Here is a 288,358-nt window from a genome sequence, read left to right as displayed (position 1 = left end):
TCCTAACACCACTGAGTCCTTAAGGAACTGTGTACTCATTTTGAAATCAGGTAGCTAATCTTGCCCCTGACTTTCAACACTATTTTGGCAATCCTGGGTCTTTTTATTTCCATGTGCATTTCAGAACAAGCCTATGAAGTCAAAAGACAAACCTTTAGGGATTTTTCTTGGGGTTGTTTTCCATCTACAGCTCAATTTGGATAGAAATGATATCTTACCAGTATTAATACTTCCATTACTTTTTAGCCTTCCTCTCTTAATTTTTCTTGGCAACTGTATATAGTATTACAGTTATGATATGTCCATATGTAATTATTACTTTTATAAGAGCTAATATTGGAAATTTCTGTGACAAATCTGGCAGTGATTGTGTAGAAAGAAAATTGATTTTTAAATGAATTTTGCTTGTTGTAGTCTTGACAGATTTGTTTTTTTGTCTAGTAGTTTCTCCAACTTTGTAAGAATTTTCCATAAGCAACATCATAGCACCTGCCAATGAAGAATATTTTCTTCTTCCTTTTCATTCTTTCTGCCTTTTGCTTCCTGATGGATCGCTTGTTTCCAGGACAGTGTTACTTCTACATAGTCTAAGTGTTTATCCTTGTCACATTCCTGGTCATAGAAGAAAAAAATTCAACCTTACCATCAATCATGTGATCTTACCTGTGCATATTCAACATATGTTTTCCTCAGACTTTGAAAAGTTCTGTTTCTTATTTGTAAGATGTTATTTTTACCATAAATACATGTTTAACTTAACTAAATTTTCTCTCATACAAGGGAATTGTTTGCATTTACCTTTTAAATAAAGTTGAGTGTTTATTGATCAGTTTTCTAAAGCTAAGATAAAGCTTCATTTCAGAGGACCAACTATACGTGATCATGAGATACTACTCATGATTTATTTCTTTAGATTAGTAAATATTTGATGGTTTACATTTATGACAGATATCAGATTGTTGATAGCTTTTTCTTCAATTGAAAAAGATTATTGTTTTTATGAGCCACCTGATGTGGGTTCTGAGAATCAAACCCTGATTCTCATGAACAACAGTACATGTTCTTAACTGTTGAGCTTTCTCTCTCTGGTCCTTGCTGTTCTCTCGGGGCCAGGGGATGTTAGCATCCTTTCATGAACTAAGAAATTTTCCTTCCTGTACTGTAAGGTTTTTTTCTCTGTGGACAATTTTAAAGTTAACAATTCAGTTTGTTTGAATTCAGTGGCTATAAGCCTCTCAGGTTTGTCCTGTCTTTTGACATTTGCTGTATGTTTGTCCTCTAAGGAATGGATCACTGCCATAGAAATATTGAAACATCTAGCACAAGAGTCTTAATGCTCTTTGCCTCACTACAGTGCTAGCTATTTTTCTCACCACTGTGACCAAATGCGAGAGCTAGACAAGGAATGAGACCGAGGGTTTGTTTTGGCTCATCATTTCAGCTCATGGTGAGGAAGGTATGGCCAATGAGGGTGTGGGGGTAGTTGTGAAAGTCCATGGAAGAGGAACTCAGGTCTTGGCAGGTCAAGAAGCAGAGGGAAACCAAAATGAGCCTGGGCTACAACCTTCAAGGCTCCCTTATTGGCTTAGTCAGCCACCCAGGCTCTAGGTTCCAAAGGCCCCCAAACAGTGCCACCATCTGAGGACAAGACATTCAAACACATTTTCCTGTAGGGGACACAACAATTTAAATAGGACTGACGAGTTGTTGTGTAATGTTTTTGCTCTTTTTACTCTTTGGCCTTTTGAGGGGCCCTCCACTCAGCTCCCAAATAAATCACACATGAAGGCTTATTCTTAGTTATGAATACCTGGCCTTAGTTTGGCTTGTTCCTTTCCAGCTTTTCTTAAAATTTCACATCTACCTTTTCCAACTGGGCTTTTATCTTTCTTTTTCTGTATATGTTACTTTCCTTTTTACTCCATCGGGTGGCTGGCCCCCATGTCCTCCTCCCCTTGTTCTCTTCCTCCTCCTCTTCGATTCTCGTATTTATTCCCTCTTCCTGCCAGCCCCACCTACCCTTCTTCCTGCCTCACTATTGGCCACTCAGCTCTTTATTAGGCCCATCAGGTGTTTCAGACAGGCAAAGAATCACAGCTTCACAGAGTTAAACAAATGCTGCATAGACAAAGGTCACACACCTTAAAATAATGTTCCACCACAACGAGCATCCTTTCCTTACCATATTTATAAGACCCACAGTGATAGTTTCATTATTATTCCTGTATTGGTCATCTTTGTGATGAGTTTAGGTCTCTGGCTCTTAAAATTCAATTTCCAGAAGCTTTATAATCACCTGGATCATTGGAAATGAAAATCAGTGGATGCCACTCTGGACCTGGTGATCCAGAAACTGTGGGAATCAAGTCCAACAAACCATATGTCAGTAAGCATTCCTTCAAGTCCAGTGCACACAGGTTGAGAACCATGACTTCTAGGGAAATATGTCCCTGGTATGTAAGTTATTTTGTGTATATTTAATTAGCTCCAGTGTTCTTATTCATCTACTTTCTATTTCATTGCTTTAAAAATCTTTATTATCTCCTTCTACTTGTAGTTATTTTTCTTAAGGTATAACATATTGACTTTAATATCACCAGTATAAGATATTTGCTCCTTTCCACTGTAAACCCTTGAAGGCTGTAAATGTTCCATTTTAATTGTGTTCCATAATATTTAATAGTTTTGAATTCAGTTAATTAAGAATATTCTTGTTTTTTCTTTCTCTCCACTCCTGTTTAATGTATTTTGACATTAATTTATCAGAAATTTTTTGGTGGCCAGGTAGTATATTCATTAGGATTTTAGTCCTAAATTTATTTGGAAAATGTTAGATGATTTCTCATACTCTTTAATATTAGTGAATATTAGGATGAACATTTTGCTGTACTTCTGTATTTTGAAATATAGCTTCATTGTGTATACAATTAGACTTCATGGTATTCTTTTATTTAAGCATATGAAATGCTATTCTATTGCATTTTGGGCTTTTATAGTGTTTCATGGAAATTGTGGCCATTATATTCTTCTTTATACATGTAGTATGTCTCCTTTGATTATGCATCTTTTACTACATTATTTTCCTCATGGTTACCTGCTTGGGTTTGTTTCAGCTTCTTGAACATGTGAATTTATAATTATCAAGAAATTCTGAAGAATTAGCCATTCAAGTATTGCTTTAAAAAATTGCTTTTGCCCATATTTCACTCTCTTCCTTCTCTGTGTGGCTCTCACAGGTCAGTAAGTCTTCTTTGATGTATTTGCTTTTCTTCTGGGGCTTCATTTTGGGTGTTTGTTAGGCCTTCCAGCTCATAATATGGTCATCTGATGTGTCTAATATTTTCCTTATGCGTGTAGTGTATTTCTTCTTTCAGATTGTGTGTTTTTTTTTATCTGAACACATTCATTTAATTATCTCCTCTTTTTTTCACATCTTGTGATATGATACATGTTTTCCTTTGCTTCATTTGGTTTGCTTTCATTCTCATTCATGTCTCACGGCTCATTACACCCATTGTGACTAACATGATGTTTGGATGCTTTTGACCTCAGGAGGAGGTCTCAGAAAGGAAATCAATCCCTCCCTGCCCCTCGTGTGTGTGTGTGTGTGTGTGTGTGTGTGTGTGTGTGTGTGTGTGTGTGTCTTGTTCTCTCTCTCTCTGTCTCTCTCCTCTCTCTCTCTCCCTCTTGCTCTCTTTCTCTCCCTGTTCCCGTTTCCTTCTTCCTATCTATCTCCATCTTCTTTTTCCCCTTTCCTTCCTCCTCACTCCTGTTCATTTTACTTCCCAAGGCAGGCCATGGAAACCACAAAGTGGGTCAGAGAAACTAAAAATACACTCTAACCCCCCCCCACTTTTCTAGCTCAGACCTGGCTGTAAAGACAGTCTCTGATGATAAGAACCCATTTCAGATGTGCTACTGCCCCTTGCCCCAGAGGAAAGAGCACTGAACAGAGAAGCTGTGATAGTTTTAACTGCTGACTAGACACAAGCATCACCTGAGAAAGGAGTCTTAATTGAGAGATTGCCTAGACCCGTGTGCCGGGAGAGTCTATCTTGATTGTTAATTGACCTGATCCACTGTGGGCAGTATCAGTCCCTGGGTATGCAGTTGCTGCTGTAGAATAGAGGGAGCTGGCTGAGAATAAGCAAGCAGGCCACATGAGCTCATTTGTTTCTCTCTGCTCTTGACTGAAGAGGTGATGTGATCAGCTATCTCTAGCTCTGCCTTTGTGACTTCCTTGCAATGAGACCAGTACTTTTACAGTATTGTGTGTCTGGGGCTTGTTGTGTCCTTTCTAACATCATCCCCTGGCATAGCTTGTGGCTATATTGCCTATAGATAAGATTATCCATCAAAGCATTTAATTTAATTAATTCATTAATTAGAGATTGGGTCCTACTATGTTAATTAGGCTGGCTTCAAACTCTTGAGCTCAGATGGTCTTGCTTCAGCCTTCTGCACAGCTGGAATCACAGGCACCTATCACTATGCCTGGCTTAAAATGAAACAGAAAAACATTGGCTGGGAGTGGTGGCAACGGTAACCTGTAGCTCCACTTCCAGGGGATCTGAAACCTTCTTTGGCCTCTGTGGGTACTCATTTGCAAAGACAATACTCCCACATGGACACATACATATACACATAATTGAAAAGAGATCCTTTAAGACAGTTTATGCTCTTTGGCACAGCTCTAGGATCATACCATATGACTCATTGTCATACTCTTTTTTTTTTTTTTTTTTTTTTTTTTGGTTTTTCAAGACAGGGTTTCTCTGTGGCTTTGGAGGCTGGCTGTCCTGGAACTAGCTCTTGTAGACCAGGCTGTTCTGGAACTCACAGAGATCCACCAGCCTCTGCCTCCCAAGTGCTGGCATTAAAGGCATGTGTCACCAAAGCCTGGCTTCATTGTCCTATTGTAATCTGTTCTTATACCATGTGATTGTGATGGTTAACACAGTGTCCCCTATATGGCTGGTCAGAATGCAGGCGTCTCATTGCCCTCGTGTGCTCTAGAAATCACTGGGATTATAGTCCTGTAATGTTTGTTCATTGTTGGGGAGCTACTCTACTGGTAAACCACTTGGTATGATCAGTGGGCCCAAGAATGGTTTAATGATGACATCTGGCTCACATGCCCTCTGTTCCTCCCTTTCTCTTCCTCTCTTTTTCTCTCTTTCTCCTCTCTCTTTCTCTTTCCCCACCTCCTCTAGACATTCCAGCTGTATCCCTACCCTCTAATTTACGTCCCATTTACTCATTAGAACCTTGTGCTCTGCTTACAATAGCTTTCATATAAGCCAGGGCTTCTCTAGACAGAACACCAGGGTGATGACAGCTGTCTGATACCTGAAACATAGCTGTTTCATATGTTTTGTCCAGTTTTCCAGTTGCTTACAAAGGAAGTCTCACGTTTAATCTCAATCACTGCACAATAGGTACAAGTAGAAGCCCATGCCTTTTAGAGAAATTTACTTTCGTGCTCCTTAGTGTCCTGGTCTAGATGAGTATGTTTCCCATAGTTTCTGGCATTTGAATTGGTCCCCAGTTGGTGGCACTGTTGGGGGAGGGTTAGGGGATAGACATGGCCTTATTGGAAGAGTCATGCCACTGGAGGTGGGCTTTGAGAATCTAAAGATCGGTGCCATTTCTAGTTCAGTCTCTTTGCTTTCTGCCTGTGGTTTGGGATAAAAGCTCAAAGCTGCAGCTCTAGCTGCCATATTTCCTTGTTGCAGGCTTCTCCACCATGGCAGATACCTATGCTTCTGGAGCCACCAGTTCAAATCAACCCTTTGTTCCTTAATTGTCTTCATCATGGTGTTTTATCACAGCGATAGAAAAAATAGCCAATACACTTAGGGATCATTTGGCATACCTTGCTGTTCTTATTTGATGGGAACAAAAGGTCATCCCTGGCTTTAGCAACAAAGAAATAGCATGGTGCTCCCTCTCTCTCACTCTACAAAAGTTTCTCATAGTTCTCACTCTCAGTATATCTTCTCTGCTCTATTCCCTGCAAGGAAGCCAAATTTCCTTTTAATCTGTCTTTTAATTTTCATCAAAGGCTTTGCAGAGACATTTGGATATGGCTCTGAATGAGATGGAGAATTTTCTAGCCTAATAAAGTTGGAAAAGACTTCTGGCCCAAGAAAGGAAAAATCAAATGGCAGGTTGGCATATGCATTCAAAAGTCATGGTTGTAGCTGTAGGTCTTTGGGCAGGAGTGTTGTGAAATTAGGATAATGAGGTGAGGAGTAGCCTCTAGACATCAGTGTCAGTCATCTGACTTTGTCCTCAGAGCTTTGCAAATCAAATGACTGCCGTGTCTATATAAGAAATGTCATGCTGAAATTGGTGAAAATATGTACAGGAAGAACTCGCGAGCAGTTGGAAACCACATGAGATTTCATGAGGTTAGAGTAAGTGAGCTGGACCTGCAGTGATATAATTTCAATGGAGACACAGAGAACATCAGAGGTGATTTGGGGAGTTAACATTGGTGGCTGCAGTGGTTAGAGGAGAAACAGATAATGGTGCACTGTGGGAATTCACTCAGCCAATAGTCTTTGAGGTACCGCCCCTTTGGGGTGGTGTCTCAGGTGCTATGAGTGGACTGGGAGCAGGCTGGCACTCTCCTGGGTGGCGGTGGAGAGCTGAGAGCATCATCCTATGTCTCCAGGGCAGAAGACCTTGGAGGCTTGTTACCCTCATAGTGTAAGTGTTCCCCAAATAAATCTTTGATATTCTTTTATCTGGGTGTTCGTGAACCCCTTACTCCACCTATAACACCGTGCAGGGAATTCCCATGGGGCCAGCTTGGATGATGGGGCTCATGGCCACCATATCAGCACAGCTGGGGAGTCTGGAGCAGTCAGTGTGAGGGGAGACACAGGGAGCCCAGTACCAAATGGAGACAGATGAATGTGGTTCTGAAAGATAGATGGGCTATTAGAATTCAAAATAATACCAGCAAGTTTCTAACAGAGGGCAATGTTTTTCCCAAGGTAGGTTTGTGAAAGCATGTGGCCCTGGGCAGCATATTAGAAGATTTGTTTACTGTCAAACAATCTGTAGCTTCCTGTAGGACCAAGAAACTATATTAACAAGGTCTACAGTTGATTTTTAAACCTGGTTAGTTTAAAAAAAATGTATGTATATATATGTTTCTTTTTCTTTCTTCTTTTCTTTCTTCCTTTTTTAATTTTTAATATTTATTTATTTTGAGACAGGATTTCTCTGTGTAACAGTCCTGGATGTCCTTGAGCTCACTTTGTAGACCAGCCTGGCCTCAAACTCACAGAGATACTCCTGCTGGAATTAAAGGTGTGCACCATCACCCTGCTCATAATTTTTAATATAATATGATTAAGCAAAAACTTTCATATAGAAGCTGGAAATGGCAACCCAACTGTAGGAAAAGGGTTCCAAGCATAGACAAGAGTCCAAGGTCCCATATCAGGGGTCCTATAAAATATAAGCTAATAGCTATAACATATACACATAGGTCCTGGTGCAGACCCTCAAAGGTCCTTTGCTTGCTGCTTAAATCTCTGTGAGCTCATGTGTGCCTTACTTAGTTGATTTAGAATGCCTTGTTCTCCTTGGTTTCCTCTATCTTCCCCTACTCTTAAAATCATTCTTCCTCCTCTTCTGTGGGATTCTCTGAGTTCTGAGGGGAGGGATTTGATGGAGACGTCCAGTTTAGATTCTCTCTCCACACAATGTCTGGTCAGGGGTGTGGCTCTCTGTATTTGTTTCCATCTGCTGCTGGAGGAATCCTCTCCAAGATGACTGGATAAGACACTGGTCTATAAATATAGTACAATATCATTAGAGATCACTTTATGGCCAGTCATATTTGGTTTTACCTTAGGTCTTTGGGCTATCTAGTCTCTGGTTCTTGGTTACACAAGCAGTGTTGGGTATGAATTCTTTCTCATGGAGCGAGCCTTAAGTCAAATCAGACATTGCTTGGCTACTCCCCAAGTTCTGTGCCACCATTGCCCTAGCATATTTTACAGTTAGGAAAAGTTGTAGGTAAAGGTTTTGTGACTGGGGTGGTGTTTATGTTTGCCTTTCAGTGGCCAATAGGGTACTTTTCTGCATCAAAGAGACTAGAACATAGGGGAGAAGGCTCCATGTAGGTACCAGCTCGACTTCTCCATGTTCAGTGAGATGTGTGGTCATTGTCCTTGGCAATGGGGCCTTTATTATCAGCTTGCAGAGGGAAACTTGTTGTCTCAGCATCAGCCTGGGTTGTTTGGGATTTCCATGAGACCCCTTTGGCCAGCAACTAAATTGAATGCAGCCTAGTCCCACCATTGCCTGGCTATAAGAGATGGTCACTTGAGACCCTGTATCTCCCATTGCTAGAAGTCCTCATTGGGACCACCTTCATAGATTCCAGGAAGTTTCTACTGCCCTAGATTTTCACACTCCTCCCCAAATGCCCCCCAATTTCAGCCATCTCTCTCTACACACACTCCCTCCACTCCATCCCCCAATTTGATCCTTCCTCTCATATCTACCCATTCCAGTCAAGCCATAAATTTATTATATTTCCCCTTCCCAGGGAGATCCATGCATCTGCCACCCCCCCTCCTCTGGTTTTATAGATTGTAGCTTGCTTACCATTTACTTAATGACTAATACCAACGTATAAGTGGATACATACCATATTTGTCTTTCTGTGTCTGGGTTATCTCACTCAGGATGAATTAAAACAACAACAACAACAACACAATTTAAAGTTGAGAAAAAATAGATGCAGAAGAATTCCCTTTTATGAATTTTCTCAAATGTGACAGTATGTAAACTTTTTTTTTTGTGGGTCTTGTCTTTGGCAATGGGGCCTTCATTATCAGTTTGTGGAGGGAAACCTTTTGCCTTGACATCAGCCTGGGTTATTTGGGGATTTCCATGAGACCCTCTTTTGAGAATTTAAGCTGAAAGCTGCTTGCTTTAGAACATCAGTCAGCCAGCCTTGAGCATGTGGTAGGTCAACAGATCTACAAAACAGAATGGAGAGAACTGTATTGAAAATACATTTTTATCCTTAAGCTTTGAGAAAAAGAAGGTATTTTGTTAGATAAGGAATGATAAAATATTACAGAAGGTAGTATCAAATGGGTGATTTAAATATTAGTATTAGTTACAGAAAAAAAATACAGCCAAGAAGCTTTTTCACTATAAGACACTGTGGCTATAAAATGCAAAGATCACATGGCTAGATTAAATTAAGTATCATTACAGCATCCCATCTCTTGAGGATGGATTCTTGGGTTTCTGGAAGATCTTACTTGAGTTTAACCTATAAACTTAGGGTTTTACTTCCAATTTTCATCGTCCTGATACAGCGATTCTACCAGATAATAGATTTGTACACATGGCTACATGAAACTATATACATAGATATAAATAAGGAATGTTAATGAACAGAAGCCCTCTAACATGAAAGCCATTGGTGAACACAATGTCCTTTTCAGTTCTCCTAATATCAATGACTGATTTCCAACCCTCAGCCCCCCTTGTGATACTTTAGGGAGTTTAAGAAAAATATCTTACTACAAAACAATTTAAAAGCATCTAAGGTATAAAATATGATTAGACTTCAAATCTTATAAAAGATGTGGAAAATAAGGGGCTGGAAGATGGCACAGTATTTAAGAGCACTTGAGTCCTTGCAGAGTATATGGGTTCAGTTCCCATCATTCACATGGTGGCTCATGATTATCTGTCTGTACCTCCTATTCCAGGGCCTCTAATGCATTCTTGAGCTGACTTACACACACACACACACACACACAGACACACACACACACACACACACACACACAGAAATACACACAAGATAACACCACTCATACATATCAAGTAAATACATCAAAATACAGTTTTAAAAATATGAAAAAATAATAAATAGCTAACATGACTGAACACAGCCAATGCTTACATTAAGTGTTTTGACAGATAAACTTATCTCCACCAGAGTTCTGCCTAAAGTAGAGAGTATCATCATCACCCAAATTCACAGACAGGGAGCTGAGGCTCACAGGTCATCACCTGGGAAGAGTGAGTGCTGAGACTAAAAACCACGCATGTAGCCACAGGAACCTGGACACTGTGCTGAGGTGGAGCAGCAGGGAGGTTATCAAAGCAAGAGTGAAGTTAAGCTACAGAGAAAATTATTTGCATAAAGCATCTTTGGCTAACAGGAAATTATACACATTGCAGAAAATCCAAATAATTATGATGGCACTGTAAAGTAGATTTGATCCAAGTCTTATGCAAGATTTACCTGAAGGCAACACACACACACACACACACACACACACACACACACACACACACCCCAAGTAAACATGAACACATCAGGAAGCAGAGGGCACGAGATACAGTTAAACAGTTAAGAGTAAAAATGTCAATGTCAAGTAAAGATGAGAAATAAACAACATAAAAAGAAAATTAAAAAGTAAAGAGAATAAAATGGAAAATAAAAAGGCACGAGGAAAGTTGTGAGATTCCTTAACATGTTCTGGTGGAAAACAAATTGAGGGCACACTGGTACCAGGAAGCATCTGGGGGGGGCTGGGAGCTACTGAGAATGGCTTATTCCTAGATCCTATGGGCTCATTGCCAGCTGCTATGAAGGTTCCCTGGAGGGGAAACCAGCTGTTGTTAAAGGCTTTTGATGAAATTTGGAGAGAAGGGATAACAGCACGGTCTGTAGTAAAATGAATATTGCCTAGGTTATTTAAATAAAAAACCCCTGTAGGTCTTTTCACCATGTGGGGTTTAAAATGTAAAGTTTTTGCAAGCACTTATTGTTCTCAAACCAACAAGGCCAGCTAGCTGGCTGAACGAGACACAGGCTCAGTGGAGCAATAAATGAATGGGGGAGGCCTAGCTGCTTGGAGACCTGCTCCAGAGAATTGGGAAAGAGCTGCCCAGGCACTGGGTTACCTACTGATAGCCTTCATCCAGTTGGATGAAGAAGTTCACCCCCAGGGATGGCAGGAATCACAGTGAAGTTGATGTGTAAATGTTTGTGCTTGCCTTTCAGCTTAGAGTTTTAAGAGAGGAAATTGGAGTCAGCCTAGCTGAAGGCTAAATTTCCAGTACGGTTGCAATCACTTGGCAGAGGCAATTGTTAGGTGTCCAGTGATGTGGGTGGTCACACATAAAGGCCGAGAAAAGCAAACTGCAGCTCTGCCTCCAAGAGCAACAGAGTCGCATCCAATCCAGTTCCACTCAGAGTAACCCAGGGAAGAATGCATTTGATGGTTGGAAGACATGAAGATGTCATAGAAAGACAAACACCAAACTCAAATAATTATGAGATAATGGCAAGAAGGGAGGATGGGAAGGTTTGAAAAGACTGAGGAGAGCAGAGAGTTCTTGATTCATGGGCCTGATGCTAACAGGGTATGTGGCTCCTTTGTTGGGATGTTTAAAGCCAGAAGACAAGACCACAATCATGATCTCACCATAGCTGGGGTTGCCTGCTCTGGACATACACTCCGACTGTCAGCTGTCAAACATGGATCAGGGAGGGACACATGGGTTCCTATTCCTCCTTGCTAAACTATTGGTTACTGATGGAGTCTGTGGAAGGGCAGCCATTGTTTGCTGTTGAGTACCTACTGGTGGAGTCCACCAGTCTCCACAGAGAGGGTTTCTGTCAGTAGTCACATAAACTCACAGACTCACAAACCAAACACAAAGAAACACAAAGGCATGGATGTGAGAAAGATCTATAGGGAGAGATGGGTATTGATTGGGGTGGGGTGGTGGTGATGGTATGTAGCAAGGTGAGAGTAGCCAGAATGTAATGAATACATTGGTTGAAATTATCAAAGAACAGAATTAACAAAAGTTAAAAAATGTTTTTACAGCATAATCAGATTCAAAGGCAGCTGATATCCATGTTTTCCCAAGGATTGAAGATATTTTTGTTTAGAACAATGCCTTAAATACATTCTAATAATCCCCTAGTCGAAGGATGATAAATAGCAGATATTTAATCTGCTAGAAAATGCTATTTGTAATTTCATACCTGTCACCCTCACTACTTGATGTGGTGTCATGAACCAGTAAGTAGGTGGATCATAAATGTCTGTACAGATAAATGCATATTTGAATGTAAGTTATCTCACATGTTTGTGCAGAGAAACATAATCCAATGGGTGTTACTTTCGTTAAAAAAATCCACAGGAGGAAGTGAATTAAACTTTAAAGTATGTTTATATATTTTTAAAAATGAAAACAGGACAGCTTGGGTACATAGAATGATCAGCATAATCCTTTAGGAAAGAACAAACATTGAGGTGAGTTCAGCCAAAGTCAAAAGTTGAACCATATACCTTTCTTTTTATCACTTTCAATTTGAAGACACTCCTCAACACAGGCAATCTTAATGGGTTTCAGAGTCTACACAAGTTAAAGTATTACACTAAGCATGTAGGACTGGGGATCCGTCAGCTCCTGCCTTACTGCACTCAGTCCCAGCCTGATAGATGGAGGCGTGACAGACTCAATGATTGAGAACTTGGCTCATAGCATAGTAGCTTTTCTTTTTCTTTTTCTCTTTTTCTTTTCCTTTCCTTTCTCATCCCTTCCCTTCCCCTTCCTTTCTTCCTTCCTTCCTTCCTTCCTTCCTTCCTTCCTTCCTTCCTTCCTTCCTTCCTTTATTTCTTTCAAGACAGGGTTTCTCTGTGTAGCTTTGGAGCCTCTCTGGCACTCTCTCTGCAGGCCAGGTTGGCCTTGAACTCATGGAGATCCACCTGCCTCTGCCTCCCAATCTCTGGGATTAACAGCATACACCACTACTGCCTGGCTAGCTTTTCTTCTTTAGGAATGCATTAGTGGCACAGAGTTTAGGGACAGTGTCTGCAATTTCATAACTAGCATCTGCTCCTGGGTCATGATGGCTGTTCTAGCTCTAACCTCCCTGCATCCTTTTGGTCCCTTGCTGTGGAGGTCAATATGTCTAAGGTTGCTCCTCCCATCTCTCTGGGGATTGAGACCCATTCTCCAGCAGTTCTGACCATGTTCTTGCATTGTCCCCTCTACCCCTCCCTATGAATCATTTATTTCACCTAGTTTCTAGGTGTGTGCATGTGTGTGTGCGCATGTGTGAGACCATGTGATACATGTGTGTATATGGAGGAGAGAGACATTTATTGAGTCTCTTGAGTAATTTCTCTGACTTTGTCCACTTTTTATGTTTTTATTTAATCTTTGAGAATTTTATACACTATATTTTGATCATATTCTCTTCCCTCCTAGATCTTTCTCCACCTCTCAAAAACCCACAAAACACATCCACTGTGTTATGTTGAACAACTACTTCTGAGCATTGGGCCTGTCATGACATACGAATATACCCAATGCCACTTCATTGAAGAAAACTGACTTTCCCTCTCCCAAAAGCTATCAGTTGCTAATAGCGTTTTGTCAAGGAGTGGAACTTTGTGTCCACTTTCCCTCCTCCATTCTGGTACTTTGTCTGAGCTTGTGCAGGTCCTGGATAGTTGTCAGTGAATTCATATGCTTATCTTCCCTCCTGTGCATGGAAAATGCCATTTTCTTGAGTTATCTACTACCTCTTGCTCTTCTAATCTTTCCACTTCTTGTTATATATAGACTCCTGAGTTTTGAGGGGAGAGGTAATGGTAAAGACATCACATTTAGGGTTGAGAACCTCCACAGTTTCTCTTTCTCTGCATGTTGTCCAGTTGTGAGTCTCTGTTAATCACCATCTGCTCCAACTATAAGCCTCTCTGATAAAGGCTGAGTGGTACACTGATCTATGGGTATTGTGATATGGCATTGGCTGTAGAAGAATGATAGTAGTAGGTTTTTCTCTAAGGTTTATAACTTGTCTAGGCTCAGGTTTGGGTTAACAGTATCAGATATGAATTCCATGTCATGGAACAGATCGTAAATCCAATAAAAATGTGTTTGGTTACTCCATAATATTTGTGCCACCATTGCACCAATGGACATGCTTACAGGCAAGTTATTATTTTAACACATAGGGTTCATAGCAGATGATATTGATGGCTAATTTTCTCCTCTGGTAGTGTGTATAGTACATTCTAGTACTATGAAGTGATGAAGCTTCCAGTACAAGCTTGATTTCTTCTTGTTATATGATTTAAGTATGTGGTATGCTCAGCAATAGAGTCTTGGCTATCAAGTGTGGAAAGTAACCTATATCATGGCAATAACATTAGTTTGCAGGGCCAAAGATGTGATCTATTCCTGGTACTGGGGGTATTATTTGGACACATTTGCTGCCTAATGGGATGTTCTTTCACATTATATGGCAACTTCTTTTAAATTCCTTTATATATGTATATATTTTAGGAAGCTTCTATAGTGGTTGGTTTCCATATGGCTCTTGAGACAGGGTCTCTATTTGGCCCATTATTTGCTGAGTAGTGGGGTTTAAATGAATTCACCAGATCCAAGATAAATGATAAATAGGTATTTATTAGGGGAGCACTTTTACAAATAATAGTAAATAACCATGGCAGTCTTCCTGCATCTCTGATACTTTCACCACAACCTAAGAGAGTGAGCCAGCCCCTCCTATTCCTTAAAAGGGGCCATGTCTGCACATCTGAAGCCACACCCATAGGGTGTGGCCACCATCACAGGTTCACTGGCCAGGCAGGGTGGCCAGAGAACTACATGGATCTCCCTGTGCTGGGATTGTAAGCAAAGTCAGAAAACCTGGCTTTTTAAATGTGTGTTCTACAGACCAAACTGAGGTTGTTATGCTTTCATGCAAGAACTTTACAGACATCTGTCTCTTCAGATTGCTGTGTGAGACATTTCTAATGAATAGATTCTACTCAATGCACCTGAGCAGGACCTATATGGACTATACCTATTCTTCCTGAAAACTCCACGCTCTTGCCTCTGCCATACACTCCTTCAAATGGATGGCAACCCAGCTCAAAGTAGATTTCTCTTGAGTAACTGGTATTTCTCTCCTGCTGGCCTGCGACAGCTCTCCCTTCATCATTTCTGGAATGCCTAGCAAGCCATTTACCAACACAATTTTGAACCATCCTCTGACAGCAAATCAGCCTTATTTTGATCTTCTGGAAATTGAGTCTATTTCAGAGACACTGTAAGAGGATCATTTTTTTCATCAAGGATCTAGAGCTATGCCAGTGTCAAAGCTGTATAATCAGGGTTCCCAGAAAAGCATAATAAGGAATATTCATCAGTTTTTCTCCACCTCTCTTTCTCTCTCTCCCTCTCTCCTCTTTCTTCTCTCTTCCCATTTCTCTCATCTCCAAATCTATCTCCATCTCTATCTCCCTCCTTTAAAAAAATGACTCATGTGGTTGTACGTGCTTAAGAACATGCCCCAAATCTGTAGGGAGGCCATGTGTATAGCAGATAAAACACATTCATCCTTCCCCATTCCATAGGGTAGTTTCTGTGAAGTACACCCAAGGGTAAATGCTTACAATTAGATATCAGAGAATATGTGGTAGGAAAATTGTACTTCTCTAAGGAAATATTCTGGAAAATATATTCTTTTAGGCCACAAATCTGCCTAAACCAATATGGAATATAATATGGATGAAGAGACATCTAACTAATGGAGAATGGGAAATGTAAGCAATGTTTAAGATATGAAAATTATTTGGTTAGAGGGATTATATAGCTAAGGTGATATTTTTATATAGTTCTAGGAACTTTCTATAAATTGCCAAGAAAAAGTGAATGTATTATGTACATAGGCTTAAAAGACTTTGCATGGGTAAGGAAGTTGAATGAATATGGAGGCATGATAAAGAGACTGTAAAGGAATGTTTCTTGAAATCATAATACACCAGTGAGCCGAAAACTCAGTTTGAGTTAGAACATGTGGGCAGAGGTCTTAATTAAAAAATCAAACATAGAGTCATTTCTTCTTGCCCCAGAAGTGGTTCTCTATCCTCAGACTAACAGCTTGTAATAAGCAGAACCACTGGCAGATTGAGTAGTTGATTGAAATTACAAAAAGAGTTTTAGAGGAGACAAAGGGGAAGGATTTGAGTTAAATCAAGGAGTTGCCCCTTACTATGGAAGAACATCTTTTGCCTGACTTGAGACTACTTAGGACAAATAAGCTGGGATGTTTCCTGACTTGACTGCCACTGTCTTTGGATGATGGGAGACCCAAGGGGATTGAGTAAGGGCCTGGTCATTAGGTCTGTGATACTATACTGCTGCTGTCAGGAGGAAGATCATCTCTGAAGAGGAATTGTGACATCCTGAAGAGATAATGACTGTGGATTTATATGACTTCATAAAGATCCTTAGATAAAATTCACAATTAGAAGAATGTCCATTAGAGCAAGTGGACCATGCAGAGCATCATTGAGAGACAGAAGCTCAGAATCTGTTAAGGTATTAATAAGATGGAGAATGTATATTTGATGTGTTGAGTTAAAGGGTTGCACAGAGTCCAAAAGCTTGGTGCAGATAATGAGACTGCAACTGGTGACTAAAGAAAAAAATTTTGTGTCTGTCAGTAATGAAGTTGACTTTTTTTCCCTATAGTTTCTCCATCAAGTGAGGAATAAAGATAGAAATGAAATAATAAAGGCATTTAGAAATTTCTGATGGCCTTATTCTACAAGAAGTAAAGAGAATAAACTCCTCAGGCAGTTCAGAGTTCCCCTTCAAGAATGGTTGGCCCATATGACCCCAGAGAGAAGAGAGCATGGCCAGGAGATAGGCAGCGAGCAAAACACTTTCCTAGTTTTGAAAAAGGAATTCTTCAAATTGCACATTGAGAAATCAGGTTTCAGTCCAGGGAAAGCTTCTAAAATAGAATATTAAGCAGATGGCTGTGAGCACCGAGAAGAGGAAGCACTGAGTCATTAGGAGAAGTCACGCCAGAATCAGAATCATCCCATTTTATTTCTTAATGCCACTACATCAGTGGAGTGGGGAACGTTGGGGGAAATCTTTAGAACAGTCTGTTTTCATTTCAACAGAGATTTTCCAAATACAAATGATGCCTGGCAGACAGAGTAATGCAATGTTAACTGAGTGTGGGGACAGTCAGGTAAACTCGTGGCTGGTTGAATACTTCCAAATGAAATGTTGATGAATAGGCTGATGTTAACTCGAGGAAATACTAAAGAGAGATGTGTGGCTTGGTCCTTGATCACATCAACATTTTACCAATTGCTTGGCCAAGGACATTAGAAGGCTACATCATTTGCAGATGATACTAGCTGAGCAACATAAAGAATGAATATGACAGATGCAAGAATTGAAACTCAAAATTATTTTGACATCAGGACACTAGGCAGACACCAGAAAGATAAAATTTAATGAGGGCAAATGTAAAATTCTATACTTAGAACCCAGTAGAAGCAGGATGTTAATGACCTGCCCAAATTTCTGAGCCCTTACCCTCTCCTCTTAACAGCTGCTGTAGACTCCAGCTGTTTTATATTTGGGGCACAGGTCTCATATTTCCCCAACTTTAGGTAGGAATCTAAAAAAAATCTTCAATCAGCACTTACAGCTATGCTTTTAGACTGGTACTAATGTCAAGACCACAGTCCTTACTTCTACCTGAAGTCTACAATAACTGAGCACTACTCCTTATCCTGGACCCCATGGCCCTGGTCTCTAGTCTGATATACTATGTCTTTGAGTGTGATACTCAACATTGTCTATTTGTATTTTCACATTATTTAACAGCCTAATAGACAGAGATCCCTATATATCAGCACTGCTTTAATGACTGACCTAGAACTTGGATTCTTTGGTGAACTTTGTAGTATGTGATTGAGAAGTCAGTATAATAAGGCACTTGGAATTCTTTCTTTTTCTAGGCTTTATGTAGATGTCCATTTAGGACGAACTCCTAAAACTCATATAGGCTGAAGTTGAAGCCTTGACTATGATTTCCATAGAAATATGTTAAGTAAATGAAGAAGAGAGCTGGTGAATGTAAATCAAGGGATGTTGTGCTTAGAAGATGATAAAGGAACAGAGAACATAATGCCTTAGCATTACAGAAGAAAATATGGTGGGCAATTACAGAAGGAATTGATCCACAATGCTTAGCACTGCCATGAGGTCACACAGGATCAAAGGCCCAAAGCATTTCAAGTGGACTTTTCAAATGAAGATTTGAAATGATATTGGTCAATAAAGCTTCTGGGGGGATAGAGAGAAAATCTGATTGCCACAGGTCAAGGGCAGAGGTGTGAAAAAGGAAGATGATGGGATCTCTTACACATTTGAATATGAGGAGAGTGATTAGAGGAGTTACCAGAAGACGACGAAGGGCTGGGCAAAGCCATGTGCTGCTTATATGTGTGGCAGGGAACATGCCACTAGAGGGAGAATGAGAGGATCATGCAGAAAGCATATTTGTCTGGAAACACCTTGTACATTATCAACGCTGCCCCTCTCTCTCCCCTCTCCTTGCTTTCACCCTGACATCACTTCTCCATTCTTTACCTGGGCTCACAGCCCATGATTTATATTGTTCTATATGTGTACCAAAGTCCTCACCGTTGTTAAGGATTATTTTCAGTGAGATGCTATGGCTGGATTGAGGTATAAGCTAGTGTTGAGATGGAGCTGCTCAGAATGAATATCAGTAAAAGAATTGTGACATACTTGATGCTCTGTGTGAGACACAGAAATAGTTTGAGTGAAACATGTGCTGCTCAGGACCTACCTTGGAGCAGAGATGGTGTTCAGACAGATAAATGAAGGTTTTGTAAGCCTTACCAGATGTGGGGACTTCAGATGATGTTCAAACTTCATTTCTATTGCTGTGATAAACTGCCTTGGTTAAAAGAAACTCAAGGAAGAAAGGGGTTTATTACAGCTTAAAATTCCAGGTTACATTCCCTCATTGTGGTGAAGTCAAGACAGGGATTTCAAGAAGCTAGTTACATCATCCTCAGTCAAGAACAAAGAGAAATGAAAAGCAGACATATTCTCATGCTTGCTTGCTTATGCTAAGCTCCCTTTCCCCTGGTCTTACACCACTCAGGAACCCATGCCTGGGGAATGGTGCTGCCCATAGTGGGCTGGGTCTTTTTTTCCTCAAATAATGTATTAAGGGCATCCCTGATAGGACAACCTGATACTAACAATCTTTCACTGATACTCTTTTCAACTCTATTTCAAGTTGACAGTTAAAGCTAACTATTACAGATTGGAACATTTTTCTTCAAAAGAGGATAATAGACTGAGGGATGAAATCAGCCCAGACGTGTGCTATAGTCTCTGAGATCTCCCTGAAAGACATATATGAAAATGAATTGAGGTTGATGCTTATTCTCTAAATTGTTACTCACTGCTAAAAATAGCAGTAAGTGAAACAGCATCAGGGAGAGGAGATGAGTCCTCTGAATCTCAATGTAGCTTTTTAAGATATTCACTAAAAACTTGAACAAGTTCTTTTTTTTGTGATTTTTTTTAATTTAAATTTGAAACAAGCTTGTTTTACATGTCAATCCCAGTTCCTTCCCCTGCGCTTCCTCCCCTGCCCTCTCCCAACCCCTACCCCATTCCCTTTCTTCTCTCCAGGGAGAGTGAGGCCTTCTATGGGGGAATCTTCAAAGTCTGTCATATCATTTGGAGCAGGGCCTAGGTCCTCCCCCATGTGTCTATGTGGAATTGGCTCCCAAAGTCCATTCGTATACTAGGGATAAATACTGATCCACTACCCCATAGACTGCCCAATCCTCCTAACTAACACCCACGTTCAGGGGGTCTGGGTCGGTCCTATGCTGGTTGCCCAGCTATCAGACTGGGCTCCATGAGCTCCCCCTTTGTTCAGGTCAGCTGTTTCTGTGGGTTTCTCTAGCCTGGTCTTGACCCCTTTGCTCATCACTCCTCCCTCTCTGCAACTGGATTCCAGGAGTTCAGCTCAGTGTTTAGCTGTGGGTGTCTGCTTCTGCTCCCATCAGCTACTGGATGAAGGAACTAGGATGGCATATAAGGTAGTCATCAATCTCATTATCAGGGAAGGGATTTAAGTAGCCTCTCCACTATTGCTTAGATTCTTAGTTGGGGTCATCTTTGTAGATCTTTGGACATTTCCCAAGTGCCAGATTTCTCTTTAAACCTATAATGGCTCCCTCTATTATGGTATCTCTTTTCTTGCTCTCCTCTGTTTTTTCCCTGACTCAATCTTCTTGCCTCCTCATGTCCTCCTCTCCCCTCCTCTTCTCCCCTTCTCTTTCTCCTAACTCCCTCTTCCCTCCCACCCCAAGTTCCAAATTAGCTCTGGAGATCTTGTCCCTTTTCCCTTCTCTGGGGGAACCATGCATGTTTCTCTTAAGATCCTCCTTGTTTCCTCGTTTTTCTGGTGGCATGGATTGTAGGCTGATAATCCTTTGCTCTATGTCTAAAATCCATATATGAGTGAGTGCATATCATGTTTGTCTTTTTGTGACTAGGTTACTTCATTCAGGATGTTTTATTCTAGTTCCATCCATTTGCCTGCAAATTTCAAGATTCCATTTCTCCCCCACTGAGTAGTACTCCATTGTGTAAATGTACCACATTTTCTCCATCCACTCTTCAGTTGAGGGGTATTTAGGTTGCTTCCAGGTTCTGACTATTACAAATAATGCTGCTATGAACATAGTTGAACAGATGTCCTTGTTGTATGAATGTGCATTTTTTAGGTATATGCCTAAGAGTAGAATTGCTGGATATTGTGGTGTCCATGTGATTCCCATTTTCCTGAGAAATCACCATACTGATTTCCAAAGTGGCTCTACGAGTTTGTACTCCCACTAGCAGTGGAGGAGTGTACCCCTTTCTCCACACCATCTCCAGCATAAACTGTTTTTGGTGTTTTTGTTTTTAGCCATGCTGACAGGAGTAAGATGATATCTCAGGGTTGTTTTGATTTGCATTTCCCTGAGGGCTAAGGATGTTGAGCACTTTCTTAAGTGTCTTTCAACCATTTTAGATTCCTCTACTGAGGATTCTCTATTTAGTTCTGTACCCCATTACTTGGTATTTTGATAACTAGCTTCTTGAGTTCTTTGCATATTTTGGAAATCAGCCCTCTGTCAGATGTGGGGTTGGTAAATAACTTTTTCCATTCTGTGGGCTGCCATTTTGTCTTATTGACTGTGTCCTTTGCCTTACAGAGGCTTTTCAATTTCAGGAATTTCCATTTATTAATTGTTGATCTCAGTGTCTGTACTACTGGTGTTTTGTTCAGGAAGCGGTCTCCTGTATCAATTCACAAACTTGAAAAAAATCCATGATAATATTGTTACCGGTGGTCTTTTCAACTGTTCATTATTGATGGAGAAATAAAATGAGGTGGATCTTGATCTGGACCCCATGTCCCTTCACTAGTCATGGCTTTACTTGTACCACAGGGACTCTTGAGTCAAGTGAGTGGCTTTAGGAAAGGAGGGATGGAGAAGTAGACCTTGAATACCAACCTGCAAACCCAGTTTATGCTACAAATCTCTTGGGTACTGCCCCAATTTTAAAAGAGCACATCTCCTAAGGGCTCAAAAGAAGGATTAAGTCTTACACGTCTTTAGAAATCTATAACATCATAAACACAGTCTTTGAGAATTTTAAGCAACTTTCAATGCTGCTCTCATAAACACTGGCTAATGGAATTTCTTTCTCTTTCACCCTTTCTTTCCCCCTCTCTCCTCCACTTTTCCTTCTCCCATCACCTTTTCTTTCCTCCAGACCCACTGCTACTCCGTTTCCCTTTAGAAAAGAGCAGGCCTTGTCCAGCCTCAATACGAGGGTTTGTGTCTAGCCTTATGGAACCATGCTATGCCATGTTCAATGGCTATCTCTTCCTTCTGTTTGTAGCATCCTGTCTCTCTTTTGTGAACATTCCCTTGCTTCTCTTGTAGTTCATCTCTTTGTTCCTTGTATCTCTCGGAATTCTAACCTGCCTGTACAATGAGGCAAGGTAGTTTAGTGTTGGTGTGGCTAAGGGATGGGGAAGAAGGTACTCAAATCTGCTAATTATCCCACTCTTCCCCATCCCTCCCTGGTCCATAAGTTCTTTTGGGAAAGAAAGGAGGTATTTTTGTTAGTCTGGCTTTATGAAATGTGCACCTTTTTAACAGGCCATTTGGGTGTTATTTTGACTTTTTTTTTTTAATTAAAAATCTAACTGGCCTGTTACCCAGTGATCGATTGCAACTCTGCTCCATTTATTTAGCACATACTTACTGAATCTTTGGTCTATAAATGCGGCATTATTAATGATGACCACAGGGAAAGCAGAACAGGCTCTATTCCCTCTGCATTAATCTGCTCCAATACCTCTATCAGGGAGTCACATATGGTTTTCGTTGATGGGTGGTGGCATAAAGGGTAGGAGTCCCAAGAACTTTTATAGCTGTTGCCTTTAGACTTCGTGCCAACTCCTCTTTGGGTTAATCCTTCTGTGTTTCCTCAGCAGGGCAATTAACCACAGGATCTCTATGTGTTTGGTGCACAGAAGCTCAACCTATGGGAACACTTGACTTAGTTTATATTGGCACTCTGTTAATCTTTTACCTGACACCTTGTTGATCCCTGTGCACTTTGACCAGTGAACTCTTGGTCAGGTCCCAGAGGGGGGAGGGGGCAGTTGGCATTGCTGAAACATTTGGAAGGTACACTCTACTATAACATGAGTAATCTGCCCCTTCTCTTTTGTACGAGAAGAAACCAGTTCTCCAATTCACTTCCCCAATTGGCATTCATAGCTCTGCTATCCTCATCATTCTTGGGGGTTAGTGCTGTAAAAATATTTTCTAAGTTCTGCAATTTTTGTGCTTAAAGGACTTACCACCTCTTTTTTTTCCCTCTCTGCATTAAAGAAAGCTCTTCTCTTATGGGTGAGGCTCCACGAATGAGTGTGCATGGGAGAAAAATCATGAGGTACTTTCTGTGGCTCAATTACTATTTTCATGTCTTTTCTATGCTTGGATTGATCTGTTGGTTTTGTTTTGCTTCCCATTGCCATCACGGAATTGATTGAGAATCTTTTTGTTTGATCTTATTTCACTGTGATCATTAATGATCATTAATCAGAAGTTTTCAGAGCATCATGTCATTGAAAGTGGTTGCAGCAAAAGCACGTTTAGGAAAAGAATCTGAGACCAGCACCAGGCATGTTGTGGTACTGGATTGAAAATGAAAACACCATCCCAATAACATTAACCCATTTTGTTCTTCCAAAGTTGACATCACAAAGAAAGAATAATTTCCTGTCTGTTCAAGAAGATGCAAGTGCTGTAGCAATCTCAGCATTAAAACATGATGTACAAACTTTGTAGATAAAAAGGAAAGATGTGTGGTAAGCTTGATAGAAGCCAATTTAAATTTAGATAAAAGTAGAAGGGTCAATTAATCCATGCTAAGAAGGGCCTTCTCATTAAACAATTTCTTGGATTTGATTGGTTCTTTTCTACCATCATCTTATAGGTTATTTGGGTCACATATGTAGGTGTACTGAGGCAAACATTAGTGAGAATTATCTGAGTTTTGCTATGTTGGTGAATATTGGAAGGCCAATGGGTTGAGTTACTATTCTGGTTATTCTTTTTGTTACTATGACAAAATACCTGACAATGCCACCTAAGGAAGGAATAGTTTATTGTAGCTTACAGTTTGAGGAGGAGTCAATCATGGTAGGAGAGCCATGGCAGAAGGAACCTGAGGTGACTGGCCACATTGCATCTGCAGCTTGGAAGCAGGAAGAGATGAATGCTGGTGATGTCCCCACCCACTTCTCCCTTTGTATGCATTCCAGGATCCCAGCCCATGGAACAATGCTGCTCATATTTAATGTGGGTCCTCTACCTCATTTATCCTATTTAGAAAACCCCTCACAGATATTCCCTGTCATTTGTCTAGGTGGTTCTAGATCATGCCAAATTGACAAGCAATATGAACCATCACTATAACTAATGTCTCCTCTTCTCTGGACTGCCATCTCAGTCTAGGAATCTGTTCCTGATTTATCAAAAGGCAAAGTTCATCAATTCTATGTGACATGTGAGTCACAATTACATTTATGATCTTCCTGTGTGGCCTTTAATCTGGATACATTTTCCCTTTCCCACTGGAATGTAGAAACCTTGGCCAAGGTTTATCATCAGCCAGCAATACAGTTTCCTGCATTTGTGTATTATATTTACAAGGGAAATCAATATGCATATATCTCTGCTTAAATACAAGCTAAAAGTTAAATATGTATAATATAGTTTTCAAAGTTGATATATTCTTTACAAAGTTATTGTGTGTGTGTGTGTGTGTGTGTGTGTGTGTGTGCTTGTATATGTGTGCAGGACATGTGGCTCTAAGCACCATCTTCTTCAATTTTTGAGATGGAACCTCTTTTTACCTGGGCACTCAACAAATAAGCACAAATACCACATCTTGGCTCTTTCTACGTGTGTGTGTGTGTGTGTGTGTGTGTGTGTGTGTGTGTGTATGTATGTATTTGTATTCTGGAAGATTGAATTTAGGTTTTCATATTTATAACACAAAGGCTTGACTAACTGAGTTACCCTAGATTACCACACACTTTTAAAATAGGTACATTGGGATATTTGTTCTATTGCCTTCTTTGTTCCTTAACTTCTATGTAGGGCAAGTGAATTATAGTCCCACCTGGACTGTTGCTTCCTGCCTTTGTGTTGGTCTTGTTCCAACTCTGTGGAAGCATCTCTACTATAGCTGACTAGTAGGTAGTAGTAGACTGTCTACTTTATTTTCTACTCCTTATTAGGGTCACACTTGTTTGCTTATATGCCTTATTTCTTAGCATAGATCTTTAGGCCATGTACTTAAGCCTGATTGTAGAAGACAAAGTTGAGGGGCTTATAGGGGGAAGGGTGACTTTTAAAAATAATGAGAAAGCAATGTTTTATAGCATCCTTAATAAAAAGCCATTACAAAGAGCCATTGATAGCATTAATAAAACATATGGTTATTATTTTTTCTTGAAATAACAGAGGAAATTCCATCCAAATGGGAACTAATTCAAACACATTTTTCTGCCTTTCAGAGTATTCAAAACAGGGGATAGGAATCCAAATATCTCATGTGTTCATGAAGGCTGTGTTTTAATATTTGTGGTACAAGTCAGCGTTATAGGCTCACTGGAAGAAAAACTCAATTGCATTTAATTTTATTTTTTATAACAGTTGAAGATTCTTCAGACCTGGCAGAAGGCAATAGGTTGTCAGTGATAGATGACAAAAATTCACAGACTATCTCAGATGAACCAAATTGTGCTCATGACAGCAAAAGAATTCAGCAGGATGGAGGATTTTCACTAATACCTGGGGATCCTCTAGTTATGGAATCATTTAAACTTTAAATGTATAGTAACTTTGGATAAGGCTTTGAGTGATAATTTAAATTTTTTGTTTTTGTCTTTGGTGTGACTAGGTAATGAGCAGGTGAACTTCTGCTTAAATTGGAGTTTCCTTGGATTTAGTCTATCACAATCAATTATCTCACATGGCAGTAAGACTTGATCTATGCTGCTTCTAGAATGAATATAATGAATTTGTAGTGTTTAGTACCTCAGAACGTGACCTTATTTAGAAATGGGGTCATTGAAAATATAATTATTGAAGATTAGGTCGCAGTAGATACAGATTGCAGTCAGAACAGAGGTGTGTGTGTGTGTGTGTGTTTGTGTGTGTGTGTGTGTGTGTGTGTGTGTGTGTGTGTGTGTGTGTGTGTGTGTGTGTGTGTGTGTGAAAACCTTGTAAAAGACATAGGCAGAAGGCAGCCATCCTGGAGCCTAGCAATGGTTGGGACAGGCCTTGATTAATGGACCCTAGAACTAGTGCACACTGTTGTTTTCTGCTATTTTAAGCTGCCTAGCTTGAGGTACTTTGTTAGGCCAGCCACAGGGAGCAAGTGCAAAAGGCAGCATGTCGAACAGAAGGACTTCCATTAAGGAGGCAGCTAGCTTCTTAGAAAACACAACACATATTCATTTCATATTCTTTCCCTGCTACCTGATATGCACAGAATTGTATCCCCCAAAGCTCATATTTCAGCAGTTTTAGTAGTGTTCAACATGTAATATTATGCTATCTATAACCAGAGATCATTCTACTTCTTTCTTTCTGATCTGGATACCCTCTTCTTGCCTAGTTGTTTCTGAAGTTCTGATTGGCTAGAGTTCCCTTTCAGTGCTATGCTGAACTGAGGTGGTAGACAGTTCTCACAGAGGCTATGTTCAACATCTCAAAGTGAAACCTTCCACTACTGAGTGTGATGTTAGCAGTGAGACCAACCAAGAGCATTCCCATAACTGTAGGCAAGCACTCAGCCGCTGAACTATACTCCCAGTCTATCATGCTGAGATATGTTCCTTCTCTGCCTAAGTTATTATACATACTTTCCCACAAAATACTGTTGAGTTCTGTCAAATGTTTCTCCTCTACCCATTGAGTTAATGCAATTCCTTTATCCTATTATATGGTACATCATATCAATTTATTTGCTTGTGGCAGATAGCTCTGCATTTTATGGATAAATTTCACTTGGTCATGGTGTTGGATCATTTTAATATGCTGAGAATACGAGCTGCTAATATTTTGTTGAGGATTTTTTTTGTGTCTATGTTCATGTAGCTTATTAGATTGTAATCTTTTTTTCTTATAATATGTTTGGTTGGTATTATCATAATGCTTACCTCATAAAAATACAAGAAACATTCTAGCTTCTACTTATGTTCATGTAGCTTATTAGATTGTAACCTTCTTTTTCTTATAATATGTTTCATTGGTATTAGCATAATGCTTACCTCATATAAATACTAGAAACATTCTAGCTTCTACTTAAGAAAAATAATTTAGGAAATATTGGAATGAATTATCCTTCAGATGTCCGACAGTCATTCCCCTATAGGATTTACTTTGTTAGAAAGATTTTGGATACTAGTTTAACATGCTTGTTTGTTGTTGGCAGAAAGAACATAGATATTCCTTAGAAAACCTTGGAAGTTAGGGTCTGGAGAGATTTCCCAGTGATTAAATGTGTATACTGCTCCTGTAGAGGATCCAAGTTCAGTTCCCAGCACCCACATCAGGTGGCTCACAATCACCTCTAATTCCAGCACTAGGTGATTCAATGCTGTCTTCTGTGGGCATACATTCTTGTGTAGTACCCATACATATATAGATATAATTTAAAAATAGATAAATAAAACCCCTGAAAATAGAAACTGATGTAAACATCTATGAATAAAAGAATATTTTGTAGTCTTACAAAATAATCCCATCATTTGAGACAGCATGGCTTAATCTAAGGACTCTTATGCTAAGTGAAATGAAACAGATAAATACTACAGGTGTACCATATGAGATGAATCTCAGATAGTTAAATGTCACAGAAGGAGTGGAAAAGTTGGGAAGCAGTGAGTTGGGAGATGTCAATCAAAGAGTGTATAACTTTGTTCTCACAAGATTGAAATGTTCAAGAGATGCAACACAAAACTGCCTGCAATGAAAATACTGCATTAAAAGCTTAAACTTTTACAAAGAGGTAGGTTTATATTAGCCAAACTTATCACAAAAGCTAATGATAAATGGAAGATAAGAGCATGAAGAACAGTCTTTGGTGGAGATAGATAAGTCCATAGTATAGATTTTGATGAAATTTCATAAGATAAAATGTATAAATGTCACCAAAATTATTACATTATATATTAACCATGCAGTAGTATGGTATTAACAAGTGAAAAATAAGAATATGCAACAGAGAAATGGATGACTAATTTAGTAAAAGCTTAAAACCAACTAATAAAGACCTGGAGTGTTAACATTTCAAACTAAAAGAAAATATGATTTTTAAGAAATTTAAAAGGAGGTGATTAAGACAGACAGATGGATATTGGAGCCTGTGGGAAGGTTGGCACCTCCAAGGCAAGAATGGAGGCTTTGGGAGAATGCAAACCTACTGAAAGTTTTCTAGCAGAAAATACAGGCTCTGTGGTTTTTACAATATAGTCTGTAGTATCTTGTTATAGTAGCATTATAAACCTAGCACTCTGTCCGTCCAAGTCAGTAATTGTTTGATCTTCTCCACAGGTCAGGATTTGCTGACTTATGTCTGCTTTGTGACAAATATAGACAACACCCAAAGTAAACTTTATAATTCAGTTTCTCCTCCCCCCTCTCCTTCCAGTTCCCCTCCCACTACTTTATTCACTTCTTTTCCTCCATTTATCTTCAGAAAAGGCCTTCCATGGATATCAACCACTTATGGTTTATCAAGTTACAGTAAGGCTAGGCACATCCTCTCCTCTTAAGGCTGGGCAAGGTAACCCAGTAGGAGGAAAGCGTTCCCAAAGCAGGCAATGGAGTCGGAGACAATCCCTGCTCCAACTGTTAGTAGTCACACAAGAAGACCAAGCTACACAACTGTAACATACATGCAGAGAGGGCGTAGGTCAGTCCCATGCAGCTCCCTGGTTGTCAGTTTAGTCTCTATGAGCCTGTATGAGCCCAGGTTAGTTGGTTCTGTGGTGTGTGTGTGTGTGTGTGTGTGTGTGTGTGTGCACACATGCACGCACATGCTACCCTCAACCCCTCTGACTCCTACAATCCTTCCTTCCCATCTTCCTCAGGGTCCCCCAAGCTCTACCTAATGTTTGGCAGTGGGTCTCTCAGGCTAGATATTTTATTTATTCTAAGAAATCAACACAAAAGATTATCCAGTCATGGAAGCAGTTTAAGATGTTTATTTCCACTGAAACAGATGTCTCATTCCAGTACTAACTTCCTCTCAAGAAGAAACGTAATTCCTTGTTTGAAATAGTCTACAATTGTTTGTGGCACTAGCATATCTTGGGTTGTGGGGAGTTAACTGTGGGAATACTTGGAATTTGTCAGTTTTTTATTGTATTCATTTTTCAGTATGGAGGTCTGTAGTTGGGATTACCTGGTCCATTATAGCATGAAAAATAAAAGACCCAGAGACTGATATTGGGGTTCAAGCTTCACACTGAAGATCTGAAAAGCAAAACATCTGGCCACTAGCTCTTAGTTCTGGGGGGGGTCGTGCCTCCCCCACTTCAGATTGAAAGTCTCAGGGGGCGCATGAGCCCCTGTTCCTCCTTTAGACTGATTCAATCTTGTTCTGGGATTAAAGGCATGAGCACTGTTACTCTTTTAGACTGATTCAATCTTGTATAGACTTGGGTGGCCTTGAACTCGGAGAGCTCCATCTGCCTTTGTCTATTGAAACCTGGGATTAAAGGTGTGTGCCACTACTGCCTGACCTCTAAACCTTGTGACTTTGCTTTCTGAATCCTCAGGCAAGCTTTAGTAAATCATAAAAATATATATATCACCACAGTCCTTGGTGAATGACAACTGTAGGCACATACAATCAATGAGGGGACATTCTGTGTCACATGAGCATAGATAGGATGGTCTTTTAAGGACCTTAGTGCATCCCAACCCTACTCCAGCCCTTTGTCTCTGTATCTCAAGCCAGAGCAACATAGTACTGGTCACAGTTCACCTATACTCCAAGTAAACATCAAAATGTATTAGTCTAGTGTTTTCTCTTGATTTATCATGTGTCTAAAAGGAGACAGTAGTCTAAGGAAGGTTTTCCATAATTAAAATGTCTGCTAGCTGAAAATCATTCATCATGTCTAGCCATCCAATGCTGGTGGTACTGCTGATATTGCTTTGACTCTGCTTGTATCCTCTGTAAGCCCTGAATCCATCCCAAATTCTGCCTTCACAGTGGATTGTATAAGCACACTGGATTGTATAATGCACACTGTATAAGACTAAACTACTTCCCAAGTGTGTTTCATAAGACACTGGGCCCCCTTATAGCAGAGATTTCTTGATGCAAGTTGACTACACTAAGAATGAATATTTGTGTGTATGCATGTATGCACAAGTGTAACATTACAGAAATGACAAGGTTAAACAACAACCACAACAAAAGCACCAAGGCGGAGGAAACACAGCGAGAATCACTGAGGAACTTCTCAGTGGAAGGGCAAAGACACAGGCAGCCCCTGGCACGTGTGAGAATCACTCAAGTAATGAAAGCTTTACTGCAGAAGTACATCGCTCTCTCCCAGCTTCACTTCTCTAATATTCTCCTATGCCCCAGGAAGGGGTGAACTAGCCACCTTTATTGGGTTCCTGCCCACCTCCTGGCTAAAAGTACAATGTACTTCCAGTAGAGGCAGCATTTCATTCAGTTGAGCCCATTTCCCTAAAGAAATAAAGAATGTGAGGGGAATTGGTAGCCAATAGGCAACAGATGGGGGATTTGGAGCTTCTTTTAGTATTCGTGTAGCACAGTTTTTGTTTTGTCGGCTCTAACCAGTGCACATTCCCTACAGCACTCCCTTCCAACTGGCAGTTGGTACACTGACACTTCCCATTGAGCAGCAAGTGTCCCCTTTGCTGTGCTCTGTTGGCCAGGCATCAGCTGGTCACTCTCTTAAGATCGTCATGGATTCTCCTGGAACTGGCCTTGAATTTATGTCACAGACTGCTGCTGAAGCACAGGAAGATTTTTTGGCACAATGGAGGCTTGTTCATGTAAATATTATTATTAATAGTCATTATCAGAAACAAGGAACATCTTGAAAGCATAAAAAGAGAGCCAGCTTAGCTTGGGTGCCAAGGGAAGCAGCTGCATGAAGTGGGAATGGAATCCTGAGACTCTAGACAAGCTGGAAAAAGGTTCTTCATTGTTGGGTTTTAGTAGACTTTCCCAGCAAATGAGATGGTGAGCTGCTGCAATGGTTTAGGTGGTGGGGTGTGGATTCACTTACTTTATAAAAGAGTACTGTTAACTCTGATGATAAACTTGATTTTCAGAATGAATGGGTGGAGAAGGGTTAAGGTCAGCAAGGCTAAATGTTATGATTTTGAGGCCATTTCCATGGAAGATGGACTAGATGGAAAGACCCACCATGGATATGGGTGGCAGCATCACATGGGCTAGAGGACCAAGAAGAAGGAAAAGGGAAGAAGGAGAAAGCTGATGGTGCATGTACGCTGGCTTCCCAGCTTCTCAGCTTCCTGATCTACCATACTTTCCTCGCCATGATGTTCTGAATCCTCTGAAATTGGGAGCACCAGTAAATATTTCCTCCATGGAGTAGTTTTGCTCAGGTATTTTGTCACAATATTGGGAAACTGACTGACAGAACTCTTAAGGAAAATGTTGATTGCGTGATTGTGTTCTGTGTTCCCATTGAGACTTCCACATGAGACTGTGACTCGGTGGCAGAATATATGAGCCTTTCTTGGGTCTAGGGGAAAGAGTTCACACAAACTTCTTTCTTGTGCTATCCCAAAGGTCTAGAGGATTGAGGTCTGAAAAGAAAGAGGTCCTCCAGTATCTAAGGGTTACTGTGGCTGTGATAAACATCATGGCCACAAGTAGCTTGGGGAAGAAAGGGTTCATTTGTCTTATGCATCCTGAATGACACCCCATCATCAAAGGCAGTCAGGGCAGGAGCTCAAGCAGGACAGCAATGTGGAGGCAGGAGTGTGTTGATGCAGAGACCATGAAGAGGGCTGCTTACTGACTTGCTCCTCCTTATTGCTTGTCTGACTTACTTTCTTATAGCACCCAGGACACCAGTCTAGGGTGGTACCATCTACATTGGACAGAGTCCTTCCACATGAATCAATTACTAAAAAAGGCAATGCTCTGCAGGCTTGCCTCCAATCCAATCTTATGGAGGCATTTTCTCAATTGATGTTCCTACTCTCACATGACTATAACTTTTGCCAAGCTGACATAAAACCAGACAGGCCAGCAGGTGCCAAGAATCTTTCAAGGTCACAGCAAAATTATTTTTCCTATTGTGGACATGCCAATCACAAAATCTAGCCAAATTTAATATGATGTCTCATTGTTTAATGTTTTTATGCATGATGTCTAGAGGCACCAACATGCAAAGAAGAAATGGAAGTTAGTTGTATATAAAAGATACAGAATACAGCCCCATGACTCAGTGTGGGATGCGTTGGTACTTTGATCCTCTCTTCTGAGGAAGTTGTATGTAAGAACTCTGGAGCTGCATCATGAAGTTGGGAAGAGGGAGATGCTGCTGGAGGTTTAATGCAGTGCTGGTATAAATTTATGGTTATAGTGATACAATGGGAAAGGATACAGAGCAAGCAGCAAGAAGTAACAGAGTGCCTGTATATAGACATGCCCTTTTCGGCTTACCATGATTCTATATTCTCAATCCATAGGAAGTGGGGTTAGAGCCTGAGAACTGTACAGATGAACCAGTGATCACCCAAGAACACACAACACAGAGGGACGAATTTGGGGGTGAACTAGGAAAGCTGAGCCCTTGACCTGACTGTAATCTGGAGGACAAGTTCAGGAGTTAACTCCATGAGTGGAAATTCCCTTTCTCTGCTCATGAGCTTGGCTGACATTTAATGACAAAAATCATCTGGTGACATTTTGAAGTCCAAACAAGTTTGATCAGTAATTCCAAGTCCCAAGTCATCATGCAGAATATATTATTTTCCTTGGAGAACAGTATCAGTCCCTATTTAATACAGTGACTCTGATTTTCATCAGATAAAAGTATGAGTAGATAAAAGCCCTTCACCAGGCTATTTCCCCAGAACAATAGCACATAATGCATATGCAAAATATAAAAGCAAGGTACATTCTATGGTGCCACAGTCTTTAAAGTTTTGTCACTTTCCCCCCTACATGTACAGGATTAGGGCTCAGACCAAGGGAGTGGATTTTTGTCTAGTATGAAGGTTGGAAGAGGTAGTGAGTAATGAGATGAATGGCAGAACCTGAAATATCCTGGGAAAGTCCAAAAATTCTTAATGGAGGATTTTTAAAATTACATTTTCCTTCTAAATGTCTCTCCCCATTTCTTTGAAAAAAATTTTTTTATAGGATCTAAATGACTTGCAAAGATGCTTTGTGACTTTGTGGTTGGATCCCTTTGGAACCTGGAACAATAAGCCATTGGTCTCAAAGTATCATGAGAAAGAGTAAGGATGTTAAAAAGACTCACAGTATAAGTGTCTTGTCTGGCCATGCCATTTTAGTTTTATGCCATGAAGGGAGATGTCATTCTGTAAATATGTTTCTCATACTGGTTAATGAATAAATCACCGTTGGCCAATAGGAAAGCAAGATAGGTGGGACTAGGAGACAAGGGGGATTCGAGGAAGTAGTAAGGAGGAGTCAACATGGAGAGTCTAGAGAGAGCAGAACCACTGGCCCTACTCTCCGGTAAGATGAGACCACGTGGAAATACTTAGATTAATAGAAATGGGTTAATAATTAAGACAGAGCTAGCCGATAAGAAACTAGTACCTGGCCAACAGCATTATATCAAATACAGAGTCTTGGTGTGTTATTTGGGATAGGCATGACGGTGAGACTGGGAGAACTACTAGTAATATTCCTTGACAATTTCATATATGTATAAAATGCATTTGGGTCCAAGTTTTCAGTATTGAGGTAGCTGGAGAGGAGATAAGGCAGCCTAAGTTAACGAAAGATTTTGAGTAAAAGAAATACATTCAGTTGAAGTAGCTGGTAAGCCACCGGCAGCTAAGAGTTACATCTCATGTGGTGTCTTGCATGAATATGTGCCTGACAGGTTATTTTGATGGGTTGGCTATGATTCCAAGGATCAGGCTAGTGTGAGAATCTAAATGCTAAAGTTTCTCTTGGAAGTTTCCTTTATTGAAGAAGATTCATGCAGTAAGGCTTATTGAACTCTGAGGCAAATTGCTATTTTTAAATTTAAACTTACACACACAATGATTTTGTGCATCTGAGGCAGGCCTTGTATAATTCTCTAACCCTTTCTCTGCTGGGATACTTTATTCTAGCCTCTGTTTACTTATTTTATCTAAGTTGACATTGCAGGGCCTCAGAAACCATCAACTAAGGAGAGATGTGATAACCAACTCTCAAACCCCTCCCTCACTTTCATAGAGTAACAAGAGTTCAAAACTAATTTCAGTTTTTCTGAGAACTTTACAGAAACCATGCATTTTCCTGTGATAAAATCATCAGAGCAAACCAAAGTAGCTTATTTGCCTTTGGCAACTATTTTATTAGCTTAATGCGTTAATTATGTTCATATCTTATTGATTGACAGTTCCGAAGAACAGTTATACATGTCTTAGAAAAGAAATAAAAGAAATAGAATAACTGAATTATCGTTATTTTTTTAAAATGTGTTCCAGGCTTTTTAAATTTAAGAACAAAACGATGAGTGATGGGCTCAAGATCAACAGCGTCACCGAACTTCATCTCCCCCTGCTCCCCTAGTGCCCCACCTCCTGCCCCAACCCTTTTTGGGCTTTGGATCCCTCCTCAGTAAATAAACCTAACCCCAAAGCCATGGTAGCTCCAGGTTCTCTTCATCTACTTCCTTTGCTTTGCCTCTCTGCTAACCTTATCCCTATGCAGGGCTGGCGCCTGGGTTTGAATGCACGGGAGAGCTCTTCTTGGAAATAATCAATGCTTGATCGTTTGCCCTTCTGGCACCAGTTACAGAACCACACTCAGATCACATCCTTCTGCAGCCCAAGCTTCTTGGCGATGATGCTGGTCTGCAGCAGGTTGGAATTCAGGCACCACTGGAACATGTTCTCCAGCTTCCCCCTCACAGTTCTCAACGATCGTCCGCTTTCTCTTTCTGGCCTGCACCAGGTCTCTGCTTTCCCTGTCTTCTGAAGGTTCTCATTGTTGTTGGCTTCCTCCACCCATTTCTCTAACCGGCGCTGCAGCTTACACATGTTCTGGAAGCTGAGCTGCAGGGCTGAAGGCTGCAGATGGTTGGCTGGCTTTCCAAAAAGAATGTGAGCACTATGTTGGCCTGGGTGGACCCCAAGGTGCTCTCTTGCTTCAGGAGCTTGGCAAACTGCTCTATTTCCTTCTGCAAAATTTTATGTCCTGGAACTCCTTGAGACCTCGTTCCACATTCCTCAACTTCATGTCACTGGGGCCGACAGTACAGGGCCCAGAGAAGTGCCCCCCCCCCCCGAATTGCTCTCCAGTCCTGCTCCTGCCTGACCCGAAGGCTGCCAAGTCTCCAGTCCAACTTGGGGCCCTAGGCCCAGTCCACCCTGAAGTACCAAGTATGCCATCCCTTCACAGAACTCATATGGCAGGGAACATGAAGAGACCCCCAACACCTCTGAGGCTGGTCCAACCCCTGGCCCAATTCCAGGTCCACCTGGAGGCCCTTGGAATCTTAGCCAGGTGCAAGGGTCCATCAAATGGGCTTCAGCCCTCCTGAACCATCGCCTCCACGGTAGAGGTGGGAAGGCAAGTCTTAAGCCAGGTGACCAGGCATGGAGAAGGCAGGCACCGCAGTCTGGGGACTTGACAGAAGCCTGAATTGTTATTGTGTTGGCAGTTCTTTGGGTGGTAAATATATTTTCAAGCAAATACTCTTAGAGAAACACTTTTTTACACCATGGCATCGGGGAAGAACTTTTGAGAAGTCATAGTATGCATTCCCCTAACTTTCACTGAAGGGAACATTTGAGTACAAAAGTTAAGATGATCCGAAGACCAGCCTTGGGTCGCCACTATGGTTGTCTACCCCTTCTCCCTGCTCCAGATTGTTTGTTACACTGACTGAGAACACCTCTCCCCCACACTTCTGTTTAACACAGAGAATGCTTACCCTCGAGTCAAAGCACAATGAAGCCCCCTTGTTTTTGGCACATCGGTGCAGGTGACCACAGGATGCTTGATTGCAAAGAACCCTGATTAAGGTAGTTATAGAGACTACAAAAGAAAGCCCATAGTGTTTGCTGGGAGCCTGCCAGCATGTTCTTTTAGAACTCATCATCAAAACTTCATCAGAAAATCATTTTCTGCATTTCCTGCCTCATCACTGTTTCTGACATGCCATTATCATGGTCTTTATGACACTGTTGCATCTGAGCCCCCCTGTTCCTCCTGAGAATTTAGGACCCACAGACACGGAGACCTCAACAGAGAAAGCACAGCAGTTTGCCTGGGCAGAGCCACCACAGCTCATTTTTAAATGTACCTTTACCCAGTATTTTCTCCAGTGTAATGAAAGAAAACATTGAAAATGAAAAACAATATCCCCATGAAGGGAAAGAAATTGCTGTTACTGGAATCAGAGCAAGGACACAGGCAGACTGCCCTTCAGCAAGGGCTGTCACATGTCAGTCACAGCTCATTCTTGAAAACAGGACACGGAGGACACATGCCTTGTGTCTAGAGCAAGAGAAGAACACACAGAGAACAAGAACCCTCTACGTGATGAAATAGAAGAGGTAAAAAATATTGAGAGTGTGTTTTCCTAGTCTTGCTTTTGTTTGTGCTGAAACAAGCTCAAAGTCTGTAGCATGAAATGAGAATTTGAGGGAAGCTGAGGAAAATAATGAAAACTCTCAGCAGAACAAGTGTCCTGTTTCAAAAGACAGGATGCACGTGGTGGTGTCACCTCAGAACTTACTGGGTGGAGTTTCCTAAGGCCAGGTTTTAAGAGGACGATGTTTTGTCAGTCTCTCTTCTTGGATGCTGCTCATGTGTAAGGAAATACTCCTCCCTAACTGGTTCATAAAATACCTCATCCAGCCCTGTTTGTTTGCATTCTAGCTCTGTCTTGTGAGGTCAGTGAGAGATGTGTTTTCTATTCCTGCTGGACTTGTTGGAAAAAAGAAATGACCATTAAACAGGTTAGGGAAGTTGAGTTCAGCCAATCCCAACTGCTTGTTGTTTGCTTTCTGGTCTGCCAAAATGTGAACAAGCTGTAACATAAACCCCAAACTCCCTCTGCCAGACTGAGCCCAGCATTTGCCACATTCCTGCGCTGACGGACTGTACCCTATGCAAGCATCGGTGGAAACATCTCTTAAGCGATTTTGTCATCAGCACAAGTTACTATTTAAAGACTGAAAGGATTAAATGATAAACACAAAGTTCTAGTTCACTGGAATAAAAAAAATTGGCTGTCTTGTTTTGTTTGTTTGTTTGCTTTTTGTTTTTTGAGACAGGGTTTCTCTGTTGCTTTGGAGCCTGCCCAGGAACTAGCTCTATGGATCAGGCTGGCCTTGAACTCACAGAGATCTGCCTGCCTCTGCCTCCCAAGTAAATAGGTTGTATCTTAAAGTGATGTAAGATACAGGATGAAAACATATCATCAAAATATTTTATGAAATTGCAAGTGGAATTTCAAAGCAATAACACTATAGGAACCAAGAAGGAAAAAATGAAGTAGACAAACATCCATAATAAGTTACTGGAAGAAAAATTAATAGTGAGAAAAAGTAAAATCCAAGAGTTAAAGGAGTCTAGATAGACAACTACAGTAGAGGGCATTAATTTAGGAATGAGCAAATGAAAAAAATGGACACTATATTTGAGAAAAACAGGAAATGAAAAATGATACTGAAATATTACCAATTAAAGTATGCAATGTGTCAGTGTGCTGTAAATGAAATAAGGCCAAGACACCAGTGCCATTAAATATAAATTAACAAAACGGCTGAATTTAATAGAGAATTATTCTATGTAGATAATATTAAGAGTACTAGTAGGTAACTGGAAGAGCCATGGCCATGTCATCTCAATAATATGGCCACAAAGTCATATATGATGTATTGTTTGAAATATAAGAATAAAAATTATGTGTGTGTGTGTGTGTGTGACATTTTGACACTAAAATTAATTTTGGAAGATTAAGACACAGAGAATGTAAATAATTACAAAGATCCCAAGATTTATTAAGCTTTTCATTCTTAAAAATGAAATATACTTTACTCCGAGTACACTTGAAATACTTTAAAGTAGGCCATTTCACACATAAACATACTACATTATAATTCTTTGTAGCAGAGTATTAGGAAATTGTAATGTAGCACAAACAAATACATAATATGAAGTTGGCAACTGAGACACTAAAAATGCTTTCTAAGTAAAAATGTTTTTATAGATAATTCTAAGAAAAAATGTATAATATCTATAAAAATACAATCAGAAAAATATGGTCTTAAAGGTGTTTGACATTCAACAATAAAATTTAATTTTACCTATAACTACAAGGATAAATCTTTTGAGAAAAGGTTTCTAATAGAATCTCGTATGGCTATGTGACTCTGATGATAATGCATCATTCCATACTTTATTGTTAATTCTGTCATTTTCAAAATCCTTTGCAGGCTATGCCAATGAGTCATGGAGGCATTGAGAGCATTGCATAGTCCTTGCAGAATATTTTCTGAGACTGAGACACATTGGAAAAATTGAGCAGTTTGACTCACACTGTTGTATTTGTGTCAGGAAAGTTTGTGGGACTGCTTCAGTGGCAAAGCATGTGGGCACACACTCAGGAAGTGGTGTAGTCCTGTGGGCAGTGCCAAGTCACAGAAAGTGAGCTCACAAAGGCAAAGGAACACCTGTGGCTGGACTCCGGTCTGGGGAGTGATGTGCAGATCCTAGAGAAGAAGAACCCTAGAAATGCACTGCCAGGACAGTTTCCTTACCTCATCTTTTACCTACCTTCAGTGTATGCTTTGGGGACTGCACAGCAGGGTTTAAAGCCTGGGTCACTGGCTGTGTGTCTAGAGAGTCCTTTGTTTCTACTTCACTTTCCATAGAGATAAAAAACAGTACCTGGAGGGTCTGGGGAGAAGCCCCACAGGCATGAGTACCTGAGTTCAAATCCTCAGCACCCATAAAATCTGAGTATGATCACAAGCTTCTGGAATTCTAGAATGTGTAATGTTGGCGTTAGATGGGAAGATACCTAGATTTCATTGGCCAGCAAGCCCAGCCAAAGAGGTGAGCACCAGGGTTATTGAGGGACCCTATCTCAAAAAATAAGGTAAAGAGCAACTGATACAAACACCTCTGTCCCTCACACACATGAGAACATCCCCCCACCACACACACATGTGTACACACACATGGACATATACATAACACACATACACAAAATATCTGGAGTTATTGATGGGACTAATGAGATAGTATATATAACCATTGTAGCTCTGTGTCTGGGACATTTTGATATTAAATCTTGACTTCTATTTGTTATACTACATCTGCTGAGAACACTAGAGGTCTATCCCTAGCTAACCATGAGCTTGTCGGGCGAGTTTGGACACAACTGTTAATCTCGGAAAGCTGGGATATAATAGGTATGCTCTTCCGGCAGGCTTAAAATTTTGCTGAGACAATTATGCCTAGTCTAATGCCAAGACCTAAAAGGACTGAAGCCAGACATACCTACCTGTAAATCCCACATTAATTTATAGCAATGCAAATGGGCATATTATCTACCTCTCTCCATTTCTTCACTGATAGCATAGCACTGATAAAGATCTTTTGCAAAGACTCGAGGAGATGGTAGCTGTATAATGTACCAGCAGTGTGGTGGCAGGGGTAAGAGTTTAGTAGAAGGTAGCCATTGTTAGCAGGCTCCTAACATAGGTAGAAACATACAGTTGTACATATTTTTCTTTCTTTCTAGTAACAAGGGTGTTTACAATCTAGCATGTACTCTAATCTCAAACATTCCATTGTTCACACATACTACCTATAATTTATGTTGGGAATTCAAATATTTTCATAGAATGATGAATAATTTTTCTTCCTTCCTTCCTTCCTTCCTTTCTTTTTTGCTACTCAGTAGCTCTGTAGGTTCAGAATTTTAAAGAATCATAGTATGATGATTTTTGCCACAAAAAAAAAAATCTTAGAGCCCATTCCTTACCCATAGAAGCCATGTCAGGAGGAGGAGTAAGTAGGTATTGGGCAGCAGTGAGGGTCAAAGATGAGAGAATCATCTGGGAAAATCACAGAATAGATAGAAACTGAGTCATGAAAAACCAGGCAGAATTCTGTTAAAGTAAGACTGAACATGTGTTGGGAATTGGTCAGTTGCAGGAAACCTGTTAAAATGGATGGTACCACCACTAGCCACATGGCAGCCAGGCCATATGGCAGTCAGGCTTTCAAGCAACTGAAGATTCAGTGTTATGTGGAATGGAATGGTAATTCACTTTAAAATGATTTACCTGTCTTATACCAATGTATCAGATATCTATCTGTCTGTCTGTCTGTCTATCTATGTATCATATACCTATCTTCTATCATTTATCCATTCATAATCTACCATCTATCTATGCTAGTGATACATACATGTTGGTGACATATATATATATATATATATATATATATATATATATATATATATAAACAGGTTATAATCTAAAATAACACAAATTCTACTCCCACACTTTTCCACCCTTCTCCATCCTTCCTTCTACACACAGTTACTTGGAGGGCCCTAAGGGGCAAATACCGCATGAGCTACTCCTAGTCTAAAAATAGATTCAAATGATGGTGAAAAACTAGAAAGAGTCACAAGACTTAGAAACTAATTCCATTAGCATTATTGATGTGCCACATTATATTCTTTTAATAGGATCATTAGACAAAGGATAGAATAATAAAAAAAATAAAGTTAGAATGAAGCTTGGAGGTAAACAAACCCAGATAATTTATTTCAAAGATGATAAAAATGAGCCAGAGAGGGGTTCAGTGGCTTTGTCAAAGTCACTTGATGACTGAGTAGTAGGCTGGGGCTGGTCCTCGATCCTGGACTCTGAACACATCAACACATTATCACCCCAGGCTAAAGTTGTTGATCTTCCTCAGTTTCAAGATGACATCACAGGACATTGAGGGTCTGGGGCACAAGAAACACTTATGGGGTTAATAAGCGGATTTGAAATATATTGTAGAGAAGAAAGCAAGGATGCTGCTTATGCTCTCCTGTCCTCAATAATGAGCATTTGTGACGAGGGGTTAGAACTCCAAAAAGGGTGACACAACAGACATTAACCCTGAAGCTTGGTTCTTAAGGTCAACCACAGAGTAAAACCATAGAAACATCATCATTATAGTCTTTGATTCAGATACTCTGAAAAAAATCACATAGCAAAAGAGAATATGTCTAGCTGTGTGTAAAATCCCAGAGGGACTCTCAAATGTGACTGAAACTGTCTCAGTGGGAACATGGAGAGACCATTGCTTAATCTCTTAATGTGTTCTTAGTGGAAAGGAATGAAATCTTACATAGAAACATTTTAAAAAATTTAAGCACAGAATGTTTTGTTTATTGTCAGATACAGTGGGACTGTTTAAGAGGATTTGGTTTCTGGAGAGTTTGGTTATCGTAACTGAGAACATATCTCTTGATTTTGGAGTCTGAGCTCCTAGCTACTTGAAAGTTGCAAATCATAGACAGCCAAAGCACAATTAAAAATCACATATAAACCTTCTCCAGAGAGAGCCATCATGATAATTTGATAGACTCTTTCCTTTTGTTATTTTTCTTTGACTATAAAATGACTTTTATTATTTCTTCCTCTATCATTATTCTCTTCCTTAGACTCTTTCTTTATTCCTATTACTGATATAATTCTTTTTGAAACTATAGAAAAGATGGAAACCAAGATTCGTGTGTGTGTGTGTGTGTGTGTGTGCATGCATGCACATATGTGAGTATGTGGGAGGAAGTAGGGAATTTGAAGAGAGACATTGGGAATTTTTGACTGCCTGAATAGTGTTTTGAAAAATGCCTTCCTTCCTTCCCTCCTTCTTTTCTTCCTTCCTTCCTTCCTTCCTTCCTTTTTTCCCCCTTTTTTATGGGGTCTCACTGCATAGCCCAGGCTTGCCTGACACTTATAGTCCAGGCTAGCCTGAAGGTCTGTCTGCCTCTGCCTTATGGGTGCTGTGATTTAAAATGTGCCCCACTATACCTGACCTTGAAATTATTTTTTCAAAGGCATTTGACAATGGAAAGGAAGCAGCTTTTATGACACACATGGATACATTTTTCATCATGGCATGCTACATACATGCATACACACACTGCCAAAACAAACACTTTAAAAAGTTTTACTTTACTGTATGTGGAACACCTTGATATATTCAATTCTATTTTTTTTCCGCCTGAGGTAATTATCGTATTTTTTACAGTACTGACCAACCATGGTTTGGTAGCCTGATTTCATAACCTTTTAAACGGATTGAAAACTTTGAGTTTGAGGAAGCAGAAAACCCAGTGATCTATGAAGGAGGCTGGTTGAGGTGAATGACTTCATTTTGTATTTTATTACTGATCCATGGGGCAAACTCTACCCCAAACACACTTTCCACGAATCAGAATCAGGCTGAAATTCTAACTTTAATTGGGATTGTGCGACATCTCAATTATTTTCAATTCATTCTGTACCTAGAGTGTGAATTTAATTTTACCTGTGAGAAATAATACCAGGATGGTACTGGAAATACCACTTAACTTCTGGACCTGGGTTTCTCCATGGACAAAGGTGTCCAGGAAGTAGTGATGGGCAGTACTCAAAACTGAATGTATAGACGCGCCACATAATGAAGTTTGGGCCAGTAATGGACTATATCCAGTGGCCCCATGAGACTAAATGGAGCTTACAATGTACATTGTCACATGCCATGGTGCAATGTGTCTTCGATGAAACATGCATAAACCTTGCAGTCAATCATATAAAAGCTCGTCAACAAACTTGAGAATAATAGTCATTACTTGAAAATGACATTACTGTAATAAATGAGTATATTTACTGCAATATACTGTTTCATTATTATTTTAGAGTACATAGCTTATGAAACGTTTACTATAAAATAATGAATGTATAGTGTTATGACTGTCACAGCATAAGGCATACTTCATATCAGATTGCACATATCAGATGCCACATTATATATCTGACCTAGGCCATAATTATACTCAGTGATGTTGGTACAACCATAAGACCTACTCATGGTGTATTTTTTAGCACATATACTTGTCCTTAGACCAATGCATGGCTCTGTATAAACTATACACACACACACACACACACACACACACACACACAATTTACTTATTTAAGAGCCTACAAAGAAGTGGACCCTGATGGTTAAAATTTGGAAGTCAGCATGTGTTATTTTTTATTGTTTGCTTGTTTTCTCAGTGTCTGTGTGTGGGTACAAACATGCCACAGCTTGCCTGTGGTGGTTGGAGGACAATCCGTGGAAGTCCATTCTTTCCTTCTACCGGTGAGTGAGCTCTGGGAATTGAGCTCAGACCATCAGGCTTGGCAGTACACACTTTATGGGCTGAGCCCTCTCTGAGGCCCTGTGGCTCTGCAGTTGTTTTCTTGACACAGTAACACAGTGTGGAAGCAGGACTTACTACTCTCATCTATGTATCTTACAGCTCAGCGGCAGATGTGTATGCGACACTCCCGTGTGCCACATGGGTATCCAAGTGGTCCTTCCCTGACTCTGTAGAGGAGTAGCCTTACATCGTCTGGGTAGTGAAGGACGATCTCTGCAGCAGGAGATATCTCTGCAGCAGGGTGTGTACTTTCCCAACTTGTCTCTTGGCAGTAGGATCCAAAGAAACTGGACAGAGGTATCATACCTTTCAAAGCTTTTAGAAAATGGAGGCATGATTGACATGACATTTAAAGAAAAATATCTCTAGTGTACATTTTAATGAGCTTTGACTCATTGGTACCATAGTCAAATGACAGGCTACTTCTGGGCTGGAGGGATGATTCAGTGCTTAAAAAGTCAATACTCTATCCTGAGGACTAGTGTTTGGATCCTGTAAACCCAGTTCCAAGGGATTTGATGCTCTTTTCTAGTCTCTGCACGCACTTCCTCCCCCCCCCTCCGTCCACCTGCCCAACACACACACACACACACACACACACACACACACGATATAAGCATATACTCATATACATACATTAATAATAAAAATGAAAATATAAAGCTTAAGAAAGAAGCAGGCCATTCCCATCACACCAGAAGCCTCCTTCATATCCATTTCTATTCTTTGCCTTCTGGCAACACTCACCAACTCTTAGGAACAGCTCACTTCTCACTCTATGCTCATAAGCTTTAACCTTTAAAAGAATTTACTCTTAATGGGATGGCATAATTGAAGGGACTGGTATTTGGCACAAGATACCCAGGACTAAGTTCTTAGCACAAAGGAGATTTATTTGTCCCAGAGGTGACAGAGGCCAGGGAATAAGAGACAAACACAGGGAGATAGAGGACAATGGAGAGGGGAGGGGTTCTTTTCCTGGAGGGACAAAGGACTGCCTCAGGGTAGAGAGGAGATGCATGTGGCCCATAGGAAATTGGTAGTTTATAAAGGGAAAAGGGAAAACCCTGTGTTAGGATGAGGTGTTTAATTTTGAGTGGACAGGTTATTAGGGCAGCCACAAGGGGGCTTTAGGTTGCTGAACCATTGATAGCTGGTCCTTGGTAGTCAGCCTCAGGGGGAGGAAGTGGCACAGTAAGGGACTAGATCTTGGTGGCTAGCTTTAGGATTGTAAGCTAGCAAGGGAGAGGGGATGGGGGAGATGGTCAAGGCCTGCCAGAGTCATGTTTGCTATCCTCAGGCTGGCTAGAGCCCTTCCATTAATAGGGCTTTCTGTTTAGCTTCCTTTTTGCTCAATACATTGTTTTAAAGTTCAAGTTTTAAACAAGTTTTAAAGTTGTTGTACAGGCTAGTCATTCCTCCCTCTTCACCGCCAAGAACTATTCCACTGTAAGGATATACCATGGCATCATGTGTCGTTTATTTCTTGACTATTCATACTTGGGTGGCTTCCAATTTGGCCATCGATGAATAAAGCTACTAGAAATACTCGTGGCTTTGTGTGGACATATGTTCTCATCTTTTTCTTGAGTGAATACCTAGAAGTGGGGTGGTTGGGTCATATGACAAGCATATGTTCAGTGTTATGGAAAACTGCTAAGCTATTTTCTGAAATAGTTGTGACATTTTATATTCGAAGTGGTAACATGAAAGAGTTCCAAGCAGCCTACTCCTTTTTTTTTTTTTTTTCCCTTCTTAGATTCTGAAGAGGAGACTAGAAAAGAAAATGGAATCTAGGGTTTTTTTTTTTGGACAGGGTTTTTCTGTGTGGCCCTGGTTGTCCTGGAACTTGCTCTGTAGATCAGGCTGCCCTGAGCTCACAGAGATCCATTTGTTTCTGCATCTGGAGTGCTGGGATTAAAGACATGTGCCACCACTGCTGGTCAAATCTAGATTAATTTTCTGAGGATGTCACAAATATTCCTGTTGTGATTGTTGCATACAACATTGGTGATAGGCTACTATTTATTCCCGAAGTTTAAAAAAAAAAGTCTAAGTTTTACCTTGTGATTTTTGTCTTTGGGCTGCTGGTTATTTAATGGTGTGATGTTCAATTCCTAAATATTAGCAAACATTAGCTTAGAAGGCATCCTCTGCTACGACTTGAGTCCTCAGCTTTCTAAGCTGCTGAGGCGCAGAAGATCCTGAGGTTCTGCTTGTGTTGGTTTGGGTTTTGTTTTTAGCATAATTTCTGTTCTTTTAAGTGACCAAGGAGGAGCTGGAGAGTCTGTGTGGGTGTGTGCTTATGAAGACCGGGCACCCTGCTGCTGTACACAGTGCTCTGTAAAACGCACCAGACTTCAGGTCACTTTCTTGGAAGGGGTGGGCTTCTTTGGGGGGGGGTTGAGAGAATATCAGCTCTTCTGGGAACTCTAGATCTCCAAAGTCCCCAAATCGCAGGATGTCACTTTTTTCTCCATTTGTATTTAAATTTGACAAAGGATCACCCAAGGAGGTGGCTTCATCCTCCCATGGGACACCATTCTCTTCATCATGCTTGTTTTTGTTGTATGTATAGGTGTATGCCTGTGTGCATGTGTATGTGTTATGTATGTGTGCCTCTGTGTGTGTGTGTGAGTGTACATATGCATTTGGAGGCCAAAGACATGTGGTGTCTTCTTGGGTGGTTCTTCATATTATATATTTATTGAGGCAGCATCTCTCACTGAACCCAGAACCTGCCTATTTGGATAATTTAGCCAGTCGGCTCCAGAAATTCCACCTGTGCCTACAAAGGAGGCAGAGTTGATATTGTGCCGCCATGCTTACTTGACTTTCATGCAGGTTCTTGTTCTCAGGCCCATGCTTTGCTCACTGAGGCTGTCTTTGATAAGGTTTTTTGTTTGTTTTCAGAGCTGGGAATTGAACCCAGGGCTTTACCAGTGCCAGGCAAGGGCTCTATCACTGAACTGCCTCCCTCTTCTCCCCTTCTGCTTTTCACATTGGAATGCATTTGTGGCTCTTGGGAGGGAGAGCAGGGACTAACCGTCTAGCCGGGGTGCCATGTTTGCCAGCCCCAGTTCTGCACAGCATGGCAGAGTGCAGTGGTTCTGAGCACAGAGAAGGTTGAGGGTCAGGAAGGACCCTTCTTACGACGGAGGTGTTTTCTCTAGACAGCTTCATTTCTACAAGTCATACCCAACACATTTCTTGCAGGTTTCAGAGTAAGTAATTCTTGGCTTTGGTGGTGGAAGTGAGAAGAAAGAGAAAAAATAGAAGCAAAGAGATTTTTTTTTTCCTGTGTGAAATCAGCTCAGATGGAGAATGGATCATGTGGGGTGGGGGGAGTCTAACACATAGCCTGACACGACTTTTGTGGGTGTGTCTCTAGTGTCAGTTGGTCAGGACATGATCGAGAGAGAAAAAATGGCCTGCCAAGAACGTGGGTGTACAGAGCTGCCCCTTTCCAGTTTACATGTGGTTACTGCAGATCCAAGCAGTGTCCTCCAGTTCACTCCCAACTTGGCTCTCTCTGACTGCAGAAGTCCCATTTATCCACCCTGTAGGTGTTAAGGCTTAGGTATAGAATGAAACCAAAGGCTTCCTTTCACCCCCAGATGGTGGTGCTATTGAGAAGTAATTAGATTATTCAAAGGCATTAACTTCCTCTGTGGGCAAATCCTTGATCAGCAACTGGCCCGCTGTTGCTGGCACACGATTAGGGGAGGTAGGTCACTGAATGCTTGACTTTGAAGGCTGTATCTTATTTCCTCCCCATTTCTGTCTCTTGTATTGCTTGCTGGTTGCATGAGGTGAGGTGTCTCTTTGTAGGGAATGGAAGAATGCAGGAGTCAGTTTAGGTTCAGACAACATGGCTGTGACAAAATAACCCATAATGAGTCTGCTAAACCATGGCTGACACAGGATGTCCAGGGAACCCCCAAAATAATCAGCAATGCAATCTGTTGCATAAGTATTTTTGGCAGAGTGCCATTTTTGTGTGACTTTGAGGGCTAAGCCTTTACCTTCACCTTTGCAGGCCTGTGTCTGTATATGCTTGTTTTTAGGCCTCTGTGGCCTGTGTGCCAATCTGTATGTACCTGTGCTCAACTGTGGGTAGCCTGTGTGTGCTAGTATTTGCCATGGTGCCCGATGGCAGCTGTCTGTCTGGCAGCCTTCATCTTGAGTGAATAAAGTATGTATTAATCATGGCTCCTTGATTTCACTTTCACCCCCCACCCCCTCTGGCCTCCCATAACTCTCTGTCTTTCTTGGCATTAGATCTTGAACCTCACACTTTTCTACCAATTACTTTTCTCCTATTACTACGATGTTTTTACCTTACCTCTGGCCAAAAATCATAGCAACCACAGACTGAAAGCTTGGAAACCATGAGCCAAAACAAGTCTTTGTTCCATTGAGTGCTAGGGTATTTTTGTTGCATGATAGAAGGCTGGCTGACACAGACAGGACATTTGTCCAGAGGCAGCTGGAAAAGCAACAGATAAAAGAGCAGATAATACCGCATGGATCGCAAATCATGCCAGAAACAAAATTCTCCTTGACCATTCTCTGGCTAAGGCTCAGCCCACTTACCATCTTCCTTAAGAGTAATTTGATAGGCAGTTAAATTGGTGGGACCCTCCAGTTTAGAGACTAAGATGGAAGTGTGGATGCAGGATGCTTGGCAGAGCAGAACTGAGTGGGGAAATAAAGAGGGTCTTTCTGGTGGACTTCAATTATTGATGATTCTTTTCTGTTTCTACTGGTGGCTTGGAAATGTTGAGATGGGTGTAAGGATTAACGGGAAAGTCCCTTGGTGATTCTTTCCCCATTAATTGTCTTTCACACCTGACAGATCTCCCTGACACTGATGGATTAAGGTCTCTCCATTTTGTGCTCACAATTCTGTGGCATAATTTGGGAGGGTCTTAGCTGAGCAGTTTTTATGCCGTCATGCCCGAAGATCACTCTTATGGCTGTTGTCTTCTAAGAGCTGGAGCTGTGTATTCTAAGTTGAACTTACACATGTTTGGCCAGGAATGCTCCCTTTTGACGTGGCCTCCCTCTGGGGTTCTCGTCATTAAAAGGCTTGTCTTGGCTTCCTTACAATATACTTGCTGGTTCCAAGAAGGTGAGAGCAGAGCTGCCAGATCTTTGGGACCCTACGTTTGGACATCCATGCATACAGCATTTAAGCTGGCCAGCTAAATCACATGTGATTGGAAGAATGAAGGAGGCTGGGTAGGTCCCACCTCGTGGAGAGAGCAAGCATGACGCTCTGAGTATGCTCCCAAACTCATAAAAAGTTGAACATAGTAGCTCATGGGTCTGCAATCCCTGTCTACACCCACAAGGGGATGAAGGGGGCAAGTAGAGACAGAAAAAGCCTCAGAACTTCCGCAGGCCGATAGTGTTTCCATAGCAGCAAACAAGAAAGAATGTATCTCAAAAATAGTGAAAGAGAAAGACCAACCCTTAAGGTTTGCCTCTGACTCTTTTACATATGCCTCTGCTCACACAGGCACATATCACATACACACACACAACACACACACACAAAGGACTCTTGATGGGAGAAATAGGCAAATTATACTGCACAGGGGCATGGCTCTCTGGGTAGAGAGAGACTTGTGGCTATCTTTGGGACTTACCTGTCAAATGCTTAAGACTGACCGGAGAGCAAGGGGATCACAAGCCATTGTGTTTCAGTAATTATCCCTTACTTTTTAACTAAATTTGAAAAGATGCACAATGAATGTTTGCTTTTAAAGGAAGAAAGGACTGTATTAATCTTCCAATAAATACCTGCCACTAGTTTAGGAACAAAAGCCAGTGGCTCTGTCACTACAGGGAGGTGTTAATGGTTTAATGCATCTTATTATTTTTTAAAGATTTTTCTATGTATGTATATATTGTGCATCTAAGTGAGTATGTACCCTCTGTATGCAAATATCTAAGAAGGCCAGAAGAAGGCATCAGGTTCCATAGAGCTGAAGTTATAGGCAATTTTGAGCTATCCGATGTAGATGCTGGGAACTGAACAGAGGCCCTCTAGGAGAGCAGCAATTTCTCTTAGCTGCTGAAACATCTCTCTAGCCCCTGAGATTTCTGATTTTTTTTAAATATTCATATTTTTAAAACTGGAAATAAGGTCAATGAAGCCCTGAAAGGATCCTTTTTTGTTTATTTTTTCATTTTTAAAATTTAAATTAGAAACAATCTTATTTTATATATCAATCCCAGTTCCCTCTTCCTCGCATTCTCCCACTCTCCACCAACTTCCATCCTCCCCCCCCCCACTGACCCCCATCCCATTCTTCTGCTCCAAAGAAAGGATGAGGCCTTCTATGGGGGAATCATCAAAGACTGCCAAGAAGGACTTTCTTATGCTCACTCTTGCTAAATATACAGCCATAACAAACTTCCCTGGGCATCTGTTTAAATTATAACTGTAAGTTTTCTTTCATGGGGCTGTCATTTTTATTTGAGAAACTAAATGGAATAATGAAATCTACAAATAATTCAAGTGGTAATAGCTTAACCTGGGAAGCAGGAGTTACTTCATGAGAATCTTATTTCCCCGGTAGTAAAAAGGGAAAGAAATATAACAGGGACACAAACTGATGTTTTCTGTATACCTACCATAGCAGGACAGATTGTACATTATAATCCTAAGAATTGGGCCATATTATTACTATCTACAGATTTCTGCATGGCAAATCACTCACTAGGGATGGAAGGGATTTAGAAGGCCAGGATCCAACATGAGTCTTCCCAGTCTTCTAGCTTATTTCCAATGTTTATTCTGATTCACATATATTTTATATATGTATTAAAATTATGCCTTTTTATTTACTTTACTACTTTAAAGACATAATTGTATCCTAAATGCTTCTTAGTTCCCACACTTCACTGTTGTGGTCTTAGTGACTACATGGTATCTTAACACATTTTTGGTGTACTTGGCATGCTTGGTATGCTGTTTTATCATTATCCTGATGTGACCATCTAGGTTGCTTAGATTAGGACTTAGAACTCTGAATTAGATCGAATTTGGTTTAGTAAAGCTGCTAAGGTGTTTACAATGATTTTGTGGGTCACATGTCTTTTTTTTTCTCCCCTTTGTCATTTTCTTTGAACTTGTTTTTAGTAACGTGATTGGACCTGCTTAGATAATTGGCAGTGATTAAACACATGGAATTAGGCACATACTTATGTATCCGATGTTTTCCCTCACAGCAGCCAAGCACCTTTTGCATACTTCAGGAATGGTCCCTTGCCAAGAACAAACCTGTTTGCCCCTTTAAGGAGCATTTTCTGAATGATCATGATGGGCTATCTCCAAGTACCAGGGCCTTGCTGGGAGGGACCTACATGCACATCCCAATTCTGGCCAGTAGATGGCTCTGTTTCACTCACCCTCTTCTGCAGGTTCCTCCTGAATGGGAACACTTGGAAAACCTTAGAGTGGGAGTCATCCCTTTTGTCCTGCTCCCCTTTTCTCCAATCACCCAGTTTCCCGATTAACTGACCAGGAGAAGTTGGAACAGGTGATTTGGGTATAAATACATCCTCAGCTCCACTAAGTAGGGACTGGTGGTGACTGAGAGCATTCTCCCCTGAGCTGAAGCTGAAGCCTCTTTTTCTTTAAATAGCACCATGCTCACAACTAGAGGCAGCATTACTGAGTCATAACAATTAATTACATTCGGAGGTGAGAAGAAGGGATTTAACACTCTAATGCGATTTGAATTTAGGCTGTTATCTCATCTGGCAGCTATTTAAAACAAAATCATTTTTCCCCCTCCTGTGGAAGTATCTGCAACTAAGGGTGGTTTTAAAGCTTGTCTGAGGACATGGGGGCAACTGAAGATTCCTATTTTAGTTGCCAGAGGGGTTTCATGTGTATGTTTGGAGTTTCTAAATTTTATTAAATGAAGTGCATCTCTTTCAATTTAGGGATGTGATTAAGGAGAAGTAGGAGATCAGAAGGATGTATTTTACCAGAAATTTGCTAGGTGTTAAGAGTATGCAGGGGGGGACTAGTTATTAGAAAAATGAAAAAATTCTCATCTGAAAGTTAAGGGGCCAACCACATCAGCAAATCCAAAAGATACATTTCCACACAGGCACCTACCTATGTGGGGTGAGTAGGGACTTTTGTTTGTTTGTTTGTTTGTTTTGTTTTTGTTTCAAGTCTGGTCCAGAGTAAGGATCTGGGACTCAGGAAGGGCTGAGAAGGTCCAAGTTAGCAGGAGAGCCATGCAGATGTCTAGTGAGACAAATACCAGCTTGTGGCAACTGTGCTTTTGCCATTGGCTCAGTGGGACAAGTAAGGTGCTGGGTTTACCTGGGACTTATATCATATAGTGACTTCAAGATCCAAAAGCCTGGAGCCTTGGGTCTGAATAGCAGATGCCCTTGTCACATGGCTCTGTGAACCTTGGGAAATGGGGCATCTATCTAGTTGAGGAGTAGACTCTGGACTACTTTGTTCTGTGGAAAGCCATGCAGGATGAGGGAGAGTTCTTCCTTGCCCAGGAGCTGATGCTGAGTTCACATGGGTAATTAGGCTATGTGAGGTCTCATAATGCCTTCATACCAACCCTGCTGGTCTCTGGACCTTCCCTCGCAGTAGTTGGGGCTAGTTCTCCACCCCCCCTTTCTTCTGCCTCAGAAGTTCTTCCGCACATCTTGTTCTCATTCTTTCTCAGCTTCAGACCCAGCTACTTCCCCTATCTTAGATGGGATTTGTGTCCCCAAAGTGTATTCTTGGTGTGGAGCTCCCACCTCCATGGCAGCTGAGTGATTGAGTTCAAGCCAGTTTCTGGCCTTTGTAACTTGGACAGGTGACCCCAACTCCACACTCCTCAGTTCCACTGACACTCTGGGGATAGTCACACTGATCTTGTGGAAATGCCCAGGGGATGGGGGAGAGAAGGCCTGCACAGGTGCTTTGTGAAGACTAGCACTAGCTTGGGGACCTCCGGACCTGGGAAGCCCTTATTGTGTCCCCATGGCTTCCAAGATCTCCCGTTGGCCCCTGGAAGAACTGGGGATGAATGTTGTTGGTGAGGTAGAATGTGGCAGAGTTTCTCTTCAGGCTGCCAGCTCCTTTATCCAGCAGAGTTCCACACCATGCAAATCTCTCTCATCCTCAAGTCTTCCTGCAGACATTTCCAATGGCCCCATTGAGGACACTGTCCTCTGCTTTTTCTCCAAACGGCAGCGCTTTTGCTTTTTTCTTCCTAGCACTTCCAGTGGGTCTTTCCTCCTTCCTCATGCAATGCAAGCACAGGAGAGGGGTATGCTGATGTCCTCTCCTGAGCACCACCATATCTCAGGAACTTAGAAGAGCAGGGACAGTATAAAGGGCACTCAGTTAACCTAAGGGATGGAAGTGTCTCCCTAACATCATGCCATGCATGTCCCAAGTGATACAGAGACTCCCACTGAATGACACCCGGTGGGGCATTACTCTCTTTCCACCAGGCCCTTCCTCCCCAGCCACTTTGTGCTGTCTTCCAGATCCCAAAGTAGGAGCTTCACCAGCTTCTTGCTTCTGTGCTGGTCCCTCTCTAGGGTTTGCTGGCTGCCGGGGGTCTGCGGGGTGCAGACCCTACAGCCCAGGGCGCTGGTTCCCCCCCTACAGACGCCGCCCGGGCATGCTCAGAGCGCGCAGGTCCGGGTGGTGGCGGGGGGAGGAGGGAGCGGCCGTGGCGCTGGGGCCCGGGCGGAGCTGCGCAATCGTCTGAGCTGCGCACCGCACCGACTGGCGGCCGGAGCGGAGCCCACAAGTTGCCGGTAGCTGAGCGCCACCTCGTCCCGTTCTTAGCCCCTGTGCCCACCGGCTGCGGCCGGTGCCAGGACGCTCAGCAGACGTTGACCCCAGATGTGACAACGGGACCCGCGGCCCCTTCTTCTTCCCGGCACAATCCAGAGAGTCTCGCCTGCATCTCTGCTGCCAAAACCCCAAGGCTGGAAGATGTGGCAGCCGGCTACTGAGCGCTTGCAGGTAAGGGGCACTGGAGAGGCTAGGGGCCAGCCTGGAGGAGGAGTTGTTGGGCTGAAGTAGCCAAGGTGATGCTTTGGCCCATTTTCAGAGATGTACACCTCTACCTATCCCAGAACCCCCCCCCCCCGAGTCCTGTAAGATGCATCCATAGGAACTGGATGCTGTGGGTTCAACCTAGAGCCCTACACCCATCCAGGGCCAGGGGATGATGAAACTGATTAAGGAGCTGCCTCCAGCCTTACAACTTTTGGCTTGGAGGTGTTGGTACGCGTGTTGACAAAGTGTTAGACTTTTTGTACAGGATTTAAGATTGCATCCCACTGACACAATTTACTAGTCTAGGGTTAGGATATTTGAATCCAGACCTCTCTCTCTCTCTCTCTCTCTCTCTCTCTCTCTCTCTCTCTCTCTCTCTCGTCTCTAGGAAAAGACAGAACAAACGATTTGTGAAAGCATGCGTTTGCCAATATAATTTGGAAATGTCAAGCTTGGTTTGGCTTGGTCGTGGTATGCAATGCATTTTCTTTCCCCCTTTATTCATTGGCACTCACTCTTCTCCCTTCACATCCCCTAAATCCAAGCTCCTACAGAAATCTGAAAGGCAAAAGTTAATTTCAGCCAGGAATGATGATGTCCCAGGTCATCCCACCAAAAGTTTTTCATCGATGCTCTTTGAAATGTCCCAGGATCTTTGATTTAGGTTCTGAAGCTAGGGAGCTGGGAGAGGGAGGTAACACAGGGAAGAAGGGAGTTCTCCCAGATCCGACTCATCCAAGTGACACTTTGGTCCTTGGGATGGCCCTGGCTGGAAGGTTTGATGACTGCCATTTGCTCACAGATACTCTGCAGGGGACAGCAGCAGCGAGTCTCCAGACCCCGCAACTAGATTTTTGGCAGATGCAGGGCCACACTGTTGCGTAGCAAACTTTGAAGGAGTGTTTTAAGTGGTTCAAGTACAGCACGCTTGGAGGCTGAGTATCGCCGGGAGACTTGGGTTGGAGAGGCCAAGATCCTGCCTGACTTGGGACGTTTCTCAAAGAGCATTCCAAGCTCCAGACACAGACAGTCAGATGCTCAGTAAAGCCAACCCTGCCTCCCAGCCCTTATACCCAGCCTTAGCCTGCAGGGGGCACATTGCATTGCGCAGAACCAGATTGCCCTCGCCCCACGGAAAAAAAAAAGCCCTTTCCAATGTTCCCCAGGGCTGCAACTTGGGGAGAGAACATGTTCCCACTTACAGAGCTCCAGATTCCTGGCCAATTCTTTCCGATCTCAAATAGATTAAATCAAAACCCTTGGCTAACTTTGGAGATGAAGAGGTGGTGCTGGTCTCCTGAACACCCTCCTTCCCCCCCCCAGTTTATTAAGAGACCATCAGAGTGCCCCTGGGGCAACTGGCACACGGTAATCTAAGTATATTTTATAAGTGGTATCAGATGTCAGCGGTGCATTCAAATTCCTCCTCTGGTTCAAGGCCTGAATTCAATTCCAGAGAATCAGAATGAGCGAGGGGAGGCGGTGGTTACCATCCAAGTTCTGAGAAGCGTTGGAAGTCCTTTGAGAGTTATGGTCACAAGTCCCCAAGGTGGTGCGCATTGCCTGGCACTCTGTCCTTCGAACTATTTGTAGATTTTCACCTATTGAAGTTATTCTTCCTGGCCTGTTTCGTTCCTCTCATGTCTACCGCACATGGCCCTCGGCAGGGAAGTTGTTAGGCTTTCATCCATGTGGATATTGCTCCTTGATTGACGTGTTTCCTGGTACTTGGGGAAAGCATGCACATGTATTTCGGCATGAGCATCTTATAGTTTGGGTATGCTATGAGTTTGCTTTATTTCAAGGTGCCATGTTGAAAGAGGCTGGATTTTAGGGTTCTGAGAAGCTACAGCAAAGAGGGTTTGTCACAGTGAAACAGTCACTGCTGGAGGGACTTAACCTACAGCCAGCACCACTACATGGCTCCAAATTTAAAAATCGATCTCAAATCTCGAGATCTGTACAAGCCAGCCAAATGGGCAGCATGTTCTCCATGCTCATGGCTTCTTCCCAAGCTGCTCCTGGATTCTTCTTAAAGAAATGCAGTTTATAGGTTTTTGGTTTTTTGCTTGTGAGTTGGGAGTTCTTGAGGCTGAGTTGTCAAGAGATCGGTATTGACGCTACTTGCCTGGCTATCTCTGCCAAGTGGTTATCTCTATCTTGTCTCTGTACTCTGAGATGAATTTCAGCCTCCTTTGGTCCTCAAGATGCAATCATATAGACATGATGATTTCTGGTTCTGATGTTTGTCCATGCCCAGGTACAAAAAGCATCTTTTGCCATGGGGATGGATTGGGTGGGGAAACTGCCCGTGAGCCCCGCTTTTCAGCAGATCTTAACCCCTACTCACTGCTTATATGTCTTCAGCTTTGTCCAATAGACTCACTTATTTTTTTTCCCCTCACTGATTTTCAATGCAAGAATTTTGAGCAGAGCCAGAGCACAGGAAATACTTCAAGGAAGCATTCCATGAACATCCCGACTGGGCTGGGCCATCTATCAGTTGTATAAACACCTAGACACAAAAGAGGTCCAGGAGCAAAGAACACCATCCTTTCTTAATTGATTTTTATCAGTTCCCATTGGAAAGCTCAGAGGGTCTGGGAATGTGGCCCAACTTTGCTGAGCCCAGACATTCACCCTCTGACTGCCTGTCTTTTCAGTGAATGCAATGAGGACTAAGGAGCTTGGGGGAATCTTTCATCAGACAGAATTATTATTGTCATCATTATCTACTTGTTAGCAAAAAAAAAAAAAAAAAAAAAAAAAATTCTGCTTCTCTTTTCTGATCTGAAATTTAGTTCTTTGACCCAAATCCAGTCCTGTTGCCCTGGGCAGGGCTGAGCTGGGTAATTTCTCATTCAGTCACAAGAATTGTGGCCACTTCATCTGCTCCCTTGAATGTTAAAACTGCTGTGTTGCTCTCAAGTTCTTTCCTGGATGCCTCAGCCATTAAACATACAATAGGATCAAAAGGGGCATAAAGACTTAAATCACCAATTTTTCTTAATGTGTAAATATGAATTCTTCCATTTTCACCTTCTCGTCTGCAAAGTTGACTGTTTTTTGTTTGTTTGTTTTGTTTGTTTGTTTTTTTCTGGTGGAGACTCATGAGAGTTACAGATTTTTAAAGAGGCCATTTGAGGCAGGATCTATTCTTCTTTCAGTAGAAAAGGCTATCTTTTTTTTTTTTTCAAATAGAGATATTATTTCGATTTTGATACCTCAAAATCTGGCTGGGGTTTCCAGTGGATGTGATGATTGCTTCCAGTGGCCTTTAGAAAGACCAGACCTAACCAGGTAAGGAAGGATGGGATTAAAGCAAGACTGTCAAAACAAAGAAAGCTAACATATCCTTAGGAGTGAGGACATTGTAAGGATAGAATAGAACTTGATCCTAACAAAGGCTGGTAATTCGTTCTATCAAATTCTGTGACTGCATATAAACCACCCTTCCATAAGTCATTTCTGAGAGATCACACCTTTTCCATTGTTTATCCCTGCATCTGGGTTTTGTTTTCTCAAGACTGGGATCCTTCTTCGTCTCTTCACTCTCATTTAGCCAATGCCTGTGCCCTGGACAAAAATGAGGAAGTGTAAAAAGAAAACTGTGGCCACAGGGAAAACCATTGCCAGCCACCCTGCCTTCCTTTTGGTTTCCTGTTAAAGTTCTGGCTGGTAAAGAGGTTGAGGTTTGTATTAGCAACCTTTGCTGGGACTGTGACAGCATAGTGGACAGAAGAAACCTAAAAGGAGGATTTCTCTTGGTTCATGGTTTGAGGGAATAGAGCCCATTGTACTGGAGAAGATGTGTTGGCTCAACTGACTCCATGGTAGGGGAACATGCTGCTAGGATCTTCCACCTTTCATATCTTAGCGAGACAGAAAACACAGAGAGAGGATGAGAGGTGGGATCCAGGCTCACCACACAATGGCTGGCTTGCTCCAGCTAGGCCTCACCTCTCACAATGGATCCACTAACTGGGGTCCAAGCATCCAAGCACAGAAGTCTATGGGAGGGCATTTCTCATCTAAACCATGACCAAAGTTTTCCACTAAAATGTTGTTTTCAGGGATTTAGGAGGGAAAGAGTATATCATTCCCCCAAATTGTGCTGTGTTTACCCTGCTGCGTCATGCGTGCTGTATCTTTGTGTGATGCAACCAGGCTTGCTCCTGGTTGATGTCTCTGTTGTCATGTCTGTTTGCCCTTGTCCCCGTCCCCCCCTCCCCTGAGAAGCGACACTGACAGCTAGCTATCACAGCAGCTGGGGACCATTAGACCTGGCTCATCAGGCAGACTGACAACTTGGGCAGTTGGACACTTTTCCAGGCAGAACCAAATTGACACCAGGAACACAGACCAGGACAGAGAGGTGATAGCAGCCTAGTTGTCCAGCGCCTGTTCTCTCTGTGTAACACTACATTGAGTTTTATATGAATTATCCGGATCATTTCCCATGGCCAGGGTCAGGTAGCAAGAAATGGGCTGAGCCAGAGTTCTACCTAGGACTCTATACCCACTTCACTAATGTGTGGGAGTGTGAGACAAGGAAGGGTGTGATGGGCACATTGGTGCTGATGCAACAGATATGTAAGATGAGAATGATGGGCACTTTTTGCTCAGAGAGCTATCTACCTCTTTCTCTGGTATGAGGCAGTGAAGTTAGGGCCCCACAGGTACATGGGGTAGATGGTCTCCTGCTAAACTGCACCCTCGGGCTTTATTTATTTGTTTGCTTGTTGGCTCATGTCAAACTCACCATCGTCTTGAACCCCTGGTCCTCCTTGCTGTACTTCCTCACCTCTGGGATTACAGACTTATGGCACTATATCCATTTTATATAGTACTGGGGATCAAGTCTGGGGTCCTCCTGCTTTGGCTTTCTAAGGACCTGTGATGTCAGTCTGTATCTCTACCCCGGGCTTTACTCTCATTTCCTATTGGAGCAATGCAGTTGGCCATGTTGACCCAGGATTCCTTAAGGTTTGGTGACTCAGTCTTTGAGAGAAATAAGCTACTCCTCGGCCACATGATGGATGGAATTCCCAAGTGTCCTTTTCCAATGGAGCATACAGTATTTGTCTGAACTGGATACCTTAAGTCAAACCCAGTTGCCCGAGTTCAGGTAAGAAGACTTGGACTGTTAGACCCTCAGAATGAGGAGTCTTCCAGGTTCGGTCGATACCCCAAGAACTCAATGTCCAGTCCAGTTGCTGCAAAACGCAAGAGGCTTTAATGAACAGGAAACGTTTTCGCAAACGGGCTCCTCCAGCACGCAGGCTAGGGAGAAGCCCCCTCCCCCGGGCACAGGTGTTTTTAAAGGCAACCCTACAAGCTTAGGGAGGGGGTGGGACCCTCTGTCCATTGAGTACTACGTGACCCTTGGAGGCCGGATGGTCTGCTATTAGGGTCAGCAGACCTTAGGGCCTCAGGTGTGTTAATTAATCTTGTCTGGGCAAACCAGAGTTACAGCTATCTCTTGACCCTATTTACCACCTGTTGACTCAGAGGAAAGGAGGGGCAGTGTGAATTCTTCTTATCTCAGGGCCTTGGGAGAAGAAGCTAGCAAATTCCAAGGAACAGATACTGGTTTCCAGGTTAGTCCATCATTAACATTACTTTTTAGGTCTTTCAGGATGGGGGCTGCAAAGACCCAGAGCTTGTGCTTCTAAGAACTAATCCCTTCTCCTCAGTGGCCCTGCCTTCCCATCAAATCCACTCTAAAGTTTGCACTGTTTGCATCTCCTCTAGAAAAGCACACAGCATTAAGCCTTCTCCTCTATGAAGAGAACCTGGAGTAGTCGTTAATCAGACATGAGTTCTCCCCTCCTCGACTCGAGTTGCTGTTTCATATAATTAACTTTCCCCAAGCCAGTCAACAAAGTCACCACCAAATGATTTGCAAAATGCTGGTATTGGAAGACTCCCAGCCTGCTGGCTCCCATTGCTTAATGGCTGTTTCTTGTTGACTGTTCCGGTTTATCTTCCAGCATTGGGCAACCTCTGCATTTTGTTTGATGTTCTGGATCATCTCTCCCCCCAACTTCCCTGAACACCAACTCCATCCTGCCCTCTCTTGGCCCCAGAGGACATTCTGGTGGAGTCAGTCTGCAGCCCTGAAGCCACTAGAAATCGGGCTGGCTTTCACAGGACTACTGTCTGACTCCCTGAATAGCAGCAGACCACCTTACTAGCCAGCAAATAAAACTGGTGCAGAGGTGCTCAATGGCTACAGTGTGCCTCTGGGTCCCCAGGGCTCAGATCTGAACAGAAGCTCCGTAGAAGGAGAACAGGAAAAAATAGTTGAGGTGTTTGTCCGCAGCCTTCTTCAAAGTCCAGTGTAATTAGCTTGCCACCGTCTTACAGTAGCTAAAACCTGATCCCAGTTTAGCAGCTAATTAGTGATACAACACCATAGTGTGTTCACTAGATCTGACCATGGGGTGGGCCTGAGGAATGACAAGGGAAGGTATCATAACAGGGGGAAGAGTTACTTCATAACTGCAGACTTCTTAGTATTTTCAGTGTCTGGGCAAGGTCTCCTTTCCCATGTTTGATGACCCAAACCTCCTCTGTAGTCTTCTGTTTGCCCTGCAATCTCACCTGGATAAGGGACCTTCCTATAATAATGTTTTGGGGCAAGCTGTCCCAGAAATCAGGCATCATTTGGCTAAAAACTAACCAAAGAAGTAAATTTGTCTCTTCACAAATAAATTTAAGTTATTTACCAACAAGGCTATAGTTTAGATTTTGTGTGTGTTTGAACATGTGCATGCTTGCTCATAAGTGTATAGGTATATGTTCATGCACTTGAACATGGAGGCCAGAGGCCAGAGTCTCTCATTGCATTTATAAACCTGGCTGACCAGTGGGTCCCAGGGCTCCTCCTGTCTCTACCTTCCCAGAATTGTGATTAAAAGCACAGGCCACTTTGGAGAGCAAATTTGGATCCTGCTTAAGTGACAGAAGCTTTCTTACCTGTACTATCTGTGCAGCCCCATTGTTTTGTCCTATACCTTCCCTAGTTTTGCTTTCTCCACCTATGCCATAGAAAGGGCCTCTTTGCTGAAGTTTGGGAACACAGGATGCCCTTATTGGGCAGAAGCATGCATCTTAAGGATGGTGCCTTTAGAAACTATTGTCACTGTATCCATGCCTGAGGTTGGGTGCTCTCTTCCATTATCACACATCTTTCAGGTGAGTGTCAATGGAGGGAGCTTCAAGAAAGGAAGCATATCATTGTATACTTTGGAGAATTTTTTTTTTATTTGCAAGTTAGACTTAATATTATTTTGTCTCCTGGTGGGTGTTGCAGCTTTCACTGTTTCTGATGAACCTGGCGTCCTAAGCCAGAGGCTGTGTGGATGTTGTAAACTTCTAGGTGGTTGAGTCTCACTTGGGGAAGCTCTTTTAGACTTGTCTAATAGGAGCGCGTGAGCCATTGCATGGAGTTATCCTCATGGTTGGGAGCTGAGAACATGGGTCCAGTGTTCAGCTCTGCCACTTTCCATGCACTTCTGAGGGTGGGGCTGGGAGCTGGATTGTATCTTGGGAGGTGGGTGGGGTGTCACATACTCTGTGGCCCTGACCATTGGACTCCCTGTTTCGAAGGGATCTGAATATGAGTGTTGTGGAGATAAGCCTGTGTTGAGATGCTGCCACATCCTTGGTTTCTGCCATGTCACAAACATCTGTAGGGATATCATGTAGAAGATGATTCTTAGAAAGTGCATTGGAAATCTCCAGGGGAAAGTTTTAGCTACTTACAGATTTCTGTAAGTTTCCAAGTCCACACTTGCTCTCAGTTATCCATAATCACTCTCAGCTGGAAGAATAAAGCTTTTAGACGCTCTCAGGGGTATTATTGCCCAAAAGAGAAGTAAAGAAATAGCATTGTGGTCAGGAGCTATGGGCCATGCTTTCTCACACCACAGTGATGCTCATTCATGAGCTGCCATTTGCCAGGGCCTTTATCAAGAACTTTCACATTTCCTGCCTGTTTCAATTAATAGTAGTCATTTTTTTTTGCAAGCTTGCATTCATAGACAATGGTTACCATTAATAATGGTAATGATAATAGCAGCCAGGTTTCTTTTCTTTTCTTTCTTTCTTTTTTCTTTCTTTCTTTCTTTTTTTTTTTTCATAATACTATCGAGAGTATCAGTTTCTTCTTGTTTTTGTGATTCTATGTCATGGCCAGAAGAAGAAACTTACAGAAGAAAGAATTTATTGTTGGCCTGTGAATTGAGAGAGAGAGAGAGAGAGAGAGAGAGAGAGAGAGAGAGAGAGAGAGAGAGAGAGAGAGAATAATGGATGGCTGGGGAGATATGGCAAGAGGCTACTAGAACAAGAAGCTGAGAGCTCACATCTTCAACTGCAAATAGGAGACAGAAAGTGAACTGGCAATGGAGTAAGACAAGTTGGTCTAGACTCATCTCATCATGCGTGGTCTAAGGGTTTCCAGAGATCAATTTGGAAGCACTATAACATAGAGGAAAATCTACTACATATGGCTTACCTTTAGGAATAACAAATGATGCTTCTTGAGGGAATAGCCTTTCCCACTTTTCTGTCTTCTTGTCCTGAGTATAAATGTTATGGCTGACATCTCAGTAGCCATGTTGTGATTCACAACAATGAAATACAAAGCTAAAACCCAATCTGTAAGGAGCTGGACTGGTAAGAAGACAGGAATTTGAACGGTTAAGCATCTGGGGTACCTACCTCCCAAGGAGAAGTTATACTGGAGTAGCCAGCTTCTTTCTTTATCTAAGCATGATGTATGACTTCAGACTTTAGTATTGTTTATGTGTTTGACACAATGAACATGAAACCAAAATTCAGGTTCAAACTAAGGTCTCCACATCTTACTGTTATGGGTCGAACTGTGTCTTCCCGACAGTTATGGTGAAACTTTAACCTTTGATACTTGCAAGTGTGACCTTATTTGGAAAGAAATAAAACCTTTGTGCAGATGTAATCAGGTGAAGATGAGGCCAAACTGCAGTATCAAGAACCTTGGGACCAATGGATGCTGTTCCTATGAGGCCAGGTTCATAGGCGTGGACAAGACACAAAGAAAGGCCACTTGAAGATGGAGGCAGAAGATGGTACTCTGTTGCTTCAAGCTAAGTAATGCCAAGGATCGGTAGAAAATATCAGAAACCAGGAGGGTCCAGAAAGCATTCTTCACCAAAGCCCTAGACAGAGCATAGCTGGCTAACAACTCTAGTGTTGCCTTTTAGCTTTCTAAATTGTGAGTGAATAAATCCTTGTTGTTTCCCTAGTTGATCTAATCTGTCCCTCTAGGGCTAGGGAGCTATCACAGCCTGCCACCCTCTCACTTTCTTTACACATGTCTACCAGTTTGCCTGTCGCCAGATGTCATGTGCTTGGTCTCAGTGAATTTCCTCTTTATATGAATATAGCTACTTTAACGTTGAAAACAGTGGAGGCAGAGAGGAAACCCAAGCGGCCTGTGCTTTCTCTTTTGTCCTTCTCTGGTCAGCCTTCTAGGATGAGGTTGAACACCTTGGATGTGAGATGTGCTTTGTCCCTGAAGGCAGGGACTCTGGGAAAAGACAGCAATGCACTTTACCATGGAGACAGTAAACTTTGGTACCAGATAAGATCTTGTGCCTGTTGTGATGCCACCTTCACTTCTGGTCCCAGGAATTGACCAGAATTTCCCCAGTTCTCTGGGCCCAAGGAGACAGCAGGATTTAGAATCTTGTTCTCAAATGTACCTGGTAGACCATGGGGGCTGAACTCTGTAGTTTGCCTCTTCCCACCTGGGAAAGCATGCCAGAGGCACAGAGTACATGAACTTCACCTTGACCTCCAGGAGAGCCTCATTGTATTCAGTCAGGTTGGCTGTTTCTTTTATATTGTCTTCTTTGGTCTTTGAATCAGTTATTTTGAGGAAGAATTAATTTTGATTTTGGAGGGCACCTTTCAGACAAAAGTAAGTGTTACCAGGAATCTGAAGACCGCCTTATCTGGCAAGTTCATCTTTTAGGTTTTACAGGCAGGAGAGACACAGTCGTCTTTTATCCTTAGGCAGTGAAGGCAGGGAATCTATGTTGCTGTCCAGTTGCCTTCTGGCCTGTGTTTCTTCAGTGGGGAAGAGTCAGCTTTAAATGCTGTCTGGCTTTTTATTCTTTTCTTCAGAATCAGGTATTGCCTGTATGCCTAGGGATGGGGGAAGTGAATGGTCACTGGGAACAGGGGAGGCTGCATTGCCACTCACTCTGTATTAGTCATGTCTCTTGTCACTAAAACCAAACAACCAGCAAGAAGCAACTGAAAGAAAGAAGGTTTATTTTGGCTCATGTTCTGAATGGATGTTGTCCATTGTGGTGGTGGTGGCGGCGGCATGGTTAGAACCTTTGGAACAGCTGCCAGCTGTGACAGCAGAGCTTTCTCACATCTGGGTAGATCAAGAAGACAGATATGAACACAAGCACTCAGATGGCTTTCCTCTTTCCTCCTTTCCACTCAGTCCTGGATCCCAGCCTATGTGATGGTGCTGTTCATATTAAAGGGTGGGTCTTTCCCCCTACTCAATCCTCCCTGGAAACTCTGTTGCAGATATGCCCAGGGGTGTATTTTAAACCATCATACTCCCTCAGGACAGAATCTATCTTACTCCTTTAGTACCAAACCCTTCTCTATGTTGTTCTATTATTGAGGTCTAAGACTAAAGATGGACTTTTCAGCTCAGCACATGTGGCTTCCAGGGCATTGGGAGTGGCCCACTTTTCTCTATGTAAGTGGCATGATGCTGTAAAACCACTCTTATGGTGGGACAGTGGACACTGACATTCACTTCTTGAGTTTTCTCAGTTTGTTCCCTGAGAACTGATCTGCAGGCTATGGGATGTGGTCTTGATGGATGCTCTACTCTGCTGTTAGAGTTGAACTCTTGGCCTCTGAGTGATACATTTTATAAGGTTGCCTTAACACACTACCATGTTCTGAGCAGCTTAAGCCATAGCAATAGAGCGTATCCCACTTCTAGAGGCTGGAGTCCAGGATCAAGGTATGGTCAGGCCTAGCTCCTTCTGAGGTAGTGTGGGACAATTTGTTGCAGGACTCTCTCTGGCTCTGAGAGTTGCTGGCAGTCCTTGGCATATTGGCCTATAGCAACATGGTCCCCATCTTCACATGGCACTGTCCCTATGTCTAAATTTCCCTTTACATAAGTACATCTGTCTTGTTAGATCAGAGAGCTATCTTACTCTAGGGTGGTGTCCTGTTCACTAATTGCAGGTGAGATCTCCCGATATTCAAATGAAGTCACTTTCTGAGATACTGGGATTAGGGTTTCAACACAGGATTGCTTCCATCCCGTGTTTCCCATGTGTCTCTTTCCTCAATCCACAACACTTACTAAGATGCTTACTTTGGTCTTCCTCCATCCACTCACTGATGCATTTCTTTCTCCTTGGTCAGCCATTAAAACAAATAAGAGCAAAGATTGTTTCAAAGTAGAAGTACGGATAGGAGATATGGGCTACATCTCCTGCATGCTATGTCTACTGTTTCATGCTTGATTGGATTTACAATCATGTAAATGTATCTGCTCAAGGTAACAGGCAGTTTAAAGGTAGGCAAATGAGTGAGTAGTCTTGTAAGCCATTCCCAATTCTATTCAAAAGGAAGCCCTTTGTTGTCTTTATGTTCTGGCTTAGTGGTTGTCTCCTGGCTTACTCTTTCTAGGCATATTTAAGTTTTTAAAATGCACTTTACCACCCGTCCCTCCTTTTTTTGGGAGGGGAGTAGTTCTTTACTTTTCTGGTCAGCACATATAGGTTCCAGTTTAACTCTCTTTAGTGCCTATATGTAGGGTACCTTTAATACCCCTATATATGGTGGCACTGGCCTGTGATTTGTCTAGTCATTCCTTCTGAGGGGGTGCTTAGGGTATGTCCACGTTCTTTTATGTTTTCCTGTAAATCACTTTTTCGAGAAATTTCTCTGTACTGGACTGTGGAGGTAGCCTAGGGGTAGAAGGCTTGACTAGCATAGATGGTACACCGTGTTCAGTCTCCAGCACTGTAAGGAGCATTGCAAAGTTGTATAACTGGAACTGTTGTTGCAATCAAGATGATGGACATTGCATCACACCCAAATCTTCCTGTTAGAGAGGGATTTTACAGAGTAATGACAAAAGCACAATCAATAGCAAATTGAACTGCATCCAAATTTTAAAAACTTGTGGTTTTTACAAAAGGCTGATGAGAGAATAGAAAGACAAGAGAGGAAAAACTTGCATGTCGTGTGTACAATAAAGGATTTGGAATCTGGATGTATTAGAAAATAGTCAGAACTTAGTAATAGGGTAAAGAACTCCATTAAAATGGGCATATTGTTTGCACAAAAAAAGCCATGTGGTTTGCAGAAAAAACACATGGAAAGATGATCAATAACATTACTCACTGGGGGAAATGAAAATTAAGACCACAAGGAAGTGTCACTGTAGGACGCCGGGAAAGCTAAGATTATGAAGACTTTACCAGGGCCAGAGAGATGGCCCAGCCGGTAAAAGTGCATCCCTCCAAGCCTGACAATTTGAGTTACATCTCCAGAACCCACATGGTAGAAGGAGAAGACAGACACCTACAAGTTATCATCTGTCCTCCACATGTATCTTGTGGTATTCCCTCTCTCCACTTCCCACAAAATAAGTAAATAGAATGTAAAATGAACACATGAGGCTGAAACCAGGCCAAGTGTGGGTGAGGGTGTGGAGGAATCAGAACTCCCAGGCACTGTGGAGGAATGGTCAACAGAGCAGTGTTGAATGTGAGTGGACTGAGAAGAAGGGGTGTGGAAGGGGCTTGGAGGAACTTTAGGAGTAGCAGTGTGTCCATGTCTTGATTATAGCGGCAGTTTTCCTGGGTTTATGCATGATTCAAGCTGTATCTAATAGCGTGGTTTGTTTTATGGTAACTATACCTATAAAAAACATTCAAAAGATGTACAGGTGTGTAAGAGTATAAGACAGTGTGCGTAAGTGTGCATACACGCGTGTAAGATTGTATGCATGGTCTTGTGCTAGCTACTGAAGGACCTAGCAGTGCTTTCTCTAGTTTGCTCTCAATTCTAAATCCTGAGAATTCTCTGTGGCTTCCATTTAAATAATGGACTCTTTTTCTTTTCCTTTTTCATAGAGTTCTCTACATTGAAAATGTCTCTTTACTTACTGAAATTACTTTTTTAGTTCCCCCCCCCTTTCTATTTTGTCAAAGTCTTACTCTGTAGCCCAAGGTGGTCAAACTTCTGGTGCTGTGGTTTCTCAACTCCCCATTCACCGTCCTCCATTTCTCCCCAAGGGTGGGGATTATAGGCCTGTGCCACCACACTGGGATGAAATGCCAGTTTCAGACCCATTCTTGTTTACCTAAAGATCTTAGGGTAGAACCTGTGGCTGAACAAGAAATCCAGATTGAAGGTGGGAAGTAAGATGTGGGGTCTTCATGGCCTTGCTTCTCGTTCAAGCTTTACACTCAAGGATTTGGCACTTCCTCCCAATGTACTGTTTTTTTACCAGCTGGTCCAGTTCTTGGAGTGTTTTAAAGCCCTGCATCCCAGTGCCCAGCTCCAGTCCTGGTGTCTGTAGATACTGAGAGTGATTTTGCCCCTGTGGCCCTCTGGGTCATCTTCTCCTGTTTTTTTTTTTTTTTTTTTTTTTTTTTTTTTTTGTTTGTTTGTTTTGTTTTTTCCTCTCAGGATAGAGAGCATACAGGGAATGAATCAACCAGATCATTAGTGGCTTTGGATTTTAATTTGTGTTTCAAAGTAATGTGCCCCACAGATGGAAGGGCTGGGTTCCTTGAGGAATAACACAGGGGCATGGCATCAGGAGCATGGAAACAGGATGGAGCAACTGGAACATCATCCGCTGGCTCCAAGTGAAAAGCAGTCACATGAGTGGCTTTAAGCTGAATGTTTAAAATGTTCCTCCCAAGGAGGAAGAGTCGAGGCGTTGCACCCAATCCCCCTTACACTTAAGGCAGTAAGACTCTGAGAGGTGTATAAAGAAGCCACGTGACAGATCGTTCAATCGGGCGTGATAGTGACATGCTGGAAAAGGAATAAAGCTAGGTCCCATGTAGATCTGTAGGTAGAATGGCAAGTGTCTGCTGTTAACTGTTAACTATGTTCCCTTTGGAGTGCAAGCAAAAGCCAATCCTCTGCCTCCACCATGTGGGCTGCAGGCAGCTAACTCAGGCTTGGGTGCAGACACTCTTAACACTTTTTTTTTTTTTTTAAACCTGCTGAGCCATTTCTCTGGCCCAGGTCAAAACCTTTTTAACGAGATAGATTGAGAAGAAAGATGAAAGATAGGTAAGAAAATCAGGAATAAAGTCAGGTTGAGGAGCTGTAGGCTGTGCACCCACAGACAGGAAGAAACAGAGGTGATGGGGACCACATACCTGGTACCAAATCTAGACCATACATGGCTCAGAGTGAGAAGTCATGTGTTAAAGGCAAGTCTTATGTGTTAGTATGTTGAGCATATACGTTCCACTCATCTGCCAGGGGATAAAAGCTTGTAGATCACCTGGCTGCCTTAGACTAACATTTGCCCTGCACATAACAATTCCAGAGACTGACTGAACACACACACACACACACACACACACACTCCAAAGCCACAGTAGAAGACAAATGTGAAACGGTGAGAATCGTTTGTGTCACAGGCTGTTGACTGTTGGAGGATGGCCAGGTTTTGAATAAGACACCCATGCAGGCACACCTTGCTTGCTTAGTCACTGGGGATTGCCCCCAGGGACTCTGCTTTGTGTTTGTATGTCTATTTCCTCAACCTGAAGATGGGGGGTAATAACATTTAGCTCTTAGCTATTACGAATGTTAACTGAAATAAATATATGGTCTGTAAAGAGCTTTGTGTAATCTCTACTACACCACCGGGGCCAGTAAACATTAATTTAGCACCAAGGGTAAACACAGAAGAGAAATATATAACTTTAGAACTGAGTAGAGAGAGCAGAGCTTTGGTGTTTCCCCTGGGGCACAAGTTCAACGTGTTGTTTACATGGACCTTGCTACAAAGAGTCCAGATTTTGAGCAAGTTTGGGAAGCCATAGGTGAAACAAATTGAGTCTGGTTGTGTATGACAGGACTTACAGGTCAGAGCTCCATGTGTTTCCAAGAGAGAGGTGACAGCCCCAGATCCTTCCCAGTGGAAACTCCACAGCCGTTGGCATCTCAGTGCAGAGTGTGGACTCCTTACATTGACACCATGTGGGCCTGAGGTTTGGCTCCATTTTGCAGAAATGCTGCCTTTGGCCCTTTCAGTACATATAAAAATTTTACAAATTAGTTTCTGGGGTTGAAAAATGACAGGAATTTATGAGGCAAGTTGGACTTTCTGATTCTCTTGAAAAGAGGAGGGTGAGAGGCAGGGCTTGTGTTTTCCTTTGGTAGAAGGCATGGAGTGTTCAGCTTGTCCCACACTGTGCTGGTGTGTTTCATTAAGTTGCATAGCCTGGTGGTCCTTGCAATTTCCTGAGTTAGGAATCCTGATCTAGTTCAGTTCCCTCACTTTATGACATGGAAAATGAACTTCAGATTCCCTTAACATTGAAGTCAGGAGCAGATCACTTGCTCTCCTGAGTTTAGAGACTGGATTAAGATGCCTTGTTTATCCCCAGCCATTGCTCTGTAAGCACTCTCTGGTAGTCCTCTCCTCTCTGGGGATGTGTGTTCTGGAATGGGGACACCCCAGCCCTTTTTTCCAGTGCAGAGCCAGAAGTGAGGCTACTCATTGGATTTCCTAAATCAAAGCTCAGGCAGGGATTTGCAGACAGGATCAAGTGGCTTCTTTTAATGAGATGAAGACCACTTTTCTTCTACCTATCATGCCAGGCAATTTAACTTCTTACAGTCATGGTATGGGCTCATTTGGGTGTGGGGGTGGTGGTGGATGCCAAACAGAGAGGTGAAATCTGAAGGTGAGTAGGTAGTTTTTAATGTGGGTTTCAACATGTATATTATCAGCCTGCAGTGTAGTGAGATACTCACCTTGTCCGCACCTGTGGCACTGACCACGCCCATTGTGGGGTGGAGCCAGGGGAAGAAGTGACCTGTGGTACTAGGTTTGAGAAGGAGCCCAGGAATGCTCTCTTGCTGTGGGGACACAGAGAGGAGAGCAGCAGGTGGAACCTGCTGGTGTTCATCTGTCTAGGTTGAAAGCAAGATAAGCAGGACTAGGAGACAAGGAGGATTCTGGAAGGAGTAGGGAGATCCAAGATGGAAGATGGAGAGAGAAGATCACCAGCCCCTCTCTCTGGTAAGATAAGACCACGTAGAAATACTTAGATTAATATAAATGGGTTAATATTTAAGACAGAGCTAGCCAATAAGAAACAAGTAACTGGCCAACAGCATTTATATCTAATATAGCGTCTCTGTGTGCTATTTGGGGCTGGCATGGCCGTGGGTCCAGGCTGGCTGGGAAAATAACTCATAACACTGCAGAACCATTCAGAAAGCCCCAAATGGAAGATGTCCTCAAGGTGGTCACCCCTCATACGTAGAGAACCCGTTTTCATTGGAAAGATGCTAATTAGCCCTTTGTAGACATCTTCTGGTCATCCCAGTAGCCTCCCGGCTTCTGTTTTGACTTAGCCTCACCACCACCCGTTGTTGAGAAGTTTAGAGTCTATTTTCAGCAAGCAAAGCCCCTGGGGTTAACCCACACGATGACTTGAGTTCTATAGCAGTGAATTAGATCTCTTACGCTCAATCTACCTTCTTGTTTTATACATATATGCCTTTCTTAGTTCTGGAAGTTCCCATTATCTGCTTGAAATAGATAAAGTCATCTAACTGTAGCTTTAAAACAGTTATCTGTTCTTCCTTTTCATTAAAATATAAACTTTATTAACCTTTCTAAAATCATTGCACATTATAATTACACTCAAATCTATCATCTTTCTATATATCTGCCTACCTATACTTCTGATATAGATTTTTTTTTGTTTCTGTGATAAACTACCACAAACAAAGGCAACTTGAGAGCTTGCTTTGGCTTATAGTTCCAGAGAGTTGGGTGTCCATAAATGTGGGAAAGGCAGGATAGTGGAGCCGGAATTTGAGAGATCACATCTCAATTACACACAGGGAGCTGTGCAAGAGAGAGCATGGGGTTGGGCAAGGCTATAAACTGTCAAAGTCCATCTCCAGTGACATACTTCCTCTAACAAGGCTCCATATCCTAAAGATTTCATAATCTCCCAAACCGTGCCCCTAGCTGGGGACCAAGTGTCCAAACATGTAAGCCCATGGGCACCATTTTTCATCCAAGCCACAACTCCATTTATCTATAATATTGGTTCTATGTTCCCATAGTGGCTTTAAAAACTGGAAAAATCTGAAATAGAACATGCACAAGCTTCTTGTTACAAGAACAAAAATGAAAGGGTGAGGTTGTCCAGATAATACGAAGTCCTAGCCAATGTACAAATCCAAACTATAAATGTGCATTATATCCCTATATAGTTCTTTGAAGGTTAGCTTTGAATTATTACAGGGAAAATAATTTTTTTCTGGAAGAATAATTTTTAGTAAAAGATTAAAAATGCCATTAAAACAAGACCAGAATTAAATTCCTCAAATACCATTCATGTAACAAAAGGAAGAATTTAGTCACATTTGAAAACTTAAAGTTAAAATTATGGAGGTGGCCGATGACTTTCCTCTATGAAGGTCCTGGCAGCTCAAGTAAGATAAACAGGAAGAGTTGCTTAGTCTCACAATATAGTATGTAAGTGCAGATCAGCTAACCTGGAGCCCCATCTCGAATGTATCAAGACGTTCTTTTTTTCCCTTTTCTCTGTGTGTAGTGTGTGTATATCCCATACTGGGTTTGAACTTACAGCTTCACATATATGACTCTATATCCCCAGTGTATCATTTGGTTCTTTGTAGGGGATGCTGTCCCTCAGACTTGGATGATGGTGTCTGTTGTAGCTTTCACCAAAGTTGCCCCCTAGGAATTGAAAACTAATTCAATAGACACAGTGGGATGCTTTTGTGGAAGTAGAAGTAACATCTGTTTTTTGTTTGTTTGTTTGCTTGCTTCTGCCCAGTTTCATTCCTGATCTTCCATTACCAGCACAGCACCCTGGGTGAAAAGCTTTCTATTTTTCTTCTCTCTCTCTCTCTCTCTGTCTGTCTGTCTGTCTGTCTGTCTCTCTCTCTCTCTCTCTCTCTCTCTCTGTGTTGGGGGGGAGGGGGTTGTCTGTCAGGGATCTTGGTAATCAATCGAGCTACAGCTGGTGTCATGACTTGCAAGCATGGAGTTCTGATGAATGAACAGGTAGAACTTTTCCCTGAAGACAAATGCTTAGTTTTTGTTTCCTTTCCTAGAAGGCTATTCATGGAGCTGAGTGTTCCTGTGGGGAACAGGAAAGGGGTGACACACTCTTCCTCTGTACATGGCCTTACTTTACTAAGTAACTGAGGAAACATAGTCCTAAATCTGCCATATTCCTGGCCCATGGCTTCCCTGATCTGGCACATCCCTGGAAGATTTCCACCCATGTCGATCAGGGTGTGGGCTTGTTCTTGGCATCTGCTATAAATCTTTAAGGTTTTTTTGTAACTTGGCTGTTGTTCCCACCTTCTTGCCAAATCTCTGCACTAAAAAAGCCGAGTGTCACCACTGTAAGTAATGATGCTTTTACCGCATCCAAAACAAATCAAGCAATCTTGGTGCACATTGCACAGAGAACCCCCCCCCCTTGTTGCCGAGTCTGGAATGGGAATGGTATTAAGCATGCAAACAGCTGCTTGGGTCAAAATTGTCATGAAGACACGGTCTCAGGCTGTTTGGGTTCCATTTCTCGAGGAACATTTGTGGTCACTGGTTAACAATGTGAGTGGCTCTGTTGTAAGTTCATCTGAGGACAATGTAGATTTCTTTAGGCCAGAAAGTTAAATACCTCGTCTCGGGCACTCCTGACCCTCTAGAGAGAGACTGTGATATTCCCTAGTCCTCGAGACTCGCTTTTCTGCTTTGATTTAATGCAAGGCGGAAATCTTCAAAACAAAGCTCTTTGGATCCAGGAAAGTTCATCTGGCATAAGTTAGTTTGGCGGGTCCCCCGCCCTGCTTCCCACTCACTCTCTGTCTACTGTCTAGGAGGGCGATGCTTAAAGAAAAATGGACGGTGTTGCAGAATGTGCAGATTTGGGGAAGTACACCAGCAAAGCAGATTCAAAATACCCATTGGGAGGGGGTATCGTTGGAGGAGTTACAGTGAAATATTCAGGTGTACAATCTAGCCTGGATCTGTTTTAGGAAGTTGATAAAAGTGTTGCGATCAGTAAATTTTCTGGAGGAGGAATGAAGAGTCTGAAGTTTGTAAACACCTCCTGATTTATGTTTCTGTCCATGGTAAACAGTGTAGTGCAGACCTATCTGCTGTTTGGCCCAAAGAGCTGGCAATCTTCTTTATAACATAACTTAGTGCCTTTACTGAGCTGAGGTTGACCGCTTGAGCTGTGTGTTTGCTCTCAATAGAGGGCATGTGCGCATGGGCAGGCTGCTCAGGAGTAGGGGCAGCATCCAATAAAAACTTGGAAGGAGTCCTTTGGAAATAAGAGTTAATTTGCATTTACAAGGGTCCCGATTTTATTTGTAAGGTGGATTGCTCTGAAATTGGGGTCCACTTCTGTCCTTACTTTCCTTTCTTGCTTCTTTCCTTTCCCCCCAATTTTATTTAGCTAGTGAGGTTCGGCCTGTCCCCAAATTTCTTTGCATTCTCTAGAGAATTGCTGAGCCTTTTAGATTTTTTTTTTTTTAAATAGTTTTTCCAAGGGGCGATTGCCACCTCTTCTTAGTCCTCTCTTTTTTCCAGCAGCTGTGGGCTCTTGGTGGGCTGGAAGTTACAACCACATTGAGCAAAACCAAATTTGGCTGTTGCTTCAAAGCTATTGCTTTGTTGTTTTTCTTTCTTCTTCTGGCTTTTAGTTAGAAGGGTATTGCGTTTGTATTAGATGGCCATCATGGCTTACTTCTTTGGGTTATAACGGAAGGGAAAATGCTGGGATGTGACTTAGCGGTAGAGTGTTTGACTATCATGTCTGAGACTTTGGGGTTCCATCCCTGGTCTTGCAATAACAGGAAGAATAGAAGGTCACGGTGTGTGGAGGCAGGAGGGGGCAGAACAGGGAGGTATTGTTATATTGTTGATTTCTTGTAAAGTGAACCCAGATTGATCTGGTAGTTTAGCGGGTGCCTATTTTCCTTAGGGAGTTGATACTTTTTAATCCTATAAGTTCAATAATTTGGCCTCTTTTTATTTACCTCTGCCCTTGTAACCTCCCCTCAAAATAAAATAAAATAAAATTTAAGAGGAAAAAAAGGAAGGAAGGAAGAAAGAAACAAAGAGAAAAAAAATCTTGTCGTGGAACTTGTAGTGTGACACAAAGTCATGCAGTAAACCGTTTTATCCATACATCTTTACTAGCAAGTGTTCATTCTAAAGAGTCATTGGGTCTGGTTCCAGGTCTCTGGTTTCTGCTATACTGTCGATACTGGGTCCTCACTGGGGCTCCTCTTGGGTGTCCTGTTGTTGCCCTGTGTTGTGAGATACTTCAGCTTTGGGTCTGCAGGACAGGTCTTTCACATGGTCCATTAGATCATAGATGGGGTGGATGTCGGAGTGGGCCAACTCAAAACCCTGGTTCTGGGCCTGGGTAATTAATTGCAGGGTGGGTCAGACCACCAGCTGTCTCCTGTCTTCACCACCAGGGTGAGCTCTCCAGCACTGACCTGGCTGGTTCACCCCTTGCAGTGATGAGCTAGGGGCAGCTTTCACATCCTCAGGTCAGCCATTCCCTGACTACACCTATAGGGCCAGCTCTACTGTGTTGCCCAGGCAAGGTGCAGGAGCCACTCTCCCAAGTGCTTCAGCAGGTGAATGAAAGGGACAACTCTCCTGCTCTTGTGATCTCAGGGCCGGCTCTTCTACCTGCCACAGGCCAGGAGGGCCAGGGGTAGGTCATCTTTTCCCCATCCACACCACCATATGGTGGATAACGGGTGGTGCCACATGGCCCATGCTCACATTCTTAGGGTGATTCACCTACAACCCTGCCAATAATCTCAGCTCTACTGTGCTGCCTAGGCAAGGTGCTGAGGTTAGTAAGGAGGAGGGTCAGTTTCCTGGCTCAACACAGATGGCAGAGGCAAGGGGGGGGGTAGGGTGGGAAGGGCATGTTTCCCTCATCCTCACTACCACGTGGTAGACTAGGTGGGTGTAGCTAGCTATCTCACTCTCACATCCTAAGGACCAACTCACCTGTGCCTTTGCCAAGAGGGTCAGCTCTACTGTGTTACCCAGGCAAGGAGCACTGCTTCGCTTTCCTGAGTGCTGTAGCTGGAAAGAGGGAGGGTCAGCTCCTTCATCTGTCTGTTGCAGATGGTGAGGGATGAGAGGCAAGGGGTAAGGTGGAGGGTTGATCTAAACTTTTAATGCTTATTGGTCAATAAGAGGTGGCATGATAGAATGATAAATTTTATCTCTGTCGTTTCTTTGTGCATCTTAGACTGGGAGGGACTTTTATGTGATATAACAATTTCATAATTGTTAGCATTGGAAAAATATCACATTGTAAATATGAGCAGAATCTAGATTAGGAAACTGAAACAAGATTAAGTTTGGCCACAGTAGAAAGCAAACTCATAGCTATATGAGTGCTCATATCCTGGGGGATCAGTAGATTCTGGCAGCAGAGTAGACTCCATCAAAGAGTTCTTTTTGTTCAGTAGTAATTCTTGACCATGGATCTTGGAACTCTAAGGCTCATGGGTTTGCATTTAGACATTCATTAACCTTCTGTTATAGCTAGTCAGGAGGTAGGCTGTGTATTTCCTGGCTCTTGGCCTCTTATTTAAGAATGAAACAAAAGCCCTCAGTGATTGTGAAGTAGTGAGAAAGTTTTATTTAAAGCAAAGTGATAGAACAAATGAGAAAGAAATACACCAGCAAGACTGATGGTGGACATATGAATGAGGACACTCAAGGAGACATATAGAGTTTAGGAGAGAGATGAGTTTGCTTACTAGGGGAATAGTTTGGGTATGTCTATATTTTGATTGACAGATATAGATTACATAGGTCTTTCTTCACCACTTCACACTTCACTTCCCATAATGCATCTGAATTTAATCATATGCATGCCCAATTATGCATGGACATATAAGAAGTTCTTCCTAAAAGTTCACTTTGAGACCATAGTTTGCCTTACTGTACACGTATCCCCAAACCATTCCAGACTGGGTTGCTCATTGCTTATGGTTCTTGGATTTTGTACTGGATATAACTGAACTGAAATGGGGCATTACATTTCTAACGGGAGTCACTTATTGCCATTGTTTAAAGCAGTTGTAGGTGTAACTTGTTGCAGGTGTGAGGTCCCAGGTGGCTATCAGGTTGCTATGTACATTGTTCTGAGAAGGATGTCCAAGCTGAGTCCCAGGTTGCTAAACTATGGCCCATTTTCCTGCCTCACTTTAATGTACTGAACATTTCCTATGTGCTGAGAAAACACACCTTATCATAATGTGCCAGTTACTTTTCAAATCATCTAACTTTACTAAATAGAATAATTTCTGGATATCTTTATCTATTCATAGTGGCTCCTAGATTTCCTACATATTTTCATTCAGCAAGCATCAAATTCCAGGTGTGTGTTAGAATATTTTGATTTTTAAAAATCAAACAAATCTAAGCTTATTTCTATATTGCATCTAAGCACTCTGATGCAGATTTTTATTGAATATAATTTTTTTTGACTGTCTATGTCCTCATGGTTACATGTACCAATTGTAAAGAAACATTTTGCTCTGTCCAAGTCCTGCAAGAAAATAGCTATGGTCAGTGGTTATAAGCAGAGGGATATATCAAAAGGAGCCTGCCTCTCTAGACATTTTCCTCTCTCTCAAGAGGAATATGAGTAAGATGGTTTGAGGGGTGTGGGAGAATGTGTGATAGATATAATAAAATGTTCATATCCTGTACCTGTTGCCTGGACATGACCTGTATAAGATCAAGCCAGTCAACATTCTAGCATGGAGTGGGAGGAGTTAATGAGCCCCGCCCCAAACTAACGAGCCCCAAATAGTCAGTGGAAAAGAGAGTCACTTTTCTTTTAGGATGTGGCTCCTTCGAGGTCTGTCACATGCTGGTACATGACCCCACACCCACTGGAATCAGTGGGTTGCTAAGTAAACAAAGAAAAAAAAAGAGGACATGAAATTGAGGGGCATAGGGAGCTAGGAATGGATCTGGGAGGAGCAAAGGGGAGTAGTGTGTGTGTGGGCAGGGGTGAATATGATTAAAATGCATTGCATGAAATTCTCAAGAATTAACAAAAGTTATTTAAAACTATAGTCTATGCAGATGTAAAATTCTTAAACAATAGATTTAAGAAAAAAACAAAACAAAACAACAGAGAGACAGACGAAAACAAATGAAAAAGGATATAGTAGGCTAGCAGGTTTCTGCTGTCTCAGCACACTAACCTCAAACTTGCTTTATATGATTGGGGCAGCAGTATCTATCTTAGAAATGGTTACTTCTACATTTGCAACTAAAACTACACCCAGTGATCCACTACACTTATCCAGTACAGGCCATCCTAAAATTTCTGTTCCTCTTTAGAGTTTCATATTTCATCTATGTGGTAGATATGTGATTGTGGAAGTCATTCAGCCCCCCCCCCCCGGTGTGTGTGTGTGTGTGTTTTTCTTTTTTTGTCTGTTTTCTCTGAGGAGAACTTCCCTGTTGTGATTCGGACTCCCTCTTTATCCCTGAGCTGGTGGTTCAGTGTCTGTGGTTTGGGGTTTCTTCATGTTGAGAACACCCACAGTTTCCTTTTTCCCTCCATGGGAGCAAACCTCTTCCATGTATGGATTGCTAAATTCCTTCCAAACAAAATTTGAGAACTGGCTTTCTTAGGAGATTTTGTGTCCCATCTGACCCATCTGGAGACCGGATGTGAAGTGGTAGAATTTGGAATAATCAGAAAACAGGAAAAATTTAGACTATTTTAAAGATTCCTTTAGCTAAAGGATTTAGGACAGATTTGAAAAGTGCCCCCTTGCCTGGTACAGGTGTGTGTGTGTGTGTGTGTGTGTGTGTGTGTGTACTTTTTGGAATCCACTCATGTTTGTACTTGTTTGGTGGAAGCAGTCCCTCCTTTGAAACTAATTATTGCTACTAAGGTTTGTGGCACAGCCAGTCCTACAGATAATGCATGGGTGTGTTTGCCCACAGCACAGCATAAATAGAGTAGCCGGCTTCGGCTTGTGTATTGTTAGGTCGGTGCGGAAGCAATGGGCTTCACTCTTCAGTTTTGTGTACGCCTGTTTCTGGGGAGGGGAATAGAGTACGGGAATTTGAAAACGGACCTGGTGTTCCCTCGTTTTCCTGTAAGCATTTTTTTTCTTCAGATGTTACATGAATGAAGATTGCATTAATTTGCATAATTTCCACTGTAATGTTGTTTCATGGCCTAAGTGCTGACAGCTATGGAGTTTGAAACATGATTTCTTTGGATGGGCTGGCTGAATTGGCTCCCTGACTAATATGAATTTGAAAGATAGCTGGTAATTACTTAAATGAAAAGGATTTACTTGGAGCTGCCCTGAGCGAACCCTTCCCACTCCTTAAACTCCAAACTGTCCAGACAGGAATTGTTGATGGCTATTATGTACGGATTTTAGTTTTATTCTTACAGAAAAAAGAGAAAAAACAACCTTGTTTTTTATTTTAACTTTTATTTCAGTTCAGTCACAATAGAAGCCCCTGTCACAATTTGGTCAGCCAAACAAAACAAACAAATGATGCTCCAAAGATAGCTTACAACCATCTAAACCAAAACCAAAATGTGGAGGGATGCATTTTAAACATGGAAGGAGTCTCCTTGGCCAACATGGGCCTGGATGACAGGAAAAGGAGGCATGATACCTCAGTAAATTGTCGTGAGGAACCCATGGGATATCCTTTTCATGACAATGAACCCCAGTTTCCCAGTCATCAAAATAAGCAGAATAATAATGACCTCTCACAGTTTCGAGTATGAGATGGGACCACACAAGTACAAATATTTTGTAAAATACACTTAAGTATTTATTAGCAGTAAACTAATTAAAGGAGTAGCACAAACTCCTCAGGCTTGCAGGCAGGGTTTCCTTTAAGCAGCTCCTAGAAATCTGCATTCTAGATAACAGGGATGCTTATCAGGATGTGTCAGATGTTCTGGCATAATGGACAAAGATCTATGCTGATAAAAATGAGAACCTTTCTCATACAGTTGGATTTTTTGCTGTTGTTGCTAGAAACTCATGAGAGGGAAAAAAAGCAAAGAAGAAACACAGTACCTTTTCCTTTGACCTTGGAAACAGGAGGTAAGAGGAGCTTAAATAATCCAAGGCAACTCCATCTTTTCCCAGAGGCCTGGGCTGTGGAAAAAAGAAAGGAAGGAAGGAAGGTAGAAGGAAGGAAGGAAAGAAAGAAAGGAAGGAAAGAAGAAAGAAAGAAGGAAGGAAGGAAGAAAGAAAGGAAGAAAGAAAGGAAGAAAGAAAGGAAGAAAGAAAGGAAGGAAGAAAGGAAGGAAGGAAGAAAGAAAAGGCTTTGTGTCTATCTCAGTGCTGACTGGAATAGTGAATGGTTTGTGTTTAAGATTTACCTTATTTTAAATTTATATACAAAAAGTTTCTGTACTCCAATAAGCCTCTCCAAATCGAACCATATTAGAAAGTTTACATTTAATGGATACAAGGCTCCTGGATGGCCTCCAGTGTCCACCCCCTTAATTCCCCCACCCAGAGGAGACAGGAGAGACAGGAAAAGCACATGTTCATTTTTCGGGGAGGGGGCAGTTTAAATACCCTATGGGAGTGGTCTTGAGCATCTCTGGGGGCGGGGTCATCATTTGGCAGGCTTTTTGAGATGCAACGTGGTTTGGAGGGAGATAGGGGAGGGGAGCTTGGGTTAAACTTCTGCCATTACATCCCAAACTCTTTGGGTCTACAGATGCCAAGGGCGGGGGTCAAACTTCCACCATAACAATATGTATTTGTGAATGTCTCTGGATATGTCTGCCACATGTGTGCAATGCCCAGAAAGACAGAAGGACATTAGATCCCCGAAGTCAAGAGTGCCAGTGAGAATGAGTGCTGGAAAATGAACTCCGGTTCTCTGGAAGAGAAGCAAGAACTCTTAACCACCATCTCCCCAGACCCAAGGGCCTGTGTTTAAGAAATAAACATGACAAAGTCCTCTCCTGGGAACCAACCCACAGAAAGCAAGTGCAAGAGACTTAGTATGGGGAGAATTTTGCACAAGTGGACTTTGGAGAACATTATTCCAGAGACAATGCAAACACCTTAATTGATTTACATAGCTGTTAAAGCAGAAAGGAAAATTTGTTTCCTGGTCGAGATGAGCAGAGCTGTGTGTCAGATTTTGACACCAGGCAACTGAGAAGCAAATTAACCACACCCGCATATTACCCGAGGCCTCTGCCCTTGGGATTTTGGAGTTTTTCAGGATGGTTTTTACTGTTTTGAGTTCCAAAGTCACTAATGCCATGGCAGGCTCCTCAGTCAGGCTAACACAGTCAGAAGTAAGCATACACTGTGATGACTGTTATAGAGTGTATGTTTCTGAATTACACTTCTGAGGGTAATTCTGCGGTCAAAGTTTAGGATCTGCAGCTCTCAGGAGAAAGAGATAAAGGAATATTTTACACCTAATGCCTTTGGAAGGATTGTTCACAGGCAAGTGAGCACATACTTGTACGCACACACTCTCTCAGAATATACCTCTTTATAAATTAAAAAAAAACAAAACCAGGCTGTGGCTTTTGTAGATTAGGTATTCACTGATTATGGAGATAAAAGAGAAATTTTGCAATTTGCAGCAAATCCATTACTTGGGGAATGCAAAATGTAATCTACATAATCAAAAATTTGTGATCAGGCTTCTTATAAAAGCTTGCCTGATTTATTTGAGTCAAGATGGAGAGAAATTAAAGCTTTTTGAAGGGTTGATCCTCATTTGTCTAATGAAAATGTCCGTAGGGTAGGAATTTCGGGAATGAGAGTCATGAGTAATTGTGGATAAATGCAGTTGCACTTGGTGGCTTCAAGGGACTCCCTGTGACTTTCACCCCACTCCTGACTTTCATAGCTGCAGTTGTTTGTATGATGAGAAGAATCGGGGATATATTATTATTTTTTTTGTTATTGTCGTTGTCATTATTGTCTTTATTTGAAACAACAAAATAAAGTGATGCTAGACTACTTAAGTTTGACCATACAAAAAACCATAGGGGTTGGGGGTGGGGGTGAGGGGTGGGGGTGAGGGGTGGGGGTGAGGGGTGGGGTCCTCTTGGCCTATGCTGCTCTCTAGTCAAGGACTTTGCCTTCTGTACTTGGTGTGGGGACTCTAAATGTTCCTAAAATTGTGGCTATGTAAGATTTCATTCCTGTTCTGTTCACAACTGAAAAGCAACATATTTTGTTTACCCAGTGATGCTTTCTCTTCATTCCCATGTTTGTGTTATAAATGGGTAATTTAGTTCTAGAAAAAGTACATGTGAGGCTCTGTGCCAAGGCTTAGCGCCAACACGAATTTTGTGATTAAAGTATGCAATATTAATCTTTGCTTGACATAAAAACCTAGTGAGGATGGTTTTATGGTTCTAATTAACATTAGATAATCAAAAAGAAAGGCATTAGAACCAAAACACACAAGTTAGGAAGGGCCAGTTGCTGTGTTGGGCTCTGATCATTGTAGATGTGACCTTGATCTTGTGAAAACAGATTTTTCTTCCTTTTGGTATGGAAGGAATGCAGCTAAAGATGATTGAGATTAATGCTATGTCTCCTCGTTTCTCGCTCTCTTTGATAGTTTCCCTTGTGTGGTTAGATTATCTATTTTTCCATTATTGCTTTTTCATCTCATAGCTTTAATATTAAAATGATATATATCTATAATATGTAAGGTACAAAACTGAAGGAAAGGTGATCTTAATTTATTAGATTAGCATGGCTATTTTGCTGAGCTTGATGTCTGAGGCACACTCTGCACTGGGCATTGTCTTTGTTCTCGGGGAGCACACAGCCTTGGGGTGCATTAGACCGGCAAATGACTAACCATAGTGCAATGTCATTGGTGTTGCCATAATGTGGAGAAGGAGTGTTATGAGCCCTGTCCTATGTAGAAACTCTCCAGAACAAGAGAACTCTCCACAGAGGAGAAGACCTTTCACAAAGCAGGGAACCCTCCCCAGAACATGGTAACCCTCAACAGAGGAGGGGACCCCCCAATTGAATAGGTGAAGCCTTCATATAGGATAGACCACCACAGAGTAGGGGAAATCTTCACAGAGAACAGAGACTCTTCAGAGAGTAGTCTAACCATCTATAGAAGAGGGGACCCTTCACAGAGGAAGGGGTGGGAGACATGTCCTAGTCACAGGAAAGAGCCTGACCCCATCTCTGAATTCAGGCTTGTCCCGATTATAGTATTCAAGACCTGGGGACTAGATAGCATGAGGAGGATGGAATAGAAGGATGTGGAATCTCAAATAGAATCTAGGAGCAATTGGAATGATTGTTCTGTGGGATGCTTCTGACCATGGACTTTATCTTTTAGGCACAAGAGAAAGCAGTGAATTTACAGGAGACAAAATTTCTATAGACATAAATTTTAGGAAGTTCTTTTTATAATAGTACATAAAATGTGTTAAAAAGCAGGGAAAGTACTTAGGAGGCCATTGCAAATGCGACAGGCTGACAGGGATGAAGTCATCATTGTGAGCAGTGACCCGAAATGGGTAGAAGAACAAGATGCAATGACAGCATGTGAGAAGGCAAGGGCATCCCGGGGAGGGTGGTAGAGATTGTGGGCTGGACAAAAGAGTGGCAGGTGAGGCCATGGGTAGAAGCAGACAGGTTCCGGAGGGTAAGCGAGGTTGCAGTGACTGTGAGATAGTCCGGGTACAAAATCATGCCTATTTTAGTGTGAGGGCATGTAGAACATGTTAAATAATGTAAAATAACTCATGGTGCACTTGTGGCTTCTTATCAGACAGAAAAGAAAAGCTGTATTTCAGTTGCTGGGTTAAGTACCCCCGTTTGTACCTCAAAATCTAAGGGCTATGTCTTTCTCCCCAATGATAGCTCTATACTTGGTTTGCGCTTGAATTGTCTGTTACAAGTATCTTATGGTGAAGAAAACTGACACCAATGAAGGATAATAGGTTTGCTAAATGTGCTGAAAACTGAACCAAATCAGATCTATATTATCCTGTTATATTTGATTCTTGTAAGAAGACAGCTTTGATGAGTTTACAGCTGAAAGATTAAAAACACATTCTAACATCAGCAGATCAGCTGAGAAAGTACTTTGGTTCTTATATGGCCTTGAAGAGTTTGTTGTATGTATGAAAATGATTTAAGCTTGATTTACACACAGTGCTGTGTGTGTGTGTGTATGTGTGTTTATATGTAAATACTTAGGAAAATTTTAGTTTGAGTATCTTCCAGAGTTATAATGGAAGAACTGGGTATATTTAAAACTTGTGCTTATATAAAGAATATTTTCTCATATTATTTTTGTATGTGGTGTGCAATATTTATATATTCTATGCCTAGATAAGCAGAATTTTATGGCTTTTCTGGGTTAGAGGAATTTTTCATTTACACTGAAGATGAAAGTGAGATTCATCCTATAAAACAATATAATGCAAGCTTCACAAGTTAAGTATGGGGTGATTGTTGAGCAATGATGGTAGCTGCTTCTTTGGCTATAAATCCACAGTTCTGTTACTACCTGAAAACAACAGCATCCCCTTTCCACTGACCCCCCCAAAAAGATCTAAAATATATCACTCTGTACAATTAGCATAAATTAAAAATAGGTCAGGAAAATGAAACACGTAGACAAGAGAAAAAGAAGTCAATAAAAACAAACCCTAAAATGACACAGAGTTGGAATAGCAATGACAAATTAGCTGCTATGAATATTCCCAAGGAACTGGAGTTACATTCCTGTTGCTGTAATAAAATAGCTTGTAGAAGCATCTTAAAGAAGGAAGGGCATATTTTGATTCAACATGAAGAAGTCAGCAGCAGCAGGAGCTCGAAAGAGCTGGTCACATTGCATATGCAATCAGGAAGTAGAGAGAAATGAATGTTTTAGTTTTTTCCTTTTTAGCTGAGGGAATGGTGCCATCTAACTTTAGGATGGGTCTTTCCCAGCTTGGTTAGCCCAATCAAAATAATCTTTCCCCACATAGCTAGTAGCTTGTCTCCTAGTCTCCTAGGCCATTCTAGATCTTGCCAAGTTGGCAATCAATTTTAACTATTACAGACACAGAGAATGACATTTTAACTTTCCCAGATTTGTTAGAAAATACTAATTTTCAGATCTAAGTACCTTCCAAAAATCTCAATGAGAGAAAAATCAAACAAAACCACATGTAGTCAAAGTATAGTTAAAATGACAAGAATCAAAATTATGAGGAAATCTGGAAAACAGTTACAATAAACAATACACTCTTCATCAAAGAGCTGTGGCAGAAATGACTACATGTAGAAGTCAGCAACAGTACCTTGTTGCATGTGTTGCAGGAGAACAACATTCTGTTAGCTCACACCTCTCTATCTGGGGAGATACACTGCATGTATGTAAGTGGGAATTTTTACTTCTTTGGTGTGTTAGCTTTACGTCACTGCAGCACGACAATTTAGGCAGCTAATGTATAAAGAGGATAGGTTTATTTAGCTCATAGTGTTGGGGGCATAAAAGAAGCCTGCTCTTCTGGGAGCTCATTGAGGGGCAACAGTTACATCTCAAACAGATGGAGAAGTTGGGGAAGTGCCCCACAATTTCTATCAAAAGGATACCCTATGTATTATGGACCTTCCACTATACCCTGCCTCTTAAAAATTCATACCATCTCATTATTACTGACACACTCAGGGCCAGCCTACACATGTTTCTTTGCGGGTACTCTATGTCCAAAACATCTGGGAACCAGTGAGTTGAAGAAAATAACATTCAACATTGTTTAATTTCTCAGTCATTTATAAAAAATACCATCTCTCATCCATCAACTTCCAAGAGTTTGGGTGTTTTTGTTATTGACGTAGACCATAAACTTCTTATTCACAGGCTGTCTCAGGGGATTCTGTTTGTGAAATACTTCTGGGAATGCTCAACTTCAGAAATGGAATTTGATTACATTTATTCCTTATGTTTATTTTTCTGATATTCCAGGTTCAAGTGATGTTGGGAAATAATTAGCAATAGGTCCTTTTGAGTCTATAATCATGAAAATGTGTAGTTTTATCTATACCGCCCACCCTTTCTTTCCTCTAATAACACACTCTCAGGGTTGATTGGCTTTGGGTTACTGCCAGGTGAAATATTTTCCAGCAGGGCTAAACTGTTCAGAGCTGTGTTGTTAGCTATTTAGATATACATGAAAATAGAATTCCCACCTAGAGTTTTCAATGCATATTTTATGAGTGTAACAGTGCCAGGAATATAGATTGAATTGTATCACAATAAAATTATTAGCTTTTGGGTCTCTATTTCATCAGTATTTATATGTATTCTTACATGTAGCTATATACTAGGTATCACAAAGTAAATGTAACAAAAATCAAATTGTGGAAGTAGTTTGGAACTAATTACAGATGACTTGAACATCTAATTAAAGAAGAACGTCAATATCTAGACTTTAATTCAGAGAGGGATTAAGTGTCTTAGTCCTTCTCTGTGTCTGAATGATATGATCTTGTCTTGGAGGGTGCCAGGGACACAGAGCTTAAGAGATAACTTGATTTGTTTTGAATTTTTTTGTTGTTCCCGTATCTTACTCCTCAATCCTGAAATGTCTGAGTTTGAATTACTCCCAGACTCCTAGTGTCTCAGCGCCGACAGACCTGGGAGGTGATTGACTGTTGCAAGGGGAACCTGAGCACACAGCTCAGCTGGTGGAACCCTTGTCTAGCATACTTGGAGTCCTGGGTCTAATTCCTAGCACTAGATAACCTGAGAATGATGGCACATGTCTGTAAGCCTTGCATTTGGTGGTAAAAGTAGAAGAATCAGAACTTCAAGGCTGTTCTTGCTTTTATATCAAGTCCAAGGTCATCTAAGGATACATGAGATTCTCTCAAAGAAAACAATCTACCAATCCAGGGGAAAAAATCAGAGTGGACAGTCATGTATTTGCACTTTCTCTTATTTTCTGAAGGAATTTGTGAGTCCTAGTCTCTTTTCCTTCTGAGCTGAAGTCTCCTAAGATATTTCCAGCAGTGTCTCTCAACTTGGCAATTCCTGGAACAATCTTCAGTGTAAATCCTTTGAAATCATGTTAGAATATATATACATATATATTCTAGATCCTCTGCCAGCATATTAAGTGTGAGACTTGCCTGTGGGGTTTCTAATCAATTCTAGAAAAGCTACCTACCTTGGAGAGTCTGCAACTCCAAGGAAGTTGAGAATCACTGTCCAGGGGATAGGAAAAACATTCAAATGGCCACTTCCATTCTATTGATCACTCAGCAACACGAGTGAACTGAAATCTAGGGTCTAGCTGGGGTAAGAACAGATTAGGATGATGTTGCTGGAGCTTCTTGTCCTGTCAGGTCCCACTGCTCTTCTCAGCCCAAAATAAACCCGCAGAGACTTACATTAATTATTAAACTGTTGACCGGTGGCTAGGGCTTCTTATTGGTTAGCTCTGTCTTAATCATTAGCCCATTTCTATAAATCTATGTATTTCCACATGGTCTTGGCTTACTTGAGAATGCCTGGACAGCTATATGTTGTCTCATCCCAGCCTTTCTCTGCCTACCTTTCCCAGAATTCTCATTGTCTTCTAGGCCCACCTATACTTCCTGTCTGGCCAATCAGTGTTTTATTCATTAACCAATAAGAGAAACATCAATAAAGAAGAACATCCCCCAAGAGGATGAGAACCATGTTTCAGATTAGTGAAGAATATTAGGTAATTTAATAAGAGTCGGAAGGGACTCATATTTACTAAATATTTTCCTGTGGTTCAAGCCTTCTGGAATCTTGAGCTCCTTCCATGCTTGATAGTATCCATCAGGTCTGTATCATCATCCCTCAGGTCTGTACTATAAACACTATTGTTTTACAAGAAGGAAGAAGAAATTGACCACTGTCAAGTTTAGTAATGGTTTTAGAATTTTGATGCTGCACAGTTAGTACTAACTAAGATGCCATAAGCCCCAAGTGGTACTACTTATGACTTCAGACTGGATGTCATCTCCTGTTCCTATCTATGTAGCCACTATAAGGCTACAGACTTGTTCATGGTTTTTTTAAAGTTATCTATGAAGTGGAGCCAAAGTTCATGTGTTTGTAGATAAGCTCCCCGTCTTACCAATTTATTTGTGGCTTATCCAATCTCTCCTTTATATGAATATGTAAAGCTACTTTGATCAAGGAGCATAAAATATTAAATTTTATTGCTTTTGTAAACAAATATTTGCAGTTTCTTTTCTTTGAAAAGTTTATCTCATTGTGGAAGTCATAAATTCAACTGATCTCTGGGCTCTGGTTTGTGGTTTTCAAGCTTTCCAAGATCAACTGAGAGGCGGTGTGGTTTGGCATTTTAGATGGCAGAGGCTGTATCTACGCAGTTGGATGATTTTAAAAGCAGTTACTGCTTGAGTGGAGACCCCTTCCTCCTGACTGAAGTTCTCCCTCCCTACTTTAAAGGCTTTATTAGATGATGAAAGATAGCTCTTAAGGTTTCATTCATGAGAACTGAGGACTCTACCTCTAAGGCATTTTGTTTTCTTAACCACCGCCAATTAAAAAGGAAGACAAGACACAGCATACAAAGTACAGAGGAAGAGGTTTCCTAAATTGCATTTTAATGTGACCATATGGCAATAGAAAAGCAAAATTTAAAAGTAACCTTCAAAGTTACCAGTTAATTTTATGTTAGCTCTATCATGCCTATCATGTAGATTCAATTTAGCAGAGGAGAAGAAATGAAGGACATTGATTTAAAAGGGAACAATTGATTTCATTCTGTGTACATCAGTATAAATGAATTACAGTGTCAATATAAATTAACTCCAGTATTAGTAATTCCACAGACTTCCTTCCCACGGTCCACTTCAATAACTGAATGCTTGCCAGGCATCCCTAAAATTAAGACCCCCTCACTCTCTCTCTCTCTTTCTCTCTCTCTCTCTCTCTCTCTCTCTCTCTATCTCTGTGTGTGTGTGTGTGTGTGTGTGTGTGTGTGTGTGTGTGTTGGTGTGCATGAATGTAGGTGTGGAGAAAAGACAGGAAAGAGAAGTATTACTTGTCTCTCTCAATCTCACTCTGTGTCTGTCTCTCTGCCTCTATTTATTTGTGTCTCTCTTATGCGTGCACGCACGCACGCGCGCGCGCACACACATACACACACACCTTGTGTGCTATCTAGAGAACAAGAACAACATGTTTCATGGCAGTTTGATGAGGCAATGCTTTTAGAGATCACACTTAAAGAAATGTAAGAATAAATGAAGGTTTTTTTTTTTCTTTTCCACCCTAAATCATGGGAAGATTGTGAGTTTGAAGCCATTGCGGGGTATACAATGAGCTTAAAATAATACAGAGGTGTTATGTAAGTGGGTCAGGAAGTTAGAAATCTAAAATGGGTCTCACTAGACTTAAATGTCTGTAGCTCGGAGTTTCTTCTGGAGGCTCATGAGGAGGATGAACTTCTTTGTCTTTTCCAGCTTCTAGAAGCTAGGGGTGCTCTTCTGTATTCAACCACAGCCAGGTTTTTCTAACATGGTATTGGTCTGTGCTGAGTACTATCTCTCCGGTTTCCGCATATAGAAGACTCCTGTGATTACGCAGGGCTCTGGTATGAGTTGAGGGTGAAATGTTCCCCAGAGTTTCAGGTTTAGAAGCTTGGTTCCTAGCTCATGGAACTTTAAGAGGTAGGATCTAGGTGGAGATAAGACCTGGGGGATAGCTTGTTCCTGATAAGGTGATCTCCCTCCCTCCCTCCCTCCATCCGTCCATGTCCATTCCTCCCTTCCTCCCTCCCTCTCTCCCTCCTTCCCTCTCTCCCTCCCTCTCTCCCTCCTTCCCTTTCTCTCCTCCCCCTTTTATTTTTCCATCTCCTCTTACTTTCTCTCCTTCTTTGCTCCCTCCCCCCTTTCTCTCTCCTACCTATCTGCCTCTTTACTCATTTCCTCCATGATCTTCTGCTCAAGAGCATAGGCCAGATGACTATGGACCGAACTCTCTGAAACCATGAGCCAAACTAAAGCCTTCCTCCTCAGAATGGTTTTTCTTAGGTATTTTGCTCACAACTGTGCAAAACTAGCTAACAAGGCCCTCTCAGATGAGGCAGGACAACTACTTAATTTTAAATCAGGTGATTGGCAATTGCAATTTCATATACATACCTATTCTCAGCCTTGTATCACCATACAACTCACTGGTAGGCTTCAGGAATTGGCATGTGGGTGTCTTCAAGGTGGCAGTGTATAATTCTGCCAATTCTGTTATTGCACAAGGCAAAGGAACTTTGACCATGCAGTTAAGATAGTGCTGCTTGAAATATGATTATCCTGGATCATCCACTGGAATCACTTAAACCCTTCCAAGTAGAGACCTTTCTCTGGCTGGAGCCAGAGTTGGGTGAAGGGGAAGGTGACAAATGACAGACAACTTCTGAGTTTGTGTACTACCATTGACTCTAAATTTGTTTGCATTCCCAATCTGTCTGTCTAGGACTTGGCTTCCTTTTTATCCTCTTTTGAGTTCAAGGCCTGACTTATACTCTAGCAGCCAGATGCTCATTTTTGTCTGCTCTGTGGACCTCCCTTTCAAAGTCCAACTAGCTTCCTGTGGCTTGTTTCAGGGTCTCCAGGGTTTCAGTTCTTGCTGTGTCCTCTGCCTTGACCCATGTTCTCTTCTCCCTGGTCATCTTTCAAAGTTACTTTTGAGTCTTTGAAACTCTGACTGCTCTGGCCTCTGTGCAGGTGAATCCTTTTGCCTATGTAATCTTTAGCCAGGTGTCTGTCATCTTATGTATTAGGCATTCACCTTTGTTTTGTGACCAATTCCTTGCAATAGCATTGCCTTTCAAGGGAGGTGTCTCTTAGGGTGTGTTTGTCAACCACACAACACATTCCACTGTAGCCACCAATAAATATAACTGACTGACAAATGGCAACTGTTATTAGAAGAAATCAAGTTTTGTAGGTGTTTTGTTGTGGTGTACATTTGTCCCCAGACTCAGTGTATGGTTACTTTTAGATACTTGGACCTGAAAACCCTCTATTCCTATGCTTCCTCTTTTCAACTTGATTTTCATATCTGTCACCCCCACCTCACCTCCCAAACCATGTTCATGTGTAGACAGATATCTGGAGTTACTCAGAGATTCCAAGACCTTGTCACATGCCGGTCAGCCTCGAATCTCTGAAAGTTCTGTGTCAGCACACTTTATACAGTTCACATCCTTGCCATCTCCCCGTATATGTTAAATCTCCCATTCTGCTTTGATCAAGCAACAACTAGTCTGGTTGGAATGATTCCAATTATATTATGAAATGAGATATTATTAACTAGGTTAGTTTCAATAATTTGAGTAACAATACAAATTAAGCATTGTTTTGTTTCTCTTAAATATTGTAACTAAATCAAGCTAAGAGCTGGTGGTTTATGAAGAATCCCACTGCCTTCCCCTTGTGCCCTCTCTGATAGTAAGAGCCTCGTACAGCTCATCTGAATTAAGCTTTAAGAAGAAATGGAACACAGTGCTATTTCTGTGGTCACAAGATGAGAAGCCGACTTGAGATCCACACCCTCCAATTTTAGTTCAGAACGATTTTCTGTTGCTCCAGTTTGCAATGAAGCAGTCCCCACATACCTTTCACGTAGCTCATATTTTTAGCAGTTTCCTTCCTGTGTGAGTCTCATAGGAGCACACGTATGTATACAGAAGACATATGCCTATGTAGAAGACACATGCAAATTTACATATTTTTGTGGAATGGAGGCAGAAGAAGTTGGATGAGAGTGGAATATTGGGAGATGTCCTCTTTCCAATAGCCATCTCTAGTTGACAATATGAACTATGACAGAAGCTAAAAAAATTCCAGTAACTTGCATGCTTGTATTATGAGGAAGTACTAGGACAATTTTCAGTATAATGAATACTATTGTTCCATGAAAGAAATAGAAACAAATCAAGAGAAAGAATGTCATGTATTTTACTATATTTTATATTTTATTTATATTTATATTGTTTAAATATTATGTGTGTTCATACCCATACTCAATACACAAATAACCATATATACACACACTCCAAAAAATGATATGTATGTAAAAAGCATGTTTCTTTATAAGTAAAATTGTGCTGGTTTTGTAAAGCAGATTCTGATCTGATACAAAAAAAAAAAAAAATAAAAAAAAAAAAATTTAATTCCGGTAACTCAGGGAAAACAAGAAAAGCCATCACAAGCAAATATTACAAAAGCCCCAAAGGCAGCAATAAATTCCTCTTGTTGATTTAGATTCCATTAGAGTCTGGGCTCTTGAAACAAATGGTAGAATCAGAGCACTGACAAACTGGATAACTTAAGGGAACTATATATCAAAGGGGCTTGTAGAATTATCCACAGGAAAACTTCCAATTGGAAAAACAGATAAACAGGCGTTGGGTCTGAGTGGTGTTTAATATGAATGTACAGTGAAGGCCAAGAAGGGTTCATATTGTAAAACGCAGGGCTTACTGAGGAGTTCCTGTACTTAAAAACCCTTGTGCTATCCATATTGTAAATAAAGCACAGGGCTTACTGAGGAGTTCCTGTGCTTTAAAACCCTCATGCTATCTGCATCACTGGTCAAATCTCAGGATTCCTTCCCTCCAGTCCTCTTTCCTTTTTCTCTCTTTCTTTCCCCTTCTTCCTTATTCCCTTTCCTTCTCCTTCTTTTCTTCCTTATCCCTTCTTTTGTGCCCCTTCCTTCCCTTCCTCCTTCTCCTCCTCCCTCTTCCTCCTTAACCCTTTAAATAGCATAGTGCAGCATGGAACATGCTTTTGGCATCACTCACAGTTCCAAATACCTTTAATTTATCCATGGATACATCTAAACTCTCCCTGGCAGTTTATTAGAAATGATTATTTTGTTTTAGATTGTCGTTCATTCCCAGGTCAAGGTTGAGCATCAGTTAAATCGGTGTATAAACAATGAATTCAAATACCAGAAGAGTATCAACTGGGACAGTTGTTTTGCTTTGCAAAGGCTAAGGCAGCACTTTCTCCCAGCATGCTTCATGTTTTCATAAAAGTCCTAATATGTACCATATGTGTAAATAAAAGAGCTAAATAAAATTTTATGGATCACCTGAGTCAAGTTATTGACTAAAAGTTCTGCTTTATGCCAAGTTCAGATTGCAAAATTTGAACATCACACTGTAGGGTGCATGGAATTGAGATTGGACCTCAGCATTGAACATTTGAAGATGAAATGTTGCTCCATCTGTGAATGGCATCTATGAGAGGAGCCAAGTGGCATATAAGACCTATCTACTTGAAAGCCATGCATAGTCCACATTCGAGTTGTCTTGAGTTTTGATTGAGTAGAAATTATATAAGCATCCAGTTATCATCATCAGATGACCCCAATTACTTGAGACAATGTAAAATATCTAATCATTTTTTAAGTTGGGGTCTGATGGACAGCTTCAAACACTTCAGTGCAGAATGAAACCATAAGAGTCTTGTGGCTTCAAGGTCACCTTGATAGCAGACTCCCATGTAAGATGTGCTACTGTAAGACAAAGTATGTGGCTCCAGAGTGAAGCATGGATTTCATTGCGAGTTATGCATGGACACATTCATTTCCTTACAAATTGTGACATAGCACCTACTATGAATGGCAATCTTTTACTAATCACAAATTAATTTAGGGGTGGCACAAGGCTTCCTTGAATGTCTCTGAGGCAAGTTCAAGAGACTACATCTGCCTTGCATTTTCAAGAGACTCCATGCCATTGCACTCCAGGGGATGGTATGTTTTTGAGATAAGGAATATTCCTCACATTAAATAATGCTAAGGACTGTCGAGGGATATGGTCTCTCCCTAAGGAGAACTGAATGTTTTACAGGCTTTTAAATGCCTGCTTTGCTTATAGTAACAGTAGTTCTTATGGTTGGCATTCACACACTAATGACCTTCCTGTGGATAGAGTGGTTCTCCCATGAGTCTTTAACATCATTTCAGGAAAGCACCTGCAGCGTGGTTTTAAGAGATAAATCTTTGCTCAAACAATTGCATTATTGTTTTAATAGACACCTTTTATTGTTTAAGTATATGGTGTGAAATTATCTATCTACATGTGTTTCAGATGCTTATTGATTTTCCATAACTTTACAATAAAGAATGTATCCACCAAGAAACAGTTTTAGAACAAAAGACATACCCAGATATACCCAAAGATCTTTAAGACTATTTCATATATTGTCATGTAGTCTGCAGTTTCTCAACATGTTTCAGAAATAGAAATATACCTATTTTCAATATCTATATGTATGTGCATGTATATACATACATATATAAAATAGTAAAGAAAAAGTTAATCAAATTCTTTTGTGATTATGTTTCTAGCTTAAATATATGTGCCCCTTGACAATTGTTGCTAGCTGTTGGGTTGTTCTAGATCTATTGATTCAAACGATCCTGTGTTACTTTAGGTGTTTGGGTGATTAGCTGCAGGTCCTTCCTATTGTGAATTAACAATGCCAAAATAAATGTGAGTTCACCTCATAGAAATTCTTCAAATAGTGCTTTAAACAAATGCAGATTCAAACCCCTATATTAAATTTCTTTTTATTACACCTGTGTTGGTTAGTTTTATGTCAACTTGGCACAAACTCGAGTAGTTGGAAAAAGGGACTTTCAGCTGAGAAAATGCCTCTGTGAGATTGGTATGTGAGGCATTCTCTTTTTCTTTTTTGATTAATGAGTGACGTGGGAGGGCCCAGCTCACTGTGGGTGGTGCCAACCCCAAGCAGGTGGTCCTGAGTTGTATAAAAATACAGCTAAATAAGCCATGAGGAGCAAGCCAGTAAAAAATACTTCTCCCTGGCTTCTGCTTGAATTCCCACCTCCAGGTTTCTTCTTTGTCTCCCTCAGTGATGGAATATTACCTAGAATGTATAAGATGAAATGCTGTTTCCTCCCTAAGTTGTTTCTCATGGTGTTTTATCACAGCAATAGAAACTCTAAGACACACCTATTTGTGTGTGTATGTGTGTGTGTGTGTGTGTGTGTGTGTGTGTGTGTGTATCTGTGTGTCTGTGTAGTATGTGTGTGTAGGAGCCTGAGGTTGATGTCAGGAGTCTTAACTCTTCCACCTTTAGACAGTGTCTCAACCCCAGAACTTTCAGATGTGTCTAGTCTGCCTAGGTAGCTTGCTTCAGGCTTGCTCGCCTTTGCCTCTTAAGGCTGGAATTACAGGCTAGCTGGTTATACCCACCCAGCATTTATGTGGGCTCTAAGGATCAGAATCCTGGGCCTCTTGCTGGCATGGTATATATTTTAGCTGCTGAGCTATTTCCCCGCCCCCGAATTCTTTTGTTCTCTTTGCATCCTATTGGCTAGAATTATATCCCAACCCTACCATGCTTTCATAGAACCACTAACCTGAGGGTGAAGGTCGAGGAAAGTGGGAATGGATAATTGCTGTCAGTGATGAGATCTGTAAGGTTAGTGGAGTGTGATTGGGTACTTGTATGCCACAGTGCGAATGTGTGCATGCACAGGTTAAAGTTCTTAAATTCAGTGCTGTGAGGGCAAAAACATTTGGTAGCTGTCCCTTGTCACTCATGACCTTGGCTGCTGACCACAGGTGGGCTCTTCAGCCCGCAGAGTGTGGCTATTGTGACTAAAGAGGTGGTTTTAAAAATACATTTAACTTTAATTTAAATAGACATATGTGGTTTGGACCACATCGATTAGATGACTTACCTGAATCATTTTGAAACATGGGACTGACATTTGGCGATGAAATCTTTTGTAGTTATGTGTGCCCTTTTGTTTTTTTAACTATGATTTAATTACAATATTTCTCTCTTCAAACCCTCACATATGCTCTCCCTTATTCTTCTTCAAACCCACGGCTTCTTTTTTTACTAATTGTTATTGCATGCATATCTGTATATATGTTCCTACATATAATCTGTTTCGTCTGTATAATGTCAGCAGTAGGTATGTTTTTAGGGCTGACCATTTGGCATTCACACAGTTGGTATTCTCTTTCCTGGGTAGGATCACCTCTCCTGGTCCCAGCTTTCCTAAGTTGCCTGTGGTTCTTTGTGTAGGGTTGTAGCTTCATGGGATTTTCTCCTTCCAGTCTGGCATGTTCACTGGTGTACTTGTTCAGTTCATGTTTGGGCAGTCATGTCCTTGAGGCTTTATGGGTGTAGCTTCTGATATTAGGAGACACAATCTCACAACAAACTCTCTGATCCTGTGGCTCCTACAGTCTTCCTGCCCCTTCTGCGATGTTCTCTGAGCTTCAGGTGTGGGAGCATTCTGTAGTTGTATCCACTGGGACTGGGCTCCACAAGGCTGCTTTTTGATTGGTTGTGGTTTTCTATAGTACTCTCCATCTGTTGCAAAGAGAAGTTTCCTTAATGAGGAGTAAGGACTGTGCTTATCTGTGGATATAAGGACAAATGTTTATATATTGTTATTAAGGATTATGCTGTTTTAGTAAATTAGTGATCATAGAATCTCCTCCAATAACCTTGATTTTACTGGATGGAGTAGTGAACTAGGTTTCCAGTAACAGGCACCATCTCCCTCTTGTTGAATGGCTCTTCAGTTCAAGTAAAGAGTTGTTGGTTACTGCCTGTGAGTGTCTCCACGGTACCTATAGGTTTATTGTGCCCTGCTGGCTGTTGATATGATTCATAGGCATCTTAACTGGGTAGAGCTCTTAGTCTTACAAATCATGCACATTTCCAAATAGTCTTTCATTCCATATATATTTTTATTTTGCATTTGTCTGTAATTGTTTTGTACTTTGCTTTGTTCAAGCACAGGTTTCTAAATTCTAATCTGGAAACTGCTGTTGTAGTTTAAAAAATTTAGCACAGTTATTAGGAAAAATAAACATGCACCAACAGCCAATTTCCTTCTGCAACACCCTTTTAATGCCATTGCAGCGACAATGAAGCAAAAATGATTCTTATAGGGACCACTTGAATTCTACTGTTATATAAACCACCAATACACCCCTGCCACACACACAGCGCAGTCACACACATCATGAAATGGTCCCAACCTCAGAAACATGTGAGTTTATTTTGGATTTAATTTTATTCTTGGCAGGTTTCATGAGAAAGAAATATTTGAGGCGCCTGGGGAACTTGTAGTGTTGAGAGGCCCTTCCCAGCTCTGGTTTCCTCATACACTTGGGTGTTGGTGAGCAGCCTGCCAGTGCTCTTTGGACAGAGCTCCGATGGAGTGAACATGGCCAAGCTGGAAGGGTAGGGACCTCAGATGTGCTAATAGGAAACATCACAAGAGCTCAGAGGTCTAGTGACTTGGGTGGTGTCACATGGGTTTGGGAGGCATCATGCTGTGTTGAGTTTTGCCATGATATATGATAGCAAGTCATTTTGGCCATCCAAATTAGACTGTTTTAGTGACTTTCAGTTCCAACCATATATCCTTTGATTTATGTGTGATAATTCAGAAATAAGTAATAAAATGTTCTGAGGTGAAATTCTACACTTTTAAAAAGAAACTGTTAAACTAATTCTTAAAAAAGAAAAAAACAGTATGCAGTCAGATGAGCAAAGGGGTCAGGACCAGGCTGGAGAAACCCACAGAAACAGCTGACCTGACATCAGGGAGAGCTCATGAACCCCAGACTGATAGCTGGGTAACCAGCATAAGGCTGATGGACCCAGACCCCCTGAATGTGGGTCTCAGTTAGGAGGCCTGGGAAGTATATGGTACCTCTGACAATGCAACCAGGATGTATCCCTAGTGCAGGAATGGACTTCAGGAGCCCATTCCCCATGGAGGGACACTCCCTTAGCCTAGAGACATGGGGAGGGCCTAGGCCCTACCCCAAATGATTTGACAGACTCTGATTATCTCCCATGGAAGGCCTCACCATCCCTGGGGAGTGGATGGGGATGAGATGGGGGGGTTTGGGGGAGGTGGGAGAATGTGAGGGAGATGGTTATGTAAAATGTGAGAATAAAGCTTGACTTTGACCAGGCTATAGACCTACATAGGAAGTGAGCATTGCTGTTTAAATGCCAGGATTGTAATAACTGAAAAATAATGAGAATTGGTACCAGGACCCCCAATACATACACATAGGTGAATAGTCCTTTACATACAATGGTATGCTTTTTGCAATTATTTACATATTGCATAGACATGTTCTTCCATGTACTTAATTCATCTCTAGATTACTTTCAATTGTAAATATAATCTAAATGATACATCAGTTGTACTGTTTTTGGAACATGGCAGGAAAACATCTGTTTTCAACTGTCATTAACTATAGATTTAACTATGAACAATACATCACCTGAACAATGCTCAACTGAGTGCTGAAGAGAGATGAGCACTAGTAATAGGTAAAATGGCAGGGTCACAGCAGCGTGTGCCATATCCCCTCACTAATGTGGATTCAGCATAGGGTACTTTCTAGATTAAAAAAAAAAAAAAGCACTTTTATCGGTGGTTGGCTGAATCTAAGGATTCAGAACATATGCCTATGTAGTCTACAGTACTATGAAGAGTGGGCTTATCAGTTAAAACAACAATGCTAAGATTCATAGCAGAACCCTGACTGCAAACAGAGAGCTTTCTCAAAGGGTTAATGGTGGAGTGGCTTATGTCTACAGAAGGGTGGATAAGGTTGGGGGAACAAATGAGAGCTAGGTAAACATCAGAGGATGCTGTCAGTGGGAAGCACTTGTTACCTCTAGTCTTTAAAAAGGACCCGGATCTTTGGCCTTGGAGGACAGGCCCCTGAATAGGTGTCATGTTCCTGGGTACAGGAGAACAGCCTTGGAAATAACCCTGTCCCTGGTAGAAGGATAAGGAGCTAGTAGTATTCGTGTAGTAGATTTTTCTAGAAGCTTCCCATCCATTTCCTGGCTCCTCTTATAAGTCTGTGGGCAAGTTAAGAATGCAGTACCCAAAGATGATTCTGGAGGGTCAAGGAAAGTGACTAGCATGGTACTTTTTTGTGTATGGTACCGTTGTGTGTCAAGGCTGCTAAACTCTTCCACTTACATGGTAATTTCATCTTCTCAAAAGTTCTGATTACTAATGAGAAGATCAAAGCTCAAGGAGGATATGCTGATCAGTGACACATTCCAGAGGCCTGGTCCCTCTCCAGACTCCCATATGTAAGGTTTAACTATTGTGCTTGTGGGGATGTCTCAGTGGTTAAAGGCCACCAAGCCTTGTAAAAGAATCATGGTTGTAACAAGAGGAGGGATGGTCCTCTTTACATGTTACATATAGTATCCCATTGCCTCTTATTCATTGAGGAGACAAAGATATTAGTTTTGGGGGCAAATGACTTATTTCCAAACAAACTTAGGATTGACATTTGAAATGAGGGTTTTTGGTTCCGAACCATTGGTTAGTAAACTATACTCCATTGTCCATTAGAAAATGATAGAAGGAAAGCTAGTTTTACTAAGCTAAGCCCAAACCTGAAGCAAAATAAAAATTATGTTGGCTAGCCTAATGCTCTATTTTAAACTCTGTTTTACCTTATATAATGGGATGTTTCATTTTGCTCATTTGAAGAGCCTTCAAATAATGATGGTCTGTATTTGTGGGGCACTGGAGAAATGGCTCCGTGGTTAAGAGCACTTGTTGCTCTTACAGAGGGCTCAGGTTTGATTCCTACGACCATATGGCAACTCAGCTCTGATTACAGTTCCAATGGCATATGGCACCCTTTTCTTGGCTCTATAGTCATTGTATGCATGTGGTTCATAGAGGTATGTACAAGCAAAACATAAATGAAAATAAATGCTTGAAAAATAAAGTTTAAAAAGGTGCAAGTAACCAGATAGCAGCAGTGGCGCCCGCCTTTAATCCCAGCACTTGGAGGCAGGGGCAAGCAGATCTCTGAGTTTGAGGCAGGCTTGGTGTACGGAGTGAGTTCCAGGACAGCCAGGACTACACAGAGAAATACTCTCTCAAACAAACAAACAAACAAAAAGTTCATGTAAGTAATGTGTGATGCATGAACCCAAACCAAAAAGAAAATCCTTTAAGTAAGCAGGTAGTAATTTCCAGAAAAAAAGTTCATATGAAATGCCAAATCCTAAAATTAATTCCAAGTAAGTCACATGGTAAATCTCCAAACTTATGGAGACAAGAGGAGCTGAACGGGAGAGCGGCTGCCACCCCTGGCTCTTGTACTCACAGAAGCAGTTGCAATTGTGAGCTTTGGAAGTGCTTTCTCATCCAGTTTCATAATAGCTCATATCTAGGAGTTACAGATGAGATAGTTAAGACCCCTAACTCTTCTAGAGGCCCCTAACAGATGAGGATGCAGCCGAGGAAGGACCTCTAAATTTCTGACTCCACATTCCACAGCTGACCTACCCCAAAGTTTTGTGATTTTTAGTTTTTAAATTTTGAGTATTAAAACAACATAAAGGAAGCATTAAGTTCCTATAAAGAAGACTTATTAGATCACCATCAGATAGATAATAATGTAGAATGAAGCAAACAGTAGAACAAACCAGGGGTTGTATTTACATCTGGCACGATGACCAAAGGGCTTAATTTTGTAATGTAGTTTAGTTGGCACACATGTAACACCATGTTGATAAATTGACAAGGGACATAATAAACATGAAAAAATGATGCCTGAGTATGCTTTCTTCAAAAAGTGAGCTAGTCAATAATAAAATATATACAAATTAAAACATTAACTGCCATTTTCCATGCTTCAAAATGAAAAATCAAAAACTCTTTAAGCCAATGCTAGGAAATAAGACTTTTGGTGTAGTGACTGTGGAATATGTATAGTTTCTTCAGAAAAGCAATTTGGCAACAGTTATAAGTTATCAAAAATTTCCTCACACTTAGACCCAGAAATTCCACTCCCGGCAATTTGTGCTGGGGCTCTTATTAACAGGACAACAGAATTCATATGTAAGAAAAAGTTCACTGTGGCAATAGTTATAGTGGCAAGAAACTGGAAACCATTCGAAGGCTCTTGGGAAGTGACTCAACAAACTATGAGCTTATGTGCCTGAGGATTCTGTAAAGAAACAGCTGGTGTGTGTGTGTGTGTGTGTGTGTGTGTGTGTGTGTGTGTGTGTATGGGGCAGTACATAGAGAGAGGAATGGGAGGGATGGGGGAGGGAAGGGGAAGGAGGCAGACTGTATGGAACTGTTTGATGTGATAATTCAGGAGATCCACAGATCCAGGAGAGCAGATACAGTGCATTCCAGTCGGTCCTCATCTGAGGTCAGGAGACAAGAAGATGTGCTCCCTCGAAGACTTTCAGCATCCTGTACAAGACTCATCCACGCTGGGAGAGAAATCAGCTTCATTCAGTGCAGCTCTCTCACTGAGTTGCTCACCCTAGCCTACAATATGAAAACTGAAATGCATGTCCTCTAAGAGAGGTGAAAGGTGGATGAAGATGCCCGCTAGATGCGTGTGATGCTGTTTCACACCAAGGCGAGGAACACGTCCTACCTGAGCAGCTGATTTAGTGGGACAGAGTCGAGAATATTGTTTGAAAGTATTTTATAGTTGAAGTAATCAAGTGACATTTTGGGTGGGGGAGCGGGGAGCTGAGATTTTTGTTTTTAAAATTTTCTTTAGCCAAAAAAAAAAAAAAAAATCAAGACAGTTACACAGTCAAATCATAGCAAATAAAGCCATGGTGTAAACATTGACAGATTAAATCTAAATAGCTTCCTTATTGAGTTTTCCAATTACTGTTTTATTTATTTGCTTTTAATTTTATGCCAAGGGGAATACAAACCTATAACAACACCTCATTAATTTGCACTAATGGGGAGGTAGAGTGCTTATTGGTACATGAAAGCATGCTATTTAACACACACAGTGCTAATACATCTGTGGTCCCAGAAAATATTCCTGCCAATGGAGTGGAGCCCACTGAACTTTGAAGTTACTTCTTGTTTTCCCAGCTGGGCCCTGACCACTACCACCTCCTGGTGTTGGGCTCTCACCACTGACTGTTTCTTGGCACTGCCATCCAACAGTATTGCTTATTGGTTCACCAATAAGAGAGCAGGATCTGTTGGTGTTCTGGCTACCAACCTGTTTGGAGTTGGAGTCAACATCTAGCTCTCTGTGACTTGACCTTCTTTCTGTGAGGATAGAAAACAGTGTTTGTGAGTCAAGGAGTCCCCAAGAGTCCCTAGATTGGAGACTGTCTCCTGGCTAATTGCTATCTCTGCATAACCCACCCGTCCTGTGCCTCAGTTTCTCTATAAAATGGTTGATTGGCATCACAGAGTTTAATGACAGTGTGTATAGATTTCTGAGCACTGCATATACCCTCATGTTTATTATTGTTGCCCTCCATCAGATGCTTATTAGTTATGTCACTTATAATCTCCCTATAATCTGGCCATGTGTCTGTCTGTCTCTTTATTCATCCATATATTCACATATCTATATCACCTATGTATTTATCTATATACCTATCTATATACCCATCTATCTGCTTGTCTGTCACTTATCCATGCATCTATCTCTTTTTCTCTCCATTTATCTATTTACTTATTTACCAAGAAACAGAATGTGGAGAATTTCTGTTCAGGTGACAACAATTTCATAAAATCACCTATAAAAATCTATTTCATATATTTTGTGTTCATTCATGTTCAACGGCCCACCTGATATATTCTAGGCCTGTTTCAGGCCTCCGGTTTTGGCCTCTAAAAATAAGTCAGTACATCATTGGAATTCATCATTGGAGGAGAACTACAGTCACCACTTCATGAAAGCAAAGGGCTGTTGTAGAAAACAGATTTTGGAGTGCATGGTACTGGTAACCTACAGTTGTTTGCTGTGAGACCAGATCCTTTAGGACATCCTATGTAGAGCAAATGGTATAGATACAGGCTTTGGGAGAAGACATGCTTAATGAATGGGCTGGTTTTAGGGGGCTGGGAGGTGCATGACGAGAAGAAATGATGCCCTTGCATGAGAACAGGGACTGTGGTCACAGCTATCTTGCAATGCTATGATGAGAAGACTCTCTTTAAAAGTTGATTTTATTTTTAATTATGTATTTCTCTATGCGTATCTGTGTGAAGGTGTATGCACATGAGTGTAGGTCCCTGCAGAAGTCTGGGGAGTCAGATACCATGGATTTGGCATATACACAGTTGTAGCCCTATTCATGTGGGTGCTAGGACTTTAACTCTGGTCTTCTTCAGTAGGTACTTTTAACAGCTTAACCATCTCTGTCACTCTTGCTGAGCAGATTTCCTGATGGCAAAAGGAAGTTATTGCAAACACCTTAATAAGTGAAGTCTAAATGGATGAGTCAGTATTGCAGAGCTTGGTGATAACTCTGGTTTTCTGGGTGTCTCTGAATTTTGTGGCATGTTTAGAGGTCTTGTTTGTTAAGGCAAGGCATCCTGGCTTCTCTCAGAAGCTGCCAGCCATATACTAACCATGACCTCCTTGAAAGTGGATGTGTGCTTTCATTGGTTTCTTCCCCATCTCCAGATGGGGTATCTGCTCCCCTGCCTCCAACCCTCTAATTCTCTAACCCAGTGAGATTGACAAATCTCATTCACTTCAGAGCCTGGGCCAAAGAATGGATTACTTCTGCGTGTATTCACTTGATGCTGTTCCTTTCCCAGCAAGGCACTATCATTAATTACAGAAAAACAAACAAAGCAAATCCTCAACAGCTGAGCTTCATGTTTTCAAAGACTCATAAACCTCATCTGCATAAAATAAATTAAATTTGGAGCTTACCTAGTGCACACATTCATTGCTATGTAACTTTCCTCATGCTGCACTACTGTCTGCATTGCGCCCTGCAGAGTTTGTCCCCCAGCTCTGATGGGTCTGAAGTGTCATATGGGTCCTGAAAGAAATGAATTCCATCCTCTATTGGCTGTTTTACCCAAGAGGCTGATGGGAAGGAAAGGGCACTGTGGCCAGCCTTTTCCAACAGCTTGAAAATATAGAGTCCAGGACTATATAATGCAATGGTTGGTTTTAGCCCGTTCTGCTTTTTCGGTGCTAGAAATTGAACTCAGGGCCATCAGAAAGCCAAATTGCTAAACATACAGTTTCTTACTGAGTTACATCCCTAGCCCCCTCTATTCCAAAGATGAATTTAAGTTAGTGAGGTGGTATACACCTGTAATGTCAGCACTTAGGAGGCTGAGCTAGGAGGGTTGCTGTTAGTTTGAGACTACCTTAACTTGTGATAAATACTTCTGAGTAGCCTATGAATATAAAATACATATACATACATATGTATGTATATATGTATGTATGTGGGTGTGTGTATACATACACACATATACAAATGTGTGTACATGTACATATGTATGTATGTATTGTTTATGAAAAAGAAAAAAGTGAATATATTCTTGAGATTTGTTGATTCCACTTACACCCTAATGGAGAGTTCTAATAAAAAAGTTTTGTGCATTAAACTCTCCTCCTTCCTTTAAAATAATTTTGTTTTGAATAAGACTTTGAAGATTTCCTCTTTCAGGAGAAAATTAAGGGATAATGACAGCAAAATCATCATCTGTGGCTTTGAATTTTGTGCTTCCCCTTCTGTGCATCGTCTGAAAAGCATGCCATTCCAGGTTCTGTGAGGACACAGTTTTTAAGGAATCACAGCAGAATAGGCCAAATGACGCAGTGGGTGAAGCTTTAGCCACACACATCAGACAGCCTGAGTTTAGATCCCAGAATCTGTATGAAAGCCTGATGTAGTAGTGTGGGTGTCCTACTGAGAAATGGGAGACTGTAACGGGAGACTCACCAGAGGCTGTGGGCCAGCTAGCCTGGCTTATGCAGCAGGGAAGAGATCCTGTCTTATACAAGATGGGAAGGCAATAACTGACACCCAAAGACTTCCTCTGACCTCCTTGTATGTGTTTCAGCATGGACACACAGTTACCCATAGACTCATGTATCACACACATACACTCACAGATGCACAAGATGTCAGTAACAGTAAGAAATACAGCTTTACTAATTTGATGAGACTTTGTCACTTTGAGGATTGTACACTTTTTTAGAGATTGAAATTTAAGGATTTAATTCACTGAGTCTTGAATTCATTGCATCTCTACCACTTTGCTTTTGTTTATGTGTGATAGTGTGTGATGGTGTGTGTGTGTGGTTGTGATGGTGTGTATGTCAGTGAAGGGGTGTGATGGTATGTGATGGTGTGTATGTGTGTGTGTGTGTGTTTGTATGTGTGTGTGGGTGTATGCACACATGAGTGTGGCTGCACATGCCTTTGTGCACCATATAGAGGTTGGGGGGGGATATGGGCTGTCCTGCTCTATCACTCTGCCTTATTTATTTGAGATAGTGTCACTCCATGAATTTGGAGATATATTAGTGGCCATAAACCTAAAGATCTCACTATCCTTCTTACCTCCCTGCACCAGCCCTAAGGTTAAAGGCACACATGGCCATGTAATGCTTTTTACATGGGTCGCTGGAATCCAAATTACAGTCCTCATTCTTGTGTGTCAAGTGCTTTGACATATTTAGCCATATATCCAGCTCCTCTGTCAATTCTCTGATACCTGCAGTTATCTGGATGCTGGCTATTATCATGTAGTATATTAACTTTTCATTGGCCACTATCTCTGTTGTCCCATCATACCATCATTTCAGGAGGCAAAGACACAAGAATTCATGGTTTCCAGCAATGTGGCTAATGATGTGGCACTAGGTACAAACATAGACTGACAATGTCTAATTGGATCTCATAGGAAAAACCTTGGCTAAGTGTCTGTTACTTCCATGTATCCACCAATAATATCACTGCAAGACCTGTTGGCAGAGCCTCCTGGCAGGATCATATCTGCCACAAGCTATTGTTAAAAGCTGTCTTCCTGGTTTGCTCTTGCTGCTGCTTAGGAGCCTGTGATGACTCCATAAGGCCAATTTCAAAGACTCTACCTTATGAAGGTCTTTCTTATAGCCACATGCCCAGCTGAATGAGATGTGTCACTGAGGAAGCTGTCCTCTTCCATACAATGAATGTTGTCCTCTTCCTGGTAGTCAATGATTTCTAAGCCAAGTCCATCTGGAATAATTCAGGTGTCCCACATGCACTTTGATGGTAAGAGATCTTTGCATTATTTAGAAAACATAACAGGGTGGTGTTGGAGATGGCTGACCATGTTAACAATAGGATTTTACCACACTGGTAAATGGCCAGCACATTGATTATGTGTGTGCTGACATCTATTATTTTCTGGCTTTCATTGCAGTTTCTACTTATATGTCTGCACACACATTTGGGCTTATGATCTAATGTTTGCCTTACCAGATCTTAGCTCTGAATATCAAGGCTCTGGGTTCAAGCATGGCTCTGTCTATACACAGAGCATTTTCCTGATAATACCCCAATGAAGTTTGAGTCAGGACTCTGGGGACTATAAGGAATGTTCAAATGTTCCTGTAAAACCCAGACTTTTCTTACTATCATGTGGGTTTTTTCCATGCTATCGCCAGGTGGCACATGCTTATAATCCATTATAATATAATAAATTATATTATAATGGAGGTATAGTATAATAAATTATACTATAATGGAGGTAGGAAGACTGAATAATTTCAAGGACAGCCTGAATTGTCTAACGATTTCAAGGACAACCAGGACTACATAGCTGCTAGATACTTCTCACAAAAAGAAGTGAACAATGACAAAATCCAAAACAAAAAACTGAAGCCCTCTCTGCTCTACTGTAGTTAATTGAATAAGCATTCAAACCTTTTTTTCCCTATAGAATTATACTATATACCACTGAAAGACAAATGACACAATAAGGGAAAATATACTGCAAAACATTTGACAAGCTAACAGTCTATTTTATTAATATACAGTTTTATAGCCACTGTGGAAAAGATAAGTGTGGCCCAAATATATAGTCACAGAGAGAAAAATGTGAGTTTGCACTAGACATGATGAAAGATCTTTTGCTTTGTTTGACTTGAGAACTATGTTCAAGTTAGCTTTAAATCTCAACTTGCCACAGCCTAGAATCATATGAGCAGAGAGCTTCAATTAAAGAATGGCTTTGATCATATTGACCTGTGGGCATGTCTGTATGGAACTGTCTTGATTATGAATTGATAGAGGAGAACTCAGCCCACTGTGGGTGGTACTGCTCCCTAGGCAAGTGGTCCTGAGTATTCAATAAGCCTGTCTATCACTCAGAAATTGGCATCCTCTGTGATTCTTGCCTCACTGCTTTGGTGCGAAGCAAGCTCCTTGATGACAGGAAATACTATGTGGAATAGTGTAATGAGCACTCTTTCCCACCCGCCTGGTCCCACAGCCCCAAATAAGCACACAAAGACTTACACTAATTATGTCACTGTTGGCCAGTGGCTTAGGCTTCTTTATTGTCTAGCTCTGTCTTAATTATTAACCCATAACTACTAATCTATGTATTTCTACATGGTCTTATCTTACCTGAGAATGCCTGACTTGCATCCTCTCTTCCTGGGCTCATATGATGACTCCGACTCTGCTTATACTTCCCAGAATTCTCTTCGTCTGGTAGCCCTGCCTATCCTTCCTGCCTGGCCACTAGCCACACAGTGTTTTATTCATTAACCAATAAGAGGAACATATGTACAGAAAGGCAACCCCACCAGAATAGGAACAGGAAGCCTGGGTGCATTTGTTTCTCTGCTTTTGACTGTGGATGCTGTGTGATGCTCTACTTGAGTTCCTGCCTTGGCCTCATTAAAATGATGGGCGCTAACCGGGAATTGAAAGCAACATAAACCTTTTCCTTTCTTGAGTCATGTTTGGTTAGGGAGTTTGCCCTAGCAACAGAAATAAAACACGGAACTAACTGTAAAATAGAATAATAGTGAAGTCTTGACTCTCACTAAGTTACTGCCCATTCAGCCTTGTATGTTTACCTACAAAGCCCCAGGATTTAAGGTGACAGCTATACCTGCCAAGCTTTTATATGGAAGCTGGTCCTCATATTTGTAAGGCAAGTGCTTCACCCACTAAGACATTCCCCCAGCCTTGTCTCTTTTTTCACAATGACCATGTAGATACTCAACTAATAAGGAGAGTTTAAAATTGTCAATATTATTGTGGTTTTTGACAGTTAATTTACTGGCATGATTTTTTTTTAGGGGGAGGTTGGCAATCCTTGGCTAGCTAGCTTAAAGAAAACAACTAATTGCATGATATATATTAAGTTTTTAATTAACTAAGGTACTCTGGACCTAGTTAGCCCTATATATTTGTTGTGTGGAGGATGGAGACTGGCATGATGATATAATGTTTATCCTGGAGAGAGATAGGAGTGTGTGGCGGGTAGAAGTTTGAAGAAGTAGCTGCAGTAGAACAGACTATGTGGTCAGCATGTTACTAAGAAGTTGACTGGGAGAAGAATTGTGAGCAGAATGTTGTTCTTGCAAAGGGCCTGGAGGCTGACTCAACACTTCCTGTTCCTTTCTGGGCTCTGTGCTTTGCCTCTGTACTTGGCTCAGATACTCTGAATTTAATTTCCCTAATTGAGAAAAGCCAGTGCTTAAATCGGACGAATGGCGCAGACAGACGTATTCCTTGAGAGAGATGTCACTCAGAAGAATCAGAGGTCCTGCTGGGGTGGAGTGAGGTTATGGCTGTGTGATTGATCAGCATAGAAGGAAGGTTTAGGAGTGCCCCAGTGTGTTGGGCCTATGATCCCCTTGGTCTCTGCCCATAATTCTCAGTCACTTTGGAAGTTCGCCTTTGATCTGTGAAGTATAAAGACTCACTGCTGGTTACTTTACTTGCCCACTGTTTCCAGGTCAGTAAGTCACTGAGCCTGGAACTAGCCTACTCCCTAACTCGGGTGTTTCCTCTCTTCCTTTTGTCTCCTTTGCTCATTTTGTGGTATCTAGTGAACTACTGAGTATCTGTATTCATGTCTTCTGGCATCATTACTCTTTATTGCCGGCTACAAAGGGGATCATATTTGAGCAGTTAGTGTGAAGAAAGAGTTCAGGAGCTCCAGGTCCAGGGATGGGGTTAGATGAGTGTGGATTTTGTGGAGAGGGATGTGGGGAGAAACCTTGCCTTCTGGTTCTCTTTTCCACACACCTTGCTGTGCTTTGTGGTAATGATGAACTCTTAGTGTCTTCCTTTTCTTTAGATGGAGCAATAGTAGTATCTCTCATCAGGTTATGGGGTGAGTAAATGGTGAAACCTGTGAAGTGTTCAGCACGGCTTCTGCCTGACAACCTCTTCCCCATCCTGTGGTGCAGACATTCAGAAGGCAGCAGTGACTCCTAGGTCCAGTTCTCACAACAAAACCTTTTAGGACACTGTGGGTGGGAAGGGAGCTTCCGTCTGTCTTTGTGGATTATTGTTCCGTGGAAACTACAACAATGTAAAACGGAACATCAGAGAAATCCCTGTCCAAACTTAGACTCACTTTTCATCCCCAGTAGTGCACAGAAGGCCAACTTGGGCTCTGTTCTCTTCCTTAGTGAAATTCTTACAGATTTTACTCTTTCTACTGCATGAGATTCTGGGACACTTTTATTCTGATGGAAGGGGAGAAAGAAAGAAATCTTAGCATGTATGAATGCTAACTCTGTGGTAGATTACTGCTTCATGTTCAGGCGAACTTCAAAAAGCTGTTCTTTGAAAGGGAATTATAAATTTCTCTTGAAGGAACTTTTAGACACTTAACCTAAGGCCAGGGAGGCAATTCTACCTTAAATACAACTCAGGAGCACAATATTGACTCATAGCAAGAAACCACAAAGGTAGCAGTCTCAACTGGAAATTATTTCATTTTCTGCCTTCTGCCCTCGAAAGCTCAAATTCCAAGGAAGAGACCGTAATGAAGACTCAGCTTAGAAAACAAATTGGGTGGGTCTAGATTTGTTACATATTAAACCGGTCTAATGCATTCTTTATTTGCAAAATTGTAAAATTAAAATTGATTCCAGAAGAGTGAGTTTGAGACCCATTAACATTCTTATTCATTAGGGAAGTATGGAGGATTGTGTCTAACTTCAAGTTCAGGAGGAAATTCACCAGTTAGACTATATAAATTACTTGAAAATTCTTATTAATCACAAAAGGGTTAGAGAAACAGGTGGTAGAGTGCTTGCCTATCATACACAACACTGCCCCAACACTGGAGGAAAATTTGCTGATAATACAAGACATTTTCCTCCACCTTGCATTGGCAGATTTATTTTATTTATTTATTTTGTGTGTGTGTGTGTGTATAATCTTACATAATCTGGTTTATGATGCCTTTTGCTTGAAAAAGTTGCTGTTTTGATTAACTTCCCTCATACAGAATACCATCAAGGTGTGCTCCAAAGCAGGTGAGATTGTCTGTCATCTGAATGGTTCCACAAAGCCCAGGAGTGGTAGTTTAATGGGAGGAGACACTCACTGCATATGGAAGTGCTCTGGCTTTGGGACAAAGAATTAGATTTCCCACCAACGTTAGAGAACATTTCTAGTCCTAGTAAAATTTACGTCCCTACGCATTACAGATGTGATCAACAGATGACCAAATATTACTTATATACTGTTTAAGAAAATCACTAATCTATAAATAACTATTTTTCATATATCATAGACACCTGAAGATTTAGCATTTGCAAAGGTTACCTGTAATAGTTGGTTCAATGTCTCTGGACCAAATTCTCACAGTTTCTGTCCACAAATGGACACTGGAAGAAGGTGATTGACAGTGGATGACACAGAACCCTCATCTCTCAGCAGCTTGCTGGAAACATTACTGTCATTTTTTTTTTTTTTTTTTTTTTTTTTTGCAACTCTTTGCTGCTCATCTTTCTGATTTGTGGGTGACTTCTTTTTCTCAAGCCAACCTCCCATATTTATTCACACATTCCTTTGTACACTGTTTTTTCTGTGATCATTTCATTCAGTTTCAGTCTCCTCACACTCTTAGGAGAGTATAATATGCTACCATGATAAGCAATTTTTTTCATTATAAAGACATTTTATTTGAAAAGGGATTTTAGAAAATACTGGTTAATGTGATTTTTTTTTCCAGCAGTGGCTGTCTACAGCCACAGAAAGCTTGATTAAATTTTAATTAAAATAGACTTAATTAAATCCTATTGGGTGAAGCAAATGGAAAAAGTGATTAACCCTCCTTCACTGTTTCCACCAATCAATTGCTCAGCCTTTGGGTGTCTCCCCTGCAGAGGACTGCTGTTGGAAGCAGATACCCATGTCCCTCTGGAGGGATGGATCTGTCTCCTAATTCCAAAGTTCTCTGGTGGCCTCGACACCATATTTGCAACACGGGATTCAGTCATTTTCCCAACAAAATACTAGCACCTAAAGAAAAAAAAGCTACATTATTTGAACTTTATATTTACTCATGTCACAAAAGATACCGAACAAAATCCCCCTCCTCCCTGCTTATTTCTTCTAATCTAGGATGACTCTCTTATATACCTTTCCATAGTCTCACCATTTTTTTTTCTAAGTTCGAAGATTTCCTTTCTGATAGCAAACATTTTTGGAGGCTGTCTGAAGTAGAAAAAAAAAATAGGGCAAGAAGTAAAAATTTAGGGTGCATGTCAATATAAATTATAGTCACCATTTTAAGGGGGGATATCTTGGGACATCTTGGGGTAGCTTTTAAATGTTCTTTTTTTTCCTATAGTGATCTTTCTGGTTCTGGTAGGGTTTTTTTTTCTTTTTTCTTTTTTTCCCAGTCTGATCATGGACATCTTTAAGTGTGTTCCAGGTGATCGTTACCTCTACTGCTAAGTAATCTGCAAATATAAAGTCAAAATCAACATAATTGAGCAGGCCTGGTGAACTACTCCCAGTCAGTATGAAAGATACATTTCTTGACCCTTCTGGATCCTATACTCCTGGCCCCCAGAATTAGCTAAGCAGGGCTCATAGGGGCTCACAGGGACTGAAGTAGCAGTTATGGAGCCTGCATGGGTCTGCACTAGGTCCTTTGAACGTACATTGTGGTTGTTCAGCTTGAGGCTTTTGTGGGACTCCTGACAATGGGAGTGGGGGGGGGGGCATCTCTGACTCTTTTGCATGCTCCTGGGAACCTTTTCCTCGTCCAGCCATGATATAAGGGTTTGCGTCTGCATCTTATATGCTGTGTTCAGTTGCTATCTCTGGGAGGCCTACCTTTTTCTGAAGGGAAATGGGGGAGCAATAGAACTGGGGTAGACGGGAGGTGTATGTGGGGGAACCGGGAGGAGTCGAGGCTGCAGTTGGGATGCATTGTATGAGAGGAGAATAAATGAATTTTCATTTTAAAAGATACATTCTCAGATGGAAAGGTGTCTGGCAGTCAGGAGCCAAGGAATGCCACAAGGTCACATCAAGGGACAAACCTCACACAAGAGATTTATAGGGAGGGAAAAATCCAGGAGGGAGGGCTCCCTCCGCTCTGGTGAGAAAGCAAGAGAACTGAACAGAATATAGAGTTTATATAGTTGATTTTAGGCGGCAGAACTTTCCAGAGAGGTCTAGGATTGGAGGGATTATATGGCCTGACCTTGGGGCATAGGATTTTTTTTTTTTTTTCTGTAGGGTGGGGTCTGGCCACTCTTCCACCTGGAGGAGATGGTATTGGCAGTTAGGGACCTCTGAGCAGTGGAGCTTCTCAGGTGGGGGCCTGACTACTCCTGAGCCTGAAGGAGTCAGGCCAGGCCTCAGGGGGTCCCTGCCTCCAGCCAGAGTAGTCTAGAAGCCTGGCAGCCAGAAGTCTCCTGGGGCTGAGATTATAAGGAGTCTGAGTGGGGCGGGCCCTCCTGCTGCCTGGTTGGTGGAAGCAGCCAACATGAGGGTCTTTTACTTTCATTGGAAGGCAGCTCAGAGGCGATAAAGATGCTGTCTCAAACCCCCAGGCTATGGACCCTAGAAAATGTATTAAACAGGCCAGTCTAGGTTGCTGTGGCTAATAGGCTCTAAAATAGAACATAACATATGAAATATAACTCTTCATGCCACTGGTTTACATGTCGATTTTCCAAGAACCATCCAAAGCTGGCTTCCCTTGATAGGCAATGACTCTTTCTCTTGTTTGGTGATTGGGTGACCCTGGCTTCTTGCTCATGGCTGTTCTACCACCCCAATGAATGGTCTTAGTGTGAACCTAGGCAGAAAGACATCATGAAGTGGAGGTACTGCTATTTCTTTAACATTTTAAAGTCTTTGCTCCCAAGAGAGAGAGGGAGCCAGAGACCATGCCTCACACTTTTCACTTTCAGCTTCCATTTGCCTGAAGCCACGCCCAAAGGGGGTGTGGCCACTGTTACAGGTTCACAGGCAAGGCACAGCTACAATTGTCTGTAATTGAGTATAACCTCTGATTTAAATGGGCATGTTTCTTTCATCACTCCTAGAAACCATTATTTATTTACCAGATCTTGTTCTTTCATCTTTATTCCTGTGTGCTCTAACTTGAGGATTGAAAACCAGGGCGTGCTTCACAGCCCATTGCTACCTGCCTCTTTTTCTCTTGTCCCCTTTTATCACAAGGCACCTTTACTTTGACAAAGGTGGTCAAGAAATAATAACATCCAAATTGGCTAAGGTATATTTTAGTGAGTTCATAAAACTGTAAATGCTATTTGAAGGACAGAAGAAGGTGAAGGCAGAAGAGGAGGAAGAAAATGCATACTATTCTTTTGTCCTGACACTCTCTGGTTAAAATCCTGGCTGCCTTCTGTATGCATATATTTTATAAGCTCTATTACCCTGCAATTGCAAATAGCACCTTTGGGCAGGGGTTTATGTTTCTTTTCATAAAAGTTGTTACTTGGGTTTTCCATACATGTAGTGTAAACCTTGTGAAGGTTCCCAGATGGGAAGTGATTAAAAGAGGCACAGTACAGAGGTGAACTGAAAAGGATTCTTCCTTTCTGGTTGAGAAGTCCATTTCTTGTAACCCAGGAAGCTGCTGTACTAAGCAAGCCCCGAGTACCTTTCTTGCTCCCTGCCCCTGTGTGAATCTGGGTACTTGTTCTTGAATAGTACAAGATTCTCTGCAGGCTTCTTTGAATGGATCTAGGCACTGAACTTAAAGGTAGGGAAACTGAATGAAACCATCTCTCTTCTACTGTAGAGATTTGGACAGAATCATTAGATATTCTTGGAGGAAAAGAGAAAGATGGAGAGGGTGAGAGAGAGGAGGAACGGGGAGGGGAAGGGGAGAAGAGGGAGAGAGAAACCCCATCCCCAGAAGTGGAACTTATTATGTATGTATGGAGTGGTAGGTAGTATGTCTAGCTGAGGAGTTTCTCTGTGATTTAATGCCTCAGATCATGTATGGGAGTAGAGATCACAGTTATCACAATTTTCTGTTTATCTAACACATTCTCATGGTCCCCTCAGGGCAGGTAGCTAAGCATTGCCCTGGTCATAGGCACCATTCCTTGAGAGGTATCTGAGGCTATAAAGGTGAGTGTGGTGTTTTTTTAAGCCTTGCTAGGGAATAATCTAAGATGTAGCCTTCAGTGCATCTAACAATAGCATTTGAGAACTTCTGTGCTGAGACATTGCCCACAGGTGAATAACTAATAAATAGCTTAACATGGGCTGGAGAGATGGCTCAGCCATGAAAGGCTAGGCTCATGACTAAATATAAATAGAGAAAGCAAAACTCAACAGAAGAGGCTTCAGTGTCATTTATAAATAAACCCAAACCATTGATCCATCAAGCCACTGTCACAACATGGTCCTCTCCACCTTGCCTTTGGAAGTGTGGTCTTGGGAAGGCCGGAAAGATTTATAGACATATAGGGCATCATGTGCTACCCAGAGTCTACTGACCCAGAATGTGTTTCAACAGAGTCCTGTAATGACTCATGAATGGGTAACTTTGAGGGTCACTGTCTTCCACATCCACCATTGGAAGCCAGATATTTTCTAGAGAGATTAAAAAGGCTCAGAGTCATGTTTCTGGGGCTCAGTTGATCAGAAGGGCCATAGATGGAACTAGTGGTATTTATCCATCAAATAGAATCTTAGAGTTGGTTGCTTTTGTAAAGTTATCAAAAGTAATTTCACTTAGGATGTCAGGGTTAAAGAACTACAAAAGAATCTACTTGGCCTAGAACATAAAAATACAGTAGAATATTCCTTATGGATGGAATCATATTCATCACTTTTTTCTTATCATGTCGAAACTAATCTTTCAAAATCCCTGAGGTGTGTGTGGTGATTTATAAATTGAACTTAAAAAATTAAAAGATCATGGAGTCTGTTTAACTCAAATAAGTCTTTATGCCCTGGTTATATTGTTCATCACTCATACGCCCTTCCTAACAATTGTGAGGTGAACTACAATGGATATTGAAGTGAAACAAATATATTAGCAGTAGGCTCTTGTAGTTGCTAGCGTCCTTGATTTTTTTTTTAAACATGGGATTTGTCCCCCCATCCCATGAGCAATACTTTCTGATTTGTTTTTAAGAAGACTCTCAAGAGTCCAGCCTGGAAATAAATTTGAGCAACAAAATTCAGCTTGGCAAGTGGGTTTATATATATTCAAATTTTGTTGTTGTTGTTCTTATTAAGGAAAATCTACATTTCCCCCAAAGCACACAGGATCTATTTCGGCATCAGCCAGCAAATGAGACGGTAATTGGTGTGTAAGCCGTTCATTCTCCAAGTTTTCTCACGGGGCATAATTTGTCTCTTATTTGTCAGGGATGGGTTCTGCAAGACAACACTCCCATTCATGATGGGCACAGCAAATGCACTAAAACATTATCATAGCTGGGATTAATGGTCCACTATGGATTTATGTCAAGAATGTTAATGATTTGTTTATGAATAAGTGGGCCTGTCGCATGGTGAAACAGCAGCCTGCAGAACTGCTGAATGGGCAGTTTGCTTGCACAGGATTCTCGCAGGAAATAAAGCCTCTTGCCAGACCCTTTGCCTCTCTAAAGCAGCTACTGTGTGAGATCTGAAAGGTGGCATTTTTACCTCACCAAGTCCTGTGCTTGTTGCAGTGGCTCTCTCTCAAAACTCGAAATTTCATTCATTTAGAATGGAGAAACTAGTCTTTGGAAGGATGAATATGATTCTGTTATTTCTTTTTAAATTTAAGGTTGTGAGAAAATAATACATCAATTTAATCTCTCATTAAGTAAAGTCCTTGGCCCCCCCCCCACCTCACCAGGATTTTCTGAAGTATGAATTGGAAGTAGGTTTTAATTGCTAGGTGCAAGTTAGTTACTGCCAAATGGAGTCTAGCAAATGAGGAATATATTGATCAAGATTATTTAATGATTAATACACAATATACACACTAACTTTAAAAATTCTGTGTGATTCTGTGCGTGTGTATGCATGTGTTACTTGCATGAGTGTTTAGGATAGTTTAATGATGCATATTTTAGCTATTTTTTAAACTTTTAAACATTTGCCTCTTAAGGAATGCTGCATGAAAAAAAGGTTTTCACAGAGATAACTAACCTGGTCTCACTGACCAACACTGGACCAACAGCTAAGGGGCTGGCATGGACAGACCTATGCCCTCTACATATGTGTGACAGTTGTACCGCTTGGGATACATGTGGGGACTCCTAGCATTGGCAGGTTTTGGGGAATCTATTTTTCATACTGTGTTACCTTACCAAGCCTTAATATGAAAGGAGAGGCTTAGTCCAACCTTAACTTGATAGGCCATGCTTTAGCAGGGAGAGCTATCTAAAGGACAAGGGGTAATTGGCATGCTTATCAAATTTATTAAATTCTATTTTCATATGGTTGTGGCTTTCAATACTATTCATTGCATTAGGGTCTGTTATTCTAACAGGTCTGGACACTGCATTATTGCAATAATATTCCGGTATTCATTATCATGTTATTTATTATTAGTTTGGGTTTGGGATAGAACAAATTACATCTGAAGGGGCTTTGAGGATTTAGGCTACACAAGGCATTATTGTCCAAGCTTCGAGGAAGGCAAGCGGCACAAACCCCAGGTCGGATGCTGTATTTTGATCACGGCAAGGATTCAGTAGGGACAGAGTTGCTACATTTCTCACTGTGTGTTTCCAGCTCTTGAATGTTGACACAGAAGACATTCTGAGGTAATGATATACCACTAGAAATGAAGAGTCATAACAGCCTAGTGTACTAGCTGTAGAGCAGATAGACATATGCATTTATACTATTTGCTTCCTTCCTGTTTTTGTAAAAGAATGCCTTTCTCCATCTCCCAGAAGATGGGAAGGGAGACCCTTTCTTCTACCATTGTCACCAGCACCCCAGAGATGTCTCAAAGGGAAGGGCTCTGTGCATGGATTCTGTGAAGGGATAACCCAAACTCCTGGATTTCTAAACTCAGGCTGCACATTTTTTTTCTGGATATAGGATCTGTAGTCTTAGATTTCCTATGTGACCTGAGGTTTAAAATGACTTTATAAGTCACTGTCTTTGTACAAGGAGTGAAGAACATTGATTGAAATCTCTTTGAAGTTGGGAGGGAAATGGATCAAATTCATGGGCAGAGTGATGATAACATATCACAAACTGATGATGCTTACAATAAACTATGTTTTTACATTTACATTGACATTCTTATTCAAGCACTGATTTTGTCACTACTACCTAAGAGTGATGGTAAGAACTGATGGCCAAAGCTTGTGTGGGAAGGTCAGATTTATGTTCTGCATTATTATTATTATTATTATTAGTAGTAGTAGTAGTATTAAAAAGATTTATACTTATTTTTAGTTTTGTGTGTATGTATATAAGATTTATATTTATTTTAATGATGTATGTATGTGTATGTGTCTGTGTGTGGGTATCATGTACGTGCATGCATCAGATGGGCCTGGAGCTGGAGTTATAAGTGGTTGCAAGCTGTTGGACATGGGTACTGGGACATGGGAACCAAACTCAGATTCTCTGCAAGAGCAGTACTGCTAATTTCTCCAACCCAATATTATATTATTATTTATGTCTCACCTGAGACAGGATTTGTGGCATCTGCAGATACTTCCTGAATGGGTGAATGGCCCTCGGAAATACTCTTTCAGTTAGCTGCCTCAGCCCGATACTCCTGGAAATGTTAAGCTCATGCCCAATCCCTTGTCTGTTATTCATTTTCACAGGAATGGCATTCATAACTCAGGGCAGACATGGTCATGGCCTAGATTAAATAATGATGTTATCAAAGAAACTGGCTTGAATTCTAAGAAAAATTCTTCATGGTTCAAAGAGAGAACTGAATAAAAGGCAAATGGATACCCACCCTGAATTCTGAGTGTCTCCATTCTCTAATATTTTTGGAATGTGGCCTTCTAGCTCAGAACAGGTGATGAAAACTTCATATTCTTCCTTTTTAATGCTTCTAGACAGCTAAGCTAAGGAGCTGGATTTTCTTTAGGGTTTAAGCAATCTTGTCCCCTTTTGAAATCCTAAGTGGTTATTTCCCAGATTCCCTGAGACCAAAGAAATATTTTAAGTACTAGCTTCAATTTTATTTTTCTTTATATAATACTAGGTAGCAGAGAGAAACACCAGCCCTCCCCAGCCCACCACTCCATACTAACATTGTATAAACTGTAGTAATGTGACTGGAGCTAAGTTAATAAACATGTTGATATTGATCATCAAAAATTAAAATGCCATAGAAACCAAAGTGAATGTGATTTTTCTTTAGGGAAATGCAAATCAAAACCAGAGTGAGATGCCCACTCACACTCATTAAGATGCTCTCTCTCAAGTGAAGGAGGATAATATGAACAAAGGAGTCAAGACCATGATGGGGAAACCCACGGAATCAGCTGACCGGAGCTAGTGAGAGATCAGTGACTCTGGTCTAACAAATGGGGAATCTGCATAAGAACAAACTACACTCCTTATGGGTGACAATGATGTGGCTGGGGCAATATGTGAGGCCATTGAGAGCGGAGTCCAAGATCTAACTCTAATGCACAAACTGACTCAGTGGAGCCCATTCTACATGGAGAGAGACCTTGCTCAGCCTAGACACAGGGCTGTGGGGGGGGGGGGGGGGGGGAAAACCCCCCCCCCCCCCCCCCCCCCCCCCCCCCCCCCCCCCCCCCCCCCCCCCCCCCTCTCTGGCTGTAGTGGGCCTGAAACTCTGTAAATGATATTGCAGGGTCAATAGGATCAGTGAGGGTGCTTTGGTGAACAGTCAATACTGTTTGTCAATTTCATTAACACATGATTGTTCCAGTCTCTCCAAAGGAGGCTGTCAGGTTAAGTGTGGAGACCAGGAGTAAAGTTCAAAGCCAGGTCTGCTGCTTCTCCTCTTTGAACATGGTAGGTAGTTTTCCAGGTTAATAATACCTTCTGGTCCCAAGCTCAAATTTTTAAAAAGTAGAAATAGGTGTAGGTAGTAGTTGTTGTTTGTTTTAGTGCACATTAATAATTTCATAGTAATGGACCTCATGGTATGGAATGGTATGAAAAAGAAATGAAACCTCAGTGTTAACACTTCAGTGTCTGCTCTGTCCCTAGACCTTCAGATATAGACAGCCACATGTCTTCACTGTTAGGCTTTGTGACTGCCTTTGTAGCTTACTGTATACCATTCAACAGAATCCCACAATTAACATGTTGATTTATCTGTTTGCATTTTTAATGGCAGGGAATACATTTAAAAGATTGTTAAATGGTTCAGGAAAAACCACTTGATCTTAGTGGTGGAGGCAATTAAGTCAAAGAAAAAAGGGCAACTTGGTTGATGGTTCTAAATGCAGGTAGTTGAGGGACTGGATGTCCAGGCAGCACCATAGGAACTCAGCAGTGGGACTCAGTGTAATAGGAACTCAGCAATCCCCCAGCAGATGTAGCTGTTCCCATGTTTACTATGGGGTACATAATGTGTAGGAACTTAGTCCAGCCTTGTAACAGCTGACAACAGATACAAGCCCTAGGCAGGGGTGAGGCTCTTTATCAAATCTATATTGCATGGGCTCCATAGTCAGGCTGCTTCAGCCCTCAGTAATTATGTCCATGATATTTTGGTAAAATTGAGGAAAAGGATATGCTTTTCTAAAGAACCCCCTGAGAAGACACGTGTGATAACTTATTCACAGTAGATGAGGGGGGTGGCATTCTGATGTTCTTCCATGGGGAAGAATTTTAATAACCACATATATGTCTGCCAAGGCCTTTCTTTCCATCAGGACTTGGATGTGTTGGGTGAATGAAAGAGCTGAGTTTTGACCAAACCAAATAGCTGCCCACAGGAGCAGTATTCCTTCTCCAAGTTGTAGGGCTACAGCTTGCTTCAGAACAATGTGAGCTTCTAGTCCACCTTCTAAAGATGTTCTTGTGAAGTATAAGTACTGAAACATTAGAAGTACTAAAGTATGCATCTATATAAAAAATATGTGTAGGAACATTTTACTGTTTGATTAAATATTTGGCTATTGGAATTAAAGTTTTTGGTGTATGATATGTGTTTCATTATGCAGACTGGCTCTGACTTCATCATTCTGAAAAACTGTTGGAATGCTGTTGAAATTGGCCTTGATAGAAAAATACCCATGTGTTCTTATAGCTGTTTAATTAGGTATTTCCCATTTATGTCAAAGACACATTTTCTATGGGATGTAAGGGTACACTTAAACTCAAGCATGGAGATAATGTGTAGATTTCACAAATTCAAAAATTTGATGCTTAAGGAAGTGCACCCATGTGGTGGGGAGGTGGCTTCGCAGAAGAAGTACTTGCCACTCAGTGTTGAGGATCAGAATTCATATCGCCAGAAGCCATGTAAATGCTTATAGTCCCAGGGGAAAGGAGGTGAAAGACAGGTGTTCCCCCACAACAAGCTGATTAGCTTGCCTAGCCAAAACAGATAGCAAACATCCCAACTATTAAAACAACCTACCATAGTATAATAGCATATTATCAGGCAATGCAGTGCTGTACAAGAGATAAAATGAGGCAATGCCATTCTGGGGAGAGGGTTGTTTTAATTTGGAGAAGGTTCACTATCTGAGGAGGTGCTCATTGAAACATGACTATTCATAAGGAGCTGGCCCATGCGCCTGCTGGGACATACATTGCAGGCAGAAGGAGCAACGTCTCTAGGGTCTTATGTTGAAAATAAGCTTGGTCATGGTATTTAGACCATGGGGACAGAACAAAACTCAGGAGTAAAACAGGGTCGAGGAAGTGGTCAAGAGCAAGAGTTAGACCTTGCCAAGGCATAGTTGGGAATTTGGAAGCTATGCTCTGTAAATGGAGTTCTTAATTGGTCCAAGTAATGAATATCTAGAGTCAGATATAGAGGAAAATACTGAGAGCTCAGAGAGAAGAAGGAAGCCACTGCTACACCTTAGCATTTCTGCAGACAAGAGAGTAAGTACCTTTTTCTCCTAGCTTATATCCTGTTTCTGTCCAACTACCTCATTTCCTGTCTGTCTGTATAGACCTCCAGACATCTGTGGTTAGCTAGTGGAAAGCTCCATTCTCTGACCGTCAGACAGGCTTTTTTGTACAAGCAAGATATCATCACAGTGCTCATCTCCATGCCACCAGTACATCACCATGATAGGGAGTTTAGAATTTTACCCTAAGTGACAGGATAATCATGGTGGTTCTCAGTTAAAGAAATGACATAGAGTTAATTCTCATAGAAGGAGAATATTTAAAAACTGCTTGGAGGATAGGCTGTAATGAACAAGAAAGGGGACAAGGGGCCAGTTGTGAGATTGCTATACTAATGCTACTTAGGAGATAATGCTCAAAGCATGAAGTCAATGAATGTGATTGGTTGGGGCTATCCTTTGAACCAACAGGAAATATTAGTAGATAGGGTATCGATTATCAAAGAAACGGTCTCAAGATTTTAACTTAAACAAATCAGTGACTGTTGGTACCATTCATAGAGAAAGTGAGCACTCCTGGGAAGACATGATGGTAGCTGGCATTTATTTTCTTTTAAAGAAAGAATGGTGTATTCGTTGGCCATTGTTTTTGAGATCCTGATTCTGGCACTTAGAGAAGAAGGCATATATATTAGGGCAGAGGTCTTACCCAGGCAGATGTATTTGAAATATAGCAAGGAGTCAAACATGACAATTCAGGGCATAGAACAGACATGAAAACAGGTCCTTTTATGGGTCTTCCTGCACTTGACCATGTAATGCTGTGCTAGTATACCAACTGTTGCTGAGAACAGATGCTCAATCAAATGATTGCATTCTCTGAGTGTTTTGTAAATCACCCAGCATAACATGTGGATGCAGTGTTATGAAATCTTCATGAAAAGATCTTTGTGTGTTTCATTTTGTTTGTAGTGCAGTGGGAAATATGGTAACCTCTGGGAACACTCGATTTACAGGAAATAGTTGTTTGAAAACATATGACAGCTCTCTCGATGTGACAATATTTTATAACCTCATTATTTCAAACCTGAAAGTGCTTTGTATTATGAAATGGCTAGATTTCCAGGAAGAGATACTGGAAAATATTCCAGGAAGAAAACTTTCATTTCTGTTGTTTCTTGCTACCACCAGTTTATAAGCCTGGGTTTGAGCCAGAACACTTGATGTTAAATTGGTTTAGACTTTTGGAGCATCAACTTTAGGGGAAAAAAAGTGAAATGCCTTTGAAATGGTTATAACATAGTCATAAAAGGAATAACATGACGATCCGATAAATATCAACACTGTGATCTGAGGAACTAAAAAATAAAGTCCTACCTCCTAGGCAAGGCATTGGTGTTCTTGTACACCCACATTTTGATCCTAAAATAAAAAGCAGGTGGGCTGTGCTAGCCGTCCTCTTCTGTGGTTTAGGAAGATACCTTTGCTTCACTACAGTACCCATCTGAATTCTTTGACCACCCAGTACAGCATGGTTAGTGCCAAACATGCTATCTTCCCATCATTTTAACTGGGTTACATTTAAAATGTAAGATGAGACTTTTATTTCATCTACATATTAAAAAGGAAGTTCACAACTTAGTCCACAACCATAAGCAAAAGAATAATCGCCAAGTAGTACAGTATAGCGCACTGACACATTTATATAAAGAATCATCTCCCATTAAGATTCCTATTGAGAGTTTTTATTTTTATTTTTTTAAGAGTTGGAGTCTTGTGACAATAATGCCTAATCATTTTTCACTGGAAAGAGGAGGTGATTTTCAGTGTACGCTTCAAAACAAAAACAAAATAAAATCTAAGGAGTCTTTTCTATTGCTTAGTAATTTCACTGACTTTTTGCAAATACCCTTTGTGCCACCAAGAGGTATCAGCTTTGATTTCTATCAATTTAAGTGGCATTGATATTTATATCATTCAATTCTTCTTATGCTTCTTCTTCCTGAATCCCTTGTCTGGTTCTTAAAATGGCAAGTGTATATTCTCGAATATTATTTCTGCTTTTTGATTTGTATTCTGGTACATTTCCTGGTTTCTTCTCTTTTGATTTCATTTTATTCAGCACACATAGTCTCATAGGTTTTACATGTCAAAGAAAAAAAAAGAAGATGTCTGGCGTCAGGTAACTGTCTGTGTCAGCGTGTCCTAAAAGGCCCCTGCACAGGTTGTGTAAGCAGCACATGACATTATTTGCAGCCCAGATGGTGAAACTTTAGTGAGTCATTTCAACTCATTCCTGTATATCTTATGACTGACATATGACTGTTTTGATAATAATATTTTGAGCATTCTAAAGTTTTATTGCTTCCTTGTACTACATGATTTAATGAAGTTTGTTCTCTTCTGTGATTCAGAAATTATAATTTTTCTCTGAAAGTAAGGGTTATGTACTTAGTAGGAGGGAAGTACAAATAAATGAATAAACAAATGAATGAACAAATGAGTGAATGAACAAAATTAATAAAACTAAAATTTAGCAAAATTATGGTAATTTTTTTTCCTCTAAGAGCAATCCTAGAGACAGCCAGAGTCAACGTTTTAGTGTATTTTAAAAATGGAAGGCAGCAAAACGAAGCCATCAACATCTGTATTTGGGTAGTACATGATTATTTCTACCAAGATTTTATAATTATGACATTTTACGTAAGTATTATGATTTATCATTTCCTGTAAAACCTTTTGATGATGCAACAGTGTGTCCTAACCATCACGGGATAGGTAGCCCCTTGTATGAGGCATGTTTTCCACATTTGCAGCAATTCTCATCATTCCTACTGTGTCAACTTAGTCTAAGCTATTTGTACTGACCGCTGAATTTGACCCTGTAGTTAGAATCACTGACCATGCCATCCCAGTCCTTTATCTGTGAAAATAATTTTTATGGGCTCCATACCACCTGATACTAATAATTTTTCACTTGAAGATTTCATTAAATGTTATGAATATTGTGCATTGTATAACATTCTAGTTTTTAAAAAATCTATAATTTTCTTATCAAAACTTACACATGGTGATTTATTTCAAACATAGGTAGAAGACTGTTTTCTTTCTATATTTTCCAGGCTTTAAAATCATTTCAGGGTATTTAAAATCATATTCAGTCAAATTATTGTTTTGGATCATATCAGTTTGCTTTCAAGATGTGGTTTTATCTTTTTAGATTCACTTTGATAGTTAACTGCTCTGTAGGTCAGTTCCCTTATAATTTTATAATGCTTGGATTATAATATTTCTACTTCTATTAATCAATACTTTTAGTACATTGATATGAAAAGAAATGTGGGTGATAACTATTACAAACAATATAGATTATCTATATTTAATTTTTTTTTATTTTTCTTTTTTGTTTTGTTTTTTGAGACAGGGTTTCTTTGTATTGCTTTGGAGCCTCTCCTGGAACTAGTTCTGTAGACCAGGCTAGCCTCAAGCTCACAGAGAGCCATCTGCCTATGCCTCCCGAGTGCTGGGACTAAAGTTGTTTATTTTTTGGGATGCAATTTTATACGACTCTTAAAAGCAGCATGATACTTATTGTAAACTAGATGCATTTACATTCATTACCATTTAAGAGGAATTGTGACAAAAATATAAAGATTTCCACAAAAAATGAATAAGTTTTTAAGCACATCGGTAATAAATAATACATGTAAATAGATCTATCAATATCATATCAAATCAATATCATACTGGATCAGTAAAATCATTAAGTTGGATTAGTAAAAGACTGGGTAATGTCAGGCTATAGGATAGGTGCCAACTTAGTGATATATGGAACTGACCTACTCTGAGCCTAATGTTATTTTAAAAGACAAAAAATTATCTCCAATATATATTATTAAGCTAAAAGAAACCAAATAGGAAAGATTGTATTTAGTACTTTATCACTTAGGGAAAACTATTAAATTATGAATGGGAAACACTGAATATATATGTGTAGAAACTGTGGAACCATGTAAGTGTTCACATAGGCAAGATATACAATTTCTGAAAAATGAAGAAGGAAATCTGGAAGGACATCTTTGGTGTTATAAGTAATCATTGACTTTAGATAATATTTTACAGTAAAGTTGTTGACATTTGTTATTGTGAACTAATTTTGTGCGTGTACTATATATACATAATGAACACAAATACATTTATCATATACACAAAAAATAAATTTTGGGTCTTCTCAAATCCTGTATACCATGTCCTTTTTCTTGCTGCTCAGTTGTTCTGTCTTGTACACATGCTCACATACATTAATAGCAAATAAATAGAACAATATATATTATAAGCTATGCATTTGATAAACATCATAAAATTAAAAGCAAGCTCACCGTTATTTTAATGTCATTAGTGATCTTTAATTTTAGTAGATATGGAGTCTAGGATAAAATGTAAACCTTGCAATTCTAAACTTGTATGGGAAATACTCCAGCATGTACTTGTTGAACATTCTGCTGCATTTTTAAATAGCTTCTTAGAAAACACATCATATACACTATCAACATTATAACACAATGTTCTAAAAGTCCCTTTGCTTCTTCCTGTGGGGGGAAGTGGGACACGTTTTAAAAAATTATTTATTTATTTTTCTGATAGGGTATCAGATCTCTTTATAGATGATTGCTAGCCACCACTGGGAATTGAACCTGGAACCTTTGGAAGAACAGCCAATGCTCTAAACCTCTGAGCCATTTCTCCAGCCCCTTTCTCCCCAGTTGTAAAGAGAAATAGCTAAACTCGTAAGCCTTTCACTTTATGACTACATCGTAGCCATAGATCTTACATCTTACGTCTCTTTAATCCAATTAGAGTGGAGGTTTTGTGACATTTCATTTTCTTTCCTGTTTTTAGACTTTTGAACATGAGATTAACCATCTTACAATTAGTTTTCAAAAACTCAGAAGGATCTCTAACCCCTTGGAAAAGCTGTGGGTCAGCTCTCAGCTTAGAACAACAAATTAAATTTAATTCCCTCCTAGCGTTTTCATTAGACTTTCTGAGCTGTAACTTGGTACCAAGGGACTAAAGATTATTTTTGTTATACATGGGGGCAGCCAGTCCTCTTTGACAGCATCTTTCCATTCTGCAACTTGAATGTCCCTTCTCAATATTTCTTGTCGTCTTGGGGAGTCATGTTGAAAATAGTATATGGCTTCCCTGTTCATTTTGTGAAAAGTGTATTTAATTTGGCTGGGAGCAAATTGTACTTGACATCAATTTTACTTGTTTTTCTTTCAGAAAGATCTCCTCTAAAAGGTCATTTTCCAATAAGACTACATATAATTTTATTAAGTGCATATTATTTATTATGTGCCAGTTTAATTCTTTGTGCACACTCATAGAGTACACAAGAAGAACAAACAACAGACACAGCCCTCTTTCCAACATCCCTCTGGGATTTGACTCATAGGGTAGTGAGTGATACTATCATGCTTGTTTACACGTGGTCTTTGTGGTTAGCTAACAATGGCTAGGGATATGTTGCTATGTTTCTCTTGGGAGACCAAAGCTAATTCCACTTCCCTCCTTGAACTTTTGTTGACTTTTGAGACTTGACCAGAGAATGTGACAGGAATTACTTGCTATGACTTCAGGAATAGAGGAGGAAAAAGCATGGCAGAAGCCCTCTGTGTCCCTACCTTGTAGAATATGTTCCCTGGAGCTCCGAGTAACTAGTGAAGTTTGATCAACCTGACATTTCAGAGAAATCAAGGACACACAATCTGGCCAGGGTCTTATTTGAACAAGGTCTTCTTGGAGTTTGAGGCTCAAAACTCTAAGCATGCAATATTTGTCTGCTCCAAATGGTTTTGGTCAGAGATTGATGATATAGCCCTGTTGGTAGAATGCTTGCTTGGCATATATAGGACTCTGAGTTTGATTCCTAGCATGTCATAAAACTAAATGTGGTGGCATACACTTGTTCTAGTCTTCATGAGGTGGAGGCAGGAAGATAAGAAATGCAAGGCATTCTCAGTTACTGGGAGTGTTTTAATCTGTTTTGTACTAATACATCTCTTTCTGAAACAAACACTACAATGATTTGGTTTTGCAAAGTTGTATAGCTAGTAGGAGGTGGAACTGGATGTTGAATTCATGTTCTAACTATCTGATACTTAGTGTGCCTTTCAAACTCACACGACCCTCTCCTTAGTTGACAGGATTTATTTTACTTCAATTTGATTCAAAAATTCTTTCAGAAATCTTAATCCAGTTTAAAAGTGTTGGGTGCTTTGAACCTATTAATTTTAGTTGAAGTATTAAGGGTGAACATAAGCTCATGAATGAACTTGTTGAGTGGATTGAAAAATAGCATTAAGCCTGTTAGGTCTTAGTTGCAGGGTGTGTGTGAGCTGTTGAGCTCAATTTATTCATTTAAGGCCCAATGAGCTTCTTAGGGACACATCATTTCATGTTCTTTCTCGAGAAACCTCTGTCTGTAGAGCTGGGTTCTGTACTGTAGCAGCCCCGAGAGGGAAACTAGGATGTATAAGAATGGCAACCCACTTCCTCTAGGGAACCCACTGACAAGCTTAGAACCTCTGGGTCATGTGGCCGAGGTGTGGACTCCCTAGTTGCATATTAAGGGCTTCCTCTTGCCACATTGTTTTCTATTCTATTGGAAAGCAACTACCCTCTTCCTCACAGGAAATATTTGATAATCCAGACACCTTGGAGATTCAGGTGTCCTTGAATGTGTCCAGTTCAGGGAAGCTGCCATGTGTCAGCTTTGCCAGAAAAACCCAAGGAACAACTTCTGATTCTCCAATTTCCCCATTATAGCCCTACCTTGGGGTCTTTTTAGACTTTTCTCTTATATAATGACATTTTAATATATTATGCTGTATCCTGGGCTACATACCATAGTTGTATACCAAGACTTTATGTGCAAAAGTAAGACTTTTAAATCACCAAGTTCAGTTTTGATCCCATTGGGGGAATGATGTGGCCCCTGTTCGTTGGATCATTTCATAAAGTGAAAATTTCACAAATAACCAAGTTATATCACATCCCTAAGTGAGACTGAAAAAAAAAAAATAGCTGCCACAGCAATCACAAAGCACCCAAATCCAAAAGCAGTAATGGGCTTAGGAAATCAATGGCTTTCAAGCAAGGAGTCTGTGGGCTGGGCTAACAATAGTCAGCTCTGAGTTGTAGACATTCGAATACAACAGATTCACACTGCTTCCCTTGACTTTCACCAAGAAAAACCCCTTCCCCTAGAATTCTCTGCTCATTAAAACACTAGGATATAAGAAGTTTGGTGAGCACATGCCATGTCACCTATGGTGAGTCAATGACAGACTCTATCTTAGTGCCTTAATTCATTTTCATAGCATTTGGTGAGACCTGTTATAGTCTTGGTGACATATCTAGTGCTGGCATGCTCCTTGGATAGACAGACATGTTCTTCCCCTCTTGCAGGCTATGAGGCAGCCCAGTGCTAGTCCAATTTTGTCATTTGCATAGTGCAAGCACCAGTGTCTAGATACGGAATACCTCCCCCATATTTTATAGACTATGCTAACTAAAGTATTTGCTCGCTCTTTTGTTATTAAGTTTTCACACCTCATTAGGTAGTTCATTTATTTGAAAGGAAATATTTATGCCCTTGACTTCCACAAGAAACTAATGTCATTTGCCATAAATGAAAGAAAGCAATATAAATAAAAAATGGTGGGGTAAAGTTCTTAAATTATTATTTCTGAGGTCCCTGAACATGGAGTCGGTATACCAAAAGGAGGATCAGCTTGTAAGATGTTGGAAGGATACTGGCATAATATTGACCACATTCTGTCTGATCCTATCATGGAAAGGAATTCAAGTAAAATTTTCACTATTAGCAAAGACAAATACACACAAAGCTACATCTACTCACTACCTAGAGTCAGCATCTGTGGCCCAGGGTCTTAGAATCACTGGTCTGACCGAGCCTGGTTCATTGAATATTCTTTTTTTTTTTTTTTATCAGGCCTCAACATCAGTAGATAATCACCCACCATTTGAGGCTCTGCATTTCTCTTCTGTATCTATCCTGAGCATTAAGCCTGACACAGACTATTTTCATAAATGAATAAAGTGTTTTCATTTTTCACACTTGAACCTATGGGGCCCTTAGGTGGTGCTTGTGAAGACTATTGTGGTGTAATCCAGGGAATACACATTGGGCAGTCAGAGCATTCTACTCAGCCTCCACATGCTTTTGGCTGAGGGACATTCTTATGTAGGAGCAACCTACAAAGCCCAGCTTATTGCTCTGTGTTGTGGGAAATACAATGTGTGTGAAGAGACATGCAGGGACTTGTGCAGTTCTCTTCATGTCTTAGAGGTGATCTTGAAGCAGGCAAACATAGGGAATAGTTTAGCAACCTGGGACTCTACTTGGTTTGGGCCATGCACCAACCCCTTTTCTAATAGTGTCCTTGGCAGTTTGAAACCCCTTTCTACCCCTAGTATGTGCACATACCCCTTTCTGCACAGTGCAATTAGCAACTTGCTAGTAACTTAGGATCCCACATTGGCATTTGGCTATATGCCTATCTCACTCTATATAGTGAATAAGTTTCTCTTAATGTTAACAACCCTCAAACTTAAATTGTGTTTGACCATATTCATATGTCTGAGCATGAAGACAGACAAATGTGACCTGAATAAGTCTTGGGTGTCTGTGTAATACAGTAAAATTGTGTCCTTCAGTGAACTTTTAGGGGAAATCTCCTATATGCCATCTTATTCCTATATATAAATAGGAATGTTTATGATTGAAATCAGAAGCATTATGGTAAGGGATATAGACAGCAGATAAGGGTTATATAATTTAATCTGTCAATCAAAAGAGTGCCACCCAAGCTACATCCCTAGTAACCAGCGCCTCCTTCCTTTAAATCCCATTGAAAAAAGCTCAGACAGTACCTCAGGTCCCTTGAGTACCTTCACTCATGTGGCCTGATGTCAATCTTGACAGTGTATTCCTTTCTAAACTGAACTATGGCTTTGCTTTGAGAAAAGAATTCTTGCTAATTTGCAATCTGAATATGTCTGTATTTCATTCCTGAATAAGACAACAAGAACCTGCAAACACCTAACTCAGACCCTGAGAACTGGTAAGGAGTTCCATGTTTTCCAGGTATAGCTTAGGCACATTCTCTTCTCCCAGGGCACCCAAGAAATATTAATTGTCATTGGGAAAATTTTAATAGAAAAGAAGAGATGTCACATCAATATTTTAATTAATTGAGTAACCAACTAATTTTACAACTCTGACTGCATTTCCCCTCCCTCCTTCCCTCCCATTACCTCCCTCCCTCCAACCATGCCCCATCCACTTCTTTGTTTCCACTCAGAGAGGGGAAGATCTCCTGTGGGTATCAATAAAGCATGGCATATAAAGTTCTGGTATGACTAAGTACCTCCCCCTTATATTAAGGCTGGACAATGCAATCTAGTATGAGGAATAGGTTCCCAAGAGCCAGTCAAAGCATTAGGGACAGTCCTGTTCCCATTGTTAGGAGTTCCACAAGTAAATCAAGCTAAACAACAGTCAAATATGTGCAGAGGGTCTAGTTGGCCCCATACAGGCTCTGTGAGTTCTTATATACTAGGTTAATTGTTTCTGTGGGTTTTCTTGTGATGTTCATGACCCCTCAAGCTTCTACAATCATTCCCTGTATTCAGCAGGATTCTCCAAGATTGACTTAATCTTTGGCTGTGGGTCTCTGCCTCTTTTGCCATCAGTTACTGGATGAAGGCTTTCTGATGACAATCTGGGTAGTCACCAAACTGATCACAAGAAATCACTAGTTCAGTCTACATATCCATTATTGTTAGGAGTCTTAAACAAGGTCACCCTTGTAGATTCATGGAGTTTTTCTTGTATCAGGTTTCTACCTGACCCTGAAATGCCTCCCATTTCCAGTAATCTCTTTCAGTACACTCTCCCTCCGTCTCCTAACTGAATCCCTCAGGTTCCCATTCCCATCCACCCCAGTCCACTCATGAGATCTTCTCTATTTCCCCTTCCCAGGGATGTCCATGAGTTCCCCCTTAGACCATCCTTGTTACATAGCCTCTCTGGGCCTGTGGATTTTAGCATGGTTTTCCTTTAGAGTTAATGTACATTTATGAGTGAGTACATACCACGTTTGCTTTTCTGTGTCTGCATTATCTCAATCAGGGTGATTTTTTTCTAGTTCCATCCATTTGCCTTCAAATTTCCTGATGTCGTTGTTTTTTAACAGCTGGACAATACTCCATTGTGTAAACATACCACATCTTCTTTAATCAATTCTTCAGTTGAGGGGCATTTAGATTGTTTCCAGGTTCTAACTATTACAAATAATGCTGCTATGAACACAGCTGAGCAAGTGTCCTTGTGGTCAAATTAAGCATCCTTTGGATATATGTTTTTCTTCCAGCCTTCTGCCCAGTCCTTCCCTCGCCTTCCTTTTTCCCCCTATTTCTCTGCTTCTCCCTGTCTTACTCCTCTCTTTTCTTTCCCTATCCCTTTCCTTTGTGTGTAAAGGATAAGAGACCAGCTGCAGGCCCTACCCAGAGTTCTGAAAGGTGAAATGCTTTTCATGGCCCATGACACTTTGTTTCCCAGGGGAAAGATCAATGAATTACAAAGTCTCCAATCATACACATGTTTTCATTATGGGTCCTGGTACTGGTGGAACATAGCTGACCATGAGAACAGTTGAAGCCAGTCCTACAAAGCTAAAGTAGTGGTGGTTCTTAAGATGAAGATTCTAGAGCAAATGAATGACCGAGGTGGTTGGGGTGACTTATATTCACTACTGTGTACTTTATGTCATATGTCAGGATGGGTGAAACAACTGGGTATAAAAGCCAGGATCATGGCTGGGGAGATGTATCAGCTGGTAAAGTGCTTGCCATTCAAGCTCATATGTGATACTTCAGAAGCTACATACAAAGCCAGTGTCACAGCACATGCTTAGTGCTGGAGAGACCCTGGCGGGACTCTAACCAGCCAGTTTATCTTCTTGGGGGGCTTTAATTCAGTGAAGAGACCCCATCTCAAGAACCAAGGTGAATGGTGTATACACACACACACACACACACACACACACACACACACACACCAAAAGGAATGTGAAGGGGAAACATATTGTCAGTGATGGGGTGAGACACCTGTGTATAATTCAGCAAATATCTGTAAAGCCATTTCTGTGTATTAATGAGGACAAGCCTAATTAGATTGTTTTTAATTTCTTAAAATTACATTTCTTAGTGTGCTTATGTGTACATGCACACATGGGTGTGAACTCCCCATAGTGAATGTGTGTCAGAGGCCAACTTGAGCAAGCCTGTTCTCTCATTCCACCATGGAGGTTTGGGGAATTGAACTCAGATCATCAGGCTTGGTGGTAACTCTCTTGACTCACTGAGATGGACCCAGAGTGGATTTTTTAAGAGAGACCAGTTAGAAGGGAACTAGAAAAGTTGAAGAAAACATAAAAGTTTGGGTTTTGCTACTGAGGGGATAAGAGAAAATACCAGTTGCAGAGGAGGAATGGAAGAGGTAAACATAAGAGATGTTTGCAGCTGTGGGAAACAAGAGGATGCTCTATCTTTAGCAAAATCCTAGAAAGGAAAGGAAATGGTACCGTGGAGGAAAGAGTGGCCAGGGTGGCATCTCAAGTAGATGGGAAGTGATGAAGTCAGTACAAGACAGATAGTGGTTCCTGTGGCTATAGTGGTTTACCTAGGGGACACAAGGCATGATAGAGTCTCAGAGATGGCAGATGCTGAGAGACTGAATCTCTGCTGAGTTCAGACAGACTCTCATCTTCGTGCTTCAGTTTCTACAGGGGACAGAGAGGAAATCCCTCAGTTTCCTAGCACTGTGACCAAGGTAGCACAAATGCACAGCTCTACTTGGGGTTCTAGAGGTTCTTGCGGACTCAGAACCTATGGGTGACAGAGAATGATTGTGAGTTAGAAGGCTGACAAACTACTGGATCCATGGTTGCAAGATGAAGACTCAGGAGAGGCAAAGATGCAAGTCTCGCTCAATCTAAAGCCCTGAGAAGCAGGAGAGGCAGCTGTGAAAATTCTAGTCCAAAAGCTAGTAGACTTGGGATCCAGGAAAACCCGAGTGCTCAGTCAGCAAAAGGCTGATGTGGCAGCCTGAGAACAAGGAGGGTCTCCCTCTGAGGTTTGGCTAGGCCAGCCTTTTTGTTTACTTAGGCTTCAACTGAGTAGATAGGGGCTATCTACTTTACTCAGTCTACTAATAGAACATTAATCTTGCCTTGAAGTACCTTTAAAGACATTCAAAACAGTGTTTGATGAAGTGTCTGGGCACTATGACCCAGTTAGGCTGACAAATGGCATTAACTATCATAATGGCTTACAAGCAGTAGAAATGGATTTTTTTCCCAGTTAGAAAGGCAAGAAGTTCAAGAGTTTGATTCTTCTGAGGAAGAATCTATTCCATGCCTTTCCCTCTGCTTTGGGTTGGTGGTCTTTAGCATTCCTTGACTTGTAGATGTATCCTTGTAGCCCTTACATGATATGTTAACAATAGAGTCCATCTTAATCTAGGATAGCTTCACTTTTACTTGATTATTTCTGTGATAGCACTATGTCCAAATAATGTCACATATAAAACAGTCATGCCTAGAGCAAGGGAACAAACAGTTGTTGTTTGTTGAGGGATTGCAGTGAGATCGGCCAACAGTGGAGACTGCCCACTTGGCTTTGTGGTTGTGAATTGCACACAAGAGCCATTTGGCTTGTTTGTATTTATCCAGCCAAGGGCAGCTGTGTGAATGTATTCATGACAAGTAGAAAGTTGTTTTGCAAGTGTTCTTGTCCAAGATAATTTGATGTGGTCATCATTAAATGTATATGAAAAGGATCTGCTATGATTACTGTCCTTGGAAAGTTAGCTGGGTAAGAAAGACTGAGACTATGAGAGGGTGAGTCACAGAGGACAGGTGGTAGAAGAATGAATTGAGGTCACTGAGTGTTTGAAGATGGTGGGAGACCATGGCATTCATGGGAGTCAGCTGAAAAAGCAGATGGTAGACTGGGTTGGATGTTTAATACAGAGCTGTGGCCGGTGTTCTCTAACTGCTCATAGTTCAAATGTGTTTCTCCAATCTATACTGGTACAGTTCTAAGTGATGTCTTTTATTACTTAAAAATATGTTCTGTGTGCTTTAGAGAATTTAGATTCCAAGCAGAACTCAGAAGATAGAGAGAACACACACACACACATACACACACACACACACACACACACACACACACACAAACCCTCATGCATGCATCCACTCATGAATACATGAACACAAACCTTCTATATCTACTTTTCTTTTCCACATGCACAGCTGTCCCCATTTTCAGCATCTTCCCCAAGACAACTTAACCTATCACAACTGATAGATCTCTTTTGACACATCACAACATCACAATCACCCAGAGGTCACAGTTACACCAGGCTTCATTCTTTTGCATGCCTCTCAATTTGAACATATTTGTAATGACACATAACTGCCACCCTAGATAGCTCCACTTCTCTAGGTCTCCTCTATACTTCACTTATTCATGCCTCTCTCCCTCTCAGTGTCTGATGACCACTGATCTATTTTGGCTTTGTAGCTTACAGTTTTCCCAGAATGTCACAGAGTTGAAACCTTTACAGTAGGCAGCTGCCCAGATTAGCTCCTTCACTTAGCAAAATGCATATAAGTTTCCCTTTCCTTCTCCAAGCATGACATTCAATCTCCTTTCTGTAGGTAAAGTCAAGGGGCAATTAACTTTCCTTGCAAAATGTAATGGGTGCATGTTAGCAAGGATCACTATAGCTCTTAGGTCTTCATCACTTGAGTGACAGACATTTATGCTAATGTGTACAGAGAGAAATAAACCAGAGTGTCATTTCTGAGCTGTTCTGTTGCAGTTCGCTGGTCCATAACTTTAAATACATAATTTGCATGCCAAGGATATGGGAGGCATTTGAATCTCTTCATGCTCAGAGGTGATGTCTTTGAGAAATATCGAGGGAAATGCTATTTAAAAAAAGAGCTGGTTTCAAAAGTATATTGGTAATAGGTTAATCTTGTCATACCATCACCTCAAATACTTACTGGCTTCTAAGATCTGTGAAATATTCTGGTCACCTTTTGGCATTGTCTATTTTATCTGAACTATACTGCCCACTACTGCTTCTCAAATGCATATTTGTTTCTGCTATGTCTTTGAGATCCTTCTTTTGAAGACTTCCTTCTGTCACATCCTAAGTATAATGCTAGCATAAACTTAAGAAGCAGTAATTATGTACCCAATACCATCTGTATGCACATAGATTAGACACTTCACATGGCTTATTAATTTCTAACAAACTTTAATATCAACAACAGTTGAAATTATATTGGACTCTAAGCTATATCCTTATACACATCAGTCATGTTGACAGTGTAGAAGACAATGAGACCATTTGGAGATTTTTAGGATAACTTATGAAGCAGAAGTTTAAAAGATGAAGGGGTCATTTGATTTGGACTCAAATGTGGTTGAAGCCATCGAGTTTCTTAGCACAGGAAAACCAGGCAGGCCCTCTGTGTGTGTGTGTGTGTGTGTGTGTGTGTGTGTGTGTGTTTAGTGTATGTGTGTGTGTTTGGTGTGTGTTTGGTGTGTGTTTGGTGTGTGTGTGTGTGTGTTTGGTGTGTGTTGGTGCAGACTTTGAGACTCTTAGAGACTCTGCTGAGCAGAAAAGGGACAAAGTGAGACAGGTCAGATTGAGTTGTTTCTCAGCAAAGGACCTTGTGACAAAGGACAATCCAGCCTCTTGTGTTGCTTCCATTGGGGCCAAATCCAGAACTAACAAAGGACAGGAATGCCTGTAGCCTGTAGCTGCCTTGTAAATCAACTCAGCAGGATGTGCTATCACAGAGTGAAATAAAACCTGCCATTTACCTTGTATCTAGTTAGATAACTTTGCTTTTAGGAGAAGGGGGGTGGGGAAGGAGGGAGGGAGGAGAGAGAGAGAGAGAGAGAGAGAGAGAGAGAGAGAGAGAGAAAGATTGGAATCTTGAATGAGTGAGTTATACAAAGGTTGCATTAAAGGGAAAACACAATTTCTAATTTTCTGAAAAATGTTATGCTGTCTTTAGAAATGCTATTAAAACCTTCAGCTAAACACTGAGCTGAACTCCAGTTGTAGAGAGGGAGGAGTAATGTGCAAAGGCATCAAGACCATCCTGGGGAAACCCACAGAAACAGCTGACCTGAGCAAGTTGGAACTCAGTCTGACAGCTGGGGAATCAACCTAGGACTGAACCAGGCTCCCTAAATTTGGGTGTGAATTGGAAGGCCTGAGCCGTCTATGGGGCCTCTGGCAGTGGAACCAATATTTATCTCTAGTGCACAAATGAGCTTTGGGAGCCCATTCCCTATGGAGGAACACACTCCCAGCCTAGATACATGGGGAGGGTCTAGGTCCTGCCCCAAATGATGTAACAGAGTTTGAAGATCCCCCCATAGGATGCCTCACCCTACCTGAGGAGTGGGTGGAGGGTGGGATGAGGGATTGGTGGGGGGAATGGGAGGATGGGAGGGAGAGGGACCTGCAATTGCTATGTAAAATAAGATTGTTTTTAAGTTAAATAAAAATTAGTTTAAAAATTATATTAAGTAAATCTTGCAAAATGTAACAGCATAAACAGTTATAGTGGTGGTGATGATGGTGATGATGGTGGTGGTGGTGATGATGTTGAGGATGATGGTGATGTTGATGATAGTGGTGATTATGGTGATGACGATGATGGTAATGATGATGATAGTGATGATATGATAGTGATGATGATGGTGGTGGTGGTGATGATAGTGATGATGATGAAGATGGTGATGATGATGATAGTGATGTTGATGGTGATGATGATGGTGATGATGGTGGTGGTGGTGATGATGATGATAATGAGGAGGAAGAGAGGGATGAAAGTTCTGTGATGTTTGAATGGATCCTTTCCTCTGTCTTGTCTGAGTAACACTTTTTCATATCAATCATTTTCTTTTTTCAAGCCAGTAAGAATAATCTGCAGAGCTCACCCATTATTAAACAAATAATAAGTTCCTGATGAGATAGAGAAGAAATATTTGAAAACATCAATGCAGTAAGGAAAAAAGGCACGATGAAGAAGTGAGAAAATGGAAACAGCAAAAAATGAAAGACAACTCCCCAAACAAAAACAACCAAAATGATATAAGAAGGGACTAATACTGAACACTCAGGCAATGAGTATTATTAATACTGTAGTGCTGGTGGTTTGTTTCTCAATTATGGGTTAGTCTAGGACAGGCTATGTGGTTGCTGGGTCTCACCTGTTTCATGCTTATGTAGCCCCATGATGGGATGATATTATGGTCATCCCTGTCTAGAAATGGCAAACCAAGGCTTGAGGGATTAAGTAGGCTCCCAAGCTTGGGCATCTAATAAGAAGTGGGAGAGGGATTTAAGCTCAACTAACTTGAAATAGGAGTGTCTCATCAGAAGTAAAGCTACTCATAAACAAGCTACTTGTGGGTTCTTTCTGGTCTATAGTAGATGGTTTTGCTGTCTTTTGTTAATTGCCTGATCAAAGAGAAATAAAAACCATGAAAATGTCATATGAATTAAATATCTGGTTTGTAAGGCTTATGTGGTGTCTTCCTCTTCATCATAGTAAGATAGAAAAAGTGATGGCTGAAATGAAGCCTGACTAATCTACAGACAGCATTATGGGGGATGATCTTGCACTATTAAGTATCATTGGCATTGTCAGTGCAGTCAGCAAGAGTTTGTGAAACTTTTTAGAATGTGAGGACTTGGATACCTAATTGAAATAACATATAGTGCAGGCTGCACTGGCAACGCATGCTGGATTCAGGAATTGAAAATCATATGCCTCCAGGGCAAAGTCAGCTGGGTGTGTGACTGAACTGAGCCAAATGGAACCAATTAATGTTGATTCCGTTGTAGACCTAAGGTTTGTTTACCAAGTCCATTCGCTGGTGGGAAGTCAAGTTTCTTTATCTTTCTTGTTTGTAATTTAATTTGCTAATTGGCTTTTTAAAGTTTGTGGGAACTTTGAGTTAAGCTGCAGAAATCCAGATTTTTATGAGCATGTTGGATGCAACTAAGGAAATGTAAAAGTTGTTTTAAATTTACATGCTAACTATGCACCTGTTTTCAATTTGTTGCCTTGAAAGATGTTACTTTCTGGAATAAGTTCAGGGAGCCAGAGCTGTATTTGAGGCAGAGGATGGAAGGAAGCAGGCATCGGGATGCTGAAATCCATCTTAACAAGTCACAGAATTCCCCTGGCTCTCCCTCCCTCTGTTGCAATCAGTAGGGGATTTTATGGGAGAAGCTGTACCCAACTTTCCTATACCTACCTATGTGTCACAGCAAATAGAGCAAATTCCAGTGGTACCATAAAAATAATTCCTCCTCACGATTCTAAATCACAGATGCAGTGGCCCTGTTCCAGGTCAGCATGGATTTAATGTGGAGGATGGAAGCCATGATGAACAAGAGTCTTATGTATTTTAGGGCAATATTTGATGTTTCAAACCAGTGTAATGTAAGAAAGGATTCATGTGGCCCAGAATAGGTGTGTGTGTGAGAATCACTTATTTCTTTTTTTCATGTCTTGTTGTTATATCTCCAGATAGAGCTGAACCTGTTTGCCCACCCAATATTTTTACTCGTTATATTCTAAAATACTCTTTTCGGTCCACGATTTAAAAGCTGTTTATTATGTGGCTATATTTGTCCACTTTTTTCTTGGAAACATGGTATCCTTGTTTATGGAGACCTGAGACTTGAGATGGTTTTATTTATAAGCTAATGGGATCATCAGTGAGAGTAACCTTGTTTAGTCAACTTGTTTAAATTGTTTTTGAAAAGCAAAAAATGACCCTTTTTTCCTAATTGATGACTTGGTCACTTAAGAACCAACTCCTCGTTTATCCAATGTCTGTTGTTTTAACTTTGGCACAGTGACTGTGCCTTCATCTACTGCTATTTCAGCCAGCCATTGTGACTGTGCTGTTACTGGCTTGCTTCTCTGCCAGGGCTCCCAGCTGCCTGGCGGGAATACTGTTCCCATAGGCACCCTATCTGTCACTGCCACTAAAGGTAGTTTTAACTAAATTTCTATCATTCTATTTATAAATAAGACTTGGGTTCCAAAGGCTGGGGTGAAAACCTTCTTCAGAGAATTCAGAGAAGATGAGTAGCACCTAGGTAACTTTCTCTCCTTGCTAGTGTTTCCGAAAAAGAGGTCCCTTCTGTTCCACCAAACAAAAAAATGCTGTCCCACTCCAAATCCCTCCCTACTCCCTCTGATGGCATCTCTCTATCTCTTCCTGATGCTCTCGGATTACTTTCTGTCAACTAGTTGCTAACTCAGCCTTATGATCCAGGGTTAATTTTATTTAATTAATGGAAATGCAAACTCTGGCTTCACAGTGTGATTGCATATCCCCCAACAAGTCTCTGTTTAAGCTTTGGGCTGTGGGACATATCAAAATCAATGAACAAAGCCTACTTCAGATTGGTGGGAGGTAAATATATAGTGGACCCACTGTGTGGGTTGGTTAACTTTGGGTAATGTCTACAAGCATGCTCTGGCTTTTGTTTGCTTGTTTGTGTGTGAGGGTGTGGGTTTCAAATTAATTAGGTCAGCAAGCAATAATTTATTGTGCCAGAACCCTTCAACTTGGATATGACTCCAGGGGCCAGCTGGACCATTTTGGTTGGCATCTTCAAGATGTCAACTTCAGCCTGCTTCAAGATGGCAGCTTCAAGAGCTGTTTTAGGGGAACAACTGCCTTTCAAATTGATTTCCCATGGCTGTGAATTGGTGCTGATGCTGAGATGGGTTACCCTGTTTAATTCCCATGTATGCCTTCCCTTGGGGCTGTTTGTGATTCATCTCAGCATGGCAGCTGGACTTCCAGTTTACTGGTTGCACAGACACCTTCTCTGATGTTAGGTATATCAAATAAGTCACAACTAAATTGACCTCTTTCTCCTTGCCTATATAAGTTGTTTATTTTAGTTCCCATTGGTATTTCTCACAGCATTCCTTAGCTTTCATTGTTCTTTTGTTGTTATTTAATGCACTTTCAATGTATAAATTTTAATTCTTGGTTAAGGATGAGAGACATTTTAGGCTGTATAGTGGAAATGTTTGTAACATAGAACAAAAGGCACATATGTATTATTTCAGTTTCACAGGTGGGGAGGTGTCTGGGGGAGAAAAGTGTCCATGAAGGCTCAACTGAAGAAATCAATAATATAAGAACTTTGGGGAGCAGCTCATAATTTTGAAGATAGATTTGGTTGTTCTCTCTTCCATAGAACAGATTTCAACTCAATCCCAGGAGTCAAATATTACCATCTATCCTTTCACAACTCGTTCTTTACTCTTCCATAGCATCTTTCAGTTGGTTGTAAGAGGTCTGCTTCTCTTCTTCCTTATCTGACACTGACATACTGGGGCTACATGTCATATACTTACAAAACGGCACACAATCAACATTCAGTAGCCTGGATTAAAATGGAAGGAGGGACAGTGGGCTTTGTCTTAGTTTGGGGCATCTTCTTGAAGTAGTCCTTGATGTAAAGGACTGAGTATAAATTGATGCTTGTTCAGTAGAAAATGCATTGGTGCAGATTAAGGAAGTGGAAGACACCAATGAAAGGGATGCTGTAAAGCTAAGTGCAATAGGGATGTGAGGGAAGCGTGATCTTTAGAAAAACATTCACAAATATAGAAATAAAACAATAAACAAACAAAAATTCATCTCTCCTCCCCCCAACTCAGATCTCAACCACTTGAAATGCCTGGCAGCTGATAGGAATCTACACTCTCATTTTCTCATCCATTGGTTGAGGACTCCAGGGGTGTGAATTGTATTGTACCTTGTTTCTGCACAGGCAAGGGCATACATAGTGTTGGCTCTATGCTGTTTTTTGTGCTTTAGGATGAAAGCAATCTGAGAAATGAGGATGAATACCTCTGTTTGGAAATGGCAGTATCTCTGCTTGAAGTTCTGTTTTGTGAAAACAGAAAGCACAGCTGTCCTCTTCAACTTTGTGTGCCTCAAAGAGTGGTTGACTCAGTAAATAAGAGGAGTAATGAATTCAGTTTAATAATTCAGCACGGGCATTTAAGAGGTGTGTTTTTATGTTGTTACTTCAAGGAAGGCATGTGTTGTGGAATAGAATATCTAACTATGTAAAGATGTGTTGCATTTGTTTATGCTGTATTTGTTTAATTATGCAAAGTATGTTGCTTTTGTTTATGATGCATTTATTTGACTTTGTAAAGATGTGTTGCTATTTTACCTTGACTGCCTAAGGCACCTGATTGGTCTAACAAAAAGCTGAATGGCCAATAGGTAGGCAGAGGAGGGATAGATGGGACAAAGAAAAAGGGGGCAGCCAGCTAGACATGGAGGAAGCAGGAAAGTAGGATGGATAGCATGTAGATGAGGTAAACAACCTTTGGAGCAGCACAAAGTTAATAGAAATAGGTTGATTTAAGCTAAAATAAAGAGCTAGCTGGAAACAATCCTAAGCTAAGGCCAAGCATTCATTAATAATACCAAGTCTCTGAGTCATGATTTGGAAGCTGTTGGTCTAAGAAAGCTCAGCTACAGACATAGAGGTTGGTAATGAATCCTGACAGGTGTTAGGTACCCTTGACCTTTACAACCTCATAGAAATAAACCAACTAACCACAAAGTAAAGCTGTTGTAGTTGGCAGCCTAAGCTGCTATTTGAACCACTTTTAACGTTTTGTGACTATGCAGACTAGAGTTCACACCTAGTGAGTTCACAGCTCCAGGCCAGCCCACTTTCACTGGTTTCTGGTGTTGATTATTTAGGTGTAGTTAGATTCAAGAGAAATAAAACTAAGCAACATTGATGAATGAGATGACCAATGAAATATCATTGTTTAGATGCTAGAGATGCTATTACATCAGAATGTCACTGCATTTAGAGTAAAAGCTCAGAAAGAGTGAATGTGATTACAGTGAGGTCATTCCCAGCGGTCCTAATCAAACATGACTACTCTCTTTATGAAAAGGAAATTTGGACACAGAGCCAGAAACATAGAGAAAATAATATGCAAACACACAGGGGGGAAAAGGGACCACATATTTGGATCAATGCAGCTACAAGTCCAGTTTTGCTAGGGATTTCTGATACACAGCAGTAGTTGGGAAGAGGCAAGGGAGGTTTGTTTGTTAGAGCCATCAGTGAGTATGGGGTTCTGCTGACACCTGCTCTCCTACTTGTAACCCCTACAGTGACTATATGAGGAAGTCACTGCTTAAATCAACCAGTTTCTAGTATTCTGCTATATACGCTCTTTCCGTGCCCCTGCCCCCTTTGCCAAAACCCTTTTCAAATAGCTGACCTCCCCTCTTCCAACTTTTTGTACCCTTCCTTTCACATGCTGCACCTGCGGATATCTTATGTGTTCTTTGAGCTCTCCCTGCGCGTCCTACACTCACCCCATTGGGAGGAAGGCTGAAAGCTCCCTCCTTGGGTGATGCACACTTTCTCATTTTCTCACTGCTGTAATTTGAGCTCTTCACTAATATAATGGGAGCTGTTCTTGTTGCTACAGCTAAGAAAGACCAGTTATGAGGCAGCCTGCACCTTCTGCGTGCTTCTCTGTACTACTACAGAGCCTGCCTTGTCAGAGGGAATTTGCGAGAGTTCACTGGACTTGAGTGTATTGTAGCCATTGTTCATAGTCCCCTTGGCACAGAGAATGCAGCATCATCGGAGTGAATCTGTGTATGTACTTGGTTGCAAATTTGGACCAACTTATTGTCAAGGTGGTTTCTTGGATGGAATAGGGCAACAAAGAGATGGAGGGGGATGAAGTGAGAGGAGAGTTTCATGACTTGGGTGTTGTTTGCCTGGAGATATTATTTTAACATTCTGATTGCACTCTCCCTGACTTATGTGTTTATTCACTTACTTATTAAACATTCATTTGGTGATGATCGTGAGCTATTCTGTTTGAGACTGGTGAGATGAAAAGGAGCCAATGTGTAAACAGAACGGTGCGGTGTCTAGCCATGAAAATACTAATTATTGTATATGCTAAAGTCCAGCCACAAGGCAAGGAGAGAGGCTGATTCTGCTTGGACCACAAGGTGAGAGAATGCAGAGACGTCTAATTAATGTGATGGCAATTGAGAGGACTGTTAGCAAAATGTAGAGTTGCTGTTTCTGGAAATGGGGCGAGACTTTTACTTTAAATAAAGGAACCTCCCATAAATGTATCATGTCTAGCAATTAAATCCTCTATAGATGACTTTGCAGTACCACAAACTCCACTGAGTCGGTATCAGAGTGAACTCTGTCTTGCCAAAGCTCTGGTACAGGAAGCCCAAGGACAAAATTATTTTTTGTTTCCTTCCAAACTGTCCGAACAATGCCCATTCTTCCATAGCCTTGTACACAAGTCTCCTCTAGCACAAACCAAGTGGAAGAAAAACTAAGTGTGTGTGAACAGAAATATACTTGTGTTTATAGCACCTGTGGGTATACATTGAGTTCTGATGAGGGAGAGGTTCACAGTCCTTGTGAGACAAAGCCTTTCAAATCTGGATGTGAAGGTGCCCTTGGGGCTGTTCTTGGGGTGGGTGGGTGGGGGTGGACGAGACTGAAATGAAGTTCTTTGTGGAAATGTGAGAAGGTGTTTGTACTCTTAAGCTCATAATATTTAGTCTGATTTCTGAAGCTTGCATTGTTTTTTATCCTTTTCATTAAAAAAATATGTTTACCCAGATTTTCCCCGAGTCTCTGTCCTGAGAACTCACTCTTTTGGAGGAAGATAAGCACAGTATGTCCTTTCTCTCTGTGCCCTTGCTTTGATTGGATTTCCAAAGGCGGCCTTTTGTTTTATGAAGTTCTCTTCTATCAAAGAACGACATGGATGGGATCTTCTTCATCTATGCCTCAGCTGCTATTGTTATAGTAACTTACATGACACTTTTGATAAAATTAATATGAGGTAGTTTTATAAATAATAGGCAATACAAATTAATAAAAAGAATAAGAGGAAAAACTATAAGCAGTCCAATAGCATAGGAATAGCTCATATTGATGTGATTGTGTCTGTGCTTCCAGACATTTGTAAGTAGTTGTCTATAAGGGAAATGATAAAGGTGTGTGTGTGTGTGTGTGTGTGTGTGTGTGTGTGTGTGTGCGTGTGTATGTGTGTATATGGGCATGTCTATGTGTATGTGTATGCTATGTCTATTTGTATGTCTGAATATTTATGTTTGTCTACATGTGTGTCTGTGTCTGCATGTATATGTTTGTGTGTGTGTATGTGTATCTGTGTGTATGTCAGTTACTACTCTAGGTCCAAAAGAGCACCAGGGGGAGTGAAAATGTATCTGTGGTTGTTTTTGTTAGAGTATTATTAGAAATGCATATGATATAATACATTGATTCTGACAGCTGATACAAGGTAACACACACACACCCCTTAATTTTCCAGGAAGGATGTTGTAGACGAATTCAGAAAAGGCTCAGAGAAGTGTATATAACCTAACCATAGTCAAATATTTTGATGCATCACAGAGCTAGTATTTGGGGGGAGTTCTAATGCCTTCTAATTCATAGTGTAATTACATTAATATTATAAAATCAGTATGTTAGCTAGTCCTAAAGGATGGAGTGACAGCTTCTTTGTCTTTTTTTTAGACAGAAATATCAGGGGAGACCTAGGAGAGCATGCTGATTAAGGGCTGAGGAAGCCATAAGCTATATGAACAGGTTAACTTCTTATATTTTAACCCTCACACTTGATTTCCCACTTTTCTGGGATTAATGTTCTTCTTCTGGAATGAAGAAGTTGCTCAGAGTTACCTGGAGGGTATTTCTTAGTACTTTGTAATTCCTCAAGAGGGTTACACATCTGTATGTCAATATTGGTGTGTGAAGGAGGGTAGGGCTAATGTCTATGAGAAAAAGTGATGGAGGAGAGAGGGTTGCTGACTACACTATATGTGAGTTGGCATCCAGAGAGATATAAGTATCTAGTTTGAAAGAGTCAAGAACTTGAGGGACCAATAGACAATGTTGATGTGTATTGTAGGACATTTGATGAATGCGTTCCAAACATTCTTTGATGTGCTTTATTTTTCTACTTACTAAAGACAAGAGTTTCACTACTGGCTTCTGCCTGGGATGTGGAGAGTTGAAAAAGCATTGCCTTCATCTTATCAATAAGAAAAAAGCATAGAATTAATGAAATCATAACTTCTCTTAGACACACAGATGTATTTATCACCATCTAATCCACAAAGGGGTTTCTCTGATGGGTGCTGAAGATACACTGGTCTATGCTTATAACAAGTTATTAGAAACCAGTTTAAAACCATGTCCCTTTAGCAGAATAATAGTAATAGATTGTCACATATGGCCTATGTCATGGCTAGCCACTGGCTCTTGTGCCCAATAATGGTGACAGATAGGAGTTTGGACTTAGGGTGCAAGCCTAAAATCCAATCAGGATATTATTATTAGTTACTATCATGACATTTGTGCCATGGTTACACCAGCAGGCATGTCTTGTCAGTCACTATTGTCACTCAGATTACTTTTCCTTTCCATTAGTGTGCATAGCACGTTACAGCAGTATGAAAGCTAGTTAGTAGGGATGGAGCTTCCAGGTGAGTACTAACTTGGTATTTTCATGTTCTGTGACTTAAGCATGTAATATATTCAGCTATAGGGTCTTTCTGACAAATTTCATAGGGTGACTAAGAATAGTGAAAATAACCTGTAATATTTGGGAGTTAACTGGACTGCCCTGTGTAGCACAAGTTCTAATAGGTTTTAATAATAAAAGCCCAGAGTCAGATAGAGGAGGAAATGCTGATAGATCAGAGAGACAAAGGAGCAAACCACAGCCACACCTTACCTCGCTAATTTCCCAGCTGAAAAGACACCGAGTTCCTGTTTCCTGTCTACATTCCCCTTTCCACCCAGCCATCTCACTTCCTGTCAGTCAGTGTCCTTCCACCCAGTCAGACTTCCTGTCTGACTGTACAGACCTCCAGACCTCTATGGTCAGCTAGTGGCCAGCTCTGCCCTCTGATCTTCAGGAAAGCTTTGTTTGTTAGAGTATTAACAAGATACCACCACAACCCTGATGAACAACTACAAAAAGTAGTACATTCTTAGTTCTGGACATTTTTATTTGTTAGCCTATGGCATCTAGTGGGGCTTTGTAAACCCATTATAGGGAAACTGTTTAAACTTTCTTTCTTCATGATTTTTAAATGTTTCAAGAATTCTGTTATTATTTACAATACCTCTGATTTGGGCTTATCTATAATTTAAAAGGGTTAAGTTCAGGTTATTAATTTGAATAATGAGGATATTACTAAAATGGGGCTGTGCCCTCATTAGGGTATTACATCAAGATGCTAGTCATGTCAGAATGTCTTATTGTAGAGGTAGTTGCTGTGGTCACTGGTAGGTAATGTCACAGGTTCTGTAGTTTGCTTTGTAGATATATCTGGGGAGATTTTTTAAAAACAATAGAATGATGTTTATTTTAATCACATTTGTCTTACTAATGACTCATGTCTAAATTTTGTGTTTTTTTTTTGCGAAATGGTGACTTCAGACTTACCATTTTATGTGTATTTATAAAGTTTTGATTCTCATATAGGCCAATATCCTTCTTCCTGACCATCTTCCCTTCCTTCCTCATCTTCTTCTCTTCTCCCTAAAACTTTGCCACCAAATCATTATTATTCAAATTAGCATTGTACATAGATTTTTATTATAGATTAGTAATTATTTTTGTTTCTGCTCAGATTTTCCTATGTTTGCCAATGAGATCTGCTTCCACTGAATTCCAGGGCTCATTTGAAATTGTTGGTCTTTTTGAAAGTACTGGAATTTTGGAGTCCCTAAATGGTTGTCATCTGATACAGAGGGCATCAAGGTCTCCTTTTGGGGTTCTTGGTCTCATTATTAAAATAATTTAAGGATGGGCTCAAACTATCCTGGAACTGACTTTGTAGATCAGGCTGGTCTTGAACTCACAGAGACCAGCCTACCTCTGCCTCTTGAATGTTGGGATCAAAGGTGTGCACCAGCACCACCTGGCTTATTTTGATTTTCAAGACAGGGTTTCTCTGTCCTGGAACTCACTCTGTAGACGAGGCTGGCCTTAAACTCACAGAGATCCTCCTGCTTCTGCCTCCCCAGTGCCAGGATTTAGGGCAAGAACCACCACCACCTGCCTGACTGTGATGGTTTATGCTGAGCCCCACCCCATTGTGATTAATGTTGATTGCCGAATTGATTTAATCTGGAATCAATGTGCCTCTGGGCATGTCTGTTAGGGTGTTTCCATGAAAGGTTAACTGGTGTGTGAGTAAAGATACTCCCCCAAGTGGAAATCTGTCTGAAGAGAAAGCAGTGCAGCTCTGCTTGCCCGCCCTCACCCTTGCTGGAGCATGTGCACCCACCCTGTAGCTGCCAGAATCCTGATTCTGGTATTCCCATGTGGACTGAAAACTTGTCCATAAGGCTCTCAGACATTCAGCATCCAGCCTCATGGGGCTGGGCAGCTGCTTCTTCTCAGCCTCTGGATAGGTTGTAGACAATCACCATTGGACTACTTGACTCATTGTGTAAGACAGTCTAACAAAAAGCCTTAGAATATATACTCATTCTATCAGTTCTGTTTCTCTAGAGGGCTCCAATACACACATCCATGAAAACGTGGTGATGTAGCCCATTGCTTTGTGTAATTAATGCACACTAATAAAAATATTTGCAACATCAACAAAGAATGGGCTCAAATTGAAGCATAACGGCAGATTTAATGTATTTTAAAAGAAACCTACAAAGCCAGGAGAGCTATAAACTTCAGCAGCTGCCTGGTTTAGGGAAGTAAAGGAGAGAAGGGGAAAAACCCATGATATTGAAGGACATAGAGGGCAGACACATGGCTGACAGACAAGCAGCCACATGGTGGGGAATAGAGGCTTTAGAGAAAAGAAAGAATAAGGAACCCCAAGAGTTGCAGGCAAAAGTCAAAAGTGTTAAGGTAGGCATGCTTATGAAAGAGAAGGAAGAAAAGGAAATGTTATGTGTGTGTGTTTTTTTTTTCAAATAATTCAGAAAATTGGGCTGCCTTACATGGGCTGCAGCCCTAAGTTATCACAATACAAGTAAGGCTTCTATGCAGGAGTGTAGGGTATCTCACTAAGGAACTAATTGATCTGCTCATCTCTTGCATGGATTAAGGTGAGCCTACCTTCTCATGAGTAGGTCTTAGCTGAATTGATTGAATCAGCCCAGCTGGACTTTTAGAAGATTTTTTTTTCTATTCGAACACTTTATAATTTTACAAAGTACTTTCATATTTTAAAATGCTTTTTCCCCATTGTATTTTGTGTGTGTGTGTGTGTGTGTGTGTGTGTGTGTGTGTGTGTGTGTTCTGTGCATACATTGCCGTGTTGGATATCAGAGAACAACCTGCAGGAACAGGCCCTGCCCCAAATGATATGACAGACTTTGAAGACTCCCCATGGAAGGCTTCACCCTCCCTAGGGAGCAGAAAGGGGATGGGTTGGGGTTTGGTGGAGGTAATAGGGGAGGGTGGGAGCGTGGGAAGGTGAGGGAAATGGGATTGCCATGTAAAACAACCTTGTTTCAAATTTAAATAAAAAAGTAAAATAAATAAATAAACCAGTCACAAGGAAACAGATAGTGTGTTGTTCCAATTTCCTGAGATCATTAATATAACCAAATTCATACAGACAGAAAGCAGAATTATGGGTGGGATATGAGAGACAGGGAATTTGTGTTTCATGGGAAGAATTTCATTTGGGGAGATAAAAAAAGTTCTGGAAATGGGGTAACAGCAGATTGTTTATGATTTAATAAAACTTGCCTGGGGGCAGAATGCCAATCTAGCCACACTAGTTAGCTACAGAAGCTGGGCAGTGGTGGTACACACCTTTAATCCCAGGACTCAGGAGACAGTGGCAGATGGATCTTGTGTTGATCACCCTGGGCTACTGAATCAGTCTAAAAGAGTAACAGAGATCACACTGTTAACCCAGCACTAGGGAGGTATATAAGGAAGAAGCAAAGGGTCTCATGTGAGATTCAGTTTCCAGCCTCAGGGAAGACAGGATCTTCATTTTCAGCCTTGGTAGAGGTAAGAGCTACTGGCTGGCTGCTTTGCCTTTCTGATCTTCAGTTTGACCCCCCCCCCACCCAAATACAAAATCTTTTAAACATATTTTTTTAAATCTTCCATCTAATAAAGAAAACTTGGCTGTTTTTAGATTTGACTTCTAAAAATATAACTTGTTTTATGTGCATACACCCTAATCATCAAATTGTTTGTTTCTAAACTACAAGATTTGTACATTAATCTCATGTCTTTCAACCTTGGTAGACTCAGTCATTGATCTAAGTAGTATTTTTGATTAATGTGGGCTTGTATATAAGTTTTAGGTGATTCACTAAAAATACAGACTTTTTTGTTTTTCTTTTCTAATATGGAACCAATTAATTCCTTTTGCTTCTTTTAGTGCACTGGCTAAAAGCCAGTGGTACTTGATTGAGGATATGGAAATGTTGCTCATGCTACTACCTGCTCACTATAGCAAGTCAGTTCTGCATAGAATTTGGTTACTTGATTTATCTCCTCGTTATGAGTTTTAATTCCTTGCCATCTTGCATGTCCAGTGAATTTTCATTGGCTATAAGACATTTAGAATTATTTGTGTTGGAGCTGGCTGGAGGGTTTTTGCATGTGTATTCTGATTTTTTTCTATTGTTTATTTCATAAATTACCTAAAAACAAGTTGACTCTTTGGAACCTTCTTTTGAAGACTTGCATGGAGCAGCATGATAGTGTGTAGTCTGAGTTGTAACTATTACCCACCCCTTCCTTGAGTGCTGCACCCATGACCCCATGGCTCTTGAGATTATGTGTTAACTGGAATGAATAGACAGCTTGTACAGGCTGTGTGCATATCACAAAGTACAATCTCTAATCCTTTCCAGCAGTCCTTTTCCAGCCTGGGTTAGTTTCCTTTCATGCATATGCTGATCAGCTCTCAGCTGAATGTTTAAGAGGGTTCCTGTAAGCCTTGCATGTCTCCTCTTTGTTTCCCCAAGTTTGACCTCTGTCTCCTTAGCTGGAGGATGGTGAGTGCTGGGCTCGGGCTATTTTTGTTTTTGCTCCACTGTGGCCTATAAAGGTCTGCAAGGCAGGAAGCTGGTCAGAAGATTGACCTGTGTCATTGGATTGTATCTTTTAGGGCTGGCCTACTTCATTGACAGCAAGGTCTGCAGGGTGGTAAGCTGGTTGGTAGTGTTACCTGACTTACTGGGTTGTATCTCCGAGGGACCATCTCCTTTATCAACAAATGGCCAGTGGCTCACAGATTGCTGTTTCATAGTTTTTCAAAGTTGTCTTATTACTTTAAGTGAGGATTGCTCTCATTCCTTTTAGCCCATGCTACTTGAAGGCAGAAGTAAAAACATAGTTAGGTTTTCTATTGCTGTAAAGAGACAATATGATTACAACTCTTATAAAGGAAAAACATTTAATTGAGGTGGCTTACATTTTCAGAGGTTTATCCCATTACTGTCATGGTATGACAGGGTGGCATTCAGGCAGACATGGTGCTAGAGAATGAGCTGAGGATGGAGAAGATGCTACATCTTGATCCACAGGTGAGAGGAAGTGAACTCACTCACTGGGTGTGGCTTGAGCCCACTCTACAGTGACACACTTCCTCCAGCAAGGCCATACCTACACCAACAAAAACCATACCTCCTAACAATGCCACTCCCTATGAGCTTATGGGAGCCAATTACATTCAAACTACCACATTAGTTAAATTCTATTCAGTCCAACAAAATATACTACCAGGAATGAGAAAGACTTAGTTGCTTAAAAGAGGCTAAAATACATATTCCTGCCCACATTTATTGAGTGGAATGATGGACAGCAGTATTGGCCTGTTTGTTTTATTGCTTCTTTATGTCTTCCACTCAGATCTTCTCTATTAAATTTTCATAATTTTAACTTAACAGTTTAATTCAGATATGCTTGAAATTTCCTTTATGAGAGGGTAAAAGTTTTATTCTGTGTCCCTGCTGTTCGTCATTTTTACACCCCAAATTGCAAATCCAAGTGCTTTTAAGGGTCAACCAAGTAATGGATAGGAGTGAATTGAGGAAGACATAAAATGACTATTAAAAAGCCACTGCTACTTATTCAGGAAAAGAAATCTTTCCCTGGGGTTAAGGGGAGACTGTGGTCAATTACAGAGGAAAGCTGTGGGTCAGTAGAGGCAAAGGCAACAGCCAGCAAGAGCTAATTATTGCCTTGAGGGAATGCACAGTTTTGCAGATCTGTTGATTTTTTTTAAGAGAAGTAGAAAGCAGATTTTAATTATATATCTAACAGTTTTTGAAGAGCTTCAACTTTTAATCACAATGCAAGCTTTGAATCAAACAGCGCATAACCTGCAGGCCAAACATGTCTCTCAAACAATAGCTTGGGACTCATACTTAGCAATATAAGAACTACCCACTACTAGAAGACTATAAGACTAACTTTGACTCATAGAGAAGTAGTTTAGAAGGTAACAGAAATGACTTGGGAATAGAGCATGCTTTTTGTTTGTTTGTTGTTTTGTTTTGTTTTGCTACTGATCTGTGAGATCTATACATATACTATCACACATGCTCATACACATGTCAGCAGTAGATGCTCCTTGTCTCTTGTCACTCTGGTCACTCTGTTGTTTCAGTCCTTCACATCTATTGTCATGCATGTTACTGTGACAAAATACCTGATCAAAGCAACTGTCAGTAAGAGCTTGAGGTGGGGTCACACTGAGTCTTTAGTCTGGAATCAGAGAACAGTGATTGTGCCAGGTCTTTCTGTCCTTTTTGTGTAGCCCAGGACTTCAGCCCAGAGAATGGTGCCACTCACTATTAGAGAGGATCTTTACATATTAACTACAGGCACGCCCAGGGGCTAGCTAATCTGTCACAGCATAGCCTGGAAGCTAGCCGATAGGTCAGTGCTTCTCAACCTGTGGGTCACGACTCCAAATGACCATTGGAAAACACAGACACTTATATTATGATTCACAACAGTAGCAAATTAAAGTTCTGAAGTAGCAATGAGAATAATTTTATGGTTGAGAGTCACCACAACATGAGGAGTTTTAAGAGTTGCAACATTGGGTAGGTTGAGAACCAGTGCTCTAGATTATTCCAGAACTTGTCAGGTTGGTAATTAATACTAACCTTCACAGACAGTCAACAACAGACCAAACATATGAACTAAGAAATTCCAGAAGTAGATGAATTTTCATTCCAAGAGGCATGGTTGACTCTTAGTACATGCCTGAACTTGTCTTTTGTGTTATGTATACATACAGTGTATACTACACAACTGTTAGTCTTTTTTGTGGCCACCTTGATCTTCAGTTTTAATATGGCGGTGTTACAGTATTTACTCTGAGTTTATCAGCCACACTCCCACAGTCCAACAGTGGCGGTGGTTGTTATTTTACTCAGCTCTGGGCAATGAAACATGATCCACGAAACTCAACAGAACCCATGTGGAGTTTATTGGGGAAAGGAAACAAAGGGAGTGGTAGGTGTTGGTCAACCAGGAACAGAGATAAAAGGGGAAGGGGAATAGAGATGGAAGGGGGGAGAAGGGGATAAGAACAAGGGGATAAAGGGTAAGGGTGAACAGGTGGGACATGCTCACTTAAAAGGGAAAGCTCGCACATGCCTGCAGAGTCCTTAGGCAGCCATGTAATGTGTAATGCATGATGTAGCCACCCAATACAGGGCCCTTTGAGCTGTCTAAGTATCTGCCTGAATGCCGGTGGGCGCACCCTGCCAGTTGTCAGCATAATGCTAGGATACCAACAGTGTGGTGCTGGCAATCAATTCAGACCCACTGAGGATTGATGCAAGAGAGTGTCTATTTAGTAGGAAGGGAAACGTAGAGGGCTTTTGAGATTGTAACATCTTGTTATAATCGTTCCTTTGTATGATTATGGTTTTTAATCTCTTTCTGTGCCAGTTTACAAATTAACCTCATGATAGGTATGCATGTGAAAGAAAAGCAGGTTTATCCTGGATTCTATTCCACCTGCAGCTTCATTCATCCACTGGGAATCTTGGAATGTATACCCCATCAGTTCCCCGAGGGAGGGGGCCTCTTCTTGCCGAGAGGTTTTTCATGGGCTTGCTGGCCGGGCATGTAGATATTCATGTGTTCCTCACATGTATTTTCCTGAGTGAATCTGTGATGTTGAGAGAATAAAAATGCTTCTACAGTCCAAACTGTGAGTAAATTTGGACGCGTAAAGGCAAATATTTTCAGTTAGTTTAATAATACACTTCTCTTTAATAAAGACAGTCAGGTTTTTAAATGTACGGGTGTCTAGGTGCAGGCTTTTAAAATGATACTTGAACTGTTTTGAGGAAGACATTCAATGGCGATGATTGACTTGCAGCAAGAAAGTAAATGTCAATATCCTGTAAGTCTTTCTTTTCTTGAAACAATAGTCTGAAGAACTACATTAAAAAGCTAATTCTTGAAGTCAAATGGTCCAATTTTTAATTTGTCTCCTAGATTAGGGGAAGATTATCCAATCTGTATATATTTTCATAAAGGGCAAATTAAATGAACACACAGAACCCTTTACATTAAAAATACTTAGATAAAAGTATATTTTAGTTAAGTAAAAATTTCCTTTATTCTCTCTTGATAAGTATTTACTATGTTTAGATTACTTACTATATATTTTAAAATCTGTTTTGCTTTTAGACTTTTCTGTGAAATGCAAGAATAAAATATTTGGAAATTGAAATGGAAAAATTAATGTAAAAAATAGGCAGAATGTCTTATAAAAGTGACCAAAGAGCATCACGATGACTTCTTTTCCCATATTTGGGGCCTGAATACACTTTACTAAGTGATATGTGATTAAACCCCTCTGGAGTACTTTTGGCTGTAGTTTCAAGGCCTGTGGATTTCGAGGACTTGTACAAATTAGCATTTGCTCAGAACACTGAAGTCCCCTCCCCCCCTTTCTGGTCCTCTTCAGAACTTTTAGCGTTTTTTGAAGCTTGATTAGGGCCCTGTTTAATTTGTAATGCAGAAGCTACAACTATCACTAGGGATGACTTCAATCTGTAGAGTGCAAGATTAGAATCATGACTCCATCTCAATTTGAAGATACAGTTTCTGAAATCTCATGAAAAGGAAAGGGGGATAGGAATTGCCTTCAGGAGATGCTTTCTGTTTTGGGTACTGAGTCAATACAAAGGTGAGATACACCCCAATTTGAATTGGTAAAATATGTAAATCCCTGCCGGCTAAACTGTGAGAGATTAATGTCTGAATAGGAGCAGAGAGCGATGCCAACTGTAAAATTATACAGGGCACAGTGATTACCCCATCCGCATAATGGGGTTTGATTTAGAGGCTCTATTTTGGGATCACACATAAAGCACCAAATGCAGAAAGCTGAGCTCTGTCTCGTTTGTCCAGGGCAGTGCCCTAATTTTCTCCATTATTCACTTCCCCTTATGAATGAATGACACATTTTTCTTTATGGAGCTCCGTGCTGTTTCAGTTTAGAGGCAGCAGCCCTTCCAGCCTCCACACTGCTCCTCCTCTTTTGTAGCCTTTGGATAATGCTACTGGATTGCGTGCTATGAAGTTGCATTATCCTCATTGCACCTGTTTAGCTGTTCAATGAGCGAGAGATAGTCTTTCTTGATGTGTCTGAGTCTAGCATTAGAAAGTTGATGGATCTGAGTGTAAAGTGAGGGGCAAGGAGGTGGAGTTCTTTCTGACATGCTTAGGTCTTTGTAATGTGGTAACACCCTTGCCATAAATTTATTGTCATTGCTGGTACACTGTGTGGCTTATCTTCCTGTGGTACAGTTCTGAGAACTTCATCTGAGACACAACCTTGGGATTACATGACCTATTTTATGTCATGGCTTCTCAGACACTTTGTACTTCCGAAATATTTTACTAAGAAATTTTTTGTGACCTCCATGGATATAGGTATGTAAAATAGCCATGGAAGTCAACTGGTTCCTTGTAAACCATAAAGGAGATTATTTTGAAATAATTCCCTGGCAGACACATAATTATATTACTAATTAAATATTAAAACAATTTCACAAAATAATGCAGTAGGTATGTTTATTTATTTGTACAAAGTAGATATATCTTGACTGGATGTGTGACATTGAGGACATAGAGTGAATGGCTTCAACATTTTTCAGTGTTGATTGGTATTTTAATTTTATAATTACCAATGCTGAGAATGCTGTTTTGCACCAACATGTAATACAAAATGGCAGAGATGCATTTAAGGCCATTTTAGCACTTTTTTGAAAATTCTGTCCTTATTACAAGCCAGCAATCCAAACATTAATTTTTAAAGAATAGTTATTCTAGTGCTAATATGATAAATGCTAAGGAATGATCTTAGGTAGGAAATATTGGAAGTTGTGCAGACTATCATATTTCTATGAGAACAGAACACTTTGACTGTACATTACAAACATTACAATCCATTATGTAGGAAAGTCTCTAGTGTGAGTCAAGTTGCTTTAGGCTGTGTCTTTTGGTGTTACACAGAGTGAAGGTGTGTCTAGGGCGAAATGTACATATTGTGTGTTTATAGAACCAAGGTGCAATGAAATCATGCTACACATGGTAGACAGCTATTACATTAAATTTGTGAATTTGAATTAGGTTTTGATCTTTGCACATTCATAAGTTCTTTACTTTGCCACTTTTGGTGAACCCCATATTCAATTACTTGACCTGAAATGAGGTTGCAATCCAGTTTATAAAGCAATGTCTGAGTTGTGAGTGGGTGCTTTATCATGGTGTCTTACCTGTTTGGAGAAGTATGAGATTAATTTAAAAAAAGCTGTATATTTGTATTTTGATGGTTTATAGGTATAATCTTATACTGGCTTTCTTAGGGGATACATTTTATTTTCATGGATATATTTATTTTATTACAAAATAGTTTTGCTGGGTTACTTTATTTACAAGGAACAGGTATCTGGTTTAAGCCCACTAAAGCAAGGAAAAGAATGTATTGATTTGTATTGTGAGTATCTGACACATTGAACCCAGGAGCTGAAGGATGCCAAGGGGCTGTCTTTCCCCATCACAGATTTTCTGTTGTCTAAGAGTTTCAGACTGAGCTTGAGGGATAAGGTTGCATTACCTTTCTAGCAGCCATTTGTGTTTATCTCCTAGAAGAGTCTGTTCAACCAATCTTGAGTTTCTTGTGAACCAATGCTTGTAGACATGGATGTGTGGCACCCTGTCAGCCTATGACATGCACATTTTCCAAAACCCAGGATATAAATGTTGGTGAAGTTTCCCCCTGGGAAGGGAGCAGCCATGTGCTCTTAGCAGAAATAACTCCCACGCTCACAGTTGTACCTAAGATGTGTAACAGCAAGGTCAAGGTTAGATTCAATGTTAATTCGCCATAAAGGATGAATCACTGCAGACACAACAGCTCATCAAGTATTTACATTATTTCCCTTCTTTATCTTCCCCTTTTTCCATAGAAGATACAGAGGACAACACTCCCAGGAGACAGCATTTCTATTTATAGATTTATTTTCTCTATTTCATTTTATTATCTTAGCTTTTATGATCTGTCCTAAAGAGGTCACCCAGGCTGGGCATTTGTCATGTGATTTGAGTCTCTACAAACTGCCAGGAGCCTCCCAGCAGAGACTGATGTTTTATTTCTTCACCTGTTGTGCTGACCCCACATTTATCTGAGCACAGTCAGGGGTGAGTGGCATGAATCAGTGAGTGACAGTTTGACCTGAGCCTGGCTGGCTGTATACGCCCAAGCTCTGAAGAGTGAGGTGGTTGAGGTTGCACAACATAGTACCCTGAAGTTATTTTCTTGCTCCTAATTTTGTCTTGTCTACCTTAAACTATATTTAATTTTTTTATATAAATAAAATGTTCAGGTGGTGCCGTGGAGTCTATTGAGGCCTCAGATCATCTGGGGCTGAGTTCCAGGTGTTTGTGAGCCATGATGTGCACGTTAGAAGCTGAACTTGGGTCCCCTGAAAAAGCAGCAAGCTCAAGACCCTGGGTTCAATCTCCAGCACTACAAAATAATAAGACTTGGGTGGTGTGTGTGTGCACGCACACACACTTGTAAATTCTCTGGCTTGGTGGAGTACTTGCAACTACCCTAAATCACTGAGCCATCTCTTCAGGCCTTGGGCTTTCTTTTTAACTGTTTCTTTTATTTTGCTACCTTGTCAGTTAATCACAGGTCAGCAAAGAGACCTGTTAGCAACCTCTAATCTCCTGTGTGCTGGCACTGAGCTTATAGTTGTGGGATTTGATCCTGTTATAATGGCAGTAGAACTTCTAGGTAGTGTTCTATCTCACCTTCCTGAAAAGGAGCCCACAGTTAGTGTCATTTTAGGAACTCCCTGTGTGTCAGGAGTCAGAATGACAATCTGGATCAATGGCTTCTTGGAGCTCCCGGAGTCTCGCTGCATCATGGTAGAGGAGATTGGCAGCAACAGACCCTCACTTGATACTTGATCTCCCCAGTGTCTCTTCTATTTGTTTTCTTCATCTTTCTGCCCTGGTTTCTTTCTGAGAAGCAGTTCTTTCTCTAGTTTTGTTCTCTTGCTTAGTAACCTCCCTGGTGCCCTCCACACACCTGCACTCCCAGTGGACAGAACTCATCAATTAGGAGCCGCACAGAGGCTTTCAGCTTAACATGGAAACTTCCTTCCTTCTCCCTCTCCTCTCCCCTTCAGTCCCCTCCCCCTCTCCTCCTCTCCTTCCCTCCCTTCCCTTCCTTTGCAGTCCCTTCCCCTCCCATCCTCTCCCCTTCCAGCTCATCTACCTAACACTCTAGGAAATGTAAGGACAAGCCTCTTTTTCTATTTAACACACTACCTAACCTGGTCATTTTGTCTCCTAAAAGATGGCTGCATCCATCAGGTTTCAACTAGAGACTCAGAACTAGTAGGATACATAGATCCTCCACAGAGGAATTCATGTCTGCAGTCGTGGGAGCTGGCTAGGAAAGCCAGAAGTTGAGGCTGTAAGGCAGGCTGTCGGGAAGGATAAGCTAGGACTCTCAGATTTGGAGCTAGTCCACAGTAGACATATTTTTCCTCATGAGGGAAGCCTGAACTCAACTCTTAAAAGTCCTTTATTAGATAATCCCACCTGGAGTATCTAGAACAGTCTCCTTTACCTCAAGCCTTCAGTCTCATCTGCAAAACACCCTCATAGCAACACCCAGGTGAATGTCAGGTTCAATAACTGGGTACTGTGGTGGACAGTGGGTATGTATATCTGCCCACCAGAGCCCCATTTGAAGACTCTTGAAATACATACTTTGATATGGTATGAATTCCCAAACCTCTGCACCTCTATATGAGCTATGAAGTAGTTAAAGAACTGTTTGGGAAAGTTTATTCTTAAATGAATATACATACATACATGTATATATTCATATTCACATATATGCATATATATGAATATATGTCCAGGAAGAACAACTAGGATAAGGTAGCAAGAAGGTAAGTTTATGAACTCTGATTTAGAGGTCATAGCTTTAGATCTGTGGTTTGCATTTTCCTTTCAACACATTAGTTTCCCTGCCTTCCAGAATGTTCCTCGGATCTCTGTGATTATTGAGGCACCATCTTAGGCCCCTCATGGAGTTAAACAGCTTGTGCATCTGTGGTTGTTATGTTCTTGGGAAAGACTCAGATAAACAAAACACCTACAAGATCATATAGTGGTGATAAGGTGTAGTGAATGGTAAGAGTAATAAAGTAAGGGGAGGGAGAGACAGTGCTGGGTGTATGTGTGCAAAGCTACTACATAATATGCAGGCTGCAGTGCAAAATGCAAATTCAGTGTCTCCCAATCAGAGTACAGAAAAACAAAGCTTTCTGCTTGGCTCATGAATCTCTCTCTGGAACATCCCAGTGATTTCTTACCATTACTTACTATTTACTTCTGCTCTAAGGAAAGAAAAAAAAAACAAAAACAAAACAAAACAAAACAAAACAAAACGGAGGCTTTAGATGACTGCCCTGAGCTTCTGTGGTACCCATCTTCAGTGTAAAGGTAGGGGTAGAGTAACAGCCTGTGCAGTTGGAATTTCCCAGTTGAGCCTGTGGCTTGCTTTTGTTCAAAGAGTGAAGGTGCTGCATGACACTGTCCTGCTCGCTTGAGTTTTATTTCTTGGTATGTGCACATCAGGCTTCACCTTGGGCCAGGCGATGAGCAGGGAAGGACCACAGGGGACAGTAACTGTGATTGCTCCACCTCTCCCTCCTGTGTTTTTATTTCAGTGTAGGTTGTTGCCAGATACAATGAAGGGGTGCTAAAGAAAGAAGAGGGCCCCTGATCCCTTGTGTTTCTAGAATACAGTTGACTTTGCACTTGGGCTCCCTGTGTCCCTGCTTCCCCAGTCACAGGCTTAACATCTTGTCTTATATTCACGTTGACTCTTGATACATTCAAGAGTATCTGGTCCCATCAGAATTCTTAGCCATGGCTCATCACTTATATAAGTGGGAAGTGATGATTGAGGAGGTCCATGTTGTCATTGTCTCCTGAATGACCATGTTCACTTGCAAAACACAAATCCAAAGTTACAGTTATCAAGAATCTTGAAACAGGAGTGCTAAGCCAAGCAAGAACTCCTCTCTTGAGCATGGTGTTCTATGTGTTGCACAGGTTGCATGCTCATGAAGTTAGTGGTGTGTGTGTGTGTGTGTGTGTGTGTGTGTGTATACTTTTAGATGGTCCTGGTGGTAAGGATAGGGGACAAAGGCATTTATGAAAGTGAAGAAGCCAGCCTTGGATAGAAGCTGCATGTTTTGAAGTTCCAGAATATGTGTGTCTTTGGTGTGTTCTCAAACACTAAGGAGGCCACAGTGGCTAGAACCATAATTAAAAGCATTAGGTTGAGAGATAAAACCAGGGGGATAGTGGATCTCTGAATTATGAATAACTTCAGCAGGTAAAGTAAGAGCTTTGGGTTTTTTCTATAATGAGATGGGGATACTTGGGAGAGTTTTAGTAAAGGCGTGACATATTGTACTATAGCTGGAGTTTAGACAAATCCCCTTGGCTTCCGCGTGGTGATACTCTATATCCGGAGCATGTCAGAGGTGAAGGAAATAGTTGGATGCTGTTTCAATAGTCTAAATGAAGATAATACCTGAGGCTGGGTGGCATAATGTCCTGGTTAGTTTCTATTGCCAATTTGACAGGATCTAAAGTCACCTGGGAAGAGGAAACCTCCACTGAGGAAGTACCTCAACCATATTGGTCTGTGGCCACATCTGTGAGGAAAGGTTTTGATTAATGAATGATGTGGGAGTCCCTGCATACTGTGGGTGGTCCCTTCCCCAGGTAGCTGGATGTGAACAAGGCAGTGAGCCAGTAAGCAATATTCCTCCATGGTTACTGCCTCTGGATTCCTGTTTTGAGTTCCTGTCCTGACTTTCCTGAGTGATGACTGTGACCTGGAGGCAGAAATAAACCCTTTCCTCCCGAAGTTGTTTTTAGCCAAAGCATTTTTTTTTTCACAGCAACAGAAAGGAAATTAGAATGCACAGATAGAAACAGTCAAACCCCAGTCACATTTGAAGCAGTTTTCAAAACTGATGCATTGGGCTGCCTATGCAAAGCGTATGTCCCTGGAATCCTAGCTGGAGACAACAGAGAAGAATAGCCTGCTAAGTAGAAAATTTCCCAAAGTCCTACAGCCAGTTCAGGAAAGAGTTGGGCAGGGTAGGGAAAAGAAGTCTCATGAGCTTTGTTCTATTGAGCCTCTATATTGTCCTTCCATGATCATCCTTCCTGGTGATGCTGAATCTACACAGATCTTGTCTCTAAGAATCAATACCCATGATACCTTGGAAAAGCTTCTCAGATAATTAAGTCTTGGGTGATATAAACTTGCGTCTTCATGTCTCTGCTGAGGACTGGCTATTCTGCACAGCCTCATTTTAGTTCAATCTTTGTAGGATTTTGACCTCTCCATTGAATAAATATCTCTTGGCCTTTCTTACTACAACAGAATATTAAGACAAAAATTTGCTACTACTGAGTTTATGCCCAACTGAATCAAGATATGTATCCAAGTGATGTAACTCTCTTGGTTTGTTTCTCTGTGTTTTCAGCACTTCCAGACCATGCTGAAGTCTAAATTGAATGTCCTAACCCTGAAAAAGGAACCTATACCAGCAGTCATCTTCCATGAGCCGGAAGCCATTGAACTATGTACCACCACACCACTGATGAAGACAAGGACTCATAGTGGCTGCAAGGTACAGGACATGGGGCCAACAGTGCTTCTTTTGGTGGGCCAGACACTAGCACGTATGACATGAGGATATTCCTCAGTGGTGTTCATGTTTCAAGAATGAAAATATTACATGACTTACAATAAGCTTACAAGCTTATTGAGTGATGTTAGTTTGAACTCACATCCTGATTTTTTTCTCTCTGAACAATAAAACATATTTCATCATTTGGGGTGGTATACATCAACCATAAAGGTTTTAGTATGTATGCATAAAATAGTATTCTTATTGTTATTTCAGTGACATTGCATGGAACTTTAAGTTTCAAAGTTTCATAAAGGAAGTCTTACTTTTTAAGAATTATGTTCCATGTATGTGTGGCGTGTGTGTGTCTGTGTGTGTGTGTGTGTGTATGCTGGTGCTCATAGAAACTGGGAGAACATCGACAGATTCCTTAGAGCTGGTGTTTCAGGCACTTATGAGCTGCTGGTTATGGCCCTGGGCTCTGAACTCCAGTCTTCTGCAAGAGCTGCAAGTGCTCTTGAGCATTAATCCATTTCTTCTCTCCACAGGGAGTTTTGTCTTTCATGGTAGTTCTACTTTTGTATTTACAATCTGAGTAAAACATATCATAAAGAATGAAAATACTCAACCCCTAACCAAAGCAAAACAACACTTGAAACTTCCAAGTCTCTTTGGGGGTTATTTTGCATTTTTCTTTGCTTCTGCTCTCAAACTTTATACTACTATTCATGCCTCAGAATCTGTAACAAACAAAAGCACTTCTCCATTCATGCAAACTACAATGCTGACATGGAAATAAAACTACAAAATGCCCAATTTTGATATACTTTTTAGATTTTTTTCTTGTATCCTATTTTTTGGGGGGGGGTTGAGTTAGTAAATATAGAAATAAGTTAGAGTTAACAAAGAAAATATTTTTTGTGCATATTTACTATCAGGGGCTTGTTTTGGATGGAGAAAATGCCCATTTACTTATGATTTTTAAAAAAACCTCTTGGACCCACCCGTCTCCTCATTTTTTGTTTTGGAGAAGCGGTCCTGCATAGCTGTGGTCAGGTTGGAACCTGCAACAATCTGGGGTAACAGTAATCACACAAACCCTCTCTCTCTCTTATACACAGACACACACACACACACATCCTTTCATGCAATACATACCTACTGCATGGTCAGTGTCTGCCAGACTCTGGGCAGAATGTGGACAAGACCCACAACATCTTTATGGAATTTTAATTGCTGGTTGTGAGTCAAGGGAGGAAAAATTGCATGTACAAGTCATTGACTGATCAGAGCCAGTTTGTAAAGTGCTTCTGGGAGCTGAGGCTTCAAAGTGAATGTGGACTTGCTGTCACTTTGAAGGGAAGGAAATGAGCCAGTGTGCTTGGGAGGCTGAGAGAGTTTTGAGTGGTGGGGTCAAGCTAAGCAGAGTTTTATGGTCATGCCAAGGAGTTTTGATATTGTTCTCATTATAATGAGGATTTAGGTAAATAAGTTAAGGCTCCATTTTTAAAAGGGTAACTTTGATAAGGTAATTCTCCCTTCCAAGAGTAGTTGACTAGAGGGAGAAAATTATGAAATGGCCTTGGATCCACAATGAAATTTGATTGGATGGAGAAGATGTATTAAATGGCCTTGGGTCTACCATGTGCAATACTACTGGAGAAGAGTCAAGGAGCTAGAAAAATACTGATGACATTTGGAAAGTGACTAGAAATCAAGCTTGTGTATAGCATTTAGTACTGTGCTCACATCATTGTGAATTCTGTTCCTATAAGAGTAGATGGTGCCTTGAATCAAGATGAAGCGATTAGGGACAAATGTAAGGAGGACATCTTAGTTTGATGGAATCTACAGTGTGCACTTAAAATGCAAGAGTTAAATAAATGTTACAGAATGAAAGTGATATAGTGGCACACTCTTTCAATCCCATCACTTGGGAGGCAAAAGCAGGTGGGTCTCTCAGAGTTTGATGTCAGCCGGTCTTCATGATGAGTTCCAGGATAGCTAGAGCAACATAGTGAGACCCTGGATTGAAAACAAAACAGAAGAAGTCATAGCAACCTCATTCACACAAGAAAGTGTGTGGGGGCAGGGGGAGGGAGAGACAAGGGGGAGGAGAGGTGGGGCATTTTCTAGGGGAATAAGGGAATAAAAATGTAAAACATTCATTTTCCTGGAGAGTGTATAACGTTCAATACTCATCTTTTTCCCCCATGTATATGTACTGCCCTAAAGCTGTGCTCATTAGTTTACTTCTAAAAGGATATTGGGGATCTGAGGTTCTGGGGACCTGGGAGGATGAGGAGATGAGGAGGTGAGGAGATAGGGAGATGGTTCTGTGGTTCAAGAGCACTTATTGTTTTTTGCATGGAGCAGAGTTAATTTTTCAGCACCCATTTCAGGTGGCTAACAACCACCTGTAACTCCAGCTCTAGAGGAGTGTTTTTCAACCTGTAGGTCGTGACCCCTCTGGGGAGCTGAATGACACTTTCACAGGGGTCACATAGCATATCAGACATCCTACATAGCAGATATTTTACATTGTTATTCATGATAGTAGCAAGTTACAGCTATGAAATAGCAACGAAAATAATTTTATGTTGAGGGGGTCACCCCAGTGTGAGGAACTGTATTAAAGGGTCACCACACGAGGAAGGCTGAGAACCACTGCTCTGGGGGATCTGACACCCTCTCCGGGCATCCACAGATACTTCACTCACAGAGGCAATGCATATACACATATACACATAACTAATTTTTAAAAAGAGATTGGGAAGAAGAAGATTTCAGGTGAGGATATTACAGGGGGGCTAACAGTGTTAGTGTGTGTAGTCAGCTGGATGAAAGGGACTCAGCTGTGATTTCAGCTGAACTCAGGGAAGAGATTCTATAGCCAGGTGAAAACCATCCCATTAGACCCACGGAAGAACCACACGAAGTCTGCATCCCTAGACTTGGTGGAAATTCAAGGCTCAGATATTGGCACTCTTGGAATCAGGGGTCAGGGCCAACAGCTCTGCAGGTCCCTGAGCATGCCCATTTCATCTGACCTTTCTATCTTTCGGAAGAAAGCCCTCAACATGTGATTCTCCAACTGAATGATATTGACTTAATACCCCAAATTTTAACTGTCGATATCCTGGAATTGCCCCCTCCCCTTTTCAAGAACAATGCCATGCTTGTTTTCAAAGTCATATTCTTTTGTTTATTTTTTTAAAAGTTAGCTCTCGGAAATTCTGATATTTCTGTTTAAAAATCCCCAAACTTCCCCCTTCTTATCCCTCCCCCACCCCGTCATCTTTAAGAACGGAGTCCAGTGTTTCCTCTGTGCTCCTTGTCAGTGAGTAACTCCGCTCACAAGATGCCAGCTGCAGAAGGAACTCTCTCTCCGACTCAACAGTCCCAGGAATAATGAGCATAATGTGACGCCAGCCCAGCTGCAGGGCCAGGGTTTGGGACCCTCTGCCCTCACACAGAACTGCTTCTTTTTTCCTAATAGCTCCCGAGATGTACTTGCATAACTTTGGGAAGGGAAAGAGGCAGGAAGAATCAGAGGGGAGGGGAGTTGAGAATGGGTGAAGGTTAGCATCACTGAGTCCCTTGCTCATCTCAGATGTCCTGAGTCCCCCTGATCTGTATTCTCAGAGAGCCCTGGAGAGATCGCCCTGCCAGGCTATTCATGTTTGGGGCAGCTGGGTCTTTGTGTGTTTTCTATTGCTGCCATTTCTTTTTCTTTAGTGAATTTTTTTTTAAAACCAGACAGCCCATTGCATCCCCTTAGGACTGTCACCAGACAGTCTATTGCAGCCCTTTAGGACCATCACCAGACAACCCATTGCAGCCCCTTAGGACTGTCACCTGACAGCCCATTGCAGCCCCTTAGGACTGTCACCAGACAGACTGTTGCATCCCTTAGGATTGTCAGTCATTGGAGATGCTTTGAGCATCATAGGCCATGTGTGACTTTGCAGCCAGGTGACTGTTTGTTGCACCTCCCTCTTATATCATGTGATTCTGGGTGTCTTCACCTTCTCACACACATTTATTGAATCAGCACACACTGGAAGTTTACTGTATGTGGGAGTCAGAGTGAAAGGGATCATTGGAAACGCAGTGCGCAAGCAAGCAGAGGGCATAGGAGTGCCCTTACTAGTTACTCTCAGGTACTTTTTTTTTTTTATTTATTTATTTATTTATTTATTTATTTATTTATTTATTTGTAAATGGTCTTCTCAATCCTCAGAGTGGGGTTACTAGAGAAGACACGTACATAAGTCAGGGGGCAACTTCTTGGGAGTTGGTTCTCTCCTTGTACCATATGGGTCCCGGAGATGGAAACTGGCTTGTATCAGTCTTGGCACCAGGTGTGATTACCTGCTGACCCATTTCGATTGGGATCACAGGGACTTTTAAAAACGTGTATGCATATCAGAATTCTGACTCCTTCCTCCTGGGAACTGAGCTTTAATGACAGAGGGCAGGAGTTTGCACTCCAATGAGATTTACCTGGAAGTGGGCTGTTTGGTGCTTGAGAACTTGACCTACAGAGGGCTGTGACAGGACAGAGGTAATATAAATGTAGGTAACCTGAGCACTGACTGACTGGCACCTTAGGGTCTGAATGGATTTGACAAAGCAGACCAAGATATCTAAGGGGGAAGGGCTCTGCAGTTTCTGCACAGACTTATGCTCTCTGTGTCTTATGCTCAAGGGGGCGCTGTCCTACTTTGCACAGACTCACTTCCAGGTCCACTCCCCTCAGTTTTGAAAACTGGAATAAAATAGAGATTATGTTCCTAAGCTAATGATGATGATGAGCAGTGACAAAAATACTAATACAGGGATTGTGGTCCTGGAAAGCAGCCTTTGTTTAGCACATTTAGTGTGCTATGCACCTTTCCTGGTACAGAATGGGTTCACCCTCTTGACAACTCAGTGAGTTAAAGACCATGTATGTGCACCCCCATATCACAGATGAGCTAGTTGGGGCAAGAAGGCATTCCTTATCCTGTCTTTGCACACAGTGAGTAGTTGACAGAATCCAGGTTTGTCCCAGTCTCGGTAGTAATGGATTCTGGTACTTCTTCATAAGCAGACTAGTGACCATGGCCCTTCATGGGTCTCTTTTAAAATGGCTTGACTGTTTGTACCATCAAATTGGAGGTCACTTCTTTTATACATAGTTAAGTTTCTATACTGCTTTGGGGTCAGAGCCAGGGGGAATGTCTATTATGGATACTTTTTCACTCTCTATTTTTACTATTATAATTTTAATTATAAGATTTTATTGGATACTAGTGCAATGATCAAATAATAGTATTTAACATTACAATTCACAGAAATGTAAAATGTTATTAATACAAGAATTGCTCAATAATATGCAATACCATGTAGAGTTCAATAATCACATATGATATGTACTGGTCAGATCATGCTACTTAATGCTTTCACCTTTTTATCATTACTGTGTGTTTAGAGCCTTTTGAGTCCTTTCTAATATTTATCTGTGATGTGATGTGTTTAATAGGTTACTCTGAACTGTAGCCATCCCACTGTTCTCTGAACACCAGAGTTTATTACTCCTGACTGTCTGGGTAACTGCTTTCCAACATTCATTATCTCATCTCATCACACACACACACACACACACACACACACACACACACACACACACACACACACACACACGAGAGACAGAGAGAGAGAGAGAGAGCGAGAGAGAGAGAGAGAGCCACCTTTGGGAATCCATGCATTGCCATGGATTCATTATGTTTCAACAATCATGTAAGACATGGTGTTAGTTTCCCATTGATGTGACAAAATATTTGATATTGACAATGTGGCAGGAAGAGAGAATGGTTTTGCTTCATGGTGTCAGACCATATTGCCTGTCTATGTTGCTTTGGGATTGTGGCAAAGCTGAACATCATGACAGAAAAAGCATGACGGGATGCGAGGTGAAAGAGGGGAAGGAGGAGGCAGAGAAGGGATCACAATTCCAGCACTCCCCAGGAGCATGCATGCCCTCTTCTTCCTATCTCCTCCAACAATAGCTTATACATTAATCCTTTTACCACCTCCTGATAATGTCCTCACTTGGGACCACACCTTAACACATGATCACGGGGTGCCATTTAGAGTCTTAACCACAGGGCTGGAAGGTACCTCAGTTGGTAAAGTGCATGCTGAGCAAGTTTGAATTTGGATACTCAGCACACATGTAAACAAATGTCTGGGCATGGTTGTACTTGCCCATAACCCCAGCACCGAGAGGGTGAAGGATAGCTGCAGAAAAATATGGGTCCTTGAAGCTCATTGACCATCCAGCCTGCCTGAATCATTGAGCTTCAGTAAGAAACCCTGTCTCAAAAATTGAAGATGAAAAACAATTGAGGAAAGATACTTGATGTTGACCTCTGGCCTTCATATCTTTGTCTACACCTGTACCTGCATGGATATGCGTGCGCACACACACACACACACACATACACACACTAGTGAATCCATCAGACTAGTGTCACAGACACAAAACACACAGAAAAAAAACCTTAAAATTCTAAACCATATTGATAGAGAACATGTATTTTCATCTTTCTGTTTCTTATTTTACTTAATATAATATCTCCAATTTCATACATTTTGCTTCAAAAGATAACATTTCACTGTTTATGGCTGAAAAACATTCCATCTTCTCTATCTGCTGTATTTTAGTTACCAGTATGTCCCCTGTTGGGCAGCTAGGTTGACCCCTTATCTTAGCTGTTACTGGGACTGGTGCAACAACAATACGAGTGTGCGGACCCCTTGCTAAGCTGTTGATATCATTTTCCTTGTATCCATATTCAGGAGTGGCATGGCTGCCTCATAAGGGAAGGAAGGGTGTGTTTCTTGAGGACCTTTCATAAGGTTCTCCATAACGGCTTTACTATTCCATGTCTCTGCTCACAGTGTGGAGAGTCATCTTCCCTCCACATCCTTGCCAGCATCCTTTGTTTTTAGATCAAAACCATTCTAGCGGATGCGAGGGCCCATCTCATTGCAGTTTGGACTTATGTCTCTAGTTTTTCAGCTGCAGATATAGTTGGTCAGAGTTGTTCACCATGTATGTCACTTGCTTCCATGGAGACTTATTTATTTATACCCCCACCCCATTGTAAAGTTGGATTCTTTGAGGTTTATTTGTTAATTGCATTCTTAGGTTCCTTAGGTGTCTGCTCTGCATACCAACTCCCCCCACCATTTTGTTTTTGTTTTTCAAGGCAGGGTTTCTCTGTGGCTTTGGAGGCTGTCCTGAAACTAGCTCTTGTAGACCAGACTGGTCTCGAACTCACAGAGATCCACCTGCTTCTGCCTCCTGAGTGCTGGGGATACCAACCCTTTATAATGAATGTTTTGAAACATTTTTTTTTCTCATTCTGTAGACTGTCTCTCTATTGTTGGTTTTCTGTGCTATGCTAAGTAAGAACCCAAAGACATAGGAAAAGCAAATAGTTTTATCAGTGTTATCTGATGGCCATGCTTACCTAAGGGTACAAAGCTCAGGAACGGACCTTATTTAATTGGCATAGAATTTTATCTTTTCTTACAAAAGTCACATGGCAGCTCAAAACTGTCTGGCTCTAGTTCCAGGGGATCTGACACCCTCACACAGACATGCATTCAGTCAAAACACCAACGCACATAAAATAAAAATAAATTTAAAAGATTTAAAAACCAGAAAGCAAGGCAGCAGTGTGCTATGTATCATCTGGCTTTACTCAAAACATACCAGTAATTCAGATTCTTAAATAAGAAAAGAAAAGGCATAAAAGGCAATATGCTTTAAAAATGTATCATATATAACATGAAGTACTATATGTGTAACATAGACTTTACTAGGGAAATTTGTACACATATGTATGCACACATATGCTCAGCATGGCCAGAGAGTTCCTGTATAGCTTCATGGGTGCTGTTTGTAAAGCTCATTCCACAGAGCTTTTCCAGGGCACTCACAAGTGTGAACTAAAATATCAGCAGTGTGGTGATTGGGAGGGGGATTGAAATGTATCCTACATCATGTTTGTCTTATTTAAAGCATTTTATAAAGCTCATGGTTGGTGGTCATTTCAGAGTACAGGGATTTCTATAAAATGAAGAAGGAGCATGACGGGAGGGAGCATCTCCATGGAAGAAAGGAAGGTCAAAGTGCAGGAAGGTGGGTCACAGGCAGTTAGGGTCCTAGAAGGCCTGTTTAGAGCTGAGTTTGTCTACACTGACTCTGGATTTACCCAGTCTTCACCCTACACCTTCTCAATGCAGCTGGAGATCACGGGGGATGGACGGTCTGCTGGGTCCTGCTCGCTGCTTTGAACACTGGTGGTATATGAGGAAACAGGTGGCCTTCCCCCCACTCATTCTCTTCCCTTCTCACTTCCCGAATTCCCACCCTGCCTTTTCTCTGAAGTTCGAGGAGAATTCAATGTTCTTTGTTCCTTCATCTTCCACGGAGAGCCGCATCAGCAAATCACTTAAGCCTGCTGCCTCACTGACATCCTGATATATCCTATTCTCCCTTCCTCTGTGATCACTTACCTGGCACCGTAGAAAGCCCCATCTAAGGACTTTGCTGTCCTCTTCTCACTGTAAGGTCAGACACTATCTAGCAAACTGGTTTTCAACAAAGCGGTAATGATCTAATGATCCATAAGCCATAACAATGTGTATGCCACCTTTCTTGAGATCCTTTGAATTTAAGTGAAGCAGCAATAATCCCTTAGTGTTCAGGAAGGATGTGTGTCTTAGTTAGGGTTTCTATTGTTATGATAAAAACACAATGCCCAAAAGCAATTTGGGAAGGAAAAGGTCTATCATCTATCTATCTATCTATCTATCTATCTATCTATCTATCTATCTATCTATCTGTGCAGGTAATAAATAGTCTATCATTGAGGGAAGTCAGGGCAGGAACTCAAGCAGGGCAGAAATCTGGGAGCAGGAACTAAAGTATAAGCCATGGAGGGGAGCTGATTAATGGCTTGTTCCTCATGCCTGGCTCAGATTGTTTTCTTATACCATCCAGGACCACCCGCCCAGACCTGGCACTGGCCACAGTGAACTGGGCCCTCCCAAATCAATCACTAATTAAGAAAATGCCCTTCAGACTTGCCTGCAACCTCATCTCATTAAGGCATTTTCTTAATTGAGATTTCCTCTTCTAAAACGATTCCAGCTTGTATCAACTTGACATAAACCCAGGCATCACAGTGTGGTTGAATTATAGTTTCACCGGACTGCACAGAAGCATTTCTGAGCTGGAGCTTTTACTGGCAATTCCCAGGCCCTAACATGTACTAGTTATGTAAAAGGGTGAGTCCAAGACATGAAATCTAGCAACTGAACTTTTGATAAATGTTTCTGACTTGAAGTTAACACACACTTGAAATCAGCGCCACATGCATCTGTTTCCTCCACTTGAGCTTTTGTGTTTATGTGACCGGGCACATATTTAATTAGAAGTCTCATCATGCCCTGGCACATTTTCCTTATTTTAAACAAAAGCTCATTTTGTGTTTTTACCCATTAACACTCATTCACACACATGAATCCAGTGATTTCTATTATGCAGATTTTCCCTTTTGAATTCAGCTTCTTATTTGAATATTAAGACAGAATTCAAGTGAAACAAAGAAAATTGTAGTAGTGGCTTTTGTGTTGCTGTAACCAAATACCTGACCAAAACAACTTCAGAAGAAGAAGAAATGTTTGTTTTGTCCATGACTACATAAGTTTGTGTCTGTGACTGTTTGGTCTCCGTGCAAATGTACAGAACTCTTGGCAGCAGAAGCCTGTGTTGGGACACTCACATCATGGGATACAGGAAGTAGAAAGAAGGGATAAAGAAAGAGCCAATGCAACATATGGGATATGCTTCCAATGAACCCCTTCATCTTCTTAGATTCACCTCCTCTATCTCTCATCTCTCCCCAAATACTACTGTCATAATATGGGTCCATCAAGGGGTTAATCAGTCCACTCCATCAGAACCCTTGTGAGCTAATACTTTCTGGAAACAGCATTTACTGATCTAGACATGACTCAGTCTGATGGAGTTACCAATGGGCAGCGACAGTCACAAGCAGCGGCACAGAGTACATGTAGCCCCATGCTCCTTATTGCTCCTGCTCCTCTAAGTCAGGGTGCGTGGTGGCTAACCCATGTTCTCTTCCTTCTTTCTCAGATTCCCTGTAAGCAGGACTAAACATTCCGACTTCTCATTTCCTTCAATTAAGAGGGGGGAAAAAGCTGACTGTAGCCAAAAGCTAATGTTTAATGGATAAGCTTTTCTTTTTTAATTATTGTGGGTGGTCACACACAGGTCAGAGGACAATTTTGTGAATTTGCTTTTTCTCTTTCCACCTTTATATCGGTTCTGGAAATTGAACTCAGTGTCCCAAGTTTGTACTGCATTTTTTTTTTTTTACTCAGTAAAACCTCCCCAAATTTTTACCCTGCCGTCTCATGAACCCTAAAGGACATGCTTTTATTATTTTATTTTATTTTGTAATCTTTACTCCTTGTGCACTTGTGAATTTCTTGAGGTTTTCCTTCCACAATTCTGTTCTCTTTTTCCTCACTTTCTCTTTCCTCCTTCCCTCCTTTTCTGATTTTCCTTCTTCATTTATATTAGACTCCTGATATCAGTGGCCTGGATGCTAATGGAAAACAAAGATAAATAAGAATCTTGGATGCTGTGGGATGAAATAACAGAAAATTTAAACTATCTTAATCTATTAAAATTTGTTTGGCTTCTCATCTGTAAATTCTGACAGGAAAATGGACTGTGATGTACCCCAGTGCTTCTCCTGGAGATCTTGCTGTATATAATTGGACTTCTGTTTGTTCTTGTGTCTAGAGTTCTTAGGCTAATTTCCCTTATGTTAAAACACATTGGCTTTAGAATTCCAGGCTCAAGTCTGCCCGGCACAGACAGTACAGTGCACTAGGCTTTGACCTATCATTCTAAGCAGTTGCCTTGTGTGTACCCTGATCATAGCTGATGTGTCACATGGCCACCCTGAGAGCAGTGTTTATCTTTTAGAGCACAGAATATTCTGGATGCTTGGGTTCCATTGAGGTGTTCTTCTCTGGAGCTGGGAGGGGATCTAGTTTCCTTGGATAAAGGACTCAGGTATGGTAGAATGGGAAAATACTTGCTGCAGGAAGATATGCCACTGTGTCCAACCTTTTAAAATGTACTTTTTCAAACTTGGGCTCTGGCTATTGAACTCAAGTCCTTGACCTTAAAAGTCAAAACTTTTTACTAAGATATCTTGCCAGTCCAAGGATACTGTTTCCGTGAAACTATGAAAAAAAGAAATCAAAGAAGATTCCTGGCTCTCTTTTTGACTGTGGGTACAATGTGAGGCCTTGACGCCTTGACACCCCTGTTATGATGGATGGTACCCTAGAACCCCGAGCCAAAGAAAAGATTCTTCCCTCCTTAAAAATAAAATAATGACTTCCAACTTTTGTTCAGAATATTAGAAAATAAATACACTCTCAGCTATAACTAACCCCTGGGTAGCAAGATGTGGTTAAAACTTTTGATGTCATTTTCTCATTTTTTGCTTGCTTTCATTTTTCTCTATTTTTAGTATTAAATCTGCATGCCTTTTTAAAATAGGTTCTAAGAGTTGATAAGGAAAAGAATCTTTGTACTTGATAAGTTTGTCTGGAAAGTTACATGTAAGAAACTCTATCCTATGTAGCATTTTTTTGAAAATAGCTCCCTTTAAGCCAGTGACTTGGACATTTGTCTCCTAAGTCTGCCCAGATCAGAATTTCCATAGTGTCAAGGAAAGTGACCTTTTATGTCTAATTTGTGGCTTGTCTTGTGTCAGACGTGCTGGTATGCTCAGCATAATAATTGCAGGTTTACTCAAGTGCACATAAAAGGATTCTGTTCTGGGTTTCTGAAGGCCACTTTGTGGCCTCAAACAACAGAAATGTGCTCTCCCAACATTCTGGGAACCAGAAGTCAAGAATCAGCATCACTGGGCCAATATCCTTAAGGTATTAGCAGAGCCATGCTCCCTCTGAAGGCGCCAGGGGAAAATTCATCATCACCCTTTGCAGCTTGTGGGGCTCCAGATGTTCTTGGCTTGTGGTCCCATCACTCCTGTGTGGCCACACTGCCTTCTTTCCTTTAGTGCCGTCTACCTCTTTCCTCACTTACAAGGATACTTGTAGCTGGGTTTACTGCCCATTGAATAACCCAGGGTAATTCATCCTCTCAAAGTCATTAATCTAATCAAATCTGCAAGGACCCTTCTTCTTTATTAAATAACACACAGAGGCTGCAGAGTTGGAATCTAATGTCTTGGAGTGGCATTATTAAACCTGCCAGAGATGACCATGTAATGAGGGAATTCCAGAGATTCAGGCAGTTTCATGATCATGTCTCAATACTCATGTATGGTCCCTTGAGGATACTAGAATCCCAGAATGTGCAAGTACCTTGTATAATGCCAGATAGTATATCCATATGACCCATGCCAAGTTTTCCTAAACACTTAAGTTATCTCTGGATTGCTTGTATCCAGTTCCAATGCTACCCAAATTGCTGTTTTTCTGTGTTGGCTACGGCATAGGACACTTTCAGAATAGAGATGTTGGGTTTGTTGTTTTTAAAGGATATTTTGATTAGCAATTGAGTGGATCTGTGCATATAAAACCCATGAATGGAGAGGGCTTATTGCATAGTGCCCATTAAATATATAAATATGCATGGCATATAAAAAATATGAGTAATGTTTGTAGATAGGATAGTTTATTGTTTAGAGTAAGTTTGCTATTTCTTGAGCCTAAAATTTTTTTTCATTGGGATTCAGAAGGCTATTAAAATTAGAAAAGTAAGGAAGATTATTCTGTGGAAGGAGCATCTTGCCTTTATATTGGTTGAGATTGTTTTGTTTTCTTCATTTTCTTTCTGCAAAAAAGAAATTCTTTAAAATTCTAAGGGTGGGGGGCTAGAGAGCTGGCTCAGGGGTCAATAGCTCGTACTGCTCTCATGGAGTACCTGGTTTGGTTTCCAGCATTCACATTGTGAATTACAACTGTATGTACCTCTAGTTCCAGGGAATCTAATGCCTGTTTCTGGGCTCCACAGACACACATATGGTGCACATACACACACAGAGGCACTCATATATAAAATAAAAAATTTAAATAATCTTAAAAAAGAAATAAAAAAATTGATGAGGACCAGTGTTATGATTGTGTAAAACATTGGCAACAACAAAACAAAAACCAAAAAAAAAAAAGCAACCTCACAGTTCTACCACAGAGAAGTGAATTGACACTTTCCTGCCCATTCCCAGAAAACCTTGAAGCATCATTTTGAAAGCAGCATGAAAAATATGTGCCTGATGGATGGCCTGGGAGTAGCCTGTCCCTTGTTAGGTAGTTACCCCACTCCCACCCTGAGATTCTCTGTTTGAACAGCTCAGCTTTTCGAACAATTTTGTTGGCTTAGTGCTAAATGTTTTAGTTTAATTATTACCTGAATTTTGAATGCATTTCTTCAGAAAGTTTACTAATGATTCTACATGCTTCCTGCATTTATTCTGTTGATAAAATATAGTTCCTGTATGGTAGATTCCAATGCTTAGGCAGCCCTACAGAGCAATGCCAAACAGAACAGCAATTAAGGTGCCAGAAACTCATTAATATTGAACTTTCAGGCATCTATAGAAGTGCATATCACACAAGTTCTTAGAGATTCTTTGACAGTTAACAACTTCAAAACTGAACTCCAGTTTATTCAACTATAACTCTATAATATTTTCTCGTTTATACATCTCTGAGTCAGCACTCTTAATGCTGTGTTGTTATTGTTGTTTATTTGTTTGTTTTGTTTTTCCCCAGTGTTCCATTCACCTTTTGCATGAGAGGAAATGGACTGTGAGCAATGTCAGCTTGCTATTTTAAGGCTATTTTAATTTAATGTTTCCTTAGTGGAAAAGTGTTACCCAAGCATTACATTAGATAACTATAGACTGCTGAAGTCACCTCTGGCAAGCTCTAATTTGGTTTCCAATTGTTTTTATTTCTTCAGTTGCAATCATATCAAAGTTAAAGTCACTGAAAAAAAAAGTCAAATTTTGAAAAACTGATCATAAGATATCTTAGTTTTACCCCTCATAAACATAGTTTTTTAAAAGTATTTCTCCTTATGTTTATTTTCATATTTCCAAATGGCCTTCCTACCCCCTCATGTTACATAATATCTCCTGGCTCTCTATTTTGGAAGGTAGAGATTTGGATCTGTAACAACTTTACCCATTCTCTTTCTGCTAGCTTTCTTATGTAATTATTTCTGGAAATTCCGTTATCTCATTATCTGTGAGGTAACGACAGTGCCCATGAATGCACTGCGATTTCACTTGCCATCTTACACAGTTTAAAACAATGTGTCTCATTTTTAGAATTGACATAATTTTGTATTTTCATATCAAACCTATATTCGATTTTCCTACAAGGTCCTGGCAGGTTTGGCATATATCCATCTGTAGGCTACCAACTCAGCAGTTCCATCATAGGACTGCCTTCTTTGTCATCCCCCAGACACCTCTCCTTCATTACTCTTTGGTTTCCTCCTGAGTAGACATTTTGTCTCTAGGCCAGGTACACGCTGCTGCTGTCTGCATTGTTGGTTATTTTCCTTTTCTCTACATAACTTTGCTGAAATAAGAGGAGGCTCATGCTTTTTAACACCTATAAACACTTCTTTGTTTAGTCTTTTGGAAAAGTTGACTGAGGATAAGAATATTGATTGTCCTCTCGTTTGGATCTGAAGTGTCCCCCAAAGGTTTATGTGATGGAGTCTTGCTTCCTAGCTTGGTGCTAATTAGGAATGGTAGAAACTTTAAGAAAGGGGTCTAGTGGCAGGACTTTAAGCCAGTAGGGAGGATGGTTTTGTAAGAAATTGTAGACCCTGTTATATTTTTTTCCTGCTTTATGCTCCCTGGCAATGAGTTCTACAGTTTTGATGCCCCACATACATTACCAGCATGATGTCTCATAGTCCCAAATGCAACAAGGCCAATGCTGTAGAAGGAACCGCCACTATTGTGAGCCAAAATAAGCCTTTACTTTTCATAAATTAATATTTGTAAGTACTCATTATAGAAATGGAAAGGTGAAATATTTCCTGCCATTGTGAAGGGACTAACCATTGATGTCTACCTGCCTTCTTGGGTAGCTTTGAAGAAAATCAGGTTCCACTGACTTAGGTACTAATATTCTTTTGTACTCTGTGATTTCATTCCACACACTGCAAACTTTTTGAGTCTCCTGCTTTGGTCTTGGTACTTTGAAGTGTCATGATGTCATGAGTTTTCCTTCAGTTCACCTGGTCTGGTGGTTACCTCTTCCATTTGGAGCCTCTGGGTCCTTGGTAGATTAAGCAACCCAAAGTAAAATCCTGGCCTCCTTTCTTAACCCTGGGAACCTTTTGAGAATATAGACACAGGATACAGATGGAGAGGCTATACCTCAGTTTACCTAACCTGATTTGGATGATGCGAACCCTATGGGTAGATTCAGCTGGCTGTCTACAATTTCTGCCACAGCCTCTGTCATGTGACTGTGTTCTTTGCCTTTCATTTTGTCCTTTCTTTATATAACTTCAGATTTTTCATCATGATCAACTTGGTAGAGTTTGGGGGAAGATAAATATTTAAAGTCATTGCCATCTGTTACCACAATCCCTCTCTGAACTATTAAAACCTCCCTAAAATCTACTTTAAGCCATTTGAACCTTTCTTTTTTAAAAATATCTTTATTGGTGACAGAAACAATGAGGTTTAATTTCACACTTGGATATATATTCATAAAGCACCTGGAACTTTTGCCATGACCAGACCTATATAAATAAATGAAGGTTGCTATGGGAATCCAGCCCCCCTTGGTTGAATATAAAAACCAACAAAGTATCAGCCAAAGTGGTGGTGAGGAAGCTAGAGATGCTAAAGTCTCAGTGAATAGCCACTGGTCCTGAAGAGGTCATAAAAGGCCTTTGAAGGGGAAAGAGGTATTTCCTGTTACATCTTTGGGTGTTTCAACTTCTGAGGACCAGCAAGCAAGGGATAAATGCTGCTGCAACACCGGGTGCAGACGTGCTTCTCCTTGCTGCAATCACTGGATGCTCATTTCTTTGTTTTTACTGAAAATATTTTACATTCATTTATTTGGCAAGCAAAATGAAGTCTGGGCTCCTGTGCACACTGAGTTCTGTAAATGAGACATTAGTCAGATTGGCATTCATGAGTCACCAGGCATTCTCATAAGCCAAATCCAGGGATTATAAAATCATTTACTCAGGGAGTAATGGGATAAATGAAATTTGTCATCCTCGGAGCCAGGAAAGTTACCTTCTGAGCTAATGACCTCATTGAAGCTGGAGGTTTTATTATTATTTTTTCTGTGTATGGAGGTTCCACATCGATGGATTATGCATTGGCTGAAAAATTGTTTCTTTGACACTCGGGAACACTGCTAGAAATCTTTTGTCACCACCTGCTATGTCTGCCATGTCTGCTGAGTCCTGGAGGTGTCATTATCACAAAGGCATTTTCCTACTACTGTGTTTACAAGATGAGAGCTTTCCCAGCAGAGAGAGCAGGAGGTCATTCCAGGTTTGCCTGCAGGTCCCCCATTTTGCTTCCCTGTTCTCCTTTCAAAGTTAATTCAAAGTCTTTTCATACCTTAGCCTTGTCTCCAGCCCCACCCCTTATAGGCCCAGGTTACGAAGACCACAAGAAGGGTTCTTCAGGGCTCTAGATATGCATTTTCTGTAAAATGAACTCTTATTGCCAAGGTGGTGGTGGCACATGCCTTTAATCCCAGCAATCCAGAAGCAGAGGCAAGCAGATCTCTGTGAGTTTGAAGTCAGGCTGGTCTACAGAGTGGGTGCCAGGATAGCCAGAGCTATCTATGCAGAACAACCCTTTCTTGACAAACAAACAAACTCTAATTTTGATGACTTAAGAAACGTCCTTTCTATAGCAAAAACTTGGTGCATTCATGGTCACTACATAAAGAGATTCTGGCATTTTAGCCAAGGAAGCAGGGACACATTTTACCAGATCCCCTGGTGCCTATACCTGTTAGGACCCAGAAGAATTCTTTACCAGGCTACACCGAGCCACCACCCACACTCTCCTAAAAACCAGAGAGGAAACAGAAACCAAGGAACAACACACCCACTCAGCATAGACAAGACCAGATAGAATTACAACCTTCCCAAACCCACATGTCTAGACCCTAGAGTAAAAACACGATCAACAACTGCTAGGACCATATGTCTCCATCAGAGCCCAGCGATCCTACCACAGTAGACAGAGTATTGAAACATAGCTGAATCACAAGAAAATGCCCTCAAAATAGCCTTTATGAATATGATAGATCTCTTAAAGAGGAAAGTAATAAATCAATCTACGAAAACACAAACCAAAGTAGAAGGAAATGAACAAAACAGTCCAAGATCTGAAAGTAAAAAGAAAATCATTAAGAAAGCCCAATCTGAAGTTTTCATTGAGTGTTACATAGGGTTTATTGCTTTGAAGAGACACCATCATGATCACAGCAATTCTTATAAACTAAAACATTTAATTGGGCTTGGCTTACAGTTCAGAGATTTAGTCTATTATTGTCATGGTGGGAAGCACGGTAGCATGTGGCAGACATGGTGCTGGAGAAGCAGCTGAGAGTTCTACCTCTGGATCTGCAGGCAGCAGGAAGAGAGTCAGACTTTTTCAAAAAAAGGCCACACCTCCTAATAACGCCACTCCCTGTGGGCCAACAGGGGCCACTTTTATTCAAACTACCACACTCTTCATTTGAAAATGAAAAAGTTAGGAGGTTGAACAGGAATCTCAGAGATGAGCCTCACCAATAGAATGCGAGAGATGGGAGAAAGAATCTTAAGTATTAAAGTCATGAGAGACAAAAAATGGATACCTCAGTCAAAGGAAATGTTAAATGTGAAAACATTAGGAAATCTGGGCTACTATGAGAAGACCAAATCTAAAAGTATTAGGAGCAGAGGAAGGGGAAGAAACCCAGGTCAAAGATACAGAAAATATTTTCAACAGAATCTTAGAAGAAAATTTCCTTAATCTAAAGGTGATGTCAATCAAGGTACAAGAATCTACAGAAAATCAAATAGACAAGACCAGAAAATAAAATATTCTTGATTCACAATAAAACACTGAACACATAAAACAGAGAAAGGGTGTTAAAAAGGCAAGAGAAAAAGACCAAGCAAAAGATAAATTATTAGAATAACACCTTACTTCTGAATGGTGACTCTAAAAGCCAAAAGGGCTTGGACAGATGTTCTATAGGCTGAACAGACCACAGATATCAGCCCAGACTACTATACCCAGTGAAACATTCAATCACAATAGATTGAGAAAATAACACATTCCATGATAAAAACCAAATTTAAGCATTATCTTTCTACAAATCCATTTCTACAAAAGGGGATAGAAGGAAAAACTGCAGCCTAAAGAAATTAACCACACCCAAGAAATAAGTAGTGCCAGACTTGCAAACCAAAAAAAAGGCACAAAGGAGAGGAAACATACCCACACCCACATCCCCCACACATGTGCATACTCACATAACAGTCAAATACACAAAACAAAACAAAACACCACCACAATGAAATAACAGGAATCAACAAAAACTGTCTCTCATTGTCAATGGACTCATTTCTCATTAAAAAGACATAGACTAACAGAATGGTTATGAAAAACAGGTTCCATCCTTCTGCCACATCTAAGAAATACACCTTAACCTCAAAGATAGAAGTCACTTCAGAATAAAAGGATAGAAAAAGATATTCCAGGTAAATTGACCTAAGAGGCAGGCCTGTGTAAACATTTTAATATTTGACAAAAGAGATGTCAATCCAAAACTAATCAGAAGAGATAGGGAAGGACACTATAAATTCATCAAAGGAAAAATCCATCAAGAGGATATTGAAATTCTTAACATCTTTGCACCAAACACAAAGGCACCCAAGTTTATAAATAAACAAATAAACCTAGTACAGCTTAAATCACACATTGCCCCCTATACACTGATAGTGGGAGACTTCAATACTCCACTATTGTCAACATACAGGTCATCCAGACAAAAATTAAACAGAAAAATGCTGGAACTAATTAACATTAGTAACCAAATGGACCTGCCAGATATTTACAGAACATTTCACAAACAGAAAGAGAGAGAGGGAGAGACAGAGAGAGAAAAACACTTTCTTTTCAGAACTTCATGAACTTTCTTCAAAACTGACCAAATACTTGTACACAAAGCAAGTCTGGAGAGATACAAGAAAATAGAAATGACACTTTGTTTCCTATCAGATAACCAGGGATTAAAACTGGATATAAATAGTAACAGGAACAACAGAAAGTTTACAAACTCAAGGACACTGAACAACTCATTGAAAAGTGTGTCAAGACATAACTGAGTGATAATGAATACACAGGTACACAAACGCAAACTTATGTTACCCACTGAAGGTGGTTCTAAGAGACAAGGTCATGATACCAAGTGACTACATAAAAACTTTGGAGAGATCTTAAACTAGTGATTAACAGTACACATGAGGCTCTAGTACTAAACAAAGAAATCACACCCAAAGGAGTAGACAGCAAGAAATAAACTCGGGGATGAAATCAATAACATAACCAAACAACAAAACAATACAAATAATCAATGAAACAAAAAGTTGGTTAAGAAAATCATTAGGATTGATAAACCCTTACTCAAACTAACTGAAAGGTGGAAAGAGAACATCCAATATTAACAAAATTAGAAATGAATAGGAGAACATAACAACAGACAGATATGAAGGAATAGATCATCCTTGGGCATATAACCAAAGGTCACACATCCTACCACAGTGGCATTTGCTCATCTGTGTCCATTGCTGCTCTATGTGTAACAACCAGAAATTGGAAACAACTTAGGTATCTCTCAATAGAAGAATGGATATAGAAAAATTGGTACCTAATGAGTTATAACTCATCTCTTTAAAAAACAATTAAATCATGAAATTCACAGGTGAATGGATAGAACTAAAAAAAATTATCCTGAATGAGGTAACCAAGTTCCAGAAAGACAAATATGTTATGTATTCACTTATGCATGGATATTAGCTGTTAAATCAATGATAACCATGCTACAATCTGTATAAACATAGAGGTTAGATGTAGAGCAAGGGGCTGAGGTGGGGGTGGGACAGATAGAGTTTCCTACCAAAGGGAAATAGAATAGATAGTTATGTGGGGTGGGGACTGAAACAGGAGTAACACATGGGGAGGGGGAGCAGTAATGGGGACAAGGGAGGGAATACTGGAAGAGACAGCTAAAATTAAGGACCATTTGAGGGGTTAGAATGGAAACCTAAACAGTGGAAGCTTCCTAAGATACATGCATTTTATGAAGGATAATTGAGATTAGTAAATAACGGGGTGACAGAGCCCCAACTGGGCACCTCTTGTCACCAAATGAAGCTTCCAGTACCAAGACTGGATTAAGGGCTCCCATGGAAGTTCACAAACAACCCAGGCTGTTGCTCTCCACAATCTGATGGATGGCAAGGCCCCATTGCTGAAGACACTGAAACAACTCATTGAACATGGAGAAACTAAGCTGGTGCCTACATAGAACCTTCACCCCTATGTTCTAGTATCTTTGGTACAGGAAGACACTCTGCCAAAGGAGAAACATAAACACCAACCTACCCCAAACCCTTTGGTTTACAGTGGTGTCCTGCCCACAACATATGCCAGTACAATGGTGGTACAAAGCCTCTGGGAGTAATCAATCAACTCCACAAGATGGAACCCATACCCGGCACTGCTTCGATGGCCAAGAGCCTGAGACTAGATAGTCCAGGAATCTAGGGTTGAAAAAAAAATATCAGTGTTCTAAACTAACAACAAATGTAACAATAGAAAATGACTCCTAGTGACATTCTGCTACACTCATAGATCAGTGACTTGCTCAGCCATCCTCAGAGAAGCTTCCTTCTGTAGCAGAGGGAAACAAATCAGAGACCCACAGCCACATATGCAGAGCGTGAGACCTCGGAACACTCAGCCCTAAATGGGATGTCTGCATCAATTCCCTCCCCTCACAGATCAGGGAACCCAGGGGAACAGGAGACAGAGAGTGTAAGAGACAACGTGATGGAGGACACCAAGGAAACAAGGTCTCAACATCAACTTGATTGACACACAAATGAACTCACACAGACTGAGGCAGCATGCTCAGGGCCTGAACAATTCTGTCCCACATGAGGTCCTAGAGCTAAAAAGGGAAGAGGACCCATATCCCCATCCCTAACCTAGAAGCAATTCCCAATTGATAACCACTTCCAAATGTAATTCTAATTTCCTCCAAGGGAGTCTCACTGGGACAGCAAACCACTCTTGAGGGTAGACTGCAGTAGATGGCCAACAGAAAATGAATTCAATGGATTCTTTAGGATTCTTCATCTCATAAGGTTGTGTCAGGGCTCTTCCTATTTTTTTAAAAAAAATTATCTTACTATTTTAAATTTTGATTTTATTTATATGTGTATTTTTCTTCTCTATTTTAACCCTACAGATCCCTTTTGTATATACTATGGCTTCCAGATTAATGATTTTATGAGATTCCTGAGTGTGAGTGAGTGGATCTCTGATTCTTGTGCCTTCTCTTGGGCTCTTTTTCTCCTGTTTGTGTGTTCTGTTCAACTTTGATGTATTCGTTTTTGTTTCATCCTATTATAGTATATTTCATGCTATATCTTGTTTTTATTATTGTTATTTTACTTTATTATTATCCCATAGAAGCCTGCTTGCTTTCTAATGAGAGATTGCAATGGGGAGGATCTGGATGTGAGGGGAGATGAGGGGAGCTGGGAGGAGTAGAGTGAGGGGAAACTGTAATCAGAGTGTATTATGTGAAGAAAAAACATTTTCAATAAAAAGAAAAAAAAAGAAAGAGATTCTGTGTTTCTTATCATGAAGTGTGACCTCCTAAAGGAGTTAGAGCTGACAAGTCATCTACCATGTACCTACTGGGGTTGCTTTGAAATAGAGTCACAAGATTGAAATGAAAACCCAGTAGAACACTAAGAATTTAGTATTTACTATTGACCACTACAGCACCCTACTCTAGACTCTGCACATGGTTATTCTTTTTAAATGATATGATTCCTTAAAATAAAACAGCACTGCTAATTACAAATATATCAATACACAGGCTAAACCTGTGTGCTTGTAATTAGGTATTAGGTATATTTTAAAAATTGTTAAGTCGGGAACAAAGAATATTTTATATATATATATATATATATATATATATATATATATATATATGTTGGTGGTTGTAGTGGGTTCATATAAAGGTTCATATGAATGGTAGTGAACAGAGAACCAGATTTCTCATGGAATTGATGGCTTCACTACTGCTCTGCTGATTTCTTTTCTGGTACCCTTGGACCACCGTTTGTCATCCCATAACAAAGATGAAACTGATTCCATGTCAGCAGAAAACTATCACTATTTTGTTAGTGTTTGTGTCTGTATACATTTTATATAAACTATTAGGATAGAGAAATGGCATGGCATTTCTTTCAGATGACCTGGGTTCACTTCTCAACATGCACATGGTGGCTTATAATCCATTTAACTCCAGTTCCAGGATTAAATATCCTCTTCTAGTCTTCATAGGCATCAGACATGCACAAGGTACACACATGTAAATGCAGGAAAACCACTCATACGCATAAAAAAATATTCTCAAATTTATCATTCACTTGCAGAAATCTCATCTGGGCTTTGTTAAACCTAGACTGTATCATTCGGAAATCTGTGTTTCAACTATCAGGAGATAATAGAGTAATTCCCAGTGGTCATTTGGCTTTGGTGCCTTCTCTGTTCCACTTTAGATCTTAGTGCATCTGTCAGGTGGATTGGCCAAGGCTGTCGTGTCAACCTGTATAGTAAATATCAAGAATGTTTGAAGATAAAATAACTACTGGTAGAAATATATATCCTCTTTTCAACTGTGTGACCCCCATTATGCACTTGTTGGTTGTATGGCATGTCATTTTGGAGATGATGGCTCCAGAATTCTGACTGAGGAAGATGGAAAAATGCCTTTTGGTTTTGTACAAGACCATGCCAAGCCCACTCATAATTACCTGCTATTGTTTTAGGAGACAGTAAAGAGCCAAGTAAGATAATTGGATCTAGAACAAAGCCCTTCCCTGAATCCCAGACAGTGGGTGAGACTCACTGATGTTGTTAACAAATAGGCGTTAAAGCAGTGACGGCATCAAGCTTTCTTGGTGTCTGTAGCAATGGTTCAGTGGTACTGTTCCTCTTTACTGTATCAGAATGAGTTATGTGGATATGGAAGACTTAGAAATGTGGCTCATATTGCTTTAGCTATACTCTAAGATTTATTGACAAGTGGGCACCAGTTTTTGTAGCCATAGTGGATCATCAACTCTATATTTGATGATAAGATCCTTGGTTTTGTTTTTGTTTTTTCCTAGCAATGATTTCCTCATGGTATGGGGAGATTAAGACAGAAAATTGCTGTAGTTGTTCATTAAGTAATATCATATGTTCCTGAAAGAGAAAGATACTAAAAACCATGTTATCTAAAATAGGGAAATCTATAGATTCTATTTAAGTAAGAAAATGCATCTTCATTGTATTTATATACTAGATTATTTATGGAGTTAATTAATCTGCATTTTTTATTTTGACCATCAGCACTGGATTCACTAATGGTTCTGGCATTATTGCAAATAAAGTGTCATTGGGGACACTGTTCCTTTGTTTTCCCCTTTTTTATAAACATGGCTGAGTGCTTTGACAGTAATAATAAGACAAGAGAAAGAATACATGTATTGAAATTGGGGTGATAGCTCAATGGGTGAAGTTCTAGGGAACAAAACACAATCTGAGTTTGGGTTACGACCACGTGTGTAAAAGCTGGGGTTCATGATGGTGTAGGCCCATAATCTCTGTGCTGGGGAGGCAAAGACAAGAGGATCCTGGGAGTCTGCTGGCTAGCTAGCTTAGCTGAATTTGTGATCCCTAGGTTCAGTAAGAGACTGTGCTTCAAAAACTAAGCTAGAGACAGTGTGTAATAACCTGAAGTGCTAACCTGTGATTTCTTCATGAGTGCTCACCCCTAAACTCTCTCCCCCCATCTCATATATACGTATTTTCATATACACACATACAGATTAAAATGCGTCTATAATGTATTCAGTAAGAATGCTTGGTTGAAGGAAGCTGTATTTGCTTTTCTTTTCTGTTGTCCTTCATTTCTCATTTATATATTTTTCTTCTTTGGGGACTCCCTTTATCTTTCTTTACCATATACAACATCTCCTTTTACCCCTTCAGTTCGTCCTGTACTCCACCACTCCATTGTCCAATAGAGGTTTGGTCCTACTATCCAATCATACCCCTCACCTAGATCAGAATCCCCAGATGGAGGAATATTCTCAACTGAGATGTGGTGATGCTGGGCATATATCATTGGGACTGCTGGACCCCAAAAGACTTGGACTGTGAAAGGGAATCAGATATTCTGAGGAGGAAGAGGAGAAAGTGGATACTTGGAAACAGTGGCATTGTCCACTCAAATAACAGATGAGAATGAAGTCTGCAGGTAGGTCCCACTCAGTGGCCATGGGAACATCAGATCTTCAGCACCACTGTGTCTAGTGTCTTTTGCAGTCTTGGTTAAATAATGTCCCAAGAGTCAGCTGAGTGTTCTAGTGAGGGCTAAGAGATTGTGTGGGAATTTCTGCAAGCTGTTCCTGGGATCTGTGTTGAAGAAAAAAGGGTCTCAGTACACTCTTGGTGATGAACAGATAGAGGAGAAAAATCCCAGGAACTAAAGTTTAGGCTGTTTGAGTGGATAAACATGGGTTTTTAAATACAGCTAGTATGCGAGCTATACTAGCCTCTCCACCTGGCACATGTCACTGTTGCTTCCCTCCTTCAAAGTTCTGGGATGAAACGGGGGCCTTTTGCTGTCACTTAGTCTCCGAGGCCCCCTGCCATTTATTCCTCTTTTCTTTAGAATGGCGTGTCTCGGTGTGAACACCCTTTGCTTACCTCTAGTCTTCTTCAACACCTGTAGAAGGCAGATGCTTTGTCTATTCTAGGTAGAGAACTTGATGGGGATATTTGTGTCCCAGTAAAAACCTTTCCAGTTTCTCAAGCTGAGCAATGGGAAGTTCATCTACTATAGTTTCCAGTCATCTTCATGTGTATATATTTGTAAATCAGCCAAGCAAAGTGCTTCACTATGTAAGGCATAGCTGTTGGCATTGGTTTATGAAGCTCACATTACCTGCATAATTAAGGCAAATGTGTTTGCCCTAAGTCCACTTAACCTGTCTATTCATACATAGTGTAGCCAGTCTGCTTTTACTGTTACATACTTCATTATTATTATTTTTGAGACTGTCAGCCTGGGAGGATAGATTTCTTTTCTGAGATATTGTATGTTCCATTCTTTGTTCATTTCTGTGTCTTGATTCAGGACATATTTTGTTTAAACCATTAATATTTCATTGGAAACATCGGGCAGGACTCAGTGTCCTTGATTTGAAATCTAGTTGGTATTAAATATTAGTCCTCTGGTGAGAGGTAAATGTCATCTTTACAGTGAAGAATTTGCTATGTTTTTATGGCAAGGGACGATCAAAGCATAAGTGAAGGCACTTTGTTTCCCAAGACAGGACTTCAGGTTCCTTTTATCGAAGCCTACTAGTCTTAATTAAGCTACTTAGCCACACAAATATGCATAGTGTATTTGACAGCGATCTCTCTATTCCTTCTGTTCCTTTGTTTCTGGCGTTCTCTCAAATGTATTAAATGGAGCAGCTACTTAGGATGAATCAGAAAAAGGCATCGCCTTGCGTGTCTTATTTTCCTTTAAATTGATGACTTACACAGAGGTTTTGTGGTGGAAAGGAAAGGATCATGAACTTAATAAAGCTCTTAAATGTATAAAAAAAATTTAAAGAGGGACTTGTCCTTTTTTTGTATTTTCTTTTCTGTTATGGGTGAAGTAAAGCAATGTAGTAGAAAATCACCATTTGCTTTGAGGGAGCTGAAGATTCCTGCTGCACAGGCTTTCGTTCATGCCTCATTTCTTTACCAGAAATATGTTTGCTACGAGGATGTGTGATGGATGTTGCTGTGGGGCGTATGAACCTGCAGCTTAGTGTTCCCCATACCATTTTCCCCCATTACTCCCATTGCCCACTACTGTTTTTCTCCATTGCTGCTGCATAGAGTTTTGGGTTAAAGGAGGGTGGAGAATTTTGAGGGAATTCTTTGCTGAGTTTCCTCAGGGAATCAAATAGCTCTAATAGCTTCCTTTGTCAGTGTGTGTCCCTGAGGCTCTAGATAATCAGTCAGTAGATTTAAATCAAAGGGAGAAAGTGCCAATCCTTAATTGATTTTTTTAATGGAGGGTAAACAGCCCATTATCTATTGTCCTCAACTCACATAGAAAGAGTGCAGAAGCTATTTTCATAAGTGGATGATTTACTTGGGGGCATGATTAAGTGACTAAGTCTAGGAGGGAAGAATATTGCATTTCTACAGTTATTCTCTTTATGTAATCACCAGCAAAGTATTAACGAACCTAGCTTTATAAGTTGCCTATTGTTATATAAAAATTACACTAGAGTCAGTGACGTCAAAGAGCGAATAACCAGGCTGCCATAGCTTCTGAGGTTCAGAAGTCTGGTGTGGCTGACCCAGCAGTCTCTGCCTCAGGGTTGCTCCTTAAGAGCTGTTGACTGGGACAGTGGTTTTCAGCTTACCTGGTAATGAGTCCCCTGCCAAGTACACTCAGGATTATTGACAGGGTTTGGCTTTCTAGAGGTTGGTGGCCTGATAATTTCAGTTTCTTGTTGGCCATGGGCCAAGGCATTTCTCTGTTCCTTGCCACAAAGGTATCTTCCTTGGGTTGGGCACCGCATTGTGACTGGCTTCCATTCTAGCAATTGAGGGAAAGAACAATAGAGGGACAGATTGACAGAACACAGACTCTGTGTGGAACCAGAACTTGGGAGTAAGCTACTGGAAGTGAGTCACAGCCATGTTCAGCCCATACTCAGGGGGAGGCTATTAATCATAGGTTTAGGGAGGTGAGGTTATTGAGTGCTGTCTTAGAAAATCGCGTGCTACCATACCAACTAGTCTTCGTGATACCATTCTCTTCACTAACCAACAAGAAGAAAACAAACACATTGCTAATAATTGTCAGTTCTGTGTTTCACTTGCCTCCCCTTCTTTCTTGAAACTTAGTCCATCCTACCTCAGGCCCTATACACTCTTTTGAGCACCCTTCTTGACTCAGAAAGATGATTCCACATGTCACATCAGTCCCCTCTGCAAAGTCAGCACTGCTTTGTATTTCTGGTCATGCTGGAGACTGAACTCACTGCAGCCCTAGGATTGTTGTAATTAGTGTATAGTGCTTAGCTGCCTGCCTCTGCTCCAGGATCTCTGGTGTTAGCCATTAGCTGTTGGCTGGGACACTGATCACAAATGAAAGCTCGCCTTTCTGCAATTTTGTACAGTGCCTTGCTTTAGGTAGCATTTCTAAAGGGCTGACACCTTTGTGACAAGGCAGTCTCTTTCAGTATAAATTCGTATCTCACTTAGCTTCTAATTTAGTGACATTTTACTGTGGCCTTTCTGTAAGTACAGCAATCATCGTCATCATTGTTGTCGCTGCCATCTTCATCATCATCAGAACTGGGGGATGTATCTTCTGATTAATGGAACTTTTTGAGGTGAGAAATCTCCCCCAGGTAGGTGACATAGGGGCTTTTCTCTCCTTCATGACTGTGAACTGCCTGTCTTGGTAACACAGGAGGCATATATCCCTGAGGCAACAATCAAAGGTCCTATCCACCAGTGAAAGTGGAGTCCATCCCCAGCTCCCGATTTGGATCCAGAAGGAAATTTTACTCCTAGCTCTCAGTAGTGGCCTATCCTTGAACCTCACCACCTGGGTCTGTCTTATAACATCTGGAGGATGGTGAATACGTGGTAAAATGGTGGCTGTTGTTTCCCCATTCTAATTTTGATTTCTTTCCAATTCTTTCAGCTCAAATACTAAAATGTTTCTGGTACTGTTTTTCGCTCTTGACCTTTTTCATGTATTCTACAAGATTTACCATTTTAAGCAGTGTAGAGAAAACTGCCTGGTGGGTTTTAGTACATCCAGCATTGTGCCTCTTCTACCCATCCTCATCATCACTCTGCATGAAAACGTCTTTGACATCGAGCAGTCTTTCTTCATCTCCTCTGCCCACAGCCCCTGGCGACCACTAATCTACTTTTTTGTCTCCACGAACTTGCCTATTCTGGATGTTTCATCAAAAGGAATTGTGCAAATATGTGGCCTTTTGTGTTTGGTTTCTTTCACTGAACATAATGTGTTCAAGGTGTCTCGATTGTTTTCATTTTACATAACTGCTTCCCTAATGTGTGTTAGTCACAGGAAGAATTGAACAGGAGAAAATAATTTAAAGTGTGTGCTCTCAGAATGGTGGGGAAGGGCAAGATTATCTTTGTGGGAAGAGGAGCCACGTGAGCCAGCTAAGCCTGAGAGGAAAGGATTCTTGGAAGATGCCAGTCAAGGCCAGCATCCACGGGACAAAGCCCTCCCCTCCCTCCTCCCTGCTCCCCTCCTCCCTCACGTGTGTCTTCCTCTCTACTTTTTCCAGCGTCTAGTTTCTGTCTCTGCCTGTCTTCTTCCCTTTGTACTTTCTTCCTTTCTACCTTTGTTTTTCTCCTTTGTTTCTTCGGCTCTGTCTTGTGCTCCCTGCATAGAGGCACATAGAAAAATGGCTTAGTACTCCAAATTCCCTCTTGCGGGGGTTTATTCCAACAGCAGACTAAAAGTCATGTACATTAAAAGTCTTGACATAAGAAATTAGTTTTTAAAATGCATGATGTGTCACCTGAAAGAATACTATAAAATCATTAAATTATGCTTGATAAAAGTAGTAACACAGGATATATTTAGAACTAAAAGGATCTTTTCACAAGCTAGTACTCCATGTCTCTCTAAGATGTTAATAAGTCAGATGGTATTACAAAACCCTAGACACATCCTTATGAGAAAAAAAATTGAGGTGATACAATAAAAATGACAGCACTTACAAACTGGAGAGATTACTGGTGGCTTTATTTTATTATTTATTTCTTTTTATTATTAATTTATTTTTTATTTTTGTTCTACATATCGATCCCAGTTCCCTCTCCCTCCATCTATCCCTCTCTTCCACCCTCTCATGCCCCCTGACCCCATCCCCTCCCCACTTCACATGTAGGGTGATACCCTCCAGGAGGGGTCATCTAAATCTGTCAAGTCTTTTGGAGTAGAGACCAGGCCTTCTCTCCTGTCTCTAGGTTAAGGGAGTATCCCTCCATGGGGGATGTGACCCCAAAGTCCTTTTGTGCACCAGGAATACATCCTGGTTCCACAGTCTGAGACTTTAGACTGCTCAGGCCTTCTAGCTGAGACCCATGTTCAGGAGGTCATTCCCATGCTGGATTCCCAGCTATCAGTCTAGTGGCCCATTAGCTCCTCCTTGTTCAGGTCAGCTGTCTCTATGTGATTCTGCAGCCTGGTCTTGTCCTCCCTCTCTGCATCTGGATTCCAGTTCTGCTCAGTGTTTAGGTGTGGGAGTCTGCTTCTGTTTCTGTCAGCTATTAGATGAGGGCTCCATGATGGTGGATAAGTTAGTCATCGATCTCATTATCAGGGAAGGGCATTTATGGTAGCGTTTCCACTGTTGCTCAAATTGTTAGTTTTATTATTTATTTTTACTGTGCATTCATTAGCTTCAAACTTTTCTGTAATGTTCAATGCACTGACTTCAAGATTCGGATAGGAAAGCAGCACTCTCATGGAAATTACACTAATAGCATAGCTCAATCCTTTGTTATATGGGAAGATCACTTGTGTACTGTGATCTCAGTGCAGTGTTTTGTTTATCTCACTCCCTTGTGATATCTGGTAGTGTCTGGGTGTATTTTCACCAGGTATTACTGGCATTGAGTAGGTGGAGGCCAGGGATACTGCTAAACATGTTGAATTTGTAAACCATGCTTCCCTACAGTCCTCACTATGAAAAATGCCAAGGATGAGAAACCCACTGAGTTGCTACTTTAAAGTATTTTAAATTACCTCATTGGATAATGTCAACAGCCATGGAAGAGGTCAGGTCAATTTGATTGTCTTTAACAGGCATGGGGAATTAATTTCCCTTTATGTCACCTGCAACACTACCCTTACCTAAATCTCTATGAATCTGGAGTGAAGTCAAAATGTTGTGTGCGCAAACACATCGCCCTGTGTTCTACTTGCAATGTGTAGCGCATAAAGAAGCCAGGCGATTTATTTGAGGTTAGGCAGCTAATGGTGATTTAGGTTGAAGTATTATGTGGAAGAAATTAATAAAGGTAATTGTCAGATAAAGAGCAGCCAAATCTCACAGAACTGTAGCATCCTGGCCTGGGGAAGAGTGCCACCTACTGAATAATGTTTGTGCTTTCTCTGGTTCTGATTTACACAGGTTCATGCCTGAAGGGTTGGTTACTTCTGGTTATTGAACTGGGGCATCAAGAGTCGAGAGTTACTGTTAGGTGTTCCTGCTAAAACTTTAAAGAATGCTTATTATTAAACAATACTTGTCATTGGCTGAAGGTGTAATTAGAAACAGCTGTGAAGATTTTGACACCAATCCAGCTCCTGAGGTAGCTAGCTGGACGGATCCTGAAGAGCTCGTATTCATTTACACAGATGGTGTCTGCAGGTTTCTTTTGAGTAGAATGCTTCCATTCAGACCCATTTTACCACAATTACCAGAAACAGTTAGAAATTCACTGTATCATTTCCCGATGGTACCAAGGACTGTAACATTAAAGCACACAGATAGCCTGAGCTACGATAAAAACATTAGTCCTTTATCCTTTGAGATGTCAGCTTTGATCTTCTCTATGTATTTTTAACATGACATTTTTAATTCTCTTTCTTTCTTTTTTGGATCTAGTGCTTTTCAAATATTTCAACAGTGCGGTACATAAATTATTATATGGCTGTTTAATAATGGCCCCAGCTTTCAGTAATTTGAAAAAATCATTTTGAACTACTTACTTAATTGGATGGGTCAGACAATTTGTTGCCATGGTGAATTTGAGATTAAAGAGTTTGTCTCATAAAGTTATATGCCTCTGTTTAATATGTTAATTCATGCTTCCAATTAAACATTTAATTACTTAATGAGGCCTCCGTTAATTTCTAACATGAATCCAAAATCTAATTCACATAAGTCCAAAATAGTATATATTAGAGACAAATTAAGACTTTCTAATTGGAAACTTTTCTCGAAGTTTTGGTACTCTGTGTATTAATAAACACAATGGGCTCTGGTTGTAGCCCAGTGGTATAGCGCTCATATGCATGAGGCAGGGGATATGGATCTTAGCACCTGTGAGTTCACAGGCAAGGGGCGGAAGAACACACAGCAAAAGCAAATGCTGGTTGTTTTTCATATTTATTCTTTTGTGATGGATTGCACAACTCAAAAGACAGTTTTGTAATGGGAACTGTTCACTTTATTTTCCTGTCACATGAACACAGTGGGCCATATTCATAAGGTGATTGGCTTTGCTGCTGTCACACTTGGAGAAGTGAGAGCTGTGCCCATTGAAGTTCATTATGGCTGTGGTACTTAGAAGACAGAAACTGCTGTATCTGTGTCTTAGCCCTTTACCCTTGGACATAAGAATATGTCCTTACATAGCCTTTCATTCTTTTAGTTGAGCCATCTGACCCCAGTATACCTTCAACAGGAGTTAAGCAAATGGATCAGGTTACCATGTCTCTAGAAAGAAATAAACTAAACATTAAGGACTGGGTCCAAGGATTAGAAAGATGATCTGGGTCTTCTGGCCTTCTTCTAAGCTGGCTGGAGACTCTGCTGAAGGGGTGTGTTCCTGCATGTAAGGCTGCTTCTGCTGTACCTGAGAGAACTAGCCCTCTTGTCAGTCAGTGCGCCTTAACAATGAATAATTTTGAGACAGATAAAAGTCAGTATTTGTTTCCTCCAAGAAGGAGTGTCATTGCTCCTTGAGTAAAACACCAACCTCCTTAAATAAAAGAGAAAATATTAATTCCTTTTAAAATGAAAATTTTAATTTTATGTGTATGTGTGTTTGCCTTAGTGCGTGCGTGTGTGTGTGTGTCTGTGTGTGTATGTGTGTGTGTGTGTGTGTGTGTGTGTGTGTGTGTGTGTGTGTGTGTGTGTGTGTGTGTGTGTGTGTGTGTATGCCAGGTGGAGCCAGAAGAGGGCATTAGATGATCTGTTACTGAATTTATGGATGTTTCAGAGCCATCATCTGGGTGCTGGGAACCAAACCTAGTTCTTTTGAAAGAGCAGCAGGTGTGCTTAACCCCTGAGTCATCTCTCTAGTTCCACTAAACTCTATTAATAATAGCATATTGCTTGGTTAAAACTTTGCCATTTACTTAAAACTGTATCAATTCCTGAAATCATGGCTTTTAATTGCTAAGTAAGGCTGATTAGTGAAATCTAAGCCTGACATGATTATTTTATAATGACTTTTGATAGAATGGACACGTTGCCCAGTGTAGTAATTTATTCCAAAGTCTAGCTAAAATGGTAACTTTATCATGTGTAAAGATACTCATTTTACATGATTTTCCCCTTAAAAATTAGTATTATTAGTATTTAACTTAAAGCACTGTGTTCAGATGTTAGGGGTTGAATGTCTCAAAATTAATATGAAGTACCAATTTCCACTGCCTCAGAATGTGAACTTATTTAGAAGTAAGGTTGTGGCTGTTGTCTTTAATAATGGGGTGGATCATACTGTAGTGGAAAGAGTTCCTAATTAAGCAAGATTAGTCTATATAAAAAGAAGAGTTGGGTACACAAATATAGAGAGGAAGTCATGTGTTGGACAGACATATACACATGGAAAAGGTCATGTGATTGAATCGAACAAAGGACTGCAGGTATCTAGGCCTGAGACCAATCCCCCACTGCCTGGCCTGATGATACTTTGGCATTAGATAGCTGGATATCTAGCCTCTTGAACTGTGAGATCATATGCCTCATTTTGTCAGCCTTCATCAGCTATGATGGGCATTGTATTTCTGGTTGAGTTTTATTAACACCATGAACATCATCTCCATTCCAGAAGCTGATCTAGGTGCTAATGATGCAAAGCAAGTTCAGGCCCTCAGAAACAATCTAGTGGGATAGACATAGGTTAAGAAGCTGGATGTTTGAGATGATTGATCTCATCACCTTGTAGGGACCTAGGGTTACCCAGGAGACAATCTCTGGTCCTGTCTGTGAGGGAGTGTCTATATTGGATTCACTGAAGTGAGAAAACCAACACTGGCTATGGATGGCATCATCCCATGGGCTGGGACTTAAGACTGAATGAAAAGGAGGAAGTGAACTGAACTCCAGACTCTTTTCTGCTCCTGGCTGTAGGTGCAGTGTTGCCAGCCGCCTCATGCCCCTGTTGCCCTACCTTCTCAGTTCTGATGGACAGGATCTCCTCAAACTGTCAACCACAGTCACTTTTATGAGGACCTTTTGTTACAGCAATATGAAACATAACTAATGTAATGTCCTTCCAACTTCCTAGTCACCAAATTCAAATAAACCCATGAAGTTGCCTGCAGGACACACAGGTTTCTTGCCCAGACATATCTCACAGTGACTCTTTTGTGTGTATTTTATGTATGTATATGTGTTTGAGCATGCATGCAGACTTGGAGGCCAGAGGTCATCCTTCTGTGTTGTTCCATAGGAGCTGTCCACTTGGGCACAGGGCCACTCACTTGACTAGTACTCATTGCTGAGGCTATGCTGATTGGCCAGCAAGGCAGCTGGCCAAATGACCCCTTATCAAGGCTTTTATGACTTTAAAGTCACTCAGAGCTGTGACTCTCCAGATTACTTGTAACTAAGGCTCAAACATATTACCTTTAACTCTGTTTAAAAGCCATCAGTAAGACAACTCTGCTTGGTTGTGCTAAGGACCCCAGACAGATACAGCACTGGCAGGGGCTACTTAAGATCAAAGAGAAGTGTCCTTGAGAAAGGTTTCCTTTTCTTCAGTTTCTGGTTGGAACCAGTCAGAGCTCCTTTGCTCTAATTTGTGCCAGTGTTGTTGCTGGTAGGTTGCCATGGTTACCTGATCGTGCTGGGCAACAGGGTAGATTTTCATTGTAATGAAAGTAAAGATCACAGCAGTGGCCATGGGTGCTGCTCTTCCGGGTAGCTGCCTTCCTCATTAGACTAGGCAGTCCCCCACCTCACAGGCGAAATCTTCCATTTGGTTAGCTCTATTCTTTTTAAGAGAAGGCACCAACTAATTGATGTGGGAAGAGAGACCTGGAATATTGTTGTTAAGAATGCATTTCGTAATAATATTGTCCTATAGATCATCACTACACCAAAATACTAATATATTAAAGCACACTAAATAGCTGAAGTTTGATTCAGTTTTGTTTCCCAGAATCCAATATGTTATGCAGTTGAGGAGAACTGCCAGGCAGTGAAATGAAAATTAAAGTTCTTATTACCATAGTGACCTTTCGGTGTGGGTGTGGAGAAGTACCTGTGATTGCCAAGATAGAATTTGAAGTCAATGAATTTTCTATAGAGCCATGTATAGCCTGGAGGGAAAAGAGCAAAAGCTGCTGGGCTTCAGAATAAAGGGGTGATCAGACTTAAATCTGTCTCTGTATTCATAAAACTGTTGCAAAACTCACTTATTCCTGTGAGCCTCAGGGGATTCATGCTTACAATCATGATATAAATACCCCTTTTGTGGGGTGTTTGCAAAAATTAGCTATCACTAAATGTTAATGACCTGAGACACACGAGTAGATAGGTAGTGTTTATTCTCATTTATTTCCTAGGTTTGCTAAAAGGTTTTGGATTACACTTAAATCAAAAGAAGCCTCCCAGTTCTCCTTGCATTGTTCATGTGATATCCTTCTGAGGCTTGGGTGACCAAGGTGTTACTCTCTGGGGGTGAATTCACTCTACCCCCCCCCCAAAAAAAAACTGCTGGACTCTGAACAGTTTCTTTTCCTTAGTCAAAAACTCCCCATTTAACAATGAGAGTAATCCATAAATCCTGTACATTTCAGCATGAAACACTTGTAACCTGATGCAGTTATATGATTAAAGGGAGACTAGTATTTGGATCAAGGCTGAGAAGTATTTTTCCAGCTAATGGGGGTTTAAGGGAAAGTCGCCTTGGGAGGCAATATTGTGATATAAGGCTGCAAAGGGCAGGTCTTCTTACTGTCTTCAAATTCACCTGTGAAGAGGATTTAAAATTTGGGGGACTTTGCTATAGAACTCCCAATCTGTTGCTTGGGAATCTTGCCTGATATAAACATTCAGTAATGATGACACCCTGGGGGAAGCAGGGCTACAGATGGAACCCTACACGTCACTGTCTATGAAGGATGAAAAACTGCCTCAACAGACCAGCACAACTGAGGGATGTCTGCGTGTGTAAGAATGGGAGCATCACAGATGCTGACAAGGGAACCAAAGAATGCGTGCTTGGTGGGTCTTGCCAACAACACTTACGGAGAAACAGAAAGAGATAGACGCAGAGTGTGATGTTGAGAAAAGAAAACAGAAAGATAGATGAACTGAATCAGGTAAGGATGGAGACTGGATGGAGACTGACTTGCAGGCAGACATTATTTATGGCATACAGGTTTTTCCCCAACCAAATAGTGGGCCATGACAGCTATGCTTTTTCATGATGTAGAGCAGTGGTTCTCATGCTTTGGGGTTGCATGTTAGTTCACCGGAGGACATCTGACACTTTCTGAAGACGTTTTTGGTTCTTACACTTGAGGAAGTACTAATGCCATTGGGTAGATAGAGCCCAGGGGATGCTGCAAGAAGAGATGGTTTGGCTCTAGATGTCTACAGTGCCAAGGCTGAGAATCTCTGGTCACTGGAATAGGAACAAGAAATGTACCAATAGGACAAGGCTGTACCATGTCTTTTTTCTCTGACTGCTGTACTCAAAACAATGCTGTTTTCTGATGTTTTTGTTGGCATTTTGACTTCATCAAGGAAAAAATGTTTTATGTGTTGATGGGTGTTCTATATCATTCTTTGGACATAAACTAGCGATCTCTGTGATTTTCTGCACCCAGGGTTTTTTGCTCAGCTTTGGGGCATGAGAAACATGTAGTAGGAGTAATAATGTTTAATTACAATTCCTATGTTCATTCTATAGAACAGAAGGTAAGAATGTCCGATCCCAGCAGTCAAAGGATATGAAGAGACACACAATCCTTCCCAGTCTCTCAGGGCTCTGAGCTAGATAGGTTTTCCTGTCCTAGGTAGGTGGGTGTACCATGCTTCTGCACACAGCCAGTAAGATGTGGGCAGAGGTGGTGCATTCCTGGTCCACACGGCCTGTTATATGTGCAGGCTATTTTGCATTCATGTTCCTCCATGACATTCTAATAGAAAGGGCTCCAGTAACCTTGAGGAGAATGGACCCATAAGCTGACAGGATCCCCAATTCTGACTGATCTAGGAAGCTTAGCTCTTTCTGTGGTACAAAGAAATGAAACTTAAAAGTTCCTTGTGTTATGATCCTAAATTGTGAGGTAACAGATAGAAAAGCATTCTTACTCTGTCTACAAGACAAGTGCATGCACTAGCAGTATGGCTTGTGGCTGTCTTTGGTGACATACAGAAATTCACTCAATAAAGTGTGCAGCAGTAAATACATTTACAAAATTGATGCCTCTGAGTGTGCTCACATCTCATTTGCACACCCTCTAATCTGAATCCCATTGAATGATGGAAGTGTGCACTGAACCCCTTCATCAGTGATGTACACGATGGAGGAAAGCGTTCACAGCCCAGGCTGTCATTTTAGTAATTTCAGGTTCTATCACCTTGCTCAAAGATTCATGAATTATCTCCTAAATGTTAAGTGCTACATGGGATTTAGTTGTGTGTGTGTGGGGGGCTACTACTAGTCGGACTATTCCCTGTTGGTTGAGTAGCTCAGGAAGCAATGCTTATTACTTTCCTGGTTGTAATTTAAACTTGTTAAATTGCCTCCAGGCTCATCTTTTTCTTGTAGCACAATGGGAAAACCCCAGGGCTTCAGCTCTGAACATATTTCTCTTTCATTTCTCCTGCCCCAAAGCATACCTCCTTTGAGGCTGCATCATCTGTATCTAGTTGAAAATTGGGGCTGGAACATCTTAGACGTGTCCATGTTGTAACATTTGTTTGTTTGTTTGTTTTGAAATGCGTTGCCACCTCTGGTCGGTGTAGTTCCATCTGTGTATTTCAGTCTCATGCTACAGTCATACAGTCATGTTTTAAGATCATTGTGGAAGGCAGTCGGGGGGAAATGAAGCCTTGCTACTGTACAGGGAATCAAGCTGGTAAACACGTGACGAGTGTCTCACCCTAAACACGTGACGAGTGAGTGTCTCACCTTCTGTTGCTCCCTCAGTAGCACCAAGGATTATGGAGCTGTAGCTACTGCAGAACCCAAGCAGAGGCCTTTTTCCTGTGCTCAGTCAGCTTGTGATTCTTCCATGGAGAATGCTTTTAGTGGTCTACCCACTGGCTTTGTGGAACCCAGCTCCTATGGCATGCTGCACATGTGGGAAAATATGCACACAGTATACACACCAAACATAGTGACCATGCAGTTTTCCATGTTAACGTTTCTGGCAAACCTATCTTTATCTGGTCTTTATGGATAACAAGCATTAATACATAGGTAGAAAATGATAAAACCGTACAATGGAAGCCACAGAAGATAAGTACTTAATACAAAACCCATGAACCAAAATATTATATTAAACGAGAGAAGTTTGACTGCTGAGAGTCCTAGGGATTGCTGTCTGCAAGGTGGAAAAGAAAGGAGTTGGTGATGTCATTTATAGTGTGCAGGCCAGAGAGATGATGGGGTAACTGCTATTATAGGTCTGAAGGCTTGAGACACCGAAGAGCTGTTGCTGGTATCTCAGCCCAAGACTCATGCACAGGGATCAAAATGTAGCTTTCTTCCCACTTTTTGTTGTATTCAGTTTCTCAAGAGACTGGCTTGGGGAGTCACACAGGGGAGGACTTTACTCCATCCACCCATGCATGAGCTAATCTCTCTCTCTCTCTCTCTCTCTCTCTCTCTCTCTCTCTCTCTCTCTCTCTCACACACACACACACACAAATATCTTTAGCCATGTGTCAGTTAAGTGGGTGTAGAGACACGAGCCATCAAATTCTACTTCTTCCCAATAAGCTCAAGGTCATTGACACTCTTTGTGCACTTCCTTTGTTACCTTGCCATACTCAAGTGGTCTCAGGGAAAAATTTCTTTCAGCTTAAGGAGAACTTCCATCATTCCTTAGACAACAAGAGTGACTGCCATCTTTGATGGCTTTAAATCAGGCAATGATGCTGTGAGTGTAAGAACTGAAGGTTTTACTCACCAACTGGGTACTAACTTTTAAATTATTTAAACTCTGTGGGTATTGCACAGTTAAGAAAAAGGCATGACAGTAGGGGGCACATTGCCTTGACGCAAGCCCAGACAAATAAGTTGATTTATTTAAACCATAGATCTGTCCACCCACATCCCTGGTCTTAAGTTGCAGTCCAAGCTGTTCTGGATTCATTCCACCCTTCGAATTCCAGGACATCATCATCCTCATCATCCTCATCATCCTCATCATCATTATCATAAAAGAGAAAACCCAATGTCTTGCAGTTATCAAGATGGTAAATGAAATGATACATGTAAGAGAACTTTGCTATAGAATGCTATGTGCAAATAAAATTGCTATGGCCACAGCATACATTTTGAGAGTAGATTTGTTTCCTTAGAAACTAGCTGCATGACCTCTCCCAACTTTCTACCCAGTGGTGCACTTTGATAGTTGTAGCCCTGTAAATAATATTCATTCTGGTATTTCAAAAGGACAGTTCAGGTAAAGAAGGAAAATTATATGTAATGATTTCGAAGGCAGCCTAAGAAGTAGTTTGCCCAGCTGGAATTGTTTTGAGCAGGTAAAGGTAGTTTCATAACATTGACTGAAGATATGTGTGTTGAGGACTCTTGTTCCTGACATAGACCCATTTTCTTTCAATCATTTCGTCACTTGGCATCCTGGAAGCTTTCTCTCTCTCTCTCTCTCTCTCTCTCTCTCTCTCTCTCTCTCTCTCTCTCTCTCATTTAAAAAGATACACTTCCTTAAAAAAGATCATGCCCTTCCCTGTAGGACTGAGGTGATTTTCTGCCTGCATATATTACTTCAAATCCTTTTATGTTGAAGACTTTGTCCCAAGAACAGCATGCTAGAATTACATGTAGCTTTTGACTCAGTTTTCATGAGTATGCTGTGGTTAACACATTCTCTATTGAAGGTTTTAACCATTCCTTTTGTTCTTATAAAAAATTTCAAATCTCAAAATGTAGGATGCAGACGGTTGCCTGTCACCTTCATTGAAGAAATACTGGGATAGTGGGTTATTAAATTCCTTAGTCTTAGTTTCAGAGACAGTTAGTGACAGAATCAAGATTTTCATCCCTCATAGTGCTAAGCATATGGTTTAGCCATTTCTCTGATGCATAATCATGCATATAGGGAAAGGGGATGACTTTGTTAAGCATAGAGAGCAAAGAACACCATTCTAGTGCTGCTTTCAAAAGTATTATTTATTCCTGCCAGAGACATCCCAGATAAATGGCTTGCATGAAGAAGGCCACAAAAATGATAAATGAACAAACTACATCTCTGTTTCATCTATTAGTTCATCTATTTGCAGATTTCTCTCATCAAGTGTATATAGGCTACTTACTCTATGCTACATTCTTATTTAGTCTTTGAATATACAGATACAAAGAAGATAGGAATTATTTTGGCTTTTTTGGAGTTTCCAATGGATAAAAAGAATGGGGTGTTGTATAATAAATCACCAATTACTATAATTACAAGGAGAATAAGTGCTTGAAGAAAAGACTGGGGTGGCAGGACATCATTTCAAACATGGATGTCTAGGAGGTTTCTGGAAATATACTTTTTAGCTAAGACCAGAGATATGCAAGCATGGAAGGTACTGGAAGCTTGGTATCTGAGAGAGCAAGGAAACAATCTAGGCCAAGGAAGAGGATGTACAAAGATCCAAAGGCAGCAAAGGTCTAGAAATGTTTGAGAAACAGAAAGATAAAATAAGAGAGTTAGTGCTAGGACATAGTGGTGATTGGCAGGTGTCACTGATAATTTGTACAGTTGACCATGGACATCATGCAGAAGATTTTTATCAGTGTCATCCAGCATGGAAGTTATTAAAAGCTCTAAGCATAGGGCAGTAACACCAGGTTATCTACAGAGAAATGAAGTATGGAGACAGGCAGGTCTATATCAGAAATCCATTAGGAGATCTTTGTGATAATCCAGACCCATGGTGATGTCACCTTTGATGTGGAGAGAACTACAGAGAGGGGCATGAAATGCCTCAGCTTGACTGGGAAGACAGACCTCAATGGGTGTCAGACCTGAGGGAGAGAAGACTTTATAAAACTGTCAAAATTTGGGAGTGGGGGATTTGTGAGCGACTTGATAATCTGAGGAAACAAAGCTTTGTTCATTTGGGACAGAGAGAAATAATGGAAGAGCAATCCTTTGCTTGCTGAGTTCGTGTGGAGGCTGTCAAAATCATCACAGAAGTTTTAACTGTGTGGATTTATTGCTTGGGATGAAGAGCTATAAGGGAAACAGGAGCACACCAGGAAACAGGTGTGTGTACACATCTGAGATATCCACTTAGGAGAGCTTTATATTCTTATCACTCTTAAAAAAAATACCTGACAGAAACAACATAGAGAGGGGAAGTTAATTTTTGCCTACTGTACCAGTTCCTGTAGTTTGGAAGGCCACGTACAGTTCAAACTGTTTAGCTACAGCTCATGATGGCAGCTTCTCGTATCTTGGTAGATCAGGATGTAGAGACCGAAGGTCAGAAGCAGAAATGGATATTGCTTTGTGTCATGGTCCCAGTGACTTACCTTAGGTAACCAAACCATACTTACATAAATGTCCCACACTTTTTACAAACTGTCACTAATGTGGCAATATACTACATGAGTCTTTGGGGTATGATTTATATCTAAGCCATAACAAGGGTATATAAACACAAATAGAAGATGATGTCAACTATGGGGTAATGTAATTGAGAAGAGAGCTGGACTTAGTTGACTATCACATTGAAATGTGCAATATAGGAAAATACACATCTATTAAGGATCACAGTGGGGACAGTAAGGCTGATGAAGGTAGTGTCTAGGGTGCAGAAGAAACACCTCCCTTTAGACACTGGGAAAGGTCAACAGGCCAAAGTCAAAAGGCCAAGAGGCTGTAATGGAGGAATGCAAAGTCAGATGTGTATGGATGCTACAAGGGCTGGTGCCATCAAAATAATGGATTCCCCAATTCATCCTGTAAAAACATCATAGCATGAAGTGTCTGGATTGGACTTTGTTCATCTGGCTCATTATTAAGCTGTGTAGAAGTCCTCTAGTGAATGCTTTCAGGTATTAAAATGATTTTAAAAAGGCTATTAGGAAGCTAGGAAGAAGCCCATGAAGTGTTGAACTATTGAGCATGGCCAACCTCATCTGGATTGGGGATCAACAGAAATCCCATCAAGCATGGGGAAGAAAGGCCTGCTTCCAGCTTGCTAAGTTTGGGAACTTAATTAAATAAAACATTCAAAATGGACTTTCCAGCACATCCAGGTGAAAAAGGCTAAGTCTCATGCTTTACCTTTGGTTGAAAAAGGTCTTTGGAAGTGCGTTCCCCACGGAGGGATAGATACTCCCTTAACCTGGAGGCAGGAGGGAGGGCCTAGTCCCTACTCCAAATGACGTGACAGATTTAGATGATCCCTCCAGGGTCTGTTCCAGTTCAGGTCCAGAATACATTTATTCTCCCATTGATCCATTAAGAAAATACTACCAATTTAAGAATCTAGAACTTTGAATCTACTGGGTATCTTTGTTAGCCCATAGAATGGGAAGAAGGTTGAGTTTAGTTTACTGATTTGAGTCACTCAATCAGGTAGTATCATTCTTGTGTCAGGATATAACACTGTACAGCAGGCATATTTCCTCAATGCACTAAATCATTTCTCATAACTTATGCCATATTTAACTTAAAATGCCTAAAAGAAGCCTAATGTAGGGTTTGATGGGAAATCAGATCTTAGCACATGCAATTCAGTTTTGGGCATGTAGTTAACGTGCACAGAGACAGGTGAAGGGGGTCATACTATTCACGATATGAAGTATTATTGCTCATGCTATAAAACTGCTCATTATAACATATTGCTTGTGCTCAAGCTGGATTGGCTAGTTATGGAGAACAGTTTTTGAGACATACTGACATCTGTGGATGAGTATCAGGTTTCATCTTTCCCCTCAGGTGTGATATATGCAGAAAAAGACAGAAGGCTCTGTTTTTTTTTTCTCAAAAACATTCTGTTTTAGAAACACTTTCTCCCTTCCACTTAGCACAAGCATTTCTAGATGTGAAGTGTATTGATCCACTTGAGTATATTGCTAGAAAAGGTCAGACATTTTCATCATGAACTGGAACATGAGCTGAAATTACTTGGCAAGTTACCAGAAGCTTCTTTTCTTTCTTTCTCTTTTGGAGACTCTGTGTGTGTGTGTGCGCGTGCATGCGTGCGTGCGTGCGTGAGTGTGTGTGTATACACCTGTGTAGAGCACAGAGGCTGGCATCAGTGTCTTCCTCAATCACACTACACCTCATTTTTTTTTTTGAGGCAGGCCTCTCATTGAGGCTGGAGTTCACTGATTCGGCTTGAATGACTGACCAGTGAGCCCTAGGGATCCTACCCGTTGCTTCTCCATGCTGGTGTGACATGTGTATGTTCTTTCTTACCCTCTGACTTTCCATCCAAGTGCTGAGAGGCAAACTCAGGTCCTCATGTCTCCTGTCCCTAGAGAAATTTTCTCATTAACAATGAACTCAGAGGGCAATGGCCAATAAAATCTAAACTTATTCATTAAAATTTCCTGTTGGGAGCAGGACTTAACTTGGTTTTTGTTAAGTTAAGATGAAGTAATTGTAGTCGTGATGATAATGGTAATAATGGGTATATGTGAGTCAAAGAAAACCTAGAAATATGGTTTCTTTGGGAAAAATAGTTCTAGTGTTGAGATCTAAGAAGTTCCTGCTATGGCCAGTAGAGATTTGTGCATCCAATATAACTTTCTGATATACCATGGACAGTTTTAAGCATTTTATGATATCAGATACTCACCTTTTACTGCAATCACAGCAGTTTAAATGTGATACTTATCATAGGTGCTTTTGGCCAGCTTTTCTCTCTCTCTCTCTCTCTCTCTCTCTCTCTCTCTCTCTCTCTCTCTCTCTGCATCTTTCAGAGCTCCACTAGAACCTCGGTCTCTGATATTCTGAGCCAATTTTCAAAAGATTATTTCCAAATTAGTTTAAATCACTTTCATTGGCATTTGATGTCATTTAAGTATTCATATGATTAGGGCAGCAGGGCTCACTGCCGTCCTTGGATCTGAGGCTTTAAATCTACTTTTCTTCTTCATCAATACATTTTTATTAGAAGGCTTAAATGGGGTTTAAAGTGCATCCATTAAGATTCTGAGTTCTCATTGGAGAAGGTTGTTTTCACTGTTTCAGTGACATGAAACATTCGCTTTGTACAGCTGAAGAAAGCCCAGAAAGATACCCACTTCCTGTGAGTAAAATTAAAGTATGCGGAGTGTGATGTAGTCTGCTTTTTATTGTTATGATAAACACCATGATCAAAAGCAATTTGGGGAGAAAAGGGTTTGGTGTCACAATCTATTACTGAGAGAAAGTCAATGCTGAAACTCCAGGAAGGAATCTGGAAGCAGGAACTGAAGGCAGACCTCGAAGTATCAGTTTACCAGATTGTTTCCCAGGGCTTGCTCAACTGCCCCCCCCCATTCCAAGACAACCTGCTCAGGGGTAGCACAACCTACAGTGGGCTGATACTTCCACATTAATCATTAATCCGAAGAGTCTTGCCTATTGGCCAATATGATACAGGCATTTTCTCAGTTGAGGCTCCCTCTTCCCCAATAACTAGATTGCATGAAGTTGACAAGAAACAAATCAGCATAGAGGAAAAAGTGATACTATTTGAATTCCTTTGGCTACATCCATCCCATTCTCCCATGCTTGTGTACTTTCTAAGGCAGATTTCAAACAAACATGTGACATTTGAATTTCAGATTTTTAGGCCAGAACTCATCACTATAGGCTAAGCATTCCTTACCAGAAAAACCACAATCTGAAATGTCCTAGAATCCAGTGCTTTCTTGGTGCCCTCACGATGCTTCATGTGGAAAAGTCTGCATGTGATATCCTGTAATGGGTCATAGTTAAAATGTAGATGAACTGAAAGGTTTCACTTCACATTACTTTTCTGGTAGGTGGATGCGATTATATGAAATATAAGTAAATTCTGTCTTTAGACTGGAGCCTGTATCCTCCAAGATAAATCATTATGTATATGCAAATATTCCCAAATTCATCTATTTTTGTTTGATTCAGTTTCATGGCCAGGAAGGTTTGCAGGGGAAACTGTGGTGCATATCTTAAGATTAGGAAAATGTACTTAAGACTGCAGCGTCTTCCTGACATGTTTACTGAGCCCTTTCAAGCTGACTAAGAGGGCTGCCGAACTCAAGGGCACTGACTGGAGTCTGAGGTTGCTGTGAGGAGTGAAAGGCCAGCTCATTGCCCAACAGATGAGAGGTGAACTCTCAAAGATCCTCCCAGCAATAAAACAGCTAGAAGTGATACCTTAGGTTACCAAGCAACTAATGAGAAGGCTCCTTTGCAAATTCTGCATGATGAGGTGGAAAAACTCAAACATGGGGCTTATTGAAAGGGAGATATGTGGTTTGTAATGCAGACAGCTGCTATGACTGGGTCTACTCCTTACTGAGGCCAGCAGCCCTGGCCAGACCAATCATGCAGCTGCTGTTTGTTCAACATATTCAGATCTGCTGGGTTGGTTTTTCCTGCCCTCCACCAACCCAGGAGGCCATGCCTGGCCAAGGAGGAGTCCACTCCAGGAGTCACATCTGTTTCTTTTGGATGCTTGTGTTCTAATTAAAGTTATAAAATACAATTATGGAAAAAAAAAAAAAAAAACCAGGGAAACAGATATCACATCATCAGCTTTCTGTTGAAGCATGTCTCTACTGTGCCACACTCAGTGATTTAGGGTTGCTATTGAGAGTGGTTCTGAGCCATCTATCTCTTCTTACCCAGTACCTTCTGTGACAGCAAGCACATACCAGCAAGGCAGCAGGTGGGAGGTAATGATGCAGCTTGTGTCCGGGATTGGCTCACATGGGAATCAGTACCATATCCGTCACTGCATTCACACGTGTGCTGCTCACACAAAAGGGCTTTTCTTCTTATCTAATTGCCTGGAAATTTTCATGTTGTTTTTCTGATTCCTTGTCATGAACACACAAATGCATAATGTGTGTGAAAGCACTCAGGGACTTCTACAGCCTAAATATTTGTGTTCAGACGTAGTATCTCACATATCCCTTGATGCTGTATCTTGAAGGTTCAAAGGATCTGTTCAAGTAGATAATTAGGCTGTCAAATTGCCATGATGGCTTCCATTGTAATTTTTGCCCTTGGTCTTTTTCACTATTTTTTTTTTTAAAGACAGAGTCTCATTCTGTAGTCTGTCCAGAGTGACCTGTAATTCTCTATGCAGACAAGGCTGATCTCAAACCACAAGAGTTAAACTTGCCTCAACCTCCCAAGTGTTGGATCACAGACAGTAGCCAAACACACTTGGCAGACTTTCATTGTAATGTTTTAGCAAAAAAACATTTAAGGACTTAAATCTATAGTCTGCTTTTATCACTATACAGTTACCAAGACCAACAAGTTTAGGTATTAATAAATACTTAAACTAAACATTCTTATGGCATTTCATTACTAGAAATGTCACTGCGCTGACTTGACCATGTGATGTACCCTAAATATTTCTTAAAGTTTATACCATAGCATCATAACATCTAATTGATAAACTATATTTTGCTTTTTTAAAAATCATGTGGGTTAGTTTTCATTACTGAAAAACTAGTCAGTTGTTCTAGTTTCATTTCTGTTGCTGTGATAAAACAGCCTGATACAAAACAATTTTGACAGGAAAGGGTTCATTTTGGTTTACAATTTTAGTGTTGTTGGGAGGTCAAAGCATTGCCTTCACAGTTATGAGGAGAGAGATCTCTTCTGACTTGCTTCCTCCTACTTTTCTCCTGTCTTACATAGTTACATACTCTGTGCCTAGGGAATAGTGCTGCCCAGAGTACATTGTGTCTTCCCACTCCAATTAGCAAGGTAATTCTACATAGACATGCCCATGGGTCAAGCTGATCTGAATAATTCTCTTGTTAAGACTCTTCTCAGGTAGTTCTGGCTTATGGAAAGCTGACAATTAAAATGTATCAGGAACATGACATAAAAAGAAGATTTATTCCCTTTAGCTCGTGGGTTTAGAGGTTTTGATCTGAGGTCAGCTGGTTCTGTGTTTCTGGGACTGTGATAAGCCAGAACAAGGTGAGAAGACACAGCAGAGGAAAGATATCTCCCTGAGAGAAGCCAAGAAGAAGAAAGTAGTAACAAGAAGTGTTCAAGGCCAAGACTTGCCCTTCAAATACATATACCCACATCAATGTTCACATGTCCTAGATTGCACATTCCACCACCTCTCAATCATTTATTAAAAGTCAGGGTCCATGGCTGGATCAAACCATTGGTCTTTGTCAGAGCCTCTGTAAATCTCAAAAAGCCAGACCTAGAGGAGGGCTTTAGGATCTGCTGGGTATCTCTCCATCTAGGCAAGTTGTCAATCAAGACTAACCATCATGAGATCATCCCATCTATAACTTCCTACCCATCAATTCCTTTAAACCATGATTATTCTTCAAATAGAGAAAATAAACGATCCTGAGTCCATATGACATAACTGTCTTGAGAATAAGTTAAAACATCCTAAGTTGGTTCCTTGAAATCTCAACAGATCTTATAGTAAATTCATCTTTTTTTTTCCTCCTTCAGGAAAACGCTTAGCTTTGTCTTTGTATTAATAAAAATAATAAGGAAGAATGAAAAGAAGAAAGTCATATTCTTCCAGTACACTGTGCTACAGAGTAAATATTTCCACTCTAAAGAAAATACTAGAAGAAAAATAAGGGAGGGTTTGGATCAAAGCAAGATGAAACCTAGCACATTAAACACTAAGTCCTGGGCCCAACATTTAAATCTAATGGTGATGTCACATGTATTCCTAAGAGCTTTGATAAATCCTTCCCAATGGCTGTAGCAGCTGAGGCCCATATTGTTCTCCTTGGTCATGCCTTCTCTCCTGCCTACAGCCTTTGTTAGTCCATGTCCAGTGACCTTCAAACTTCCTAAGTAACATTATTGATGCCATTCTTATTATTTCACACATTGACCTCACGGGGACTCTGACCCTGTTACATGCTACATGGCTTTGCAGATTTTTCACTAGAAATCTGGGTAGATGACTCCATGACTGCATAACCATTGCTACCTGTATTCCTGTAACACCAGTACATGTGGATGACACCAAAGTCTACCACGAGCGCTACAAGTAACCAGGTTTTCTTGAATAATGGCCATAACAGCATTTGATCACCTGGGCAAATGAACATAGTGGCACACGTCCTAGGGAAACAATTTGCTAGGTGTTTTTCAAGACTGAATCCTAAGAACTGCATTCCTAATAGCATTCTGTTCCTCTGTGTTTTACAAGACTTTTAGATTTCTCTCAATCCAATTAAGTTGACAAGGTTAACTGTCACAAGACTGTCCCAGATTTTGTTAATATTATGTTAAAAATAGTTTCCTTTAAAAACATATTCAACCTGATTCATGGCATACTCTAGAGAAGTTGGGGTTTTCTTTTTTCCTACTGCCAGAAGAAGGAGAACAGTCTGCTCATCTCTCACACAACAATGTCTAGAACTTTTAGGGTGAACAGTGTTAGTTCCTGCCCCTGCCCTTCCAGCTTCAATTTTATCATCATTCATTCTCACTGCATAGTTCAAAGTTCTTAGAACTTCAGTGTTTTGTTTTGTTTTGTTTTTTCCACCTCTGTACCTTTGCTTGTGTGAACCCTTCTTTGCCAAGTCTCATAAGACTCATTCTTCGGGTCTCTGGAAAATACCTGTTTCCCTCAGAAAGCATGGAGTACTCTTTCCAAATAGAGCTAAATAGGCTCGTTCAGAACCCACCTCTATTCCAGATCTTTCCTTGCTTTGCCAAAATGTGTTGTGCTGTTGCAAACTATGCAGGTGATGGTGAGCCCCCATTTGCTAACCAGTGCATTGGTGTCATATGTCTTTTCATGCCGTGTACACCAAGGTGGCAGGGTGTGTGATGACCACCTGGCGAGTTATATGGGAGTACTAATGAAATAGCAAAGCTTCAGCAGGAACAGGCCCTGTAAAAGGCTCTGCCTCTGGTCCTTTGGACTTCTGGGTACATGGGAATAATATAGCCCTTTTAGGAAAGTTTGCATCTAGTAACTATAGTGGGACATAAAACAATCTTTGTTCTCACTTGCCTTTCTATTTTAATTTTAAGAAAATGTGTGGTTCCTGCTTGTCAAGGTAATGAAAGTTAAGCAGGGTAAAACATTTGTCTGTCATGTTAGAGTGTGGGGTGTCAGAAAGTATGTTTATGGATGTGTGGGTATATGAGGATATGAGTGTGCGTGCGTGTGTGTATTTCTGGACATTTTTTAAATGATATAACTGCATGTCTGCTGAAATAGTCAAATAGTGAATGCTTGAGAGGAGAGCTTTTCAACCTTAATGTTTCCACAAGACATTTGGGACTTCTGTCAAAATGTAGAGTTTTAGCTTAGTAGCTCTGGCAAGTGTCCTACAAGTTTCCATTTCTTACCAGCTTCCCAGGAAAGTCAACGCTACAGGCCATGGAGCATGCTGAGACTGGGCAGCATCAGCAGTCATGTGGTGTGCCTCCTTATTTTCAATAGACAACCCTTAAGTGCAAACCTGTTTGCTTCTGCTTCAAAATGCTTACATAATAAAGGAACCACTTTCAACTTGACTCTGGGAAACAGTTACCAGTCTCATTTCATGAGGTCTGTGCAAGTTCATGTTATATTTATCACCTTCTTTCTACTTGGTGAGAAAGAGAATACCCTTATAAGAGATTATCTATCATTGTATCCAGAGGTTGAGAAATCCCATTCAGTGATTCCAGAAACAGCCTCCTATGTATTAACATCTAAGATTTAACTTGATTGTCAGTTTTATCGTATTGACAATGCTCAAGAGAATTAGGAAGGCACATCGCAGAAAGACACGCTGTAGATGTGGGTGGCCATGGGTGAGGAGTCCTGGGGAAATAGCAAACAGGAGAAATGAGAGCCCCTGGTGCTGGTGGGTGTGGTGTTCTCCTCTGGCCACTGGTCACCACAAGGAAGGAGATCTCACCACATGCTTCTGTTGTCATGCTTTCTGTCTCAGCTCAGCTCACAGTGATGGATCTAGCCCACCATGGGCTGCAACTCCTGAAACTGAGGCCGGAGACAATTCCTTCCTGCTTAGAGTTCTTTTCTCAGGTGTTTGTCACCTGATTAATGCATAAGTCTGCTTCAAGAAAGTCCTTGCTCTTCATGTGGGAATTGGCACAAGGTAAACAACAGTGAACTGTTGCTGCCTTTTCTTTTCATGATGCTGAGGGTTTCACCCAGGGCATCACTCATGACCCTGTGCTAAGTAAGCATTCAGCATCCTACAACTCAGGTCTATCTGCAGCTCTTCAGTTACTGGATCAAACAGAGTCCACACAAAGGACTTCCTTGAAGTTATTGGTTAGTATTTGTACTATGAGATGCCTGACACTGAGTTTTGCTGGTGACTAACTCTCATTTGTGAGGCATTTCCAACAGGATTTATTCTTCTCCTTTGTTTATTTATTCATTTCTTCCTCTTCCTCCTTTAATCTATTTCCTTACATCTATAGTCAGCTTTACATTTGTCTTTCTTCCTCCCTCCCTTTCTAGCTACAAAATGACTGAGCCATTGTGCTGTGCACCATTTGTGCATCATGTCATTCTAGAAAGTTCTAAAGTTTTTTCAAGAATATGGCTTATAGTGTATGAAAACTCTTGTTTTGTTGTTCATGCACTACTTAGATGCAGAACAATTCGGATGCCCGTGTCTTCCCATGTGAAGGTAAACTGGAAAAGGTCTTCTATGGACTAGAAATCTGCTGCCAGAGGCACGAGTTTTTACCTTGCATAAATTCAGTTCGATTTAAAATTTTACATTTTAGTTTATGAGTATGGGTGTTTTGGCTACATGGGTATCTATGCACTACTTGCATGACTAATGCACTTGGAGGCCGAAACAGGATGTAAGATCACCTGGAACTGGAGTTACAGCCAATTTTAAGCCGCCATATGAGTGCTGGTCCTATGGGAGAACAGCCAGTATCCTGAACCACTTTTGGTTTCAGCCTCAAGTTCCATTTTTTTTTAACCACTTATTTCCAGAAAGCAAGATGGAAGATGACAAACTATTCATCGTACCCCTTTGCCTGAGTGTTTTAAGACTGTTTACCATTAACTGGAGACTCCGTTCTTACTGTCTGAGACACTGGCTAGTTAGCAAGTGGCTACTGGGAAGTGAATGGAGTTGTGTGCATGGCATCATTTCTTTGTAAACACAGTTCTCCAGGCCACCACAAGCCATCCCACAGCACTGAGTTTCTTTCTTTGGGGCTTTGTTCTCAGGCCCTGGTATAGGCTGAAACCACTTTTTCCAAAAATCAATGTCATTGCATAGCCAGGCTCCCCACATTGTAACTGTATCCTCAGAAAGACATATTCAATCCACTTCTTGTTGGACAATGAAAGCTAAACCAGAATCCAGTGACTCTAAACTGCTCCTTTTAAAGATGAGACTGTGTATCTCATGCCAGACTTATTACTGATGAAATATAATATCACGAGGGGAAAATATTCTACTTTGGTTTTTCCAACTATTTGGACCTGGCACCTGAACTTGAATTTGGGAGAAAGTAGCAGATCCATTAGCAAAATAATTGAGAAAGTTCTTATTTCTTCAGATATTTCCCTACATATTTTGACTCATGTGGGTTAGATTGCACAGAAAAGGCTATATGTAGTGTGGTAAAAGTAAAACGATGTATCTGTCTGGAGCAGATCTGACCTCTGCTTCTCACTGGTATGTGGATTTGGGAAAAGGACGTCTACCCTTTGCTCTCCAATGTTCTCATCTGTGAAATGGGACAGTTAGAGTCTCCATGTGATCAGGTTAGGTGGATGGCTAAGTAAGAAATGTGTTTCAATTTATCAACCCAGACTTGCCCTACAATTGCCCTACCCAAGGGAGAGATAACATGAACATTATGTTTTTTTTTAAAAAAAAGTGTTCTAGTAACCACACTGAAAAGGTGAGCAGAAACATGAAATTATTTTGATGTTTGCTTAATCACAAATATTAAAATATCTTCATTTCATCATTTATTTATTTATTTATTTATTTATTTATTTATTTATTGTATGTATCATTTTACCTTTCTCTGGTCACCATCCCCAGTGATTTCCTTGGTCTGGGTGTGGAGACAAAGGCTTCCAGGTTTGTGGTTTAAGGCATCAATAGAGAATCTTGGATATTTGTACCAGGTGTGGGATACTTCCCATTGAGTAAATCTGTCAGTGGTGTCCTAGAGAACAACTCCACCAAAGTCCAGTATAGATTACTGACATTGCTCTTGGTTGTCCACCAGAACTTGAAACTAACATTTGGTTGCTAGAAGTAATGTGCACTCTGGTCACAGGACATGGAGACAGGAATCTGGTACTACTCTGGAAGCTTCATCCTTGTTGGCTAACCTTCACAATTCCAGAAGATGCTATGCATTCTGCTGGGGAAGAAAAAAAACATATTTAACAGCTGTACCCAGTTGTGAACCCTACCAATTACAATAACAATACGCCTGGCAAGATATGACCACAGGTGCAATAAAGGCATGACTGTTTGGGGCTAACAGATTTCTGAATGAATTTAAGACCTGTGTCATAGTTGTTAATCATGGCTGAGCAGGTCATAGGCTTTATGGGTGAATCTAGTACTGCTGTTATTCTGTTAAATGGATATGGCATGTAAATGCCTCCTGGAAGCTTACCTCTATAGCCATAGATTAGTGTAGCTCTCAGCCTTCATCAGAAAAGCTTCTCCCTATAGTGGATGGCAGTAAATGCAGTCACTAATGGTCAAAGTGACTTGTGGATACCCACCCCTAAATGGGATGTCTTTATCATATATTGTCCCTAGCACCAACCATTACTGCCTTGACACTTGAAGAACAACGTGAGTGAGGATACAGGATGATTATAAGAATCACAGGTCTGTGGGGACTAGGGCAGAATAGTGCCTCCTGAGCATTATTTGCATGCTTATTTGCACAAGACCTGCACATGATCAGAGTAGTCAGCACTCCAGCACAGATGGGGGACATGCACATGCGGTCCCCTCTTAGAAGCTATTGACGGTTGGTGGCTGCTGGTGAAATGAGAGCTAAGAGTATGCCCCATAGTAGGTTGACCATACTCCAGTAGATGGCCCCACATCTGTGCACATCTACATAACCCTAATTGGACTTGTTGGGACAGCTGGTAGGTGGCAGTTGTCCCATCAGTGACTCTTGTCCTAGAGACGTGCTAAGGTCCTAAGTAATACTTTGATTCCAGTCACTCTGCTGTTCTCTTGAACAGATGTGTTTTTGCTGAAAAAGATGTCTGATGTGTGCTTGGTCAGGAGCAGGCTGGGTGTTTGAAGGATGGAACATGCTCTTAAGGATCCTATTCACTAAGGGCAAGTGCCAGCTCCTTCTGATACTGGCACTGCTGGAGGCTTGGCTTTCTCGTTTGTAGTTGGGGTAGCCTTTGGTATGAAGCTGAGCTTTCTTGGGAGCTGTTGGTATGAAGTATGGGCAGGCAGCAGTGTGGAGCTCAGACTCCGGTTGTCCTTCCTGTGCAATCCCCTGGGCTCTGTGCTTACTCATGGGTCCAGGTGATGGAGGGCTTCTCACAGAAAGTGAGTCACTGAAGCACTTGTGCAACTGCAATGCTTATTCACTTGCCCCACCCCTATTCACATGGTACAGATTTTCCTTTCCTAGCTCAGATCCCAGGGGCTTAGCCAAATCCATGTTCAAATAGTCTGTTTCCTCCATCCTGAGGGGAGGAGCTGGGCTTAGCTTTGCTGAACTGGGGTGTTCAGAGTTTAGCCACACTGGCAGCTGAAAGGACCCCCTCTGTTGCTGATAGAATCTCCCCTCCAGAGAGGAAGCTTCCTCTGCATGTGCTGATGGAATAAGTGAGTGGGCCCAGATCAGATTAGGGGCCTGGCTAAAGGAAGTGCCTCTGATCTCCCTGGCTTATGGAAATTCCTTCCTTGTCTTCTAAAACTAAGATAATGGAACTGCAGCATCTTACAACAACATGGTGAGGGGTGAGCTTTCTTGCGCAAAGAGTGTTTTGAGTGTCTGTTGATCACATTTTGAAGTTTTTATTTATTAAAACAAGGTTACCACAAATGGTCCCCTAAGCACTATTTACATTTCTCCATACTCTCTTCGGATCACTAACGTGTGCAATTCTCACTGTTATTGTCATAGCAGCTGATCTTTTGTCTTAAGAGTTTTATTTGAAATCACAGCGTATGCGACTTACCTTAAGCTCTTTTCACAGCAGAAATTTATGCCTTACCCACGCGGCATTCTCAAGGACACAAATGTGAGCCTGACATGGATTTTTCAGGAAATGGTACTCTGGTTCTAGAGACCCTTTTGGTTAGTGTTCCTATGGAGATTTGCTGTAGTCCTTCAGGAGAAGAAAACGTTGAGTTGATCATGTCTGTGAGTACTCTATGCAATGACCAAAAAGCTTATAAATGTCCCGACTTGAAAGACTCTTGTTTCTGTGTACTCATTCCTCAAGTTTTCTCTATGTATATGTGTATGTATGTGTATGTGTAAGTGTGTATGTACCTAAGTGTATTTGTGTGTATACATGTGAGTATTATGCGAGTGTGTGTGTGTGTGTGTGTGCATGTACTTTCCAGTGCATGTACCTGTATGGGTGTGACCATGCATAATTAGGAAATTATGGAGGCTGGAGAAATGGCTCAGTGGTTAAGAGCACTTGGTTTACCAGGCCTACCAGAAGATCTGAAGTTGGTTGCCAGTATACATATCACATGGCTCAGAATTGCCTGTAACTCCAGCTCCATGACATCTGACACTCTCTTCTAGTTTCTGAGGGAACCTGCACACATGTGGCAAACACACACACACACACATACACACACACACACACACACACACACACACACACAGTGTGTGTGCAAATAAAGATTTAAAAGAAATTACTTAAAAATAAAGACAATGAAACAAAGTGTGTTGATAATTAAAAAAAAAAAAAAGACAACATTAGAACCAGAAAACCACCCTGGGTATTTCTAAATGACCATTGCTAGTGAGTCTACATGTTAAGTTGTAAGCTTACTGTAATCTTTAGGAATTTCCTAGGAGTTCAGGGCAAATGGAATCATAGATAGGATGATATATGGCCCATTCCTAATGAACCACACAGTCAGTAGTTACTACACTGTCTTGGGAAAACTTGTGTCCAATAAATTTGTACATTGAAAAATAAAACATATCTGGTTAGTCATTCAAAACTAGCCACACACTGTATTATCCCACTGTTTAGTGTTAGTGTTCTTGATCGTGTTTGCATCTTACCCGTGTCTTGCATGCTGTCTTCATCAGGCAATTCTTGGTAGTGTTTGAATGCACAGTGTTCCTTTGTGAAGCTAATCAAAGACTACTTCCCAGGGGGCAGTACAGCAGTTCCAAGGTAATTTAGTAGACTGATTGTGGTGGTCTAGAACTTGAGCTTATCTGTGGCAGGTGACTCAAATCTCCATCACTCACTTCTTTATGATTAAGGACAACACATTTGATAGCACTACATCCAAGGAGGTGGTGGAGAAATGAATGAGATACTTGCTTCCAGAAATCAAGGCTCTCATAGAAAAGAGAAGTAACTAGTTCAGAGAGAGGGTTGCTTGTGCACAGAGTTAAAATGCCCAATAAGAAACTGGCTAGTGCTGGAAATCATCTCGTTCCTGGTGAGGCGATGAGAGGTTCTGGGAGTTGCTTGCCAAATCACCATCAGTCTTGGCAATGTCCATGTATAACCTCAGCATATTAGTTCTAGGCTTGTTTTCATAACCAGAGCTCAAACACCCTTGGCTCAGAATGTGGGCCACTTCCTTCCTACACACAGCCAAGGCTAGTGTAGCTATCAATGGAGAGTTCTCTAGGGCACAGGGCTCCAGCCCTTGCCATCCAGGCAGTGATTTGGTATGACTCGGAACCCTGGCTTCTTCCCCTGAATTATTTGCACTTGGTGATGGTGGAAGAAAGTCATTGAGGTTCATGTCCTTTCACTAAAATTGAACATCAGTGTTTCTCTTGTTGCATTGGCATGTGGTCATCATGTGATCTATCTTACTGCAGGGACTGAGGACTGTCCTACAGTAGATTATCCCAACCTCAGCTGTTAAAGGACCCTGGGACGTGTCTCTTACACGTGGAGACTTAATATCAAAACCTGTGGTCTAGAGAGCAAGTGGTATTGCTCAGGATCAAGCAAGCATCAGTTTAAGAGATATTATCGGGCTGGCAATATGGCTCTGTCAGTAAAGGCATTTACAGCCCAGCCTCACCACATGAGCTAGGTCCTTGGAATTAACATGGTCCAAAGAGAGAACTATCTATCCATGTTGGTTTTCCTCCGACCTACATATGCATTCCTTGGCTAACATGGACACACACACACACACACACACACACACACACACACAAATATGAAGAAAGAAATAATTATCATCCTGAGAAATCATAGCCCCAAAGAGACTTAGTTCCTTTAAAATTTGGTGTCCATTGGACAATGTTGATTCTCTCTTCCCAGAAGACCTCTTCTCTCTCAGAGATTTATTTTCCCAAAGCCTCAAGGAAGGTTGCCCTGGATAATGAGCTGTGTGAATGGAAATAAGTATACCAGCCTGGATCCTTCCAGGCCCCCTGTATGTGATGGGTTTGCCTACATTTGTGTCTTGTTGCTAGACCGAGGCTTTCTGTAACAAATGCCATATATAACAGGGCCTGGATGTGGTAAGATCTTTTCCTATGGATTCCATCAAGATGACAGATAGTTGAGTTTTCTGCAAATAGCTGATTTCCCCACACCATGTTGAGAACGGCACATAGAGAAGCCCCAAGAACCATGCAAGGCAGCTTCTCACGAACAATTTGACATTGATTCCAGAGGACAAGCTGCCTGCTCTGAAATTGGGTTGGGAGGCAGCTGCTCTGTAATGGCTCCCTTCCTCCTTACCTCTGGACCCACCCACTGCTTCCTCCAATGGACTTTGTGCATGGCAGTCCTAAATGCTGCATTTTTAAATCCCCCTGGCTACTGTCACAAATCATAACAAAGTAAATCGCTAAAAACACAACCTTATGTATGCATTTGTTTTTTGGAAATCTGTGGATTTTGTTTATTTCTAAATTTAACTCTATGTGGCATCATATAAATCACAAACTGAGGAGTGTGAGTTTCTTCAGACCCAGGGAGGTCAGCACACTCACAATCCTTCCTGAGGGACTGAAAGAGAAAACATGTGTGTTTGCCTTTTCCAACTTCCAGAGGCCACATGCATGCCCCTGGTATGTGGCCACTTTTAGAGCTTAGAAGCATGCAGTATGATACTTGACACCCCCTTCCAGTGTTGTACAGGCATCTGCAAGCCACTGGACAACTGATACTCCACAGTGCTCTGTTGTTAAGCTGTACTGCTTACTAGGTTAGGCATATTGATTGTATTTTTGACTGAAGGATTTTTTTTTTTTTACATGCAATGTGTTTGCTGGGATATAGTACTATCATAAGACAAATGGCCTCTCTAATACTTTTGTGACCTAGGGCAGCTGTCCTTTGCATTATGTAAGAAACATAAATATGATTCTTAATTTAAATTAGATTGTTCATGCATACCCCTTTCCCACACTCTTTGACATAGTCAGGTGTTGATATTTATTGGATTATTGTTGCTGAACACCCAGGATATTGTTCTCTGCATGTGCTGTGTTAGGCTTGGCATCGTCTAGGTGCAGGTACAGTTGTTTTTTAGTTGCTCATAGGATATTTAGAAGCATCAGTCTGTCCCTATTGGCATTTTCATCCTGTGCTGAGCCTGAATGTCAGTGTTTCCATGATGCATTTCCAGCAATACTATGTCTGCATCAAGGCAGGACCTCTCATCCATCCTTCTGAAGTTCTCTGTGGGGAAGAAGCTGTTGGTAGTCAATCTCACCAATTACTGGGGACTCTGCAAAGGCACAGTGTATGGATTGGGTAACATCGCTAAGGATTTATTGAGTGTGGGCAGAACAGCTGTGCTTCTGAGATGTGGAGAGCACTACTCAAATAAACAAGGGCTATCTAGTTGCCAGACCTGATGCTGTGGTGCCAAGAAGCAGGTAAGTGTGGGGAAAGATTTCTGACTTGAACTCGTTTGCTATCAATCATTGATGGCAGACAAACTCTGAATCTGCTTCAATTTCAATAAATCACCATTAGCAAAGCAGACCTAGGGGAAATTCTATCTGCACTTGGAGACTTTTCTTTTGATGGTATCCATGACATTTATTTTGCTCATTTATTTTGGCTTTATTCCTTTTATTATTAATTTATTTTTTATATTTCAACCCCAGTTCCCTTTCCCTCCTCTCCTCCTGCTCCCTCAACTCCCCTCCCCACTTCCCATCTGCTTTTTGGAGAGGGTAAGGCCTCCCCTAGGAAGTCTACTATGTGTCCCATCATCTCATTGAGGCAGGACCAGGGCAACTCTCCACCACCACACCCCTGTATCTAGGCTGGACAAGGTATTTCTCCATATAGAATGGGTTCCACCACAATTAACTGATAGGCCAAGCTCCTGGAGTACAATCGAAGTGAGGGAGGAGAGATGATAGGAACAAAGGATTCAAGACCATGATGTGGAAACCCACAGAAACAGCTGACCCAAGCTAGTAAGAGATCACTGACTCAGGTCTGACAAATGGGGAACATGCATAAGACCCAACTAGACTCCCTTAATATAGGTGGCAGCGGTGTGACTGGGACAATATATGAGGTCACTAGCTGTGGGTCCAATATCTAACACTAATGCATTTAGATTTTTAATGGAAGAGACCATCTAGGAATCTAGCCGAACTCAGATCTGCATCTATGAGTGGGATTGGAAGTTGGGTTCTGTACAAGCAGGGACAAGACAAGAAGATCTGGGATGCATGCATGTTTATATATTACTTATTTATTTCCTGGGTCAGAAGCAAGAACAAACCAATTTTGCATTGTTCATACTTTTACATCTGTACTGTTGTGTGTGAGCATCCTACAGAGCTTTATCCTCTGTGAACACATGTATGCACATATACTAGAAACATTTTTCCATGATTACTAACTTACTGATTCAACCATCCTTGGGAACAAGGAATGTGAAACTTATATTTTAAGCTGGTGGACTGGAATATAGTTCAGTTGGTGTGTTGGTTAGGGTTTCTATTGCTATGATAAAACATCATGACCAAAAGCAAGGGAAGAAAGGATTTATTTCATCTTACACTTTCAGAAACAGTCCATCACCAAGAGAAGTCAGGGCAGGAGCTCAAAGCAGGAATCTGGAGGCTGGAACTGATGCAGATGCCATGGAATAACTCTGTTTCCTGGCTTGGTCCCTATGGCCTGCTTAGCTTGCTTTCTTATACCATCCAGAACCACCTGCCCAGGGATGGCACCATGCACAGCAAGCTGGTTCCTCCCACATCTGTGATCAATTAAGAAAACGCTCTATAGACTTGCCTACAGGTCAATCCTATGGAAGCATTTTCTCAATTAAGATTTCTTCTTGCTAGATGACTCAGTTTCTGTTAATTTGACTTAAAAAACTAGGCAGCACAGTTGGTAAAGTAGTTGCCTAGTGTGGGCAAAGCCCTCTGTTCAGTCTCCCAGTGCTGTATAAGCTGGAAGTGGTGTGCATGCATGTAATCCCCTACATTGATGAAGCAGCTAGAGGTGCGAGGATCAGTATTACCCTTGTCTGTATAATCAGGCCAAGGTCAGCCTGGGCTACTTGAGATACCTTCTCAAAAAGAACCTCAACCAAACAAAAATATTAAATTGTTTTCACTTCTAATGCCAATGGTAGAAAGGTGCAATCATTATTGGAATGGAATAATAATTCTGGCTCTTAGAAATTTTCAGGCACAAGCCAGCTCCCCTTGTGAGGACCTGGGGTGTTGGGTGAGGCCTGTCAGATCATGCTGACAGACAAACAGAAAAGACCTTAGAATCCCTTTAGCATGAGAGAAATGTGGTAGAGTATAATGCCAAGGAATGATGGTGGAGTTTAATTTAGGGAAAAGGAAGATAGGAGTCTAGGAAAAGAACAGATTTGGTAGAGAAATGATCTGGGCTGCCAAAGCACACTGCCCGTTATCGCCTTTCTAGCTCTGAATGTGAGCTCATGGTGAACTGTAGGGAGAGATGCTCAGAAGGAATATGGGAGCAAGGCCCTGGGAAGTGAGAGGTCAAGAAGGGGAGAGGTGTGCAATTCTGGAGGGAGTAACAGGCATAGGCAACAGACTGAGAATGGATTTTGCTTAGGGAGTAATGAACACCAAAAGCGATTTCTACCTTACCGAGTAAACTACAAATAAAAAAGTAAATGAGCAAATGCTAGAATAATTGTACTTTATTAATTCAAATTAATCAATTTTTTTTTCCTGAAGTAGAATAGAAAAAGGCAAGGTGTATTCCCTGGTTTGGAAACAACTATCTGCTTACGTCTAGAAGGGTAATTGGAATGCAAATATATCCGGTTAGACCATTTGGCTTGTAGACAAAATTGTAAGCCTTGTGTAAGTGTGCCGTAAATGTCTGTTGGAATGAAATATTTTCCCAAACTCCACAAAAGAGTAGTGCTATTTGAACCAGAAGAAATATGTTTCTTCAGAGACAAATAGAAAGTTATGGGCACTTAAGTGGTCACTTACTTTACAGGTATTTAAAAATATTTTCACATGCTTTCAAGGTGTGTACATTGGACAAAGGGGCTTTATTCCTAGGTCTCTTATTGCAAAGAGACCATTCTCTTTCACAAGAGTTTCCAAGTTTATTTAACCAGGATGCTCCTGTCTGCTTTGTTTCTCTTTCATGTTACACAGGCACTCATTAGTGAAAAGACTTCAGAAGGAACATGTATCCATCTCATTCAGTTTACAAGTGAGGAAAGTGGCCGAAAGCAATGTTGAAGATCCTTCCTTTTGGAATTTCAAGCTGAGACTAGAACCTGACCTTTGTGCACACCCCACTCCTGCTGTCAGCCATTGGCCTCCCAGACTCCTTAGAGCTATAGTTCTCAACCTTCCTGGTGCTGTGACCCTTTAACATGGTTCCTCAGGTTGTGGTGACCGCCAACCATAAAATTATTTTTGTTGCTTCTTCATAACGGCAATTTTGCTACTGTTAATGAATCCTAATATGTTTTCTGATTGTCTTAGGCAACTCCTATAAAGGGTTGTTTTACTCCCGCAAAGTATTATGACCCCATGTTGATAACCACTGTCGTAGAGGAACAGCTGTTTACTTCTAGACAGCAGACTCATGCATTGGAGGTTCAGTGCTGACTTTGCCCTGAACAAGACTTCTTGGATCTACACCATTGCATGCTCTAAGTAAGAAAAACCTTGGCAGTAAGAGACTGACCTTCCAGAATCTCTAGTTTTTTGCCACTGATTGATTCAGATAAACTTTCTACTCTGCATTATTTACTTCTAAGTTTGGCTAGTGAGAGCAAAGTTTCCAGGGACTTCTGCTTGCCCATCTTCTCTGTAGAATCAGACAGATGATATCTCAAAGCAGTCCTGACCTTTACACCTTTGGCAAAACTCAAGAGAGAATCTCTAAACATGTTAATAAATGAAAGAAGAGTTTATAAATATTACTACCAAAGAAAATGGTGGTTGAAAGTTTCTATTGCAATTAAGCTAAGGAATATAGGAGCCATTCCTTGCAATCTGTTCAATGATACTTCATTCTATAATATGTATTTTTTTCTTTTCAAAACCATATTTGACTTGTCAATTAAATAAGCTCTTTTACATATAAACACTGTAGGTTTCATAATCTCTGATACTTATATTTTGGGGGAGCCATCTAATTATCAACATCTAATTTAATGTATGAGTTTTTCTAATGTGATGGCTAGTTTAATTTTCACCTTGATACAATCTAGAATCACCTGGGAAGAATGGAGGGATCTTCTAGATTAGATTAGAAGACTGGGCCAACGCCATGTCTGTGGGAGATTATATATCAATACTGTTATTTGAAGTGGGAAAACTGCCACCAGGAGGGGTAACATTCCCTAGGAAGGGGATCCCGAAATGTGTAAGGTTGGAGATAGCAAGCTGAGCACCCTGAGCATCAGTGTGCTTGCATTTGTTGCTCTGTTTCTGATAATGAATGTGATATGACCTATTCCTTCAGGGTCCTGCAGCTATGACTTCCCTGCTATGATAGACTCTAACATGAGACTTTGAGCTAAAATAAAGTCATTTTCCTTTTTATTGTGATTGTCAGTGTATCTTAGTACAATATCCATAAATTAAGCCAAGAACCCTCATAGATATACAACCCAGGATAGTTCTCTTAGCCACAGAACCCCATCTTTATATGTTCAAGCTTTTAACCCAATAGTTCCAGACCTTGAATTAGATAGAGTGTGCTCCCCAGGGCGTTCAAAGTGCAGTATTCTCTTTTGTGACAGACACCATGGATGATGGGTAAGCACAAGCATTCCTTCCTTTAAGGCACTGTTATGCCAAATCAGACTTCTTCAAGGAAGATTTCCATGGAGGCAGCCACATACCAGTGTAATGTGAGTTTTCCAGACGAGGTCGAATGAACTGCATTTTCACTAACACTGTGCATTTCTACATTGCAAAATCCTTAAAGCCTTCATTTTATCTTGCTGCAGTGGTAAACTTCAAACATGGCTGTTTTGATAAAAATGTTTTCTTTTTTAATCAAACACAGGATGACTTGGACAGGCTATTTTCACAGCTGAGATCTCTTTGCTGGGGATTTATGGCATGTTTCATATGTTCCCACTTTGGTCTCCTCTTCTGACTTATTTAGTTTTCATGACACATCTGAATGCCATCTAACCAAGACATTTGTCTTGAGGTCCAACTGTGAGGTTGTTAGGATAAGGACACATGGCAGGGGTTAAGAGACACAGCCCAGAAATTGTTTTCTTTTCTGACCAAGCAAAAGGCATGCTGTTTTTCCTTCCATGGCAATATAATGAAGATTTGAATCTCTGAGAGCTTTGACTATTTAGGGTTCTGGTGCTTTCAACATTACCCATGCAGTCTTCTTTGGAAAGCCTTACTTCATTATCTTTAGCTGAACCGCCAGGTGAGAAAAATACAGAATGAGTCAGGCTGAATTCATCACATTGTCTTCTCTGTGATCTGTGGCACACTTGGTGAACACTCCAGGACGTAGATGCCAACAGTTGGAGAGCAAGCCATCTTCATTGATGACATGTTAAAAGGAAATTGCTGAACAAAGTGCCTTCTCTATGAAGACTGGAAATTATCTTCACTTCATTTAGCAAGGCTATTGCCTCCAAAACAAATGATTTAGATCAATGCTGACACCATCCAAAAAGAAGCACACCTCTTTACCCAGTAAAATGAGAATATTAGCAAATGCTGACATTATGATTTCCTTCCTTAATCTAGATTTTTCCAAAGTACAAGAGGCAAACGGCTGCCATTTCCTTAGCTCCAACCTTAAGCAAATGTCTGCTTAAGTTCTAAATGTAATTTTTTTTACACACATGGCTGTTTTGCTTACAGGCAATTGGACAGTTTTGCTCACTGAATTGGAGGTTTATATGCAGATGTTTCTCTCTGAGTTACTTCTGAGACTATTCTCCAGAATTATCTGTCAGGCTTCTAGATGTTTCCAGCAAATTCAGAGTGAAAGACAGGAAGAGTCGGTTATGGTTTGCTTTATCTTATGTTGGCTTGTTGCAAAGACTGGCTTGTTTACCTAACCTAAAAATGAGCAAAGCAAACAGGAGAGAGCCAAATCCTAGGAATGACTAGAAAAACTGTGTCCTCATCACACACACGGCTATGAATCAAAGATGTTTTGGGACTCTGCCTGTATCTCCTGTATCTAGACGTGTTTTTAGTCTGTGGCTTTCAGGCCAAGGTTGATGAGTCTATTTGAAATTGGGGGAGTTGGGTGCTTCATGACCAGTGTGTGTTGTGTGCAATGAGCTGACAGATCCCAGTGTCTATAATGAGCCTCTCTGTATGAATGGTTTCTGATATGAAAAGAAATTTGCTTATCAATGCAAGGAAAGCCATTGGGATGCTAATTTTATGTAAACGTCTTTTCACTTTCTAATTCACACCTCCCCCAAATGAAATGTAATTGTGCTGTTAAAGGAACAAACATAGAAAGGAATTTTAAAGTAACTTGTTAATCAAAACTGACTCCAAATGTGTACAGTTAAAAAAAAAAAAAAATGAGGCCATGACACTTTGTCCCCAAATGCAAAATGGATAATTCCCGCTAAATATCATTTGATAGAGGCTTACCTATTGTGACATGTAAATCTCAGGAGAGCTTTAAATTCTCCCATTGGAGAACAGAATCCCATTTTGTGGGGTGCTTTTTTCTTTTCTTTCCTTAGACTTGGCAATGCAGAAGCCTAAGTATGAAACCAAGGGCCAAACCTTTATTAGGTTAATCTCTCAGAAGAGAAACCAGTGTCTCTCAGAAGAGAAACCAGTGTTTTCCTTGGTTTAAGCCATTTAGAGATTAGAGGACCAGGAAGGGTAGTTTTGCTGTACTTTGGTTTGGGAAAGAAGCATGCTTTTCATCACTGGAATTATGAGGATAAGCCATGTACTATATGAACTGCAGTTCACAGAAAACAGCTGCACCTCCATTAAACATTCTACAAGGGTGATTGATGATCAGAAAGTCAGATTCGCAGGAGAGGTCACAAGTCCAGAGACAGATTATCTAAGGCTATTGTTAGCATCCTACATAATCGTTTACTGCCTACCTTTATGTGTGACATAACATCCTTGTAACTATTACGTTAATCCTTCTAGAATGTACTAATGGACTGCTAGTTTCCACCAATAAAAAGGCTGAGAATATCATCAGACAGCATCTGAGGCTCCCTGTTGGCTGTTGATGAAGCAATTTAAGGGAGGAAGGGTTTATCTTAGCCCACAGTTCAAGATATTTTGTGGTGGGTTTATCAAGGCAGCAGGAGCTGGTGATGCTGAGTCTACAGTCAGAAGGAGAGCAATGAATGCATTACTGTTGCTCAAACCTCTGTCCACTTAAACAACCCAGGATTCCAGCCAAGGGAATGGTGCCACCCACAGTGATCAGGTCTTCCTACTTCAGTTAAAGTAATCCAGAGAATCCCTTCCTCTCTGGAATGCAGCTGGTTATGTCCACAATAGTTGTAACACTATTGCACTAGTGGACACACCCTGCAGATTGGTTTTATAGTCTGAAGGGTCCATTACAAGGTCAGTCTTTTTTTTTTTTTTTTTTTTTTTCTGCCAGCAGCTTGCATAGCACCTTCTAAAACCAGGAAAGGAGGAACTGTATCATGTAGTTTATATTTTTTTTCTTCATAAAGAGTCAAAGTTGACTCCCCACATTTGACTCTGAGTTCATCCTATCACTTTCTCATTTAAGTCTTTGTGGTGGAGTAGATAATAGATCCTAGGTCTAAAGAGACTGCTTGTGTCTCTCTTTACCCTCTCATACTATTACCATTGCAGCCAGTGAGATGTAAAGCACTAACTCTTTAGTCTAGGAGGAGAGACAAAAAATGCACTGCCAAGTGGAGGTGCGCTTGTCAAACCCCACAAAGCGCAGAGCCTGCAGCAAGCCTGACTGAGACCCCAGATGGCCAACTGACTTCTGCAGGTACATGAGAAATAAATGTTTCTGTAGACCACTGACATTTTTGTTACACAGCAACAATTAAAGGAAGCAAGAGTAGCTACTAAGAAAGACCAGAGAAGGAGAGATATAATCAGGATTTTGAAAGGAGAACTAGGCAGAGAGAAAATGGCCCAAACTACTGCAGGGTGGATGAGCTAATGGTGAAGAGAGGCCCCACAGTGTGTTACCCTGACATCACTTTTACCCTTGATAGAAAATGGACAGCAATGGAGTCCAGTGCTCAGAGGAATGAAAGCCAGGTTAGAGGAGAGTGAGCACATCATGGAGTTTTATTTAGATTTATAGACTGTGCTTGCTTCATTTGGAAGGAAGAAATTGATTGAGAAAGGTATGCAAAGGTCCATTACTAAAATAATTGTCACAAGCAGTGTATTCAATTTTCATCTTGTGAGAGGACATATTTAAGCCTGAGGCTAAATGATTTGACTTTCTGCATGTATTCAAGTGTACTCTTGAGGTCTGTGTGAGTTCCAGATGGGGTGTTAAATGCAGGTACCTTCAGGAGCTCCTAGTGAGCATAGGAGGGGAAAGAGACAAGATCCCTTGAGCACATTGGGAGTGGGGGAGGGGGCAGTGAGTGGAGGGGGAGCTAGGAGAAAGAGAAGGGGAGGAGAGGAGATCATGTGGGACCAGGAAAATTGAGTCGGGGAATGAATATATAAGAATAAAAAGAGATATCATAGTAGAGGAAGCCATTATAGGTTTGAAGAGAAAACTGACTCTAGAGAAATGTCCAGAGTTCAGCAAGGATGACCCCAAATAACAATCTCAGCAAGAGTGGAGAGGCTACCTTAAATGCCCTTCCCTGATAATGAGATTGATAACTAACTTATATGTCATCCTAGAATCTTCATATAGTAGTAGCTGTTGGAAACAGAAGCACACACCCACAGCTAAACACTGAGCTGAACTTCTGGAATCCAGTTGCAGAGAGGGAGGAGTGATAAGAAAAGGGGTCAAGACCAGGTTACAGAAACCCACAGAGACAGCTGACCTGAACAAGGGGGAGCTCATGAACCTCCAGACTGATAGCTGGGAAGCCAGCATTGGACTGACTCAGACCCCCTGAACATGGGTCTCAGTTAGAAGGCCTGGGCAGTCCAAGGGACCTCTGTCAGTGGAAACCAGGATGTATCTTTGGTGCAGGAAAGGACTTTGGGAGCATGTTCCCAATGGAAGGATTCTGCCTTAACCTAGAGGCAGGAGGGAGGGCCTAGTTCCTACTCCAAATGACTTGACAGATTTTGATGATTCCTCCTGGAAGGCATCACCCTTCCTGTGGAATGGGATGGGAGGAGGTTCAGAGGGCATGGGGGGGAAACTGGGGTCAATATGTAAAATAAAAATAAATAATAATAATAACAAAAAAGAAATGCCTTGCTACTGAACTCATTACTCCTCTATGTGGATGCAATAGGCATTCATCAAGACAGAACTACACAGAGGCCAGGGCAGTTGGCATCAACTTCAAAAAGAGCTAATGGGCTTTCAGAAAATTTAGCTGAATGTGCAGTGAGATATGATATATCCTCAGTATTTGTGTGCACTGAGAGCAACATGTTCATCTGAGGATACAAGTAATTCCTGTGAGGCAGACACCTGATGTTAACAGATGCTGTGTTCCTCAGACATCTCAGCTATGTGACAAGATGCTGGAGCCAAACAACATAAGGGTGTAAACAGCATTTATTTTTGTTCATAGTGTCAGCCCATCATGGTGAAGTGGGGTGGCAAAGCAAAAAGGTCTGGACATGGTAGCCAGAAGGGAGGAAAGGAGAAAGGGAGGGAGAGAAGGAGGGAGAGAGAGTGAATGAATGAATAATGTGTTACTATGTCTGTGCTACTTGGACTCTCTTCCTTTACTTCTTTTGACTCTGTCTGTAGCTCCAGCCTACAGGACAGTACTACACGCACCCCCCCCCCCAGGGCTGATGTGTTCTCCTCAGTCCTTTCTGGAATTTTCCTCACAGATACACCTTGAGAAGTGCTTAACTAATCTCCTTGGCCCCTCTCAATCAGTCACACTGTCAGTCAAGGTAAAGGCTACCTTGCTGTTTACTGTGTGACATGCCTGGTTCTCATGTTGCCTGATTAATGTGACTAAAAGCATTTGGCCCTATTAACCATAGACACCTCGGCTTATAATTATGGGGATTTATTTCTCACCTCAATGGGAGTTGGGGATTTGAAGATCCAAGTGCAAATGAGGGACTGCTTCCTGGAAGGCCTTCTTTTTTTTCCTCTATAACCTCACAGGGCTCAGGTGTTAAGGGTCTCTCTATGGCCCCTTCTATAAGGGCACCAACCCTGTTTGTGAAGGCCTCACCTCACAACCTAGACCTAATCATCTCTCAATGGCAGCAGGAACCACCATTTTTGGGGTAGCATTTCATTGGGAGGACTATTGGCATCCAGATTTGATGGTGTTTCCTAAAAATGGAGTTAGTCCTCCTTTTTTTCTTTTTTCTAACCCCCAGAGGGAATTTTAATGCACATTCCTGCATTCCTTTATGGTTCCTCTTTTACATAGTTTTCTGTGCTTTTTTGTTGTGGTTTTGTTTTTCAGACAGTTTCTCAGTTTCTCCCGGAATTCACTCTGTAGAGGAGGCTGGCCTCAAACTCACAGAGATCAGCCTACCTTTACCTCCCGAGTGCTGGGATTAAGGGCATGTGTCACCACTGTCTGTCTGGCTTCTGTGCTTTAACCCTATGAACTTTTAGTACACATGTTTCTGGAAGGCAGTTTAATCCTCATTTTCTGGGATGACAGAACCCATTCTAATCCAGCGAGCAACAGTGTTGTGTTCATGGTTTGTAAACTGTTGCATGTTTATTTTCCTATTATAGCGCTAGTATTTACAGATAGCTTAGGGGAGAGTTACTTCTTTGAACTTGCCCCCATGTGGGAAAGCTTGTACCAGATAACAGAGAGACTGGGTGAAGGACACACAGGGATACTATTCAGTGAGAGAGTTCAAATGTGGTTCAATTCAGGAGGGTGTGATCTCCAGGGACTAGCATTAGTTCTCTATTTTACTCTCACCATCCTGCTGTCTTAGAAGGTCAAAGCTGTTTGGAAGCTCCACAGTGTCTGCCACATAGTACTTGCTCAATAAATTCTTCCATGGGTAGGTTATGTAATGAATATAAAGCATCCGTGCATGCATGGATGAGTGACATTGGCTCATCAGCTGACTTTTCTCTTGTTTCTTTGCTTAAGCTTTCTGAATTAGAGTATCTGGGGGATTGGCTGCAGAAAATAAAAAGTGCTAACTACATTAAGCAGGAAGGTGGATACCTTAAAATTGGAGCAGCAGCTGAAAGGGTGGGCCATATGCCTGTTTTGTACTGCATGAGACTGTCATGGTCTTGGGGGTCAAGAAAGCTGCAAGCCACCAGCATTACACCTGTACGCCGCAGCAGCTACCTACCTTTGTGAGCTGGCAGGGAGACACAGGCAAAGCAGCCAAAACGGACATCCAGCTCCTTCCCTCAAGTCAGAGAATAGCGAGTAGCAAGCCCTAAGTCTGGCATTCAAATACTAAATGAATAAAGTGATTAAAGTGAATTTAATTGGATCAACCTACTGCGGGTTCCTTTTCCTTGTACTGTGTTGTATAGAGTCTGTTCACTTATTTCTAAGTTGATTAACTTGCTTGATTAGACTTGACATAACAGGGCAGATTGCCATCCTATGACGGCGACTGACATTCAGTGCGGGCTAATGTTTGAGATCCTTGTCTTTATTGTGGTAGATATGAAAGGAGAGTCTGAATTGCAGTTAAGCCTTGCACAATGATTACCTTTGTGATCAGATTTGGCAGAGATAAATGCATAACTCTTGACCAGGAAACAGCAGTGGAAACTACTCACATATGTTTCCTATTTTGTGTGCAAAATTCTTTCAATCAATGAGGCCCTTTCCTTACTTAGAGAACCGCAGGCCACAATCTATCTCAATTTTGGTCTTCCCCCTCACTCATTCTCCTTTAGACCCTCTGCCTTCATCCATCTGCCATGGAGCACTTTACTGTAATATGCACAGAAATGCACCTTCTGGGGGCTGATAACTGTTTCAGCTGGCAAAACAGAACTCACCACTGCTGCGGTCTCAAACCTTCGTTTCATGTCTTTAGAAACAAGGGATCCTTTCCTGCACAATTCACCAAGAGTTAGCTCTTCACGATTCAAGTGTTAAGTGTATCATCTTGGTATAATTAATTAAGCATTCCATAGATGTTCAGCATTGTTTCTGCTGTTAATTAATATGCCTACTAGCATTTTGAAGATGGCATACAATAAAATCAGCAAGAAGTGTTTCCTCGTGTAAAGCACTGGGGGAAGCCTTTTATGTTTTTACTTAATTAGTGTGACAGTAAGAATCCCTCACCAGGGAAACAATGGAGTCTAGGACTGAAGGTTATTCCAAAGGCTGGCTTGTTACCTTTTTGCCTCTAAAGGAGCCTAGTCTATACAAGGTTAATACAGCATCTCAGCAGAGATCAAACTAACCCAAGGGACCTATGTGACTGAGGACAGCATGTAACTCTGAGGAGCAGGACACTCTATATTCAGCATCTTTTCCAAGTTTATGAGTATTTTCAGACAGACACCATTAAATATCTAGAGAATTGGGAATTTATTCAAGTTATAGCTGCAGGCTGTTGGCTGGTATGAGATCTCTCTCCATTTTACTTGTATAAAATTTTCCAAACAACAGAAATTTTCTGGATGGACGTGATTAATATCTGTAATCACAGCCCTTTGCATTTGGGGCTGGGGGACTAGGGTGAGATAGGATGATGCCATGTTGGGTTACAGAAACTTCTCAAAGGTAAATAAATAAATAAATAAATAAATAAATAAATGAGATTGGGAAATTCAAAGAAGAAAAATGTCTGAAACTAGTCATTTAAAGCCAGAAAAGTATTATTTAATATATGCTCATTGAAGGTTTAGAATGTAAATATAAGTAAATAGTATAAAACAGGATATGGCTTATCAGATCTTCAAAATGTTCACATGGGAAGTAATCCATTGCTATTTTCAATGTTGTTAATTTGTAAATAAATATATGTATTTTAATTAAAAGACAAATTTCTTCTAAATTAATTGTCTTGAAACTGCTTCATCATGCACTAAATAATTTCATGTTTGTACTTTCTTATGGAGATTAAGTGAAACTGAATTTCATTCTGTTGTCTGATGGGTCAATTGACCAGAGGAACATATATAATTGATAAGAGCTCCTTTTTCATCTGCTATAGGTTACTTGTGTCCTTATTTATCACAAATGCAGATCAGGTGCACGTAGCCATGCTTTTGTGGGTCTGCAGCCAACAAATGACCCTGAGCACTGTGACTGGCTGTCTCTCTCATTATTCAGTTCACTACAATAAGCCCCTACTGAATACCATTTAAATATCGGTGTAGAATTTATGAGGACAGATGATGGATGAGATAGTTTAGATGATTCATTCTCCCATTGAGACAGAGGTATCTAAGTCCCTCCCTAAGTTTTTTCATGCACTTCCTTAAGGACTGTGAAGTTACATCAAATTGTGTCATTGTGTTTCCCTCATTTGCATGAAGATAACACTTTACTCTCTTTTATTTCCACAAGGATTTGTAGTAGAGGATATAAGAGATGTATGCAGTTGTGTTCTTAAAGCTGTCTGTGCTGTTAAAGTAATTGCAATAGGTAGTGTCATTTCCAGCAGTTATAGAGAAAACTTGGTATGCTTTATTTCAGGTCATTGCTTAGAAAATTTTGCAGTTCAGCTTTGAAACTGAAGCCTTGGGAAGTTTCTCTTTGAGTTTCTTGTATTCATTGTAGAAATGATAATGCATAAAGAAATAAGAAGAAAGCATCTTCTTAAAAATAAGCGATTCGATTTCCTACTGATACAAACCATCTCTCTTGAACTCCCATGGAAAATAAAGTAATATTTGCTTTGGGCCATGTCCTACTGGAGAAGTGAGCTGCTAGCCCATTGTGAATGTGTCACTTTAATGTGAGACAAAGCATGCTTTGTTCAAATGACTGGAGGATGAATACGTCTCCTGCTTGACTTGACCTTCAGTTAGAATATGCTGAGAAGACCCTGTGTGCCCTTTGCTTTTGGAAGTTTTCCTATCTTGGCTCTGGGTTTGGAGAGTCCTCCTTTAAAAATAGTCACAAAATTGCTGTGGTGGTTGAAGATTGGTTGCCTTATGCTTGCTTCATGGTCTGAGTGTCCACATTTGTTATTAATCAGGAACATAATTCTACTCGGAGCAAGGAACAGATAAAATTTCTCATGGCAGGTCGGGATGAGACAGGACCAGTTTGCATGCCTGTAAACCAACCAGCTGAATCATTGCTGCAGGCTTCATCGTGTTAGGTTAACCTGGAGATGCTGAGAACTGTCAGCACCATTTCCAGTTACAAGAAGAGGGGTTTTCCCCCTCTCCTACTTACTGGTACTGGGAAAAATTAACACATCCTAAGATTCACCAAGAGACTTTTCACATTACATGCTACAGTAGCCACAAAAGCACTGGCTACATAATGCTTAGAGTGATGACTAATGAGGAGACAGCTGTTAGCAGGATCACAGGTATTCATTGGCCTGCATTCTGACCTTGTCATATACTTTTTTTCCCCTCTCTTTGTGAGGGCTAGTGGCTTGGACAAGTAAGGTCAGGGAAACCTCCTTATGTATAGTTCTATTTTGGACATAAACACTGTGTCTGGCCAGTCAATAGAATGTAAATATTTAAAGGGTCCCCTTGGTGGTGAGTTGCTTCAGAAGCCTTCTTTTTCTAACCATTCATTAAAGTAAATGTTTCCTTTCCTGCAGACTTCACATGGTAGGTTACTCAACATCTCTGCCTGGTTAAAGTGGTGTGAGTAGTGCAAACAGCTGGCAGCTGTTATGCTCCTTGGCTACTTTGTCACTGTCCAGTTAACCCTTTCAATCACTCTGTTGTTAAGTTTGCTGCTATGGCAGGTCCCCTGTGCCACTGACATTTTCCAGTGGACTTGTTAACTTTCTGTTGCCACCACCACCAAGGCAGCATATAGAAGAAAGTGTTTATTTGGGCTAATGGCTCCAAAGGGATAATAATCCATTATGGAGGGTATCTTCAGGTCATTGCTGTGATGAAACACCATGACCAAAAGCAACTTGTGGAGGAAAGGGTTTATTTTGTTTACACTTCCACATCTTTGTTCATCACTAAAGGAAATCAGGGCAAGGACTCAATAGGGCAGGAATCTGGAGGCAGGAGCTGGTGCAGAGGCCATGGAGGACTGCTGCTTACTGGTTTGGTCTCCATGGCTTGCTCAGTCTGCTTTCTTATAGAACCCAGGACCACCACCAGTTCATGGGTGCCACCAACAACAATGGGTTGGGCTCTCCCTCTCTGGTTCTCAACCTCCCTAATGGAGTGACTGTTTAATACCATTCCAAAAGTTGTGATGATCCCCAACCAAAAAAATTGTTTTCATTGCTACTTTATAACTATAATCTTGCTCCTATTATGAATTGGTTAATTGTGATGGGAAGAATTATAACGAGCAAAATTTAATTATGAATATTCATTAATGTAATTCATAACCATATTTATGGCTGTAAATATCTGTTCTTCTGAAAGGTCTTAGGTGATAACTATGAAAGGATCATTTAACCTCCCACCCCTCCTAAGGAGTTGTGACCATAGTTATCGAGGGATTTTTCTTAGTGATGACAGTAATGATGACAGTATAGCTTATATCAAGTTGCTATAAAGCTAGCCCCCACAGAGGAGAAGTGGCAGACATGGAGCAGGCATGGCACCTACATCAGGAAGTTGAGGGCTCACCCCTTGAACTGCAGCACAAAACACAGAGAGCAAATGGGGAGTAGGGTGAAGCTTTAGGTTCTCAAAGCCTTCCCCCTCAGTGGGACATACTTCCTCCAGCAAGGACATACCTGTCAAACCTACACAAACAGCACCACCAATTGGGGGACCAAGTAGTCAAACATCTTCTGAGCCTGTGGGGACATTCTTGTTTAAGCTGCTATATTTAGCTAACACATGTAACTATCAATGATCTAATCTGAAATGGTTTGTTGGTTGGTGTGGGATTATCAGCAGGCACTACTAGGAATGAACATGCCACTTCTGGACAGATAAGTCTTCATGAATATCCCTGGGTCAGTTTCCATGGAACTATGGGAGATGTCATCCTGTAAATATGTTTCTCTTATTGGTTAATGAATAAAGCACTGTTGGCCAATAGGAAAGCAGGATAGGTGGGTCTAGGAGAGGTGGAGGATTCTGGGAAACGTAGGAGAGTCTCATGTGAACTCAGAGAAGTCGCAAGTCTGGTGTTCTCGGTAAGATAAGGCTAAGTAGAAATACATATATTAGTGATTATGGGTTAATATTTAAGACAGAGCTAGCCAATAAGAAGCTCTGAACACTGACCACAGCAATATATTAATACATCAGCTCTGTGTGTTATTGGGGCTGATGAAGCTGTGGGACCAGGCTGGTGGGAAAGTGTCTTTAACATGGAACCACAGAAATGCTACATCATAGAAGAGCTTGTGACCATTGCAAAGGGTAATACACACATAGATTTTGACTATCTTACTGAAGAAGTGGTTGGAATCAAATGTTTGTCCTCTATAATCATGATTTTTTTTTTTTTTGCCTTCTAAATAACTGACATTTGCTCTCTACTTACTTTCCTCTCAAGCTCTTTGGCCTAACACTGACTTTCTTGGCTGATATTAGTTTGGCTTTTGGCCATAAGCTATTCTCCTAGTGCAATTTGATTTCCTTTTTATTGGTAATATTGGGTCCATCTTCTCTTTCCTTGGGATAGCCAGCAGTAAGTGGTAGCATAGCTAACTGGTCATCCTGACCTTGTTCTTTTGGTGTGAATGTTGTAGGCAGTCCATTACTCAGTATCCACAGCCACTCGAGAGAGCACCCAGATTGATTGATTGGTTGGTTGATTGATTGATTGGAAGTTTGTTTAAATGGATGGATTTACAATATCTGTTCTTACAAAGTAAGACATTCAGTTGGACCAGGTAGATTTTTCTGAACACTGGGGCCAAGATTGTGCCCTCAGGGCACCTTTCCTCCAGGGTGCCTTTTCTAAACCTGTTACTCTTCTATGCTTTTTTGTACCCTATTTGTCTGGTCTACTCACTTTGTGAAATAACATCATAATGGAGTAGGTATTCTGTTTAAAGTCCTGTATGGATAGCAATTGGTAGGTATCCTTTAATACATTTTAAAGGTTCACCCAGTGACTTTTGATGCTGTTAAAGTTATTGTAAATTTGGCAGCTTAGAGGAATCCCAGTTATTATCTCCCAGCTTTGTGAATCAGGAGTTATGATGGTCTGGGCCAAATACATTGCTATGGCCCTCAAAACCTGAAATTAATGACAGCTCAACTGGGTTCCAAATTGGCCACTTTAAGGATGTTTACACTGTGGGTAGAGTCCAATTCCTTTGGTTATAGGACTAGCTACAAGCTTCCTTCATGACTGTCAGCCAGGGGTATACCTCCACTCCAGGAGACCACCTACAATCCTTGTCACATGCTTTGCACCATCTTGGAATCGATGATACTGCTGGAGACTCTCCATAAAGTTCTTGACTTAACAGGCTTGCTCATGTGATTAAACCCTTGTGTATAATGCGGACAGTTTACTTTTCTTAAGGTCTGTGATGAGTCACTTGAGGTCACTGGTGCTTGCTCTTCCACCAAGGCAACTAACCATCTCATCTCATTAGAATAACACAGGTGACAGTCAGATGATCAGTCTTAGGATCGAGACTGGTCAGAGCAGAGGACATTAAGAAAAGTAATGCTTTCCTACTTTCTTGTAACCAGCTGGGGGAGGGATGCATTCCACCACAGTTACTTCTCCAGCAGTTCATGAGTGTTGGGACTGCCTGAGACATCCCAGGTCTTGATGGGTTCCATGCAGCTCCAGATGTAGAAATACCATCCGGAGACTGTCCTAGTTAGGGTTTACATTGCTGCAAAGAAACAGCATGACCAAAAAGCAAGTTGGGGAGGAAATAACTTATTTGGCTTACATTTCCACATTGTAGTCCATCACTAACGGAAGCCAGGGCTGTAACTCAAACAGGGCAGGAATAGAAGGCAGGAGCTGATGCAGAGGCCATGGAGGGGAGCTGCTTACTGGCTTTCTCCTCATGGTTTGCTCAGCCTGCTTTCTTATAGAGCCTAGAACCTCCAGCTCAGGACGGCTCCACCCACAATGAGTTGGGCCCTCCCCCATCAATCACCAGTTAAGAAAATGCTCTATAGGCTGGCCTACAACCCGATTTTATGGAGGTGTTTTCTCAATTGAAGTCCCCTTCTCTTGGATGAGTTTAGCCTGTGTCAAGTTAACAAAAACTAGCCAGCACACAGAGAATATTGAAATTTCTTTCACATTTTCTGTTGGGTTAAGCCTATAACTTATAATTCTGTGTTGCCATCATTTGACAGATTAAATACTTTGAGAAGCTGCTGAAAGTGTCCCTTGACACTCTTTCCTTTTCCCAGGCTCCCTTGCTGTTGAGAATCCTGTGGTATTTTCCCAGGTTAGTGAGTGATTCTCTCAGCTGTGGCATGAAGTCGATGCAAACAGGCATGGCCTCTTGCACATAGCATTACCCTTTTATTTGTCCAAGGCTTTAACTCTAGGCAGCATGATTCCTGATCTTTTCTCAGTGAGGTAAAACACCTTTTATAAACAACATATGTTTACAAGGCAGAAAGCCTCATTTTATAATTCAGGACAAGGAAGCTCAGGTCATCTCATACATAACACGCTTTCAGTGCTCCAGTGAATTCAGTGGGCTGCCAAATAGTGCTGGTAAAAATGTCACTTGCAGCAATAGGCCATTTCTCTCATAAGCTTGTCAGTGGCTCCCTGTGCTGCTAAATCAGTCTGAACCCCCTGACCAACTTTATTTTTCCTTGCTCTCTAGATTAAAGCCAGATTCTGTCTCAATGTTTTCTCTCAAGTCATACTTCGGAGCCATTTACACACCTTAGCACTGTACATTTTGCGTGGCATTTTAATTATTTTTTTTTTCTGTATTTGCCTTTCCCTGCATGACATGAAACTTCTTAGGCATACTAATATGTCCCAAGTCCCTGTGTTCCTTCACTGTCTTGCAAAAGATTACTATCCAGTAAGTGCTAAGGAAATAGTGGTTAAGTCGATTTGAATGTGCCTGTCAACTATTCAATATATTCATTCATTCATTCATTCATTCATTCATTCATTCATATTTATTGCATCCTTAAAATTTTCTTCTTGTACTTTGCTAATAGCTGCAAGAAGCAAGAATAGATAGTGGCATCTGCCTTAGAGATGATTCTGGACTCTTAGAGGTCGGCATCCTTTGGATAATTCTGCAATAGCTCTAGTTTTAGTATTGATGGGTAATCTTGTAATAGCTCAATTTTGGTATTGATGAGGATGAAGCATTGTGCACAGACTGCTTGATTTCATCTGGTGCCTTAGAGATGATGTTTGCATTATTTTTGGATGCAGACATCATTCACAGAGTGGGTCCAGCAGCTAGGCTGGAATGGGATAGTCACTCCAGGGGGACAGAACAGAGAAGAGGTATACAAGCACAGAGGTGTGTGAAGGGGTGCTCTTGGTAATGCATTGAATTTATTTGATCCTAAAGATTGGGCAAAAACGAGGCTGCAAAGAGATGGAGAAACTATGTAATATAAAGCCTCAAGTGCCTTGAACTTCATCCAGGAAACAGTGAACAAGTACTGCAGGAATTTCAGGAAGGAGCAAGATAAGATTCCTATCTTGCTTTTATTTGTTCTTTCACATGAACCCTGAAAGCGGAGATTTTGCTTGAGTCTGCTCTTGGTCAGGTGAATTGCGGGGGCATGAGCTCTCTGATATTCCTAGGTCGTTTATAGGTAATAAAGTGTAGACCTGAGGAAGGGAAGGAAGAGAAAATCTTAATTTTGTCCTGTCCCTTCCTTGTTGAAGAGCTGCACAGATGCCTTCTTCTCTGGCTATTACAATCCTAGCACATCTCCCTGCATCTGCCTCATATCTTCCATGTTAATTAAGGATACTCGAAACATTCATTACTTAATTTTGGCTGGCCTGTCTCTAGGCTCAACACCAGGAAGGACCAGTGAAACACTGGGAAAATAAACCAAAGAAACCAAACAGCTATCCAAGACCAGAAGATGGAAAGAGAATCCACAGACATACTTTTATGAGAGCTTTTTAGAGCTGTCCCTTCTTTAGTGACTTAGGAGAAAGTCTAAAGTTAAACAAGTATGTAATGGGGATGTTTGTTTTGACTGAGGAAATGCCTTTGCTTCTTTGGAAGAGTCCTACTTGTTAAAGATAGAGTCAGTGAGTGAATACTTTGTAGAAATCAAGTGTGTGAATAAGATATGTCTTAAAGAGGCTTTTCTGGGATTAAACTATAATCCAGAGACTAACCCTCTTGCCCATCTATTTAGGTTTATGATCTTCCTAGGATATGATTTATACTTTTAGTCTAGGTTTGGATGAACAATGACTTGAAAAACAAATGGAACAAGGTCTTTCAAATAATGGTTGCTGGAAGGGAGGGAAGGGAGGAGATAGATAGATAGATAGATAGATAGATAGATAGATAGATAGATAGATAGTTTTCTCTGGATCCTGTCCCTGAGCTCCAACAGATGGCTTCCTACCCAGACGCATACTGGCAGCACTAACTGAACTTGAACTCACTGAGAAAATAGATAAATAAGCAAGCAAGCAAGCAAACAAACACACAAACAAAACACATGAAATTGAGAGGGAATAGTGTGAAAGACCGAGGGTGGACTTGATCAAAACACATTATATATGAGTGTGAAATTCTCAAACAAAAGAGTTTTTAAAATATTTCAGCTTATTTTTCCTTTTATGATTGAAATTAGCATTCTCACAGGCTCTTGATATTGTTAAACAAGTTTGCCTTGGAAACTTAACACGGATTGTTTTGTTTAAACAAATGTCATAAAATGTTTCTATTTAAACCACACTTCATTATTCTTGTCAATTTTCCTGATTATTCTCTAAAAATCAACTCTACTGCTCTGTAATTATATTGAAGACAAGAATAAAAATTAACTACAATCACTAGGCATAGTAACACACATCCTTAATCCCAGCACTGGGAGGCAGAAGCAAGCAGAGCTCTGTGAGTTCAATATGAGCATAGTCTACACAGTGAGTTCTGAGCCAGAAAGAACTAGTGAGATCCTGTCTTAAAAAAATTATAATCTTGGAGCACTGCACATTTAATCTGCTAAACAGCCAATCAGATGAATTTTTAAGGTGTTAATTTTCTGAATATATAATTTTCATACTATAGTATTTACTCTTATGCAACAAGAATAAGAATTCTTAGGTTAGCAATCTATTTTTTTCTCTAAAGATTATACCTTTGTGTTTCATAGAATACCTCCATTCCCTCACAATTTCACGACTTCTCTCTGTCTCTGCCACACCTCCCAAGTTCATTTAACTGCTAGCAGGTGCCTGTGTGTGAGGCTTTCCACTGGAGTACAGGTAGATCTTAGAGACTACGTCCCTAAATAAAACTAACTTTTTCTCACAGCAACCTTCTAAATATAGATTACTTCAAAGACCTTGTTGTGTATCTTTGTTTTGTTTAGAAAGGTTGATACATCAAAATAACTGCCCCAGGATCACTATGTATTTTGGGCATATGAGGAATAAACAAAAAATATCAGATATAACCTTTGGGATCCATGTCTATGAAGTATGGGAGAAGAATGAAAGACACATTTTTGTGACTATCAAAGTGAAGATCTACTTAGACGTCACAAGTAAATACCTGAGAGCAAATACCTGCTAGGCAAGGATAGGCAGGAGGCAAACATGTGGCCGAGAAAACATGATCTAAGATATGGGGAAATGAGGTGATACGATCCCCAAAACCAAGAGTGTGAGAGAACTTGTGAAAGACAGAGGTTGATCCAAGAGAGGGAATGAGGAACAAAGGCTTGGGATCAGCAGTTGGCACATTATTGGCTATCATGGAAAATAGCTGGGGATTTTCAGAAGAGAAGCTACCCCTGGGCAATTGAGAAGGTATTGGGAGAAAGAGGGCAGTGATTCTCAAAAATCTTCTCAGGACTAGTCTTTGCACAAAAGGACTTTGGGAGCACTTTCCCCACGGAGGGATACTCCCTTAACCTAGAGGCAGGAGGGAAGGCCTAGTCCCTACTCCAAATGACTTCACAGATTTTGTTGGTCCCTCCTGGAAGACATCACCCTCTCTGTGGAGTGGAGGGGTGGTGGGATGGGAGGGTGGTTGGGGAGCAAGGGAAGGAGAAAGGGAGAGAGGAAGGGAGGGAAGGAGAGGGAACTGGGATCAATATGTAAAATAAGAAAAACAAACAAACAAAAAAACCATAGGTTACTGTATCCTTCTACAAAGAAACTCATTGAGCTGATCTGACATATGTCAAGAGATCCACTTATGTAATTTATCCTTCTTGTTACTAAATAATGGGTGATCTCAAGACCTCTTGCTGAGAACTGCTATGTCAGAAGCAGGCCAGTGTATCCTAACACTTCTGGAAGTAGATCAGGAAAAGGATGCCATAAAGGATAAGGTTGGAAATCTAGCTATCTACCAGGTAGTGATTCTGGGTTAACACATATGATGACCATGGAGGGCTGGGACATGTGGAATACCTGTACCCTTACAATACTTCTCAGGAGAAAATAAATAACTTAGGAGTTGAGTTAGTTTTCTGTGAGTGACAGAGACTAATGACATGCAGCAAGTTCCCTGTGGTTGTCCTTCTGGACACGTTCTTTATATAACAGGCATCCTTTTTGCACATTGCTTATTTATGTGACTGTTATCAATACAGCAGGAATTAGTTACTTTTTAGAGTTTCCTTGAATTTAACCTCAAAATTCAAACGTTGAAGATGACAGAGCTGTTCATTAAAAGCAACCAGTCCATGTTTACTGATTTATGGTAGGCACAAGCTTTGATGAAAAATGTGGAAGCCATGAAAAATCACAGTGATACTGATGTAGATAAATTTCACAATGTGTAGATCTGATATAGTTATGAATTTTACACATTTATCTGCTAATTTTTTCTATTAGTTTTAAGGGTTTTTTTTCCCCGTCAATAAAAGTAAATGAACAGAATCTCTGTGTATATTTTGGCCTCTTCTAACAGGCTTTTGATCACTTACAGGAAAAAGAGATGCCACTTTTCCCCCCTCTATTTCTACAACAGGGAAATGTCTTCCCATACTTGGGATAGGCATGTCTACCTGAAGAATTTATGGAGAATCCTGAGATGACCGCTAATGAAGAAAAAGCCATTGTCATCTCCTAAGTATTTCATTGCATAAATGCATATTAGATTTTTACCAATGAGCCAGATTGTATTTCTAAAATATTAGTAGATCTCCTATGAAATCTGGATTTCATAGGTTCGCTTCTTATCCTTTCTCTCTCTCTCTCTCTCTCTCTCTCCCTTTTTAACCCCATTTTTACGCATCACTATTTTAGTTGTCACATCTTCATCATTTATCTTCTAAGGAATCTTCCTCCCGTTGAAGTATGCTTTGTTCTGGATTTTCAGATATGGGTCTGTTTCTGAGAAAACCTAAAGAAGAAATCAGATGTCTTAAGCATCATTACCCGAACAGATTGTAACACTCTGGAAGATTCTTTTGCCATCGTTATATCAGGTTTTACCATCCGACTTGCTGTTTTATGAGCCCTGTAAAACCTAGCTATAAATCTGACAGTTTGTCAGTCTGCAAGCTGTTGATTCATACTTTAATCATTTCTATTTTGAAGGAGACTTAACAGCTCTCCATTTAATTTAGGTGATGCGGGATGCTAACTATGGCCCTATGATCAAAGAATATGCATAATTTCTCACAGTAGTGGGAATGACATTGTTTATATAATCTGTGCATATCCTATTTTCTTGGATCATTTTCTAGCCTCTAAAAAAGTAAGGTTTATTTTGTTAAAAGCTTGTTTTCTCTCAGAAAACAAGTCAATGACTTTAAAATATTCTGAAGTATTCTAGATTCTTACAAAGTTATCTCATATGACAAATATTTATCAAATCAGCTGAGTTATAGTCATTCCTATTTTGATTAAGCCCAATGGTTATTTGGTTATAAATAATGAATTTTGGATTTGCATGCTAATGTTGTGAAAGGGTGATTCTAGCTGGCTTGGACTTCATGATGTCTAGACTGTTCATTGCATATTTATGTTAAGACAGAACTCCCTTCCCTCTGGGTGGGTAGTGGTAGCTTTACTCGGGACTGGAGAGGGACAATCTGTGAGAGGCTTGTCCATTTTAAATATTGCATAGGCCACAGAAGAGTCTGCCCCATTTTAATAAAGCTTGGTTTTAGCAATACATTTTCTTTTCAAAGTCACAGCCTATAGCTCTTTGCCCGAATTATAGCTTAAAGATGGCAGCAATTCTCAGTTTGTAAAAAATAACTGCATTTTAGGCCCCGTAAATCAGTTGAATGTACCTTGCTGAATAGATATGTCTATACGACCGACAGAGGGCATGGAGAGATCTTTTAAGCTTCAATTCCAGTATGTGCACTGTGATACTGAGGAAGCTCCTTGCACCCCAGACCTTTTTTTTTTGCACTCAGTTATGAGACTTGTCTCCCGATTAAGCCTCTGCTAGCTGTTAACAATTATGTCTAAAACATGTATCAAGTTTGATGAATACCTTGGCTTTGAAAATCTGTAAAAATACCTCCTTTCTCTTCCCCCCTCCGTCCCTCAGATCCTCCCTCCCTCCCTTCTTCCTTTCCTTCTTCCCACCTCCGATCCTCCCTCCCTCCTCCCTCCCTCTCTCTTTCCCTCCTTCCTTCACTCCCTCCCCACCTCTGTCTTTAGAACAATTTTATTGGGGTTTACAAGAAAAATCTCAGGTCTACCAAGCTGTAAATCCTGTTAGCTGCCTAGAGAAGACTGGAGAAGAACAAGAAAAAACAATGCCATGCCATTGAGTGAAGCCAGCATGGAGGTCAGCCACATGATCCCAGGCAGCCATGGAGCAGGGAAGGAAGCTTTAGAGAAAGTGTGAGGGTCATTGTGTTAGAAAGCATTCTTAGGAAAGAGATCCAAAGAAAAGAAAAGATTGGGCTTTTCTGAGGAATTAAGAAAACCAGACCAACTTACACAGCTGTGTGTCTCCTTTCAGAGACCACGTGAGAAGGTGGGGACCCTGAGAAACAAAAGTTTACCATTGCATGGAAGAGCTATGAATTCCTTGTCTCTCTTTTTCTGGCTTAAGGTGCACACTCACTTTCTTGGGGGTTCTCTTTGGCCAGGTGACTGACATGCCTTGTGCTTGGGGTACTTGTGACTGGCATGCTCTTTCCTTGGAGTAGTCCCTGGCCAGATGACTGTCATGTACTCCAGAATGTTAGGTCTTTGCTTAGATCAGAGATTTTAGTCTCTGAATCATAACTTTTCCCTTGAAGAACTTTACTTCTGTTCTAACAGACCCCTCCTCTGAAGAGGCAACCCTAAAATCACTTAGGAGGTGGGCTGAAAGTAGGAAATAGATATGACCCCCTTTTTTAATGGAAATCTAAAGATTCAGTACAAAAGTGCCTCATTTGATGGATCACCCTTAATGGAAACTACAGTCAAGACTGCACTGCAACGAAATTCTTTTCCTGGGTTTGGGGATGCTATTCCTAGCTTTATGGAGTTAGTAGATGTCTGCACATTAAAATTATAATTATTAAAATATTGAGTTCTTTTTTAAAATGAGAGTTCCATTTCGATAGGAGATGTAGAGCATTTCTGTTCTTTTGGCTTTGTTAACTGCTTATGGTTTTTAAATGCAGGACATCTTGTTCACAAGGCAGTGATGAGTTGTGTTATTTGATTTCTAATAGGATGCACACACCCCTTTTATGTTTTGAAAATATAGGTTCTGTTGACAAGAGGGGAATGAATTCATTATTTTTGTGGATTTATATATGATCCCCTGGGTGTCTAAAATTATGAAGAGTGATATTGGGCCATTTGAGAGTGTCAAATAAGAAAATGTCAGTACTATGGCAGTGACAGACATTAAATTACTTGTAGAAGGATGATGTAAAAATGTTTTCACTCAGTGTGAACAGATGTTTCAAAGCTGAGTAGAGACTCCTATTTGGAAGGAGTCAGAACAGACACAATAGACTATTTGTTTTTTCCCATATCCTCATCCCACACTTTTACCAAGTTGGTTATGATTATAAACTAGGAAATGCCGAAGAGTTTTCTCTTCTTTGATAGACGCTTATTTCCCGGACATTCTGTTTCAATCTTTCAATTACAATTTCCTCCTGAGGTTTAGTAGACTCAAATAGAACCTGTGAGTTTACATATAGAAAGACGGTAAAGCCAAAACATACATATCTTGAAAATGCTATAGAATGGTCAACTGAACTCCATCTATCCTGCTTCTTTATCAGCAAATGGGCTGATCTCAGTATCTGGCTCATGTAACTATTGTTGATATAATACATAGAATCCTTAGCAGAGGGTCTGGTGCCTAGCAAATGCTAGGCGCCTATGCCTGCAACTATGGCATCACCTTCCCAAGGGGCAATGCCATCACCTGAAGCAGGTGTGAAGTAGAGCCACTTACATTCTTGTTGCACTGGGGATCAGATGGTAGTAAGAGGCACTGTGATAGGTGGAAATTTTGACTCTCTTAAGGTCAGTTCAGAGATAATCCTTCTGCATCTCCAGGGGTAAAACTTTAACTCATAGATGCTTCAGGTCTCATCAGTAGTAAGTTCTAGAACAGTCACCAGTCCTCACCAGTCCTTGGCTATCAACATCACATTGATGATCATTCCCTTCATTGTGCCTGCAGCTCTCTGACTATCCAAGTTCAAATCAATCCCAAAGCCTATTTTTCTCTTTCAAAGATTAGGAAGAAGAGTTTTGGTAGAAAATGCGCAATTTCTCTACTTAGTATGGCTTCCTTTTCTAATGTGCCTTAAATGCACTTTCACATCAAGGTCAGGAGGAGAATTTGGATTATGAATATTTAGGGATTAACATTTTTAAAACTTTTTATTTTTTTAAACTGGATGTGGGCCTAAGTAGTTTGAGAAAGGTTAGAAGGCAGCAAGCCCCTTGAGAGGCCGGTGGTTCTTAAAGGTCAGCCATAGAAGGAAAATGCTTCAGGTTTGGAATCAAGGCATTGGTTCTCAGCCTAATTACTGGCTTTTACTGAAAACAACAGTTCACCATGGACAACTTCCTTAGTTAGCTCTCCAAATAGCCCTCTTTGTTCACCAAGTGAACACTTTTATCCTACAGGGCCATGTAGGCAGGAAAATGGACAGTGCCTAGAAAGCTCTGATTCTCAATCTGACCTCTGCCATGCATCCCTCTCTCAAAGCAGGGGCACATAGCCATCATGTGTCTGCATGTTGCTGTGCAGGTATGAAGGAGGCCTGACTTAATGCTCAGGTTTAGAGGAAGATAGCAGGTAGAACTAGAAGACAGGGACTAAGGAAGCATCTTGCATCTGAAGCTCAGGCTCCTGACTCAGTCTCTGATTATTTAGCCACAACCTTATTTTCATTCAAAATTTATGTGCACATATGTGTCTGTGTGTGTTTGTATATTTATTCTACTTGGATATGGGTATAAAACAAAGATTCAAGAAGATGTAATACACTAGAATTAATATTCTGCCTGATGATAGATACTTTCTACATGCTGCACATCCAACAGGTTCTACTTTTTATCATATCTTGTAATTGTCCACCACAGGAAGAGTAGATATCAGCTTTGCTCAATGAGGATAGTGTTTCCTTCCCCATCTAAGAACTGGGCAAGTTCCTAACCCTGTTAGAGCTGCTAGAATGGCAGCTCTAGAATGCTTGATTCTTGCTGCTGATGCAAAGAAGTGTCTCTGCCAGGTATACAAATTAGAAATTACATTAAAAGCAAAGTCTGGGAGCCTTGAGTAGTTGCCCCTCACCCAAGGTCTGTCTTGCTAAGCACCCAGAGACTATTCAAGCTCATCTTGCAAGCTGTTATACTGAAAATCAATGAATGGTACCTAGTTATCACTCTCTTGAGCCTTGATGCCTCACCAGGCTACTCTAGACTCATTAAATTTCACAGTTTTCATAGCCACCATCTGTTCACTACAAGGAATTTCCATACCATTCCAGAACTCTAGCACATTTTCCATTAAGCACTTTATGATGTCTATGGTATATTATCTCTATTCAGAATTAGCATAAAAAGGGAGTAGATTTTTATTACTTTTAAATTGTGTTTCTACTCCAAAGCCTTCATTTAGAAGATTCCAGTATGGTCCTGTGCCATGGCCTTCCAAAATTCCTGTTCACAAAAAAAGAGAGTAGCCAAGTTCTAAATCATTTTAAGTCATTAATGGTAGCTGGCAGTTAGAATGTGACTCCTCACATATAATTAACTCCCCATCTTGGTACCCTCATAACACAACAACTTCGTTAAAAATTGGAGAATTTAAATGTAAAATGTTAATCTTGAGAATTGCTCACGTTTTAGTGAAGTAGAAAGTTCAACTCTCGTTTTAAGGAAAGTTCCTTGAAAACTATTTTACATGTAGCTCAGGCCAGTCTCCAATGTTCTAGATTGTCTGGAAGATACAGCTTCTCCATAATTCTCTTTGCAATTTTTTCTTCTGCTTTGAGTTACTATCCACTCCCTCAGTCAAGTGTCAAGCATCCTAGAGAACATCTGACTTAGTTGTCTTATCCCCCCACCCCATGTAATCATATATATCTGGTTGGTGAGGGATCAGGGTGGCCTTGTGTCTTATAGAGTATGAGCAAGGTCCTCTTTCATTCCTGTGGCAGCTTCTTTCCCTGCTCACATAGTGCCCCAGTTCATTTGATTGCTACAAAAAGAAGGATCTTTCTGCAGCTAGAGAGCATGCTTTCTGCTGGCCCAAAGCTCTGCCGTGGTTATAGCAGTGGGTTTTGGATAAATCACACAGTTCTACACATCACCGACAACTCAGTTCTTCTCCAGCCTCAACATTTCCTCCTAAACCTTGGTTCTTCAGGACTCGATCTTGAATACTCCCCCAGGTAATGTTACCATGATCCTGAAATTGCTCTGAGCCCATGATACCCATGACTCCCCCAACATTCGACCTGACACACCAGTCAGTTGTATATGATACTTGTGTCACTGTGTTGTTCACGCCAAGTGAGCTACATAAAACCTGTTCCTTGTTATATTCCTGTGCCTTTCATAATGCCAGCTCATGGATTATTCTCAGTAAATATGTATTCACTGAAGAAAAATTCACTTTGGGAGACTGTAATGAAGGGATAGGAAAAACTATTCAATAGACTTTGCAGTGGGTTTCCCAAATGATGCTTTCTGGAATCTCCTTGTTAAGTGAAGTCATGGTCCCTGGTCACTGTGCTGGAGGGTTACTTGGCAACTGCTTGATGGAGCCCTCAGTTCTTAAGGGCTTTAGCATGGATCGGAAAGAAGGAAACTTGAATGTAAATCTGTACAATGTCCTTTGGACTATGGAGCTAGGAAAATTGAGCTGCCTCTCAGAGACTCAGATTCTGCTATCAATCAACAGAGTGAGAATGACCTTGAAATGTATACAGGAAATTGTGAAACCACCTGCCATAGTGCATGCAGCATAGTAGGATTTTGATTTGCTAGATAGTGATGCATGAGAGTTATAAATACTGGCATTTCATCTTGGTTAAGGCTTTATAGTGTCCTTTTCAAGAATTCAAGTCACTGTGGGGAATCGTTGACCAGTCATTCTTAGTGTCTTCATTCTACTTTGGAAACTAACCATACAAACTTGAAACGACTTGGCATCCCTCTGTCTTCTTGTTCATCATCAGCACCCTTCAGCATCCCTCCTTTTTAGTCTCCCTTTCCCTTCTTTTTCTCTCTCTCCTTTTTCCTCCCCCCACACCCACATGTGTTCACTTCTATCAGTTCTTATCCACTTTCTAACTTCTCATCTGTTCCTCCTTTTGTATGTTTAATGATATTTTATTTAACATTAATGCAGAGATATAAAATATGGTGAGATTCAGTCAACCTGCCACCCAGTTCCTCTCCTGTGCCCATTGTTTCTTTGCCACTTTATTTTGTGTCTTATCTAACAGAAAATCATCAAGAAAATGGGTAAGTCTACCTCGAAGGTAGTTTTTATTTTTATGTTTGGTTGCTGCTAGCATTGTTGTCCATCTGTTGTTTGTGGGATGGTTTTTTCTGCATTAAAGGATATTGAAATAGTTTCAAATTATATTTATAAAATTATATTGAGACTGCAGAGAAAAAGACATCAATATTGTTACCCTAACATGTACTTTCACAGTTGTCTAGCATGTTTTCCCCTTGGCTGTGTTACTTTTCATGGATTTCTAAAGTTTTTCTAAGGTTTTCAACAAATGGATCTTATGAACAAGATATACTAATCAGTGGTGGGAAATCTAGGCTCCATTTTCTTCTTTAAGTGGCCCATTTTATTCTTCAGCTTTATCTCACCATGTGAATAACTTACTGAATGCAGTTAAGACTTCTCCACTGACCTGGCGTCCTCATCAGGTGTCCCTAAAGATAGGAGAGACCAAGGAAAGCAAGAGGTTAACAAAGAGCCAAAGGACTAAAATCAGGAGAGTCACCTTGGAAGTGTCTTTTTTGTGGGCATCTTTGCAATACTGCCAGTCTGATCTTCTGAATGGCCATTTGGTGTGAGAGAATCATCTTCTGCACATTGACACTTACCTGAGTTGTAATGAGTAATAAGCCCATAGGGTCCTAACTCTGAGGGCCACAGCTGCTGCCAGGCTCCCCAAACAGCAGAGGAGACACAAGTGGAGAATTGCTGCTGGGATCTCATCTTTCCTTTTGAGAATGTGGCATTTTGCATCAGAGAACCAGAACTTACAAAAACTGTCCACTAAAGAGATTATGTTTTAAAAAAAACATTCCAAGCTGATTTTCAACAATATTCCAATATATAGATATACATCCTGAGGTAATGCTATGCAAAGTACCACTGGGAACTATTTCTCTGGCATTTGGGTATTCATAGACAACAGCTCTTTGCAAGCCATGAGGGTTGTATGTATTGTAGTCACTCTTCCACTAGGGACCCACAACCATCCATCTTAGCGCAGTTGGCCTTGCTAATTGTACCTTAACTCAGAAGGAAAAAGAACTTTATGCTGATAATTGCCCTTTAATTCTTTTGTAAGCATAGTTCAGCAATAAATCTTTGTCCTATTTCCATAGCTCACTGCATACCTATCATAACTCTCCTCTGCTCCTCTTTGGCTTTTAGTGAGTGGGAGTAGAAAATTCAGTGCATTTTCTGTATTGTCATAATGTAGAGCATTTTCTTATTGTATGATCTCAAATACATCTCAACATCTCTCTAGAAAATTGAATGAAAAACCCAGATGGGAGAAGGTTGAGGGGGAGAAGGAGGGAGCAAGTTCTGCCATTGGGTAGAATCTACAGTATCATTTTTACTTGATTCCAATTCCCTAGCGATATTTCTAATCCAATATTTAGGTGTTTTACTTACAAGATTGACTTTTTCCTAGATGATTGTAGCCACCACAGTACAGGGCACTTTCTCCCTGTGATTGAATGTTATTTTCATTGTGCACCTGTAATTCAATAAACAAAAAGGCAAAAGCTTATTTGCAGAGGGAAGGTGCACTGGACAGAGCCAAAGATGAAAAATGAGTGCTTTTATTAACTTTTTCATTGTGCCGGGTTGAAGGATTTTACCTCTTTCTGGTGTTTCATTCAGTATATCTCAAGGTCAGCAAAAAAATAATAATTTCTGTGTTCCATGATAAAGTTGTATCTTTTGCTTTGTGCTTGAAAAAAAAATAGATAAATAAAACTTAGAAAAAAAGTTGATAGTTCATCTTGAAATAAATAACTTTGGCATACAAAGCCCAGCTAATTCTGCATCTCTTTTTTTTTTTACCTTTGGGAATGAAATATCAGGAAAATAGATTCTAATATTAGAATATATCTCACATAGACTATTAGGGATATTGAGGTAAAATTATTTTAATCATATTGGCAGGACAATTTGTCAAACTGGAAATTGATTTTAGCAAGAAATGTGTGAACACCTCGATTACCAGATTGCTTGCTGGCTGTATTGGGAAGTGGCAAAAGAGAGGCACAGCAGACAGAAAGATTAATTTGGTTCTAGGCTGTAATCAGAGGAATTGCTTTTCAGTTTTTAGAGGGTATTCATTTATGCTCTATTATATTGAGACTTTATTGATGTGCTTGCTAAGTTTTGCATTTCCTAGAGACAGACCACTTAGTCATACAGATTGTTCTTCTTCAGATGACAGGTAGGAAGTTTGCCCAGTGAGAAGCAGTATATATCTGACATCTATGGCCATGATAACTGCTGTATAACAGATCACTCCAATCTCACTAGTATGTATATAAATGATAATGTGTTCAGAAATTATCTGGGGTGCATTGGTCAGTTAGTTGTCCCAGAGTTAGGCCTTCAAGGCTTTTTCATGATATTCTTATTGTTTAAATAATTTGGTTTAAGATGCTTTGAATAAGATTAGTGATGTTAGCCCCAGAAGAATGGTGTCCATGAAGAGGCAAAGTGGGTCCCCTCAGCATGACTGTGTATAGCTATTGCTACCCTTGAATGGTTAGTTTTTAGCTGAAATTCTAAGTTTTCTGGGCTTGCAGTCTAGTTCTATGCACCCAGTAGTTTCCACTTAGCAAAGTGGCCCAGTCTCAGAGCCTTCCTTCTGGCATGAGAAACAGATACATGACTTCCTGAGATTAAGTCCTAGTTGAATGTCAAACATAGAAATATTGGCCAACTTTTAAAACACTGAGGCTGTGTGGGTATGAAAGTTCAAAATCCATGTCTGTGGCTATTTTCTAAGACTTTTTATAATAGAATCAAGTGATATATTTATAATTTTTCTCAGTAAAGGGCAGGGCCATTATCAGTTTATCAAATGATCCATTTTGTATATCTACCTGTATACATACAGATAATTTAAAGGATATCTTTATCGGACTTTCTTTTGTTGGAGGAGAGCAGGACTTGAACTTAGAACCTTGTGCATCAAACATACGCTCTACCACTAAGCAAAACCTAAGCCTGTGGTTTTCTTTTATTTTGGCACTCATTTATAGTTATGGCTATAGCAACTATTGTGAAAAGAAGTTTCTCTGTCCTGGCCTGTCCCACAGCCACTTCTAAATATTCACCCAGAGACTTAATATTAATTGTGTAATGTTTGACCTATAGCTCAGGCTTATTATTAATTAGCTCTCCCAACTTGAGTTAGTCAATTTCTGATAATCTATGTATTGCCATATGGCTGTGGCTTTATTGGTCCTCTGGAATCTTCCTTCTGGGGCAACTAGAGTCTCTCCCTGTCTCCACCCTTCTTTCTCCCTGTATCTCTATTTGGCTTTCCTTCTTGGCTTTGTTCTGCATTCCTATAAGCCAAAGTGACTTCTTTATTAACAATGAGAGCAACACATATTTACAGCATACAGAAAGATTATCCCACAGCAAACTTTTCAAGATAAATATATAGCATATAAGTTGTGCTTTGCTTTAGAGCTAAAAGTAGCATTATTATTTGGAAAGTTAACTTCTGTTAGACAGGAGTGTGTTCCTAAGGGTGGTTTTACTTCCCAGTGGAGGTAACCTGAAAGGCTGATGTGACATCTGAAGCTTCCAGGCTCTGGTTCCAGCTTCTTGGCTCTGGTTTGTAGTATAGTAAAGTGGATAGGATGTTTTTCTCATGAGGAAAGAGAATTTTACCATTTTTTCCACTCTGTCTCCAATATGCAAGTTCCAGCTTTGTGGTTTTGGTGCCTGCTAGATGTTTGCTTTCAGGTGGGCAATGGCTTGTTTTACTTTCTTTGACTACATGGTATATTTATGTTTTCTGAATTTACAGATTGTGGGACTCTGGTTTTGTAGAATTCAAAGTCAACTACTCTTCCTAATAATGTAAAAAATTAGACAAGAGATGAAGCTATCTGAGAAAGATCCATTCAGGAAACAACAGAACTTAATATAATTTCAACCAAACTTATATGTATATTGCAAATTTATATATGTGTTTTCCTGCCTGGCAGATGTTTTAACTGACAGGAATCTGCCTTCTATCCATACTGCTTCTAGATTATTTTTTGGTTTACAAATACTCTGCTAGATTTGTGTGGCACAGGCTTCTGCTTCTAGAAGCTATTGATAACTAAAGCACCCCTTTAAATACTTTGCTCTGTTTCACAGCAGTTATATTTGAAACATAGGAAAGAATAAAAGTCATGGAAACAAAGCTATGCTGTGGCACAACAACACTATTGCTACTTATAAAGAAAACTTTCAAACCCAAACTGAAGTTTGGGTTGCTTTCATTATCCTGAGTCCAGTATCAACATTTGCTGGGAGCCAACTGCTGGAATTTTAATTGAACACCTTTTCCCTTCACATCAACTTGAGGCCAGGGAGCCTGTGGGTAATTTTCAGACCAGGTTTATCTTCCTTCTTAAAATGAGCACTACCTTCAGGTAAAATTAGACGATGAATTACCAAGTAAATTTAATTCGGCTTCAGGGGAGAAAATGGACCAACATGAAACTCTACTTTAGAAGCAGCATGCACTTTATCCATCTCCATTTGTTGAGAAAAATTCTCCCCAATCTAAGGCCTGTCTGACAGCAATTAGATGGGAAGGCTCCTGGTAGCAGGAGAGATGGTCAATCTGCTTGCTCCCTGGAGGAGTAGGAGCTGTTATAAGATCTTACTGCTGAAAAATTGGTTAAAATGAGACTCTTTAAAATAGAATACTTAATTGGAGAGTTTTCTTCTATATCCATTACTATAAAGATATGAATTTTTTTGCATTAATATTCATATATCTGTGTGTATTTTTCTAGAACCCACAAGAAGGTGATTTTGAACATTCCTCAAAGAAGTTGTAACTGTTAGTCCACATATCTGTGCAGTTATATGCATGAACTGTGCTTACTCCTTTTGCTGAGGAATTAATTGGGCATTATGATGTTGTTTAACTACATCAGCAAAATTTGGAGGAAGGGTGTGGAAGGTAGGGACTTCCTAGGGTCTTTGGATGGAATGTCAAAGAGAGGTAAAAATCTGTGGGACTCTGAGCCCATGTTGCCCTGTCTCTCAGCAAAACTTGTGTAGTAAATTATGTTATACCATGAATGTCAGGCAACTAAACTAGAACTTTTCTGAAGGAAGATGCCTGGTAAAGGCATGGTATTAGACAAGTGAGTAAATGAACTGAGGTCATGTTGTAAAAAGAACATGTTCCTTGTTAAATGGAATGTATGGTAGGAAGGAAGAGAATTGAGGACTCTTGAAGAATCCATACTAGGATATGAAGCTGGCCTATACTAGTTTGTGACAGAGGGAAGATAATGAAACTGTGGTGTATATATGCATATCTTTGTGCATGTACCTATACATCACGTACCCACATGCACACACATGCTCACTCACATGCATACAATAGAACTGTTTTCATCCCTAAAGAGCTGACTCATGTTTGCAGGAAGATAAATGCAGCTGGAGAATCCTGTTAAGTGAAATGATCCAGCATAAGAAAGGCCAGCATCTCATGCTTGCTTTCATTTGTAGTTGCTAAATTTCACACAGCTGAAACAATGTATGTGCATATGACACAAAGCCTTGTACAAAGGATTTGGGAGCATTTGCATGTAGTCTGAGTACTGGGGAGGAAGAGATGGGAGAGTCCTTGGGGTCTGCCAGCCAGCCTAGCATAATCAGTAACCACAGATGAAGCAAGAGAAGCTTCTCAAAGAGCAGTCGAGGAAAACACTGGACACTGATCACTAGCATCCACACATAGGCCCTCACATGTGCATGTGCACCCATGTATACACACACACACACATACATGTATTCTATGATTTAGATAATAATAAGCAGTCAGAAATTCCAGGGCCCAAAAGCTATTGTCATCGGCTCTCTTTTCTCTGCATGTTTTTCACTTTTAATGAGCTAAAATTTGTTCTGTTACCTTTTTGTTACTTTTGCTTTTTATCAAAATTTATGAACAACCTACTTCCTAATGCAGCAGCAAGAAGAAAAGCAAAGAGTTTCACCCCTAAATAGTCACCGGGACTTAAGTCTCACAAAGCCCACTGATCTTGAGATGGGACATTATATTCCAAGTTTCCTAATGGCCATACTCTTTTGTCTCTGTGATGAACTGTGTAGGTGATACTGTGGACATATGCCAGCATACATACATGTATGTATACACTGTTCTCAAGTGCAGTGCTTATGGAGAGGGGTCACACATTCATAGGACCTTTCCAAATACATCACCATTTGACAGCTACAAAAAGGCACTCAATAAGGGTCCATGATGCAGTTCGACAGAGCCCAAGAACCTTTCTAGGTGTGTACAGTCTGTCTGAATTCATAATAAGGGGCTTGCAGCGACAGCAATCTTGAGCCTTCTGTGTGTATTGTAGGACCAGAATAACACTTGAACCCTGCTGGAGAGCCTTTTTATCTATTTTGACAACCAGAGAATTCCCCAGGGCTTTCTTCTGTCATGGCCCGCATTTGGCATTGTGATGTGGGAAGGAGATGTGTGCTCTAATGGGGAATTCACAGACAGGGATGATGTACTGTTGCCTGTTTGCCTGGAGTGTTGCAGCCTCTTCTGCTATTGCTTCAGGTACTACACTTCTGTGGAGAGCCACAACAGCAGATAGCCTGAACACTAGGATCCCTTACGTTGCAGGAAGTGTTATAGACAAATGGATTTACTGTTTGGGCATGTTTACTTTGTTTCTTTTTACAATAAATATGTATAGAGCTTTGATTTGATGGAGTTCATTAAACATACGAAGTACATGCGGATGTGAATGTGTATCTCTAAATACAGTATATGCACATGTCTATGTGTGTATATAATTGATAAATTCATATCCCTCAAGGTAATAATGAAGTAAAGTAGTTCTTAGTGTACATGGTACTTCCAGAGGCACGGTTTAAGACTATACCCCTATGGTGGTGCAGCAAATGTTTTCAGAGTTATATATGTGTCCTGTGTATATGGCTTTATGTGATTTCCCCTCTGAAATAAAAATAGCACAAAGATAGTAAAATGCTTTTGTAATCTGAGTGCAGTGAAACCAAGCCCAAGATTTCCAATTGCTTAAACTTATAAAGGATATTACAATATGTCTCCTACACAATAGTAAATTCCTGACTACCTGGTCCCCTAACACTCAGCTACTAAGTTGTCACAACCCCTTTGGGGGAATGATTATTTTATTATGTATTTCTGATCTCTTGCTGGTATTGCCTTGCAATTTAAATAGATTCAGGCTTCTGACCAGGACTGCCATTATCATCAGTTTTATTTATCATTGTTTTGGACATTCTGGGCAATCAAGGGGGATGTAAAACAAAATGAAATACAAACATTGGAAAGAACATATAAACAGTCTTCATGGAAATAAGAATCAGTGAAACTGAATGGGTCATTTGCAAAAGAAGAAATATGGATCTCCATGAAGCACATAAAAAGACTCCATGTTATTGGCAATGGAAACAATAACAGGCTAACATGTTTTATTTGTCAGTTAGTGAAGGTGGTAACAATGACAGCTGACAGCTGCCCTTGTTGAAAATTATCTGGTACCTAGAAAGATTCTCATATGTACTTACAGGAAATGGCATGGAAGGGCAATTAAATATACATATAAAATCTTAAACATTTTCATGTTCATTGCTACAGTAAAACTGCTCCCAGGAACTTGTCTCTGTGTTGCTAAACATTTTGAAAATCTAATGAAACTAATGAATCCTCTCTTGGAAAAATACAAGTGTGTGATGCAACCAAATCTGCATTTAATCTCTCACATTGTATAGTGATTGACAAAATGGTAATTACTCATAGCACATGAATTACTATTCATTGTTCCTGGAACTGAGTACAGTTACTGTGACAACTGAAAAGGACCCATAAAGCTCAAATCTGTGTAACTTCATATTTTATAGATTCCATAAGTAAAATTGTGTCTTATATTCCACTATATATTTATTATTTACTTTCAAAGTGTTGAGACAGGTAGCTTAAGTAGCCCAGGCTGGCAGGGAACACCTGGTCTTCCTACCTTTGCCTCCTGAAAAGACTGGGATTGTAAGCAAGGTGTGTGTTACCACATGTAAAAATACTTTGTATCAGAAGAAAAGAAAGAAATGATTGTCAGGATCCCATCTACAGCTGGGACAAAGTCTCACTGGTGCCTTTAATATGAAGATTGCCATTCTTTCTTTTCCTTTATATTTTTAAAGTTTAAGCAATGCCCTTGTGGTAGGTTACTTTCTCATTGTCGTGGCAGAGTGCCAATGGAACAACTCAATGGAAGAAGGGTGTATTATTTTGTTTCACTGTTTCAGCCCTTCATATCAGGAAGGGTATAATGTGATGGGGCAGCTTGGTTTATGGTGCCAAGATTACTTTCTGATGACTCTTCATCAGGTACCAAACAGGGAATATAGACGGCTAGACTTGAATTTCGGGGTGTATTTCAAAGTCTATCCTAAAGTCTCTACACCCTTCAAAATAGTGCCACAAGGTCTCAACTAACACTCACCACATGAGCCTTTGGGGACATTGCAGACTCAAAGCATAGCACACTCATGTCCCCCATTTGAGTTTGCCCTGCTTTCCCTAGATACATTTTGGGTGACTGACAGGCAGGTAGCACATCTTTTCAGCATCTGTTATTGTGCCATTTGGTTGGAGTTAGATTTTTCCCTGTAAATGTATCTGTCCATTCATGATTATTAAGAATCTCTTGGGGAAGTGACTTGTGCCTTTGTGAATATTTTTCTCCTCATCAAGCAACCATCCCTAGTTTTAACATATATTGATGTTTTTAAACTGAAAGGTGTAATACAAGGTGGTTGCTAAGTTGTGGCTTTGTAGTTTTATCACCTCTGCTCCCTTTATTAGTATCATGAGAACTTCACGTTTCCTTCCAGGTATTTATTCATTTCTGTAAATAAGAACTGACCCTGACCTCATTGTAAATGTCGGTAGCCAAACAGCCTTTGTGTGGTTAACAGGACAGCCTTCATGCTGTTGCTGTTCTTCAGACACAAAATTGTCATTCTGTCTTCCTACTTTCTGGTGCAGTGGAATGTTCTGGAATGGTCTCATACTTGTAACTGTTAGGCTTGGAACCAGTTCTCTCTAGGTAGGGCTTTTACTGCAGGCATACCACTGTTCACAGGGCACTGGATCCAGCTAAGAAGCATGAATACATGTGTGTATGTTCCTATGTGCACAAAATCAACCTGTGTGTTGATAGCAGTATTGCTCTGTCTACATACATTAACAGCCATGGATTTGTTGGAATTACCCCCCCCCAAGGATTTTGCCTTTTACATTGGCTTCCAACGGGAAGGAACCTTTGTTTGCTGTTTTAACTTGCAGTTCTAGCAAGCACAGGTAGGTTCAGGATCACACATCTTCACCGCTTTAAAAAGCAAACAATAAATTTAATTGCCTTGTAGTTTTTCTTGCTCAAGCCTGAGGACAGAATGTCAGGATAGCTGAGTGAAACATCATTTGAGTGTTTTGTCCTTTTCATTTTGCTTACACGTTTCCTTTGCAATCCACTGAGACTCCCCAGTTTCGTTCTTATTCCACTTTGAATTCTTTCTCCCCATTCGTGTTGCCTCAGTTTCTCTGGTTCTAGAAGCCACAACTGTGTGGAATGATGTTGGGAAAGCTGCCATTTCCCCGAGTGTGTGCTCTCTTCTTACACCACTGTGAGATTTAAATTCTATTACCAGCCACACCGCCTATTGGAAGCCAGTCCCTGCTCCTTCTGGGTTTCCTCTTTCCTAACTGAGGAAATCCATAAAAATATGTGTCTTTACTTGCTTATACAGAATGGTAACTTTTTGGTTTGCTTTGATTCCCAAGCAATATAGCCCATAAGTCATTATCTATCAATAAATTCCTTATTATAGTATACTATAGTGCCTGTAACATATTTTTGTAATAGCATCTTAAATGAATGTAATTTGCCAGCTTCTTCGTTTTGTATGAGCATGAAAGTTTGTATGTGTTTTATAATCATAAGTGATGATGTGATGGATAGTCATCATGATGGTGCATTTTTATATCGATAAGGCATCTATGGCAAATCCCTAGGTATATGCAGCATTGCTAATGCAGAAGGCAGGAGGGGATTACACATTAACAGTTCCATTCTAATGCGTTGCACCAGTTTGCAAAGCAATCATGAAACAATGAGAGTGACTGCTTCCTCCTGTTCTTGCCATCGACAAAGCCAGCAAGGAGAAATATATTGGAGGGTTTGAAGGGAAGAAAGGCAGGGGGAAATGAATATATCCCCCGAATAAAAAAGGCAATTATTTGAAATATTTAAACCAAGAAGGTGATAAAAAAAAATGGAAGAGCAAACCATGTGTGCTTTTACAATATTTCTGCTCCATCTTCTCTGACTTTATGAGGCCTAAGTATAAGGGTTGCATCGTAGATATATCTGTTGAAGTTGAGTACAGATCCCTATTCTCTGCACTTTGACCAAGTGCAGGTCTCTCTTATAGTCTCTATCTCTTGCAAAAAGGAGTTTCTTTGAGGAGGAGTGGGATATATACTTATCTGTGGGCATAAGGATGAGCTCTAAGAAATTATATTGATTTAGGAAAAAGTTAGTAGTAGGTTCTTCTCTCAGGAATAGATCTCAGTGAAAATCTGTGTCAAGGTTTTCATATGAACCTGTCTTTACTGCTCTGGAATTCATGATCATTTTCTGTCAACACCTCTCCTTTTTGATGTCTTTCTCCATAGGATAATAACTAAGAGCTATGTACCTTATAGTCAACTGCTTTGTGTATTTATTGATTATTAAACAATAGTGCACCAATATTAGTCTCTTCAAATATTGAGTGCCCTATGTGGTCTATTTCTGATGAGCTGTGTACCAAGGAAAATGAACTGGAAAATGTTCCAAGGACTGAGACTGGGGACATTTTCCCCCAACACAGTGCCTGTCCCCTGAAACCATTTCTCAGGGTGACTCTCAAGCAGTGTGCCTGATATTGATTTATCATCAAGAAAATGTGGCCATTTGAGGGCCTATGGCAGGCCGCATACCCCACTGATGAGAAAGCAGAGGGTGAAATAGCAGCCTTGTCAGGAAATAAATTGTTCTGGTGCCACTGGGTACATCAGCTCTGGGTCTGACCATCTTGAGGTCAACTCTCCAGATGGGACCTGACTAGGGAATGTGGGTTTCAGTGTAGTGTCATTTTTATTAAGTGCCTTTGTCTTCAGGGGCATACTTCAGTGCCTTTTAGATAAATTGCTTCCGCCTTTGACAGTGACAGTGACAATATTTCCAAGCTTCACATATCCAAGATCCAAATGACAGGACAAATTGCACATCGGAATTGCTTAGTAAGTGCAAGATAGGATATAAAAATCTCATCTATCTGCTTTACTGAAACAAGTTAATATCATATGGATAAAATAACAAATTTGTCACTTAAACATGTTAATTGTGGGGCATAAGCTGTGATTAATGTCAGAACTTCACACACACAGACACACACACACACACACACACACACACACTTCATTGCAGTTAAAATAGAACTTAATTATTCCTGGGTACGGAGTCTTATTTCATTTACTGGCCCCATAGTATACATTTACATTTTACAAAGGCAATATATCTCTCAGTAAAGTTTCCATGAATCTGATTTTAGGTTTTGCCAATGAAACCCCATGAAAATATTGCAGCTATAAAATATTCCTTATATCTCTGACCTTAGAAAAATTATTGAAATATTACTCAACAAGGGCTTTAGCATACTATGCTATGGATAAGTAATCCACTTGAGAAAATTATTGTTTTTAGCATTGTTGGTACTGTTATAAATAGTATCCTGATTAATTAGGCAGATACCTTGAGGAATAAATAGTTGTGCAGGGAATAGTACCAGATCTACCTTCATTATGAATATTGTTGATTTTCATTCAGTCATCACTGACTTAGACTCATGGATAGTATGCTGAGTACAGGGACATTCTTCTGCAAGTTGGAAGACATAGACCCAAGTGCTACTTCCTTTTACTGGTGGCCCTGATGCATTTGCTGACTTCTCCTTGTAAAATGGGTGCTTTGATTTAGATCAATAGTCTCCACTGTGATATGATAGATACACATTTTCTATTACATATCCTACGCTTTGAACTATTACCTTGCCCACCCTCCCCACGCCTCAAAATATAAATGAAATTTATTACTTGCCAAAGTATATGTAGGCATGCTGTAGGAAAGATACTATTAACAAACATGTTTTAAAGGCCCTTTGAAACATTAGAGATAGGTAGGAAATCCCTTTCACTAATTTTCTGAATTACTCTGGGATCCAGAAAGAGCAGAGATTCCTCAACTCGTGGGAGTTAGATACCTAAGCCAGGCAAGGCACTCCAGAGGAGTCTGCCAGGTGCCTACTGGCAGGCTGACCTCCTGTCTGAAGGGTTCATCCATATGAGGACAGATGGAATAAAGCTGATGGTAGCAAGGGTCTGAATCTTACTGCACAAACGTAAGTCCTGGCACCCCTGGAAAAAATTGCTTCATTTTCTCCCTAGTTCTCTAGTCTATAGAAACAATGTAATGATATTTCTTACATGCCGAGTCATAATGAAGGATTATTGTCTATAAACGTTTCACCAAGAACCTTGTATAAAAGAAGCGCTAGGTAACTATCACCATCTATGGTTCAGTTGCTGTTGTTGCTTTTTTGAGTCTTGCATTCAGAAATTATTTTCAGTCACTACCTTTTTGTCTTCACTCACTGTTCTAGAATCTTCCATACTCACTGTTTGTGTGAACAAAAAATTCATAGTTTTCACTATGAACATCATTATCTCTTAATGCTGCCTTTACAAATTAGAGCACATGACACATGTCCACAACTGGCAGACATGTTTGCAGTTTGGGCTATAAAGCGATTGGCGTGAGTATTCTGATCCTCACAATGCCCAGTGTAGCTTTTTGTTACTCTTTGACCAGCAAGAAGAGAGAATATTCAAGTGGAGGTCATAAATAATCCCTTTGTTTTCTCATTCCTGGTTCTCTGAGCTATGCTGCTGGAAATCAGTGTGAGAGCAATGGGGTTTCCCTGTGGTCTTTGACCCAGGGTTAACAGTGGCTCTTGTCTTTCTCCTCTTCTGTCTCGTAGCCCAGAGGCTGTGAGGCTATCCAGCTATGTTTTCTACGCCTTCTGTTCCTACCTTGCTATTTTATATTAGCTAGAGAAAGGCAATCTCCTACAGAGCACTGACGAAGATCAAGGTCCCTCATATACCAAGGCGAGCTTCTAGAGAGCCTTTGCTAATGGGCCATTTCTTTTCTTTTGTTTTGTTTTTTGTTTTTGAGGACTCCAGAGGTACACTGGACTGATGCCCAGATTATAAAACTGGGCTCCTGCAGTTTAGAAGGCTGGGAAACTCCTTGGTTTCCAGGGCATGAGGGTTCTAACATTATTATCCATCCATCTTGCATCCTTGTTAGGGGCCAAGTTCACTACTGTTCCTATCTTGTCCCATCTAGAGAGAAGTGGGACAGGTTCTAAGCAGAATGAGATATGGGCTGGCCTCTGGGAACGAGGAATAGTGCTGGCTGAGATGAAGACAGACCTCAGGAACCACGGCTTGTTTAGCCACAACCTAGCAGGAATGGTTGGTTATTCCTGAATGGAGAGCTGGTAGGCGGGTTGGACAGCTCATGGCTGGGAAGGGGTTCTGAGGACAAAGCTCTGTGGGGTTGCTGTCAGCACTGCAGACACTCTGTGGTTCCCTCACACACACAGCCTGTGTGTGTACTGTCATGTGCTGTGAATGTCCTCAGATAGTCTCTTCAGTTGGGGTTGTATAAAGCTCAGTGACACTTGCTGCAGATACCCACTTGGGGTGTGAGTTTATGCCATTAAGTGACACATGAGGACAAGTTTTCCTTTCTCTGCTATTTGTTTATTGCTCTTAGAATGATTCATTTACACACTTTTTTTTTTTTTAACCCCAAGCCTGTCTCTCTGACCACAGAACAGATTCCAGTGTTTATGGAATCTCTTTATGAGGCTTGCTCTTAATCCTCCTGAAGGCTGCTTACAAGCCTCTTTATTTTTATTTATTCCCCCTGCAAGGTAAAGAACAAAACAAAACAAACAAACAAACAAAAAACCAAACAAACAAGAAAGAAAGAAGTCTGCATACAAGTTTTGACAGATGTAGTGACCAGTTTTGAAACATGAAATTTTTTGTAACTCTGAGGCCCAAAAGATTGTATCTCTCACAGTCTTATGGTCAGGAACACATTCATCAAGGAAACATTCATCTTTTTTCATCCATCTCTTTTACTTATCACCTCTTTCTCATCACCTGCATCTGACACTGTTTACAGTTGTGTTGGCCGTAGGAGACCCTGCAGTATCACATACCGTGCCCTGAGTTCTTAGTGCCATGTAGCAGAGAAGATGGCAAGCCTGTCATGGAGGGGATCAAGGGCATGGGATGTTCTCTCTATATAGATTTAGAGCAAGCCCCTGTGGCATTGCTGATGTAGATGGATACACCTGCAATGCTCCATGCTCTATCTAGGGTTTGTGTTTGTCAATAACTAACTACTTCTTGACCCAGTATACGCAGGGAGTGTGGTTGTATACACAGTTGTTAACCCACTGTCCAGAATAAGACCACTACCAGAATATGAGCCTAGCTATTGGATGTTTAGCTTTTTACTAAACCAACCAGAATGACACATGTTCACAGTGTATAAAGGAATATTCTACAATGCTTCCTTCTGTATGATATCCTGCCAAGATGTGCCTATCAGTTGCCCATACCAGAGGCCAATCAATGCTCCCTTCCCCTCACCCCCACTCTGTGTCCCAGTTTTGGAGTTTAAACTCCAAAATTTAGGGCTATGCCAACCTCCTTTATCAAAAGTAGTCTGGGCTAGGCATCCATCCTTGTTTCCCTTCTGTCATAATGGAGCGCTGACCAAAAAGCATCTTAGAGTAGGAAAGAATTTATTGGCTTTATACTTCCAGGTCACAGTGCAGCATTGAGGGACATCAAGGCAGGAGCTCAAGCACCAACTTGAAGCAGAAGCCATTGAGGAATTCTCCTTGCTGGTTCATTTGCTGGCTTATGTCTTTGTCTATAAACTTGGGACCACTTGCCCAGGCAACAGACTTAGCCCACAGTGAGCTGGGCCCTTCTATATCAAATTAGTAATCAAGATAACTCCCACAATCATGCCCATAGTTCAATCTAATTCAGGCAATCCATCAATTGAGACTTCTCTCTCAGGTGACTCTAGGCTGTGTCAAGTTGACACAGGTATTTTACCTCCTGAGGAAGAACTGGCCAAGTCATTCTTCTCAAGACTGCTTCAAACCCTCCAAGGTGGCATAAGGACTCCACTTTCTCATCTTGCCAACACCTGCAATCATCCACTGCTTTGGCAAGAGCCATAGTAATGTGTTTGAAGTATTAACAATATCTCCTTGCAATTCTGATTACATTTCTCAAATAATTAGTGTCCAAGTTAGGTTTCAATTGCTGTAATAGAAGTCATGACCAAAAGTAACTTGAGGGTGATTTGGTTTACATATCCTAAGGGTATGAAATGATGACAAGGTCAGAATTCAAGGCAGGAACTTGGAGGCAAGAACTAAAGCTGAGGCCATGGAGGAGTGCTGCTTACTAGCTTGTTCCTCCTGGCTTGCTGTGTTTGCTTTCTTATACCTGCCCCCTGGGCCATTTGCCCAGGAGTGAGACTGCCCACAGTGGGCTGGGACCTTCCACATGAATTATCAGTTAAAAAGCCGGTTACATGTTGCCCTGGGCTTTTTACCTTTCTCTATTCTGTGCACCTTTTTTTCCTTCTTACTCCCAGACTGAGGGCATTTTTCTTAACTGAGCTTTCCTCTTCTTAGCCGATACCAGCTTGTATCAAGTTGATGAAAACCAACAGTTAGAATGTTGAACATCTTTTCCCATGTTAATGGGCATGTGTATGTCTTCTGCAGACAAACGTCTGTGAAAGGTCTGTGCCTTAGTCTCCTGAGTTCTCGGATTGAAGATGTGCACTGCAAGCCCAGCAAAACTTATTTCAGAGAGAACCATGCTGAAAAGATTGCACTAGGACCCCGCTCTCCTGTTCTAAAGTTTTGTGTGCAGCCCCCGTTAGTGTTCCTTTTGCTGCAGCTGTCGTCAGTGAAACACAAACACAAGACTCAAGGCACTCATGTGGTGGATTTTATTGGTGGAGGGAAAAGAAGGGGAGTAGCTGGTGGCCAACAGAAAGCAGGAGGGAGGGGGTGGTGAAGGATGTTTGCTTAAAAGGGAAAACTCACACCTGCGTGATGACATTACCAGGCAGGGCAGGCATGTTCCACCCATCATTAGGGGCAGGGTCAGCAGAATGCCAGTTTTCAACATCTGTGATCCCACTGAACAGAACCGTTGACTGGAGCCATTGTGCCCACATGTCAGCTGTCAGGTTTATCCCGTTTCCATGGACCTTTTCCCGGGATCTCCTTTCTCACATTCATGTCTAAATTTAAACACAGTTCTACAAAACTTGGCATTGTTTGTTAATTGCTGCAGTTGTTTTGGGGTTATTTTGTTTTTGTTTTTTTTTCTTGTTTTCGTTTTTTGTTTTATCTCTTTGGGGGTGGGCCCACCACACAACTCTCAAACAAATGTATGGAAACTTATTCTTACTTATTCTTACTTATGAATACGCAGCCTTAGCTTGGCTTATTCCTAGCCCTATTTTCTTAATTTAAATTATCTTGTCTACTTTTTGCCTTCTGGCTTTTACCTGTCTCTATTCTATATGCCTTTCTTTCCTTCTTACTCCCAGACTGGTTGTGTGGCTGGGTGTTTGGCCCCTGGTACCTCCGTTTCTCATTCCTCTCCCTCTCCTCTCTGTTTATTCTCTCGGCCTGCCAGCCCCACCTATTTCTCTCTCCTGACCAGCTATTAATCATTCATCTCTTTATTAGACCAATCGGTGTTTTAGGCAGGCAAAGTAACACAGCTTCACAGAGTTAAACAAATGCTGTTGTTGTTTTGCTGCAGCTGCGGGTGATGAAACATGAACCACAAAACTCAGTGGAGTTTATTGGGGAAAGGGAGAGAAGGGAGGAGTAGGTGTTGGCCAACCAGGAACAGGAACGGGAGGGAAAGAAGAAGAAAGAAGGGGAAAGATGGAGCAAATAGGTAGGAGATGCTCTCTTGAAAGGGAGAGCTTCCACATGGATACAGAGTCCTTACACAGCCAGGGAACGAATCATGTAGCCACATAACACAGGGGCCTTTGAGCTGTCTAAGTATCTGCCTTAATGCGGTGATCATCCCCTGCCAGTTGCCAGGGGACAGGGCCAGCAAAATGCCTGAATTCTTATATTCCCACCTTTATTTATTATTAAAAATGTGAGGAGCTAGGCATGGCAGGTTACGGAATAAGGGCATCGAGTTCTCAAGACTACTTCCTGCTGACATGGGGGGCATTATCATCTTTGGGGGACCCGAGAAAGCTGGGGTGCTTTCAGGTCCTGGTCCTGGTGTAGCTGGTTATTTCTTCACAGTCCAGGCTGTATGAAATTCTCTGGCCCCTCTTGGACCTGGCAAGATGTTGGCAGAGCAGAGGACAAGGCTAAGAAAATTTTTTCCTTAGGTCCTGGTACTTGAAGGGATCCTAAGATGAGGGAAGGGAGTCCCAGGGCCAGGGAAAGTTGAATAATATTTATCTGGAGTGAATCTGACCTATTTGGGTGGGTCCAATTCATTCTCTGGAACTTACAAGTGCAATATAAAAGAATGTAATACACCTTTGTGTCATTAAACAAATGTTCCACAACATAAACAAATGTAACACATCTTTAATATTCCATAACAGACCACTTAGGTTTCATTTAGCTCTTTAATATCTACATTACAGTGGCAACAGTTCTACCCATTCTGATGAGAAAAACAATAATGTATACCTCTTGGTACATTATGAACAAAAGCACGTGTGGTCAAATACCTAGAGAAGTCAATTCTCTCCTTCCATTATTTAGGTTCAGGGATTGAACTCAGGTCTTCAGACTTGTCCACAAGTGCCTTTACCAGCTGAATCCTTTTGCCTTCACCCAAGCTTTTTAAAAACACAGTATTGGAATCCTTTGGGATTATTTTCCCTCCTTCTAATAGTGCCTATCTAGATATTTGATAATCATGCATTCAAATCTTCCCTAACCTCTCAGCTACAGTCACACAATCAGATCAGAGGCCCACCACAAACTGTGTAGGTTGAAAAGTAGCTAGGTGCTAGGCACTGTTATTTATGGTCCCCCCCACCCAAGGTGTTATCAGCATTGCTGTCTTTTTACAATTTCTCAATGGAAGTGAGAAATCATGATTCCATGCTGCTGGCTGTAATTTGGAAGGAACACTTTTTTGTGTCTTTGGTATTTGCTGGAAGCATGCAGCATAAAGGAAATCAAAAAGGGAAGGGTTTGGGGGAAAGGCCAAGAGATAAGCTTCATAAAGACTTTGTTTTGCAGATGCACCGGCTTCCTGAAGTCCTGCTGCCTTTGAGCTCTCACATTCTGATTGAAAGTAAACTTCTCATGACCTATGCTTATGAAAGAAATGCCAAATTAAATAAAAGATCATCATCATTGGTCATTTTTAATTTAAAAGGGGGTTGGAAGAGGAAAAGAGTTCTCCGGGTATTAGATTTTTTTTTTTTAAATCCAACTCTGTTTAAAGAGTTTCAATGCATTTGCCTAGGAGGAAATTTGCTAGGGAGGAAAGCAAGAAACTCTGCTTCCATGGGGTCAAGGAGTATACTCACCTCCTGGTGGACCTGCCACTTCAGTGCTGCATATTACATCTGTGTCTACTCTCTCATCTCATCAGAGTGAGCTCAGTGCACCCTATTGACCTTCCCTTTGCTTCCTGTCTCCCATCTGCAGGTCACTTATCTGGGGAAAGTCTCTACCACAAGCATGCAGTTTTTGTCTGGTTGCACAGAAAAGCCAGTCATCGAGCTCTGGAAGAAACACACACTGGCCCGAGAAGATGTTTTTCCAAGTAACGCCCTCCTAGAGATCCGTCCCTTCCAAGTGTGGCTTCATCACCTTGACCACAAAGGTGAGGCAACGGTGCACATGGATACCTTCCAAGTGGCTCGCATTGCCTACTGCACAGCCGACCACAACGTGAGCCCCAACATCTTTGCCTGGGTGTACAGAGAGATCAACGATGACCTGTCTTACCAGATGGACTGCCATGCAGTGCAATGCGAAAGCAAGCTGGAGGCCAAGAAGCTGGCACATGCTATGATGGAGGCCTTCAAGAAGACTTTTCACAGTATGAAGAGTGATGGGCGGATCCACAGGAGCAGCTCATCCGAAGAGGCTTCCCAGGAGTTAGAATCTGACGATGGCTGAAGGAACTTGAGATGTTCCAGCAAAGGCAGCATTTGGGCAAGGAGTTTCAGAAGATAGATGTGTCTGCAATGATTCAAATTTGGTATGAAAAGACTGCCAAAACCATTGGCTGGCCATGCTTTTTAAATTCAGAAGAGCAATTCTAAATCTAAAGAAATGTATCATTAATTATGTGACATTGAAATCTGCTGCTGCTGTGACCTTGAGGAGAGTGGGGGTGTGGACATGGAGGAAGGTTCCAGACTGTCTTCTCGGGGGTTTTCTTCTATTCTAATGCTTCCTGGTGGGAGATCTCCACGCCTATTTTTACCATTCTCAGGCAAATACTCTGTGGCTGTAGTCTGATGGACTGTTCCAATCTGCCTTATGAAATCCAACAAGAATGTTAGAGGCATCTCTGTGGTTCCTAGGTGGGTGGGTGGGGTGGGGACATGATGCTAGTGTGGAGGCTGCAGGATGGAAGGGACACGTCCAGGTGACTGATTGATTGTTCCTCTTCCTTGGCATGCTTGCAGACACTCTCCTCTGTATGTGATTCAGCACAGCTTGGATTGAGCTTTACAACTAACAGCACGCTAGATGGCAGTTAATTTGCAGTTAAAGATAATGCTTTTATTTACATGAGTATATCAAGTAGTACCCTCCTATTGTATTCACTTAGTCTATTTTCTTAGAATCCTTGCAACTAATGACCATTTCCCTCCTCCTGCCCTCACCATGTTCTTTCTCCTTCCAACTTCCCCAAAAGGGATGGAGGCTCAACACACTGCAGGACACCAACAGGAAAGAAAATAACAAATGAATTAAATAAACTGTCATCAAACCTACCAGGAGTCTCAGACATCAAAAACCCTAGGAAAAAAATGGGAATGGGTGACCAAAGTCTGTAGAGGTTGCCTTTTATTAAGTCCTGATTTATAGTAACTTACTTGGTTCAGGTCTTGTTGGATGACTCCTTCATGAAAGTTTAAGCTCTGGCATGACATTGCCTGGGAAGTCTTGTTCCATTATGTTGAACATTGACTTCAATATTGAACTCAAGGAGGGAATGGGTGATTTCCAATCAGGTTGCCTAGAAATTCCATATCTATCTGGAAGCCTAAAGGGAAATGTGATCTTGTCGTCCTGAGGTCAATAGTATCTTAGAGTCAGAATGACTCCTTTGACTATTAGTTCTTAAGAGAAATTTTCACTGATAGCTTGAGATCTCTCAGTTTCAAGATCTTTGTATATCATAAAGAATCATGGAAATGTATTTGTTAAAATGTACACATTTAAGGTGAATAGTCATTTTAAGAGGGCACATGATCCACTTTTTCAAGTGATGTTGCTCCTTTAAAAGGTGTGTTTTATTTCTGGTGATGTTAGGGGCAATGGGGCACCTTAGAAGCCTTAAGTGAAAGCTAATATAATCCAGACAGCAGTGGTGTTGGTATTTTTGGTTTGTGTACTGTGTGTCCATGTATGCATTTGTGTGTGTGTGTGTATGTGTGTGTATGTATGTATGTCCCCCCGAATGGGTCCACTTTCAAGGCATGTACAATAAGCATGGAGTCGAATTGGTGAGGAATCACCTCCTGAAGATATGCTTGTTGCTTTATGACATATGTAAACTATTCTTTAGATAAATGCATTCACTCTTTAATAAAAATATGTTTGTGTTAATAAAGCCAGGGTGTTTCATAATTTATATGAACTTCCATTTTTTTACGCAATGCAAATTTGACATGTAAACTAAACTAAACTTGGTAAACAGGGCAATTTTATCTTTTTTTATTTAATTGATCATACATAGAGCATTCCTTTGTGTTTAAAGATCTTTTTAAATTTGCCTTTCATAGCTGGGTGCCCCTTAGCTGAGAGAATAATGTTATTAATGGTGTTGATCTTCTTGCTTAGTGAGATGAACTTATTTCAGAGAAGAGTGCTTCCAAACATTTGGTGAATAATTGCTGTTTAAAACCCCCTGTTCATCTTTGTAGAAACCACCCTGAAATCCTGAAAGATAAGCCTAGAATGGTTCCTTTGCAGAATGGATAAAATTGCCTCTCTAAGCCATGATCTCTCAGAGCGGCCACAGTAGTAAAGCAAAGGAGTTGCCTGTGGAAAAATGTTCTTCATGGAACCAGGAACAAACAGAAAGGCTTTGAAGGAGAAAATGCAGGTGCCTGTTGAACAGCTGGGATCCTGGGTAGATTTCTACCTAATTCAGATTGGATTGGCACTTCTGTGAAGTTGGAGTTTCCCCAACTTCTCTGAAGTTGGAGTGGAGAGGAGTTTCATCCTCTTCTTGAAATTAAAAGGAACACAAGAATGAAGAAGGGAGGGAAGGAGAAGATAGGACAGAAGGGGAGAAAGGAAGAAGTGGAAAGGAAACTAAGAATGAGAAGGGAAGGAAAAAAGGATCTGGCTGTCACATCTCAAGCCAGAATCCCTGTGTGTACAAGGTTACTTATTACAAAAGGTTATTGCTAGAATTCTGTTTCGAGTCTAAAGCCTATCATGCTATGTGACTGCCTGGGGCAATATCAGCATGAAGATTCTGGTGGGAAGATGTGTAGGTAACTGAAAGATAAACCTGGAATGTTATCTTTAAATAAACTAATGAAGTCTTCTAGACAGCCAGTTGTCACTCCTCTAAAAGGGAATGACCCTGCTTTCTTCATGCTTTAAGTGTTCCCTGTCCCCTTCTGTACTACAGTTTCTGCTAGTGGCCACAGGCTTTGCTTTTTACCATCATTAACTCCCACACAAGTGAAACTGACTCACTGGTAATATGGGGATTATTTTAGAATCTTAGATCTTCTGTATCGTTGGCCAAGGGGCCTCAGCCAGGAAGTGTACTGAGATCCCCCTGAGGGTGTTGCAAGGTTGTTGCTGTGTTCAGGCAAGATCCATCTTCTTTGGATTTTCATTTCCTCTCAAAACATAGCTTATTTTAAAATAGAATACTAAACCATTCTAAACTCTTTTATTTTCCTGTTTTGTTTATTTTTTTTTGAAGTATTTAACAAGTTAACAGGGACAGAATATTAAAAGTCAAGGTCCAAGAGATTTTGTTGGAGCACAAATAACAAGGTTTTGATCAAGTTCTTTTCCTGGCTGTGGGCAATGAACAAAATTCTCTGACTATCCTACATCAAGATGTCCCTTTGAGTTTGTTTCCACTAGGACATGCTAAAACTAAATGAAGACCTGAGGAGATGACTCAACCGTTATGGGTGATTGTTCATAACCAGGGTTTCATTCTCTAGCACCAGCATCAGAAGGGTCACAACACATATAACTGAAGTTGTGTGGGAGCTGATGCCTTGATATGACCTCTGTGGGCACTAAATGCACAGAAAATAATTTAAACAAAAAACTCCAAACACTCTAAGACTTTCTGCTACAGGATTCTAATAGTTTTATATTATTCACTGTGGTATCTAAAGACACATTTATTTATATAATTATGCAAATGTCTATTTAAATCTCTTGGGTATTAAGTTGCCTTTAAGATGGTGGAAATCATCTTGTTGTTGTTGTTGTTGTTAATGTTTTATCTCCAGCTTCTATGGTAGACACCAGAGGAGGAGCTAATTAAGTTTCTGTTAGAGGGCTGCCGAATGGATGGAAGGATGCATAGGCAGAAGCAAGAATCACCACGCCTTGGATTCACAGGTTTGAGGATAAAATCCTAGAAGGATGGAGGGTTCCTTAGAGTTTACTTTCCTCAGTTTCCTCAAAGATGTGCAAATTGCTTGTAGCTTAAGAAAAGCATTGGACCTTGTTTAATTACAAAAATAAATTGAGGATATATGTATAGTTAGGGAGAAAAACAATGTTAGACGAACCATACAGATGAACCATATAATATGCATGATCCAAGGGAACAGACAAGATATTGGGTGGTACCTGTGCTTAGCAGATTACAGAGCACTGGTCATGTAGTGGTTTCTGCTTGTTGATGTTGTTTTTATCAATGGGATGGTGAAGGAGGACATGCTTACATTCTCACAGTGAGACACATAGGGATTCACAAGATCATGAAGATCATACTATAGAAACATTTTATTTCCTTCTATCCCTTAGGGTTTTTTTTTTCTCTTTTATTTCCTTCTGTCACTTTCTCTCCAATTTCCTCCTTTCTTCCTTAACTGTCTGTAGTTTACATCTCAGGCTTCTTGAGATGTTAGGAGGGAAGATGATATGCACTCTGAATCCCAGACCATACATGCTTTGCAAAGTTATCCACTGAGGCAAAGACTAGTGTAGGAAACCACATGCATTAGTAAATTTCTGTTGCTGTGTGCACTGGTGAGCTTTTTGTCACCCTAATGCAAGTTAGCTAGGACCATCAGGGAAGAGACAACCTTAACTGAGAAAATGCCTTCATTCACATTGGCTTGTATACAATTCTGTGGGGACATTTTCTTGATTAAGGATTGATGTAGGCGGGCCCAGATTACCACAAGCAGTGCCACCCCCGGGCAGGTGATTCTGGGCTGTAGAAGAAAGCAGGCCCAGCAAGCTGTGGAGATTAAGCCAGCGGACAGCATTCTCCTATGGCTTCTGCTTCAGTTTCTGCCTTGAGTTCCTGCCCTGACGTGGCTCAAAGATGGGCTGTGAGAAGGAAAATTTGGTTTTCAAACATTCTCATATTCCACCTAAATCATCCCTGGCTTGCTTGGGGGATACTATTAGAAGCTACTCATATGCTCAGAAAATGGAATTCAGAAAATCTGTGTATTCAAAACACAAACCAAACACTAAAAATGACCAAACTCCCCCCATTTCTCACATATATAGAACCAGCTATTGAAATAACTGAGCTGACACCTGTTTTTTTCTGCTCAACAAGCTTTGAAATATTTTCTTTGCTAATAAGTTTTTCCCTTAAACTATCAAGACACTAAGTAAATGTATAGAATTTTAGGTATATCAGTAACTTACTGACATTATATGTACATCAGGTGTGACAATCATCTTCAGTGGTCTGATTCATAGTTCAACATCAATGCTGTGGACTTCCAGGTTAGCATGAACTTGTGGTCACATTGGCCCAATGTTGATTTAAGCCATCAGCTCTATTTCAGTGACATGGACAAACCTAAGGTTGACTCCACCCAGCTTGTGCCCTGTGCAGGAGTCTAGTGAACTGAGCCAAGTGACGATGTTAAAACAGTTTAAGTCTGAGGGCTGGGGCTAGAGGAAATTGCAGTTTAGAGATGGGGGAGCCATTTTGAATCCACTAGCATGGAAAGGGTACCTTCTGCCCACTGGGTACACTTTTTTCACCTGCAAAATGCAGCTCTTCTTGCCATCTGCATCCTGGTTCTTTGGGAGGGGGAGGTGGTTGATACTGGAGCTATATTTCTTGAGGGTAATCACTTGTTGATTTTTCTACTTATCTTATTGCCTATCATCAACCCCCACAACCACTTCCTAAAGACTTGGGGAAAGGAATGGAGGTGACATTTTAAACAAGTGATGCTTACAGGTACTACCTCAAGGGGCATTTCTGTAGGAATATTCATCCTCTGGTTGAAGAAAGATCAGATGCACTGAATGTTAAACAAAGGGCACTTCACTATACCACAAGCCTTATCAGCCAAGGGAAGGGCCAGCAGCGGTCATCCTCTGGTTCATCCTCTGGCTGACAGCCACCTTACCTGACTGCCATAATTGTCTCACTTCCAAATTCAGAATCCAAACGACTGTCAGCTTTGAGTTCTTGAATCTTAGGAGCCATGGTATGACAAGTTGGTTTTTAAGAATAGAATCATTGTTTCCTTAGTGATATTTCTTCCCTGTCACTCTTGAGAGAAAGGTGTGATAAAGCACCTATGTGAGAAATAAGACAAAATTCAGGAAGAATTAATTCATTCTGAGAACCCCAGGGATGAGATGTATAAGCCCTATGATAGAATGAGCTAGAACCTGGAAATAAAATCTGTCAGCACCCTTATTCCCAGAGTCTGGACTATAAGGCACAATCCTCTGCGTTTCCTTCTTCCATGTTAATCCAGCAGTTGTCACCGGGCCTTGATGAACTGGCAGGGAGAGGCTTCAGGAAGTTGTGAAGAACAAACCAGAAAGACATGCTTTATCCACAGCTTGGTTTCAATTAGACTAGCCCTAATCACTTCTGGACATCAGATGCTAAAACTTTGATTTTGGAATGCCACAGGACAAATAGGAAGCTCTTCAGAGAAGTTTTCTAATTCCTTGTTGCTCCACAGAGCCTCTGTAGATCCCTAGCCCAAATTTAATTTTTCCTAGACTTTTATTTAAAATCCCTTACTGTCTTCAAGAGACACTAACAAGCACCTTCACTTATGACTTCCTGCCTTTACATTTTGCATGTTCTGTGTAACTTCTAAGCTCCTTTTCAAGCTGGCTCCACCTACCACACCAGCTGTGTTCAAAACCCGAGTCCGTATTATTCTGCATGAAGAACTTATTGTCTCTGGCCTCAGTTTTTTAATTTGGGATGTAGGAATGATGGGTGCTTGACTGAGATGAAGTGAGAGACCATGGAGCAAGTACATAGGCTGGAATCCATGTATTTTAGATGTTTACTTACAAAGCACTTTTTTTTTTTTTTTTTTTTTTTGGTGGGTTCTTGTTTTTTTCTCGCTTCTCTGTATTTAAATGTTGGATAATCTAAACAACTCTTTTAACTTCTGAGGAGAATTGAAATGGTGGACTTGGCATGCCCCCATATGATGTCATTTCATGCCCTATGCTTTTGCCTATGGCTTTTTTTAGACTCCAAGAGATAAAAGGAGACACCTCTACAGTTGTGTCTGCTTAACACTTTAATATTTTAAAATCAACTCCAGTCTGGATTGAGAATTTCCAGGCAATTCTTTCCAGGAACTCCATGTTATCAGCTCCCCATATAATTTAAAAATTTCCAGCAGCCAAGTCAAACACTTCAAAAAGAAATATGTGAAATCCATTTTAATTGCTCACTCTACCTCAATATGTCAACAGTATCATAACCTCAAAGTAAACTATACCATCTATTAAACAGATGCTTGATTCTTATGTGGTCTTTGAAATCTTATACATATATTACATTTTGCTTTGCATTATGTGTGTGCTTAGTAGTGACCATGCTTTATTGCATAGACCACGAAGGTGAGAACACAGCTTGATCTTCAATGCACAGAGCCCATCCTGCTGGCTGATCAGAAGCAGGAGCTTGTAAATGTCTAGTTCGTGAGTAATATCTTGATCATGAGCAACCACTGAGGTAAGGACATGGGTTCATTGTCTGGGGCTCTAAGATGAAGTAACACAGATGTAGTGGCATAACCCAGAAAAACATATTGCCTCATAGATTTGAAGACTGGATGAGTGAGATCATATAGTGCCAAGGTTGATTCCTTGTGAGATTTTTGAGGACACCTCTGCTTCCTAACTCTCTCCTAGCTTCTTGCCTGCTGTTGGCAAGCAATAGGATTAAGATCTTGCTGTGTAATTATTTCCTCTCAACTGAGTCCTTCTTTTCTGCAGAGAATAGGGAGGATCTCAAGACTCAGGAAACTGAAGGAATTTACTAGGTTCTGGAAGCTCATAGATCTTAAGAGGCTCAGGAAGCAAGGAAAAGAATACTATGAGCTTCTCAAGGTCTCTCCCCATAGTTGAAAAAGCAATGAACAAAGCTGGCAAGGGAAGGGATTCTTTCTTCAGTGGAATGGCCTATAACATAGCAGGGGATGGGAATAGTGGGTGTGGGTATGTGTAAATGACCCAGGTACATAGCTTCTATGAGTCATTGCTGGGCTGGGGTGGGCTTTTTGGTGACAAAGCTTCATGAGAATCATTCATGCTCCTGTACACAGTATCAATAACTCATGGATTCCCTAAGTTAGATGTGTGTAGGATCCTTTCATTGGTCTTTGATTGGTGCTCCATCTGGGGTAAATGTGGTTTCCCATATCTCTATAGGATTTATAAGATCTATTTTTGGAACTCAGATGAATTCTCAGATACTATAGATTAATGAGCAGCTGGAAACCCAATTCAGCCTATGATAAACTTGGTATTAATGGCAACTCTTGTCCCTGGATTTATGGCATAGAGGGATAGAGCAGGGCTCCATTTTAGGTCTGTCCAAATTCAACATACTTTCCTTTGCTGCCCTTCAGGGAGCTTTCATTGCCTGGACTTACTCATCTTGGCATGGTTTGGACTCTTAAGAACAAATAAGAATTCCTCTGTGGCATTCTTTAATTAAATGACTCTCAGGGCTGAGGACTTGGTTCTAGTCATAAACTCTCTGCTTCATAAGTTAAAAAACTGAGTCTAGATCATTAGCACCCACATCAAAGCTAGGCATAGCAGTACCCAGTGAGGTAGGGACAGGGACAAAGCTAGGCATAGCAGTACCCAGTGAGGTAGGGACAGGGAGATTCCTGAAGGTTAAAGGCCAGGCAGCCTAGCCAATCTATGAGCTTCAGGTTTAATGAGAAACTGGAGACATGTGATATACGTCTCTGGCACCTACACTATGTTCATACATGGTACCTTCACATACCCACATAAACATATATTACCCCCACATCCACAGAAATAAATAAAATGAATAAAACAAGTATCTCTGTGACCTAGGTTAGTGGCATACTCCAATAATCCCAGGACATGGTAGGCTTTATGAATTTGAGGCTAGCCTAGGCTACATAGAGAGTTCTAGCCAGTCTGAATTTCATAGCAAAAAACCCTTCTTAGAAAAGGAAAACAGAACCAAAATTCGCTGTGAAGTTAAAAAAACAAAAAACCAAAAAAACTCAAAAAACCCCAAAAACATGGTTCTGAAATACTCACACTTTATAAAACAAACAAACCCAAATAAAACCAACCAAACAAAACAAAAAACAAAAGACCAAGAATTCCTTAAACTTGTCATTTCCTGTCTATCGTTATTTTCTTTTTTTTTTTTTTCTTCCTTCTTTGTCTGACTATCTGGCCATCATGGTTTTCAAGTGTTATTTGATGGAAATGGAAGAGTGAAGGGAAAGTAGTCTGGGAATTTCAGCAATACAGCTCATAGCAGGCAGGATAACCACTTTCTATGTGACAACACTAGCCAACATTTTAAGGCCATGTTTTCTAGGCCAAGCCAACCCTACTCTAAGCCAATGCCCAGAATTCCATTGTGGTGACCTTGTTATTTTAGAGGGAACTGGTATTTCCAAGCATCTCCATGTGATCCAACTAAAATCCCCACATCACAAAGAGAAGAACCTTTTGAAGGCCAGAATTTGGGATTTGCCATTGATGTTGGGGTTATAAGACATTGCTGCATCTTTAGAGAGGTCATGTGGTTAGACCTCTTCTGCACTGCACTGAAGAATTAGATTCCTTTGTCTCACCAAGGAATAAAGTCTCTTGCCAGCATTTGCAAAACAGCTCCAATGGCACTTTTCCTATAAGCCCAGAACAGCACTGATTTAGCCAGCACCCTGTTAGCTGCTGTGGAGCCCTGATAATTTATCTCTGTAGACTACCTTTCCAGGCTGGTTATTTAATTCTTTCTGTTAAAGGTCAGACTTTGTTAGATTGTGATAAAAGTTTCCTTTTTTTTTTTTTTTTTTTATAAATTACCCTCTTTCCTCCCTAATATTGGCTCCTGTCTGAGGACTTGGGAAACTTATTTTTCCCCTCTGAAAACTTAATAAGCCTTGCAATTCCTTTCAGCTTAATAATTTTAGGAATGCTAATGCTGGACTCTATAGGTGAATGGACCCAAGTGATGCTGAGTTGTAGTCTCCAGTGGTGGCTGTTGATTGGGATTGTTTATGGGTATGAAACCTGAGGTACGTTGTCTTTCTTTAAGGGATTTCTAAAACTTTTGTTTAGAGGCTAATGATGGGCCCTCTCTGGATATATTCTTACTCTTGATATGTTCCTATGATGGAGTTAGGAGCCAGTAATGGATAGGCTATTTCGTTAATGTTCAGTGCAGTGACCTCTCTGGGCTATGGGACTCTTTAGACCAGAGGCAATATCATCAACTGGGCTGATGATAAATCAGAGAAGATAGGCTTTATTCAACATATGTTTCTACTGGCATATATTTATCATATGAACTAATGGATTTCATAAAGGCAGTCTCATGCAAGCATACCATGTACTTTGTCCATAGTCAAACCCTACCTTCCCTTTACTGATACTCCTTCCTGTTATTTCCATTACTTTCTCCAGACAGCTTCATTTCTATTTTCAAAACTTATGGTTCATACATGGCTCTACATACCTATTTATAACCTAGGATTGACAAATCAAAGAAACTGTGGTATTTGTCTTTTGGAGTCTGGCTTATTTCACTTAATAGGATGACCCCCAGTTTTGCACCCATCTTCCTTACAGAGCCAAAATAATACAAGCATGATATCACTGAATCTAGGTAGAACCAATGATGTTATTCAGTCACTGCGGATGAAGAGCTGATGCTGCAAACCTTACAGAAATGTGATATAATCTACAAGGACCAGGAGACACCGGTAACTGAAACTAGGACATTCTGATTCACTTACAAGCTTCACAAAGACTCTGGCATCTTCCCATGTGCCCTCTTGGTCCCCTAGGTGACATTTCCATTTTTCAGCAGATGAGGTTTTCGCTCAAACTAGAGAATACAGAACTTGGCATCAGGTCAACTATTGCTAGACTAACCATTAGTGATTACCTTCCGTCTTAACCCTTGTGCTAAGTGACAACCAGAGTGGCTCATTCCCATTTGAAATCCTCAGAATGTAAATAATGAGTCCCCTGGACCATTTCTTAGAACCTAGTGTCTAAAGTTCACCACTACATCAAACAGAAATATAAATGTTGTCAGAATTATATTAATACTTAAGTAAGATAAAAATAGAAACACATAACTGAGAGCATATCACATACAAAATATTGAACTTGCTTGTTTGTGTTGTTTTTTTGAGATAGTGTCTCACCATGTAACCCTGGCTAGCCTAGAACTCACTAAGTCAATCAGACCAGGCTTGAACCCATTGTGATCTGCCTGCTTCTCTGCCTTCCCCACGATAGGATTAAAGGTGTGCACCACCATGCCGGGGTATGCTCTCTTATTCTAATTCTATGCCTCACAAAAGTTAGATGCAGAGCAATTATCCTTATCGTTACTTGTATTGAGGGAGAGCTAGGTGACACTTTTATTAAATGTCCATCCTTCAGAGCTAGTTGGACTTTCAAACCTGACATTGGATCCAGCTGCTATGTTAAGGAAAAGCTGTGTGCATGGGGCACACAGCACACATTGGTCTAGGATCTTCAGAAAGATGTTTCTGGCCTGACTCTCTTCTAGGGCACACCTACCCTAGAAGGACCTTTCTCCTTGGTTAAGTTACAACTTGGAGTCCACACGAAGCCTTCATTATCCAAAGAAGGGTATCCTAGTTAACTGTAGCTGTCAACTTGACATAGTTGAAGATTCAACTGATGGAGTCTCAATGGACCGATTGCAGAAATCTGATTGGCCTGTGGTCAATCTTGATTGATGTGATTGTCTTGATTGATGACTGCTGTGGGAGTGCCTGGCTCACTGTGAGTGGTACTATCCCTGCGTCTTAGACAATATAAGAAAGACAGCTGAACATGAACCAGTCAGTGGGTTAGCCAGAGTGATCTGATAAGCAGTGTTCCTACATTGGAGTTACTGCCCTGATTTTCCCTAACAATGGATTGTGACCTAAAAGTGTAAGTCAAATTAACCCTTTCATGTTTTATCATGGCGGCAGAAAGGAAATTATTTCAGGGCAGGGGGAGGAGAAAAGAGTAAAGGACCAGAAAACTAAATAATATCTCAGGTTTCTTTATGCATTTTGATGACGTGACATTAGAAATGTTTATCAGATCGGAATATTGAAGGCAGAGAGATTGATTTCTCTCCTTTTATGAAAGCTAGATCGAGAGTCTAGCATGTTCTTTGTATGGAGGGTGCTGGAAGACAGGGCAGGGGTTATCTTTTTGTTACTTGAAATACCAGCGTCTCATAACACGATTCCTTTTTTTAATTTCTGAGCTTGTGTGTTCAGTGATAAAGATGGAGACTACATTGGGAAATGCGGACTATAAGAGTAAGGAGAGTACACATGTGACATACTGCTGATGTCCATACATTTAGAACACAGAAAAAAAATACTGAAGGTATAAAAATTATAGTTGAATCTGAACTATCAGATCTCTGTTCTTGAGACCCCTTTATTAAAGCAAATGTTGCATCTACTCCAACTAACTTTGAATAGCATTATGATGATTTTTATAACTTTAGTAAGATTTTGGCCAGTGCACCACAATTTATTGTTCAGTTAAACCGTGTGATTTTGAGGATCTCTTACAGCTGTCACCAGCTCGTTTATGCAAATCACCCAGAGAAAGCACTTTTGCTTGTTTGTATCGTCTCCTCTTCATGTGTTTAACTTTGGCTTCTTAACTTCAAGAACATATGTTAAAACTTACAATCCAATTGTCATCCCAGGGAGAAACCTGAGGGCTCTGTTGTATGGCATTCTCTTCTGCAGTTTTATTTTGAAGTCTATCTGGACTGTTTTAGAATGGAGGAAAGGAAGGGTTAGGTCCATGGCTTTTGTCAGAGTCAGTCTTCCAGCGCTGGTGTGACTGAGAAATGTGTGTTGTGTGTTTGAAAAGTTTCCCCATTTGCTAATGAGTATGTCAAATTATACACGGAAATTATGTCAAGAGAATGTATGAATATCTATAAACAATTCATTTGTCAGTTGCTTCCTTCTGGGCGCCGCAGAGACGATTCAGCTAATGAAGGGCTTACCTTGCAAGCATGAGGATATGAGTTCCATGCCCAAAATCCACGTTGAAAACAAACAAAATGAACAATCAAAAACCTAGGTTGGTGGTATATGCTCCCAATCCCAAAGCTGGGGAGGCAGGAACAGGCAGATCCTGTAGCTTACTGGACAGTCAGCCAGCCTAATCTATTGGGTAGCATCCAGGCCTGTAAGAGACTGCATCTCAGAAAAGATAGATGGTACCTGAGGAATGAGAGTTGAGGTTATCCTCTGGTTTTCAAATGCCTGTACATTCATGTATGCATACCCAAAACGTTACTTCTGTTGCTCTTTAATTTTTGAAAGAAAAAATAAAAAATAAAAAGAATCACCTTGTTAGTTTCCCTAGTGGAAATTATCCTCAGAAGACACTATGAGGTACACACTAACAGCAGGCAATCTACGAAACCATTTCTACTGAAAAATATGCCATCTGGTAAGAAACAAGTTTGTGGGAATGTGTACCATTGTGGTTATGTTATCCGAGGTTAATGATGATGGTAACTGTGTTGTCTAAATTGTTTTCTAGTAGGAAATGGAACCTCATTTGGGAAGAGACATTACCGATAGCTTCAGGTTAAGATTTCTGGCAATGCTTTTGTGTGTTTTAAACTAAGAGGGACTGAACCAAGCCTGTGCTAGAGAAAATGCAGGAAACATGGTGAGTTGGGGCAAGGGGGTGGGGGGAGAGGGCTCAGAAACCTGTTCCTTACAGTAGCGATGCACACAGCTGTGATGAGCTCTCTCCAGGCTCTGCAGTGCCCTGCCCATCACTTGTTTATTTGGAGCTTACACACGTGGCCTTTCACATGCTGTCTTCTCAGCTTGAAGCAGTCCCCACTCTCTGGCCCCAGTTTCTCAGTTTTGCACTCAGCCCCATGCCATAAGCAATGATTCTTCAGCCCTTTGAGGTGACAAAAATCTTATATTACACCCAGCTTGAAGGTACAACAAATATTTTTGTTTCTGCACTAACTGTAGTTGTCCTTCTGTTTTAGGGACATGAATATGAATAACTACTTCTTGAGTAACTTAGTTACTTATCTACTACTATGAATAAAAACACCGCACTGAAGGTAATTTATAAAAGGAAACATTTAATGGGGGCTTATACTTTCAGAATGTGAGTTCATGACCATCATGTTAGGGAGAATGGCAGCATGCAGGCAGGCCTGGTTGCTGGAGCAGTAGCTGAGAGCTCAGATCTTAGCCACAGGTTGGAGGTAGAAAGACAGAGCTAACTGGGGATAGTGAGGGCTTTTGAAACATCAAAACCCACCCTGAGGGATGTACCTCCTCAAACTCAGTCACACCTCCTAGTTCTACCCAAACAGTTCCACCAATTGGGCACCAAGTTTCACAGACGTGGGTCCCATTCTCATTCAAACCACTGCAATGATGAAGACCTAGCTTGGGTTCCCCGAGTGCCTACCATGTGTTTGTTATTACAAGAGATGTAGGACTCTCTTCTGAGCAGATTAATGAGTTGGATTTGAAATGGTGATCACTGGCCTTGCACCATCATCCTTTGTTCATTACTGGCTTCCATAAGTGGGCAGTGACTTTGCTAGTGTGTGTCATGGTTTGCTCATTGCATTCCTGCACAAATGGTGACTGTAGCTAGAGACTGTATTTGCCTGAAAGTGTCCTGAACTTTGTGGGGGATCAAAGTCTCAGGGACTAGAATGAGTCATCCATTAGCCAATAGAATCAGAGTGCCGCTGGCGATATCTCTACCTTGCAAAGGTTGGGAAAGAGCACAGGGTCAAATCCTGATGTAGGAAACATTGCACCAGCTGTCTATCTACCACATCATAAATGGTTCTAATTTAGCATCAACCCTGTGTTCAAAGAGAATGATAATGAGCAGAATTACAAGTTGTAGGAAGTACAAAAGGCCTTGGAAAATAGCTTGGTACTTGTTTCTTTTCTTTTCCTTTCTTTTCTTCCCATAGTCTCTGGACTTGGCCCCTCCTTCTTAGAAAAATTATTGCCACTCCCCAGGAGTAGATGACTAAGGCAAGGTTACCCAAACTAATCCGCCAACCTTTTAGGACATCAGGCTTTTTTCTTTTGTATATGTAAAGGAGGAAGGCTATGCTGGCTAATGTGTAAACTTCCTTTGGATCCATAAGTAATCTTTTATAATTCCCAGCCTGTGTGATTTCCTGAACATCATTTATAAGTCCAAACCTTATATTACATAGTTTGATGGGGAAAGATCATCATTAATAATGGGTGGTACCGATAGATGTCTTACTGCATGTGAGTCAAAGTTCTGAATTAGAGACAGCAAGAAACCTAATCCCAATGACCTTATGTGTGGCATTGTTTTTAATTTATTTTCAAATATGGGAAGCCATATTTGAAATGTGCCTAAAATCTGCCAGAAGCTAAGTGAGAAGTTCAGGATTTGAACCTAGACATTCTGGTTTCAGAGTCCATGCTAACTTAGTTTAGAGGCAATTTTCTATACTAAGTGAACTTGGGTTTTTTATTTGTTTATAAATTGTTTATTTTCCTAAACAGACTTGAAGTGCCTCACTAATAAAACACTATATTATTTATAAAATATATGAAGTATAAAAGTAATAAAGGGGGCATATAAGTAGATAACACCAATATGGAAATTCTCATGAATATTTTACTAAAGATGCACTTTATTCTTGTTCTAAGTGTTCCATCAGTGAATGGAGATGTTGGAGGAAATGAAGATGAGAAAGGTTGAGGAGATTAAGTAGAAAGATAGAAAGAAAGAAGGGAAGAAAGAAAGCAAGAAAGAAAGGATGGGGGAGGGAGGGAAGGAAATAAGGGAAGTAGGAGATTTGGGAGGGAGGGAGAAAGGGGGAAAGGAGCAGGAAGAGAAGAGGAAGGAAGAAAGAAAAGAAGAACCAAACCATTTAGAAACCTCATCAATCTGATACAAAATTAAGAAAATAAAACATTTTGTGTGCTCTGCAGAAACTATCCTCTAAGATAGAAGAATGGAGTTTGCTATACTAAGAAGTGAAAGGAAACAAGACAAGAATGATTACTCACAACAAGCATTCCTATAAACTTTAAGAAACAGAACTCAATTTTATTCTTACCCTTAAAATACTATTTCAGTAATTTCACAAGATCACATGTCTTCTACAGTATCTTCTCCTTCTTTTTTTCCTTTGTAATCACATGTATTCAGTCATACTGGGGAACACAGCCAGTTATGATCTAAGCCTTTTTTTGTCCTTGGCAAGACAGTTTGACTCTTTAAAGCTTTTTGTAATGCATTGTCATATGGGTATATGCCTGGCATTCATAATGCATGCATCTTATCTGTGAAATTTCAGAAGTTCCCATGGGCCTTCACAAATTTGCCGAATTCAGAGCAACATTTCTGGTTATGTCACTCCATGCTGCCTGCTCCTTGACCTCAAGAATAAACTACAAGTTGTTGGATTCTGCAGCCTAACATGGTCATGGGCATAGCCATGGTCAAGATTACTCTCTCTAGTGTGAATCTCCTGGGAAGCTCAGCATCACACAACATTTCCAATCCATAGTTGTAGGATGTACATGTTCCCCATCTGCAACTGTCCTCATGCTCACCTCTGCAGTTAACTATTCCTTTCTAAGTTAATCAAGAATATAAAGACCCCTTCTACTATCATAAACAAGATTTACTATTTCCTTGTGAGACCTAATAGATTACCAAAAATCTCATCATTAAATGTATAGCATGCTTTGGTAAGTACAAAGTTGGTCAATGGTGATTGTGACATTGATTGGATTAAGACACACTTGGGACATTAGCTTCTACCCTTGGCAGTCAAGAGATAGCTGTCATGTAGTACAGCAACTGAGAGAGACCCACCCTGAATGCAGATGGCATCCATGGCACTGGGGACTCAGTGGAGCGACACTGGAATAGGGAGGCCAGCTGTATGTACAAACTTTACCATAGACTCAATTGACTGAGACTCTAGGAAAATTTATCCTGCTTGTGACTTGTCCACATTTTCCTTTTTATAAGGACACCAATCATGTTGAATGAGAGGTCAGTCCCATTCCAGTATTGTTTACTGCTCTAGTTGATGACGTGAACTTTGGAGCATGGGACCCTAAAATGAGGCAGACTAAAGTCTCATGCAATAGAGCTTTATTCAGAGTAGTAGACAATTTATACACTGAGGTTTGAGTCATATGAGTAAAGTGTCCAATCCCAAGGATAAGCAGCATGCAGCTGGCAACCCTCACATGGTAGGGAAGCTGCATGTGGCAAAAGCATCTTTTTCCACAGAGGCATATAAACAAATAACAATCTCTAATGAAACTGTGTAGTCTGAAGTAAACTCACTCCCATCCAAAACACCTGTGAGGGGCACCGAAGCATATTTCAAGAACAGTTCCTTGCGTGCTTTTGAATAAACTGATGTCACAAGACTCTTGTCCTGTTTTTTTTTTTTTTTTTTTTTTTTTTTTTGGAATTTTCTCACAAGTGCTCAGAATCCCCCTTTCATGACTCCATTCTTGGATCATGTTCTGACACAGTATGACTCACATGGTAAATAGAGAACTACAAGGATGTCCCCAAATAACAATCTGAGCAACAGTGAAAATCTACCTTTAATGCCCTTCCCTGATAATGAGATCGAAGACTAACTTATCTACCATCATGGAGCCCTCATCTAGTAGCTGATGGAAGCAGAAGCAGACACCCACAGCTAAACACTGAGCTGATCTAGAATCCAGATGCAGAGAGGGGGGAGTGATAAGAAAATGGGGACAAGAGCAGGCTACAGAAACCCACAGAGACAGCTGACCTGAACAAGCAGGAGCTCACAGACCCCCAGACTGATAGCTGGGAAACCACCATTGGACCGACTCAGACCTCCTGAACATGGGTCTCAGTTAGAAGGCCTGGGAAGTCTAAGGGACCTCTGACAATGGAACCAGGATGTATCCCTGGTACACAAAAGGACTTTGGGAGTACATTCTCTATGGAAGTGACTCCCTTAACCTAGAGGCAGGAGGCAGGGCCTAGTCCCTACTCCAAATGACTTGACAAAGTTTGCTGATCCCTCCTGGAAGGTATCACCCTCCCTATGGAATGTTGGGGGGGAATGGAATGGGAGGGTGGTTGGGGGGCATGGGAGGGAGGGAGGCATGGAGAGAGAGAAGGAGAGGGAACTGGGATCAATATGTAAAGTAAGAAAAACAACAACAACAACAATAATAATAATAAAAAAAAAAGCAAACAAAAAAGCCTGCATGGAGGCATCCTGGGAGATATTTAAGTTTTGGTGGTTGTGAGGATAGAGACCTTCTTGTTGGATTGGTGTCATAAACACACAGTAGAGATCTTGTTTCCCTTTTCTTTCTGTCTTGTCAGGGTACAAGAATAAAAGCTCTTTGAATCCAGAAAGAGGTCCCGCACGACCTCTGCCGACTTTCTTGAACTTCCTAGTTTCCAGAACCAGGAAATGAAATGAGCGCTGTATTGTGGTAGAATATTACTTTCATGTGTGTAACTTCTGTTTATGCTGCATTTATTTAACTCTGCGAAGCTGTGATTCTTTGCCTGGCTAAAATGCCGGATGGTCTTATAAAGAGCGGATAGGCCAACCGACAGTGAGGCAGGAGCAAGGAAAGGCAGGGCAGCAGCCAGAGAACAGTGGAGAAGGACATCAGGGCCAGCAACCCAGCCACCCAAACTGCCGCTGTGTTAGAAGGAAAGTAAGATATACAGAAGTAAAAAAGATAATAGCCCAGAGGGAAAAGGTAGGTGGGTTAATTAGTTAACAAAAGCTGGCTAGCAATAAGCCAAGCTAAAGCCAGACATTTATAGGTAATAATAAGCCTCCATGCATGATTTATTTGGGAGCTGGGTGATGGGCCCTCAAAAAAGCCCCAAAAATAAAAAGAGTAAAAATCATTTTACATAATTTACTTAGTTCAGAATATTTAGTTGAAGCACTTGAACTATCTAGAGCAGTGTTTGGTACCAGAAGATCTTCTGGAGCAACCAGAAGGTCACACAGCATTATTCTCAAGTTAATATCTAATGGAGTTTGCATTAATAGCTTTTAGGTCTGCTTGACATCATTGTCTGTTCAAGCCTTCTGATTATTCCTGTCTGGAATATGATTATCTATTTTGCGCCTGTCATAGCAATTCATTTATTCTGGCAAAAAAATTTATCTGCTATAGCAGATTTACAATGGAAGGAAGGTTGCTCTGTATGTATGAATTATGTCTTGAGTGACATGACAGTATGGTTTCGATGACAGAAATGCATTTTGTCATAGTGTCACAGGTCTGAAGGGTGGTGGTCTGGGATGCAAGTGTCTTCATGGTCAGGTTCTAATGAGGGCTTAATCTTCTATTTTGTATATCATTGCCTTCTTACTGTGTCCTGTTGAAGAAAAGGATGATAAGGGGAAGGAATAAATCATGTGATTGAGAGGAGAGGAAGGAATTCAAGTGAGGATAAGAAAAAGCTTCCTCATATCTCTGCCTGTATGATACAAATTCCATTATAATTTTCTCAACCTTAGAATATCACCTAAGGGAAATTACCTCTAAAAGGCCCTTGTCCAAATGCCATGACCTTGGCTTAGGCCTTCAGTATATGGATTTGGAGAAGATGCAAACATTCCATTCATGGTATTTGGCTTCTTCCTTTAGCAATGTGTTTGTGTATACATATATACATATATATGTATGCTTATTTATAACACTGTAGGTAATGTTATGTGTTTCTGTAGTTTGTAAAGTATTGCTCAAACAATTATAGCATTTCCTGAAAATATTAAAGGTAATCTACAAGGTGAACATTGCTAAATCATCTGCATTTAACTATTTTGACATTTGTGCTGAAAGTGGAATAGCAATGCTTGTGGGATTGTAGCCTGAATGAGAGCAATTCACTATAGTTTCACTACCATAGACTCACAAAAACCTCTCCCTTCAGTGAGAATATTCATAATAAAGAAGAAATCATGGCTAGTTAGTATAAAGTTTTGTATGTCCTTTGAGTGTACATCCTCTCACTACTTTAAGGAAATAAGAAATAAATGCTAAGTACTTCTGATGAATAAACAAGTGTGAACTTTATAGTATCATTCTTGCATGGAAAAAATAGCTGACAAAAGAAATGGGATTATTGAGGTTTCAATATTTGAGAGATGTTTTCTCAAAAATAAATTGTGAGCCTGCCATGTCATTGTTATCAAAGATAATATTGAAATAATTAATTCAAAATTACAATTTTAAAAACACTCATCCACAATTGTCATTTTTGATGAGTTAAGTATTTATGTGAATAGTATGATTTCTCGATATCACATGATGAAATATGTTACCATTGAGAAGATTTTCATCAGTCAGCCAACCAGATAACCAATGCAAGATGCTGCAAGGTCGCATGTGGGAAGAATCAGGCTCAGTATGCTAGACCAATGGACTTTAATGTTCCAGAGTTACAAAGTTCATTTCTGTGACTTCATATTCCACACTACAACCAACCTGAAGGAAACAACAATGTTTTAGGTTTTATAACATCAAGAAGAATATGGGTAATCTTTTGGAAAGGTCTGTAGTTCTCCTTTGGTATTCAAGATAAGTTGGTTTTAAGACCCACAGTTGATACCTAAATCTCTATTATCCTTGTGTTGTATATAAAATGGTGTAATATTTACACATGACCACAGGTATCTTCTTGCATCATAAAAACCCATCTCCAGGGTACTTGAAATAACTAACATAATATTATTTCTTTGCTGGTAGTTGGCATAGGATGGTGTTTAGGAAGAAATGACCATTTATGTCATACGTACACAACTGTTTTTTTCTTCAAACTGTCCATCCATTTGGAACATGGAAACTGAGGGCTGATGATATTAAAAA

General features: G+C 40.8%; 1 protein-coding gene and 1 pseudogene across 2 annotated transcripts; one reads left to right on the top strand and one right to left on the bottom strand.

The window, feature by feature from the left end:
• Window positions 1–34,421: 34,421 nt before the first annotated feature.
• Window positions 34,422–46,260, bottom strand: LOC127226556 (POU domain, class 5, transcription factor 1-like; annotated as a pseudogene).
• Window positions 46,261–53,113: 6,853 nt separating this feature from the next.
• Window positions 53,114–269,411, top strand: Pid1 (phosphotyrosine interaction domain containing 1). 2 transcript variants are annotated; one of them, XM_051190604.1, is made up of 3 exons: window positions 53,114–53,213; window positions 160,293–160,439; window positions 267,180–269,411. In XM_051190604.1, the coding sequence occupies exons 1-3, from the start codon at window positions 53,184–53,186 to the stop codon at window positions 267,654–267,656; spliced, it is 654 nt and encodes a 217-aa protein (XP_051046561.1). In that variant the 5' UTR covers window positions 53,114–53,183; the 3' UTR covers window positions 267,657–269,411. The 2 variants fall into 2 exon arrangements, with proteins under 2 accessions (XP_051046561.1, XP_051046562.1); XM_051190605.1 differs by lacking the exon at window positions 53,114–53,213 and adding an exon at window positions 131,894–131,990.
• Window positions 269,412–288,358: the final 18,947 nt, after the last annotated feature.

This window comes from Phodopus roborovskii, unplaced genomic scaffold, assembly GCF_943737965.1.
Source record: "Phodopus roborovskii unplaced genomic scaffold, PHOROB, whole genome shotgun sequence".
Taxonomy (NCBI): Eukaryota; Metazoa; Chordata; class Mammalia; order Rodentia; family Cricetidae; genus Phodopus; species Phodopus roborovskii.
Note: the sequence above shows the minus strand (reverse complement) of the source record. Positions and strands in the feature narration are given on the sequence as shown.

Coding starts and splice junctions, on each gene's coding strand:
- Pid1 (XM_051190604.1), top strand. CDS start 53,184: ATGTGGCAGCCGGCTACTGAGCGCTTGCAG. Junction 53,214..160,292: donor CGGCTACTGAGCGCTTGCAG/GTAAGGGGCACT, acceptor CTGTGTTTTCAG/CACTTCCAGACCATGCTGAA. Junction 160,440..267,179: donor GGACTCATAGTGGCTGCAAG/GTACAGGACATG, acceptor TCCCATCTGCAG/GTCACTTATCTGGGGAAAGT.